Source organism: Sceloporus occidentalis, unplaced genomic scaffold (assembly GCF_023333645.1).
Source record: "Sceloporus occidentalis isolate IW3139 unplaced genomic scaffold, rSceOcc1.0.p SCAF_14, whole genome shotgun sequence".
Classification (NCBI taxonomy): Eukaryota; Metazoa; Chordata; class Lepidosauria; order Squamata; family Phrynosomatidae; genus Sceloporus; species Sceloporus occidentalis.
Genome location: NW_028316994.1, coordinates 13611603 through 13899960, shown reverse-complemented (window position 1 = coordinate 13899960; position 288358 = coordinate 13611603). Strand labels below are relative to the sequence as shown.

The 288358-nt window shown below is 41.1% G+C and overlaps 8 protein-coding genes and 1 gene segment (V, D, J or C); 4 read left to right on the top strand and 5 right to left on the bottom strand.

Annotated features, from left to right (window-relative positions):
• Nucleotides 1–56189: 56189 nt before the first annotated feature.
• On the bottom strand, nt 56190–71618 carry LOC149304139 ((Lyso)-N-acylphosphatidylethanolamine lipase-like). The gene is made up of 7 exons (XM_089480198.1): nt 71538–71618; nt 65853–65941; nt 63646–64021; nt 62800–62954; nt 61047–61158; nt 60144–60330; nt 56190–58606 (listed from the first exon to the last, which is right to left on the bottom strand). The coding sequence occupies exons 1-7, from the start codon at nt 71561–71563 to the stop codon at nt 58517–58519; spliced, it is 1035 nt and encodes a 344-aa protein (XP_089336324.1). The 5' UTR covers nt 71564–71618; the 3' UTR covers nt 56190–58516.
• Nucleotides 71619–74215: 2597 nt separating this feature from the next.
• Nucleotides 74216–78003, top strand: LOC149304138 (dolichyl-diphosphooligosaccharide--protein glycosyltransferase subunit DAD1). The gene is made up of 3 exons (XM_089480323.1): nt 74216–74532; nt 76979–77125; nt 77835–78003. Exons 1-2 carry the CDS (start codon nt 74283–74285, stop codon nt 77107–77109), a joined length of 381 nt encoding a protein of 126 aa, XP_089336449.1. The 5' UTR covers nt 74216–74282; the 3' UTR covers nt 77110–77125; nt 77835–78003.
• A 7804-nt stretch (nt 78004–85807) lies between these two features.
• On the bottom strand, nt 85808–220350 carry LOC149304136 (T cell receptor alpha chain MC.7.G5-like). The gene is made up of 8 exons (XM_089479683.1): nt 220192–220350; nt 219081–219368; nt 104120–104170; nt 97021–97101; nt 89897–90193; nt 88757–88810; nt 88179–88286; nt 85808–86161 (listed from the first exon to the last, which is right to left on the bottom strand). The coding sequence occupies exons 1-8, from the start codon at nt 220241–220243 to the stop codon at nt 86157–86159; spliced, it is 936 nt and encodes a 311-aa protein (XP_089335809.1). The 5' UTR covers nt 220244–220350; the 3' UTR covers nt 85808–86156.
• LOC149304137 (vomeronasal type-2 receptor 26-like) lies at nt 207387–211795 on the top strand. The gene is made up of 3 exons (XM_089480655.1): nt 207387–207530; nt 210072–210198; nt 210885–211795. The coding sequence occupies exons 1-3, from the start codon at nt 207387–207389 to the stop codon at nt 211793–211795; spliced, it is 1182 nt and encodes a 393-aa protein (XP_089336781.1).
• Nucleotides 220351–222915: 2565 nt separating the features above from the next.
• Nucleotides 222916–223239, bottom strand: LOC149304135 (T cell receptor alpha variable 2-like). The segment is given in 1 exon segment: nt 222916–223239. A coding segment is annotated over 1 exon segment (324 nt).
• A 32125-nt stretch (nt 223240–255364) lies between these two features.
• On the bottom strand, nt 255365–256297 carry LOC149304134 (olfactory receptor 10G6-like). Its single transcript, XM_089479681.1, has one exon. The coding sequence runs from the start codon at nt 256289–256291 to the stop codon at nt 255365–255367; it is 927 nt and encodes a 308-aa protein (XP_089335807.1). The 5' UTR covers nt 256292–256297.
• A 4681-nt stretch (nt 256298–260978) lies between these two features.
• Nucleotides 260979–271379, bottom strand: LOC149304133 (vomeronasal type-2 receptor 26-like). Its single transcript, XM_089479680.1, has 4 exons — nt 271347–271379; nt 271131–271208; nt 263327–263453; nt 260979–261883 (listed from the first exon to the last, which is right to left on the bottom strand). Exons 1-4 carry the CDS (start codon nt 271377–271379, stop codon nt 260979–260981), a joined length of 1143 nt encoding a protein of 380 aa, XP_089335806.1.
• Nucleotides 271380–271971: 592 nt separating this feature from the next.
• Nucleotides 271972–272919, top strand: LOC149304132 (olfactory receptor 10G6-like). The gene has a single exon (XM_089479679.1). The coding sequence runs from the start codon at nt 271975–271977 to the stop codon at nt 272917–272919; it is 945 nt and encodes a 314-aa protein (XP_089335805.1). The 5' UTR covers nt 271972–271974.
• A 10838-nt stretch (nt 272920–283757) lies between these two features.
• LOC149304131 (olfactory receptor 4E1-like) lies at nt 283758–287556 on the top strand. Its single transcript, XM_089479678.1, is given in 2 exon segments — nt 283758–284702; nt 287524–287556. Coding segments are annotated over 2 exon segments (978 nt in total).
• The last annotated feature ends 802 nt before the right edge of the window (nt 287557–288358 follow it).

Below are 288358 nucleotides of genomic sequence, written 5' to 3'. Positions count from 1 at the left end.
TTGTGTACCCGAATCCTGTACCTGATCTGGACTTGTCCTATACTTGGCAAAGAATGGGAAAATCTGGTTCTTACAAAAAGTGCCCGAGAAGTTCTGATCGGGTATGGGATGCCATGATCAGGTATGGGATGCCGCTGGTTTATAGGTTTATAATTTTATTTCTACATCCTGAAGTTTTAAGTCACTGCAATGCTAGAAACTTGGGGACTGCAGGAAAATTTCACTGGGTAGGAGAGATTTCTTAGTGGAAGGAAATTTTGCCCCACCCCAAATAACTGTGTGCCTATGTATGTTGTTGAGTCCCCACCTTGCAATTGAATCTGGTCCTTGCAACAACATTGTACTTAGAAGTTGAAATTAGTTAAGGGAACATTCAGTTTTAATCAAGAAAACGTATATGTGTAGTAATAGCAGCAGAGGGCCTTCATGCCAAAAGGGGTGGTGAATCCACTCTGGATTTCAGCATACTCGTTTGTGGCACACTCTTTCTTATATCTTACGAAGTTATTAGTGTTCATGAAAGGTTACATCATAATCAAATATCTTAGGATCTCTGTTGGTTTCTCATTTATTCTCCCTTTACTACATATTTTCTATGCTTTGAAGAAGAGTGAACATATTAACCATGGTTTACTTTCATCTTTCTTTTTCAATACAGACTCAGTATTGCAGTCATGTAAACCTACAGAGTTTGAATGTACAGAGTTTGACCCAACTAATAACAACTTGTCAACCAAGGTAGAGAGCTAAACTGCTGCTAAGCCTTCTCAGATAGATGAAAGAGATCCTCTTCTTCTTCTGTTCTTTTTTTCCCCAGATTGAAGGAAACAAAAGATGAAACCATTATAGAATATAGGTACAGTATTTGGTTATTCAGTGTGTGACAATGAATACCAAACCTGGGCCAAAATAGCACTGCAGTACTCCCAGACACTTTGAATTTCTCTGAAAAGTCTGGAGCGTTAATAGCACTATAACTGTGTAGTGTGAAATGGTCCCTTGTGTGCCAAATTAGTTTTTTTCTCTCTCTCTCTTTCTCTCTCCCTGCAACAAACTAGGTAAAAGGGATGGACAGGAATCTTAGAGGTTAGTCAGACGTTGTTGAGCTGTTGTTGTTTTTTGTACAACTATGCAGATAATCTCACTTATGCATTCCAATTTTGTTGTTCACATGATTTTTTAAATCAGAACTGCATCTCTGCCCATCTCTGCAAGTTCTGTTGCTCAAATGTGCCAGCACTGCAAATAAAGATGGAGCCAATGATGTGGGTGTATTCAGAACATGTTCAAAGCCTGCAGTTTTATCCCAGTTTATCCTGGGTCTATTCACATCTGTTATCCGCACAGATGACAATGTGGATCTTTTAGGAAAACTAAGGGGGGAAATCCGAGATTGATTGTCCTAGATTAAGTTGGTTTTTTGGCAGCCCCCAAAAACTTACCCAGGTGCATTCAAACTGCATGTGAACAACAAAGGTTCAACCCACATTCTATCAGGATTATTTTCACAGTCTGAATAGCCCCTTACATTGTGCCATCTCTGTTTGAATCCATTTGCTGCAGGAGAACCAACCACCACTTTTCAATTCCCCCGAAAGCAAGAACACTGTAAACAAGTGCAGCTCTCCAGCTACTCTGGGATATTTTAAATATCTTTTTTTTAAATACCTTCAAATCAGAAAATGAAAGAAAATGATCTCTGTAAACACACACACACACACACACAAATATAGTAAGTAAGTAGTAAGTGTTCACAGTGGCTAAGGTAGTACAATACTCCAGAAAGTTATTGTACAAAGAAAAGTCTGCCCTGTGTCATTGTGGTTTCTACTGCACAATAATAGAGCGCTGTATCTTCAGTTGTTAGGGTATTTATCCTTAGCTTTGCCGTAGAACCGCTTGTTGAAGGGGTCACACGCCCCTTAAATTCATTGGCGATGGGTGTGTGATACCCCTCTCTGAAGCCTGCTATATAGATGAGCCCTTTCCCAGTGGCTTGACGGATCCAATGAATGTGGTGGTTGTTGATACTGAATCCAGAAACCACACAGTCCAGGGTTAAAGATTCTCCAGGCAATACTTTTACCTCGCTGGGTTGAGTCAAATTGATTGCTCCAGAGGAACCAGCTACAAAGACATAACCTACAAACACAGGAGGAGAACAGACACATTGATGGCATGACTCCAGTCTCTCAAATCCCACAATTTGAATTTTGTCATGGGAATTTAATGGTGGTAAAATAAAAATGAAGAAAAAGAGATAGTGATGGTTGTTTCATCTCTCTTAGCACTGATATAATGAGAATAAAGCTGCTGTCAAACTGCAGAATTAATGCAGTTGGACACTGCTTTAAATGTAATGGCTTCATCCTATGGAATCCTGGGATTTGTAGTTTGTCATGGCACCAGAGTTCTCTGAACAGAGAAGGCCAAATCATCTCACAAAACTATAAAACCCATAACTCCATAGCATTGAGCCATAGTTAAAGAAGTGTCAATTGCTCTTATCTATTTTATTGTTTTTATGTACAGCGCTGTGCAAATCTACAGTGCTATATAAATAAAGCATAATAATAATAATAATAATAATAATAATAATAATAATAAATTAATGCTGCAGTGTAGATGCAATCCATATCTCCCAAATATTTTTAGGATTTAGTTAATGCCACAATCTGGACTGTTGCTGATACTCACCTGAGAAGAAGAGCCACAAGGCTGAGCAAAGATAGTTGAAAAGCTGCATAATACCAAATATATTCCTCCTTTGGTGGGCAGTATAAAGCACTTGGGTTGACCATGAAAACAATTATCCAACCTCCTATATAATCAAGGACAAGCAAATTATTTTGCATTTTAGAAACATCACTTCTCACATTGGCTTCTTCTAGGCCACTCCAACCAAAGGAGTTGCTTGACTCTGAGGTTAGTGAGATGGTGACTTTGTTCTGAGTTTCAGACTGAACTTTAAAGGAGCTATCCAAAGCTATATCAAATTGATGACTTTTGTGTATCAAGCAGACTCTGTGTTGTAATGATTTGAATGCTAGACTAGGAACCCAGGAAACTGGGCTTTCAATTTCTCCTTAACCGTGGAAACCCACTGGGTGACCTTGGGCAGGTATAGCAGAACACATTGGCATCATAAAATATATTCCTTCACATATTCTCCTAGCTTCAGAGCAGTGATTCCCCAACTTCAATCCTCCAAGTGTTTTGGACTTCAACTCCCAGAAGCCCCAGCCAACTTGGCCAATGCTCAGGAATTCTGGGAGCTGAAGTCCAAAACATCTGGAGGACCAAAGCTTGGAAACCACTGCTTTAGGGGAAGGCAACAGCAAACCTTCACTGAATAAATGCCACCAAGGAAACCTTATGATAGTGTTGCAATAAACTGGAGTCAACATGAAGGTACATGAGAGCAACAACTGTATCAAACATGAAACTAGAAAAGAAAGCATTTGTCATTTTTCCTTTCTCCCACATTTGGAATTTTAAAATGTAACATTTGTTCTAACTCATTTATGAAGGAAATTGTGCATTATATAAAATTTTCATCCAAATGAAATCCAACCAAATTCCCAAACATCTACATCGGTGAAATGCATTCTGCTTGTATAGGTGAATCTGCCAGTTTTGATTTCTATTAGGGCGAGGGGAATCAATCTCTTATCGTCACGTAAGTCTGCTTGTTTTTTTTTAAACAAAGGAAAAACCTGCCTTATCAAAAACATCTCCTGTTTTGTTCAACAAATAAACAAGCAGGAGACCTATGAGCCTTACATCTCAGCGTCTATGGTTGAACAGGGTAACCACAAGTGCACAAACATCCTCTTATCCACTTCTAAAGAAACAAAAATGAGTAAAGGCTCAGTGGCTCACCACTTCCTTTTAGAATTTTGTTCAGTCATGCATTCTTCAAAAGAGGAACTAAAACAAAACATGGGCTGAGATCCTACATGGGATGATACAGTTTGTGACATTACGATTTCATAGCTACATTCCTTACGAGACAAACAATGTGACCTGTGACAATGGGTATCTGGACATCCTATGCAGTGTCCTGCTTTGCCATGAGAGGTCTGTTGTGAGTCCCATCAAGTTCTGGCACAATGGGTCCCATAGCTCTCTGATGACCGTGGGTCCCATGGGTCCATCTACACAATGGTCCCAGAGATGTCCCTATGTCTCTGCTCCCCTCCTGATAATGTAAGCTCTGAACATTGTCACAGTTCACCTTTGTGTGACTGTAAATCAATTTACATGGATGTAAGCACCTGAATAGAGCCAATATGATGCAATGATTTGAATGTTGGACAGGAAGGACCCTGGAGCGAAAGGGCTGCCCCTTTCTCATCTTTAGTGCTGGGGTGCAGAGGGCGCCTAAGGCGCAAGGGCACCCCTTTTCTAGGCCAAATAGAAGTGGAGGCATTTTGCCGCTTCTCTTGGGCCTGGAAAAACGCTGGATTCTGGCCACAGGGCTGCCGGTAAGGTTACCGTGGCCCCAATCCAGCGCGAAAAGGAGCAGCTGCAGGCCACCCCTTTGGGGCAGTCTGTACTGCTCCTTACAACCTCTTAGAGTTTTATTCCTCAAAGTGACTTCCAAGCAGAGAAAAGAAAGAAAGAAAGAAAGAAAGAAAGAAAGAAAGAAAGAAAGTTGTACAAGGATATTGTATGAAGAAACTCCCATCTAATGCATTGTGCCTCCTCTTGCACAATAGTAGACAGAAGTGTCCTCAGCTGTCAGGGCATCTATCTTTAGCTTTGCTGTAACACCGCTAGTGAAGGGAGTGATACGTCCCTTAAATTCTTGAACAATTATTACAGGATCTCCACTTCTGAAGGCTCCTATGTAGACAAGGTTTTTTCCAGAGGCTTGCCGGACCCAGTGTATGTGGTGCTTGTTGATATCATACCCTGATACCACACAGTCCACAGTGACAGAACCCCCAGGTGATGCTGTTACTGCAGTAGGTTGAGTCAAACTGACAGATCCCAAAGAACCTGCTATGGAAAAGCGAGGTTAAAGCATGGGAAGTAGACAGTCCAAGAAGAAATGTAGACCAAATAATTCCAAATTCCAAATTCACATTGCTATGAATTTCCATTTAACACAAAGGTGCGAAATACACCAGGGATGATTTTGTGATATGTTAAAGCATGGGGGGAAATGGTTTATTGGATCAATACTTATGGTGGATTAAATATACAGCTATTCTAAACAGTTATGTATCATTAGGGCCACAAAACCAAAGCCTAAGTTCAACACAGTTTTACATTAAAAATACTGGACTTGAATTCAGCATTTCACAGGCAGGTTTTAACCTGCAGAGGTTCATTTTGGATTATTTTACTTATTTGGAAATCAGAAGATTTACTATGCTGAGATTCACTTGAAAACTCAGCTCCTGAGCTCATCTCCAGGCGTAAATGAAGTAACAAATGCACCCTAACTTCCAGCATTTACTGATTTAAGGGAGTAGGTGTTAAAAACATAATCCTAAATTGAAAACAAAAATTGTCCTTCTTGCCTTTTTACCAAAGTTTTAAAGTTATGATATTTGGTGAATGAGGTCAGTTCTACTGGAGATGGTGATATCTGATAAGGAAGCAGAGCATGTACAGCTCAAAATATTGTGTTGTCATTACTCACCGGGAAAGAAGAGCCATAGGATAAAGAAAACAAAGCTCAACACCCACATAATATTAAACTGATCCTAGCCTTGGATTCAATGAGTTCCTGTCAAATATTTGCAGTGGGCATACAAACCAGTTTATCATTCGTACATTCTTATATATCTTGGGGGAAACAAATTTCTTTGCATTTAGAAAAAAACAAATTTCTTTGCAATTGTTTGTTCCCTCCCATTTCCTTCTGATATTGGACACTATCACTGATCAGTTTCCATTGTAGGAACATAGCCCTTTAAACATTAGCAGGGTGAAGATATAGCCTAAACATTTACACATGCTTTTCTCTGCGTAGAGTTGTTGCAGTCCATTCCCTCCTTGTTCAATGCCTTTGGCAATATTAAAATAAAATAACATAAGTTTGAAAATCAGTGTGGTGTAATGGTTTGAGTGTTGGCCTTTGAGTTGTTGTTGTTGTGTTCCTTCAGGTCACTTCCAACTTATGGTGAGCCTAGAGTCTCAGAGATCAGGGTTCAAATCCTTGCTCAGCCATGGAAACTAGCCTTGAGTAAGTCATGGGTTTACTCTACACTGCAGAAATTAAAGCAGTTTGATATTGCTTTAACTGTCATGACTCACTGCTATGGAGTCCTCGGATTTGTAGTTTATTGTGGCACCAGAGCTTTCTAACTGAGGATGATGATGATGATGATGATGATGATGATGATGATGATGATGATGGCGGCAGCATTGGAACAGAGGCCCATAAAGGCTGGTAGCAATAATCTCTCAGTGTTTAGAACCAAAACATGCATAAAATATATAGAATCCCTTTCCCACTAAACAATTGTAACCCTGCATTCCACTCTGTCATGTTTCCATCTTATGGAAATCTGGGATTTGCAGTTTAGGGAGGGGCATTTAGGATTGTCACCCAATAAACTCTAATGCCTCACCAGAGTACAAACACCAGGACTCCATGGGATCCAGCTAGTGCAGTTAAAGTGGAATCATAGTGCAAGAACCATGTAGTGTGAAATGGCCCTATATACCATGAGGGAGGGAGGGAGGGGGAAAGAAGAAAGAAGCAATGCTATGACTATCATAATGGTGAACCCCAATCCTGAAATGTCTGAGTCCCATTTTGTGGGGGGAAAGTGAGATATAAAATAAATAAAAGAAAGAAAGAAGATAAAGAGAAGATAGATAGAAATGGAAGGGAGGGAGGATAGATAGGCCAAAGATGACATCTGCATGATGGCATAGAGATGGACTGGATGGCCCTTGTGGTCTCTTCCATCTCTACAATTCTGTGATTTGTGCACAGCTCTAAACCAGGGTGGCTGGTGGATCTGCCATCACAGAAGAAGCAGATTTATACTTGATTTTCCTGCTGCTCTTTCCAGATTTGCTTCAGCTCCCTCCACATTGAATCCTATCTCTTCAGATATTCAGTACTGGCCAATGCAACTTGGTGCAACTTCAGCAAGAGTAGTGCTTGAACCGAGTGCATTTGCCACTCCAATAATAGACAATCTATGGGCTGCTCCTGCTCATACAGAAGCATCCTTTGAGTGCGATTTTGCTGCTCAAACCAGAAAACTCACACCTGCAGCTGCATTTTGCAAGGGAAAGTGTGACAACAAAGCACAAGTGTGGCAACAAAGCATAAGTTCTTTGACTCTCATCCCAAAAACAAAATGACTTCTTCTTCCCCTCACCTCAAAACCCAAACAGGAGATGTGTCATGACTCTCCCAATGTAAAATATAGTTCATTTCCACATCATCTGTTATAACAGTCCCATAGCCCAGGAGAACAAAAACCCAAACGTATGACAAGTAGGATTTCTCTGCATTTTCATTTCCTCCCTTTTCTTTCACCTGTCAGTAAATAATTTTATATGTTCTTTGGTTTGGCAGAAAACCACTTTCTCCCTCCCTTCCTCACAATGGCAAACTTTCTGTTTTCTGTGGTGAAACAGCACTGCACATGAACCTCTGCTCCCATCCTCCAATGCAGATATAAAACCAGTCTTGTTTGCCAAAGCCAAAAGCTGCACCTGCAGGTGAAAGGACACGCCGTTCTCAATAAGTCATATTGAAACTTCCTGTGGTTTTTTACAAAATAAGATGCAGAGAAAAATAGCTCTCTCTCAGTCTCTAATCCTTAGATCTTTGCTGCCATCAAGTGGTTGGTAGCGCTGGTGGAGTGATGGATTCAGGGCTTACATGGTGCTACTGCCACATTACAAAATTAATGCAGTTTGACACTGCTTTCACTGTCATGGCTCCATCCTATGGAATCGCAGGTTTGTAGCTTGCTGTGGCACCAGATCTCACTGACAGAGAAGGCTAAATATCTCAGAATCCTTCAAATCCTTGGATTTCATAGCAATGAGTCATGGCAATTAAAGTAGTGTCAAACTGTATTAATTCTGCAATGTAGATGCAGCTATAGTCAGAATGCTGTAGTCTCCTCACTAACAGGGACCTTGGCATCATCTGCAATCCCTACTGCAATACAAAGTAGATTGACATGGTGAAGAGCTAGAGGGCAGAAATGAAAATCATGGCTTCTCGGATGTTAATTGCATCCAAAGTAAAAGCCTGCTGGAGATGTCATCAGTGATGGAAATTTGATAATGAAGCCTTTTCCTCTATGTTTTGGTGCTAAAAGAACCATAAGAATGGAGTTGAGCTTAGCCTTAGATTTAGTACCTGACAAACTGCTCAGTACCAACCATTTCTTCTCAGGGCTTTTTTAATATGTTATCAGGAACATTTTGAGAACATGTTCAGGACACTCTGGCATTCACAGTTTGGTTTTCTGTGTCTAAAGCTTTGCAAAAACATCTAAATGAAGTGTGCTGTCAGTGAAGGGCCTGCCCTCCTTTTCCCTGACTCCCTTATGTTGTGGAGTCCTGCGGCAAGCAAGAAAAATGGAATGAATTCATAAAATACACAAGTTCACTTTATCTCAGCTCAGTGTGTCTTGGCTCTCGGTGAAAAGAGACAAAAACTTGGGCTGCATAAAATAATGCAGTTGGACACCGCCTTAACTGCCATAGCTCCATGCTATGGAATTCTCGGATTTGTAGTTTTGTGAAATATTTTCCCTTCTCTGTCAAAGAGGCCAGGTGCCACAACAAACTACAAATCCCAGGATTCCATAGGGTGGAGCCATGGCAGTTAAAGCAGTATCAAATTGCATTAATTCTGCAGTACAGATGCACCTGGGGCTGGCTACAGGGAATACACAACTTCCTTGTTGCACCAGCTTCACTGGATGCAGGTCTGTTTCCGGCCACAATCCAAAGTACTGTTTTTGACATATAAATCTCTACATGGCTCAGGTCCAGGTCATTTAATAGACCGTATTTTCCCTTACAAATAGGGTTGCCATAATTGTCCACTTTTACCAGGGACAAAATGTGGAACAAATTCAAGACCAAACTGTAGGACAACTGCAGGACAAAACTCAGCCCAAAATGTAGGACATTGAAGAAAAATGGTGGACCTTAAATGTCCTACATTTTGAGCTGAGTTTTGTCCTGCAGTTGCCCTACAGTTTGGTCTTGAATTTGTCCTACATTTTGTCCCTGGTAAAAGTGGACAATTATGGCAGCCCTACTACAAACCAGTCCATGCTTTAAGATCTGCTTGTGAGGCCCTTCTTTCTGTTCCACCACCTTCTCTCTATTCCAAGAGAAGCCCAGTTTGTGAGATATGTAACAGTGCCACAAACCTGCAGTCGGATGTCAAGAATGGAAAGGCTCCATTCACTCTAAACATGACTCAAAACGAAACTGGTCATTCTGCTGGTTTCTCCTATATGCATTGAAATCCATAACTGAATCAGTGAGAGAATTAGTCACTTTTCTAAACCTCTGCTGTCATCATGTGGCCATTATGATGCATAACAACAGTCTCTTTGTTCTCACTTTTCTTCCTCATGCCAGTGACATGTACCAGATTTCCACTCAACAACCTTTAAACTGTTTCAGTATATCAATAATCAGCAATGTGCTGTTTATTTCAGTTCCAGCATCAAGAGTTATTATTTTTTATCATGTTACAGAGTGCGCTATTTCATTGAGCCATTGGCTTTAGAGATTGCACTAAATGTGTTTTTAGGGCCTATGGTTATATATTTTATTCTATACCACTTTGGGGACACTGGTGGACAGAAAAGCAATTAATGAAAACTTGGAATAAATAAATAAGCCGCTTGAGTCCCAGTACAGCATGTCATTCCCATCCATAGGGATTCGATTCTGCCCTCCCCATTATGCTCGAGTCCCATTATAGTCAATGAGGAGCATCATGTGTGTGGCCACATCAGCATGGCCTTGCACAAGTGCTACCATTGATGATAATGGAATTGAGTGATCAGTGGGCACTTAAATCAGTGGATGACTAGTTGCTGATACTATGAGCCCACTGTATATAAATGGAATAAATAAATGCATTCTGAGAAAAAGAGAAGAGGGGGAGAAAGGGGGGAAGGGGATTTGTTTTATTTACACCTGATTATCAGTGCAACATTGACTACCAAGAGGGCTTGCAGTACCTAAAACCCAGTACAAAACCCTACAATATTAGAAGTCCACATGTCATGGATGGCAAGCTGTTCTGGTGAAGGAAATGATGGAGAATGCTCACTGGCAGCTCATGGATACTGCATATGCGTTTGATCCCCAAAATTCCAAGAATGACTCCTGATGGAAAATATGAAGGACCACCATGGATCATTAAAGACAACACATGATGAAACTTTCATCCTCCAGACATTATGGTTTTCTGTTCCCATTAGCTGCAACCCAGTATGACCAGTCTGGCAGCTGTAACCCAAAGGTCCAGGAGGATCAAGCAATCTTACTGGCCGCTAAATGGACCAATAGTCTGACTTGATTTATAGTATCTTGCTATTTTACAGACCAGATTCTAAGCTCTTATCCCAGTGATTGAGGATTACAGTTTGGATTGCACCAAAGTATTAATCCAGAGGGCTTTTTCCCCAACCACTCCCCAACAACAACATCCAGATGGGTGTTCATGAATGGATCCAAATTTTTAGGTACAATGGGAAGAACAATACAAACCCGTTGATGTTCGCTGACAGTCTGATATGTGTCTCAGAATTAGAGGTGGGCAGTTTACAGATATTACTGACTTCAAATCCCAGTGAATATAGCTAATGTTCTTGTTGGGAGTGGGGGGAGTTGCAATACAACAGTATTGGGAGTACCAATGTACTCTCTGCTCCTGTTTGAAACAAAGGAATGTACTTTGGTTCTGGCCACTAGGTGTCCTCCCAACACTTTAGAGCATCCTCAAAATCTTTCCATAGTAAGCTAAATATTAGTTTGGTGCTGGTATACCTGTTGAGGCACAGATTCACGGAGACATAGAGACAGTGCAAGATCTCTAGCTAAAGCATCCCCAGCAGGTAGCTGTCCAATCTCCTTTTGAAGATTTCCAGAGAAGAAGACAACAGCCAGTGATCTAGGATGTAAAATGATTCCAGCAACACTGAGACCCTTGGAGGATCCAGGTAGATCTCAACACTGCAGTCATCATTTTGTATCTGGCTTTGTCAATGTAGCCAGGTGCTTCTCTGAGCCTGCCAGCTTCCCATGAAGCACAGAATGGTCACCTGGGCCAGCTTCAGTGGCTTTTCAATAAGTCAAGGTGGGAGGACTTTGGGCAATGTGAAGGGAATATCGACTTTTGCAGTGTCTGAGAAATTCTGAGAAAGTATATTTCCACATGTAAAGAAAATTTATGCATTTAGATGCTCCTAACAGAATTCCAGCCATGCAAAACCACAATTAGTGAATTTCAACACTGGAACTGAACATGGGATCAAAAGTGAAATGCATGACTGTGATGCATATCTGTATGTGCATTGCAAAATGGTACCCTCTGCAATGACACTGCATCCACAATTCTAGTTCTTCAACCTTCCACTGAATAGAGACTTTTGCCAGGCCAAGAAAAAAAAGGCAATATGCTTCTGTAGAGGAATTTACACACATGTACGTCACTAAGAGGACACCAGCCCTTTGGCCACTCTCTTCTGTCTTCCATTGCAATTAACTTTGTATTTCCTCTAACAGATTTCATTGGTCTTTCCTTAAGTTTTTGTTTCTGATTCCTAGCTTGGGGGGGGGGGGGAGGTTATAAAAACCATTTATTTATTTAAATATTTAAAAGAGATTTTGAGAGACCCAGGTCATGTGTGTACGTGGCCTGGTACTACAGTACTACATGGGTATTCTGGTCCTAAAACTGCCCCAAAGTGCCCTGGTTACCTCAGCACTCTCGAGCAATGCTGGGAGCCTGTTCACATGCATATTCTGCTGTGCCACCTGCGCCCCCATGCCAGTGTAAGTCACTCCCTCTGAGGCTGAAAATGCCCAGCAACAATTACATGGCTGTGCACCTCATTCTCACCTCAAAGGGAGCAAGTCACACCAGCAATGGCAGGTAGCACAGTGAAACATGTTATAAACAGCCATCAGGTGTTGTTCCAAATCTTCTGGAAAGATCTGGAGCAAAAGGTTCCTCTTTAAAATCCATGTTAAGGCTGGTATATCATGGGTTCAGAACTGAACTGACTGTACAACATTTGAAGCTGACTCAGTATTCATGCAGGTTAGCAGTCACAATTTCAATATGGACAATTAGAGATATATAAGTGATAGTGTCCTCCATCAAGACAATCCATGATCCCTTGGTGACCAGGCTATCCTTCATTTATAATAAGACTTCTAATCCATTGGTAACTCCAAAGCACAGCTGCCAAGAAACAGCCAGCCTGTTCCTTGAGAATGACATCTGAAGAAGGCAAAGGAGGTCTTGCAAGGCCATCACTAGTGGATGCAGGAGGTTCAGATTGCACTGAGTAACACCTCTGGGTGGGTATCACACAGTGCGCCGGTAAGAAGGGGCAGCTCTGGCAGCTGGCTGGGCAGTAAAGAGTGTCTCTTCCCTCTCTCACCTGGTCAGCAGCTCTGCCAGACCTGGAAAGAGCAGGTGAAGAGAGGAGGGGGTTGTTAAAAATTATCTTCAACAGATGTCAAATATACTAGGTACACCACTGAGGTCTAGTACTCTTTACTAGAGTGCCACTCACTCTGAATTGGTGCAGAATTAACCACAAAGGGAAAAACTATAGCTCAGTTATCAAGGATATTGCTTCAGTCCTTAGCATCTCTGGAGCAGGCTGGAAAACCTCCTCTCTGAGATCCTGAAACATGGTTACCATTCAGTCAGGGTCACCTGTACTGAACTAGATGGACCAGTGATCTTTCTTTAGGGAAATTTCATACATTCACATGTTCCTAAAAGTATAATTCCTTGATCAAAACTCTCCTCTGGAAAGCTACATCGAGTAGTTCTGAGCACCATGATTCAAGTAGGATATTTACAAGCTGGAATGTGTCCAGAAGTAGGTAACCAAGATGGTAAAAGGTCTAGAAGTGACCTGAGGATTGTGTTAGGGAGTTGAGTATAGTTTTTTGTGAGTTTTTCAGGCTATGTGGCCATGTTCTAGAAGAGTTTATTCCTGATATTTCACCAGCATCTGTGGCTGGCATCTTCTAGAACATGGCCTCATAGCCTGGAAAAAAACACAAAAAAACTATGGATGCCAGACATGAAAGCCGTCAACTTCACATTGGAGTTGGGTATGTTTAGCTTGGTTGAAGAGAAGATTGAGAGGTGGTATGATAGCCATATGTAAATGGCTGAAGGGATGACAAGAGGGAACAAGCTTGCTCTTTGGTGCTCCAGACTCTAGAACATGAATCAATGGATTCAATTTACCAAGAGTCTGATAGAGAGAGAGAAAGAGTCTTCATAAACATTAGGAAGAACTTCTTGACTGTAAGATCTGATGGTGGGTTCTATGGAGTTCTTGAAACAGAGGCTGGTTCGTCATCTTTCAGGAGTACTTCAGTTGTGTCTTCCTGCATGGTAGGAAGTTGGACAAGATTGTAATAGAACTCTATGGTTCTATTATTCTATAAGCTTGTTGATAATTGTTGCTAATTTAAATAAATGCCTATATAAAATCATGTAATTGTGAAGATGAAATAGTTGAACCCTGTGAACAAACAATTAAAGGAATAAAATATAAAACTCCACAAAAGCTTATCTGCTAAAACTAATAGCTGACCTTTCCCTTCCTTCCGCCTTCTCACTGTCTTTCTCATACACCTGGATTTACTAGATTTACTAATCATTTGTTCTGTTTCTCGGTTTCATAGATCTTCAGTTAGACTGAAACTCAGCACTTAATATTCTGGTTCTTTGCACTGGGTTTGAAACTATCAGCTGGTCCTTCAGGTGACAGGGCACTCCAAATGCATTAGGTCTTATCCTTTTGGTCTGGAGGGGGGGAAATGACTTCCTAATAAATATTTTAGCTTTTGAAGAATACATGTTCAACATCACCACTGAAAAATACTGAACATGTCTAATGATCATATCAACATTAACTGACACTCATTCCTTTAACTGGTATCTTTCTTCCAGCTCTCAAAACCAGTGTTTGTTGAAGAGTGTGACTTACAGTCCTCCAGATGTGTTTGATCTTCAGTTCCCATCAGCCCCTCACCACTGACTATGTTGGCTAGGGCTGCTGAGAGTTGCAGTCTGACATTTGGAAGACCATAAACTGCCCATCTTTGACAAATAAATGAGATTACAAGAAGAGCTCAAATTCAAGGCCTAACTCCAGTTATGAATCCCAGCTAGAACTGAATCAATAGAAACTTGATAATTCAACACTTTTCTAAATTCCATTTGTTCAGTGGTTGTACTCTAGTTGGATTTAGACCCAAGGGCCTCATGTCTGACAGTAGCTAGAGAGAAGGTTCTGGGGGACCTCATAAAAGTAATCCCCTTCTCCTGTTTTGTTTCAGTTGTTTTGTCCCCCAGAAATGGTTTGCCTTAGATGCTGCTGCAAAAAACCACACAACACCAACTTGGAAGAAAGGCCACAACTTTATTAGCAAGCCATTGGTATGGGTTGGCACAAAGCATGAGGTCAGGATCTGCGAAATCAAACAACCCGATGTTGTCTGATTAACCAACCTGGCACCCACCAGGTGCTTGGGATGACCTAGGGGCTAAGGAACACAAATTGACCGCAAACCATGCCATGCGTTCACATATTCACTAAGCCCCTAGTCACCGGGAGGCGCACCCGTGTTATGGCCCCCGCAATGGCCATACGCCTGCCCAATTCTCCCCCGGGTACCTAGTGACTCCCAGACCAGAGCACCATGGCCCTGGTACCTACACCGTGCCGATCCTGGCCTATGCTGCCGCCACAAAAGGCCTACACCGAAGGCCTACCGCCAACCCTGCCAAGAGCGATGCTAATGATTAGTGCATTGGTCCAAGTGCGGACGAACATAACCAGCGTAGGCCTTAGATCTCCACCTTCCGATTTTTTGGATGTCCTACGCGGGCAAGCCTGCCCTGGAAGCAGCCGTAGCAGCGCCTATGCGAAAAGAATGACCTCCGAATTCCTCAGCTGGGAGCCCCAAATTTTTTAAAGTCATTCTTAGCACCGAAACAAATTGGTATCTGGAAAGCGGTGATCCATCCAAATGAACAAAAAGCAAATCCAAACCCATAGGCCGAATCTTCCAATAAGATCGAAGGGCCTTAACAGCACATACAGGTGAGCCACGTAAGCGATGCAACACCACAGTCTGACTAGCTCCCAATTGGTCGCACTTGGACCGGCGAACCGTAAAAGAAACACAGTGCTTTAAAAAATTGATGTCAGAGGCACCCAACGCCCGCCCTGACACATCGCTCTTGGACCCAGCCACCAATTCTCCCAATCTGAAGGCACCAAAGAAAGCCACTGTAAATGCTGCACGAAACAGTTTGATTTCAAAACGAGATGAACAAACAACAGGTAAATGCATATACAATTTGCATAACAATTGAAAACATATAGGGCGACGTACATCTTTAGTAATCGCATGAGCTCTTCTCCATCCTTCAACAGCCCTTTTTACCAGAAAAGAAGCGCAAGGGTCACCAAAACCACCTGCCTTTGAAAAGAAAGAAATGCCAGCGAGATGAATGGCCATAGTTTTGGGAGCAATGTTATTGTGCCTAAGCCAAACCAAAAATTGCAAAACCATTTCTGTGGTAACCGGCCAACAAGGCTGTAAAGCTGATTTACCAAAAAACTGAAAGAGTTTCTTTAAAGCATTCTTATAGCTTTTAAAAGTAGATGGAGCAATGGAACCCAAAATGCCTTCTATTATTTCAGACATCCAACCTCCCACATGGACACCGGAAACTGGGTAGGTTGAAGATCTGCCTCTGGGGCCAACAGACGAAACCGCTGAACCTGGAATCGAGAAATCGCATCAGCAATATCATTTTTTAATCCTGGGACATGTCGAGCTGTGAAAGAAATATTGTTAACCAAGCAACACAAAACAAATTTCCTGACCAAACCCATGACCCTAGTGGATTTAGAGGTTTGCTTATTAAGGACAGCCACCACAGCTTGGTTATCGCACCAAAAACACACCTTTTTGTTGGAAAATTCGGCACACCAAATGTCGACTGCTACAACAATGGGAAAAAGCTCCAGGAAGGTCATATCTCTTAAGATATCTGACCCATGCCACTCTTCAGGCCATTTTTCGGCACACCAATGGCCTTGAAAATAAACACCAAAACCGATGCTTCCAGCAGCATCAGAGTGGACTTGCAATTTATCTTCCAGACACCAAGATTTTTGCCAGATGGCAATACCATTAAAGCCATTTAAAAATTGCAACCAGATTCTCAGGTCCTCCTTGATTTGTCTGGTAATGCGAACGTGATGATGCAAAAGTGTGGGGCCAACCAGAGATCTAGCAAGCCTGGCACAAAAGGCTCTACCAGGAGCCACCACTTTGCAGGACCCACAAACATAAAATCATCCAGATAGTGGGTAACCAAAGGGGAAGAGGCCCTGCGTTTTAACTCCCATTCCAAAAAGGTGCTAAAAGACTCAAAGGCTGCACAGCTGATAGAGCAGCCCATAGGCATGGCCATGTCAAAATAAAATTTTCCTTCGAACTGGAAACCTAAAAATTTGAAATCTTCAGGATGAACCAGAAGGAGTCTAAAGGCCGACTGAATATCGCACTTGGCCATAAGTGCACCTTTTCCACACGCCCGAACAAGTCGGACCGCATGATCAAAGGAAGCATATTTGACGGAACACAACTCCTCTGGGATCGCATCATTCACCGAAGACCCTGGAGGGTAAGAAAGGTGATGAATGATTCTAAATTCACCAGGTGCTTTCTTAGGCACCACACCAAGGGGAGAAATATGAAGATTATCAAAAGGGGGAACATCAAAGGGACCGGCCACGCGTCCCGCCTGGATTTCCTTGTTGATCTTGGCCCTAAGAACCTCAGGCATGGATCTAGCAGACAACAAATTATTAGGAAAATGATGCGAAAGTGGGGCTTGAACTGGGATCCTAAATCCAAAGGAAAAACCATCAGCCAAATAAGAAGCAGCTTGCTTATTAGTGTATGCTGACAATAAAGGGAGAAGAGCATTGGTATTTACGGGCGTAAAAGCCCTGGCTGATACCTGGGTTGAAACCTTAGCAACCTGTTCATTTTTTGCTCCCTGCAGCACCGGCATCTGTGCCCCCCGAACTTTCTCGTTTGCCAGTGGTCGCGGAGGCAGGGCGCCCAGCTCGAAAGGGCTGAGTGGCTGGAGCAGGGCGGGAACACGATGACCTAGGATGAGACCCTCTACAACTGCTACAACAATGTTCAAATTTACAATTTGTGCGAGAACAACGTCCAGCATTATAGTCCCAACAAGATAATTTTGCGTCCTTCTTGACCTGTCCTTTCTGTGGGCCCTTGAACCTAGCAAGGGTGCCCACCTCTAGCAGCCAAATTTCATTATGGAGCAAGTCCCAACGCTCCCGTGAATTCTGCGATGCATGTTGACGAAAGGCCGCATCGTAGGCAATGGCAGCAGCATCACCTGCGAATGTCCTTGCACGCAGAACATTCAAAAAATGGCTGTCCAAATGCCAAGCACGTTCAGGGAAGGCCATGTAAACCACAGCCTTGAAGATAACAAAGCCCTCTAACCAATTGGAAAAGGTGGGCTCAGCAGCAACTGCCTTTGGCTCATGCTTACTAGCCTTTGTTGAAGTGACAGCCACAGCATCTTTTCCTTTAGGTTGAAGAAGGGTAAAAACGTCTACATAGCAACCCTTCAGGATATTCTTGCGCACTTTCTTCGATAAATGTGCGCCAGGTGGACGCTCTCCAGGAGAGCAAACAGGAAAATCCGCTGCACGCGGATCCACCCACACACCCTGAAGACCTGGGCGCCAAGCCCTCTTTTTGATGGCCCACTTAGGCAAACCAGGAACCAAAGCATGCTCAACCCAAAAACCGTCCCTCCCAAAAGGCACCCCATGAGGATCTCCACCTTCCACGGCAGGCTGAAGAACTCCCTCTCGACGCGCTCTGCGACGTCTCCTCTTGGCCTTGCGTTTACGTTTCTTTTCCTTCCGACGCTCAGCTGATGACGTGGAGGACGAACTCAAGCTCGATGAGCTGGACGAACTGGACACCTGCCGGACGCGATGTCGCGATGAAGGAACCGATGAACTGGAGCCTTGACCGCCCGAAGATGTCGATGCAGGAACCGACGATCTGGGAACCTGACGTCCGGATAACTGAGGCTCATGTGTCGCAGATGCCGAAGAGCTGGCAAGCTGGCTAGAGGTAGTAGCTTTCTGAATGAGCTCAGCAATGGATCTTGACAGTACAGCCAAAGATTCGCCCGACAAACCAGTAGCCCCATCTGGCTGTGTCAATGTGTCCCCAGGTGGTCTAGAAGGAGGCCGATGCCTCTCCCCAGACCCACTGCTAGAGCTGGGAGAGATGTCTCTGGGACCTGTCCCAACATTTGAAGGGACCGACAATCTAAGCCGCTGCACAGCTCCTGAGCTCTGGCCCCTGCCAGTCCTGGACTTCTTAGGAGGCATTATTTAAATACTGAACAGAGGCACCACAACAAGCAATGTCCTGAAGTCTAAACAAAAGAACAAAGCTTGCAAGCAAAGTCTCATTAATAAAAGCAAGGCCTGGCAATTGCAGCACAGAGGATAGAGCCTCAAATTGATTCTAAATGGCGGATTTTCCCGCCAAAACAAAATGGCGGATTTTCCCGCCAAAACAAAATGGCGGATTTTTCCCGCCAAAACCAAAACGGCAGGTGCGCCAAAATCCCCCGAGGGGGAAGAAAAGATGGCTGCCGCGCCCGCAGGCCAGGCCTCAACCGGCCACGAGGACCCCCCCACTGGGTCCGTCGGCGACGGAGCTGCGGACCGGGGTGAATGGCCCCAGTGGAACGGGGATGGGGGAGGACCAACCGCCCCCACCACACCGCCCCACTTACCCCGGCCCCGGCCGGCTCCAAGGAAGGGAGGAAAGACTCGGGAGGAAGCTACTCCAGTCTTCCTCCCTTCCTTCTTGGCTCCGCTCCGTGCGAAGCCAAGCGCCGACTGAGGGGACAGGGCCAACAACACGGCCTAATAAAGGCCTAGGCCCCGCCCCCTCCAACGTGCAGTGCGGGGCTCCTCCTCCAGGGCAGCCCAACCAATGAGCTGCCCTGGAGGACCGGAAGTCCCGCACCACAAAGTCCGGCTCCCAGAGCGTCGCGGGGCGGAAGGGCCGCCCCTTCCGCCCCGCGCACCAATAGGGAGCCGGGCAAGCCCCAGAGCATTCTGGGGCTTGTAGTTTTTTGCCGATTCTTCGGCAAAATGGCCTGCCCCGCAGCGAGGCGGCCGTGATTAGTCAGATATAAACTGCTTTGGAACAAGCAGATGACATGTAAGCAACAGGGTTTTGGGCCATTAGTAGGGGTACCCAGATGCTGCTGGAGGTGCTGACCATTATGGTAGCTGTCCATTCCACATCTGATTATACTGGCAGATAGACTTTGCTTCAGCACTATCTATTGGGTGGGATGCTGCAAATTACTTGAGCTAAGCAGTTTGTTTTAGAGTGTGCAGAATAGAGTGTGTGGTTCAAACAGCTCTGTCCAAGTGAGAAGAATTTCTACGAGGCTTTGGAGAAATAGCTTAGGGTCACCACATCTGCATCCCAGCATGTACCACCATGATTTGTAACTGAGTAGGACATGTATGGATCAGGACCCACAGCTCAATGCAGTTGCCTCTCTCTGCCTCGTGGTAGAACATAAAATTCATGCCCTGAACACATTTCTAATGTCCTTTTAAAGTCATGTAAGATAGTGATCACCATCACATCTTCTAGCAACAAATGATGCATTTTGTGATTATATGTTACTACTGTATAATTCAATTTCTTTAGGTGATCCTGAATTATATCATTAGGTTTATCTGTGTCACACTATTACATCAATTTGCCATCACTTTACTGGTTTTACCTTTTTATTGGTACTTAAAATTCTCTGTTAGAGTGCTCTAGTCCACTCCACTGAACTACAATTCCCAAAGTACCATGACAAAAGGAATGGAGGATTAAACTGAGCTGCCTTGTGAAGTGTTCCAGCAGAGCACATTATACTTCATGTTTCAACATCTTGGATTTATCTAATTTGTTTACTGACTACCTTGAAAACTTTTCCCTTCTGTTCTTTACAATCATTATGTATCTTTTAACTGAAGCAACTCAGTCCATGTCTGTATTTATATCCAACTTGGGCAAAACCCTGCAAATAAACATATGAGAACTGAGGAGCGTTACAAACCGCCGCTTTGCAGCGGTCTGCCGGTGCTGCTGTTTGCTCCGCGAGGGAGCTGCAGCAGCCAAACCACGCGACTCCCTCGCAGAGCAAAAAAGAAGCTCCAAAATGGAGCTTCTTCCTGCGACGCGGTTATGACACCACGAGGCACCAATGGCGCACTTGCGGCGTCATAAGTGCCGCACAACGTGCGGACGCACAGCGTCTGCTACATCAATATGGCCGCCATATTGTATGTATTCACTATGTACTAGGGTTAGGGGGTGCGGAAGCACCGCCCCTTCCTAACCCTAATACGTAGTCAATACGTATTTTATGGTGGTTTGTAACCCTCCTGAGTAAAACATGCACCCAGCACAAGTCTAATTAATCACAACTGGTACACTAATCCTGTTCTTGGACCTCATCAATGTCTATGAACTCTTCCACCACTAAGAGGTAAGCTTAAAGGATGACAAGTGATCAACAAAGACAGCTGTGAGATTTTCCCCAGTTCCAAGGTTGTGCAATCCTCATTTTGAGATAAACAAAGAATGAACTCCAAAATTAAAGTTCCTTTGCAAGGACTCTAACTTTCAGACTCTTAGGAGAGGGAGACATCAAAAAATGTTACATGTCATGCAATCTCCTTTATGTGCATTGGTCTTCCAGTGACATTTTCTCTATAGGATATTGGTAACTGACAGGGAGAACAGTGTCCACAGCTGCACTGGTCATTCTTCTCAATCTCTCCCCTTGCCCTATCTATTTCCTTCTCCTCAAGTTCAGCTGCATGTGCCCCATGGCTAACACATTCCCCTTAAGCTTGCCTGAGGCTTGGAGGCACATAGGGAAAGGCAGTACCATTACCATTGCAGAAGTAAGATCTATTTGTCAGTCAAGCTAGCTGGATTTTCTACACAGAATAAGGATGGAAACTATCATCCTTTAGTTCAGGTAGCACAACATCTTGGTCAAGCCTTAGTTGTATTTTGGGAGACTTTTAGAAATCTAAAACCCTATCTATTTCTCTAATAAACATATGGAAATGTGCTACCCAGTTTTCTGAATGTCTAATATATCAGAATCCCCTAACTGTACAGGTGGCCCTCCATATCAATGAATTCTATATCCATAGATTCAACCATCTACTGTTTCAAAATATTGTGTGTGTATTCCAAAAAGCAAGCCTTGATTTTGCTATTTTGATTGATATTTTATATAAGAGACACCATTTTACTACCCTATTGTATTTAATGGGACTTGAGCATCTATGGATTTTGGTGTCCACAGGGAACCAAACCCCAGCAGATACCAAGGGCCTACTCTATACTGCAAGAGCTGCCTTTCCCCTTGTTCTGTTCATTGGTATTGAATCCTTTCATTCCACCCAGTTATAGTGCTATATTCCACTTTAACCACCATGGTTACATCCTATGGAATCCTGGTATTTGCATTGTAGGGAGAGGTATATAGAATTCTTAGCCAGAGAACTCTAATGGCTCAATAAACTACAAACCCTAAAATTCCATAGGATGCAACCATAGCAGTTAAAATGGAATCGGAGTGTTATAATGGTATAATGTGACAGTTCTCATCTGAGGCTATGCTTGAGGTATCACTTCCTTGTGGAAGATGGACAAATGGGATGGACAGATCAAGTCCTATTGTGGCACTGTTATTGTAAAGGACATTTGTATTCCACACTTCATCCAGTGACCTCAGGGTGGTGGACATCAGTACTACTCAAAGTGGTGGTCCATGAACCAGTGCCAATCTGCACACCATCAGCTACTGCTCTGCAGAGCAGTTTCAGAAAAGAAACATGTGCTCTTTTCCTGGACTATGTGTGATTTTTTCACCCCTTTCTATTTCAGCAGCCTCGCATCTTAACCATCCTCATGACTCCCGGTTCTGCTTTCTCATAATGTTGTTATCGCAACCAGGAGCTGGTTGTTCTGAAATGAGCTTTCAAAGGACAGCCAGCAACCACTACTGAAACACCCAGGTGTCAGGACTCTGAGAAAAGAAAAACAGACAAAAATATCCCTGGGTTGGTATCTTCAGCCAAAGATCTTCCGCTACAACTGGATTGATCAGGATTTGAGGTTTCATTGGGGCTTTTTTTTCTTAAGCAATGGTTTCTACCACTAAAACCAAATATGTTTTACACCTTGAAAGACATTTCTGAACTGCTCAACTGTTGAGGTTTCTTTCTTTTTTCTTATTTTTAATCAAGGTTTCAAAGAATGTGACTGTCTGGTAATAAATAAGTATCTGATTTAATCAGCCTCTGCTCCAAAAACAGAATCTCCTTAGCTGTAATGATCACCAAACACATCTGGAAAAGGGCCTAAAATTATTTAAATGGATTATGAGGTCTATACAGTTGGATTGTACTCAACCTGAAGAAAAGTAAAGTGTTTGGACATTCCATATGAATTATGGAATTATGGAGAACTGATAAAGAATTGTAAAGGAATTAGATAAATAGACAGACAGACAGAGGGAGATACACACATACACACTAAACAGAGATACTCTTCAACTTTTTTTACATTAAGAATAACAGAGCTAATAAGAGCTAATAACAGTGCTACTGAATGCCTAATGAATCTGTGATTATAAGCATTATCAAAATCTTTTCTCTGTAGTCTCTAGGGTATATCTACACTGTCAAAATAACTCAGTTTGAGACCACTTTAACTGTCATGGTTCCATCCGACCGAATCCTGGGACCTGTCATTTTGTGAGGTACCAATACTCATTGGCAGAGAAGGCTGAAGACCTTGTAAAACTACCAATTGCGGGATCCCATAGGATGGAACTACAGCACTTAAAGTGATGTCAAACATTTCTACTGTGTCTATGCACCCCTAGTCTACCAAGCTTTCTTTAAAACACTCTGTTTCCATCCGTAGTATTTGTTGTGAATAGCAAAATGCATGGGACACCCTCCACCACTTTTTTTGAAAAGTAACAGGATACTTAGTAGAGAGAGACAGAGAGAAAGAGAGACCCTGAGTCTGGGTGATGCCACCCCAAAAGTGGCCCTTCCCTTCCCTTTATGCAGGCATTTATTCACTCACTATTCCACAATCTGTTCACCCTTCTCTTTGGCTATTTAACCAATGATCTTGTCATCCATTCCTCTATTTCATTATCCATCTTTCCATATATCCAGCTCATAGCCTTATATTTCCTCATACCTCCAACATACTGTTTACCGACCTTCATTTCTTTCCCTCTTTCTTGCCCTGTTCATGTGTAATGTGTATTTCAGTAGAATTTAGAGACATAGCCATGGCAGTCTGTAATATCAGTATGAAAAGGCATCTTGTGAAGCTGTTGTAGCATAAGCTTTCCTAAACTTAGGACTTTTATAGACCAACTCTACAAAAGCTTACAATACAGCTTCTTTCACACATGTATTTCCGTGTGACTGCATGGATGAAAAGCATTTATGGCCCAGCTGCTTCTTCCCTCAACTCCATGAATGTATGTGAAAATCCAAACACAGGTCACACATATACAACTTAAGTTCTTATAGGGCCCACAAGTCTTCAAAATAAGAACCTATTTGCCTAGGCCTAGGCTCTAGATGCATAGGTATAATCTAATAGGTTCTGTTAGACCAGGGGTGGTCAACTGTCTTGGTGGTGAAGGGCCAATTTTTCCATGTTCTCTCCCTGCCCCATGGGCACACTAGTACATCCCAGTGTACTAGAAGAGACATCGCAGTACTTCTGGTTGCCACTCATGGCTTGGGAAAAAGGCTTTTGGAGGCTGGAGAAAATCTGAAAAGAGGCAAACTATCATATCTACATATGATTAGACAGTTTTATTTGGGGTTTGTGCAGAAGATGACCCAGTCATGCTTAGAAGGGGGAACTGGAGTTCTCTGGGAAACTTCCAAAGGCTTTGGAGGTCACAAAAGTGTGGTTCAGGGCCTCACTTTTCTCAACCCTGGTTTAGATGTTCACATTAAGGTGCTATGAATGTGACCCTGCTTTTCCACACCAAAGAGTCATATTTATGTACACACTGAATGGATAACTCTTGACTATTCACTAGTCCTATCACCTGCTTTGCCCAGAGTATACATTGATGCCATGTTGTGAAGCTTTTTCCTTTTTTTCTCAGACCCCCTTTATCCATCAGCTGCTTCCCTCATTTTCTCAATTCATCTGCCCATCCCTTCAGTCTTCCTTCTCTTCCACCTCATCTCCATCAGATGTCTAGTGCCCAGATCATTTGTTTTGTACACCTCTTCGTAGGGCAACTTGTATTTGCCTCTTTTCCCCCCAGTCTTAAACCCAGGACCAGCCCTACTGTTGGGCAGAGTAAAGTGGTTGTTGCCTCAGGTGGTAGATATTGGATGATGTTGAAATGGCAACATGGTGGTCAGCTTCTCTTGGAGGACAGGGCTTCTAGGAAGCTTGCTCTGGATCTCCTGAGCTTCTGAGAGAGGATGACGTCTCATCACTAGTGTCAAAATAAGGTACAACTGTCAGGACAATCATCTCTTATAAGTAGAATGTGGAGGGGAAAATATTGATCACTACCCTGATCACCAAAATATCCTGATCCAATCCTGCCTACAAAGGTGTGAAGCTTCATTCCCTGCTCAAAGGTATTATGTCCCTTTCTGCAAAGAAGCAAAATACTTGGTTTCCTAAGCAGTTGGGAATGGCAGCTGCCAATTAGTTTTTGGGCAAGGTACAAAGTGTTGGTTATTACCTTTAAGGCCCTACATGGTTTGGGTCCAGGTTACCTACAGATCACCTTCTCCCATATAATCCATCCCGTATACTCAGGTCCTCTGGAGGACATTTACTCCAGCCAGCCAGGACTAAGTTGGGAATTGTTAACCACAGGACTTTTTCTTCAGCCGCCCCTAGACTGTGGAATGACATGCCGGAAGAGATTCAACCCCTGAATACACTGTCTGAATTCAAAACAGCATTAAAGACCAGTCTCTTCTGTCAGTCTTACCCACATGATTTTTAAATTGTGAATTTTAAATGATGAATTTTAAATGTGGATTGTTTTAATATGTGTATATCTTGTCGTTTTAAATTGCTGCATATTTTAATTGATATGTTTTAACTGATGTGGTGTGTCTGTTAATTGTGGTTGTTCCCCACATCAATCCATGGGGAGAGGTGGGTAAGAAATACTGTAAATGTTACTGTTGCTGTTCTTGTTGTTGTTTGCAAACCACTGTGTGTGCAGGAGGCTTCAGTACTTGAATCTTCAAGGTTTATGCCCTAGGGATAAACCTAGAAGATTCAGTACGCTTACATCTTTTTGCTTCCATTCTTCTGAAACCAACAGCACCACATTTGAGAGTTCAGAAATCAGACTGAAAATATATTTCTGTCTGTCTGCCTGTCTGTCTAATCATTCCTTATTTTTCCAAACAATTATGCCTTCACTTGTCCTTTGAGCAAAAGTAGATTATCTCAATTAATTCAAGGATGCATATTTTATTACTGAATTTTTTTTCAGTACATATCATCCATGATATCAGATTAAAAGTTGGTAAAACAGGGTTTCCCCCTCCCCAGGAAAACAAAATGGAAAATCAAGTTGGCAGTATTTAAAAAAATTGTCTAAATGTGCCTAATGTAGTTTGGTACATTAAAAAGGAGACAAATATGAAGAGAAGGTCAAGCTGGAAATGACATTACAATTTTTCTTGATGGTATTGGTTTACTTTTTCCCCAGAAAGTACAATCAAATAGCTAAACATTTTGAAGAGTGGACATCTTTTCCCATGTGTAGTGCTTTTCTTGAACTACACTGATAGACTGTGGTTTCACACATCACATAGAAAATATGAATGGATTCATGTCTCCTGATTCTGATTTGAAGAATCATTTGAAGAAAATATAGGGTTTGCCTTGTGTACCTTGATAGGTTCCATCCATAGCACTTTGGGTTATTTTTCAGTGACACCACCCCCCTCCAACTTTACAGTGTCATATTTGGGACTAAGCAGGAATTTTTGAGGGAGCTATCAGAATTGGCTAGAGATTGACTCCTTTTTTCTCTCTCTCCTACTTCAAATCATGGCTTGGCCATGTGAACACACTGAGTGACCTTAGGCAAGACACACTCACTCAGCCTCAGAGGAGGGCAATAACAACCCCACTCTGAAGAAACTTGCCAAGAAAAGTCCATGATAGGTGTTGCCTTAGGGTCACCAGAAGTCATAACTTGAAGGCACACAACAACAGCAATCTTTATGCTGTACATTTGGGGAGAGTGCTGCTGACTTGCTTGAAACTGGGGTGAAGACTTTATCTACCCTGGGATTTCCACACAGACGTCTGGACAGAATCCTTCTTGGAACCTGAGAGGTAGATGTGGTTCACCTAACAGGCCCCTCTGTGCATACTTATTCAGTATCTACTTGGCTGGGATGAGATGTGGTGGGATATCTTGGAACGGAGATGTTTTTGCATCTATGGAGAACTTATTCAATGACCACTTGACCCATACCCTTTGAAATTAGTTTTGCTAAATATTTTCCTTCATTGCACAGTGATTTCACTTAAATAAAGTGAACCAAATTTAGAACTCATTGTGTCTGGTTTTCATTCCCTGTGGAGTGAGCAATTCACATAAGGCTTAGCATTTAAACCCCATTGATTTTGGTAGGTCTAAATCTCCATCCAAGCCATAACAAGACAACCAGTTTAAATTAGAAAGTTTAAATTAGAAAGCAACGTTTCAATAAAATGATATTTTACTTTAATTTTTATTGTTAAGTATTCATTGGTGTCATGGTCATTCCAGTGCATTCTGGTGCAAGTACTGAAGTGGAATCCACTTCAGGCTATGAACAAGGGGACAATCCAATCCAATTATTTTTTCTTCTGAAACATTAAGGTAGTGTTTTTATTTATTTTTTCTTTCTAACTAATATACACACATGTGGTCTATTTCCTTTGTAGGTAGGAAAAATTAGGATTACACAAAAAACCAGTGTAGTCTATCTGGACAATATGGTCTGCTAGTAGAAGAAGACAGCACCAACTGAATAACTGAAAAATCCAATGCATTGCCTCTTTTCTTGTTTAGTTAATACATTTCTTCAGACGATTGATTTCACTAATAATCTCTCTCTTCTGCCTTAGACTTCACTGCTCTGCAGAGCTTGAAAGAGGAAGCAAACACACACATAACCCTACATGTCTGTTTCACTCTAGTGCCCTTACTCTGAAAACATCTGCAGCTCAAGGCAACGCTTGAGAGCACAGACCAAGGCACAAAGGGCAATTTTTAGCAGTTCCTTGCAAAATAACTTCAAACAGCAACAACAGCAAATGAAGTCTGAAGAAACAATTTCTATCATATAGCATTTTCCCCATTCTATCTCCAGTGGTGTTATCTGAAAAAGTATGTTCTATGAGCACAGTGATTGTACTAAAGCAGTGGTTCCCAACCTTCCTAATGCCGCGACCCTTTAATACAGTTCCTCATGTTGTGGTGACCCAAACCCATGAAATTATTTTCATTGCTGCTTCATTAACTGTAATTAAATAGGTGTTTTCCAATGCTCTCAGGCGACCCCCATGAAAGGATCATTCGACCCCCAAAGGGGTCCTGACCCACAGGTTGGGAACCACTGTACTAAAGGAAGGGTGCAGCACCTCCATTTTGTGAATAGGGTGATTTTGGTTGCATCTGCACTGTAGAAATAGCACAGTTTGACACCATGTTAGCTGCTGTAGTTCCGTTCTATGGAATCCTGGGATTTCTAGGTTTACAAGGTCTTTAGCCTTCTCTGCCAAAGAAGGCCGGTGCTTCACAAAATTACAAATCCCAGGATTTCATAGGGCGGAACTATGACAGTTAAAATTATGTCAGACTGCAGTATTTCTAGGAAATACATTCAGGGGTAGCCATGTTGACCATACAGCAAAGCACAATTAAATCCACAAAACCTTTATTTGGCCAACCAAACTGCACAAAGTACATGATGCAAGCTTTCAAAGCTGCATTAGAATACTGCAGTATTTCTACAGTGTAGCTGCACCCTTTGTTAGATGTTGGATACATAGGCTCCATCTTGCTAGGTGGGAGATTTTGGTGATGATTCAGTGCCTGTAGGCTAATGGAACCACAGAATCATAGGACTTTATCACACAGGGATGAAATCAGGGGGAAATCAGGGGTTTAAACAGTGTTAACCCTGTGATTAAGATTTTCACACACATCATTATCCAGGGAATAGCCAGGGAATAACCAGGGAATAACCAGTAACAAACCATTCATGGAAATCCCGTGAATGATCTGTTTCTCATTATTCCCTGGATAATGATGCTTTAATTGCGATGTCATGTGAAAATCTTAATCATGATCAATGCGAGCCTGATTTCCCCCTGATTTCCCCTTGTGATAAAGTCCATAGAGTCCAACCCTATTCTGCCATGCAGGAAGACAGAATCAAGGCTCTCCCAATAGCTTTGGATGGCCACCCAGCCTCTGCTAAAAGCCTCCAAAGAAGGAGACTGCACCACACTCCAAGGCAGCATATTCCACTGTTGAACAGCTCTTACTGTCAGGAAGGTCTTCCTAATGTTGTGGTGAAATCTCTTTTCCTGTAGTTTGAACCCAGTGCTCCGAGTCCTAGCCTCTTGAGCTGCAGAAAACCAACCTGCTCCATCTTCAGTATTACATCCCTTTATACATTTAAACAGGGCTATCATATCACCTCTTAACCTTATCTTCTCCAGGCTAAACATACCCAGCTCCTAAGACTCTCCTCGTAGAGGAGGTTGTCCTCCTCTGAACACACTCCAACTTGTCAATGTCCTTTTTGAATTGTGATTCCCTGAACAGCACACAGTATTCCAGGTGAGGCTTGACCAAAGCAAAATAGAGTGGCACTATTAATTCCCTCAGCCTAGACAATATATTTCTATTGATGCAGCCTTGAATTGCATTGGCCTTTTTAGCTGCCTCATCACACTGTTGTCTCATGTTCAACCTGTGGTCTACTAGGATTCCTAGATCCCTTTCACATGTGCTGTTGTCAAGCCAGGTATCCCCCATCCTATATCTGTGCATTTCATTTTTTTTGGCCTAAGTGTAGTACCTTATCTTTCTCCCTATAGAAATTCATTTTGTTAATTTTGGCCCAGCTTTCTAATCTATTAAGATCATTTTGAATTTTGATCAAACTGACCTGAACAGATTAGAAAGGCATGCAAGCTCAAACTGATAAACAAGGCGTACTATGCTTTGACAACAGTAGGGGTACCCTTTTGGAAGGGGAAGCAGTGATTTCAGTGGAAAAAGTAAATTTCCAAGAAGGGTGAAAAGACTAGGACATATTCTACATTAAGCTACAAACAATGAAAACCCAGCACAAAAATTACATTTGATTTTCAACACATTTTTCATAGTTATTCTTCGTGTACTCTAATGCCTATACAGAAATTATTACTACATATCAAATAGGTCTTAGCCCTTACATTTTTTCCATAAAGCTTTGAATGGGTTTCTTTAGCTGTGAGGTAGTCACACGAGAAACAAGCTAAATGTGAACAAAGTCATTTTTCTTGAATGCCAAAATCAGGATCATTCATGCCATTGTATTTCCATTTTTTATGTGTGGTTGTGACAGATGGATAGTGAAGAAAGCTGACAGGAAGAGAATCAGCTCATTTGAAATTTGGAGCTGGAGAAACGTTCTATAGATACCAGAGACTGCCAAAATGGCCCATTAATATGTCCAAGAGCAGTGGTTCTCAAACTTCCTAATGCCGCAACTCTTTAATACAGTTCCTCATGTTGTGGTGACTCCCAACCATAAAATTATTTTTGTCTTGGCTCCTAAGACCATCAGAAATATGTGTTTTCTGATGGTCTTAGGCAACCCATGTGGAAGGATCATTCAACTCCCATCACACAGCGACTGCACATGCACACAAATGAAGACCCAGCATGGTATAGTGGTTTGGCCACTATAACTCTGGAGATCAGGATCTGATTCCTCACTTGGCCATGGAAACCCACTGGGTGGCCAGGGCTGAGTCACACAATGTCAGCCCTAGAAAACCTTGTAACAGGGTCACATGTCCGAAATGACTTGAAGACACACAACAACAGCAACAAGAGCAAATGAAGACTGAACTTTCCCTAGAAGCCAGAATGAACCAACTCAGGCTATCGTACTTTGCCCCCATCATCACAAAAGATGGTAATGCTCGGTAAAGTGGGAGCCAGTAAGAAAAGAAGAAAAGTAGATTACAGATTGCCTGATTCAATCAAGAAAGCCAATGCTCTGAATTTAATGTTTATGTCAGGGAGGTCTCTCATTCATATGGGCACCATAAGTTGAAGCTGACTTGAGAGAAATTAACAGGGAATGGGACATAAGGGGCTAGCCTTTTGTGCCCCATCCAACATGGTAGAGTGGTTTGAATGTTGGACTATGACTCTGGAGACAAGCATTTGACTCCCTGTTTGTCCATGAAACCTACTGAGTGACCTTGGGCAAGTCACATGCTCTCAGCCTCAGAGGAATAGAATGGCAAACCTCCTCTGAACAAATCTTGCCAAGAAAACCCCATGATAGGTTCACCTTAGGTTGTCATAATTTGGAAATCACTTGAAAGCATACAACAACAACAAACAACACAACAACAGAGGAAGGAGTTAAAGGAATCACTTGAAGGCACACAACAACAACAACAACAACAGCAACAACAACCTCATCCAAACTTCCACCATCGCATAGCTGTTGAGTACTTGGAAGGGCTACCACCACTGCTGCTACTTATCAGAAGGGAAGGGAAGAAAGGATGTTATCTGGTGCCACACTGCACAATTCATGCAGTTTGATCCTGCTTTAACTGTCATAGCTTCATTCTATGGAATTCTAGGATTTGTAGTTTTCTTTGGTACAAGAGCTCTCTGACAGAGAAGGCTAAGCATCTCACAAAACTACAAATGCAGACGCAGCCAATGTCGAAGCAGTTTCTTTATGGTGGGAGTCCTTTTGGATAAACCCAGCTAAATTAAACTCATTGAATAAATTGTTGAAGGATAGGTATACACATAAGTAATGCAGATGAGTTCATTAGACCTACAGAATTTAATTGAAAATCAGTCATGAATTGAACTTAGGTCCTTAGTCCAAGGACAACATGATAATCAAAGTACTCTGCTGCTGCTTCTCTTTACAGGATTCCATCTTAGGTCTCTAGTAACTGGGCCAGGTGTTTGTGTTTTTCTTGTTTACCTGATATGCTTTTCAGATCTATGTTTCTGTTTCTACTCAATCTAACCCTTATCTGGGTTGTTTCTAAATTCAGACATCAATGATGGAGCTCAAAAGAGGCACGCTGCTTGAAGTTCACGGGTGGCCACACATGGAAGGCTTTCATTTTCAGCCACCCTGTTCCAGTAGTCAGCATTCAAATGAGGCAGAGAATGAGGCAGAACACACAGGTGGCTGTTTCAGGGCTACAACCTAAGAATTGCAGGGAAAAAATACACCTGAGATCCTCAGAAATGGTGTCTTGTAAAGTGTGTGTGCCTCCAAGTTGCCTGTCAGCTAAGGGCAACCCCATGGATTTCATAAGGTTTCTTAAGCAAAGAATACTCAGAGGTGGCTTGCTAATTTCTTCCTTTGAAATATAGCCTACAACACCTGGTATTCGCTGGTGGTCTCCCATCTAAGTATTAACCAGGACTAACCCTGCTTAGCTTCTAAGAATCAGCCAAGATCTAATGCCTTTGGGGTATTTAGGCCCTCTTGTAAAGTAAATCGCCATAGTCTGTTAGTTTTAGTTTGGCATTAAATGAAAGATACTGTTAAAAAATAAAGTGCATTATTATTATTATTATCACCATCATTGTTATTATTAATAATATATATCCTGCCTTTCTCTCAGTGATGAGACTCAAACTGGTTAACAGCATGTGTAAAACAATTCCGATTAAAACTATGCAACGCTTTCATGAAAGTATAAATGTGTAAGTCATTTAAAAACAATTAATTTATAATGTTAAAAACATTAATGATTAAAAACATTAAAATTTATTAGTAGACTGCATTGTTGTTGTGTGCTTTCAAGTTGTTTCTGAGTTATGGCAACCTTAAGGAGGACCTATCATGGGGTTTTCTTGGCAAGATTACAGAAAAACCTTAAAAACAGTTTCACACAGCATTAAAAAGCCAACCAAGGAGCTAAACAGACCAGCAAGATATGCCAGCATCAGTGTTTATAGAATCATAGAGTGCAGCGCCAAGCTGGGAATTGAATCCTAGTCTCTCGACTTGCAGTCCAACACTCAAATCACTACGCCACATTGGCTCTCATCTCCTTTCTCTGCCATCTGTCATATTGTCACTGTCACTTGGTGCTAGAAGCAACCAGGCAAGGTGTGCTGCCCTGGGCTTCACACATTCAATAACAGCATCACAGGTGTGCTGCTCAATGGCCAAAGAGTCATCTACCCAGACATCTTACTTCCATCAGTGACCAACCAGAGGGATCCAGCACAATGACAAGCATCTCAGGGTGCCATTTTGTCTCCTATGCTTTTGAGCACCTGCAGGTGCAAAGGCCCTACATGTTTTGGCACAAGGCTATCTGAAGGACCATCCCTTTCCATATGAGCCTACCAGTAGTTTGGAGGATTTTCAGGGTGCATCTACCTTGTTGTTACCCATGTTGCTCTCTATATAAATTTTGGTATAAATGATAGCCCATGATGATCCCTAGATGAACTCGAGTTGCCTGTCCACCATTAAGAGCAAAGTGAGAGGACATGTACACACCACACCTATGGTCATAAACATTGTCATTCTAGATAGTCTGGGGAATCACAAATGGGATTATCATATTGCCCAAGAGGAGCAATGTTTGCCTTCCCTGAGGCGCTTACCCCCTCCCCGAGTCTGTTGTCGGAGCAGATTAAGCCTAAAAGACAGTAAGACCTAGTCATCCAGGTGTAAAGAAAGTAATTAAACACCTTTGCCAGCAATAGGCTTTTGCCCCTATAAGAACTCCCAGATTTGCCTGTTCACTGGGCCAGTCTGGATTTCAGGGGGGAGCTCTGTCCCTTTGAACCCTGACCTGACTCCTGGCCCAGTCATTCTATGGCTGAGCCGCATGCCATCCCCATCATATTCCATTTGGATTCCTGGAGGGAGTCTACATTCTGGTATGTATCACCCCAGTGATGCCTGAAATCTATTCAGCGCTAACCTCTGCATTTCCTGAGCCTTGTATGAGTGTGAGTGTGTTAGTGAATTGTGTGTGTTTTTCCCTTATATTAATAAATTGAACTTTACTTAGAAAAGTCTGCTTTTGCTCCATTTATTGGATTCCCTGGTCTCTTGGTATATACAACGGGAGACGGCCTCGCAGGGCTGTTGTTGCCGGCCCATCTCACAATATTGAACTAATAATAAATCCCCCTAATCAGACCCTTGGCTGCAATGTAATTCAGTTTGACTCCAGTGAAGGCCTTGGATCTGTTAGTTGTAAAAGAAAGAGAAAGGTTTGTAAAAGCATCCCTACTGCCAAACGGATTTTTTCAGCTTGGCAAAGGGGACACTCTTGCAACCCTCTCCCATGCTTTTATGACTGGAAGAGAACGAACGTGCTTCAAAATTGTGCGGAGACAGAAACAGAAACACACTTCTCTCAGGTTTGTTTGTAATGCAGGATATTCAGCCTTGTCTGCCAAAGGGTGCTGGTGCCTCACAAAACTCCAAATCCCAGGATTCCAGAGGATGGAACCAAGCAATGTTATGTTATCTAAAAGTGCTATGTTAAAGCCCAATATTACTGCTATAAATATTCAGTGTGGATTCACCTCAAAGAAACCATGAAAGGGCAGCTAATTCTTATATATTTGTCTCAGGAAGCAAAATGTCTTGGACTATTGTGTTTTTATGTCCACCACTGAATCAGCTCTTACTGTTTAAACTTTCTAAATATCTTACTTCAAAACTAGATAGAGTTCACCCCCAAATTGATCAGTTTCACTCATACTTAAAGCAGAATCATTGAAATCAATGGGACTTATTGGTTTCAATAGGTGTACAGGAAATCTGACTTAGTACTTTAAAATCTAAAATCCATTTTTATTTTCTCTTTGGTACTAACTGAGAGGTGGTTTGTTTGTTAGTTTGTTTTTCTTCTGTTCTGTTTTGTACTGATGTTATTCTGGTTTTATTGTTGCATTTTGTTGTTCTTGTAAGTCACCCCAATGTTTTGTTGTTGGAGGAAACATTGAAAAGTAAAAAATAGCCCCTACTGTAAAATACAAATACTGTAAAAATAGTTCATAGTTCAAGCCAGAGGAGCACTTCCCCTATTCTGGGGCCACGATGGTGTTTACTTCCTTGCTTTTGTACTGATTTGTTACTCTTTTGATTCATACCATTTTGAACCAATGCGTCACTTTGTGGCTCCATTTGACCATTCAAACTCCTAATGAAAACTTGGATCTCAGTTGCTTTCCTTTCCAACATTATTTTCAAATCAGTGTTGCATTACAATATCAGATTCTAAATTAATTCCTCTCCCTTCGTAACTCATTATTTGTTCATCCTAATGCACCAAGGCAGCATAAAAATAAAGTTTGCAGCCCTTCCAAAACTTTGCAGTGTGATTAATCCCTGACCTATCAATTTACTTTCTCCTTCTCTGGGAGCTGAAAGATTTCCCAAAGGCTGATAAAGCTTCATGGGTTGAATAAGATGTTATTTCATCTAAAATTGATAACAAGGGAGACAATGTAAAAGAAGTTACTTTTTTCTTCTTTTGCTCTATGGCACTACAATTTTGAACTCTCCATGAGTAGAGGATGCTTTCAGTGACAGCCAGTGGCGGTGGGTCAGTGAATCCAATCCAGCATTTCATTTTAACTTTAAAGGAGCTATCCAAGTGCTCAACTTGTTTAAGGGGGGATAGAGGGGTCATCACTTCAATTGCTCCCTTGTGTTTCAAACTAAACCCCTATGTGAATTCACTGTCCTGCTGACACTGTCCAGTTGCCAGATTTCAGATCCTGGCCCTGAGTCTCCCATTTTCAAAGAGATAAGGGTGCCAATTCTCCAGTTTGGGTGGGCTCCATTCCAGGCAAGAGGAAAAGGTGCACAGCTCCAGATCAGCTAATAGAGCAGCAGTTTGGTACAATTTGCAAGGCTTCATTGAAATTTTTGCTGCAACTTTCAAAGACTCTTAGGGAGTCTGTTTATTCAGTTGACCTACCCTCCCAATCATTCTGGGGCCAACTTACCCTGTTCTGCTCTGCATCCATCTTCTTTCTAGAAGCAAGTTCTTGTTGTTATGTGTTTTCAAAACCTGTTTGACTTATGACAACCCTAAAGTGAACCTATCATGGGGTTTTCTTGGCAAGTTTCTGCAGAATGGGTTTGCCATTGCCATCCTCTGAGGCTGAAAGAGTGTGACTTACCCAAGGTCACCAAGTGGGTTTGCATGGCTGAGCTGGGATTTGAACCATGTTCTCCAGAGTAATAATCCAACACTCAAACCACTAGAAGCAAGTAGGGTAAATTGAATGGTTCTTATCCCATCTCCCCATGTACATGAGAAGGAATAATAGAGTCATTTCACCTTGATCGGCAAACAGTCCCTTAGCTAAGTTTTCTGTCTTCATTTCCAAACAGGAAAATATGAAGTGGGTGGGTGGGTGGATGTGAATGTGCATGAACATGCAATTGTGGTTGATACATAATGCATAATGTTGAATGGCATTGTCAGAGACCATCCCTAGCTCTCAGGTTTTGGCCTGCAAACCTGAGCACCTGGGGAAATCCTGAACTGACTACCATACTGCTGAGACAAAAACCATTAGCCAGCATTGGGAGTTATTTGTATTTCAGTTCTCAGGAAGAATCACTGAAGCCACAAAGATCTGCTCTGAGATGCATTTAGGACTTAACTATGAAAATACGGTATTTTTATTAGTCATAAAGGTTCAGCAGCAGGATGTGGCAGCTGCTGAAATGGAGGGGCCAAAACAGTTCCAACTTCAAATACAACCTCTAGGCCTACCCAAAGCAAAATCAGAATGCTCTGGTGCTACATCAAACTACAAACCCCAGGATTCCATAGAATTGAGCTATGGCAGTTAAAGTGGTGTTGGACTGGATTATTTCTGTAATTCAGATGCAGCCCTAGATACCTAAGCAATTCCTACTTTTAATACAATCCCTGGGCCCACCATGCTTTGGCTGGGGCTATGAGCCAGCTGCTTTTTAAATTTCCCACAGTGCCCCTGATGCTGTGTCATGCCATGGCATTAAGGAAATATTAGTGATAACAGACTCCCAGGTGCTCCATACACATTGCAGGTCTGCCATCATTAACAGGTAAGCCCATCAAGGTGCCTCCAATCTAAGTGGAGCCAACTAAGGCATATTTTGCCAGGGAGACATTTAAACTTGAAACTATGCCCCTGTTCTCCAGTGTTTCACAGATGCAAAGTGAGACATGTCTGGTCAAGCAAAATCATGCAGTCAAGACTGCAAAAGCTATGAATCAGGAAGAGCACACAAACTGTGAGAGGCTGCATCCATTTGTTTTTGCCTGATCCTACTGGGAAAAACAAGATCCATACCCCTCTTCTCCTTTCCCCCTGTTGAGTTCATAGAGTCAAACTATTTTTGTGCTTCAAACTCAGTCTGCAGCAATGGAAGTAAGCTGAAGACAAAGGGGGAGAGCAGAAGGAGGAGGAGAGAGAAAATGGGACATTTTAAGAACAGTTGAAAAATGTGATGACAGAGGACTAACTGGACCCTCCCTTTCAAACTGTGACAGTTGTAGGGAACGTCAATGCTTTCAGTGCACTCTTTTTCCACTGAGATTGCAGAAGGATACACTGTCTGTTTCCCATAGTACAAGGTGCGATTTCCCATGGAACAAGGGCAAAAGAAGCAGGCACACTAGCAAACACACAGCTGAATGCACAACATTGATATTGAGCAGAAGGACGGGTTAGTAATAACATGACTGGATATGAGCCCTATGCAAGTGCAATGTAGGATCTTGGCTGAAGGTCTTATTCTTCAATCAAGTCACTTGGAAATAAATCAAACTATACAACACACACACACATACACACACACATGAAATAGCAGACTTATTTCTATAGTATTTGTATCTCCCCCCCCCCCCCCAGCACGGGTGTTCTTAGGGTCGCTTTTAAGGCTGCATCTGCACTGCAGAAATAATGCAGTTTGACACTTTCAGTGCCATCCCTCAATGCTATGAATTCTGGGAACTGCAATTTGTTGTGGCACCAAAGTTCTCCAACATAGGAGGCTAAATATCTCACAAAATGGCAAATGCCAGAATTCCATATCAGTAAGCCATGGTAGTTAAAGTGGTATCAAATGGCATTATTTCTGCAGTGCAGACTGGGGCGGTCTGTCCTGGCCCATAGTTTCATAAGGGTTCCTGGTAACCTAGTCATTTTTCCAAGGCCCACTGGACCCTTTCTCCTGCTGTACTACTTACATAACAGACAGAAAAGCAAGGGAAAATGCTCTTTTTCAGCTCAGTGGCATTGAGTCTCCCAACACCACCATCCTGTAATCAGAGTGATGAATCTTCCCTTAGTTTTAGCCTGAAATATAAAAGCTCTGTCTAGACTGCTGGATTTGTTAGTGGGTCAGGAGACAGCAAATTGGATATCTTCTGCACAGTTTCAACTAAAACACAGATTCTCCACTACTACCCCAAAATAGAAGCCAGGAGGCTTTAGGAGGCTTTGGTGGTCATGGCTATGATGCTACAAACATAAATGTGAATAAGAAGCAATAATAAGAGGATAAATCTAGTTTACAACACTGTAACTGCCTAACAGAATGACAGCCATTATGGTTCCTCTACCCCTTCTGTGTGGTGTGTCCATATTCACAGGGTTTTTTGTTTGTTTGTTTGTTTTTTGAGCATCCATAGATGGAAAATATTCCAAACAATATAAATTCCAAAAAGCAAACCTTGATTTTTCCATTTTACATAAGGGACACCATTTTACTATGGTACTGTATTTAATGGGACTAGAGCATCCACAGCTTTTGGTTTCCATGGGAGGTCCTGAAACCAAACCCCAGCAGATACCAAGACTCTATTCTATATCATTTAGTTTTTGCACAAGAGAGAAAAATTGAACGGTTGACCATTTTTTCCAGGTTTTTTTTTTTAATCCATCAAGGGCAGGAAAATGTATGAACATTATTTACATTCTTGCTGTGTGCCTTCAAGTAATTTCCAACTCATGCTAACCCTAAGGTGATCCTATCATGGAGCTTTCTTGGCAAGATTTGTTCAGAGGGGGTTTGCCTTTGCCTTCCTCTGAGGCTGAGAGAACGAGACTTGCCCAAAATCACACAGTGGATTCAAACCCTGGTTTTTGGAGGACGGGACTGTAAATAGGGCAGATGAATGCTTTATTAAGTTGCTCAGTCCATCTTCTCTCACACTCACACACACACACACACACACACACACACACATGACAGCTGACTTTTCCTTTGCATTTTTCAGACTTTGCTGCCACCAAGTGGCTTAATGTGATGTCTACAATGAAGGGCTCTCTCATGTAAGGCATATGGTGAATCCTCACTTCATAATTACAGTCAACCATTCACATTTGTGGCTTTAATTTAATCTGACTATGGACATTGACTATAGAGTTGCACTGGGTGATTTAGAGAGAGAACATATTAATCAAATATGTGAATACGTAATCTAATCCGCAAAAGCCAAAGCCACAAATATGGAGGGCCAACTGTATTCCTTTAACATAGCCCAGTGCATGGCCCTCTGACTTATTCCAACACATATCATTGTTTTTCCCTTTTCAAGGATTATCTGGTGTGTGTGTGTGTGTGTGTTTATGTGTCTGTGTATATAAAACAAAATACTGTAGACTCTGTTCTTTTAATACTCAGTGCTCCTGTGTTTTAGAGAGTGAGTGTTCACAACTCCAGTGATTTCTGCTGAAGGATATATATGTTTTTGGCTCTGTCTGCACTGCAAAAACAATCCAAGTTGGCATCACTTTAACTAACAGAGCAGGCCAAATGTCTTTGAAAAACTACAAAGCCCAGAATTCCATAGAATTGAGCCGTGACAGTTAAAGTGGTGTAAATTGCATTAATTCTGTGGTGTACAAGCAGTCAAAGTGGTGAGCGGTTTGGGGAATCCAGCATACCTCAGCATTTGGTTTTCTTTGAAAGGAGGTCCAATCAAATATTTGTGCAAGAGCTCTCTGAGACTTCACCAAAGTACAAATTCCAGGATTCCATAGACAGAGCCAAAATAGTTAAAGCAGTATCAAACTACTTACAAGTGCTTAGTGTTGATACACTCCAGACTTAATTCAGTTTGTACAGAAGAGCATCCTGCAGGGTTCTACCTTATGGGTCATCTCCTTCTCTAATTCCCACTGTCATCTTAAGTCCACTTTCTGAGATGACCATCTCTGCAAGACCACATCCCTGACCAGTAAGAATGGTATGACAGTAAGAAACAAGGCCACACCTCTTGAGTTGCCTCTGCCAGATGTTTCTATTTATTCTGCCCTCTGGTCAAGGTCGAGATGGGGCAAGTGATGCCCTTCTGCCATGATCATGCCATTGGCCAAGAATCGCAGTGGGGGAGGAGGTGGAGGGCCCACAGCCTGGTCCCTGGGAACCTCGTACCATGTAGGGGGAGGGAGTTCATCTTCTGGCAGCACGGAAGAAACAAGGTTTCCCATTAGACGGTGGTAGCGATGGTTCTCTTCACGTTCACCCCCATCTCCACTCACCCACAGGGTCAAAGAAGACAGAGGAGGGCAAGATCTTTGAGCACTTCGCCGAAACCTTGCACCTCTTCGTCCCCAGGAAGATAGCATCTCCTTTGGAAGGGGGTCTAGGTCTTGGTAGAGGATCTCACCAGGATTGAGGGATATTTCTCTGGGCTGGAAGGAAAAATAAGAACTGAAATAAGCAGTGGCAAAGGAGTAGAAGGCAGCCAAAAATTCTATGTGCATAGAACAAACTGCATGGTGTTTGTCTAAATTCCAATATGGAGTAAACTTTGTGGTGAGTAAAATGGAAAGGATTTGGGCCTCTATCAAAAGTGAGGTTGAACATTTATGTATTGCCAAAAACCTGGACACTGATTCACGGAATGCAATGGACTGAGATATATTATATATTTCACTGTAAGTAGAAAAGCCTGTGACCAGATAAAAAGTGTATATCTGACTGTCTAATCAGTCTTTTATCTGTTGATGGGCAACTTGAAGACCAATTCCCTCTCTACTGTCTTGGAGTGGAGAATTGGACTAGACACAATGGTTCCAAACCTTTGGTCCTCCATTTGTTTTGGACTTCAGCTACCAGAAGCTCTAGCCAATTTGACCAACAGTCAAAAATTATGGGAGCTGAAGTCCATATCATTTGGAAGACCAAAGGTTGGGGACCACTGGAAGTGTTGTTCAAATCGAAGATATCCCCTGAGAAAGTCTTCAAATATCATGGTTGTAAAACCATCTCTGGAAACTACATAAAATAAGGTTATTCCAATACTGTGAAAAGTATTCTGATCTGAGCCAGAAGTGCTTTGTTTAAATAATATGTTCACTTGATAAACTCTTAGACTGAATATTTTACTTGGTGCACTGCTCATTATGTTTTTATTACTTTAGTAGTTTTTGCAGAAATAGAAAAACCTTAGGACTGATTAGAGAATGCCATTAAACTTGAATAAACCTTATCAAAAAATACCTCTAAAAATGTTTTACAAAAATAATTTTTGAAAGTAACTAGGAACCATTATAAAAAAGTAATTAGGAACTTAAAATTATCTGCTAATGTGTTCTTGTGCTTCAGAATTTAGCACTAGAGCTTTCTTGTAGTGAATTCTGCCTATCTCAGGATTCCACAAGATAGAACCAAGACAGGTAAAGTGGTATCGCATTGAATTTAACTGTAGTGCAGATATACACTGATAAAGTTCTATGTGGCCAGAATTCCATAGCACTGAGCCATGGCAATTAAAGCAGTGCAAAACTGCATTAATTCTGCTGTGTAGAAGCAGTATCAGCCCAGCACCATCTACTGACTAAACTGTGTAATGGCATTATCCGTCTATTCATAAGAATACCTGTATTTTATAATGGAAACATCAAGCCTAATATTAGGCCTCTTGAACAGTTTTGTGTTCATAGATAACAATTTTTCCTCCATTTCACAATAATGAGTGATAGGTGACTATATCTGTTTCAAAGTGTGAACAACAACAACAAAAAACAAGCTTGTTGATAAATTGTTTAAATGATTGCAAAATGGGAAGTAGGCTAAAAGAACCCGGGCCCGATGTGCAGTAAAACCATACTCCTTCCTTTCCCATTCCACTTTAAGCGGTGGTTTGAGCAGTTAAAGGGGGATAATGCCTCTTTTGAACATGAAATAGTTCAAAAGGATGTCACAAGGAAGAACATGCTGAGTAAATGTAGATAAAATGACCTGAAAATGCCTATTGGCCTTTCCTTTAATAGTGTATTGCTTATTTCATTTTTGGTCATGGAACGTTGGCATGTTGGGCTTGTCTAAATAATCAAAATACTAGCGTTAGAATGTGGGTAAAATTGGTCTTGTTCACGTGCAAATTGAATACACCCAACTTACATTAGAGGGGCTGCCAAAAACCTCACAAAAACTGGGATATATGATCCCGTCCCATCCCCCTTCTATCCTGAAAGATTTGTATTGTCAGCTGTGTGAATAACCAATGCAGATAGACCTGGGATAAACCAGGCTAAAACTGTGCATGTGATGAATGTGTTTTGAATACATCTGCATCATAGACTCCATCTTTATTTGCAGGGCTGGCACGTGTGGACAGCAGAACTCACACAGACGTGCATTGATGTGGTTCCAATAAAATAAAAAATAGTGTGAACAATAAATCAGGAATGCATGATTAAGATTATTCACATAACCACAGTGCAAACCAAAACATGTAGATAACCCCTGAGAGATAAAAACTTAGTGGAATAAACAGTTTTTTGCGGGTTTTTTTGGCTATGTGGCCATGTTCTAGAAGAGTTTCTTCCTGACATTTTGCCAGCATCTGTGGCTGGCATCTTTCTCCGAAGATGCCAGCCACAGATGCTGGCGAAACGTCAGGAAGAAACTCTTCTAGAACATGGCCACATAGCCAAAAAAACCCACAAAAAACTATGGATGCCGGCCATGAAAGCCTTTGATTTCACATTAGTGGAATAAAGTTTAGCTTGGAGAAATTAAGAAATCATGAGAAGCTAGCTGTGTCTGGTACCATGGTGAAGCAGAGTAGATAAAGGGGTGAAGATCAGATGTCATGCAGAAAATACTTATTCTCCTTGGATACCGACCCTTCATTTAGAGAATTTTACTCATTTTGTAGAGAAGAGGAGTCAGACCATGTATCCTGGGACCCACACCACACCACTGTCACATTCCAATACTTACTGCCCATTGGCCTCTCCGAAAGAATTTCATCAGCCCTTGCCCTTGACTTCCCTTGGCTGGTTCTTTGGGCTTAAACTCTTCGTCCCCAATTGCCTCCAACTTCCTTCCGGAGGCCCAGTTCCCCATTCCAGGGGGCTCACCCCCTCTTGCTGGGAGATGCCCTGCTCCCCCTTGTCCCCTGGGGCTGCGTGTGCTGGAACTGAGGGAGTGTGGTGGGATGGTGCTATTGTGACCTCAAGAGGTTGCTGCCAAGGAGACATTGAGCCCTGTGGCCTTCATTGCAACTAAATCTGGAGTTTCTTAGGAACTTGAAGCTGACACCTAAATAACACATATTTCTTTATGAACAGGAATCCATTTGTCCACTTTACCTAATTCATACAGTGTTTCAGAGTTTCAGCATCATGAACAGTAGGAGTGCACCCTACTCTAGTTATGTTTTAGTCATACTTCCATTTCTTACTAGGAATAGACAGAATCATAGAGTTGGAAGAGACCCTAAGGGCCATCCAGTACATCCCCCTGCCAGGAATACACAATCAAAGCACCCCCGACAGATGACCATTCAGCCTCTGTTGAAACACCTCCAAAGACGGAGACTCCACCACACTCCTAGGCAGCATGTGCCATTGACAAACAGCTCTTACTGCCAGGAAATTTTCCCTAATGTTCAAGTGGAATCTCTTTTCCTGTAGTTTGAATATATTGTTCCCTGTCATAGTCTCTGGAGTAGCAGCAAATAAACTTGCTTCTTCTTCCTTGTGACATCCTTTCAGATATTTAAACATGGCTATCATGTCACCTCTTAACCTTCTCTTGCCCTGAATAAACATATCCAGTTCCCTAAGTCACTCCTCATGGGACATAGTTTTCAGATATTAGCTAATAGGTTCATTGAGGCCTAATATTCAGTGACCAGGAAAGCTTTTGTTTGGGCTGCACCAGCTTCACACTTCAAACTCTGACTCATGTAATGGAATCCTCCTCTTTTGAAAAATACTCCCCAAACATAGAGGTGGCTTTAGCATTGGAATATGCCCGCAAAAACCAAAGGACCTTAATAAAACAGTCATGATTAACCCGTTCCATTAATTTCACTGGGTCTACTCTAAATACCTTTACCTTTACCTAGGGCCAGCAAATTGTCATCCACAAGGAAACCATCAATCATGAAAAGAGTTCTTGCCCAGTCTTCACCCTCATTTAGTAGCTGCAAGTTTGGTGGTTAGTGTTTTATGTGTGCAACAACGAGCATTCATTCATGTTCGTGTGAGTCTTTCCCTACAACCTGAAGTTTGTTTAGCCTAACAGCTTTAGGACCTCTGTGGGGAGCAACCTTGAACACAAATAGACTTTTCTTCTGAGAGTTGGAATGAGGCATGGAGATCATTTACTCCAGCTGTAGCATCTCTGATAGACAGCTATCCAACTCTTGCTTTGAAATCTCAAATGGAAAGAAGGGCTCACATCTCTTAAGGCAATCCATTCCATTGCCAACCAGCTCTTAACATTCATACCCTCCAACTGTCCTGATTTTGCAGCAACAGTCCCGATTAATCCTCTATCATCCCAGTTTTTCAGCTTTCAAAATGTCCCAGTTTCTTTCTCTCTTCCTTCCCACTTTATATTCTCTACTTACTTCAGTTGCTGCAAACTGAGTTCCAAGTGCAAAAGTAATTTGTACTCAACTTGGCAGCAAAAAAGGAGCGGCAGAATTTTGGGATCAGGCAAAAGCAAACTGCTGCAGCCTTTCCTGGCTTGAGTGACTTTCCTCATTTATACCTTTTGTCATCTTGAGCACACTGGGCATTGCTTGGCCACAGATATCCCAGTTTTCATCTGTGAAATGTGGAAGGGCATAAACAATAGATAACTACCCTGCTTCTCCCAGCAACTGCAGGTACCCATTTGAACTACTGTTCAGGTTTGTTTGTAGGTGCATCTATACAGTAGAAATAATATATTTTGACAACATGTTAACTACCATGGCTCCATCCTACAGAATCTTGGGATTTGTAGTTTTGTGAGGCCCCAGCACTCTTTGGCAGAGAAAGCTAAAGATCTTGTAAAACTGGAAATCCCAATGTTACCCATGCTGCTCCATATAAATTTTGGTATAAATGATAACCCTTAATGACCCCTAGATGAACTCTAATAGCCTGTCCACCATTGCCAGCAAGGCATGAGGACATGTACACACACCCCTGAGGGGCACCCACATTATCATATCTAGAGAGTCGCATAAGAGGATTATCATATGACCAGGAAGAGCAAATGTTTGCCTTCCCTGAGGCTCTTGCCCCCTCCTTGAGTCTGTTGTCCGAGCAGCTTAAGACCACTAAGACAATCAGACAGGGACATCCAGGTGAAAAGAAAGTAATTAAACACCTTTGTTCTCACCATCAAGCACCTTTGCCAGAAGCAAGATTTTGCCTATAAATATCATCAGATTTGCCTGTTTACTGGGCCAGTCTGGATTTCAGGGAGAAGCTATGTCCCTTTGAATCTTGGCTCCTGGCCAGTCATTCCATGGCTGAGCCTCATGCCATCCTCATCATATTCCATTTGGATTCCTGGAGGGAGTCTACATTCTGGTACGTATCACCCCAGTGATGCCTAAAATCCTATTCCATGCTAACCTATGCTTTTCCTGAGCCTTGTATGTATGTGGGTATGCTAGTGAATCGTATGTGTTTTTCCCCTTAATTAATAAATTGGTTATTAATTCTAGAAGTCTGTCTCAGCTCTATTTATTGGGATCCCCTGGTCTACTCCGTATACACATCGGAAGACGATTCTGCAAGGGCCGTCGTAGCAGGCCCTCCTCTTGCAATATTTGAGCTAAACTACAATAATAAAATTCCCCTAAATGGACCCTTGGCTACACCAAGATTCCACAGGATGGAGCTACAGCACTTAAAGTGGTGTCCAACTGCACTATTTCTACAATATAGATGGACTCATAGATTGAGTTGCGTCTTAAAGCAGGCTTGGAAGCATCAACAAAGATGTCTACTTGGGCCTAAGGCTATGTGGCACTTTATGTCAATGTTTCCTCAACTTTACCAGCTCCCTATCCATTTCTGGGCTCTCTTCAAAGTGCTGGGTTTGACATGTGATGTCCTTCGCAGTTTGGGACCAGGAAAGTGAAAAGATCACCAGTCCTCACTTTATGAAACCCTTCAGATGTCTCTGTTCTTGGAGTCCCTGCTGGCTGAGATGGAGCACCTGGCTTTGGAGCAGGGCAATCACAAGGCAAAGAAGATAGGCCACCTATGCCTTTCACAATTGTATGGAAGAGATGTCCACATCTGCTAAAACTGTCTTTTCCAGACAACTGTTAAGTGTACAGTTGCCATGTCTTCTTTTTCATAAGGCCACTGTACTCTATGGGGTAAAGGATTTCTTCAGTTTTGGTAACGTAAATTCATAGAATCATAGAGTTGGAAGAGACCCAAGGGCCATCCAGTCCAACTCCATTTTGCCATGAGGGAAAGATACAGTCAAAGCACTCCCAACAGACTGCCATCCAACCTCTCTCCAAAGAATGAGATTCCACCACCCTCCAAGGCAACATATTCCACTGTCAAAAAGCTCTTACTGTCAGGAAATTCTTTTTAATGTTTAAGCGGAACCTCTTTTCAGATAGCAATGTTTCCTTCAATCTGCCTTTTACGAAAAGAACAAATGTCACCTTGCTTTTTACATTAGTGGGTTACAGGCTGTTGCAGGAAAAAAAGAAATATAAACAACATTCAAGGCCATTTCTCACTTTGATAGATCCCTCAACAAATTGTCCTTGGTGACCTTCTTCCAGGGCCTTGTCTACATGGTTGTTTTACACGATGCAGGCCCAAAACCTCAAATCAACTCCAAATTGTCCTCCCAATGTCCACCCCTGATTCAGGGCTTCCTCCCTCTAACCCACATTTTTAAAAGCTCAGCATTTGTGGTGGATTTTCAAAGAGCTTCAAGCAATGATGGCAGCTACTTTTTTACTTGCAGCCCCCTTTCATTGCTCAGTGCCATCACTATGGGTGCAAGTCACTCTGAGGTCAACAAGGCACCCAGCATTGATAGCATGGCTGGGCACCTTGTTCTGACCTCAGAAGTTGTGCTGGGCAATAAACAGGGACCATGAGTGAGAAGCTACTCCTCATTGCTGGGGGAAGAAAGCCACCTGCAAAGTGACAGGGAATTTGGGGAGGAATTGGGGGCAAGAATACTCCGGGAGCAGCCCGAAGTGTTCTGGCAGGTGTAGACGAACTGCTACCAGGGGTATTCTGGCAAGCATAGATGAGACATACTATAAATGGGCACTGCTCACCTAAAATGTTGTGAAGGTCTCCTGGAACAACACTTTAGCATTCTGATTTTTATTGTCCTCCAAAATGCAATGTTTGCCAGGTCCCTCCACCCCACGTTCCCTCAGAACACCGTCAGGTTTCTCCATTGTCGCTTGATATCTCGGGCCACTTGATTCAGCCACCAATCTTCATGCATGACTTCATGGAGCCAAAGCTGGAACTTCTCCCACTCATGACAGTTCTTGAAATCCCGGGATGTCAGGTCCAAGAGGGCCCTCTCCAGCCTATGGAGTGTTGCTCCAGATAGACGACGGTTCCGAAAGCGGAAATTTTCCTTCCAACCTCTGTTTTGCCCCTGGAAAAGAGAGGTAATCTTGCAAAAGGTCCAGTTCTTACTCTTTTGCTGCTATGGTTCCCAGATCCCATTAGTTGTAAGGGCTGGAACCTTGTGCAAAGTCTTCAGGGTAAAAGAGAGGAATCTCAGAGCAAGAGTACTGTCTTAAAAAGTAATATAAACACACACTCCAGACTTGTTAGACTTGTATTATTATTATTATTATTATTATTATTATTAAATACTCTGATCAACTGCAGTTGATGATTAATGAATTAGGTTTAATGATATCACCAGGACCGATTCCATTATGCCATCATCATGGATAATCTTTTGAGGTGCATCTACACTGTAAAAATCATGCAGCTTGACACCATTATTATTATTATTATTATTATTATTATTATTATTATTATTATCCCACCTCTCCTCTAGGTTCAAGGTGGGGTACAACATATTAAAATACAAACCACACTTAAAAAAGAAAATGCATAAAACCAACAGTTAAAATGCAATACTGTAATACACTCATATAATACACTCTTGAAAATATACTAATTAAAAAGTCATGATTTAAGTCATTACATTAAAAAAAATAATGACTTTAAGTGCAGGAATCCTAGAAGCTGTAGTTTTACAAGATCTTTAGCCTTCTCTGCCATTGGTGCCTCACCAAACTAAAAATCCCAGGTTTCTGTAGGATGGCGTCATAGTAATTAAAGTGGTGTCTTCCCCATTCCTACAGTGCTGGGCCTCTCTGAACTTGGTTGGAGATCTTGCATGCTTTCCTACATTGCCCCTGCAGCTCTGAGAAATGGACATCTCCCTTTTATTCAACAATACTCCAGAAATTGAATCACATCTTCTGGGGACATTGTGCAAAACAAATATGGCAGCTGCTGAGAATTAATGAGAGCATATAAAGCCCCTGATATTACCACTCATCACTACTGCATATGACAAGACTCATGGCCCCATAATACCATACTCTCCAACTGTCCAAATCAGGCAGGGGCAATCCCAATTAACCCTCTGTCATCCCACTTTTTCAGCTGCTTTTTAAATGTCCTAGTTTCTCTCTCCTCCTTCCACTGTCCCCCTTTCTCTTGGCTTACTTCAACTACTGCAAACTCAGTTCAAAGTGAAACATTAGTTTGCTCTCAATAAACATATCAGAGAGAGTAGAGAGGGACAAATCTTGCCCTTCCCAGTTGGCTCAGTCAAAAGCAAATTGCTACAACCTCTCCTAAGTTGTGATAAATTCTTCCACATTGATAAAGTTTGCCATCTTGACCTCACTCTGGGTGTTTGCTTGGCCATACGAGTCCTGGTTTTCATCTGTGAAATGTTAGAGTGTATGTATTTATTTTATTTATTTATATGTAATACACATGACTCTTCCAGAATCTAACCAGTTGTCCATCCCCACTCCATCGCCCTACCTCCTGAACACTTACACCACTGCAGATTTTTGGCCAACAGCAGTCATAGAGATCCAGGTGCTTCTCTTGTCTTCTTGGGCTGCAGGATGTGGCCTGCCTGAGCCCAGCTTGGGAAGGGACGCTCCCCATCAGCCCCGGTTACCACTTGGGGTGGAGGCTTTACAATGTCTGGCCCTGAGGAAGGATACTAGCCAGCCCTGTGGGTTCAAATAACTGCAAGCAGGCCCCAGACTGACCTCACAATGCAAAGATGAAATCACAGAGATGAGGAGGTAAAACCCTACAACCCATCCTGTCTTGTCTTCCAATCTGCTAGCTTCCACATCTAAACTTTAAAGGAGCTATCCAAGGTGCTGAATTTATGATGGCAAACATCCTGGACAGCTCTTTTAAAGATCACTTTATACTAAATAATCTATCTATCCATCCAGATCAGCCATGTGTGTGTGTTGTGCTTCCAAGTTGTTTCCAACTTATGGTGACACTATCACAGTGTTTTCTTGGCAACTTTCTTTAGAGTGGGTTTGCCGTTGCCATCCTCTGAGGCTGAGACAGTGTAACTTTCCCAAAGTCATCTAGTGCAATTAGCCCTATTCTTAGATATTTTGTTGTTATGTGCCTTCAAGTTGTTTCTGACTCATGGTGAACCAAAGGTCAACCTATCACGAAGTTTTCTGCAGCTGAGAGTTTGTGACTTGCCTAAGGTCACCCAGTGGGTTATCATGGCCAAGTGGGGAATCAAAGCCTGATCTCCATAGCCCTAATCAAACCACTCAAACCACTACACCACACTGGGTCTCACTATTAGGTATGTTCTAACCTGAATATTCTGAAGTCACCAGCTATTGTCTGATCTTGGAAGCTAAGTGGGGTCAGCCCTGGCTAGTACTTGAATGGGAGAAATATCATGGAATACCAGGTGCTGTAGGCTATATTTCAAGTATTCCTTTCCAAAGAAAACCCTATTAAGTTGAAGGAGTCATCATAAATCAATAGGCAACTTGAAGGCGCATGCGCGTGCACACGCGCGCGCACACACACACACACTGCCCCAGATGGTAGATGCTGGGAGATGAAGCTGTGTGAAATGTGATCTCTAGAACTGCTCCGTAGTGTTATGTTGCTACTGGCTCCTAATCAAACAAACTAGGCCTTTCCTGACTGTTCTCCTTCTGTCCACATTCCAGAAGACTCAAGAAGATAGAAACTTACTCATCTTCACCTAAGAGAAAGTGCCAAGGAATCTAAACTTGAGCTTTTACTAAATGATCACCAGATGGCAGCAAGGGATAAAAAAATGGGGGGTGGGTGAATACAAAGCCTTTAAGTCAGATCACTTATAGGAAGCATACAAACATATTTTCAGGGTAGTCATGTTGGCCATATAGCAAAGTACAGTAACATCCAAAACTCACAAAACAGTGATACTTTTAATCAGCCAAACAAAATGCACAAAATATATGATGCAAGGTTTCCAAGCTCCATTGGCCTTTTCATCAGGCAAAGGTGTTAAGAATCATACAGAAGGGGAAACAATATAAAATGAAGGTGTTAGTAACAGGCTTGCACTTTTTCTTTTTTTTTTCTTTTTTTTATAAATTTATTTAGAATAAAACATTACATATAAAGAGTGCGAAAGAAGAAGACAAAAGAACCCCACAGAAGCAAAAACCACAAAAAAACAAGCAAACAAACAAACAAACATCCTAATAAACAAACAAGCGGACAACTAACACAAGCAGAACAAATTACATTATTTAACATTACCTTCTAACAGTAAACAAACAAACAACATATAAACTATTTACAAAAGATATTTGAATTCTTTATCTCTCTAGTCATACTTCCTTTACAATTGAGTATTCCCATATCATGAAATATTTAACCGTTTACTCCTGATATTTATGCTTCTATATTTATCAGTTCCTGTGTTGATGTGATTTTATCAAATAGTATTTATTTGTTATTTATCATTTATTATATGTCATCCCTTTCTTCATTAAGACATTTCCATTCTTCTTCTATCTGATTTTTGTCCTTTCCTCTTAATGAGGCAGATATTATGTCCATATTTTTTGCCTCATATATTTTAATCAACCAATCTTCTATTGATGGATTAGAAATACTTTTCCAGTGCTGGGCATATAAAATTCTTGCGCATGTAATCATGTACAGAATAATTCTATTATTTTTTATGGGTTTTATATTATGTGTCATATTCAATAAGAATAGCTTTGCTTCAAATGGTATATTAATTCCTAAGATTTTTTGAATACTTCCGTGAATTTTTTGCCAGAATTCTTTTGTTATATTACATGTCCACCACATGTGGAAAAAATCTCCTTCAGGTTTTCCACATTTCCAGCATTTAGTATCACCTGTTTTATATATATAATGTATTTTTGGGGGGGTTAGATACCATCTATATAGCATCTTGATGTAATTTTCTTTATAATTTTGACACAGGGTAAATTTATTTGTATCTTTCCATGATTTTTCCCATTCGTCTGTTGTTATTGTTTTCTTAATATCCTGTGCCCATCTTACCATACTACTTTTGATGGTTTCATCCTCAAGATCTCTTTCTTTTAATATTTTGTAGTACTTTGATATATGTTTACCTTTTTGATCCAACATTATTTTGTCTATCTCATTGTTTTCCATTGTCAGTCCAAGAGTTTTAATGTCTGCTTTAAAACGATTATTTATTTGATTATATAAAAACCAATCTTTGATTTTCCCTTTTTCTTTCAGTTCCTCTATAGTTTTCATATTATATTTACCTTCTGATGTTTTATTTATTATATCTCCATATCTTAACCAAGAAGCTTCTTTATCTTTAGTTCTACTGTAATAGGCTTCTTGTATGGATACCCAAGGAGGAATATTCTTATAGAATTGAGATCTTATTTTATACCAGACTTTGAGCAAAGATTTTCTTATAACATGGTGATTAAACAAGCTATTATTCTTGGGTTTCATGTACCACATGTATGCATGTATCCCCAAATTCAAATTATCTTTTTCAATGTTCAACACATTCTTATTCTCCAGTTTGAACCACTCCTCTAGCCACTTGAGACATACCGCATAATAATATAACTTAAAATTTGGCAGATTACATCCCCCTCGTAGTTTATCTTCCGTCAAAAGTTTCCATTTAACCCTTGCTCTTTTACCTTCCCACAAGAATTTGCTTAGCTCCTTCTGCCATAAAACAAAACAGTTTTCATTAATAATTATTGGAATGTTGGAAAACAAATACATCAATCTTGGGAGTATATTCATTTTAATTAAGGCAACTCTGCCCAAAAAGGATAATTTGTATTTAGTCCATTTTTCTAAGTCTTTTTTAATCTCTGTCCATGTTTTTGTATAGTTATTCTGAAATAATTCGGTGTTTCTTTTAGTAAAGTAAATACCCAAATATTTAACTTTGTTTTTAATGCTAAACCCTGATGTTTCTTTGAGTTCTTTTTCTTCATTTTTTGGAAGGTTTTTTGTAAGGATCATAGTTTTTTCTGCGTTGATTTTAAATCCCGCTAAAATTCCGTATTCCTTAATTGTCTGAATTAGTAAATTTATGCTTTTATTTGGGTCATCTAGAAAGAGGATTATATCATCGGCAAATACTTTTAGTTTGTATTCAGTTTCTCTAATTTTAACCCCTCTAATTGATTCTTCTCCTTTTATTTTATTAATCAAAATTTCTAAAATCAAAATAAACAGTAAGGGAGACAGAGGACATCCTTGCCTTGTTCCCCTTTTAACCTTAAAGCATTTAGATTTCTCATCGTTAATGAGTAAATATGCTTTCTGTTCCATATATATCTTTTTTATCCATCTCCTAAACTCTTCTCCCAAATCAATCCTTTTTATAACTTTAAATAAAAATTTCCAATCTACTTGATCAAAGGCTTTCTCTGCGTCAAGCAGGATACATGCCAATTTTTTTTCACTATGCTGTTCATAATGTTCCAAAATGTTTATAAATGTTCTAATATTATTCTGTCCATAACGTCCAGGTATAAATCCATTTTGGTCTTCTTGTATATATTCTATTAAGACATTTTTTAACCTGTTTGCCAATATAGATGAAAATATTTTATAGTCTACGTTAGTGAGTGAGATAGGTCTGTAGTTCCTTATATCAGTGTGATCTTTTCCGCCTTTGGGGATGACTGTTATTAATGCTTCCTTCCAAGTTTCAGGTATGCCATGCTTATTTATTTCATTGAATGTTTGTTTTAATGGTTCTAACAGTTCTTCCTTTAATTTTTTATAATAGATTGCTGATATCCCATCCGGACCAGCAGCTTTTCCCAATTTTTGCTTTTGTATTGCTTCCATAATTTCTTTGTCTGTAATTTCTGTATTCAAGTTTTGTTTTTGAACTTCATTTATTGTTTTTAGGTTCAGTTTATTTAAATACTGTTTAATTTTTATGTTTTTATTTTCCATATCTGTCTCATTATCATACAATTCTTCATAGTACTTTGTGAATTTCTCTATGATTTCATTTTGTGTGGTATATCTTTTATCATTGTATTTTATTTCATTAATAATCTTTTTTCCTCTTAATTTTTTAATTTTTTGTGACAATAGTTTCCCAGCTTTGTTTCCAGATTCAAAATTTCTCTGCTTAATTGTTCTTAATTTAGCTGTAATTTCTTGAGTAGACAATGCTTTTAATTTTTCTTGTAATATTTCCACTTCTATTTTTAATTTTTTGTCTCCCTTTTCTTTCCATTCTTTTTCTTTTTGTTTTAATTTATTTTGTAAATGTGTCTCTTCCATTTTCTTTTTCTTTTTTTGTTCACTATTTATCTTAATGAAAATTCCTCTGGCCACAGCTTTACTTGCATCCCATATAGTTTTCATTGGTATTTCATCTGTTATGTTTTCTTTAAAATACCATCTCATTTCTTCTTTTACACGTTTTGTCAGTTGTTCATCATTTAACAGATCTCCATTTAATCTCCAAGTGTAATTCAATTTTTTTTCTTGTAGGGTCAATATGATAGGATTATGGTCTGAAACTGGTTTTCCTAAAATTTCAGATGACTGAATATATGGAAGTAAAGTTTTTGATGCTAAAAATAAATCTATTCTAGCAAAAGAGTTATGCACTTCTGAGAAGAAAGTGAAATTTCTTGATTGACCATATTTATACCTCCACACATCCAAAAGATTTAGATCTTCTATCATTCGAAAAAAGGTCTTAGGTAGCTTGCCTTGATTCTTTTTAATATTTTTACCGTCATTGGATTTTCTGTCGATATTCGGATTTATTACTCCATTAAAGTCTCCTAGTACTATAATATTTTCGTAATCAAACTCTTGAATTTTCTCATGTAATTTAGCAAAATATTTCTCTTTGTTTTCATGTGGCGCGTAAATTCCTACAACCAGCGTTGTGCAATTCCTTAATTTCACTTCCACTGCAATACATGATCCATTTTCATCATGAAATATTTCTTTGGAATTATATTTTTTACTGATATATAATGCTACCCCTTTTTTCTTCTTATCCAAAGTGGAGGTGTAACATTCACCCAGTTTTGGATTTCTTAAATATTTTATTTCTTCCGTTTTGATTTTTGTCTCCTGTATACAAATAATATCACCTTTTAATTTTTCGAGCTGGTGGAAGATGATGTTCCTTTTATATTTAGAATTTATTCCTAATGGACTTGGGAAGGCTTTGTTCCCATTGCCACATGGCCAGAAAGATGGAGGAGCAGTGTGAATAGATATCCCTCCAAAGAACAACACAGCAAGAACACCCTTGAAAAAATGCAAGCCAGGAAAAAAGAAAAGGCTTGCACTTTTTCAAGGGTGTTCTTGCTGTGTTGTTCTTTGGAGGGATATCTATTCACACTGCTCCTCCATCTTTCTGGCCATGTGGCAATGGCAACAAAGCCTTCCCAAGTCCATTAGATAACATCTGAATTCCACTAGCAGCACAAAAAGGTACTTCAAATTCAAATTTTCTCTTATGGACTTTGGAAGGCTTTGTTCCCAGTGTGACATGGCCAGGAGGAGGAAGGAGTCGTTCTGGTGCCACGTCACACTATGATTCCCAGGATTCCATAGCATTGAGCCATGGCAGTTAAAGCGGGGTCAAACCAGACTATTTCATAGTGTGGATGCAGCCCTAGCTTCAGTGCTGCGGGTTACTTCCATTCTTCAACTTAATTCAGTGATGGGACTTACTTCAATTGCAGCAAAAGGAGTCCAATGTGCTGAAACAGTTTGTACTCAATTTGGGAGGACAGGAGGGGCTGAACATTGCTCTTTCCAGTAGCCTCAGGCAAAAGCAAACTGCTGCAGCCTCTCCTGGCTTCTGTGCTCTTCCTCATGAATAGCTTTTGACATCTGATATATGTGACCAAGCTCTGATTTTGCTTGGTCACATATATCTCAGTTGGACATTTCACACTTTTCACAATGTGCAAAAACTGCTGCCCCACAGCAGCATCAAACTTCATTAATTCTGCAGTGCAGATGCAGCCTGCATGGTCTGAACAGTTTTCCTGTAAGATCTGAGTATGGTGTCCAACACCATTATCTGATCCCCACCTTTTTTCCCCACTGCTATTTATTACTTTTCATCCTAAGTAGTTGAACACAAAAAAGGGTTCAGCATAACATTGTTTTTAAAGAACAATTTAAAACATTGCTGGTAGTTGCCTATCCACCCTGCAGCTTTCTGATGAGAAGTAACCGTTGGTGGTTGCCACATACTTTATGGGATGTTGTTGCAAATCAGGTCTGCATTTCCCCACATTTGCCAAAATAGCTCATCCCAAATTCCTGAGGAGGTAGGATTGAGCTTGTTTGCTATAAGCCACTCAAGTAAAATAGAGAGCCATTTTGTGGTTAATCCCCTAGGATTTTCTTCCTTTTAAGATGTGTTCAGATCTTGACCTAGTGTAGAGGAGGGGGAAATGAAATCTTACAAAGGTTGGAACTGCAGTTACTATCATCCTTAGCCAGCATAGCCAGTGGCGAGAGTTGCATGCTGGGAGCTGCAGTCCAGTAACTTTTAGAGAGCCACATCATTGGCCACTCTATCCAAGAAGAAAATGTCATAGTTGTCATGGTTATTAGACCTAATGTGCCAGCAACAGCCTCCAGGGGGGAGAAAGCGAGCCACGGCAACACTAAGAAACCATTTCTTAGAACAATCATTTTATTAAACATACAAAATTTAGTACAAACCAAAGTCAGTTTTATACAAAGCACCACAAATGCAGGGGATTAAGAGAAGGGAGCAAACATGCTCCCACATCCCATGTTAGAGAGGGCATTAATATGGCACCGCAGAGCCATTGCACACACGCTTTACCAAAAATAGAAAGAAAAGAAAAGGCCATAACTCCCAGTAAGCCTGAGGAGACAGGGACAAATCTTTCAGTGCCTCCATTAATCATATCTCCCCCACCTCAGCCAAAGCTTCATGCAGTGGGGGGGATAGAGCTCAGGATACAAGATGCCCAATGACAAGTAATGCCTTATAAATTAGAAATAAAAGTAAAGCATCATGAGGGTTTTTCCCCCACCAAAGTGGCACTTGGTCGAGACTGTGTGGTGTTGACATGTGTGTATATAGGACAATTAAAAAAGAATGGTTCAAAACTGAATAAGAACAGCTTAAGTTTTGCACCATTCTTTTTGAATCACTTTGTATAAGACAGAGGGATGGATTTCATAGGTGGCAACGCAAAGCCCAGGCTAACTACTTAGGCTTAGCCACAAGCTTGCATCTATTGGAGACTTCCTTTGCCCAACTTTGCCACCACTAGATGGGGCAGTGAGACAGCATAGCAGAAGAGATCGAATTTTTACATGCTGTAAAAACAAGCACTGTGCATCTCCTTCACCGGTCGCGCCAAGAAAAGTCACAAAGTGTTTTGATTGTTACTGAAATATTTCTGCCCCCTACATTTGCCAAAACTGAATAAAGTAGATGAACAAACTGTGGTGAATTCCACCCAAATTTTCACACAAGCGTGTGTGTTTTTAATCATGGAATTCTCACCCCCAAGGAACTACAGAGGAACAACATGTCCTCTTTTATAAATGTGAGAGACCAGAAATGGTTGGGGCTGAGGGCACTAAACCAGACAAACAGTGGTAGCCCTGTACATAATGGATAGTATTTTGTTAATATGAAGTTGCCTCCTGCTTCACTCAGCCAGGAAATTCAACTCTTGAAACCGGGTTGAGTGAAGTGCAGCCCTCCAGATGTTTGCTCCCAGCATTCTTGACCACTGGCTCTGCAGGCTAAGGCTGGTGGGATTTCAACAACACCTGGAGGGCTGTAGTTTGCACACCTGTCTTAGAAGGACACCCATTATTCCAGTATCTCAAGCTTCTCTGGTCCTCCACTAGCCTGAGAAGGATTTGCCAGGCCTCTACACCATAGTTGAACAACTGGTGATCTTCCTGTCTTCTTGACCTCAGGTGAAAGCTGGGGATCAGCATTTCCTTCTCACCTCATCTCAGCTACCTGAACCTAATATGAGGTAGCGATTTGAAGCTTCTGTCATCCTCCTTTTGTTTGACATCAGAAGCCATGGGCAGCCTTCCACATTGGCACACAATGGCCAAGAGTCTCCTGTCATGTCTATGTCACATTCTGCTAATGTTCTTCCACTATGGAACAGACATGACATAATCCACAGACATGGTATCAACTAACATTCAAGAGTCTACTGTGATAGACTGGTATGCTCTGGAGGTGGGAGGAAGAGACAGAAAGAAAGAGGGAGGGAGGGAACTGAAAACAATGATGCATTATTCACTCTCAGTCCAAGCCATCTCCTTGACTTAGGTGAGGTTAAAGATGGCCTTTACCAAAAAGAAGCTATCAGACAGCTTCCAGCTTCACAAACCAAGATGTCTTGACTAAATGGATCAACAAAATATAATCTTCTACAAGAAAGAAAATAAAACTCTGCATTCTATTGCCTCCCAAAAAGAGACCTCATTTCTGTGTTTACTATTACATGGCCCACTGATCAGTGAAATTAACAATAGCTTTCTGTGGCACAAAAATACTGTGAGTGGTGCTGCAGGAAAACAAAGAACTGAAAACAGATGAAAAGAAACAACAGCTGAGAAAATGGAGGAGGAGAATGACAATGAAAGATAGTTATGAGGAAAGCAATGTGTGGACAGGTCAGGAGAGGCACAGTATAAAACAAACCAAGAAGCAAGGAGACATTGGGATAAAATAAAAACATTTGAGTCTAGGTTAACCCAACACAGGTGGCCTGCAACCTTTAAATAGAATAGAGTTTCAGGGGGAAGTCAAGCAAGGGTGAAGGTAGAGGCAAGGTATCCTCCAAGACCAAGTTGCAACTGACTCTAGAGGAGCTGATGTCTCTGCTCCTTGGGAAGCATGGAGCGCCTTGTGCATGTCCCAGCAACTGGGCTCTGGGGAGAGAGGCCTGCAGAAAAGGAAGGATCATCTTTTCCCTTCTGTTCCAGGTGCAGTCAGTCAACAGCATCACAGATCTGTTTCACAGCAGCATTGAAGGCATGGGGCTGGTCGGCGTAGACATGGTGTGAGGCACCCGGAATAGCCTGAAGAAGAAATAGGAAAGCCAAGAACAGGTGTTGGGTTCAGACAAGCATGAAAACCAGGCCTACTTAGTTTCAGCCCACATAGTTATTTAGGAAAGAACTATAGCTTAGTGGCACAACACAAGAGGCATGTGCAGAAGGTTCCAATGTTTAATTCCTGGCATCTACAGATAGGTTGGGGAAAGAAAAGAATCCTGTATGAACTATGAGGCCTAAATTCCCTAAAGACAACAGATCTTGTCCAACCTTGGAAGTGAAATAGGGTCATCCCAGGTTAGTATTTGGATGGGAGGCTGCCAATGAATACCAGGTGCTGTTGGCTAGTTTTCAGAGGAAAGAACTGGCAAAACCACCTGAGTACTCCTTGCTGAAGAAAACCCTATGAAATTCATAGGGTCACCTTAAGTTGACAGGCAACTTGAAGGGACACACACACACACACAAAGCACAGGAGAGCCAGTCAGCACAAAGAAGGGGTGGGAATCATGCTTCCACACCTAGATGTTACTGGACGAAAACACCCAGCATTCATCACCATTGGTTATGCAGGCTAGGGATGCTGGGATTTGCAGTTCAACAACATCTGGCCTCTTGGTTTCCACTCTGGTGTATGTGATATTGAGGAATATGGATAAGTGGTCTAAGTCAGCTTGCTACACTCCTATATTTTCATTGGAAGGGCTAATTCTGTGGACTGGCATCCACAACATGCCCATGATTTGATTTCCCTGCTTGTGCAACCCCAGTACCAGAAAATCCTGACAAGGAAATATATTAAAACAATGTGTTTGGGAGCATGAGCCCATTTTTCAAGTTGAATAGCACTTTTGTAAACTTTCTGGAGGCACAAGGGAGCTTGAAAAGCAAGCGTGTACTCCTTGTGCATGCTTTTTTAAAAAAAGATATATGTATGTGCAGGGAAGGATTGTAGTTGCTACCAAGTTGTGGTGGTATAGTAGCAAATAATATGTAGTGTGCTACACCCAGGGTGCCAACTAGGGCTGGTTACAGGGACCATATAACTCCTCTACTGAAACACCTTCAGTGGTTACCGATCCTTTTAAGCAGAATGCAAAGTGCTGGCCATACCCTTTAAAACTCTACAGGCTTGGGTTCAGACTAGATAAAAAATTGTATCTCCCTATATGGGCTGGTCTCATTCTAAGACCTTCAGAGAAGGGCCTTCTCTCGGTCTTGTCACCATCACAAGTATGTTAGGTGAGGACATGGGAGAGAGACCTCCCTGTAGCTGTTCCCAGATTGTGGAACTCCCTTCCCAAGGAGGTCAGGTGAGTCCTTCCCCTGCTCTCTTTCTGCCAGCAGGTTAAAATCTTCTTCTTTAGGCATGCATTCCATAGATCTGGTTAATCGCATGGTGGAATAGTGTTTCTAGTGGTGTGGCATGTTTCTATCCTGTATGTTTAAATTATTTTTCAAATGCATTTTAAATTGTTTTAATCATCTGCTTTTAACAGTATTGTTTAATGGTTTTTTATTTTTGTTTTTAATTTATTACTGTAACATTTCAGTTACCTACCATGTCACAGACATAGCTCCCTGGTCGCAAGTGCTTGACTTTCTCCCCAGTGCTGGTATCAATCCAGGAATTGGCACCGTAGATGAGGGTGATAGGCAAGTCACGGCGAATCAGGTGGATACGCTCCAACATGGGGCGTCGGGCCCAACCTAACGCCTCTGTCATAGCCTTGAACCCTGCCTCGCCACTGAGGGAGAAAGGACACAACAACATTGTTAAGGATTATGGGGAAAGGGCAACATAATCCAGGACATCCCCAGTTCGTGTCAATCCAATGGAACTCCAAGAGCGTGCAAAAAAACCCAACCCAGTTTCAAAACACCAAGAATTTAAAGATTTTTTAAAAAAAACATAATGCAAACAACAGTACAAGTATTACACTTCTTTTTTCTCAAATGTTCAAGGCAACATATTTGACACCCAGAGCAGATCATTTTTTTAATACCCCTGGCAGAGGTAGAGGAAGACCCAGCTTGAGGAAACAATGTGTGGCTGGGTTGTTGTGGTGGTAGGGGACCTCAGCACAAATGAGCTGGTTCTGATGGTATAGTGGCTGGGACTAGGGCTTGGACTCAACCTCAGAGAGAAGGAGGATGACAGCCATCATGTACTTCAGCAGGACCTGGATGGTCATGCCCTGCAGGGATGGGAAAATGAAAGTTTTAAGCCTGATCAAACAAACTGAGCTCAGGTAAAGGAAGGTAAATGGGTGTGAGTGGACAGATAGGGCATGCTAGACACCTCTTAGAGTAGGCCTTCCTCAACTTGGTGCCCTCCAGGAGATCTGTATTATAATTCCCATAATCCCCCCCCCAACTGGAAAGCCTTTGAAGTACAATTTATCTAGAGGGCAATAGTTGTGGGAAGACCATCTTAAAAGGAACAGGTTAGTGATATTCTCACCTGGGTGTTTGAGCATTGCAGTGGTAGATGTATTCTGAGATGGTATCGTCGTCAAAGAAATCGGCAAACTTCTGCTTAAAGTCTGGACGGAAGCGCTGCACCAGTCCAGGACCTGGAAAAAAAAAGAGAGCTAGTAGATTGACCCCAAGCTGATACGTTGACAACTGAATAAGAGTATAATAAAGGTTTGTAACACTATACATGGTGTAAAGAGACAGGAGCTTCTTCCCTTAACGTTATATGTTGGGTCTACCTCATCTGAAATTCTTGGGATCAGACTTGTTTAAGATTTTCAATTTTCTTATTTTTATTTTTTTAGATTTTGGAATATTTCCATATACTTGAGATGGAGCCTAAGTCTAAACAGGAAATTTATTTATGTTTCATATATATCTCATACACATAGCTTGAAGATAATTTTATATACAAGGTTTTTAATAATTTTGTGCATGAAAATGGTCAATTTTGGGTTTTGGAGTACAGTCAGCTCTTCATATCTGTGGGGGTTTCATTCCAGACCCCCCTCCCTGCAAATAAGCAAGCTTCGCAGGAACTGAAGTCCCGTTATTCCCAACAGTGCATGATGTGCACGCAACTGCACTGGTGCGGTTGCATGCACGCACCACCATTGGGAACAACCAGGTGGGGCCATCCACGAATGCTCAAATCCACAGATGGCAAGCCCACAGAAGAGGAGAGGTGACTGGATTTCAGAATTCTGGCAAGGGATAATCAACCTGTATTATAATGTGGGTGATCCTATAGAAACCTGTTTTACTCTGGCTCAGATTATTTGATCTAGAGGTTCTCTACTCCATTAAATAAGCTTCAGTGGTGTAGGGACTTTTTTCAGCCCCAGGACCCTTTAGGGCAGGTATGGGAAATCAGAGAAAGCCGGGGGAGGGGGGGCACATTAGTCACCCAAGATATCTTGGAAAACAGTGCTCATACTGTACTTTCCCTAAAAAAAGGTACACTTTTGCTCCCAAATGTCCTCGTGGGGGCATGAACCCATAGGGTTTTAAAGGGCATGGCCAGCACTTTGCATTTCTGCCATGTTGGGCACGGTCCCTGGGCCGTTTTAGGACCAGGAGAGGCCTTTTTTAGAAACAGAAAGTGACCTGAAGTCATTTCCTATTCCTGTTTTTAAAAAGACCTTGCCTGGACCTAAAATGGCCCTGTGTTTGCAAAGATGTGCTGAAAATGCTCCCCACATTCCCCAGAAGACATTTGGAGGGAGGGCTGAAAGAAAATAAATAATTTCTCTTGGTTACCCAGCTTTACATGTGAATTCAGTAATGAATGGTGCCTATTTTTATCCACACTTCTGGGTTTAAAAAAAAATTTGTTATTGCTAAAACATGCTATTGCTAAAACATTGTTTTAGATGAGTTTAACTGTCCAACTTTTAACATGAAAGGTATCTCCTAGATTTGGGGAGTGATTTTTTTCTCCAGTACTGAGACGCATACAACTGAATCATCGGTTTAATAAAAGGATTAGAGGCAGATAACACATTTCAAGTACTTTGGTTCCTTGGAAATATCACATCATTTTCAGTCCATGTGGCTAATGGAATGAAACCTATACATATACCCATCTCACAAGCAAGCTGTCCTCAGATCAAATTACAAGAATTTTTGGTAGTATGGCTGAGAAGCACAGGCAATTCTATTTTGAACAACTGCTGAACCCTGCCACTCCTTTGGTTTATTCCTCAGTACCTGTTTATTCTTCTTGCTAGCTCACTCACCCCACGGTCCTGCTGCTCGGAGCACAGCCAGAGGGTTAGATCGTCCCAGCAATGTGGCCACAGCCTTGACCCAGGTTGGAGGGGTACGGACCTGAGCTGGATCAGTTGGCCGCATTGGGAAGCCCCAGGGGTCCACGAGGATGAGGTGTTTCACCCTGGGTAAGAGAGGTGGGAAAGACACACTGTTGTAAATCCTCCATTCAGGAATAGTAAAGTGCTAATCTTACTGGCATTTTCCTTGACAGGCTAGTCTATCACCTGCATTCTTGAGTAGTACAGTCCAGCACAAATGAGCCATGCCATTCTTGAGGGTGGCTCTCATTAAACTAAGATACAAGGAGGGCAATTTTTTTATGAGAGCATTTAATGATGAGACTAATGTTTTCTGAATCAGGGAGGGGGGAGAGAAGAGTATGCATCCATACAGAAATAAAGGAGGATGTGATAACATTTTAGCCTATTCACACACACATGTGGTCTTTAAAATTGTTGTATTGCATCTCCTGGCATTCCTCATCAGCAGCTATGCTTGCTAGGACTGCTGGAAATTGCACTTTAAAACAATTTGAAAATCCACACAATTCCTACCCCAATCTAAATCATAAAATAATTTCTGTCAATTGTGTACCATAATATTGAGAGAAAACTCTTCAGGCCCCACACCTATGACAATATGTAAAAGCTAAATGACAGACCTTTTCCATACTGAATGGCCATACTATCTGGGGGATTCTGAGAGCTGTGATCTTTAAAAAGCAACTTTGAAACTTTAGGGAAGGCTCATAACAGAATTGCACTACTAGTACAACAATTAGCAATGTGGATATAACATTGGCATATACTCGCCTCTCTGGGTACTGCAAGCAGTAGGAAGCAGCCAGGAAGCCCCCAAGGCTGTGGCCAAGCAGGATCATGTTGGGGATGCCCATCTCCTGGCGCCAGGCCTCAATGGAGCTCACAAACTCCTCCTCAGCCCCTTGAGCGTCACGGGGGAAGGGGGGTCGGGAGCTGCGTCCAAAGCCAAGAAGGTCAAAAGCATGGACAGGGCGACAGCTGCTCAGTTGATCCAGGTTGAGGATCCAGAGGCCAACACCCCCACCAAAACCATGCACCATCACCAGGGGAGTGCGCCCTTTGGCCCGTTCCGGAGAGAGTGACACAGTCCAGATCTTAGACTGGTTGGGGATGGAGATGTACCGGGTCACAAATCGGTTCTGGAGGCCTGGAGGACAAAAGGAAAGGGGACAGAAAGGACAGATGAATGCTTAGCATCCAGGAGCAAATAATCCACAAGCCATAAATACAAAAAAGTCAGAATTTTCCAAAAAGAACTCTCCTATCCAGTGGATAATAGGAGTGGTGTAACATTTAGTCTAACTGTTGCATTATTTAGAAAGAAGTCTTCAATTGTTTAGTAGCAGTTGTTATGTGTAAGTAATTTTTCACATTTCATTACAGATACAGTTCTAAAGAAATCATGGTTAGCAGGTATCACCTTTTGCCAGCATGCCTACTCCCTTACAGAATAGGAATGCCTGTTCTAAGAAGTTGTGATAAGTAATTTTTGTTGTTGTTATTTGCTGTCAACTTTGACTTATGGAGACTCTACGAATGAGAGACATCCAGGATGTCTCTGGTCACATACAACTTTGCTATGGTGTCTTGCAGTTTCAGGACCATGACTGGTTGAATCAATCCACCTGTAGTACAATCTCCCTCTTTTCCTACTTCCTTCTATGATTATTTATTATCTTTATTATATTTTCCAGAGAGTCATGCTGTATCATGATCCGTCCAAAGTACAACTGATTCAGTTTAGTCATCTTCACTTCCAGTGAAAGTTCAGGCCTGACTTGCTCTAAAATCCAAGTCATTTGTCTTTTTAGCAGTCCATGGTATCTGAAAAAAAATCCAAATGAGTTGATTTTTTCCCTGACATCTTTATTCACAGTCCAGCTTTCACAACCATACATAGAAATATTATGGCCTGGAAGATACTGACTTTGGTATGTCAGAATCAGAATCAAAGTCATATAGTATAATGATATGTCTTTACACTTGAGATCGTATCCAGTTCCTTTATGGCTCTGCCTTTTCAAATCTTAGTCTTCTGACACCTTGGCTATAGACTCCATCTTGTTTAATGATATAAGGTCGAGGAAATCTTCAACTATTTCAATGCCTTCGTTACCCACCTTAAAATTTTGTAAATCATCTGTGGTCATTATTTTTTTGAGGTCATTATTTTTCTTTTCTTCGTACTCAAATGTAACCTTGCTTTTGCATTTTGTTCCTTAATTTTCATCAGTGTTGCTCCAAATTTTTGCTGTTTTCTCAAGTAATATGGTGTCATCTTCATATCTTAAATTGCTGACTTTCCTTCCTGCAATTTTCATACTTTCTTCCGCTGAGTCTAAACAGCCTTTCCTTGTGATGTGTTCTGCACACAAATTAAACAGAGTGATAATATGTAGTCTTCTCTGACTCCTTTGCCAATGGGAAAAAAGTTATTCACCTCCTAAAAACAAGCAGTGTTTCCTTTCCACTCCAATCTGCACATTTATTTTATTTATATTCTACCTTTCCACCAGAGCTGGGATTCCAAGCAGCTTACAGAAATTAAAGCAGATACTGGTGAAAATAAATAATAATCAGTTATTTTTAAAATGTAATTCAAATATCTACAAAATTATATATAATTTAAAACAGATCCATTAAATATTTAAGAAATAAGAAGCAGTATAATACATTATTAAAGGTCATTTCCTTCACATGGTAATAGAAAGGCAACTAGGAAAGAACCAGTCTTGCCTCCCTAGGAAGGGATTTCCAGTTCTTGAGTGCTGTGACCAAGAAGGGAAATTTAACAACCTTCAGATCATCTTGGGGGGTTTTGGAACTGATCTGAATGATATTTTTTCCAAGCACACAAACACACACAGTTGTTATGCAACCTTGGGATTTTCTTCCTCCAGTTTCTATTGGGAGTCTTCTTAATCTCTCTTGACAAAGAGGGAAGAGATCAACACAACCTGCCTCCCCGCAATACTCACACTGCAAGATCCGAGCTTCTACATTCTTGAGGTGCGACATGGAGGTGGGGCGCCAGGCGGGCAACCAGCCGCCTAGCCAACCTTGGGACCTGTGGAAAGGATTAGAGATAGCTGAAGTGAGGACAGACTATGGGAAGGATGGCAAGAAATACCATGAAAGAAAATGAAAGAAGAAAAACAAGAGATTAAAGTAGTCGGCACTAGGAAGATATATTCAGTCTCAAGCTTTGTGATATATATCTGGGATATATGGAGGATGCCAGGACTTGAGAGAGCAGAGGAACAGCCTTGAACAGTTAGTATCTAGGATCGCCAAATCTCGAGACAAATTCTTCAGTTTTGTGGGCTCATTTCCAGAAAAGAGGGGTTGTTTGAAAATCTCTAGCTCAGCTAGCAGCAGTTTGCTATCATTTGAAATACTTAATTGATTTGTTGCTGCAATTTACAAAATGATAGTTCTATGGGCTTCCTGGGGTTCTATGTCTTTACTTATCTGGCTTCCTCCTTCCCTCCCAGTTATTTGGGCACCAGGACTCATCTGCTGGGGTATGGTTCTGGGTCCCCCCATGAATACCAAAATCCATGGACGCTCAAGCCCCATTAAATACAGTGGCATAATAAAATGGTCTCCCTTAACATAAAATGCTAAAACATGAGCTAAAACATGTACATTTAAAAATTATTATTTAAAGATAAGCTGTAAAGTTAATGTTCTACAGAAAGATATGATCTCTCTGTGTGCTTGAATTATAAGTCAGCAACTGTGGTTAGTTTGAATCATGGAATCACAGAATTGGAAGGGACTGCAAGGGCCATTTAGTCGTTGTTCATAATGCATAACATTTAATGATATCACCAGAGATTGTCCCTAAATCTCAGGTTTTGGCTGGGAAGCCTCACTGTCTGGGGCAACCCTGAACTGGAAACCCTGTTACTATTTCTGCTTTGCATGGGGATCACAGACTAGTTCAACAGCAGCAAGCAAGGTCACTGTAGCAGGGGAAAATGCAAATGCATTTCACTGGACAACGAGTCTCACGATGTGCAACTTTTTGCAACCACACAGAGTACAAACTGCCTGAGGGGGATTCACAGAGAAATGATCATGCCGCCAGCTTTTCTGGCAACTTGAAACAGCTGTCCTTTCTGAAAGCAACAACAAACACAATGCAAGCAACTTGTGCATGAAAACCTTAGTCACACTGACTCATGACAATGTTCCTGAGCTGACCTCAGTAGAACTTCCTTCTGGGTAAACATGCAGAGGAGTGTACACAAAGGGTGTGATTTTATACGCATTGACTTGGGTAAGTCTGATTAAGGAAGGGGTCACAATCTCTACCCTAAGTAGGACATCACCACCATCACCACCCACAACTTCACGAACCCACCATCAAATTTTCCACAGGCAATTATGCACTAATTCCATTGACAATACTTTGCTAGCAGCAAGGAAAAATCAATTTAAAAAACCAATCCAATAGTGACTGTTGGAGGAGTGGAGAGAAGGGTCTCTCCAATCCCTCGCAGTATAAAAAGAGCACTGCTGGAATGTTATGTGTGAAAGCATGAAAGAAAGGGAGACCTCCAAAGCATCTAGCTACAAAATGTAGTTAATTCATTTTTCCAATAACCAAGGCTAAATTGTATTATGATTGTAGCTGAATGAGGAATATCCATAGTGGTATAAAGGGTGAACCTTCAGTTGGAGGGAGCTGCTCTCACTAAAGCAATGGAGAAGTAATACAACAGGTCATCCAGTGACATGGAATCTGAACACAGGTTTTATTAGTCCTAGTCCAATACTTTATCAGCATATATCAAGAAATGTTCTGATACTGAAGCCTGCCTCTGTGGTGGTTCTAAAAATTTATCAACCCTCAGTCCTGACCATCCACTGTCTTTCAAGTCCTCTTCCACAGCTTGAGGACTAGAAACTTGGTTGTATTGTTGTTAAGAAGACATCAGCCAGTGAACCTCACAGCAGTATAGAAATTTGAATCCAGACCTCTTCAGTTTTAGCATGACACTGAGACTTACTACAAATACCCACAAGGCTGGTCAAGAGGATTACTGCAAGGATGAGGAAGAGATGGCCTTTTATATGTTGCTAGATTGGAACCCCCATTGTCCCTTACCACTGCCTATGCTCCCTGGGACTGCTGGGAGCTGCAGTTTGACCACGGCTGGGAAGCTATACATTCCCCACTCCCTCAGACTGCAGATGATGAAAGTGACATACTTTGAACCATCTGAAACAGTATACAAATCGTAAGCAGTGTTATTTTTGCATATCAAAGTCCACAAAATAATATCTGTGGCAATCAGTCCTGCAGTTTTTAATGTCCCTTAGCTTTCTCTCTGTTCCAGCAATTATTAGTGGCATGATAATAACAATAACAATAGACAACAGCAGCTGTTTCACCATTAGAATGTGGAAAAGTCAGTTTGAGGCTGCAACCAGTTCTGCCAGTGGCCTAATTTTCTTGAAGATTCATGGAGCTGGGAGTTCAAAAAGTAACTTTTCCAAAGTCTGCCCATATTAGATGTGTAGAAGAAATAATTTCTGCAGGTGTGGCTTTTAACACAACCAGGTAATGAGCAACATCTGTGAAATTTCTACACACCCATTAAAGGTACAGAAGTCATCTCTACTGTTCACTTTGGCAACCTTACCCCCAGGTTGTATTTGCAAGCCTTCCCATCAAAGCCCTACCTTTGAGCTTCATCTTAGAATGCATCTACACTGTAGAAATAATGCAGTTTGACACCACTGTGCAGTCAGCCCTCCATATCCATGGATTTTTTTATCCACGGAATCAATCGTACCCGGTTTGAAAATATTTTTAAAATATAAATTCCAAAAAGGAAACCTTGATTTTGTCATTTCGTATAAGGGACATCATTTTGCCATACCATTGTATTTAATGGGGCTTGATCGTCCATGTTCCTGGAACCAAACCCCAGCGTACCTCCATCCTATGGGATCCTGGGATTTGTAGTTTTGCAAGGATTTTAGCCCTCTCTGCCAAAGAGTGCTGATGCCTCGCAAAACTACAAATCCATGGAGCCTGGAGAACGGATCCATGGCAGTTCAAGTATGTAGTTTCAAACTGCATCATTTCTACAGTGCAGATGCACCCTTAAAGTGGGACAATTTGGAAAAGAACAGGGCGAGAACTAAGGCTTCTTTATCTTCCAAAAGGGAATCAAGAAACTTGATAACACTGTTCATTTGCCATCGCAAAACTTGGGCCAGGACATTCTGGCTTGTCACAAGTGCCAGGGCACTTCTCTCCAGGCACTTCCCTGTCTCTGGACATTGGCAACGGCTACAATGGACAGATTTCAAAGCAAGGACAAGGGCTGCTTTCCAGTGACAAAGAACTCTTGGAAGAACAAGGCTGCACTGTAATAAATCTGTGACAGGGTAGACAGACCAATTTCCCTGAGTCATCCTGAGTCAAGCCTTCAATTCTGCTGATTCGTCCCTGACTCTCAGCCCATCCATTGCACTGACTCTCAGCCCATCCACAAGGCAGAAATAATCTGGTTCGACGCCACTTTAACTGCCATGGCTCAATGCTAGGGAATTCTTGGACTGATAGTTGGTTGTAGCACCAGAGTAAAGTTGAGGTTCTTCCAACCCAAAGTTTCAATGATGGAATATGTAAAAAAAATCATTAACAAATGTGCAAGGACTTCTAAGCATATGCAGAGTATTTCCCCTTCACCAATGAAAAGCCCTAGCTCCACCAAACAAGGAGGAGGGCAAGAATTTGTCTCCAATTCAGACTTGAACCCTGCCACCTAACATTTCAAAACATATTATTATAAACCCTGGCACACAAGATAAAGGGCAGCGGATGATCAGAGTTCTTTATCATTCATCGGGTCACCATATGTTGAAGTCAACTTGAAGGAAAACACAACAACAACAACATTTGTTTAACCAAAGATCTCTCCAGGGTTGGAATCCACGCCAACTAAGCAGGGAGTCACATTCCTGCCCAAGTGTACAAGATTAACATTTGTTGCTGTTGTGTGCCTTCAAGTCGTTTTTTATTTATGACGATCCTAAGGCATTTTCTTGGCAGCTTTCTTCAGAGGGGGGTCTGCCACTGTTGCCATCCTCTGAGGTTGAGAGAGTGTGACGTGCCAATGGCCACCCAGTGGGTTTTAAACAAGAATTCAAACCTTGGTCTCCCAGAGTCACAGTCCAACACTCAAACCACTAAACCATGCTGTTATTCCATGATGAAAAGTCACTCTGTTCGCGTGCCAGATGCATTGAACACTTTGTATGTTGCAAAGAATAAAGGCAACAAGAACAGATTGGAGAATGCTTAGGCCGTAATTTCTTCTTTTGGATGCTTCGCGGCATCCTTTCCTGCAATTAAATGATCCATTTCAACTTGCCTCTCCCCATTCCTCTTCCTTGCAACATTTATTTCTTTCCCCTTTCTCTGTTTTCCCAACCCAACTTTAATCTTTTATCTCCTTTTCTCGGCTGCACCCCCTCCACCCACTTGATGCTTCCTGGCACTCCCTACTTTTCAGAGCCAGACTTAACCCACGCCTTGTTTGGATTTCGATCCACTTTTTCCATCTTTCCCTTCCCCAAACGGAGTTGTTTACAGACGAAATCCAGGGCATTTCACAGACAGCCATCCTTGCTAAAAATTCAGCACTCTCCCAGCATGGATCCCTGCCTGTGATCCTGAACTGGAATGATTCGGTTGTAAGAAAAATATTAGAAAGACCCAGATACAATGCTTTGCACAGTGACATCTCCTAACTAAAAATCATACATGAATCTCTGCTTCGTACCGAACTCCAAGTATTTAGCTGCAATTAAAATAATAATTATTACAATAACCCAAGCACAGAAAGTGAGGAGAATGAACATTTTTTGCATCCACCTGTAGGAGCAACTCAGGTCATTACTATCATTACTATCTACAACTACAGGTTGAGCTTCCCTTATCCAGAACTCCATAAAGCCTGCTCTCCAGAGACTTAGGTCTCAAACGCACTGAAGAAATAATCCACTTTGAGACCGCTTTAACTGCCCTGGCTCAATGCTAGGGAGTTCAGGGAACTGATCAGGGTTCAGGGATGTATATCTATTAGAACCAAAGATATATTTCACTGCTGGATATTTACCTATTAGAACCAATCTGTTATATAAATGTTGCTCCTGGATCTATATCTAATAGACCCAAATATTCACTCCTGGAGGTATATCTATCAGAACCAATCTACATAAGTTTTGTTCCTGGATCTATATCTGTTAAAACCAATGGATATACATTATGCTCCTGGATCTAGACCTATTAGAACCCCCCTCTCTCTCCTTATATATAGATATAGATATATATAGATAGATAGATCCTGAATCTATATCTATTAGTACCAATCTATATACATTTTGCTCCTGGATTATTTTTATATATATATATATATATATATATATATATATATATATATATCACAATCACTGCTAGCTGTATATCTGTGAGAACCAATCTACATAAACTTTACTCCTGGATCTCTATTAGAACCTATATGTGTGTGTGTGTGTGTGTGTGTGTGTGTGTGTGTGTGTGTGTATATATATATATATATATATCACTCCTGGATCTATATCTGGATCTATAGATATCTCCTGGAGAGCCAACTCACCCAGGCTCCAGGTCTTCCTGCTCCATGACTCCCCAAGAAGGAAGGAAGCACAACTACATCACACCAGCTGGTTCGGAAGGCGTGGTCCAAGAGGGAAGGGGCGGAGCTAGAACGCGGGGGCGGGGCCGAGCGGGCGGGGAAGAGGCGTGGTTCGCATTTTATGAATGGCCGGAGGGCGGAGAAGGAGGAGAGAAGAAAAGGGCCGGTTGTGTAACCTTCCTGCGGGGCTTATGTAAGGGAAGGGGCGGGAGGGAGCCTCCGAAAGGGAGCGCCCGGCCCGCTCCGGACTCCAATCGCTGCCGGATGGGATCGGATCCAGAGAGGGAAAGGAGGAGGAGGAGGAGGAGGAGGGCCGGGCGCCTTCTTTCTTTCCTTCCTTTCTTCCTTGCCTCCCTCCCTCTCCCTCCCTCCCTCCCTCCCTGAGGTGGGCGGAGCATCACAAAGAGGGGCGGAGTCTGGCCAGGGATGATTGATGGCTGCCAGGGAAGCTTCACCGCTTTAAGTCTTTTCTGGCTCAAGACTCCCGCTCCGCTCCGGGCCCACAACAAACTCCAACTCCCAGAATTCCATAGCCTTGAGCCAGAAAAGACTTAAAGCGGTGCCAAACCGGGTTATGTCTCCAGTATGGATGCAGGCTAAGCTTTGCTAGGGCTGCATCCACACTGCAGAAATAATCTAATTTGATACCCCTTTCACTGGCATGGCTCAGTGCTATGGGATTCTGGGAACTGCAGTTTAGGTCCCATCCACACTGCAGAACTAATCCGCTTGAAGTGCCCTGGCTCAATGCTAGAGAATTTTGGGAACTGTAGTTTTGAGACATTTGCCCTTCTCTGTTAAAAGAGCTCTGAGGTCACAACAAACTACAAATCCCAGGATTCCCTAGCACTGAGCCAAGGAGGTTAAAGCGGTCTCAAACTGGATTATTTCTGCAGTGTGTTCTAGACTTTAGTGAGGCATTTAGGCTGCCTCCACACTACAGAAATAACCTGTAACTGCTTCGGCTCAGCGCTATGGGATTCTGGGAACTGTGTGCCACAGACTTCCATAGCATTGAGCCGGCTCGCAATCCACTCTTAAAGCGTTGCTATTCCACTTTAACTGAAAGTTAAAGCCAATACTGTTCAGGGAAGCGTCCCAGACATCGCATGATGGTTATCTAATGTTACTTTAATTTGATTGTCTGCCTTATTTTATTGGACATTAACATGTACTAGTATGGATTATAATAGTGGCAATAACTGCTCTGGCTGCCTCCTGTTGCATTCTGGGATTTGCAGTTTAGGGGTGGGCATATAGAACATTAAGCCAGAGAGGTCTTGGGCCTCACTGAACTACAGACTCCAGGAGGCAGCTAGAGCAGTTAAAGCGGAATAGAAACGTGTGTGTGTGTGTGTGCGGAGCACGCACTAGGGTTGAGTGTGTGTGCAGAAGCACCACCCCTTCCTAGCCCTAGTACGCACTCTGCACGTACTTTAATGGCAGTCTGTAATCCACCATAGTTTCATTAGCCAGGTTTTTAAAAACCTGGATTTGTAGTTTTGTAAGATACTTAGCCTTCTTGAGGGGGAGAGAGGCCTTGCAATTTTTTGTATTGTATTGCAATTTTACTGTATACCGCTATGATCATTGCAGAATAGCGGTCTATAAATAAAAATTATTATTATTATTATTTAAGAGCGTAGTGCGGTAATCTCATCCGTCTCAAAGGGGCTGCAAGGTCCCTTTGCATGCTGCTCTCCCAGACTAAGAGGCCTATGTCTCTGGGTTCTAACCACAAAGGTAGAATCTTTCTCTTCCAAGCCAAAACCTTGCTTGTGGGTTGTGTGCGCATGTGCGTTTCGCATGCATTTATTCATTCAAAGCCTTTAGTATGAGGCATTCCAGGCGGCTTCCAAACGCCACAGCCGTGCATTACACTTGTCCCTCCATATTCGCAAGGGTTAGGGGCACAAGACCCCGCCTGTGAATATGGAAAAACCGCAAATACCGCTCCGGGCCCACAACAAACTCCGACTCCCAGAATTCCATAGCCTTGAGCCAGAAAGCGTTAAAGCGGTGCCAAACCGGGTTATCTCTCCAGTCTGGATGCAGTCTCTGATGCCCTCCTTTGCGGTTAAGACATCTGGTCACTCTGTGCTTCCCGCCTTTCCAACTCTTTTATTTTTCAAGCTGGTTAGTAAGGGAGTGCTTCTGAGCATGTGCAGAGGGCTCCTCCTAGCCTTTCATGCATTGCTTCTGTTACCTGACAGCTGGAAGGAGAAAGTTCTCACTACGCATGCGCGTTTGTTTATCCTGTTTATCCTCTGGCCACGTTTGCTTTCGTGGTGGGAAGAACGCGCATGCGCGCTGACTTCTCTCCCCTCTCCCTCAACAAGAAATCAAGAGAGCGAAAAGATTGAGAACAGTGAGCAATTACTGCGCATGCGTGGAAAACCCCGCTCTACGTAGCTGTAGGGATGACTGTACTACGCATGCGTAACAGACACCGCATAGTTTCAATTCATCTACGTGGGCGCGCTTCCCCCATTTAAGCGCATGCGCTTGAGGCCAACCAGGGCTAGAAATGGCCGCTGGGGGAGCAAGTGCGGTTTCCGCGCATGCGTTTTGAGAGCGGAAGGCGGTTCTGCGCACGCGCGCTCCACCCCCCCCCCCAGAATGACCCGGAAACGCTTTTCTTCTGCTTCCGGCCACTCAGTCCGTCAGGCGTCGAAGCGGAAGCGTGGAGACCATACGTCCGTCGCTATGTCAGGCGCGGCTTCTGGCTCGTCCGGCGCCGGAGGAGGCGCGAGCTCGGTGGGCTCCGTGGTGCGGCGGTTCCTGGCCGAGTACAGCAGCGGGACGCCGAGCCGCCTGAAGGTGCTGGACGCCTACCTGCTCTACGTCATGCTGACGGGCGCGCTGCAGTTCGGCTACTGCCTCGGCGTCGGCACGTTCCCCTTCAACTCCTTCCTCTCGGGCTTCATCTCCGCCGTGGGCAGCTTCATCCTGGGCGGTGAGAGTCAGGGCAGGAAGGGAGGGGAGGGGAGGTGGGGAAGGGCAGGGGGGCTGTGCGCACGCGCGGAGAGGCCCGCGGCGTCGCCATGGCAACGTCGAACGCTGCCTTTAAAAGGAGAGGGGAGTGCTTCCCTGTCGAAAGGGGCGGGGTTGACGCCTCTGTGTCCCCATGGTAACGGCCGATTTTGTGCGGGGTGGGTGGGTGGGGAGTGTTGCTTAGTGACCAGCTTTAACAGTTTTGTTGGGGCAGCTCATTAGAGACCAGGTGTTTTCTTCAAGTTCAGCTGATAGACCTCATTCATTCATTCATTTGAAGGGAAAATCAGGGAAGGCTGAAGCACTGCCATTTTCCAGACTTTGTACTTCTCCAGCGAGAGGAAAGGCTCACTCTGCCCTTTGATGGAGGAGGATCACAGAATCATAGAGTTGGAGGAGGCCCCAAAGGCCATCCAGCCCCATTCTGCCATGCAGGAACTCTCCATCAAAGCATCCCCACAGATGGACAGATGGATAACCTCTAGGATATATAAGTTTGTCCTCAGTCTAGGGCTTTGGCAGTATCTCTGCTGACTGTTGCCCAGTCTAATTGAGAGAAATTCTCATTCATTCATTCTTTCGCTTTATGTATTTATTTATTGTATTTATGCCCCACTTTTCAGCCCCAGAGGCTCTCAGAGCGGCTTACAAAGAGTTAATTAGACATTTCCCTGCCCTCAGGTTTAAATCTAAAGAAGACATGCTACAAAAGGAAAAGGGGATGGCGGTGGGGAAGGGGAAGGGGAGTGGGTCCAGTGGTTCTTCTCTCCCTCTGAGGCCTGGACCAAGGCTGATGGACTGGAGGGAGGGCCTTCTTCTTCAGGCTATTGCCCCCTTTCTTCTTGGGTGACAATCCTAGCGACCTCTCCAGCCATGCTAGCCAAGGCAAGGAGGAACGGAGGAGCGTTTGCGCATGCCTGCCCCATCCCTTCCCTTTTGCCTCAGAACCAGTCTTTGTCTTTCTTACCTAAAGAAGCTTTCCTCCTGGAGCTCCTTGCAGCATTTTCTGCTAAAAGGTGAGTATGGCAAGAGGTTTGGCCCCCTGAGAGGGGAGGGAGTGAGGAAAGAGGATGGGCAGAGTCCATTTGCTCTGCTCAAGGGCAAGACATGCTGGGTCTCTCACCTCGCAGCCTGGACAGATAGACGGATGGACAGCATGTTCCCCAAGCATCTCTCCATTCAGCCTCCCTCTGTCCTGTCCCAGAATGGTGTACAAAAGAAGTTTCGTGTAACCCTCATCCTCACAGTTCCCTGCTGCCCTTATTTCCCTCAGTGCCCCCCTGGAGCATTTGGGAAGGGATCATGTCCAGCAGATACTGCCGTTCTTTTCTCCCTCCAAGACTGGAACAGCAGCAGTTGGAATGGAGGGAGAGCCCACCTTCTGTTTCCAGGCCAGGCATGATGGAGCTCTGCCTGTCTTTCCTTTCCCTCTGAGGCCAAGGCAATGGCAGTTGGAATAGAATAATAATTATTATTTCTTAGCCACCTCTGCCCATGGATTGAGGCAGGGAATGACATCTGATCAACAAATACACAACATCAGTTAAAAACACACATCATTGTAATAGAACAAATAAGACATGTTGCTGTTGTTGTTGTTGTTGCTGTGTCATTTCCAACTTGTGGTGACCCTAAGGCTTGGGGTTTTCTTGACAAGATTTCTCATCAAACTACTTTCATGGGATTTTCTTGGAAAATTTTGTTCAGAGGGGCTTGCCATCGCCTTCCTCTGGGGCTGAGAGTTTGTGACTTGCCCAAAATCACTGCTGACCAGGGATTTGAACATATAGATCTAGTCATCTTCAGAATTATAAATAATGTTTCTGACACCCTAATGGCTATAGGTTTTCCCTGTCTTCAAACTCCAATCTGCTCCTTGTATTGAAGAGCCTGATGAAGCTTTTCTTTCAGTGGAACAGACTACATGGCCTGTCTCCTTCTTTCACTGTGTTGGGCAGTGCTCTTGACTCATCTTTAGCATGTGGCCAGTCTACTAAGATCCCTAGATCTTTGTTTGTGTGTATTCTTGTTAAACTAGGTGTCACCCATATTAAATTTGTGTTTTTCATTTTTCCTGCCTAAATATAGAACCTTGGAGTAACCTCTGTTGAAATTCTTTCCATTAACTGTGGCCCAGTTCTCCAATTTGTTATGGTAATTCAAATCTTGAGCTTTTCCTCTGAAGTATTAGCAACTTCTCCAACTTTAGAGTCATCTACAGATTTGATAAGCATGCTTTTTCCCCCATCATCCAGCTTGTTTAAAGATACACTAATCTATCTTCCCTACAGCACTAGTATGCAAAGCTGAGCTAAAATAATTGTGTTTAATTATACTTCTTGTTATGTTCATTGCATGTTTTCTCCAGCAATCTGTTACAATGTTTGCTTCTCCCCTTCTCTTTTTAGTTTGCTTGAGGATCCAGATCAACCCACAGAACAAAGCAGAATTTCAGGGAATCTCACCAGAACGAGCCTTCGCAGATTTTTTATTTGCTAGCACCATCCTACATTTGGTTGTTATCAATTTTGTGGGCTGATAAAAGAAGGCTTGAGGTATGTGTGCTTTGTTAAAATGAGGAAACACATTTTGAGGAATGAGAAGACTTGTTAGAATAGTAGCTACTGTGGTGTTTGGTGGTGGTTCTTTTTTCTGTATTAGCTTTTTTAGGATTTGGGGCCTTAAGTCCAAATGCTAGTCTCAGTTCATAGGCGACTTGCTTGTTGAAAGGTAAGTAGATATGCTAAGCATCCTTTAATTGTTACGTTATATGTGTGTGACCTCTTCTCCAAAGTCCTGTTATTATTAGCCCTGTTGAACTTCATCATACAGGGAAAACCAGCAAATAGTTTCATCATGCTGAGGAGTAAGAAAGGGAAGAGACTGAAATTGCCATATGATTGCCATTCTCTGGCAGAGTTTTATACACAGTTTCTTGTTGTCAGTCAATGCTTGTGTGTACAGTGTACATTCCTAGTCTTCTGGTATATCTTGGAAAGTTTAAGGACCGAACAGTATATGTGTGTGGTCTTAGCACAGGTTGGGGTTTCCAACTAACAAGGATTCATGTGTGGTTGAGGTAGAGCCTTGCTGTTATCTACTTAAAGTTTCAGTTAGTTTTTTGTTTTTGTTTTTTTTTTGGGGGGGGGAGGTGTTTTCTCAGATTTACATGGAAATTTAAATGTGCTACCATATGTTGATATAGTAAGAGGACATTCTACTTTAAAAGTAATCCTTGTTTTCTCTCTGTTTTTCCCCTTTCAGATTGTGTGCTTATCTTGTTCATTTTAAGACTGTTCAGCTAGTGACTGGGAGCCACATCATATGTCATGGATTAACCCTCTGATGGACAAAGGAATGAAATTTAAAAAGGTCCCCGAGATACATAGTAATTGCCTCGATTCTCAATAAACCTGTTTTGTTATATACCTTGTATTATGCTCCTCAGTGATGTGTAGTGAAGCTGAATTGGTGGAGTTTGGGATGCACTTACATGTTGTGTTGGAAATCCAGGTCAGGGGCCAAACCTAGCCCTTTGGAAATCACCAGATAGTCATGTCCCCTGCCCCATGACACCAGTCTTTGATGATTTCCCAGCTTTTATGCGATATTTCTGCCTCCATTTTAAAAGGTTAAAATATCTATCCTGAATTCTAGTTACTGGCATTAAGAGCTGGTATTTTTCATTCTACCCTCATGTCTTTGTCTCCAGCCACTGCTAGAGTACCCTCACTTGCCACTCTTAAACTCAATTTCACCCATCAGCTAAAAGAGAGTCCCCACCCTTTTTCATGTATCCTTCAAAGCCATGAATGCTTTCTTGGTAAATCCTTGAATGTTGTTCTGTCTGGCTAGAATGGAGAACAGATTTGAAGGAGGGTGGAGTCCAACATAACCATAGGTATGTATTTCAACCAAACTTGTGGGACTTTTCTTAAAACTTCCATATGCCTCAAATGACTAGACAGCCTAAACGTTGATCTCAACCAACACTCTGTTTCTCTTTTTATAGAGCTATTTATTTAAATTAAAATTTAAGCATTCTTGACATTCCCTTTCTCTGTGGCATTCACAGTTTGGTCCAGTAGTTCTGCTGGTCTGAGGCAAAATTGTGATAATCCTATTAACAAATTCTACAACAAGGATTCTCCTTGATGGTGGCAAAGAAAGTGATAATAGGGCTCTGCATAACAGCCTGGAGTTAAGTTTCACTCCCATGCAGCCAAACAAGCAACTATTCGTCTGTATCAGACTATCGTAGAGTTCCAGTTGATGCTAGTAGGCAGCCCTTATTCCTCAACAATCTTTGCTCCATTTCCTTCCTATGTTGCCTGGTAGTGCTGTCCTTTCTTTCCTTTTACTTTGATGCCATCTGGTGTCATCTTCTGAGAATTGCATAAGCAGGCCACTGTTTCATTGACTACTAATTTCAAGAAGTAGAATTGCCAGAAGTCTTTAAACTGTGTCAAGAATGCCAAGAAACAAATCAGATGTTTTGTTAGTTCACAGCTCCACTCACAACCATAGCCTTCCCCTTGCTGTGAAAATCTGAATCCAACAATCAAGAAGACCGCACCTTTACAGGATTTCTTGTTAATAGCAATAGTAATAGCAAGTACATTTCTATGCCGTTGTATAAGATCTTTTATACGACTGCATTCAAATCTCACATCACACTCTGACTCCTGAGCCAGTTTAAACAAGTAGGATGCCAAGTGGCACAGTCTTCAAAGTTATATGCTACCTCCAATAGGAAAACACAGAGTGGCATTGGAGAATAACATGCATAGTAGTTGCTGGCTTAGTTTTCCCCCAACATGCTAGGTTTCCATAATGAGAGGGGAAAAAGACCACATGAGTGCATGTAAGTAGTTGATTCCACAAAATCAATATTTGAGAATGCTGCGATTGCACTCAAAATATAGTGTGACCCAACTATGCAATTAACTGGTTTTTACAGATTACTTTTCACATTTAGGAAGCTAGTACCTGATGGTCTTCCTCTAGATAATCAAGGACATGTAAAAAGAAATATGTTCAAGCTGTACAAAGGGGTGGGTAGAAATTGTACCTCTTCCTATGTTGGACGCTTGTCATCCTAGATGCTGTGGCCAGTGGGGAGGTATGATTTAAATCTGACAGTATATGGATCACTGCTGATTCCTCGCCTTTTCTTTCCAGCCCTGTTCCTCAAGACAGATTAATTTTGGCTTTCACTTTAATATTTTTAAGTCCTTACATTGGTCAACATATGCTTGAAAATGTGTGAACTACTATTAGTAAAATCTATAGTCATAGGGCACTCCTAAAGATTTTTCATTATCAGTTGATACAGCTTCGTGGTCCTCTGGAATTTGCTATGTCCAGGACTATCAGATCTTTATGATGCAAAATAATTGATGCCAAATGAAAGGGTAGACTGCTGTATGATATAGCTGTCAGTTCTATTTAGCCTGTACAACAGAACAGAGTCTTATTTGGCAATAGGGTAGGACATATTTTCATGTTCTTATCCCTGTCAGGGCCAGCCCTACTATTAGAGTTAGACAAGTGACTCAAGCAACAGATACCAAAAGTGGCAGCCCTGTCATCCCACCCCCAAATGCCCTAACTTGGCTTTAGTTTTTTGTTTTCCCACTCTCAGCATTGAAATAAGTTTTAATAAGTCAGTATGATGCAATGGTTTGAGTGTTGGACTGTAACTGTAGAGGCCAGTGTTCAATTCCCCACTTGGGCATGAAACCCACTGGGTGACCTTGGGCAAGTCACATGCTCTCAGCCTCAGGAGAAGACAATGGCAAACCTCCTCTGAACAAATCTTGCCAGGAAAATCACGTGATAGGTTCGTCCTAGGGTTGCCATACATCAGAAACCATGTGAAGGCATGCAACAACAACAAGTTAGGTTCTCTACATGAAAGGAGTGGTAGCCAAAATGTCCTTTGCCACTAATATGCCTTGGTATAACTCTGTACCCGAGGATAACAGAAACAGAATCCTAGTTTAAAATTAATTTTCTGGTGCAACAGGAATTTTTCGAATGGTATAAAGATGGTCTTATCTGTAGAGAAATGTCCAGGATGTTCCATTGTTGGTGTTTCGTGCCTTCTCAGCCAGAAATGAAAGGACAGGAACAAGGTCCCATGTTCCTTAAAGCCTTTTACATCTTCCCCATGGTTGTGTGAACTCACCCAGGTAACCCCCCTGCTGTCCATAGTTTGCACCATAGTCTGGGCTAAGACCTTTTTCTGCCTGAGCAAAGGACAAGGTAGCATCCGCTCCCCCACTCTAGATACAGAAGCTGACTGGGCATTTAGTTGAATACTGGCAGTTGAATTACATCCTTCACCAGCCCTCGGGGATAGGGCATGTCATGTGCCCCACACATTTTTGCCTTCTAACTGAGAGAAAGGAGCAAGGTCTCAGAAGGAGCAGCCGTAGAAAGATGCTGCTGCCCTCTTTTTCATCTGCCAGCTTATTTGATTGTTTATTATTAATAATAATTTTTATTACACCCATCAATGTATAAAATCAGTACAAATTCCAACTGATATGTAACCTCACTAATCACATATATTGACATAACATTTTGACCTTTGATGAAAGTGGACAGAATATGTTTCTGATAATTGGGGGGGGGGGGAATTCAGCGGTGACTAGTAGCCTAGATTCATTTAAAGGTGTCATAGAAGGCCCGTTTGCCCTTATTCACATGCCCAGCTTGCCCACAACTTAGGCAGCCGCAGAGTTATTCTTAGGTCTTGCAGGCCTTTGGTGATGATATACTTAGCTATGTCCTATCCTCTAACACCCCGGATGCACCTGACATTTCTGTGGTCCTCCTCTCAGTCTAGGGCAGCACCTTCTACCTTGCGGTCTAACGTTCTCCCCACCTCCTTGTCCTTCCACATGAGCTGCGGCACGTGTCCCCTCTTTCAAACCCTCCATCTCTGTGCAAAACAAGCTTGTTTGCCAAAGGAAGCGGTTTCTGCGGGGTGAGCTTCAAACATTGACCCAGATCATCGCCTGCGCCTGTGACATCATGGAAGAGAGGTGGTTGGCTGCTTTGACCCATTTAAGGTTGACCTATTTTCCACTTCCTGCCTCACTTGTTTCTTCCGGCTTTTACCTAGTTTGGGGACAAAGGTGGAGAAGATATTTTTGAGAATTAAATGTAAATAAATATATTGTAACTGGCTGAGGGTGGAAAACACCTGTTTGAAGGAGGTTAAAAATAATCTTTCTGAAGATGGTGGTGTGACTCTTTCACTTTGATCTAGGATGGTTGGACTTCAAAGCTGCTACACCTCAATTAGCTTTGCAAAGGTTATTTGCAGTTACAGTATTTGCAGTTTGCACCCCAATATCCTAACTACAGTTCCTTGAAAAAATTAAGTCCAAGACAATTCAGTGAAGAGCAAATTGTGTAAAGGTGTTCTTTCTCTCCACAACTTGCTGTAAATCCCATTGAGTAGGAAAAAGCTAATTCAGGACCAGAATCGCAAAACTGATAAAAGCAAACCAAAAGTCCAGAAATAAAGAGTTAAATTTGTATATGCATGTATTATAAGTAGAATTTAAATGTCAAATTCCAGTAGATTTACACAAGCAATCTGTGACCCCTAAATGATGAATGCATAATCCATACCGTTTTGTAGCACTCAAGGCACAATAGATGTGAAGATCCATCCATTGGGCATGAATCTTTTTACTGAAGGAAGCTTCCCCATGGGTTGTGTCTCAACATGACTGCCTTTAGTGGCCAATATGATGTTGGAGATAGAGTGAAATGTATTTTTACTGCTCCGGATACAAACATGTTAATTCAGATTACAAGAAGAGTTATTCTGCCTAAACATTAGGAAGAACTTATTTATTGTAAGAGCTGTTGGACAGTGGAATCAGCGGAAGCTAGTGGACTCTCCTTTTTTGAAGGTCTTTAAAGAAGAGATTGGATGGTCATCTGTCAGGAATGCTTTTGTTATGTATTTCTACATGACAGGAGATTGGACTAGATTACCCTTATGTTCTCGCTTAATTCTGTGATTTTATAAACATCCTTTTGATCCTAATTCTTCCCACCAGCCAGGCAGGGTCAAACACATTGGTGTCAAATTTCTCGTGTACGAATAAAAGTGCCTCTTACCCTTATGGCTATTGACTTTTAGAATTTGCTATATATGTAAATAATATCTATAATTAAAATTAATATATAAATAACTATACACACACAAACTATCTCTCTCTCTACACACACACACACACACACACACACACAGTTGGCCCTCCACACTTGTGGATTTGATTATTTGCAGGTATGATTAATCTAGGAATCTCTAGGTTTTCCAGCGCAACTCTGTTAGAAATTGACTGTAGAGTTATGCTGGGGAACCTAGAGGTTCCTAGAGAAAAACTTCTTTAGGCATTTGTAAGTCTTCCAGCATGATTCTGTGATCAATTTCTGACAGATGCTGACCCATAGACTTGCAGTTTTTCCACATTCCTGGGGGTTCTTCACCCCTAACCCCAGCAAATGTGGAAGGACCACTGTATAGTGTTTGTGTGCTTAGTTATTTTCTATCCCTATATGTTCCAGTGAGATCTGTGGGGCTTACTTCTGAGTCAACATGTACAGTATTTAACTGAAAGGACAATAATGGAGGCAGAGGCAGCTTTATCATGAGACAGAGTGTGGCAGGTGCCCTAGGAAGCATGTGTGATGAGGAACATGTCCTGTCACCAGTGCTGAAGAAGGATCAGTCTAATCAGCATTTGTCCATGCTGTGGATATAGGATACCACCTTATCCTTTTGTTTTCTCGCAAGAAAATGGCTTTGGTATACCTTAAGAAAGATCCTTGATGTAATGGAAGGTGATTCCTATGCATTTAATTAATGATTGAGAGAAAAATTAAGTCTCTCCCAATGGTATCTGTTCCTTGCTAAGGTGATCCTACCCAAATAACCTCTACTAAAAATAAAGAAGTCCTAACACTGTTTGAGTGTGGTCATTTCCCATCTGTGAAATGGTAGGCACAGAGGAAATAATCTGCTTAGAAATCCCAGAACCAAGCGGAACAAGACAACTTGTGTGTATGTTCCTTGAAGTTGCTGGTTGACTTATACAGTTGTCCCTCCATATTCGCTAGGGTTAGGGGAACAAGACCTCCATGAATATGGAAAAACTGCAAATAACAAAAACACTGTTTTTACCTGAGAGGACACCTCTCTAGGAATCTCTAGGTCCTCCAGGGCAACTCTGTGGTCAATGTACAACATACACTGACCATAGAATGGTACTGGAGTAGCTGCAAATGGTCTTTCAGTGCAACTTTTAGTTAAAGGTGACCACAGAGTTGCACTGCAGGACCTAGACAGTCCTAGAGAGAACATATTAATGAAATCCGTGAATAATCAAATCCACAAATATCAAAGCCGCAAATATGGAGGGATGACTGGACTTGAGCTATACTTTTAGGTGCCAGAAGCTAATGAGCTCATGGATTTCTGCTCCTTGACAATCTACATTACAGGGTCATGAAAACAAATCTAGTATGGAATCACAAGACTATAGAGTTGGGGAGACTAATCCAACTTGCAGCTTAATAAAGGAAATTCAGACCTAGAGCATCCTCTGTAAAAAGGTGGCAAGGTCTCAGTCTACAGAGGTTTTTCTTCTCTTTTTTGTCTAGATCTCTGAGATCTACTATTAGAGACAGCTCAGAAGAATAGGTAGATCTCAGAGATCTAGCCAAAAGAAGAAGAAAAACATTCTGTAGGCTGAGGCCTTACCACCTCTTTACAGACCAACACAAGTGGCATGTTTGCATTTTGGAGCTCTTTGAAGAATAGGAGTGGGGGAACATATGGAATTCTAGAGGCTGACCTTCAACTTCCATCCCGGCCTCGGAGGTAGAGAAGAACTGCTGGACCTCATCCCCTTCCCCACCACCACTCCCTTCTCCTTTTGTGTCGTGTCTTTTTAGATTGTAAGCCTGAGGGCAGGGAACTGTCTAATTAAAAGATTGTATGTACAGCGCTGTGTAAATTTACAGCGCTTTATAAATAAAAGTTAATAATAATCATCATCATACCCACCATAGCAAAGGTGAAGGATCATAAAAACTGTGGTCAAACATATGGAGAGCTATGCTTTTTGCTTTCCTGCTCAAACTTGTTACAAAAAAATAATAACCCACATATCTTTCTCTGTGTGGGTTAATTTAATGAGCACAAGTTCCACCCTCAGGATAACCGTCCAGATGGATGCAGATTTGCTTAATATTTGGTGCAAATCCGCTGGAATCAATAAGCCTTATACAAATCATGATCCAACTAAGAGGTCATAGCGATTTCCATGTTTCTGCTCTACGTATGGCTAAAGGCAGATCCAACCCTTAGGCCATAGTGGGAATTGTGTAACTCTGAATGTTGCACTGCAAGCTCCATCAGCCATAGACAGCATGGCCAATGGTGGGGAATGTTGGAACTTGTAGACCAACAACATCTGGAGGACCACATCATTTCCAACCCTATTTTAGGCTACAACAATATGTATTCATTTAAAAATAAAACCCACTGAACTCAGCAAGACTTACATGAGTAGGTATTGAAAGGGATATGTCTTTTCTTTGTGGACACTGGTGGAAAAGAGAGGCATCATAAACTGATGTTCTTAGTCATTTGATGTTCTGATTTAAGACATTCTTAGTCATTAAATATTGTACTCAGTCCCGGTTCTTAGCTGTTTTCTGCAAAGTGAAACTGAAACCTTTTTCTTCTACTACTCAGGTCTCTAGGAACCCTGTGATAGGATGGGGAATCATTTCAGGCAAGCCTCTGCATGTTCTTTGGGACCCCTCCATCCACCCATTTCAGTGCTTAGTTCTGAACTCTGGGAATTCCTTATCTTGAAAAAATATCTGAAGAAAAATTGCCACAAGTCTGACACAAAATGTGACAGTAAATGTTGCCCAGATGCAACTCCACAATTTTTATTATTATTTTATTTATTTATATCTCTCCTTTCCCAATATAATAGGGACTCAGTGGTGCAACACGTAAAAGCATTGGTGTGGTCTCAAAGTCCAAAGATGGTGATATATCTTCATTGCAGAGTAAGCCCTGCTAGTCTACACACCTTTCCAGCCTTTCCCCTCCTTTCTCCCACTCTCTTTTCGTGTTGTGTCTTTTAGCTTGAAGGCAGGAGACAATGACAAAAGCAACCAACTCAAGAATATGAATATACACATCTTTTTTAATACTGAGTAAAATACAAGAAACTTTGGTAGGTAATAATCAGAAGGTAGCATGATAAAATAGAATAAAGGAGGATTCCAGTTTGCCAATTCCACTTCCATCCCTGCTTGGAATGCAACAAGGAGAAATTCAGAAGGTGAAGTTTTCCCTTTCCAGAATAAGATACAGTCTCTGTAGCTGGCATAGAAATGTAGGAATGATGTAGCATGGTTCTTTCCAATCAAGTACAAGTGCTGTTCTTTATGTTTGTTCCCAGGTGGATGGGTATCTTCCAGGGGTTTCTTCTTTTCAGCATCCTAGATACAGTCACCATTTTTTTTCTTTCATCATCAACCTGGGATAAAAGAGAGATGGGGTTATCATCACTGTAGAAGAATTAGAAACATTTTGCACTGAAAGCACTGACAGTTTCAGAAACATCCAGAATCAAAGATATACGAATACTCTGTTGAGGGTTGGCATTCGTCAGAAGAATCAGGGATCCCTTTCAGCATGGATGAGGAACACCCCCGATACCCACCAACCAGCATCTGATGGCCACATTCATTTGAGAGTTAACCTGTTAAGGATAAGCCAGCAGCAAGGGTGTTGCTGTTTTAGTTTTAAGCATGTAGCAGGGACAAAGATGGTATAGTTGGGAACAATAGTGCAGTTGTGGGGAGTGCAGCTGGAAAGTTGATAGATGTGCAATGGAGGCAGAAGGGGGGAATTCGATTCATGCTGTGCATTGAGGATAGATTGTTGGAATGGATATTTATAACAGTATGAACATTTGAACACCCTTGTAAAATCTTTAGAAGTTTGTAAGGGGTATTGTGAACCAAAAAGAAAAGCACAATGACTGACAGTACAGGTTGGGTGAGGCAGCAGGATCAGATGGATAGTTTTGTTGTTGAATTAAGAAAACTTTATAAGTGAAATGGCACCGTATAGTACAGTTGGCCAAAACATCTCACAGATACCATGACCAGAGCATGGTCACTTTCCCACCCACCTACCCACTTGCACATCATTTTACCATCTCTGACTGATGAAGAAGTTTGTAATGCTTCTAAAGCTAGTGTGATGTATTTTGTGCCTTTTGTTGGCCTCATAAAGGTATCACCCAGTGATGTAGATTCAAGTTAATTGACTCAGATTCAAGTTAAGTTGCTCCAGTGACTTGACTTGGACTCGACTTGGCAATAAATGATGCATTGACTTGACTAAGAACTTGTATATTTTTAGCGACCAACTTACTGGCAAGACCTGCCCCCAGAGCGTGATGCATGTTTCTCAGAGAGAAACAGAAAATGTGTTAGACGAGTGGCTTGAGGTGGAAGGATCCTTCTAAAGTGTTTTAAAAGCTTTAGAAGTCTTCTCTAATATGTAGCTGGAGTACAGCCACCAAGTAGACCACAATCCCTGCCTCAGGCCCATTGCTTAATGCATCTGCTGTTCCTCTCCAAGAAACGCACCTCCCTTTTTTCTGTTAAAAGTTGGCTCCCAGGCTTGAAAGTATCTTGTAAGGACCTGAGACTCGACTTCAGACCTAAGGTAGAGACTTAAGTCCTGACGTGAAACATGGAGTAAAAGACTTGAATACATCATTGGTATCATGTCAGGATGGATTTGGGATTTTGCTGGGTGGGTGGTATGGCCAGCATAGTTACTCCTATGAATCAAATCTGAGTAATTTTAACTCTTCCTTCATAGCATCAGAAAACTAGGGGTTGTTTACTCCAAACCCTTGCCAATGTGGGAATCCACAGCTAAAGGATCTGTGAAAGATGGCCATCAGAGCTCTGTTAAAAACATATTGTCTGAAGGAGACCACACCGCCTTCTGGAGCAGTTGAAGAGTCAGGATGTCCTTCTTAATGTTTATTTGAAATCCTCTTCCCAGTCCTGTAGTATGAAGAATTACTTCACTCCTGCCTCTATCAAATTCACTTTTCACTAAGGAGTTTATCATACGGGAGGAATTTCTCTTAACTTCAAATGAAAAGAAAGTGGGGCTAGAATGCATTCACGTGAATTTGCTAGTTCGGCGAATTTATGTGAATTCTAATTGCGTTTGAACTGACTTCCCAGTGCCCAAAAATAGCTTGCCATTGCCCAGAATTGCGTGTGGTAGTCTATCACACAATAACGTGAAACCCCATGATTGCGTTTGGATTGCCATTGGATTATACTTCCAATTTCCCTTGTCTGATAAACTCCTCAGACTTGGTATGGAGGATCACTCCTAAATCCCAGCTCTATTTCAATCCTGTCTGTGATCAATGGGAAATGACCTCCTGCCCAAATCACCTCAGTCATACTCAACATTATTTAAGAAATCTGCCCCTACCCAAGCAGCTCAGTGCTTACCTCGCCTGGACCACAAGCGGAAAGTGAGCAGGAGGTTGAAGGCCACACTTTTGAGGAAAACAACTCTCAGTCCCAGCACCGTCAGAGAAAGGAGGTTTAGTCTTATTCCTATGCAAGCAAGAGCATTTGTTTTATTGCAGATTACTTGGACAAAGTCACTGGAAAGGTTTTGCTGTCATTTTTAACAAGCCCTAATTTCCAAAGTTCAAAACTTTCCTTTTTAACAGTAATTCATTCCATGTCACATTACAGCATTTATCAAGTAGCCCACTGCCATTACTTTGTACATAATAATGAAAACAAGAAATCCATCACATTACTTTTTAAGGTGGCCATAATTGCAGTATGTTAGACTTGGTTGACTGAAGGAACATGAACTTCCCAATGTTTTCAATTCAAGTTTCAGCACACAACCAAATCCTCACTCCAGAGATGCTCTACCATCTTAAAATGTACTCAGTAGAACTAACAATATGACAGCTGATGGATGCCTATAAGCATGGAGATTTGCATTCCAGTGACAGCATGTGACAGGTCATTCGCTCAAATGCACTGCTTTTTATCCTAGCCGCACATACCTGTTTCAAAAGCTCCATTGTCCCCACTCTCTGCTATACAGGTGCCAGGATCATCTGGAGAAAGAAGAAAGAGAAGAGATGGTGATGATGATGGATGACATCAAAGATAAATTCTGATACAGAAACGTTTTCAGTATTTTATTGTTCTTTTATCCCATGATGGCTTCATTGAATGCAGAATGAAATAGATGCCCAAACCATGGGATCTCTGTTAGCTCTCATTGTGACATCTGTGTTATTGTTCATGCATAAATTCAAGGCATTTTCAAATTATGGCAAATCTATCACAGGTTTTTCAGGGGTTCAGAGTATATGCTTCAACCAAGGTCACCAACTGAGTTTTCATGGCCAAGTGGGGAATTGCCCCCAGATGTCCAGCTGTAGTCCAATGCTCAAGTCACTGCAGCACATTGGTGTAACAAAGAAGCAGCTCGGTCTCCCATTTTAAATAGCCTGAGATTCCAGGAATGCTTAAGTTGAGTACTGATGCTAAGTCTGCCTGTTTCAACTATACTGTTATTCATGAGTTGGGAGCCCAGGCAGCCAGAAAAGCAATGAGAGTGAACTCTCAGAAACAGAAACAGATTAAGCTGACAAATGGCAAAGAAGCCTCAGTCTTCAGTCTAAGGGGTTACTCAGACATTGTTTTTTTAGCACAACTATGAGAAAAATCCCACTCACGCATTCCAATTTTGTTGTTCACACTGGTTTTTCTTATCAGAACTGCATCTCTGCAAGTTCTGTTGCTCACATGTGTCAGAACTCCCAATAAAGATGGAGTCAATGATGCAGATGTACGCAAAACACATGCAAGGCATGCAAAGTTTTATCCCGGTTTATCCCGGGTCTATTCACATGGGTTATTCACACATCCAACAATGCGAATCTTTTAAGAAAACTCTGGGGGGAAACTCGAGATCAATTATCCCAGGTTAAGTGGGATTTTTGGAAGTTCCCTTTTAAAACTTAATCAGATGCATTCAAAATGCATGTGAACAACAAAGATTCCATCCACATTCTACCAGGATTGTTTTCACTGTCTGAATAACCCTAAGAGGAAGGGGTGAGGAGCCATGCGTGTTTTATAGGGGATGGAGCTAGTTTTTGGGCTGAGTGCAAATATTCTCTTCATCGTTTTACCTGCTGTGTCTGATTCAAATTTTTGTCCATTTTTGTCTGAAGCAGCACAATGAAAATTGTCATCCTTGTCACCCCAGAGAACGATGCCAAGGCTGCCAGTTCCCTTCTCAGCATCCTCTTCTTTGACGACAACCACCGAACCATTGACCTCCACCTCCTTCTCCCCTTCCTTGCTCTTTACTTTGAGTGGATTGGGAAAATAGTCAGTGAAGAGGCAGGCAGCTTTGTCTTTCTTTTCTCCGACAGCAGAAGCACCTGGCCTCAGTTCATAGATGGAAGGAGGAGAATCCTCAACATCTGTAGAAGGAAAGGATGGGAAGTTATCCACAGTATCCTGTAGCAAGATAACAGGAACCTATCCACAACATCATGTAACAACTGATATTTATGCCAATAACATACCAATAATATTGGTGCCCAGCTTGCACTGGGAGCCATATATGGATTTTTAGTCACTGGCAACAATTATGCTCTTATCAGCATCTCTATCATTTACTTATCAGAGGTTAAGAGACAAGGCCAGATTCAGGGTCCTTTCACATCATGCAGTTATCATACTATGATTCCACCTTGTCTATTTCTATCATAGGAATCCAAAATTCTCAGCTATGTGGATGGCTGAGATAGTCAGACCTTTGCTTTCAGATGGTTCAATGTACTCAAACTTCATTTTATGCATAAAACTATTAACAATATTGTGTATAAAATTACTTTCATGCTATGTATATAAGAGAGACAGTGGGATGTACTGGTTTGAGTGCTGGGACCGTGGTGCCAAGCGGCCTCCTCCTCCTCCTCGCTTGGGAGGAAGCCTTGGCCTCCTCTCAGGCCGAGAAGGGGCACGGGGGCCGCTTGGCATCGCGGTGATCGCCGCGGTGCCAAGCGGCCTCCTCCTCCTCCCGGCTTGGGAGGAAGCCTCGGCCTCCTCTCAGGCCAGGAAGGGGCGCGGGGGCCGCTTGGCATCGCGGCGATCGCCGCGGTGCCAAGCGGCCTCCTCCTCCTCCCCGGCCTCGTGGAGGCCTTGGAGGACCCCGCGATTGGAGGACCGTGGAGAGCGCTCCCAGGCCTCAGCGAGGCCTTGGAGGACCCCGCGGCGCATGCGGGGGTGGAGGTGGCCGCGGGTGGTGCCGTCCCGGTCTTGGCGCCAAACCAGACCGGGACCTGGATGGCACCGCCCAAAGCAGGATTGCCCCGCCTACAAGCGAGATATGGCATCCCTACCCTAGGGTCGCCATAAGTAAAAAATTACTTCAAGGCACACAACAACAATAACAAACAACACCACGACAAACAGCTATGTATATAAGTTGCATACAAAACTTAAATGAATTGCATGTTTAGACCTGAGTCCTTTTGCAAAATGGCTCCAGTTTGCTCCCTTGAACTCCTGCTCATTGCGACCAAGAGTTTTGTTCTTTTGAAACTGAAAACCCAATTTCTCAGAAACAGCCACAAAATTCACACCTCCCTGTGTGCTATTGCACACTGTTGTTTTGCTATGACTGTACATTCAAGGCTTCAGCAGTAGCATCACTCCCCACATTTCCTGCTCTGCTCTTCACTATGATTCTGTGAAAAGATGTTCATCTCTCAAGAGACTGAAATAAAAGAAAACTGCACCATTTTTGTTCCACCAAGACTTAATAGCAGGGCCTTGCCTACTCTGAGTAAGAGAAGAATCAAACCTTGTTGCCAGAAGATCCCAGTTTCACTGTCAAGAGATGCTAAATACTACAGCCTTTAACGTACTGTTGATGTTAAACAATGCACCTCTTCCCAAACCTATTTAAAAGATGAATTACCACTCCTGGGGAGACTGACCATGCATCTACATGGTAGAAATAAAACAGTTTGACACCACTTAATCTTCCATGGCACCATCCTACAGCATTCTGGGATTTGTAGTTTTGTGAGGCACCAGCCCTCTTGGGTAGAGAAGGCTAAAGACCTTGAAAAGCTATAAATCACAGGACTCCATAGGAAGGAGCAACAGCACATAAAGTGATGTCAAACTGCATTATTTCTACAGTGTTGATGCACCCTTAGGCTGCATCTACACTGCCGAATTAATGCGGTTTGACACCACTTTAACTGCCATGGCTCAATGTGTGGGAATTATATAGTACTTTTTTGGACAATGTCTCATTGGCCTAGGGATTCTGGGAGCTGCAGTCCCCCCAAAAAACTTTTAGGAAGTCATTATTATTATAGTAAGTATTCTGGGGTAAAATCCTCTTGAATGGACAAGCAAGAATTATTGATTTAACAAAAGACTTCCTCCTAGCTGAGAAGAAAACTGTTAGAACTGGTTGGTTGCTATGAATCAACACAATAGACTAGGTTTTTGGTCTCACTTTGGGGTGTCACTCCTGGGACTGTCATGAATTGAGGCTATGCTTCAACATTTCCTAGTACGCCATGGTTCACAGCAACCCTTTGAGAAAGGTATGGGTCATATAGCAAGTATGATGGTTGTGCATGGATTCCTTGGTCCATGGATGATGCTATGAATTATTCCACACTATGCCACATTTATTCCAAAGGTGACACACAAAAAAGAGAAGAAATTGGGGGGGGGGGGAATACTAGTACACAATAAAGGAACAAGAAGACAGCTTACTTGGAAACACACAGAGCTTTGTTCCAGTTCCAAAGTTCAAGTGTCTAGCCCCCACTGTGTCCACACACCAGTATGCACCATTACAAATACTTGCCTCCTTGGATTAGCTTTTATAAAAGTGTGACAGTGGGTACATCTATACTGTAGAAATAAGGCAGTTTTGACACCATTTGAACTGTCATGGTTCCATCCTACAGAAATCTGGGATCTGTAGTTTTGTGAGGCACCAGCACTCTGGCAAAGAGGGCTAAAGACTTTTTAAAACTAGAAATCTCAGGAGTCTATAGGATGGAGGTATAGCACTTAAAGTGGTGTCAAACTGCATTATTTTCCACTCTAGATGCACCCAGGGAAAGGCAGTTTTGTATATTTTTAAAAGTATACAAAAATTTAGGGCTGGGATTGCAAACTGTGTAGACCCATGCACTTGAGAAAACACATGCATATGGGGATTTCCCCCTTTCCTCTGCAGCATTTTAGATCTATTAAAGGTTGCTCATAAGCATCTCCCAGTTCTCAGAAGAAAGATGGCTGTTGGTGATGTTGAAAAAACCTTGACGTCTGTTGAACTGTGGTGTAGCAGAGCTGTCCCTTCTCACAATGTCTGTTTCCCTCAGATATGAACAATAATATATTTATTAAATATATTATAAGGTTAGACTAGGAAATTTAAAAGAGTGGGTTAGTCGACAGACTAGTAAGGGATTTAAAGTCTGCATGAGGTTTGGTGCTGGCAGTCTGGGAAAGCAAGTGTTGAAAGGACAGGAGATTGAGAGGAGGAGGACTGGGAAGAAGAAAAGTAGGATGGAAGAAATTGATGGGCTAGGGAGGGGTTTAAAACCAGGATGAGGCATGGCAATGGAAAGATGGGAAAGATGAGTGTTGGAAGGACAGGAGATTGCTAATAGTAAATAAATGGAATGGTCCATAAATGGAATTACCATCTCAAAGCAACAAAATTCCAAGCATTTCAAAATTTGGTCATTGTAGGGAGCTTGAATTCCCTTCCAAGGAAAAAGAATGTACGGACTGACAATTGTGATACATAGGAGGTATCTATAAGTCTGTATGATCAGAAAACAACATTATAAATTCCCACCAAAAATACAGTTAGGGAAATTTTCAGAAATGCCTTAAATTAGTGTCTTAAACACCAGTATAAACAGAAATGCCAGCTCACCTGGGATAATGACAAGTTTGGTCCCACTTCCAAATGTGACTTTGACTGCACTTATATAAACACTGTGGGGAATTACTTTACAAAATGGTGGTTCAGCGAGAGGTGACATGCTCTGTTTGCACTATGTGGAAAAATATTTGAACATTCATGGCAGCTGCTATCACATTGCAGAATTAATGCATTTTGACATTGCTTTATTTGTCATGATTCCATCCTATGGTATCCTGGGATTTGTAGTTTGTTGTGGCACCAGAGCTCTCTGACAGAAAAACCTAAATATCTCACAAAACTACCAATCTCAGAATTCCACCACATGGAGCCATGGCAGTTAAAGTGATGTCAAACTGAATTTTGCAATGTAGATGCAAAATGTTTCATAATAGATTTATGATTTGCCAAGACCCTAAAATATGCCAACTTTGAGAGGCATTACCCCTCACAAGCACGTTGTTCAATCAGATTTGTATGTGTTTAGAAGGTCCTCATGACCTGAGTCCCTAAACATAGCTTATTTAGATTGTGCATAAATCTGGCTCTGGAAAAATGGCTGATACTTTGGAAACAAGACCAATGGATGAATGGGTCAATAGATGCCTCTTTGTATCAGAGCTTTCTGATGACATAAGGCCTGGATTCTACTAGTTATTCACAGCTAAAGTCAAGACAGTCAATTAGTTGTTGAACTATAAGGCCAAAAAATACACAAATCCCATTGTTTCAATGGGTCCCCTTTAGATGCAGCACTTATATTTTGGTGATGTCTCTTTTGTTTAACAAGTTCACCTCTTTGATCCGCAGAATCTGTGGATAAGGAGTGCTGACTTTAATTGTTTCACTATATGAATTCAATAATTATTTATTTATCTATCTGCCTATTGATTATTGTAAGCTGCTCTGGAGTGTGTATGTCTGAAGAGCAAGATTAACCCTGTTTTCAACAAAACTGGATAAATAAAACATAAACTGAAATGCAACATTCCAACTTGTCTGTAACTGGGATTTAATGAAAACAAACTTCCCACAAAGATGAAGACAGATCTATCAATACTTCTTTAACATTCGTGGGCAACATATAAATATATTTCCTTACCAGGGAGAACGATGAGTTTTGTTCCACTTCCAAATATGAGTTTATCCAATCCACCACCAATACTAACACAGTGAAAGACAACTTTACAAAATGGTGGCCTTCTGGAAGTTCCCAAGCATTGGATGCTACTTACTCTCTTTGTCATGTCTGAAAAAATGTATTAAATGTAGCATGTTTTTTTTTACATTGAAAGGTAGATTAGCAGTTCTATCTCGTTGTAATGGATATAGGTAAGTGAGTCCCAACACTGGGAAATTAGTCATTTCTTTAAGGTGCCTAGACAATTCATGGCAGATCCGAACTGACGACATATTTTTTGTGGGTTTTTTGCCATGTTCTGGAAGAGTTTAGTCCTGATGTTTCACCAGCAGCTGTGGCTGGCATCTTCAGGAATAAACTCTTCCAGAACATGGCATCATAGCCTGAAAAACCCACAAAAAACTATGGATGCCAGCCATGAAAGCCTTTGATTTCAATGATGGCATATGGTTCTGAGCACAATTGCTTGCCTTAGCCATAAAACTATATTTGACTTTGGAGATGAGGATCAATGTATTTGAGATGAATAGGATTGTTTTGTCTTTTGTTTTGTAGAGATTAATATTAATCCAGGGTGCTGCAGTGGAGTGTGCGTTCGGTGATGAAGCATAGAGTTCCTCATTGAACCAAGAACACACTGGATGACCTTGCCTTGGACCAATTTTTCTGTCTCTCGCTCCAACCTATTTCACAGGGTCTGAGGAAGTAGACTTAAGTCTATGAAAGCTCATGCTGCCAACTTCTTTATTTCAATTACTCTCAAAGGTGCTACAAGATCTCTCTACATACTGATACTACAGACTAACATGACTATATCTTTGAATTACTTACTGGATTAATTGGGGAGGAGAATCCATATCTACTGCCTTAAACTCGTAGAAGGAAAGGCAGGATAATCCAGTAGTAGTAGAAGTAGTAGTAAAAATACTTTTACAAAGCACTTTATGTTCAGCATCTTTTATGAAGTTTGCAGTGAGAAATAATTCCAAATACATGACTTCAACTCAAGAGATTAGGAAAAAAAGTTGGACAAAATGTGGCTGATCATATGTTATTGGGTTGCAGTTCTCAGCAACCTTTTATATTGGCTATGCTAGATAGAGTTGAGTGAAAGTCAGAATGCCAACAACATCTGAAAGGCCATATTTTGCCCATTTCAACTCAATGGTCTTCATTCTGTCTCAATAAAGTAGGGATCAAAGATCAGTGATTTCAAGTTCTGCAATAAAAAAGATCTACCCACCAAGAAAGGTAAATAATACAGTTTCCTGTATTTAACTTACTTGGCTTAACAATCACTTGAGTCCCATCTCCAAAGAAAAAACTGGCTGCTCCTCCTCCATAGTTCACACAATGGCTTAGTGTATAACAAAAAACCCAAATGTCACCTTTCTGAAAATAATAGGTGTACACACCAAAGTCGAAATTTAAAAACAGCAAGTTTACTTCAACAGTAGTTGGGAGTAACGGAATGAATCAAAGCAAGAGGTTGATTTAATCTAGACTGAGCTTTTCGTGGGCCACGTTTCTCTGTGTGCCAATAATCTCTCAAAACTGATTATGATCCATATTCCTTTTTATGTGGCCCACTGCTGGTGTAGGCCTATGCCTTTTTGGGGTGTGTGTGTGTTAATTAAGGAAAACTGTGCACAACCAAAAAAATCCTAATAAGTGGCTCAATGCTATGGAATTCTGGGATTTGTAGTATTGTGAGATATTTAGCTTTTTCTGTCAAAGAGCTCTGGTCCCACAACAAACTACAAATCCAGGATGCCATAGGATGGAGCCATGGCAATTAAAGCAGTGCCAAATTACATTATTTCTGCAGTGCAGATACAGCCCTTGTTCCATAATGGAAGATGTCTTCTGCGATAGATAAAAATTGACAGACCAACAGATAAGAGATAGATAGATAGATAGATAGATAGATAGATAGATAGATAGATAGATAGATAATCAATGAGAATAAAAAGAAAGAAACAGAGAAAGGGATATCATTCTTTGCTTAGTCTCATGAAGGATGTTTTTTTTAAATCCTCCCACCAGATATACAGTAAATGTAATTATAAATTAAAATTACTGAAGTTTCTGAAATGGATGGAGGCAAACATCCTACAAAAAAGGATGCAAGCAAACATTCTACAAATCCACCAGGATTTCTTTGAACATTGTCACATTTTAAAATGCCAACTTACCAGGGAGAACTAAAAGTTTGGTCCCACTTCCAAAAATGGCTTTGCCCCAGCTGCTACCAGTAGTAACACTGTGGGACACATCTTTACAAAATGGCAGCCAACAACTCATTCACCACAATGATTCTGCCTAGTCCAGCATAGCGCTTATTTTCACACTGAGCACAGTACCAATCTGCAGGTTTTTAAAAATGAGTTTCACTAAAATGTCAGAAAGAATTGCAGAGAATTGGGATGGTCTATTGTCTATGCCATAGAAGGAAAAACATCTGGTTAAGGAGACTCTGCCATGGCATAGCATTTTGGTGCATCAGGTTGACCAGATGGCATAACCACAAAGAAAGACAAGGCACTGCATCTAAATTCGTGCTTCTTAGTCATGCTTAAAATGGAGAACATTTTGAAACTCCTTCTGGATAGAAGGTTGAAATGTAGGCCATGTCCTGGAAAAGGAGGACAACAGGTCACTCTGGTCACCATTGGTTTTCTTGCTGAGGAGATTTAAAAAGCTGAAGTGGTGCATTTACTGGGCAGAGCAACCACAAAGAGGAGTTGATTGAGGCTGGGTCCGCATGGGCTAGAATACTCTTGGATCAGCCTGGTTTATTCCAAACCCAAGTATCACAAGTAGCCAGAAGAGGCAATGGGGAGGGATCTTGGGGGTTGAAATCCAACACTTGTATCACACAGTTTCTGGTCCCTGAATTGGAAAAAATGGCAGCTGAAGTGACTTACGGGGCACGAATTCAACATTGGAGGCAACGGCAATCCATTTTGAGACAAATGTCCATGGGATAAAATCAGCCTAACTTCCGAATTTGCACCCAATTCGATAGAAGTCAGGGAGTGGAGGCTGTGCGATATAGACCTTGGAGAGCCACAGTATGCCCCCCCCCCCAATTGCAGATGAAAAACCACTCAACCACTCAATTAGAAATGTCTAATTAACAAACTGTAAGCCGCTCTGATAGCCTTGGCTGAAGAGCGGGGTATAAATAAATATTATTATTATTATTAATCACACAGCTATCCTTTTAGCACGCTGATAATGAGAGTTCTCAAAAACTACCAAAATAGTGCTATATCATGTTGACGGTGCATTCTGGTAAATTTATGAAGCCCCAATCCTCAAATCAATTTTTATTTCTCTTGATGAAATATTATACCTATATACTTACTGGGTTTCACTAACAGCTTAGTTCCTTTGCCGAAGCTGAGCTTGTATCCTGCATCATAGTACGCACTGTGCTGTGCATCTTTTCAAAAACAGGTATACTACAAATGTGTCCCACAAAATTCTTACCTTTGTTACAGGTAAAACAGGGATTCTCATCCCTTTAGCAGTTTTAAACAAGGGGCCTAGGTTTGACACAGTTGTTCTACAAAATCTACAAGTCTGAAATAATTTTGTGTGTGTGCGCGCTTTGAGATGTTACATAGATATAATATATATAACATCTCAAAAAATTCCATTTAAATACTGGAAGCTAATTACAATGTAATCATATTTTAAAACTAGAGGCTGTTATCCCATGTTTGAAAATGCTCTTGAGAATGACCTTAAAGTGCATCCACACTACACTTAGAGTGGATCCACACTGCACAGCTACAGTAGTTTGAAACCAGTTTAATTACCAGGTCTCCACAGTATGGAATTCTGGGAGTAGAAATTTGATGAAGTAGCTGGCATACTGTATTGCAATCACAGTGCCAGAATTTGCTGGGAAGGAATTCAACGTACCCCTCATCAAACTACAAACCCAGAATACCATAGGATGAAGCCATGACAGTTAAAGCGGTATCAATGATAGAATTGTGTAGTCTGAATACTCTTTGGTTACACTTAAAATGGATCATTGCAATCTAAATAATTATGATTATTTAAGCCCCATTGATTTCAGCTGGTCTGGTCTAAAATGTCTTCTGGAGTCCTCTGTGCAATGGGGTGAATGACTTGTCACAAATGGCCATTCCCACAGAGCCTAATAATACTCATCCTGTACTCAACGCTCAACACAAAGACATGTAAAGTCATATCTTACCAGGGAGAACTATGAGTTTGGTCCCGCTTCCAAAAGTCACTTTGCTCCAACCAGTACCACTATTAACAATGTGCAGCACACCTTTACAAAATAGCGCCCCTCTGCTAATTTCTAAGCCTAGTTCTGCTCTATGGTTCACTCAGATTTTTAAATAGCCCCATCCCACAGTTTGTCTGCTTTTTAATGCTGTTCTCTAAATCAGGGGTGGAAATCATGTGGTCCTCCAGATGCTATTGTACTGTAACACCCAGTATCCCTCGTCACTGGCAATGTAGGCTAAGCAGATGGGAGATGAAGTCTACCAATGCTTGGAAAACTGCATCTTGCCCATTCCTGTTCTAACTTCAGAATTAAATTATCAGAGAGCTTAGTGTAGCTAAGAAACCCTAAGACACATACATAAATAGTTCAGCCCAAAGCTCAGGCCTTGCAAGACCTAAAATATATATTATTATTTGGAAGTTAACATAAATGCAAATGGAAGCTAAAGTCTTCTACCCAACATGAATCTGGGCCCAACCTCATGGACTGCATGAACTCCTACAAAACCTTTATAAAAGTGGACATCTAACCCCAATAGCCCTAAACATAAGGACATGAAAAAATGTCAACTTACTAGGGAGAACAAGGAGTTTGGTTCCACTTCCAAATGTGATTTTGCCCCATCCACTACCAGTATTAACACTGTGAGACTGGCCTTTACAAAATGGTGCATGATTTCCACTAGCATTCCAGTCATTTCCATTCTTCCATTTAAAAAATAATTAAACACACAAACTGCTTATTCGAATAGCTGCCTCTTTCCTTATTTTTTTTTTCACTCTTCTTCAAAGTACAGTCTCCCCTCCATTTTCACAGACTTGGAATCTGCATCCCTTGCCCATTCGTGGGTGGCAAACGGAGGGGGACAAAATGAGGCACGTACCACCATTCAAGCCAATGGGGCTTGAATATCGATGATTTTCCATTTTCGGGGGGGGGGGGTGGATCCCCTGCAAAAACACTGGGGCAACTTTAGCAATAAATCAAATAATAAATATAAAACAGAGAAACCTGTCGCCCTACAGTTATTTGGTTTCTCTTGGGTCCCATCAACTATAGCCAGTCTGGCCAATGGTAGGCTATGATGGGAGTAGCAGCATGTCAACATTTGGAGGGCCAAAGATTCTCTGTTTCATATGAAAAGGTTGGTATAGTTTCTTGGTTCTAATACTTTCTTGGTCTTAGCACACTGTTCTTACTAATCCTAAAACAGATGCTCATTTGTTGGTTATATGTAAAATATTGGGAACAAATACATTCAGTTACACCAAACTGATTAGAGTCTCACACTCATTAAAAGTGCATTACTGTCCTTGTCTCAGACTTAGGTATGTATTGAAAAAGCACACTGTTTGACCAGGCCACTTGCAGGGGTATCCACACTGCAGAAACAGAGCAGTTTAACACCATTTTAATGACCATGACTCTATCCTACAGGATCCTAGGATTTAGATTTGGTGAAGTACCAGTGTGGAATAATGGTTTGAATGTTGGACTATGGCTCCTGGAGAGCAGTGTTCAATCCCTGTTTGGCCACGGAAAGCCACTGGGTGACCTTAGGCAAGTCACACATTCTCAGCCTCAGGGGAAGGCAATGACAAACCTCTGAACAAATCTTGCCAAGAAAACCCTATGATTGTTTCATCTTAGGGTCACCATAAATCAGAAACAACTGGAAGGCAGACAACACACAAAGGCATCAGAGCTCCCTGATAGACCAGGCTGGATATCTCACTAAACTTCAAATCCAAGCATTCTACAGAATGAAGCCATGATAGTTAAAGTGGTCAAACTGCTTTGTTTCTGCAGTGTGGCTGAGTGTTATCCAACAGTCTAAAGGGACTATTTGTACTGAGCATTTATGCCCTGAGATCAATTTTCTATTCCTCCTGCTGGATACTTTTAACTGTATGTGCTCACTGGATTTCACAAAGGCTTTTGTTCCTTTTCCAGACTGGTGGTTGCATCCTACATCATACTGCCCACCATCCTACACATACTTTCAAACCCTAATTCATGCAAAAGAAACAAAATGCCCTTTCCCTACTTTTTCCTTGGGGACCATCTTCCATTCACAACAGTGACTAAGTGCACTAGAAAACTTGAGTGTGTCAAAGAACCATGCAACTATGTCTGTAGGGCCAAGGGAATTCTAATGTTCTTAGCCCTTATCAGATGAGTCTGGAACTGGGGGTCTTCAGCACTGGGCGGTTCGAATTCACGTTATTTCGCACAATACCATCATACCAGCATTCGAATGGCCCAATCCGAACTCACGTGAATGCGCGAGATGCCGAACTGAATGCGTACTGGCTCCTCTTTTTGGAGCGTGTTGGCCAGTGCGCTGATAAGGGGATTGGCAATATCCTGGATTGGGGCTCTGTTCGATCTCAGTGCGAATGGCTCTGGTGTGACTACCCAATCCTGAATTCCATCGCAAGACCCCCAGATTCCAATTTTAACTTCCGGTGGGTCTTTCCTCTTGCCGGTTCCAGGGAAGCGGGGGGGGGGCGGTTCCAGCGGCCTCCTCTTCCTCCTCCCGGCTTGGGAGCCAGCATAAGCTGCATCCCAAGAAGGGAAGAGGCGCGGGGGGGCGCTGGAATCGTGGTTCCGGCAGCCTCCTCCTCCTCCTCCCGGCTTGGGAGCCAGCATAGGCTGCATCCCAAGAAGGGAAGAGGCGCGGGGGCCGCTGGAACGGCGGCGATCGCCGCGATTCTAGCGGCCCCGCGCCTGTTCCCTTCTTGGGATGCAGCTTATGCTGGCTCCCAAGCCGGGAGGAGGAGGAGGAAAAAAGCATCCCCATTTACTTAGATGGCCATCCAGCCTCTTTGACAGCCGCTGGAACTGGTCCTCCCCCCCCCCCAGAATACATATTCACACACTCACACACACACACGTACAACCGGGCATTGCTAATTTGTTGCAAGGGAAGGTCATGGTAACGTTAAAACCAAGCAGGAATGTAGAGAGGAAACAGAGAGGAATGTAGAGAGGGCACGTTGTATCGCGATTGTTAATGTGCATGAGCTGGCTCTCCAGCTGTTTACCGGGCTGTCATGACGTGACCTCCCCTTTCACCCCGGAAGCGTTTAAGGTTGCAACCCATGCAGGGCACCACTGAGCATGTGCGAGGGGGCCGATACGAATCGGCCAATCCTCATGTTGAGCACCGGTGTGACAAAACATTCTGCACTGAATGCACTTCGCGCGAATGCGTATTGGCCAATTTGAATCATACCAATTCGGAGGGGCTCCCAGGTATGATGGTATTGTGCGAAATAACGTGAATTCGAACCGCCCAGTGCTGAAGACCCCCAGTTCCAGACTCATCTGATAAGGGCTTTTGACTGATATACTTCATTCATACCTTAGGAAGCCATATCTCACACACACACACCTCCATGAGTACCTTGAAAGACTGCGATTGAGCATGTGGGGAACTGCAATTTTTAAAAACAACGAATACTCATACACAATTCCATTTGCGATATACACACCCTGGTTGTGCAAACATCCCATAAAATCATGGGGATGGGGTTAAATGTATGTGTTCCTATATCTACAGCAAAATCATCTTCTAATGTAGCTATTACCTTTTTCTAACTTCACTATTATATGTTCTACCACTCTATTAAATTTTGTGGAAAGTATAAGAGATTGGACCCAGACTTCATACTGAGAGCAGGAAGACTTGAGTTAGTCATGATTAAGTTAAATTTCACTTATTTGCTTTTGCTCTAAGTATGATTACATCAGGGTCCAATCCAAGATTTATGAGAAGAATCACCAATGATGGGAAGATGTTTAATTCAGCAGAAATAACTACCATTTGAATATTATTTGCCATGTCTTCCCAATATATCCATGGTCATTGGCAATCCGTTTCCAGGGAAAGCAAACAAAATGCAGAAATTCTTTAATCAAACGTAATGCACACATCTTACTTGGTTCAACATGAAGCCTGGTCCCACTTCCAAAGATGACTTTGTAGCTACCTGTATTCACACAGTGTTTGCTATTGTGACAAAAACTATCAGTCAGAAGGTTCAATTCATTCTTTCTATCGTAATGTGGACAGTATCTACCATATTTTTCATCTATATTCCTGAGACATTTTAGTCATATGTCAAGAGAAGCAACAATTTACTTGCTTTCTGCCCCAAATCTCCAATCACATCTCCATTTTATCCTGATTTCTATTGTCACAATACATTTTATTCCATTGCATCTTTTTAACATGCAGTCTCTGCACTTTTCTCCCCTAATTTCCATCCATCCATCCATCCATGGGATGGATGGAAATCTTATGGGATGTTGTTATTGTTGTTTTTATAGTCAGATCTTCCTTGAAGCTTCCTGAACATAAATCAAGTGGATGGCACTCATCTAAATAAATTCAACTGGCATCAACAATTTGACAGTCAAAAGTAGATATAACCATGCAATAGATTTCAGTCTTGCAACAAATCCAGTTATTTGTTTCTAAAAACAGTATCCTCAATCCTATTAGTTAGTCCCAAGTAGAGAAGGATGGTGGAATCAATCGCTGAATGCGGAGTCAATGCAAATCCCATTAATCCAATGGATTTAGTTGGGACTAAGAGCAGGATTCAGGTTAGAGGGTTCAGACTATACTTAATCATTCTTATAGGAGACTGGGTGAAAATGTGGGGAAGGTGCGCCATATGTGACTCCATCTTCCTGTCAGAAACCTACTATAAAGATTTTAGACTGTGGCTAGATGGGGTGAAGGATGGTTAAATGGTGAACCACAGCTACAAAGTGGAAATGAAGCAGTTTGCTTTTGTACAATCTTTTTATGGTCCATCCATTGTTCCCAACATACAATTCCCTCTAGGTATAAAGATCTAGTGAAATGATATTTCACAGCCTCTATGATCAAAGAAGCACATGGCAGACCCCAACTCAATAAAGGACTAAGTTGTGGAATTAATCAAGAAGTCACATAAAAGTCTTACTCATAACAAACATGGGTATAGACCAGAATGACAGCTTACCAGGAATAACAACAACTTTGGTCCCACTTCCAAATATGATTTTCCATCCATCTGTGTTAACACTGTGAAATCCACCTTTACAAAATGGTGGCTCTGTGAGACATGGCCTACAACATGCTACCTAACCTCATGATATTATGTACAGACAAATATGAGCATATACTTCTGCTTCAGGACCCATAGTGTTCTTGCAGGAATTGATAAAAGTATTTTGTTCCATAACAGAAAGATCTCTTGTCAGGATAGATAGCATTCAACAAGGAATGCAGTGGTAAATTGAAAAAGGGGTGTAATAAGGTAGAAGAGGTGAGGAAAAGTCTTCTCATTCTGCCTCTGTGTGTATCTACACTGTACATACTTACCAGCTTCATTCCACTTTAACTGCAGTGGTTCCATCCTACAAAATTCTAGGATTCATAGTTTGATGAGAGACTTCCATTTTTCTGCTAGCTAGCTGTAATGCACTCCCTTGAATTAAATAAACATGAACATTGTAGTGCTAATACACCATGCACAAGACCACACTCATCCACTCCAAAGAGTCATTCTCTCACAAAACTGAATTTTGAAACCTATCATAGCATGATGATTTGAAACTAAGCATCCCATGCACTTCACAGGTAAAGGAAGAGTGGTTCTAAAATTTCAATTATTTTGTGGAATGAAATCAACATATAATTCTCACAAGGATAAATATGGCATTACAAGCATTTCCTTAAACATGAACAGGAACAAAAATGAGGACTCACCAGGATGAACTACAAGTTTGGTCCCACCTCCAAATATGACTTTGTCATATCCACTAACACTATGCACCATACCTTTACAAAATGGTGGCCTTCAGATTGTTCCTGGTCTCTTGGTCATTTGTAAAAAAATCTACCCAATAATAACTTGTAATTTCACAAACAAATTTGTTTTCTCTAAAATTCAGATGATCCACCTCCAAATTTGCTTACACCAACAAGACTGATGATAAACTAATGTGCTTATAGGCTACATGTAAGCACACATAAACTGGCCGTAGGATTTCAGGGATCCATCCAAACATCTCATCTGTTCTTGAAACACTCCAGTTTTCATATGGATAGATATCTCTTTTCCCATAAGACAATCCCCTATTCCTTTCCACCACAAGATCAATGAATTTTATTTCCATAGTCAACTTGGAGCTAGCCTTTTCTTTGGAACTACGAGACATCCAAACTCAAATGAGCTCCATATTTATATCATCAAGACCTAGCTAAGCATGAATGGAGGGGAACAGGTTGTTGGATGAGAAAGTAAGTACAGACAGCCTTCCACATTTGCGGCTTTGATTATTGGCAGATTTGATTATTTGTTAATTTGATCAATAAGTTCTCTCTAGGAATCTCTAGGTCCTCCAGCATGACGCTATGGTCAATTTCCACCAGATATTGGATCAAGAGATACCTAGAGAGAACAGAACTCTATGCATTTGTAGGTCTTCCAGCACAATTCTATGATCAACGTATGGCAGAAGTTGGCCATAGAGTTGTGCTGGAGGCTGTAGAGATTCCTAGAGAGGTGTTCTCTGAGGTTAAAAAAAAGTATTCTTGTTTTTGGTTTTGTTTTGTTTTTAATTTGAGATTTTTCCAATTTCACAGGCATCCCACATCTCTAACCCCAGCAAACGTGGAGGGCCTGCTGTATAGACATGGAGAAACTGTGATCCTTCAGATGTTGTTGGACTGCAGGTTCCATTACTGACCCTGTTGGATGGAACTGAGGGGAGTTGGAATCCAACAATATATGGAAGACCAGAGGTTCCCCACTGTCGCATTATAGACTGGGACTTAAGATCTGCTTTAGTGAAATAAATGGCTTGAGAGCATCCCATTCTATGGGTTTGTTTATTGTTCTCACTTTGAACAGAAGGCCAGCACCATGTCTGAAGCTATTTCTTACTCTTGAGCTATATAATGAGTTGTTTTGTAAGGCACATCTATTTGAAGGTGGCTTGCCTTGCTCATTGCACCACAAATGGATGCTGTTGAGAAATATGTGTTCAGGCTGTCTGGGACCAAAAATGCTCTTCATGACCTAAAACGTAGGATTAATCCTGACTAGAGTAAACCCACTGTGACAAATCAATGTTACTTATGTATTGACTCACTATAGCACAAGCGATTCAATGGCTACTTGGCATTAATCAACAGGATTCAGGCCAATGTGTCCAAGTTATCATAGCTGGAATCTTCAAAATGCCAGCCACAGATACTGGTGAAACATCAGGAATAAACTCTTCTAGAACATGGCCACATTAGTCTGAAAAACCCACAAAAAATCTTGTCTACAAAAGAAAATAAGCTGTGAAACTTACTGGGATTCACCTTCAGGAATGTTCCTTTCCCCCAAACCATCTTATATCCACTTGTATACCCACAGTGATTCATAGTTCCTCAAAAACCTCCAGACATAGTCAGTCTTCAGTACCTGATATCTTGTAAGGGTTAGATAATAAGGAAAAGCTGAAACAACATCCCACTTTTACTCAAAATTCAGTGAGAATTATTGGTACTATGTAACACATTGCACAAAAACAATGATAGATAGATGATAGATAGACAGACAGACAGACAGACAGACAGACGGGTCCCTTTCTCCTTCACTGGTGCATGCATTTATGTCTATATTAATAATGATACCAATTTTGGAAATGATATAGATATATTTTAATAGCAGGTGAAGGAGAGAGGAAGACCTAAATGGGCTCCAAAGCTGTGGGGATGGCTTTGAGGAGATTAACAATGCTTTATAAACTAGCACCTTCTTTCTATTTCTGTAGGATTTGGGGGAGAGGAGGGAGTTGATTCAAATCAATTGATTTGAAAGTGGTACTGGAGAAGAGTACTGACCTATGGATAGCCAAAAGGCAAACAAATGGGCCATAGAACAGATCAAGCTAGAAATCTCTCTGGAAGCCAAGATGATTAAGTTGAGACTGTTGTACTTCGGCACAACTCATTGGAAAAGACAATAAGGCTAGGAAGGGTGATGGGATGTAGAAAGAAAGGAAGTCCGCATGCTGGATGATGATGATGATGATGATGATGATGATGATGATGATGATGATGATGATGATGATGATTTCTTAATCCATTTTAGAAATAGATTCTATCATCCATCTTAGAGATGGATGGGGTCTATTAAAGAGGTCATGGGTATGAATTTACAGGACCTAAGCAGAGCAGTAGAAGATAGGAGTCTTGGAAATGTCTCATCCACAGGGTTACCTTGAGTTGAGATCAACTCAAAGGCTTTTAACAACAACAACAACAACAACAACAACAAGGGTTTATAGATGACCAGGGAAGGTCAGGGAGATAGCCTGAACTATTATTACATTGCCAAAATGAAAGGAATGAAACTCACTTGGTTTTACAATCAGTCTAGTCCCACTTCCAAAGGTTACCTTCCAGTTGCCACTAGTAGACTCACAGTGCTTCCTGCCCTGACAAAAATTGCTGAGGCACAAGGAGAACCCAGAGGAAAGAGCTGAACAAAGGAATGGTATAAGGACAAGGTACTGGAGTGAAAGCTTTCATCATTTTTCACAGGCTTCTTCAATCATGGGGCTTCCTTGCATCTTGCTTTCTTCTCCTCCCTCCCTGGTTCCATTCATGGTCCACCAGGGATTGAATAACCTGTTTTGTTCTACTCTGCACCCATTGCTTAGCCTTGGGCACTTGGGCCCTATTCCTGGTTACAGATAGAACAGTGATAATTTGGGAAATGGAGTTTTAAAAAAGTTTCAAAACAAATTCATGGTTCACTAATTTTTGAAAGGAAGAACAATCTTTATGAAGAATATCCTAGAGAAGGGTTTTGGGAAATTAAAGAAGAGCATGGCTTTACAAACAGTTAGAAAAGTATATTCTGAGACCACATGAAATTGCTGAACTAAAGACCGAGAACCCACCCAAATATTTGGGGCAATGGATGGGGCAATTTTTGAGCGTCTCAAATAAATTAATAAACTGCATGCAAATATAGCAATTTAGCTTCCTCCAATCCTCAACAAACAGTGGGTTTTGGATGAAAATTGCACAAAAAGTGTGACTAGTAGTGACAAAATATCACTTCTGGTGTTGACCAGATGCAGCACTGCAGTAGGACAGGGATGTCAACTGTCCCCAATTCCTGAATAGTTGCTTACGCTTGCTTTAAAAAAAGAAGTATTCATATTCATATTCCCTCGAGTGCAACACAAATATTGTTTAGGGTATTCACCACACAAAAACACAGCCTTTTAAAAAAAATAATGCCACTGTCATTTCAAATTAGACAAAATCATGAATTACAAGACTTTCTAATCTCTTCTACACCATTTGTGCCTCTCTGTACAGAGAGAGGTTATCTTAAAACACAAACATCAAGAGGATAAATAATAAGAGGAAGCTATTGTTTTCCTTCTCTGAATATACCTATTCTTGTATTCATATTGTTTATAAAAATGATAAGGTAACAAGAAAAGCAAGAATTCTCTCCCCCAAAATTGGGATTGCTGCTAAAAAATCTTATGGTGATATTTCTCTCTCTCAAGGTTGAGTCGCCCTTATCCAAAATTTTAGGGACCAGAAGCGTTTTGGATTTCAGGTGGTTTGTTTGTTTGTTTGTTTGTTTGTGAGGGGTTTTTGATATGTGTGGGTTTTTTGGTTTGTATTTTGGGGTACCTCTATTTGCATCTATTTACCTAATGAGATATCTTGGAGATGGGGCCCAAATATAAACACAAAATTCATTTATGTTTTATAAACGCCTCCTACACCGAGCCTGAAGGTAATTTTATACAATAATTTTTTTAATAAGTTTGTGCATAAAACAAAGTTTGTGTACGATGGATCATTAGAATGCAATAATGTTTTATGTCAGCCACTTATGAAAAAGTCTTGGTTTTTGGAGTATTTTGAATTTCTGAATTTGGATAAGGGACACTCAACCTGTAATCATATATATCATATAATCATAAAGTATTTTTTGTCCATTTCACATAATGGAGGGAGAGGACAAACCATCCCACTTACTTGGATTCACATTCAGAATGGTTCCTTTGCCAAAGATCAGCTTCCGCCCGCCTGTATATGCCCACAGTGATCCATAGCCTCTCAAAAACCTCTAGTATTTTGCCATCTATGACTATATTCCATCTCCTATAGATTGTAACAATGAAAGAGATGAAAGGGAAGTACACAGAAGGTTGGACCTGTGGAATTTTTAAAATTCATTCCTGAACCTGGGCTGTAGCCACATGGCACTATTGAGGCAGTTTGATACTACTTTCATTATGACTCCTAGGATTTGTAGTTTGGTGAATGCACTCACAGTTCTCCACTGCAGCATGAGAGCAGCCAAATGGAGAGAACTAGTGCCTTTCAAATATCCAAATCCTAGGATGGTGCAGTTAAAAATAGTAGGTATCTAAATACTATAATTATATAGTGTGGATTTACTCGCAGAAAGGGATATGCCCTAAATTTCACAAACTCCTGTATCACATTTTTGGAAACTCAGATTTTGAGACTTTTTGCTTTCCAAATAGCTGTACGCAAATTTAGGAAAGTGAACCCCCAGTTTAGTTAGGCCCACAGAGTTGGAAGAGAACCCAAGGGCCATCCAATCTCACTCCATGAAGGAACATAGAATCAAAGCACTTCCGGCAGATGGCCATGCAGCCTCTGTTTAGTTGGGATTGTTGCTCCACCACACTCTAGTGCAGTGTGTTCCACAGTCAAACAGCTCTTACCATCAGGAAGTTCTTCCTAATGTTTAGGTGGAATCTCTTTTTCTGTGGTTTGAATCTATTGCTCCATGTCCTATTCTCTGGAGCTGCAGAAAAGATATTTGTCCCATGTTCTGTCTTACATTACTTCACATATTTAAATAGGGCTATCATATCCCTTCCTTTAGTTCCTTTTAACAATGGACAGCAAAAGAATCTAGTGGCACCTTAAAGACTAACACTTTTATTCAACCATGCACTTTCATGGGTTATAAGTCATTATACGTTATAAGTCATCATATGGATGAAGTGCTCTCCAGATGAAGAAAGTGGATGACAGACCACTTCTAGATCATGCCATAATAAAACTATTGGCCCATCAGATAATCCTCTGCTACAGTCCGGTTAAATTTTTAATCCTTGGATTGAAATCAACTAGGGATGCTTTACACTTATGACTGTCCACTGTTGGATCTGAGGGTCTGATCCAATAAAACAGGTTTTAAGATCATGTTTCCAACCATTTTCATATTAAAGGAAAGTTTAAAAAGTCTAGGAGCAGACACATTCCCTTTGCCCAAGTTAGATTTGTTTCTAGAATGCATAACATCACAGTGATCACTTACAGTGGTCCTTGGTTTACCTTCACTTGCACCTTCACTTGTCTAACATACTTACTGGAGATTCATCAAAAGTACTCCTTTCTCTGCAGAGGTAAAGGTCTGCAGGGAATTTATTTCTTGGAAGAAGTTAAGGCATGAAACTTACTTGGTGTGACAACGAGCCTAGTCCCACTTCCAAAGGTTAGCTTACTGAAACTGCCTGTAGACCCACAGTGTTTTCTGCCTTAGCAAAAAATTGCTCTATGTAGATAAAGCCGAATTTGGAAATGTTACTTTTCTGGACTGCAACTTCCAAAATCCCCAATCCTCTGGGCGCTATAATAAAAAAAACACTAGACGACATTGAGTCTAGAGTGGAATTGAGGATCAAGAGATGGTGATAGCTGGGATTATTTTTAAAACCTATCTGAGCTGTAAAATCCCTTCCAAGGTCTGATCTCCACCGCAGAAATGATGCAGTTTGACACTGCTTTAATTGTCATGGTTTAATGCTGTGGAATTCTGGGAACTGTAGTTTCGTGAGACATTGAGCCTTCTCTACCAGAGAGCTCTGGTGCCACAACCAACTACGATTGCCGGAATTCAATAACATTGAGCCATGACAGTTAAAGCAGTGTTCAAACAGGATTGTTTGTAGTTCTGGTGAGAGAGTGGAGAAACCTCGTAGGATTGATTTTAAAAAATGGCTTAAAACCTGAAATTAAAAAGCCCAAAGACTTTTTAAATGTGGCCTTTAAAAATAATTTCTGAAAGAAGTGAGAAACTTTTCTTTATTACAGCAAGAAAGTAATTTGGTTCTAGCTTATTATGTTATTTTTGAATTGGAACATCATGACATTCTCGTTAGTCACCCTCCAGTTAACTAATTAAAGATAACTATGTTACTTGTAACTCATTGCTTCCAAGCTATGAACATATATTCATTCATATATTGGCTTACCAGGCCGAACAATGAGTTTGGTTCCACTTCCAAATAGGAGCTTATTAAAGCCAGTGGTAGCAACACTGTGAAAGCCGCCTTTACAAAATGTCAGACTTCTGAGATTACCAGAGCATTCTGCTATGTACTCTATTGGTCTTATATAGGGGTGCCAGGGGGAAAACTGGAGAGGGCTTTTGGACTTTTAATGGCTTTTGCAAGAGGGAATTTCAGCAGGCGATGCTTGACATGGAAGCAGGTCACAAGTGACACCCACTGAAATTTCATTGCCTGCAAATTCATTGAAAGTACCCTTTCCAATTTTCAATCTGACCATGCTATGGATGAAAAATGCATTCAACATTGCCTGTCTGTTTGTAACAGTGTTGTAAGGTATGTCGGCTCTGAGTGTGTAGTATGATGGTGAGCATGAACAAAATAGCTGACACTTACTGGGGAAAACGAGAAGTCTGGAGCCACCTCCAAAGGTTACTTTTCTTGCTCCAACATTCACACACTGGTTTAGACTAAGACAAAAACTCACATCCTTAGACAAAACAAAATGGCATCTGACAACTAGGAGGAGATTTCAATTCAGAAGTAAGTCCTGTAGACACAAAGGATTTTTTGACTGCCTTGTTTGTTTCAATGTAAGGAACAGAGCCGCAATCACATAAGAATGGACTAGAACTCTTTAACAGAGAATCCAAAAGACTTCCCCAACTACAAATCCCAAAATTCCATAGGATGGGCCCATGAAAATTCCTCTCTACATCAAGGATGAGGAACATAGGAATCCACAGAAGTTGTTAGGATCCAACCTCCATCACTATCCATCACACTGGTCATGGGTGGATGGGATTTGTAATCCAACAATATCTAAAGGGACACAACTTCTGAACCCCAGTCTGAAATGAATAGGGCACTTTATATATGAGAAATGCAGGATTTGGAGGGAGGTCACATCTTTGGAACAAAAGAGTGCTTCCGAACAAAGCTTTTACTGTGCAGTCTCACTGCCCCATTAATGGAAATTTCCAAAATATATTATCGTACACATGTGTTTCCCCATTATTTGTTCTTTCTTTTTTTCACACCCAAGAAAACGGGTTGCAAGGGGGTGAGAAAGACAGAAAACACATTAATTGTGAACAGTAGGAACCTTCTGTCTGGAGGTATCCAAATGCTGGACAGCATGGCAGAGAGTGTGACAAAACCATAGGACGGGTCAGCTGAAATATCAGAATATTCTTTATCAGAAATAAAGAGTAAATGTCATACACTTTGAAGCCAGTCAAGCAGACTTACAGGGTTGGATGAGCAAGTTTGTCCCAGATCCAAATATCAGCTTGGCGTTTCCAAAATTCACACAGTGATTTTAACTTTAGCATAAACCTGCCAGTGGCTACCTCTTTACCTATCCATATGTTTGGCCAAAGAACAGCTTTAGCCAGCCCTACCTTTGGCATTTGTTGGCATTTCTAGTGACTACCTGTAATGGTGAGTCACAAACAAAATCAGTCTAGTAGAGTAGACAGGTTCTCCATCTCTTCTCCCTGTTCCTCACATTTTAATCTTGGAAGACTGCTTAGTGTAGTGGTTTGAGTGTAGGACCAGGATTGAGAAGATCTGAGTTCAAATCCCTACTTGCTCATTCAGCTCACTGGATGACATACGACTAGTCTTTATCATTCAGACCATCCTACTTCGCAGGGTTGTAGAGAAGATGAAAACGGGGAGGAAAGACACCAACACCAACACTAACAACACAATAGACAATATCACATTACACTGTTATGGTGCTATTATTTCACTAATTGCTATAGCTGCCTCCTGTGAAATCCTGGGATTTTCAGTTTAGGGAATGGCCATTTAGAATTATCTTCTCTAACAATAATAATAATAATAATAATAATAATATGTTTTATTTATATACCGCTATTCCAACGATCAGAGCGGTGAACAGCAAGTAAGCTAATTAGCAAGTAAGCTAATTTGCCCCCAACAGTCTGGGTACTCATTTTAGCGACCTTGGAAGGATGCAAGCCTGAGTCGAGCTTGAGCCCTTTTGCTGGTCTTGAATAGATAGATAGATAGATAGATAGATAGATAGATAGATAGATAGATAGCTCTCGGCCAATTCAGTTTTTTAGCTGGAAATCTGCTTCAAACAAGCACAGTCTCTGTGGGTCAGAACTATAGCCTTCTCATTTCTAGTGTTCCTTCTGTACCAATGACCTAGAAAGGAATGAACTATTGCGGCAGCATCGAAGAGCTAGTCGTTTCCTATCAGCATATCTAGTAGTCTATTTCCAAAGCCTATCTTCATTAGACAAATAAAAAGTAGTGTTTTGTTTGTGCACAACCTTTTGGGCTGGCTTAATAAATGTATCACCAAAGCTACAGCAATTATTGTTGTTTGCCTTCAAGTCATTTTTTATTTAGGTGACCCTAAAGTGAATCTATCATGGGGTTTTCTTGGCTAGATTCCTTCAGAGGAGGTTTGCTAGTACCTTTCTCTGAGGCTGAAAGAATGTGACTTGTCTAAGGTCACTTAGTGGGATTCCATGACTTAACAGGGATTTGAACCCTGGTCTTCAAGGTCCTATTAAAGCCAGCTTGGTGTTGTGGTCTGAGTGTTGGACTTTGACTCTGGAGAGTTCAAATCCTCCCAGTTGGCCATGGAAACTCACTGGATAACTTTGGACAAATCACAATAGCTCAGCCTCAAAGGATGGCAATGGTAAACCCCCTCTGCTAAGAAAACCCCATGCCTTATGGTCACCATAAATTGAAAATGACTTGAAGACTCATAACAACAACTCCAAGGTCCTAGTCCAACACGCAAACCACTATACTACACTGGATCTCTGTTCCAGCAACAGTCTACTATCACTACCCCAGCAATAGTCTATTAATGAAACACTCAGCAGCCCATTTAAACTTTTAACATCTGGATGCAGAATATGTTAGCTGAATTCCATTGTCATGCTATTCTTGTGAGCCCAAAACATACCTGTTGAGGCACTGACAGAATAATAGTGTCTAGTGTGCCTAGATTCTGTCATTTATCCTTCCAGATGGACCTCTAGTCTACTGAAGAATTGGTATTTTTACATTTCTATTGATTAGAGAACATGCCATGCACAGATTAAATATAAATAAGTGCATACACATTTCTGATATTTTATGCTACTTACTTGGCTTCACAACTAATCTTGTTCCTTTCCCAAAAACCGGTTTGTAACCTGCGCTTCCTGTATTCACACAGTACTTCTGGCCATAACAAAAAGGCCAGCAGCTGAGTCTCTACAACAACAGTATACACTTCTTTTCTCCACAAAATCCATAGGTAGGAAATGTAGCTGGCCCAGGGAGATATTGAAAATAAAAAGGAGAAAGGGAATTAAAGAATAGATGCCAGCTCATAAACATCATGGAGATCAAAATCAAGATCTCTAGCACATCACTTCTGTATTTTAGTGAAAAACATCACTACTTCGCTTCTTAATCACAGGCTTATCATACACAGAAATAACCAAAGAAAAGGAGGGAGAAGTACTGCTCTTTCTTGTCAACCATAATTTCTCCAACTATGCCCCAAACATTCTCTGGACAAAATCTAACAATGGATGTACAATGCAATCCAGAATTCAACGTATCTTCTATGGCCAGAAATAGAGGAATTTTGAATTACCCTAACTTTAAATCTACTTTGGGGGCTAGAAACGTTCTTTTCTGACAAATTCTGCCTTTAAATAGGAGAGTTTTGGGACAGCTACCTCTATGCTGCAGAGTCAGTATTGAATTATTTATCTTATTGATAGTATAAGTGGGAGAGAACATGGAAGAATAAGTACAGGTTGAGTCTCCCTTATCCAGAATTTCAAAATCTGAAATATTCAAAACTGTCCACATGGGTGGCTAAGGTCGCTGAAACCTATGTTTTCTAGTGGTTTAAGGAACACAAGCTTTATTTTATGCACAAAATTATTTAAAATATTGTCTATAAAATTACCTTCAGGCTATGTGTATAATTCATTTATGTATACAAAAGATAAATGAATTTCATGTCAAGACTTGGTTCCCATCTCCAAAATATCTCGCTATATATGTGCAAATATTCCAAAATCTGAAAAACTCCAGAATCCAAAACACTTCTGGTCCCAGGCATTTCAGATAAGGGAGACTCATCCTATAGTAAATGAGATTACCTGTGTTTGCTTTTTTTGATGCCAAGACCCAGTCCAGACAAAGCTGAGCATTTTATAATTGATTTTTAGTGGGAGAGATTTAAGTATGTGTTAAATACTTGAATTGACCAAATGTGCTCAAGAGAATGACCCAAAGATGCTGTTGGTTTTGTACAGTACTTATACAATGATCTTATTTGTTTACTTATTTATTTTTAAAAAACCATACATTAATAGCAGTAGGATCCTTCCTTCAATGTTGGCTGGTGGCTCTTAGCTATTAGACATACACCAAGGCTCAGAAGTTGGAAAGCAACATTCATTCAGGAAGTCATCATGTATGTAAAGAAGTTAAATATAAAGATTTTATATGATGTATTGGATTATATTTTATATAATGATAGTATATGTTTGTTTTGATATGTTTTTAAAATGCTTAATGAAAAAAAATTTAAAATTCAAAAAAAAAAAAAAGGAAAGCAACATTTTGATGACTTTATTGGTATTACATAGAAGATCTCTTACCCAGCCCAACCACTCGTTATGTATACAGCTTCTGTTTAACAAGTTAATTCAAAACATGGAGTATGGAGTTTTGGTGTGGGAAGGCACATCTTGAACATCTAGTACAATAAAAAGAATGAAGGGCTGGCAAACTTACTTGGTGTCACCATTAGTTTAGTCCCACTGCCAAAGATGAGCTTAGTGTAGCCCTGGGAGTCCCACAGTATTTCCTACCTTGACAAAAATGGCCCAAGGCATAAGGAGAACTCTGGGTAAAAGACAAGAACTGCGGGGAGGGAAGACCTGTGAGGCCATGAAATCTCTTCCAAACAAGAAACAATCCCTTAATTCTCCTGATAAGCATCCTGGGTTGCATCTACACTGTAGAAATAATACAGTTTCACACCACATTAACTGCCATGTCTCAGTGCTATGGAATTCTGAAATTTGTAGTTTGGTGAGATATTTAATCTTCTGTCAGAGAGCTCTGGTGCCATAACAAGCCACAGATCCCAGGATTGCATAAAATGGAGCTAAGACAGTTAAAGTAGTGTCAAAATGCATTAATTCTGTAGCGCAGATGCAGCTCTAACAGAATTCATGCCCAGTCCTCTAAAATAAAAACCAGAATTCAATTTTTTCATTTATTTTTTATATCACAGTGTCCTGGCGGCTGAAAGACTCGGGCAGCTGCAATCCTCAAGGGTCATTTTTCTAGGCTTTCCAGAGACTGTCACTCACCAGGTATTACAGTCAGGACTGTTCCTGATCCAAAGGTGGTTTTCCAGTTGGATTGTCTATTCAGACAGTGATGCACCCCATGACAAAAACTGGTAAGTGAATCACATACAATCCACTTGTGATGTGGAAGCCATATTTCCACCCATGTACACAAAACCCATTATAATGAAAGCTAAACTCACAAGGAGAGTGGTATTTTCTACTTCTAACCTTATCAAATATAATTATGGCTGGGTTGTTTTTTTGGTCCTGCATTAAGGGATTATGGGAGCTGTTGTCCCAAATAACACACACCACTTTAACTGTCAGGCTTAGTGCTATGAAGTCCTGGGATTTGTAGTTTTGTGAAATATTTAGCCTTCTCTGTCAGAGAGCTCTGGTGCCACAATGAACTACAAATCCCATGATTCCATCACAGATGCAGCCCCATTTGCCACCTCTTGCTTCTCCATCATCACTCCCATTAACTATGGACAAATGCTCGGTTGCTGTTTCCCATAAACTACTATCGCTAGCTACCGCTGAAAAGAAACAACGTCTGTCTGTCCAAATCAGTGCCCTCTAGATGTTTTTCACTATGCCTTCCATTGACCCCAGCAAGAATGACCAGCGATAATGGGAGTTGTAGTCCAAAACAAAATCTTTGGCCAGTTTCAGAATGGACACTCCTAGACATTTATAACCCTACATAGGCTATATTAAGAAATATATAGGCTCTTTATATATTGGCTAAAAGTAACTCACTGGGCTGCACAAGCAGTTTTGCTCCTGTTCCAAAAATTACTTTGTTGATGGCAGTAGTCACACAGAGAAATCAGCCATAGCAAAAACCCAATAAGTATCCCAAACCCCTCAAGGAAACTTAATGATTTCTTGCTAAGTAAAAATAACAAGTAATTTGACTCTACATAAAGGGCACCTAGCAAAAAGCTCTGGATATTGTCCCCCTCAGTTGATAGTATTCAGTGACAGGTTGCCTCCTGACTACCAGAGATGCCATAGAGCCATTGTGAAAACCATTGGTTGGATTCAGATGTAAACCCAAATTTCTCACTAAACTAAATACATAAAACTGAATCCTATTAATAACCCTATCTAGATTAGACCCATTAACTCAAATGTTGGATGGTGAGCCAGCCCATAAGTAAATTCCACTGATTCACTGGGTCTACTTTAATTGGCGACTACTAATAGGATTCAGGCAATGGAATCCACTAAGCTTCATTTTCACACTTACTCTGAAGAAAGCACTCATGGGCCTAATCCAGATCTGAGATTATTGTGCATGGATAAGGTCTACAGCTCACAGCCAACATGGCAGTAGAAGGCTGTGGCTCCATTGTCAAGAGTTGGTGGGGAGTTTCTGCTGGATTTTAGCATGAAAAGAGCTACCTAATTGGGGTTTAGAGTTTATTACCTTGGATAGCTTCTATAACATTTGGATTTAAACCCAGAGTAGGTCCATCATCTCATTGACATCAGAAGCGCCAGCTTTTAATGTAACATTACCAATGGACATGCTGGTCCAGGATTCTGGAAGCTGTAGCCAAAAAACCCCAAAAGAATCCCTCCCAAACTCTGGGGGAAATATAAAAGACATTGTAAGAAATGGGCAAATGGAAGGATTAGAAACAGAAAGGGATGTCATGGGGATCCCTTGAAAAACAAATACAATGAGCACACAGGTTAATTGCAGAATAAGAGTTTCATCTAGAATCATCCTAAATCTAGATCCACTCCATGAATACCCACAGATTCTTCTTTTGTTTCAATCCATATTTTTGTCTCTCTCCATCCAGTGATAGATCACGGAAGTTGGTACATCAAAAAAGAAATGAAAATCCAGGCTACATCTGCACTGCACTGCAGAAGTAATGCAGTTTGACACCCCTTTAACCGCCACGGTTCAATGCGATGGCATTTTGGGTTTTGTAATTTTGTGATAGATTTAGCCTTCCCTATCAGAGAGCTCTGGTGCCACAGCAAACTACAAATCCCATAGGAGGGAGCCATGGCAATTAAAGGGTTGTCAAACTGTATTAATTCTGCAGTGCAGATGCAGCCCCAGATGGAGCCAGCCTCACCACTTCACCTTGTTGAGATAAACTAATATATGGCGAATAGTTCAAAAACAGTGACATAAGTATAGTACCCAAAACAAAAGAAATGGAAAGTGAGTGCTGTTAAATATGAACAATCTGTGAATAAATGAAGCCGACTTACTGGGAAAGACAATCAGTTTTGTCCCAGATCCAAATATCACCTTGTCAGCATAGTTCACACAGTGTTATTCACTTCAGCATAAACTCACACAATGCTACATCTGCCCAGAAGGTTGGCAGAAGAGATTCTAGGGCTGTGAATCAAAAAGCTACACGTTTTGCTATAATAACAAGGTGAGCTAAGAAATTGTGAGGCTAGAAAACAACTATCACAACTGAATTCTCTTTTTCCACTGCTCTGAGCATGTTGAGAATGTCTTTGCAAATTTGTGGACTAGAAACATTTTTGTCTACAAGGTGAAGCTAAAACTCAGTGGCTGATACCAGTTTCAGTGCTTTTGTAAACTTACATGCACATGTGCACAATATTCACACAATAATTATTTATTCCCAGTTCAAAAAAGGTGTTTCCTGAAAGTCAAGGACCAGTGTCAGGAAGAATAATAGACCAATGTGAATGTTTGCATATTTTTACTGACATCTGATGTTCCAAAGTGTCTGTTAGTGGTGGTTTTGTGTGTTTTCAAGTCATTTCTGACTTACTGTGACCCTAAGATGAAACTATCATGGGGTTTTCTGGGGCTGAGAAGGTGTGACTCGCTCAGGATCACCCAGTGGGTTTCCATGGCTGAGCAAGGAATCAAACCCCAATCTCCAGAATCCTAGTCCTACACGCAAATTATTGGAATTATTCTGCAGGTGAAAAACATGTCGGAGGTTTTTGCACAACACTCTCTCCTCCTCACTCTTCACGTTTTCTGCACAAGAAATCTTTTTTCTGCACAGAACATTTTCTTCCATGAGAAGCCTTCTGTTGAACAGGAGGGAAAAAAATCATGCATAAAAACCATGTGTTTTCCTTCACAAAATACTTCCTATGCAACACTTCAATATGTGTGCTTAAGGGAGATTATATGCAGAGGAATATTCATTTTCTTGCATCCCTACAGACAGAGTTTAAGTATTGTAGGAAAATATCTAGTTGTGTTTTGCTTTTCTAAAAGAAAATCACTTTATATCCTCTAATTAACAGGAAAAGGGTATATTGTTGGTTTTTAGACCCAAAGGCATTTGGATGACTACTTAAAATCCTAACTTTTTTAAAAAAAAAATTGTAGTTCTCCAAGTGCAAAAATCAGACTCCATATGCACACAGAAAATATCACATCATGTTGACAGTCCTCCTATATTTTCAGTTACTTACTTGGCTTGACCAATAAGCTTGTTCCCTTTCCAAAAACCACCTTGCCAATCCCAGTATTGACACAGTCAGATTGCCCTTAACAAAAAACCAGCAACTATGCCCAACCCAGACACCAAACTCAATGGGCATGTTTAGTCACCACAAAATTCATTCGTAGGTGAATAGATATAAGTGTAGAGAAAAGAAATATACACACAGCTGGTACAGCTATAGACACAGACAGCATGTTTTGATATAGAACGGATCATAAAACAAGGCGATTGATCAATGGTCTATTAGCAAATCAAGACAGTACATATAGGCACAAAAAAATGAAATGCACAATTGTAGGATGTGTGACACCTAACTTTAAAGCAGTGAAAGGGATCTAGGGGTCTTAGTAGACCACAAGCTGGACATGAATTAACAGTGTGATGCAGCAGTTTAAAAACCCAGCATGATCCTAGGCTGCATCAATTGGCGTGTAGTGTCTACGTCAAGGGAAGGAATAGTACCACTCTGTTCTGCTTTGGTCAGGCTTCACCTGGAAAACTGTGTCCAGTTCTGGGCACCACAATTCAAGAAAGATATTGACAAGCTGGAACATGTCCAGAAAAGAATGACCGGGATGATCAAAGATCTGGAAACCAAGTCTCATCAGGAATTACTTCATTAACTAAATCTAGCAATCTTTACCAGATGGGCATTTAAGCAGAGATGAAAATGTTCACCTTCTTTAAAGTGGGACACTGATGCCAAATCCCATCTTGCTTCCTCTCCTAGAAAATGTACAGCAGTTTTATGTAAAGTGGACTCTTCCCCTGAATTCTATTTTTGGGGAAAGGATTGAATGACCTGAATCATCACCAGTTTCTTCAAAATGAATAAACAGATATACACACACAAAATAACTCTACAGCTGTGGCAATTCTAGTGCCACCAAGGCCCCACTGAAAGTATTACTTCCTTAGGATGCCACCACTTTGAAGCAATATTTTAAGAATGAATTAATTTTGGGAAGAAGCATGGTTGTTTTCAAGCAAACAAAACAGACTTACAGGGTAAAACAAGCAGTCTTGTCCCAGATCCAAATGTCACCTTGTTGCCATAATTAACACAGTGATTTTCACTTTAGCATAAACCTGTGCACTGCTTACAGCAGTTACAGATCACATCTGGATGAAATAAAGATAACTGTAAAGTCATCTGAGCATGCCCCATCTTATCAATCCTCTTGTTCTGTCCCTAATAATATATTAGACAGAAGGCACATCTGCATTTTAAAAAATTATAGCACATTGAAACCATTTCAACTGTCATCAAGCACAGCATTGATGAGATACTTATAGTCCTCTACTAGACAGCTCTAATGTTGTAGTTGAGGCAGTGGAGTAGAATTCTCTAAGACAGAATTTGGCATACCTCACTAAACTACAAATCCCAAGATCCTATGAGCCATGGGAATTATAATAGCTTCAGATAATTATGACTGCATCATATAGATGTACTTAGAGTCACCCACGTTGTCTGTGGCTCCATCCCATGGAATCCTGGGATTTGCAGTTTGTTGTGGTACCAGCAGTGTCTGACAGAGAAGGCTAAGTAGCTCACCAAACTACAAATCCCAGGATTCAATAGCACTGAGTTATGGCAGTTAAAGCAGCATCAAAGTGCTCTATTTCTGCAGCACAGATGCAACCTTAGGTTAATTTTTAACAAATTACTTCCAAGCAAGAGGGAACAGCCTCCACCTTGAAATGAAGTGAAATGCTAGAGACTCCTCCATGGGACATGGGTCATCTGTTGTTGCCCTTGACTAAGCCATGTCACACTTCTATCCCCACATTTTATCATAGCCAAAGATACTTACAGGGATTAACCTTCAGAAAGGTCCCTTTGCCAAAGATTAGCTTATCTCCAGTTGTATGCCCACAGTGCTTTGTAGCCTCTCAAAAACCCTTAGCATTGTGCCTTCCCCATCTTCTGAAAAACAGCTGACAGTAAGAACCCACAATGAAATCCGTGTGGGATTCCAGACATGGCTTTCAAGCATGGCTTTTATTTCACGATTGCCCTGTTTTACAGGGAGTGCATCTAGACTGCACAACTGTAGCAGTTTGATCCCACTTTAACTGTCATGACTCTGTTCTAGGGGATCCTAGAATTTTCAGCTTGGTGACTTACTTCGATTTCTGTCCTAGAGACCTTGAATGTTGGGAAGCAGAATACAGCATTCCAAGTACCTGAGCAAAGTAAAAATTCAAAGGACCCCAGGGCTGCTGCATTTTAACCATCCTTGCAATAATAATAATAATAATAATAATAATAATAATAATAATAATAATAATAATTGCATCACACACTAGCATGGCCTGCCTCAGTATTTGGAGGCTCATGTGTGTGATATATGAATTGCTATGTTGTTGCTGTTGTTGTTGTTGTTGTTGTTGTTGTTGTGTGCCTTCAAGTTATTTCCAATTGATGGAGACTCCTAAGGCAAATCTATCATACCATGGCCATCTGCTGAGGCTGAGAGAGTGTGACTTGCCCAAAGTCACCCAGTGGGTTTCTATGGCCAAGTGTGCACTCAAACCCTCATCTTCAGAGTCACATAGTCTAAGGCTCAAACCACTACACCACGCTGGCTATGAACTGCTACATGGCACATGATTTACTCTACATAGCAGAATAGAAAGAATGATGAGCTGAAACTTACTGAGAGTCACAACCAGCCTTGTTCCACTTCCAAAGGTTACCTTCAGAGCGCCACCGCTATACACACAGTGTTTCCTCCCTTGACAAAATTTCCCCAGAGTACAAGGACACAAAAATGAAACTGGAGTGGCAAGTAGGGATGAGGAGTAGCAATAATCTCAATTTTTAGATACCCATACCAAATAATTCCTTGCAAACATTCCACTTACTTTCCCAAACAATCTAAACAGAGCAATCCCTCAACAGAATAACATACATTTCCTGCACTGGGATTAAATTCATATTTTGCCATCTCACCTCATTCTAGGTGTGTGATACTATGTATGCCCTTTTGAAGTTTCTGCCTATTGACAGATGATGAAGTTTAACACAGTTTCAGTCCAGCAGTAGATTATATTTTGATTTATTCATATTGAGATTGTGTGTCTGTACATGCCTTCCAGTTGCCTGTCGACTTATGATGAACCCATGAATATCATAGGGTTTTCCTCTGAAATATAGCCTACAGCACTTGGTATTCATTGGTGGCTCCCATCCAATTATTAACCAAGGTCGAGTCTGCTTAGCTTCCAAGATCAGATGGGATCTAGTACCTTTAGGGCATTTCAAACCACATTAAGATTAGATTTTTTTGAAGTCAAATAAGACAGTTGCACTCATTTTGACAGTTCTAAATTACATATGACAATATCATGATCTGACCACCCTTTCTCCAAAATGTAGCTGAAGGGATTACTTAGGTGGAAATTCCCAAAATGAAATGTTGTAAAATACCTAGTGCATAAATTGCCTATTGCATAAATCGCACTAGACTCCCTGCCAGTTTCAAGTTTCTGATCCATATTTTTTGATATCTCTTTGGAGATTGCAAAATAATCAAAAAGAACCCCATATCAGCAACAAGATGGAACAATAAAGTGGCTAAATGTTCATTTTTCTAGATTATTGAACAGAGACAGAAAAAACATACTAGTTTCTATTCAGTGTGAAGAATCGTGCAAATAGCAAGACTTACATGGTTCAACTATCAGTTTTGTACCTGATCCAAACAACACCTTAGTGCCATCATACACACAGTGTTTTCCCCTACAGCATAAACTCCTATAGTACTGCAGATATAATGTCCTGGAACTGACAACCCAAAAGATCAAGATTTTTAATATTAGAACAAACAAGAAAGTCCCTCTCTAATGCTACAATACTATAACCATTTGCCTGGAAGTAAGTATTGAACTCACTGGAGTAGACGTGTGTATAATTTTGCTGTAATTTTGGATCTAGACTACTATATTAGTTGAGCTTCGTGTCTCCTGAAATTAATGGATCTATTTATATCTTGACTAATTTGTCTCTTAGGGATGTAAATCTTTTTTTGGTCAGGTGGGCAAGAACAAATAATTTTACCATTCTCTCGCCCCAACCCTTATTGCAAGTCCTCCCAAAGTGTTTTTGGAGACTGTTGAGGGTTGGTCTTATTCTGTGAAAAATTCACATGTGGCTTTTTTGTGCAGTAAACAGTATTTTTTTTAACATGGAAAATAATATTTCTGCAGAACAATACACATTATTTTATATTATTATTATTATTATTATTATTATTATTATTGCACAGAATAAGTGGCAACATGTGAAAATGCTTATCTGTTTAGGATTCTTCCACTTTTGTGTCTGGGATTCAAATATATATGAATATTCTTTTGATGCTCATTCTGTCCACTGTGCGGACTAATTTTGGCTAATTTAGGCTGCATCTACACCGCAGAATTAATGCAGTTTCCTGTAGCTTTAACCGTTCACAGATGTAATCTTGTGTAATGTCTAGTCTACATACTTACTAGGCAGTACTCTCAGTGTTGTACCCGAGCCAAAAGTCAACTTGTAATTAGTTCTGCTCACAGCAGTTCAGGTCCTTACAAAAATGGATCAGCAATAGGATTTACCACTGATGGCATTTCTAGATGCATAGACTTTGAAGCCTGTGTGGTGTAGTGGTTTGAGCATTGGACTATGACTTTGGAGACCAGGGTCTGAAACCCAGCTCAGCCACGGAAACCAACTGGGTAGGTCACATTCTCTCAGCTTCTGAGCATGACAAAGGCAAACTGCCTCTGAAGAAAGGTGCCAAGAAAACCCTGTGACAGGCTTACCTTAGGGTCACTGTAAGTCAGAAAAGACTTGAAGGCACACAACAAAAAACTGATTCTATGCTTGAAGACACAGAGTAATCACAGTTATTATCTATTATCTGGATTATCTGGTGTACCATACATTATTGTACCGTGTGACTATTTAAATCCATTGTGCTGGAATCAGGCTGCATCCACACTGCAAAAATAGCCCAGGTTGACACCACTTTAACTATCCTTGTGCAATTCTATGGAGTTCTGGGAATTGTAGTCTTGTGAGACATTTAGCATTCTCTGTCAGGGAGCTCTGGTGCCACAAGAAGCTACAATTCCTAGAATTTCATAGCATTGAACCAGGGCAGTTAAAAGTGGTGTCGTCAACCTGGATTATTTCTGCAGTGTAGATGCAGCCCTAGTGTACTGTATTCAAAGTAGGCCCATGAATACCAACACAGTTTAAATTAGGAATGATTGACAACTCTCATTGATTCCAGATGGACTATGATAAGCAAATACAGACCCAAATTCTAGATTATCTACTCCATAAAGAAACCTGATACTTACTTGGAGTTACCTCCAGAATGGTTCCTTTACCAAAGACCATATTTCTTGCAACTGCATAACCACAGTGATTTGAAGCCCTTCAAAAACATGTGGGACATCCCCAAACAACTACAGTTGTCCCTCCATATTCGCTAGGGTTAGGGGAACAAGACCCCATGAATATGGAAAAACCGCAAATAACAAAAACACTTGTTTTTACCTGAGAGGACACCTCTCTAGGAATTTCTAGGTCCTCCAGTGCAACTCTGTGGTCAATGTCCAACATACACTGACCATAGAATGGCACTGGAGTAGCTACAAATGGTCTTTCAGTCCAACTTTTAGTTAAAGTTGACCACAAAGTTGCACTGGAGGACCTAGACAGTCCTAGAGAGAACATATTAATGAAATCCATGAATAATCAAATCCGCAAATATCAAAGCCGCAAATATGGAGGGATGACTGTATAGTTGAAGCGAAGTTCAAAAATCTTTATAATTCTGTGAATCTTGTAATTTCAGATTCCATCTACTGACCAAGACAATGGGCTTCGAACTTTAAACACTTGTATATCTAATTCTGCTATTTAAATTTTGAAATCCCTTATTGAACTAGGTGTGCATCTACACTGTAGAAATCATGTAGGTTGACACCACTTTAACTGCCATGGCTTTGTCCTAGAGAATCCTGCGATTTGTAGTTTTGTGAGGCAGGGAAGGCTGAAGACCTTGTAAATTCTGAGAAAAGGGAATTCAAAGATAACAAAATGTGGATTTCCATGTTGGTTCAGAAGTGGAAAAGGAAATTATGTTGCATTAAAATGCATATTCAAACAAATTTCTCCAACATCTCTATTACGAAAAATATTACTAAAGCAACTATCAGACCATTCTCAAAAGAAGCCAGAGAGGAGTGTATGAGCTAGTCCTCTGCCAGATCATTTTTCTAAGAAATCCAGCTTTTAATTTCCAACAAAAGGTTTTGTTACTCATTAATATGATGTTGCTCAGGGACCACATTGGATTACCATTTGTTCAAAAGAATTTGGTTTTATATTCTATCAAAACTTACTTGGATAAACTTTCAGTTTGGTCCCATCTCCAAAGGTAATTTTGTTTCCTGCTCCAAAATTACACAGTGAAGCAGACCTTTGCAAAAACTGTTAATATCGCAGATGTGTGTGTGTGTGGAGACAACACCAAATGGGAGGGAAAATATGTGTTCACACAAAGGGCATGAAGAAATGTAAGTGTTTTTGATAATGTTCTACCTTTATGTGATTTTTATATGTATCACCATTACAATGCAGTGGGTTCATAGGACCTCCTCACTTTATTTAATCAATCCCAGGGATTTAATGAAAGTGGTCAGTCTAATACTGCAAAATGTAATAAATGGGTCTTAAGTTTAACTAAACTTTTTAACATTGTTTGATCCAGTTTTATTATTAGTTGCTTTGCATGCACTATCCTTGAAGGGAAAGGCAGAATCAAGATCCAACAAATGAATAAATAAGGTAGCATTCAGTTTCCATACTTCCATTGGCAGTAATTTGAACAAGATACTTATCTATCATTCAGAGTACATCTAGACTGCATAGTTATAGCAATCTGATATCACTATATCTATCAATGACTCCATTGTACAGAAGGCTAGGATCTGTAGGTTGGTGGGATACTTGGTATTCGCTGCTAGTGAGATCTAGTGCAGTGATTCTCTATCTTCTATCCTCTTGATGTTTTGGGAGTTATTCAGATGGTGAAAATAATCCCAGTAGAATGTGGGTTGAATCTTTGTTGTTCACATGCATTTCGAATGCAGCCAAGTAAGATTTTTGTGGGGAGAGGGGGCTGCCAAACACGTCGCTGAACCTGGGATAATTGATCTCAGGTTTTCCCCCTGAGTTTTTCTAAAAGATTCACATTTTCAGCTGTGTGAATAACCAAAGCGAATAGACCCAGGATAAACTGGAATTAAAATCTGCATGCCTTGAATATGCTTCAAATACATCCACATCAGCATCTCCATCTTTATTCTCAGTGCGGACACGTGTGAGCAACAGAACTGCAGAGATGCAGTTCCAATAAAAAATAGTGTGAACAACAAGACTGGAATGCCTGCGTGAGATTATTCGCACAATTATGGTAAAAAACAACAATGTCTGAATCACCCGCTTGGACTCCAGTTCCAGAATCCCTGACCGTTGCCTGAAAATCTGGGTAGCTGAAGTGGACATCAAATACCTCACCATGCTACAAATCTAAGGACTTCACAACACTATGTATCCCAGGATTCCATAGAATAGAGTCATGGCAGTTATAGCGGCATCCAACAGGTATAACTGTGGGTTTCTTAGAGTGGAATGTATAAAATAAAGCAGCATTCTGCTATGTATTCAAAGAGACCTGAAATCTTTCCTCTGGCTACCCCATGGGTCTGTATCAATGTAGCTGAACTCCAATTTCTCTTTAGGAAAGCACTGTCACAAGCAGCTCCCTGCAAGACAGAATCTGGTTGCTTCTATTCTGACATACCTGGTTGGATGGTTAACTTGGTCCCCTGGCCAAATGTCAGCTTGCTGTAACCACCAGTATTCACACACTAAGAAACAGCTTTACAAAAATGGCAGGAGAAAAAGAGATGACCACAGGTTTCCATTCCACTCTTGCTCTTGGGTGCACATTGAAGGCAGTAGCTAAACTTTAGGATACTGGTTTTTTGAAAGCCCTTTGCAAAAGGAAAGGATTTCTGGGATCATTCCTATTTCCTAACTCCAGTGAATCCCAAACACATGTAAGGGTATCCATTGCCTTTTAGCTTATTCAACCAGGAGACATTCTATTGCTCACAGTTTTCTCTTTCTTTTGCATCTTGTGAACATTTAGACTGTAAACTAAGTGGGTGCAGAGAATTTTTTTTACTTCACTTCAGTGCATAATATAGGCTGATGATGGGCTATAAATAATTATAATAATGCTGATGAAAATGGGATATTTACAATATTTACAATAATATTTACATCAATATTATAAGTGATCCATGCAGCCTCTCCCAAGGCAGCACCTAGTAGATGTCCTGAACCACAACTCCTATCATCCCCAGTCAGCATCAGCATTACTCTTGGTACCTGGGGATGATGGGCATTTCAACTCATCTCTGTTGTTGTTGTTGCATGCCTTCAAATTATTTCCAAATTATGGCGACCCTAAGGTGACACTATCACAGAATTTTCTTTGCACGTTTCTTTAGAGGGGTTTGTCATTGCCTTTCTGTGAGGCTGAGAAAGTGTGACTTGCCTAAGGTTACCCAGTGGGTTTCCATGGCCAAGCTGGGATTCGAATCTTGGTCGCCAGAGTCCCAGACCAACTCTCAAACTACTACACCATGCAATGTCACAAATATCAGAACTAATCCAGGCAGCCGCTGCCACGGCAGCACCTTCTAGATGTCATGAACTACAACTCCCGTTATCCCCAGTGAGCATCAGCATTGCCCTTGGTAGCTGGGGATGATGGAAGTAGCAGTTCAACTGATTGAAAAGGCATCAGGTTAGGGGAGGATAAAAGTTGTTCTTGATATGAGAGCGACCAAATGTATACATTCTGGAGAACTCTTTAGGGACTTACTTGGGTAAACTGATAATTTTGTTCCGCTTCCAAATGTAATTTTGTAAGATCCACCGGAATTATCACAGTGAAACAGAGCTTTGCATAAACTTGTCAGCTGAGACACACATTATGAGGATTGGCATTCTGTTTTGAGCAAAGTTCAGGGAAAGTATTTGTTTAGACTACAACCCCCTAGAGTGCCCAACCATCATGGCCAGTGGCCAAGTTGGCTGGGGGATTCTGGGAGTTGTAGTCCAAGAAAGATTTCTGCCCCCGCCCCTCCACCCCCATTCTGGTTTTGAAAACCAGCCTGTCAAAGCAATCTCTTTACATTTTGATATACGAGAGCCACCACGGTGTAGTGGTTTGAGCTTTGGACTATGACTCTGGGTTCAAATCTACGATCAGCCATAGAAACCTAGTGGGTGACCTTGGACAAGTCACACTCTCTCAGCCTCAAAGGAAGGCAAGGCAAACCCCCCATCTGAATAAATTCTACCAATTCTACTGCTTTGAGTCTCTTTCTGGGAGAAAAGTGGCATAAAAATGAAATGAAAGGAAATGAAATGAAATAAATAACCAATACTTCCTGAGTGTTTTCAGTTGGTTTAAATAAGGCACTCAAGAATGGCCAGTCATCTTTCTCCTCTACCACTGACAGAAGACTTGGCATATATAGGTGAGATTATACACCGCTTTGATCTAATTTGGAAAAGCGGTATATAAATAAACATTATTATTATTATTATTATTATTATTATTATTAGTTCAAACATGATATTCTGAATATTGAATTCAAACCTTTTCCCCAACAATTATTTTAAAAAAAAAAAACCCATCACATACCAGGAATCACTGTCAGTCTTGTCCCAGCCCCAAAAGTCACTTTCCAGCTTGTTCCTGAATTCACACAGTGATCCACCCAATGACAAAAAATGGCAAACACATTTATCAAGAGCTCCAGCTCCGTACATTGAGATAATGGGTTTTTATCCAACTATAGCTGCTCAAGTGCTGGCTAGGACAGTCACTGTGCGTTTTTGCAGAATTTAAACCTTAATGCAACTGTCACGATCTGTACCTTTGTGTTTTCTGTTTTTCTCTCTCTAATTTGCTTTCTTTTCCCCAGCTGTACAACACTTGATGATTCAGGACAACACTTCATATATCTCTTGAAGTGGACTCTTGTCCATGAAACCATTTTGTTGTTGTGTGCTTTAAAGTTGTTTCCAATTTATGGCCACCCTAAGGTGAATCGTTGGGGAGCTGAGAGTGTGTGACTCATCTGAGGTCACCCAGTGGATTTACAAGGCTGAGCATGGATTCGAACCCTGGTCTCCAGAGTCATAGTCCAGTTCTCAAAACTACACCACACTGGCTCTCCACAAAACTGTATGCCATAGTAAATGTATCTTTAGAAGCCAGTGTGACGCAGTGGTTTGAGTGTTGGGTTATAACTCTGCAGACCAGGGTTCAGTTCCCCACTCAGCCATGAAACCCAATGGCTGACCTTGGGCAAGTCACACTCTCTCAGCCTCAGAGGATGGCAATGGCAATCCCCCTCTGAACAAATCTTGCCAAGCAAACATCATGATAGCTTGCCTATCAGAAACGACTTGAAGGTACACAACAACAACAAATGTATTTTCATGGTGCCACAAGACTTTATGTCATGTATGGAAGCCAGGAATAAATCATACACTTACGTGGTTATCACTACAGTGAAAGTCAACTACATAGGCAGTATATTTGTCCCATTAGATTATCACATGTAATCATGGATGATGCCTATCCTTCATACTTACTTGGTACTACAGTCAACTTTGTACCAGACCCAATGGTGAATTTGTAGTTGTTATTGCTCACAGCTGTACAGACCTTTACAAAAACTCATCCACTCTAGCATCACCATGGTTTGAGAGTATTCTCTCAAGTAACAACCAGAGAACCCAAAACACCTATCTTGGTGACTCATAGATACGGGCTGCATCTACATTACAAAATTAATCCAGTTTGACACCACTTCAAATGCCAAGGTTCAATGCTATGGAAATCTGGGAACTGTAGTTTGTTGTGACACCAGAGCTCTCTGATAGCTAAGGCTAAATGTCTCACTAACCTACAATCCCCAGCATTCCATAGTATAAAGCCATGGCAGTTAAAGTGGTGTCAAGATAGATTATTTCTGCAGTGCAGATGCAGCCGTTGAGAGTCCTTCCAGAAGTAGAGCAGATATGAATGCTATAAATGATGAACAAATAAGATTTAGATTAGGCTTTGAAGATGGTGAGGGCATTTTGTATCATGATGCTTAGCATAATATAGGAAATGAAACTTACTTGGTATGACAAGCAATGTAGTACCAGTTCCAAAGATCATTTTATAACTTCCAGACAGACACAATGTTTCCTCCCCTTACAATATCTATTTTCATGTAGTAGTAGAGCATTTTGCAAAGCACAGCTGTTTCTTTGTGTTGTTCTTTGCAAAATGCTCTCCTACTAGAAAATACATTTTGTAAGGGGAAGAAATATGATGTGAGTCTGTAAATGTAAAAATGCAAAAATGTTTAAAAATATATAAAGTGATCTTTGGTACTGGTACTACAATGCTTATTATACAAAGTAAGTTTCATCCCCTCTATTAGGCTCCATGACCATTTTGAGATGGAGGCATAAAGATATGTAAAATAAGGATCTTGGGGGGGGGGGGGGTGAGATTTGTGCATGGATTTAAATCATCATTTATTGCCTTCTCATCCACAAGAACAAGTGAGGGGATCAAACCTTTGCCTCCTTGTTGGACAAGATTATAAGGATGGTTGTTGTTTTTGGTTTGGTTTGATGTTTGTTTTGCAAAATTCATCTGTGGTGATGGCACACGTCTTGATGACATCCCTGTTTGGACTACTGACTCTCCATGGGTCTGCCTTTGGAAACTGTTGATAACCCCAGTGGCTCCAAAATGCTGTGGTCAAACTGCTGGCTGTGGGGTGAATCCACACTGCAGAAATAAAACATTTTGACACCACTTTAACTGTCCTACAAAATCATGGGATTTGTAATTTGGTGAGGCACCAGAGAAAGAGCCAGTGTGTCGTAGTGGTTTTGACCATTGGACTATGGCTCTGGAGACCAGGGTTCAAATCCCTGCTCGGCCATGAAACCCACTGGGTGACCTTGGGCAAGTCACACTTTCTCAGCCTCAGAAGATGGCAAAGGCACACCTCCTCCAAAGAAATTTGCCAAGAAAACCCCAGGATAGCTGTACCTTAGGGTCACCATTAGTCAGAAACTATTTGAAGGCATGCAACAACAACAACAACAACAACAACAACAACGAGGCACTAGAGCAATCCTGACAGACCAGTCTGAATATCACACCATACTACAAATCCTGGGATTCCAAAAGATTGCACCATGACAGTTAAAGTGGTAAGAGACAGCTTTATTTCTGCAGGGTGGAAGAACTGCGGGACTGTTTACAGGGAACAAATATCTTCCTTGTTAAAATAGTTTCACTGGTTTCTAGTCTGTTTCCAGGCTTAGGTCCCAACTATTGGAAAATTTGTATTTCCCTAAATGAGCCTCTCTAAGTTTTGATAGGAAAGACATTCCCTCAAACATGTCATATGAAAGGGGCTCCTTGGTGGCTGCTCCCAAACTGTTGAACTCCCTTATTCTGTGCCTCTTATTCTGCCAAAAGTCAAACACCATTTTATTTAGCTATCTTTTTGGCTATTAATTGGTTGCTCAGAAGAATCTTTTAATTCAAGGTGCTGTACTTTTGTCCCCATTCCTCTGTACCCCACTTTTAAAAAGTTTTGCATTAATGATGTTTGAATAGGATCAATAATTTACTTGGGTTTTTTACAAATATGATAGGGGTTTTTTTGGCCATATTTTGTTTCAGTCTATCCCTTGAGCCCCCTTTGTCTCATATTGGGAGAGAAGCAGGATAAAAAAATAAAGAATTGTATGATTTCTGATATTTCAGAACTTCATTCTTAAAATGTCACAGAAAAATATTGTGCAAAAAACAACTGAGTTTTGTGCAAAATAAATTTCATAGGGATTGGATTTTTTCCCAAAGTGTCAAGATACACTTTCTTGTCAACGTTAATAACCCTGAAAATGTTATCATCAACCTCAGTCTAAACAACTTACTTGGAATAACTCTCAGACTCGTCCCATGTCCAAATGTAAGTTTACCAGTACCACTTCCATAGTTCCACAGTGAAACAGCCCAGTACATAAACTATCATTTGTGACCCTTATTACCTACTTTGAGTAAAGCAGGATCCTCCGAAAACTTCACTGCATGTACAAAAAAAGACTTTTAAAAAGACTTCAAATGCTCCTCTTACTGTTTATTTTTGCCAGTATTTTTGTCTTATATTGACAGTTCTCTACCATGACTTCTTAATTCTTGCTTTCTACAAATAGAAATGACAGGATAACAACTTGATCCAAATGTGGAGCTCTGTTTCCTTGTTGTTGTTCTTTTTAATTATTTATTTGTTACATTTGTACCTTGCTTCTCTAACCAAACCAAGGTGGTCACCTTTGCCCCTTTTTTAAATTCTTAACAACAACGCAAAGAGATAGTGACTATCTCATAGGATGCATCTGCACTTTGGAAATAATGCAGTTTGACAGCGCTTTAACTGTCATGGCTCCATGCTGTGGAATTCTGGGGTTTATAGTTTTGCGAGCTTTTTAGCTTTCTCTGTCAGAGAACTCCGGTGCTGCAACAAACTACAAATCCCAAAATTCCATAGCATTAAGTCATGACTCCACTTTAACTGTCATAATTTATAATAATAACAGTTTTTATTTGTATATTCCCTGCTTCTCCCTGCGGATCGAGGTGGAAATACAACAATAAATTTAAAATTACAATTCAGTTAAAATACATTGTAACTGGTGATAGAGAGCATATCTATAATACTTGGAGCTAATCATAGATGTATAGGATGGATACTTTGTATATATATACTTTGTAAAAGTATATAAATTGCTATGTCTTATGGATTAAGAAAAGGAACAATTTTACATATGTAATATATGCTATAGTTTTTTCCCCTCTTTTTATTGAGTTCTGTTTTCGTCTATATGTTTCATATGTTATGTATGTTTATATGTATAATTAAGCAATAAAAAATTTAAAAAAATAAAATACATTTTTATGTCATAGGAATGTATTTTAACTGAATTGTAATTTTAAATTTATTGTTGTACTCCCACCTCGATCTGCAGGGAGAGGCAGGAAATATACAAATATAAACTATTATTATTATTATTATTATTATGACAGTTAAAGTGGAGCCAAACTGCATTAATTCTGCAGTGCAGATGCAGCCATAGTCACTTAGTGAACTCCATTGCTAAGAGGAATTTGAACCACTTGGTTCCTGAGCCCTAGTCCAATACTGTAACCACTACACCATGCTGGTATTAGGAGGCCTTGAAACCTATTTTAAAAACGAATTGATGCCCTGGAGACTTCCAAAAGCAGCAATTCACCTTCAATTTTGGCCAATTCTGGAGTTTCAAGAGCCACAGAAATATTTGACAGGTGCTCATGTGACCCCCAAGACCACATATTGTTTTAGGACGTACAGGGCAGGTGGTGCAAGATACACAACTCTGTTCTCCAACAGCAACAAATGGCCGGGCAGATCAGATGGAATAGTTGGGAGGTTGCCATTGCTGTCCACCTAAGCATCTGCCATCTCAGCGTGAAACCATCCTTGATTTCCTGCCTAACTCAGGAGTCTTGCACAGTTAGCTCCCTGGGGACAACTGCAAAATCACACACTATCTTCTCCTTCGTTCTTTGTGACCTGCATTAGGGAAATCACAAGTACTTCTTATAAACACGCCATGAAATGTGTCACCGCACACAAACAGGGCAAGCAAAACCATCCGACAATCCAACAAATATTTGTCACGGCCAACTTACTCGGTGCTACTGTCAACCTTGTACCAGACCCGAGGGTGAGTTTGTAGTTGTCATAGCTCACACAGCCATGCAGCTCCTTACAAAAACACTCCTTGCCAACTCAAGACATTGGCAGGAATTTTGGAAAGCCATTCAGATTGTCCACTCATTCAGTATCTAGCCAACACTGAAAACTGCCATACTGCAGAAATACACTTTTTCTGCAGAAATAAACTCAAAGAAATTCTTCCTACAGTATCTTGAATTTCATAAATTATTTTTTCCTACCATTCCTCCTACCTGGTTTCACTTCCAGCTTTGATCCACCTCCAAAAATAGGCTTCCAGTTTCCACCATTCACACAGTAGTAAAGTGCTCTACGAAAACATCAACCACAACATGAGCAAAGAACATGTGTCCCTCCAGATATTGTAGTACTCCAACTTCCCATCCACCCAAGTTGCAATCCAATACATTCTGGGGAGACACATGTTCCCTCTCTTTAAACTAGTATTGCTGGGGTTGGGTGAACGCTCTCGATTTCTTGTAGGAAACTAGGGATGCTTCTATACTGTAGAAATAATGCCATTTGACGTTAAGTGCTGTAGCTCTGTCCTATGGAATCCTGGAATTTGTAGTTTTGCAAGGTCTTCCGCCTTCCCTGCCAAAGAGTGCTGGTGCCTCACAAAACTATAGATCCCAGGATCCAGTAGGATGAAGCCATGGCAGTTAAAGTGGTGTCAAACTGCATCATTTCTACAGTGCAGATTCACTCTCTGAAGCTATTGTTTGCTATTGAATCCCAGCTTTTCAACACTGAAGAAATGAAGATATGAGATGCCACTTTAACTCTCTTAGCTCCATTCTGTGGGATCCTGCAATTTGTAGTTTGGTGGGGTATTCAGTTTGGTCTGTCAGAAAGCTCCAGTTCCTCACCAAATTATAAATCCCAAGATTTTGTAGGACAGAGTCATGGCCATTAAAGTGATGTCAGACTGCTTTATTTCTGCAGTGTGGATACATACTCCATTTATTTGGTATTTGCAACTGTTATTTGATTCACTGTATTAAGCCTACAGATCTAAACACATACCTAAAAATGAATCTGATGAATTCAGTGGGACTTACTTCTGCACAGACAGACATAGAATGCACTCTAAAGTTATAAGTATATTATATGAATACTTTTCTGGGACAAATTTCATTTCAGTGCTGTACAGCTTACTTTTGAGTGAGCATATATAGAACTACAAGAATGTAAATCATTCACTTAAATCATTCTTGCACACAAGAACATTTAATTATAAGAATATTTGCTTATATTCTGGTCAACTTTCTAAAAGCAAAAAATTGCTTCTTTATGCAAAAATCTTTTTTTTCTTGGATAATATTTTTCACACAAAAAAAGTCCTGAAATGTGAATATTTCACAGCACTTGACCATTTTCTTAACTTGTCAAGACAACATTTCCCCATTGTTTTAAGGAAGAGAAAATGTATGAATATTCTTGACATTCCTAAGGTCCAGATTGCACAATTTTGTAATGGAGGGCTTAGAGGACTTTCAGGGTTGGAGTAGGGAGAGGCCACCACTTTGAGGGATAGGAACTCACACTCTTATGCACTTTGAAATCAGCCAAATTTCACTATAAATAAAAGCCATTTGCTCAATTAGAATAATCTGAACAATAAAATTTAGATTTGATTCTTTTCCAAAGACCCACTTTGTTCTCATTGTTTAGAATGGCTCACCTGGATAAACTCTCAGATGTGTCCCATGTCCGAATGTAACTTTCTCAATGTTCCTACACCATGAAACAGACCTTTGCATAAACCGTTGAAACTGTTATGGGGAGCAGGGTTTCTCCAAACAATTTGGATTTCAGTCCTAAACATGCTCATAGATCAGGGCTGGGCATACCAGAAGCCATGGATGTTCAAGTCCCATTAAATATCATGGTGCAGTAAAATGGTGCTCTTATGTAAAATGGCAAAATCAAGGTTTGCTTTTTGGAATTTATATACAGTATTTTTGAAAATATGGTTGAATCCATGGATAAAGTATCCATGGGTACAGATTCTATAGGAAGTACCATATTCTTCCTCATGAACCATGAATTTTGAGACCTGCTGGGGAGGTCCTTCTCTTTGTCCTCCCACCTTCACAGGTACATCTGGTGGAGACATTGAGAAGGCCTTCTTGGTGGCTGCCCCAGACTTTGAAAATCCCCTCCCAGAAAGGTTAAACTGGCACTTTCCCCATTCTCTTTCCTTAAAGAGATGAAGACCTTTCTCTTAGGTGTCTGAGAGCTGATTGTTCAGGCAATGTGCTGGATTTTCTGTCTGCTTTTTTTTTTTTTTTTTTTTTTTTGGTCACCCTATCCTGTTTTTATGGTTTTAACTTTGTAAACACTTTTTAACATTTGTAGTTTGTGAATTTTAAACTATATTATTTCAATCTGTTGTCGACTGCATTAAATCCCAAACTGGGGAAAAGATAGAATATAAATACACAAACTTACTTGGTGTAACAAACAATCTGGTACCACTCCCAAAAGTTGGCTTCTCATAGGTACCAGAAAACCACAGTGTTTCCTGCCTTCACAAAAATGTACATGGGTTCATCCAGCATATTGAGGGGAAACAAGGGAATCCACAGAAGGAGGAATTGTGATGTTTTGAGATTTTCAAGCAAGGATGAGAAGAAATTTTGGTTTCAATTCATATTTAAACACCTTTCTTCATATCTGGGAAGATCATGAGACTGATTTTAAAAAAGGTAGGTGAAACCAAAATCAGAGGTTTTGACCATCAAAGCCAAAGTGTTTGGATACTTAACTCAAGAGGAGGACAACCAAAATGACAAAAGGTCTGGAAGGTTACATGTTTCTTCATTATGGGGAAAAAAGCTTCCAATTTTTTTTCTCCCTCTTGGTTAATAATCAGTATAGCAAAAGGTTTTTTTAATGTGAGAAATCAAAACTGACAGATCCCTAAAGGCACCAGATCCCATCTTATCTTGGAAACTAAACAGGCTCAGCTCTCTTAGTACTTGGAGGCTATAGTGCTGTAGGCTATATTTCAAAGGAAAGAACAAGCGAAACACCTCTAAGAAAAACCTACAAAATCCATGGGGACCCCGTAAGTTGGCCAGTGACTTGAAGGCGTGCACACACACAATTTCATGCAGTTTTTGCAAGATCACATTCCCTTCAGCTGAACTTAAATTACCACTTCTGGCTTTTGGAATCTAAACTAGTTGCATTTCCATACTGTAAGAATGTCAGATATTCGGAAAGGTTCTTTTTTGGGGAGACAAAAACACTGGATTCCCAAAGCCATCTTTCCAAGATGTGGAAAGATGGATATAATGTGGGAGGCAGCCCTAAAAGTGTCACGTTGAGACATGAAGCAATCTTTTTTCACCTTGATCATGGATAAACTATCTTAATGCACTTTTGGAGAGCTGTAGTCTCCTTGTTCATTTTAGCTGCTCCCTAGACACAAGGTAATGTATGGATATGGTTGCTAGGATAAATTCATAACTTCTCTTCCTGAATACACTTTATAGCCTTGGCACTCACAAAATATAATAATTCTGAAATTTAAACCTGCAAGTTCTCAAGTGTCTTGGGTTCAAAACAAAATGATTTCTCACGTACCAGGGGTCACTGTCAAAGTTGTCCCACTTCCAAAGATGACTTTCCAGCCTGAAGAAGACCCACACAGTGATCACCCCAGTGACAAAAACTATTCTGGTGCACACATTCCTCATTCTGATGCATGCCTTCTGAAAGAAGACTGAAAAATATATCCCAAAAGTTTCTCCAAGAATTACTGCTGAAGGTTGTCTCCCTTAGATTTTGGATGTCAGATTTTTTCAAATTTTGAAATATACACATATGTTGGAGATGAGACCCAAATCTAAACATGAGATTCATTTATGTTTCATATAAACTTTATAAACATAGCCTGAAGGTAATTTTATACACAATATTTCCAATAAAGTTGTGCATGAAATAAAGTTTGTGTACAGTGAACCATAAAAAAGCAAAGGTGTCACTATCTCAGCCACCCATGTGGACAATTCTGGGTTGTGGAATATTTTAGATTTTGGGATTCTGGATAAGGGAGACTCAACCTGTATATGGATAGTCCCCAGAAGAAAGTCTTACACTTCAGTAAATGTAATAAGGGTTTTCAATTTGCAGTACTCACTTGGTAATACAAGCATTCTTGTACCAGAGCCAAAAATTATCCGTATGTTGTTATTGCTCACAGCAAAACAAGCCTTTACAAAAATTAACCTATTTAGGGGTTGTGCAAACAGGCCCGAAAGGGAAGGCTTTTACAGCCAGATTTGGGCCGTGGCAACCTCATGCCACGGCCCCAATTTGGCCATTGCAGAGAGCAAAAAGAAGCCACAAAAAGTGACTTTTTTTTGTACCCTGCAAAGGGCGTGATAGCCGCGGTGCCATGGCTTTACAATGCTCCTTTGGTGCTACATTGTGTGGACACAGCACCACAGGAGCGTCGTGACACTGCGCACCATGTGGAGCAGTGTGCATCATCAGGCCGTCCCAGGGGCCAAGTTGGGGCATGCGTCATGTGGATGCTATGCCCCAACTCTGCCCCCAAGCCAGCTTTTAAGGCCGGTCTGCACAGGGCCATAATGATTTCCAGTAACTTAGGGCCCAACTACATGAGTTGCCATTCATCCAATTAACAAATGTGTATCTAATTTTTAAAAAGTGAACAGCAGATAATGTGGGAGGGGGGATAGATCAGAACCACAGTGGGCGGCAAAAAATTGGTTCTTGTGATTCCTACTTACTTTAAGAAAACACATTTAGATATGACATGCCTTATCTAATTTGGTCTTTCAGGATTCCAAAAATAAATCTATTCATGCAGTTAGCCTGTAGGACAAACATCTCTCAACCCGTCCTTTCAATACTGAACATCTATATAAAAATCAGGCAGTTCGTCCTGACTCCTATGGACCCAAACATCTGCTCAATTTATGAATTTCATAAGAGAAGGTTTTCATCAGTGCCATTGGTCAATGATATAAGGAGAGAATCAAGTGTCCCTGAACTTGCAGATAATGTATTTCTTCACTGTTTAGTCACTAGAGAGAACTATATACAATTTGGTTCCAACTAGAATAGACCTATAGAAATCAGTTTATAGAAGTCTGAATGAATAAGTTCCAAACAGGTCCATGCTAGTTGGGGCTAAAGTTGGATTCAGCCCTGAGAATCCTCAGTCCAGTGTTCCCAACCCATGGCCCTCCAGATGTTCTGACTATAACACTGATCACATTGGGAAGGCCCTAGGTTAAGAAAGGGCATCTCAGATGGTAGGGAGAAAAGATTTCCAAATCATAGACTTGCAGATTACAAGGGTTATCTTATTCCCAGCAATGATATCATCTCAAAAATTAAATATCTATAGGTACACATCATTAGATATGGTCACAGAGAAATCCATTTCAACCTTTGTTGTTGTTGTTGTTGTTGTTGAAGTCATTTTTTACTTATGGCAACCCGAAGGTGAACCTATCACAGGGTTTTCTTAGCAAGATTTGTTCAGAGAGAGTTTGCCTTCCTCTCAGAGTGTGTGCCTTGCCCAAGATCACCCAGTGGACTTCCATGGCCTAGCTGGAATTTGACCCCTGGGGTGCATCTATACTGTAGAAATAATGCAATTTGACACCACATTAACTGCCATGGATCCATCCTACAGAATCCTGGTATTTGTGATTTTGCAAGGCACTAGCACTCTTTGGCAAAGAAGGCTAAAGATGTAAAACTACAAATCCTAGGGTTCCATAGGATGGAGCTACAGCACTTAAAGTGGCATCAAATTGCATTATTCCGACAGTGTAGATGCACCCTTGGTCTCCTGGATTTCTACTCCAAAACTTAAACCACCACACCATGCTAGTTCTCACCATTTCAAATTAGTTCCCCTAAATAAAGTATGGACAACCTGTGGTCCTCTAGATGTAGCTGAATGACAGCCCCCCCCCCAAAAAAAAAAAAACATTGACAACATAGAAAACATAATATAGGTTGGTGGGAGTTTCAGTTCAGTTCATCTAGAGGGCTCTAAGTTGTACAGCCCTGAACTGAATATATAACAGATAAAACACGAAAACACCATAATACCCAAACTTCTTCCACCAATCTCTTCTGCTCATCCCATAAACATCCTGGAATTGTTTGACAAATTACCACTTCAGGGAGAAAACAAGCTCAGATTATTCTGAATAAAAATATAATTAGAAAATTACTCACTAGGTATTATGGTGAGCTTGGTCCCTTTTCCAAAAGTGACCTTATTGCTCCCTCCACCATAATCCCCACAGTGACTCAAGTCATTGCAATATCTCCACACTGAAAGATACCCAAATGTACCATCTTTGCTGCTGTAACCCTATCTGGTATAACAAATAGATCAGTATGTGGCCCTTTTAGATACAGAGATCAAAATCACCCTGACTGCAAGCAGCAAGGATTTTTTTTTAAAGGGGAGGGGTATCGTTGGATTTTTTAGCTTGAAATTGTCAAGGAAGGACCGCCTTCTACAAATATAATATATAATGATAACTATATACCATCTTCCCACTACCCAGTGTCATACAGGTACATTGGATTATATTTTCCATAATCCCCAGTTGACATTGACAGTTTGGGGAAGCATTAGACTGTAGAAGTAATGCACTAAGTGCTATAGCTTCAGCCCATGGCATCTTGAGATTTGTGGTTTTAAAAGGTCTTTAGCCTTCTCTGCCAGAGTGCTGGTTCCTCACAAAACTATGGATCCCAGTATTCTGTAGGATGGAGCCATGACCGTTAATATGGTGTCAAACAGCATCATTTCTACAGTGTAGATGCACCCCCCCCCCCAAAAAAAAAAAGGTTTATCACATACCTGCTCTTACAATGAGTCTTGTCCCAGAACCAAAGCTGACTTCGTAACTGTTGAAATTCACATTAGTAAACCTCTTTGCAAAAACCTCTGGGACAGCTTCTCCTGACTCAGTGCCCTTCTAGAAGTATTGAACTAAGTGCAGGGTTTCTGTGAATGATGAAAATTTTAGTGGAACCTACTGGGGGGGGGGGGGGATACTCCATTTGGAAAGACTGACACCGTGCTTAAATTAAGCTTTTTTTATATACTGGTTCATTCCAGCTATTTTGAATCAGAACTCACACTTTCCCTGACCACTGGCCATGTCAACTGGTTCTCAAGTGAAACTAGAATCCAAAACACCTGCAGGATACCAGCTTGAGGAAACCTGCTTGGTATCTGTTTGCTGTCTATGTAGAAATATTATTTTCTGTGGACAAAATGTTGTTTTCAGTGCAAACCAACCTCACATGAATTTTGCACAGAACACATTCTGAACTGTGATGCTTCTCTTTAGTCCAGCATCATCTCATCAGAGTTTCCCAACACTAAAGAAAACAAAACACCATGGGTTGTTGTTGCTGCTGCTGCTGCTGTTGCTGTTTTACCATTTTTCAGTTTCCTCCCAATATTCCTTCCATCTCTACTGACAGATCAAAACAAGGACATACTTGTAGCTCACAGAGCCAGCATGATATATTGGTCTGAGTGCTGGATTAAGATTCTGGGAAACCTACGTTCAAATCCTAATTCAGATAATGCAGCCCATTGGGTGACCTTGCACTCTCCCAGCCTCAGAGAAATCAATGGGAAACACCCTTTTAAACAAATTCTGCCATGAAACCTCTGTGATATGTCCACCTTAGGATTACCATCAGTCAGAAATGACTTGAAGGCACACAATACCAATAAACCTATAAATCTCTTGTCTTCGCCATATGGTTCATTATTAATACCTCTACAACCACACATACATATGGAGTTCTTGTGAACTGTGTATTTGCATTTACTTTGCAATATATCATCCTCCAGGGAGTTTGCCCTGCAGTGCCTTGTGAGATGTTCTGTCTATGAAATAACCATTCATGCAGTGCAAAATACTGGGAAATGTCATATTCTGGAACAGGACTGCATAAAGTACATACACCAACAAATGTCTATTTACGAGACTCACTTGGATAAACTGCCAACTTTGTTCCACCACCAAATATTATTTTCTCTGTTCTGCCATAATTACACAGTGAAAAAGAGCCTTGCACAAACTCATCAGTTGACACAGCCATGAAAAGAGCGCAAATGGATAACAGTGGCAAAACAGAACAAAAACAAAGCTCAATCAATCTTTCATCCCTGGAACTGTAGGGCAACAACTCCCATTTCTATTAGTGTCATCCCCATCACACCCAACATTCCTGACTATGGATGCTGTAGTTTGAGGGCTTTCTGCAAATCTGGGGCTGAGAGAGTGCAACTTGCCCAACATTTTCCAGTACCTTGTTTTACGACAATACATTACTTCTAGAAGCCTTCACAGTTTTCGATTCAATAACTTTTGGTCCTCAATCTTATCTAGCTAACACCCACCTGATCCCACTTAGTTTATACCCACTGAGGAAGCTGCCACACTGCAGAATTAACCAAGACTGACACTGCTTTAATGCCATGGCTCAATGTTTAAAAAATCTGGGATTTGCAGTTTGTTGTGGCACCAGAGCTCTCTGACATAGAAGTCTAAATATCTTACAAAATTACCAATCTCAGAATCCCATAGCCGTGAGCCATGGCAGTAAAGGTGGTGTGAAACAGCACCAATTCTGCAGTGTAGATGCAGCCTCATCAGTTGTTGAATAATGAGTCAACATGTAGGTAAATCCCATTGATTTAATAAATCTACTCAAATTAGGGCTGCTGTTAACAGGAGTCAAGCCTCTCAGATGTCAACTCTGTACATACTTGCTTGGGAGTAAACTTCGTTATTTTAAGTGAAATGTATCTAGGATTAGATTTACAATCATCCAAAGTCTGCCTTCTTTGTGGAGTGATAGTTCCTTTCCTATGGCCTCAAATAATAATCAAGATGTATGCCCCCCTCAGCATTTTTGAGTTACTATCTTCAATCAATAGTTTTATTGTGGTCAATGACCATATTTCAAAATTCATATAGATATATAAAATACATATACTATGAACATTAGTAATAAATGTAAATGTAAATATAATATAAAATAAAAAATAGAAATATAAGTGAATATACACATAACAAATGCCTAAGCAAGGCAAAGATGCTTTTTTAAAAACTGTGGGGATGTAAAGTTTGAGCCTCCATGAGAGATAGCTCCACATTTCACATGTGGATTCAAGATTCTGGAAGCAACCCAAGAGATCAGCTCCAAAGCCAGAGAGCTTTGATCTAGATTGGGCTGCCCAGCATGGCTGGGCTGCCAGGTCCCTGTGTGATGGAAAGAATCTATCATATGACTGGAACTTACTTGGCGTAACAAGCAGTCTTGTCGCACTTCCAAACAAGAAGCTACTGTATCTACCTGTAGTGCCACAGTACTTCTTGCCTTGACAAAAACTATACAAGGGCACACAGAGGACAGAACATTTGTGCTTTGAGATTTTCAAACGACACATGCAACCTCCTCCTGCCTTTCCCTGAAAGCAGCATGTAGGAGGAAAAATTCAGGTCTACACAATGGTTCCTGAGAATTCGGGTCACCTTCTTTTTGATGGAAAGCAGCTGAGCCAGAGTAATTCCTATGAAGCAGAGACAGTTCATTCCTTCACCCCATTTTCTCCCCCTCCCCCCCAATAATGAAATTTCTGTTCTTGTTTTCTCTACTTAAATCTAGGATTGCCAGAGGTATTTGGCTAGGAAGGAAAGAAGGAAACTGGTGGATTGTACTTGTTCCAGACAAACAAAGCAGACTTACAAGGTAGGAAATACATCTTGGGTGCATCTACACTGAGGAAATAATGCAATTTGACATCACTTTAAATGCTGTAGTTCCATCCTATGGAATCCTGAGATTTGTAGTTTTACAAGGTCTTTAGCCTTCTCTTCCAAAACGTGCTGATGCCTTACAAAACTACATATCTGTAGAATGAAGCCATGGCAATTCAAACTGTGTCAAGTTGCATTATTTCTACAGCTTAGATATAGATGCACTAAACAATGTATGTCCTACCTTGTAAGTCTGTTTTGTCCACCAATTCCCTATATTTCCTGATCGTCATCCATACTGAAGATCCGCATACACAGCAGCATTTGCCTTAGCATAAACTTATACAACTGAAAGAGTTGTGTGTGTGTGTGTGTGTGTGTGTGTGAGAGAGAGAGAGAGAGAGAGAGAGAGAGAGAGAGAGAGAGAGAGAAAACAAGCAAACATTGAGAAGCTAATACATACCTAGCCCTCAAGTTTAGTCTCAGCTTCTTCTTTTGCCTCCCTCAATCCCAAACATACCAATTCCAGTTCAATGTATCTTATGCCCTAGCAACTCTGGCCAGCAGCAATAGTGTCTCCTCTGTCCCATGTACTTACTTGGTAAGACAATCAGCCTTGTACCAGACCCAAAGCTGATCTTGACATTATTACTGCTCACCATGATACAAGGCCTTACAAAAACCCACCTGCTCAAGGTATCACCTCTTTGCAAGTAACTTGATATACATCTTATCAACCCTACTGGTGGACTACACTGCTCTTGACAGGATGGTAGTTGTGGTAGTGAGGAAATGTATCTCACAGTAGTGGGTAATAATAATAATAATAATAATAATAATAGGTACTTTTATTTCTATCCCGTTTTTTGTCAAGGCACCTCTCCGAGATCAAACCACAGGCTGCTGATGGTCAGCACTGAAGACACCTATCAACCTCTCCTACCACTAACCCAGAAACTGAGAGGTTTGCCTTCTCCCTCTAAACAGCCACCTGCGGCCTCTTAGCTTCTTCCATAAACTTTTAAAGGACTAAAGACACAGATGAGTTCACATTCATGCAACAGCTTCTTGGACTGCCCACCAGTGCTTAGTTTCATGCAATAGTTGGGCCAGTGGAGTCCTTAGGTTTGGTGTTACCCCAGTGGAGTAACTCGGGCTGTCACCCCTGACTTGTAGCTGCCAGGCCAATGGTCTTTCCGGAGTAGATTGGGGCTCTATGGAAGAGGAAGACTTTCATCTCATTATCACTGATGGCAGGTGGACCAGAGTACCCAAGGTGTCTATCCATATCCCAGGTTCTGCTCTACCTGCCTTGTTTGGACTCCTGGAGGTGTCCAGGCACCATTTAGTGATGGGAGAAGCCTCCAGGAGTCCCACCTGTCCTCCTTAACTCATATATGTGGGTCAACCAGGTTCTTCTCAGGACACTCCACACCAAAAGTAAGACACACACACACTTTCAGGTATCTCTTGGTACAGTCCACACACAACCTTTCCAGAAATGCCCCTGAGTTGGGCTTTAAATAGCCCTTATCTCTAATCACTGATCAGAGATCAAAGTAGAAGTTCGCTGTCCAAATAATATTCCTGTAGGCGTTATCAAACTACCCTTCTTATAACCTCTAGGATTTCATTTATGTTTTAGAATAATCCTTCAGCAAGCAAGAAAAGAATATCTATGAGACCATGCACTGTGCATTTCCACACAATGTAGTACCTAGGAATAGCCTATGGACAGAAGAGATTAGGGAGAAAGGAACTTCTAGATCACAGACGTATATTTCAGACATTACCTTGCTAGTTATTGGTCAATATACACAGCTAAATGCAACAAGAGAGTTACTGTTCAAGAATGTTTTCTTGCCTTTATCTCCCTGACACCTGTTAAACAAGTGGAAGAGTTTCTTTGAAATCAGTTGTCTGGTGGTAATAAAGGAACTGTCTGCATTCCTTGCAAAGGGAAATCACAGTAACATTTCTACGATGGAAAAGAATTTCAGTGGTTTCAAGATTCTTGCCAAAATTATCCATTTCACACCTCTTGAGATTCCTTGTGAAATCAAGCACACCCAGCCTAAAGAATTCACACTTTTGTGATGCTCACAACACATGTTACATAGAGAAATGAAATATGAATGAAACCGTGCCTACATTTAAAAAATGCAAATAGGAAAAAAAGAGTACAATTGAAAAATAGAAACATATAATGAGGAAAATATGCACAGTCTTGTATATATTATAGAAAATATATCAAAAGTGTGTACAAATTTCCAAGGAAAGGGGAGGGAAGGAGAGAAAGAAAGAAAGAAAGAAAGAAAGAAAGAAAGAAAGAAAGAAAGTTGAGGAGTAGGCTGGGTGTCTTATTGGTATCCTTTCCAAGATGGTAGTTCTTGACTGTAAACATGGCTCTTGTCTTAATGGTTGCAACTGCCTATATTTTTAGGGGAATTATATGTTAGTTGCTCATGAAAATATAGGAACTCACCTTTATCATCACACAAACATACACACACCCCTCACAAATAGGCATCACTTTCCAGGCTCCTACCTGCCCTCACAGTGAGTTTGGTTCCAGATCCAAATATGAATTTAGTTGCACTGCTATAACCCACAGTAATACATGTTATTACAAAAACCAAGGTTGCATTTTGTGTGGGTTGCAGAGGGAGCAGGGGAGTCTGATGTAGGTGAGAGATGATTTCATCTGCTTTAATCATTATCAAGCTGTGGTCCTTTGGTCCTTAACCTTGACTCCATTACAACATTGCTCTCCTCTATTGAAGACTCTAACTTCTTTCACTGCAGGGGAGGGACAACTCCACGGAGATCCCCATCTGTAAACATCCCTGCGCCTCTGTGTTGAAGCAACTCTTGAAAGACCTTTGGGAGAGACATGTACACACAGGCAGCATGCAAAACATCAATATGGAATCACCAGCCTGGGGCAATTTCCTGAGCTAACTATGGAGAGAATCAATATTTGTCTATCTGCAGACCCACAAATGCAGACCCATGAAAGACATATTATGTTCTTGCATCCTGCCTGGTTGTACAGTGAGCTTTGTTCCAGATCCAAAAAATTGTCTGTAGTCACTTGTTGACACAGTGGTACGCCTCACTACAAAAACTTCCAACATGACCACCTGAAGCAACATTTCCAGCCTAGTTCCAGTTCAGGGCCACCATACCCTTCTATGTGTGTGAGTTCTCACTCTACAACCCATCTACAATGATGGCTGGAAGCTCTGAGGCCCATGGGACTGTCAATTTATTCTGGCTTTCAGTCCAAAGTTTAAAGAAGCTACCCAAAGTGCTGGAACAATTTTAGAGGTAGGGTTCAGCATTTAGGATGTCTACTTTAGAATCCAGACCAAAACCAAAAGTGGATTCACTGTTCCACTAACATGGGAGCCATCAGACCCACTACTCCTATGATCTTTTACTCAATTTACGCCTATGATCTTTTACTCAAGGGAGCCATTATGGCTAAGGGAGCCTGTGATATATAAATGGATCAAGTGCTGGACTGGGACTTGAGAGATACAAGTTTGAATCCCAATTAAGTCTTGAAATTTGCTGTCCAAGCTTCAGCTGGGTGGTGTTTTTTCAGGCTGAGCTACCTCACAAGATTGTTATGAGGATAAAGTGGGAAGGAAGTCAGCCAATGTATGCTGTCTGGAGCTCATTGAAAGAAAGGCAGGATATAAATGTAATGAATAAAAATAAATAGGATTGTAGATAGTTATTAAATCTTATATTGATCAGGATGACAGATATACAGGGTAATCTTATGCATAAGCATAATAGTATTCCTTACAAAAAGGAAAAATCTCCTACAAGAATTCCCTAAAATAGATTTCATAACTCAGATTCCGTATTTAATCACTCCAATGAAAATGGGCATAGCAATGCAGCCTTGAACAAATATAATTAAATTTAAGATTAAATTTGAACCTCTATTTGAACAAATTTGGCCAAGAAATCCCTGTGATAGGTTCACCTTAGGGGAACCATAAATCAGGAATGACTTGAAGACACACAAGAACAACAACAACAAAGTTCTCCCAGAGCAATTGCAATTGAAATATTCTCCATGTCTATGAAGAGTCACTGTATTTCAATTGGAATTGTTCTTGACATAGCTGATCGAACTTAGACCCCTGACCAGATATCAGTGCTTGTGCCCAAGCAGTGAGAAAACATTGAAGAGACTTACTTCTGAGGAGTCATGTATGAGATTGTACAGTATGACCGAGAAGATGCCAGCCAAAGATGCAGGCAAAATGTCAGGAATAGATTTTTCTAGAACACAGCCACATAGCCCCAAAACCCACAAAAAACTAACATTTCAAAATGATATCTTTACTGAGAGTCAGTGTGGTGTATTTGTTTGAGGGCAGGATTACAATTCTGGAGACCAGTGTTCGAATCGCCAGTCAGTCATAGAAACCACACTTTCTCAGCCTCAGAGCAAGGCCAAGGCAAAAACTACACTGAATAATCTTGCCAAGGAATCCGAGTGAGAGGTTCACCTTAGAGTCACATTAGGTCAGGAATGACTTGAAGACACACAACACAATCTTTGATATGTTATGTGTAGTTTTTAATTTGTAATTCTTAATCACCTGAATCTGTGGTTTTAACGATGTTTTAGCAAAAATCCACACCTTTTCATGCTAGAGGAAAAGAAACAGAGCATTAAAACTTACTCAAGGTAATCAGCAACTTTGTCCCCCTTCCAGAGATTATTTCATTGTTGACACCGGCAGACCCACAGTGTTTCCTGCCCTGACAAAAACATTCAGAAGGGCACAAGGATAGAACTGAGAGGAGCGCCAGGTGAATAAAAGATTTAAGATTTTCAAGATATGTTGGCAGAGTCCTCATGCCTTTCATCAGGAGCCCCCAAATTAACCTACGATTCCAGTCTCTGGAAGTGACTCTCAGGAATCAATGTAATTGTCAATTTTCACATCTTTCACATCATCATAGCCTTGTCATAAAAGAAAATCCCAAAATGCAGGCTGCTTAAAGTACGTAAAAAAAAAACCCAGATCTAGACCTTTTTCATCTACACTGAGAGCAGGGTTGTTGTTTTGTTTTGCAAAGTGAATAGGTCTTGAAAACAACAACAATTAATAAAGTCAGCCCTTCTTACCCACATATTCCTTACCCATGGATTCAACTATCCTTGGTTTGAAAATGTTAATATATATTCCAAAAAGCAAGTTCAGTTTTCGAATTTTATATAAGGGGCACCATTTCTATGCCACTGTGTTTAATTGCACTGGCTCATCCACTGATTTTAGTATTCACGGGGAATCTTGGAATCAAACCCCAGTGGATACCAAGGGCCCACTGTAATAATAACCATAATGATAATAATAATAAATTTTATTTCTTGAACACACTGCCCCAAGTCTCAAGGTGGTGTGCAACATAGATTAAAACACTGTAAAATACTATTAACACACATAAAGATAGGATAGATTAATATCATCCAGTTTAATGAAAACATCCTAATTTAAAATGCGTAGCTTAAAATCAGCCAGGTACTTCTGCCAGAAAGAGCAATGAAAGAATAAGCCACCTCCAAATATTAATTGGAGGAAGGTTAATTCCCAACAGTACCTTGTTGTGGGGAAAATTCATTTTCCTCCCAGCTCTTGAGTGGAAGGAACAGGTGGACCTGATGCAGATGGGAGATGAATATGCATAACAGTTTATGCCTAAATAGTAAGAAAATACTGAAGATAGTTACTTCTGAGGAGATGTGTGTTATTGTAGAGTAGAACCTATGCTATGAAAATGCCCAAATCCCTTTTAAGAAATAATATTTCAGGGTGTTATATTTACTGAGAGCCAGCATGATGTAGTGGTTTGGGTACTGGAATATGACTTTGGAGACCAGAGTTCCAGTCCCTGCTCAGCCATGGAAACATGCTGAGTGACAATGGCCAAGGCACACTCTTTCAGCCTCAGAGGAAGGTGAAGACAAACCTCCTCTGAAATAATCTTGCCAAGAAAACCCCTTGATAGGTTCACCTTAGGGTCTCCAAAAATCGGAAACAACTTGAAGGCACACAACAGCAATCTTTACAGTTACTCCCGGGACTAGCATTGAGGGTCAAAATTATAGCACAATTATCCACACTCCAAAACTATAACATGATACAGCTCTAACATATGAAATTTCTTCCACAAGGCTCTAGTGGCTCCCTAAACTACAAATCTGAGTGTGCAGTATAATCTACTCATGGCAGTTAAAGTAGCATCAGATTGCTTTAATTCTGCAGTCAGAAAGAGAGCCAAGACAGAGAGAGAACCAATTTGTTCTTTGAGACTAACTTGGTACAACTGTCAGTCCTGTGCCACTTCACAAATGAAATGTGAGCATACTTGCCTTGTTGACGCACAGTGAGAGAAACCTTTACATAAACTGCCACCTCAGAAAACATTTTGATGTCTTTGTTTGAAAAGAGGAAAGATTACTTTTTTGATTCTCATGCCTTAACAGCAGGGAGTTCTACTGCCAAAAAATAATAGCATTCTTCTGATATGAGATAACAACAACAACAAGAACAAAAACAATAATCTATATTCTTCCACCATGTCTCACAAGGCAAAATCTAAAATCCAATAGAGAGTTCTCCTCAACTGACCACGAATGCATCTACACTGTAGAAATAATGCAGTTTGACACCACTTTAAGTGCTGTAACTCCATCCTACAGAAGTCTGGGATTTTCTGGGTACGAAACACTGGTCTGTGTAGTTGATGGGCACCTATGTGGTGCCAATCCCTAGCAAACTGTGGGGGATGGGAGCTTGTTGGGCTACCATATCAAATAGCTTAAGAAGCAATATTCTCTGGAATTGTGGGATTTTGTACATTTGTCATGTAATGCAGCTCTCTAGCACATCATTCAAAATGCCCCAGAAAACTAGAAATCTCAAGTTTCTGCAGGATAGTGGAATCAATGCTATAATTCTGTTGTGTGAAACAAACTTTTAAATGAGATTTTCCACCCCATTGGTCAATTCTTTCTAATCATATCACTGTGTTTCTGTGCTATGGTTGAATCCACCACACTTTCTAGGGCATGTTACATGGTTGATTTTTGACATTTCCAAGACCTCCTCATCTTTTTTTAGACTAATCTCCCCATTCTCTAGGAGTTTCACAACAATCAAAAGGCAAAGAAGGGGGTTTGGTTCACACTACATACCTGGATTGACTATTAAATGAGTCCCCTTTCCAAAATGAAGTCTATAGCTGGAACTTGTTAAGAGCACAGTTCTCCAAGGCTTTACAAAAATCATCAGCTCCTGTGTCTTGCTGCTTTGCTAGCTGCAGAAGTGCGGCACAAACGCAGGGTGGGACCCACAGACTAACTGAAGTCCCATTGATTTCAAAACAGCTACGGGATCAAAGGAGAATGAACCTCAACAAACTATATGGGGTTGTATTTTAAATCTGGATCAAATCTCCAAAGAATAATCCAGCAAAAAATTATTTCATGAAAACCCATTTATTTCAATAGTTGTCATATGCTCATTGTCTTCCCTCTGGTGATGCATCTTCCCAACTGGAATCTGGCTGCAACCATTTGAGAAAAAAGTCACTGAACCCAGTATGATGCATTTCTGGACCAACATGAATAAGCACTGATAGCATAAGATACTTAGCTTTGGATCATGACCATATATTGGTTTGCCCCTACTGTGTGTCTCATAAAATTTCTCTTTGAAAGGGAAAATTGTATCATTTCCACTAATGTTGGTCTCATGCAAAGATAGTTTAATACTGTCCTCATGCAAAGTTAGTTTATGTATAAGGTATAGTAGGAGATGAAGAGGAGGAGAAGGAGCAGGGATGTTTTCACCAAGAAACATTTCCCCTACAATAATCTGTGTTTGCATAATTTCTCATATCAGGTCTGGGTACTAGCCTAGTTCCTGACAAAAATGTGATCTTCCAGCCTTGCTTGTTCACACAAGCCAGAACCTAAATCCTGATCCATTCACTTTTAATTTAATTATCCAAACTCTCTCCATCGTCAATATTTTGGCAAGCATCTTTGTGGAAAGGTATCTTGGACCAAAACACAAAAAAAAGTCATCAAAATTTCCCCTTTGAACCTATTGAAAAGTAGGTTGGGAGGGAAGTTATGATTGTGGCAATAGTGCCACAATAGCACACAAACACGCAAACACACACAAACACACACACACTAGGGCCGTTTCTTATTCTCATTTCCAGGGCTCAAAGTTTTAATCAGGAAAAATAATACATTACCAACTAGTTCCAGTTCCTGTAAGGCAGCATCCTGGAAGTCTCTCTCATCCTTCATCGGTGTTGGACTACAACTCCCATTGGCCACACTGCTTTGGGGTGATGGCAGTTGTCATTCCACCACATCTGGAGGATCACAATCTGCTCAGCCATTGCTGAAAATGCTCCTTCTTGCATCTGTCTCTTGCAAGTTTTTGACAAGCTTCCCTTCCAGCCCACATCACTGTGTGTAACTCACAGCACAGAAATAGACAGCCGAGTCGCTCAGTTGGCTGGCAGGTTTCTCCAAGTTGAAAGTCTTACGTTTTGTATCATGCTCAGCTTCAAACCCTCCCTGGAGCTGTTCAGTGAAATTCACATTTCCTAAATGGCTCAGAAGGAGTTTGGGATGTTCACCAGGTGGTTGAATATACCAGAATGGACTTCCTCGGTAATCTGAAGACACTTCATAGTGGCAATTGATAGAGATGTGGTCTCCTTGGGAAACAGTCACAGGGCCTTCTGTTTGGTCAACTGATTCACCAACACACCCTTCTGCAGGAAAAACAATGGCATTTTTTAAAAAGCATTCTAATGGGGAAATGAACCTGGGAGATGCATCTTTTTGAGTGTTTTTTTCTGCACCTGTATTTCAAATCTAAAATGTATTTATTTTATAGAACACAATCAATCGTAGTTTGGAAACAACTTGCAACAAATAACTAGTTACTTGTAATCAAGCATAAGCTGTGGTCTGAGTTGAGGGAGATGCGTCTTCCAAAAATGGCGGTGATGGTGGTGCACCTCTACTTAAACTACAAACTATCAGGATGGGTAATTTATTTCTTTTCGCAATAAGCAAAGCAAAAGTTTTGTTAGAATGGCAACCTAAAGAGGTATAACATCTCCCATTTTATTGTATTGTATTGGTTGAATTTTAAATCAGAATTACCATCAATTTTTTAAGATGGTAACTATACCATCACGATGATACAGCTATACTTTCAGGACTTGAAATTTTATTGTAGTTAGTTGCTTTTAAAGAGCCAATGTGATGTAGTCATTTGACCATTGGACTACAACTCTGGAGATCAGAGTTTGATATCCTGCTCAGCCATGGAAACCCATTGGGTGAGTCTCACACACTCTCAGCCCCAGAAAACCCCATGATAGGTTTTACCTTAAGGTCACCATAAGTCTGAAACCACTTGAAGGCACACAACAACAACAACAACAACAACAACAACAACAAATTGTTTTCAAAAGTAACTTTCCAACATTATATTATCTTTCCTTCATTTTTCATCAGGAATCAACCCCATCCACAAGTATGCACAGATATAATCCAAGAAGTTTAGAGATATGTTTGAGGGTCAAAAACTGTTCATATGAATCTAGCACACACACTGCACACACTTAGAAGATCTTAAATAATGGAAGTACTCCTGAAGCAGATAGGATATCAAGACATAAAAGTGGAGGAGGAAGCAATTAACCATCACTTACTGCATAGTGATATTAGCAACAAAGCCAATACCCAAGGGAAAAACATCTTCCTGCATCAAGACGTTTTAAGAATAAAGTAGCAATTTAGAAGGGAATGGAATATATCTTGTACTGTGAACAGCTTTGGACTTTGACTTCTACCAGATGAAGAATTGGTGAAATTGAGCTCTCTTATTCTCCATGGAAGATATTTTAAAAAACGATGTAAAAGAGAAAGGTGGTAACCAGAGGATGTGGTTGGCAGCCAGGATGCCAGCATGTTCTTTCTAAAAATGTCCAATGTTTCAGTTGTTGCAACTAGGTCAGCATATGAGTATATCTGGATCATCATCTCCACCTTGCATATGTAAACCACTTGACAGATTGTTGTTGCTGCTGTGTGCCTTTAAGTCATTTTTGAATTATGACAACCCTAAGGTGAGCATATCTTGGGGTTTTCTTGGCAAGTTTCTTTAGAGGGGGTTTGCCATTGCTATTGTTGGAGGCTGCACTTAGAACAAAGATATGTGCTCCAATTTGTTTTCATTTTGGGCACACGACAGCAAGTACAGTCTGTTTCACAGAACATTATTATTATTATTATTATTATTATTATTATTATTATTAACCTTTATTTATAAAGCACTGTAAATTTAAAAAACATGGTCCTACTTTCATCAACTGTCTCGAACTATGACTCTCTCTTTATTTTATGTTTTGGAATCTTGAACTTCCAGTTGTTCTCTGAGATCCAGTTGATGTTGCAATTCCATACAAATCTTTCTTGATCATGGAAGAGAGTACTGTAGAGTTGAAGAATATGTGGCCGTCCAGAAATGGTAGGATCACAGTTTGCATCAGCCCAAAGAAGAAGAATTCTGGGAGTTACAACACAGCAACATGGAGACGCTGAACATATTCCCACCCCTGCCATAATCTGTCTTCTGGTGCACCAGAATGATCAAAGAAAATTAAAATGATGACATGTGCAGAGCTTGGCAAAATTCATTTTTGGAGTCCCAGACTTTGACCTTTTTCTTACTCTTTGTAGGAGAATTCCTTGCAGGATTATTTCATTCAGTTGCATAGTACAATATGGAAATGTCACAGCAGGTACTGAAAAAACTGTCCATGATTCACCAAATCTGAGGTCATTTTTGGATTTAGCACCAAATTCCTACAAAACTAGCATACTTTTTTAAAAAAAAAGTTGTGTAATCAACTTTTGTAAGTTTTGTTATCAATAATTAGCAGCATTATGAATAGGAGGCATACATGCAGCAATCTCTGTGGCAGTTATCACCAGCAAGAAATTTATGGCATACCTAATTCCAGTACTACTTCTGTTTCTTTGGCTGACACAACTGCTGCTAACAGTTATAGCACATATCTCACCATTTCACAGATCCAGAGATGCTTTCTGAAGTTTCTTTATGTGTCATGATGCAAATACAGGTGTTCCAAAATCCCCCCAAAAAAATCCCAAATGTGGAACACCTCTGGTCCCAAGCATTTCAAATAAGGGATATTCAACCTGTATTGTTGCTTGTTTCTGTCTGTCAATAGAGATAGGAGATAGAAAACAGAATGAGAGCCCTGAGTGAGTGAGAAAGTGAATAAGATAAAGTGGATTTATCTAGCTCCCCTTTCTAATGATTGTCCCACTTACATAAGAAAAGTAGTCTATCAAGATTCCTCTGCCCAATGAACCCATGTTTGTGGATCATCCTGAAGGTTGCTGATGCTCCAGCTAGAGGGGATTCTTCCTCTGGTGGCTTTCAAAGGCAGAAGAAAAGAGGTTGTCTCCTTTCCAAACTCAACAAGTGATCTAGGGTTGCCTTCTCCTCTTTTGTTGTTTCCTCTGCAATTCAGAAGGTGACACCTCTGTGGTTACCTCTTCATGTGGTTAGGAAAAAAACCTCAATAGTTTTCGACCCTTACCCTAGATCAACATTTCCTGATATTGCAAAAGCAACTGTGTAGAAGGAGATTCTGGTCACTATACTGTACTATTGAATATTGCCTTCTTCCTCTGCTTTAAATGATTTTCACATAAGCGGGCATGTTGCAAAACAGGACTCTTGGAAGCTTATCACACACATTATTTTCTCCGTTATGGGAATGGGAAGGGGACATTTGGGGCTGCATGCAACGGAGAAAAAATGGATTTTATCACACAGCAAATCATCTTCAAAATGGCCCCGTTCCGTCCCTCGGCACCAAGCTGTCCCCGTTCAGTGCTGAGGCATGTCATTTTGCTCGGCCTGAAGTCTTCCGGCCCAAAAATTTGATGCGCCTCAGCACTGAATGGGGATGGCTTGGTGCCAGGAGATGGAATGGGCCCATTTTGAGGATAATTTGCTGTGTGATAAAATCCATTTTTTCTCGGTTATGCGCAGCCGCGAGCATTCCCTTCCCATTCCCATAATGATGGGGGGAATGTGTGCGATAAGCTTCTAGATATTTCATTCAATCTAGGTTGGGCTCCTTTCGTATTCCTAAACTGATAAAAAAAAGTACTAGCTTTCAGTCAGATCAAAATATTTCAGTAGAAAGGATCACAACCAGTGAATGGATGGCTCCACCTGGTGGAGAAAGACTCAGTGCATGTAGGGAGGTCTTGTAGCATCTTTGAGGGTAACCAAAGAAAGAGTTTGGCAGCATGAGATTTTGTAGACTTAAGTCTACTTGCTCAGATGCATTTGGCCCTCTTCATGTATTTGGTCCAAATGCATCTGAGCAAGTAGACTAAAGTCTATGAAATCTCATGCTGCCAACTACTTTCTTTAGTTCAAAGGTATTACAAGATCTCTCTAGATACTGATTCTACAGACTCACACAGCTATATCTTTGAATTCTACCTCAATGCATCTACTTAGGGTCAAACTACATATTACATTAAAGATGTAGCCAACAACTACATCTCTCCTCAGTTTCCTCCTCCTTCTCCTCCTCTTCTTCTTGTAGCTGGGGGGAATGATGTTCACAATTATTCTAATAATACTATGAACATCTATCACAAGAGAGTTTGTTTGTTTGTGGGATTTATATCCTGCCTTTCTCTCAAATGAGATTTCATTTTGGTTGTAGAGGCACAGTCAGCTTTAAATTGTTCTCTACCTTCACATTTCTTTTCATGTGTCAGCATCATTCACATTTCCAAAGCAAGGAGTTTATCAGAGAGGAGTTTGCCTTTGCTTTCTTCTGATGCTGAAAGAATTTGACTTGCCCAAGCTCACCCAGGCTGCATCCACACTGGAGAAATATCCCAGTTTGGCACCACTTTAACTGCCCTGGCTCAAGTCTATGGAATTCTGGGAGTTGGAGTTTGTTGTGGGCCCACAGCGGAACCACAAATCATAAAGTATAACAGTAGACAATTTATTCTTACATTAATTTGGTAAACATTTCTTCAGCCCTTAGATAACTTCTGGTTTTGTTTCTTCAGTTTTGTTTGTCATCAATTTGTTCATTGACATCATTATTTCATTTCCTCGAGATGACTAATGTGTAATAACGTTGTAGTGTTTATTTAAAAAACAACCTTAAAACTCTTTTATACATTTTTAGGTATTTCAAATATTTCAAATAGGGTTATCCTATAAATCAGTTCTTGTTCTTATCCATCTGTATATATAAATATACTTTTACATGTGTAATTTCCTAATCTTCTGAAGTTTTAATTTCCTTTAACCTTTCTTATCTTCTTTCAATAAGTTGTGCCATCTTGACCATACTCTGATGTTGTTTGGGCACATGTGTCCCAGTTTTCATCTGTGAAGTATTGGAGGTCTGATATCATGAAAGGCAATGCTGCATGAGAAACCCTACAATGCATTTAAATTCACTGTGCACAGCAGGCGTTCTGCTTTCTGCCGCTGGGTGTGTTTTTGTTCTGCCGTCCCCATCATTCATTTCACTGTGTCCCTCAAAGCACAGAGGTAGATAACTGAGTCTCTCAGCTCTGCAGATTCCTTGGTCAAATTGAAAAACTTCCCTTTTTCGGTGGCTGAGAATCCCCTCCTGCGTTTTTTATTCTCTTCATTTGGAGCTTCATAGTTTGATAGCAAGAGCTGGGGGGCTTGATTTGGATGTTGCTCATACCACAAAAGCGTTGGACCAGAGTAAGTAGTTTCATAGATGCATTGCAGCAAAATAGGTTGTCCCTCTTGGACGAAAGCAAAAGATTCTGGTTGGGACACGGATTCTCCATGAGTCCTTCCTACAAAAAAGAAAAAAGAGGAGGATTATTGAATTCACCTTGAAATTTACAAGCATCCTAAGGGGAAGAATGGAAGAAAATCAGATCCCATTTCCTAGCAATTCCATTTCAACTTTGAAACTTGCATATCAAAAGAAACATTTTTAAAAAACTCTTTGGACAACAGTTGATACATGCCATCAGTTCATCAAAACTGTTCACTTAACATGAACATGCAACAATCTCCATGAGTCTTTATTAGCAAAAATTCATACTCCACTTAATTGATAGATGTAGCTGGGAAGGCATTAGACAGTTGTAGGTGCAAATCTACAGCGCTATATAAATAATAATAATAATAATAATAATAATAATAATAATAGGTACAAGAGGGTGAAACAATTCTGCTGTTTCATTTTGGAGAGAAGAGGTTTGGATCTGAGTTACTGGTTAACCAATATTCTCTTATGAGGACAGATGGGCTGATGCATTTTTTAAATTATTATTAAATGCAAAAACCTCCAAGAGAGCCCATTACTTGCAGACTGTCCTCATGATCAAGGTATCTTGCTGTGGAAGAAGACAAGGTCTATAGGAAGACTCATCCAGTTGAATTTGTACCATTAGCATAGATCAGTTTCTGTCTTCAAAAGAAGTAAGCAAAGATAGGATGAAAATAGGACAGGGAGAATCAGCAAAACCTTTTGTTGTGGCTTGCATCCATTCAAAGTGAAGCAGGAATTGATCTTTGGCTCACTTAGAGTCAAGCTATGTTGGTTTGAATACTGAACAACAACTTTGGAAACTAGGGTGATAGGGTCACCACAAGTCAAAAACAACTTGAAGGTACACAACAACAAATAACAATAGTAAGAAATATTAAAAATATTTTAGATGAGGAATGGGAGGTAAACAGAAGGCACAGGGAGAAACTGTTGATGGAGCACAATATGAAGTAATATCTGAACACTTTGTGAATTATGAAACAGAAGATTTGTTAAAATAAATAAATGAACAGATGGTTAAAAGAAATGCAGAATTAAAAAGGTTACTTACTTAGAGATACAGTTGATAGAACAATGAATGTTGCTATGAGGATCATGATGAGGATGATGTCTATATCTAGAACAAACTTATTCAAAAATGGCCTCTATTAAAAATTAACCATTAACAGCAAGCTTTTTGTCTTCTTCTCCTTCTTCTTTGGGTCTTCCTCAGCTGTTTGTAAAGAATCCAAGTTACACAGCATTGAGGGTAAGAGTCAGCTGTGCAAGAATTTTGCTTTCCTTTTCTGACTTTGTTCTAACCGCTTGTGGTTTTCTCTTCTAGGGAAGTGACTATTGTCAGCTTTAAAGTGACGCTATTTATCTCTCCTACAAGGTGATAGCACAGAAGACATAAGGTTTTCTTCCTCACGCTTCAAAACTGTGACATGCTTTGTCTGAACAAACAGAAAATGAAAATCTACAGTAGTGCCGATGCCTCCTACTGGAAAGAACTGGCAACTGATCCTTGCTTATGAAATCAGTGGTTCCCAAACGTTGATCCACCAAATATTTTGGACTGCTTCTCCCAGAATTCTTGAACATTGGCCAAGCTGGATGTGGCTTCTGGGAGCTGAAATCCAAAACACCCGGAGGACCAAAGTTTGGGAACCACTGCTCTATACAATAATTTAAAGCATTTGTTTACTATGTTATACAAATCAGCTTTAAGGGTGTAATTCTTCAATAATAATAATAATAATAATAATAATAATAATAATAATAAATTTTATTTATGTTTCCCCGCCTCTCCCATTGGATTGAAGCGGGGTTACAGACTATAAAACCATTACAGAACTATTATAAAATATAAAACAGTACAAAAATACAATCTCCATTAAAACACACTCATATCATATAACGTACATATGCAGGGTAAGGCATCCTTTTAATCCTTTTCTCAAAGGAAGCTTCTAGTAATTTTAGCAATTTCCATCCAGCATCAAGAAAGTGTTTGGAAACCATATGGTTTTTAAAGCCTGTTTACAGTTCAGAACTTATTCTGTGCAAAATTCGTATGTGGTTGTTTTATACAGAAAACAGCACTGGAGACTGGTTTGGCACATTACTTACTTTGATTCAAATTGTTATGTGGACCTCATCTCAGTGAGCAGTGAGGTATCCTGCTGCAAATTACTTCCCAAGGCTTTGAATTTGGCTTTGACTTTATGTCCTAAATGTCCACCAAGACAAGTGGAAAACCTCTCCTGCAAGAAGGCTGTCATTTGTTTTCAAAGGCCTCCACTCATCAAATGTGCCACCTTCATGCAGAGTTCTTGCACCGCAGAGACACCAGGAGATAGCACTGTGTCACTCAGAGCACAGTAGTACACTGCAGAGTCCTCCAAGGAAACTCTAGTGAAGGACAAAGTGCTGGATTTTCGATCTTGAGAGATAAACAAGAAGACCCCCTCCAATTTATTACTCCTTGCTTTTCCACTGTGTCCTGATGCTACAAACTCAGGACCCTGGTTAGGAAACTGTCGATACCAATGGATGTAATCTGATGATGATGATGCAGAGGGATGGTTGCAAGGCAGATTCAGTTCTTTTCCATCTGATCCAACCATGAGGGGCTCTTGCGTGATCTTCTCAGCTTTGCATGGAAGAATCCCTGGAAAACCAACGGAATGTAAGTAATCAGCTATGCATATAGAGAAAGGATGGATGCTCATGGATCAACCAAAACATTCACTTAAATTTCCATATATTTAAAAGGAAAAACAGACCTATCCCAAATGCCCATCAGAACATTATTTTTCTATATCTCTCTATTTCTCTAAATCCTTCTGGGATATGCCAAATAAACTAGGATAATAAAGAAGGATTTTTCTTAGTCAGATTGTCACTTTATACCAAGTATGATAGATACCATGATCACAAAAAAGACAAATAAATACATGTTTCCTAGAAAAAATCAGGCCTGAACTCTCAATAGAAGCTGAAATGACTAAACTGGGGCTACTGCAGTTTGGACATTTCATGAGAAAACATGAGTCTTTGGGAAAGGAAAAACTAAAGGAAATTGGAAAAGAGGAAGACCGGATCAATACAGGAAAAAACAGCCCAAAACGTGCAAGTCCTGAAGAGGACACTTGATAACAGGGTCCCTTGGAGGTCTTTCATTCATAGATGTGTCATAAATCAAAGCTGAGTTGACAGCATATTATAACAACGGCAAGAACAACAACAAATCAATTACCAAATTTGAGCAGCAGAAGGAGAGTTTCCACAAAAACCAAGCAATAATTTGTTGTAGACTGCATCTTCTCAGTCATCCAAGTTCTGAAGTCAAAGCTCCTCTAGTTTCTTTGGGTCAGCTTTCAAATGTATCAACGTCTTTCTTGGCCCACCTTCCCTGCCTTCTGAGGAGTCACATAGATCATTTGCTTTCTTTAAGCCTATGATCTGAGCAAGGGGAAGGTAAGGGGAAAGTTTAGGTTTCGGTTGCCCTCTAGCGGCTAACAATATAAAGTTGAGAAAATTAACCTTGGAGTGCTTCTAGACCAGTGCTTCCCAGGCTATCTGAAGTGAGACACCAGCAAGTATTATTTTTCCCAGTGGGCCTGAGATGGGCTCCGTCTTTGTGCCCAAGCTGATAGGAAGAAAATCAACTCATTTGAAATGTGGTGCTGGAAAAGACTTCTGCAGATACCATGGACTGCTAAAAAGTCCAATAAATGGGTCCTACATCAAATCAAGCTTGAACTCTCCCTGGAAGCTAGGATGACTAAACTGAGGCTGTCTTACTCTTGCCATATTCTGAGAAGACATGACTCACTAAAAAAGACAATAATGCTGGTTAAGGTGGAAGAGAGTGGGAAGAGAGGAAAACTGCAAACCAGGTGGATAGTCTCAATAAAGGAAGACACAGCCATCAGTCTGCAGAACTTGAGAAGGACTGCAGAGGATAAGATAATTTGGAGATCTCTCATTCATGGCATCACCATGGGTCGAAGTCAACTTGAAAGCAGCTAAACAGCCATTTCCTTTACTATCCTAAACTCCCATTTAAAAAAAGTGAAGAACTTTCCTTGAAAGTAAAGGCCATTGTGTGTTTCTGTGGGACTGATGTTTTTCCACCAAAGCTATCATCTTCAGTCAACACCAAAGGAAAGAGTTCTTGCACAGCAGAGACACTAGAGTGTAACACTGTGGCATCCAGAGCACAGTAGTAGACTGCAGAGTCCTCCAAGCTAAGTCTGCTGAAGGAGAGAATGCTTGATTGTCTGTCTTCAGAAACTATCAAGGTGACTGTCTTTAGTATCTCACTCTTCGTTTCTTTACTGTATGCGGATACAATGACTCGAGGACCCTGGTTGAAGAACTGTTGGTACCAGTAGATTCTTTCAGGTCTTGAAATAGAGGGGTGGCTGCAAGGAAGATCCAGACTTTTTCCTTCTGATCGTACTATGAGGGACTCTTGGGAGATCTTTTCAGCTTTGTACAGAAGGATCTCTGGAAGAAAAAAGGAATGGGATGGGGAATCAGCTTTTCACATATAGAAATATTGGAAGCTCACAGAACACATGTTTGGGTCTTCATGTAGTTAACATCGAAGACAGTCCCATTGCAGAAGTCCCATTATCTTGTGTCTGTTACTCCATCCCTCAGCCTGACCTTGCTTCACAGAGTTGTAAGGAGAAAGCAAGGAGAAAGAGTGTCATATAAAGCACCTTGAGGAAAGACAAGACATCAAGAATAAATAATAAGCATGTAATAGCCATAAATTGGAAATGACTTGAAGGCATAAAACAACAACAATACTCACTAGATGTTAAAGTCAATAATATTATAAATGCTGATGTGAAGATCATGGTGAAAAATCTGTATATTTATATCCAACTGAATGAAAGTTAGGCAGATCAAAAAGATGCTTGGCTGAAGATCAGCTTGGTCTCAAAGCTTCTCCCTGCTGGCTGCTCACAAAATGTTTCTGTCATTCTACAACTTCAGTGGTTTATATGACCTCCCCTTCCTCCTTTTGATTTTGGTTTTGGCATCAGTGAGGTTTTTTGCCCTTGTCAGTAGAGCGAATTCAACAGAATCAGCCACTGCTTGTTATATTGTTCAGCCACTATCGTGAATGGGCAGGAGGAGCTACACCACTGATACCAAGCAAGGTTTTTAGGAATACTTGGATTAGTATTTTTAATACAGCAAAAGAATGCCAACCTTATTCCTCCCCAACCTTACTCATCTTGCTCTTCCACACGGTATTGTTTGAATCTTACTGGTACTCACAACTGGAGTAGATCCATTCAATCAATGATGTATATTTAAGTGTTGACTTTTAATTTAGCAATTGATGCAATGGATATACGTTAATTGCGACTAAAGGATTTTAAAGGATTGAGTTGGGATAACAGGATTCTGGACTGTGTGTGCATGTGTGTGTGACTGTAATTATGATTAATACAACAACATATACAGTCCTCCCTCCATTCTCACAGTCTTCGGATTCATGTCCCTTGCTTATGTGCAAGGGATGAACGGAGGAAGAATGAATGGGGCGCATGCCCAAAGCAGGCGCCTGTACAGCCCTGTGCACCTGCGCCTATATTCAGGCCAACGGGGCTTGAATATAGGCAAAACTCCATTTTTGCAAAGGGATGGGTTCCCTGCAAAAAAGGAGGGGCGACTGTAATTCAGCCACACATCATAATCTACACAAATGAACAAAAAAAAATGCTTTAAAAATCTTTGCTCTCTTCTTTATGTCACCACAGTAAATCTTATTACCCTTTGGGATATTTAGGCCTTTATGTGCCATAAAAATTGACAGACAGGCTATTGCTATCGAAAATCTCAACTTCACAAGACTGAATAGGACCTTAGCCATTGAACAGATGGGGCCACCTGGTGGCAGAAGATGCTCATTGCAGCCATCTAGATTAATCACATTCACAACATTATTTGTTAATAGGGGAAGGAGTACATAATGGCAAGCGCCTCTCTGCTCCACTGCCATAAGCAAATTACAGCATATCTTCCCTGGATCTGAATTAGGACCGAGGTAGAGGCAAAAGATTAAAGCCGAAGCTTGGAGAAATTATTTTTGGACTAGAACTCTCAGTATCCCCCAGCCAGTACATTGAGCATGCTGGCTGGGGATTATGGGAGTTGTTGTTCAAAATAACTTTCCTGAGTTTGGGAGAGCCATTCCCCACATGACACATCAGGATTCGAGTCCAGACTGAGTTCTTCCCATGCAATTTTCTGGACAGGTTGAGTCGCCCATATCCGAAATGCTTGGACCCAGAAGTGTTTTGGATTTGGGATTTTTATTTGTTTATTTATTTATTTGTTGGATTTTGGAATATTTGCATATCTTGGATATGAATCTAAACGTGAAATTCATTTATGTTTCCTATACCCCTTATACATATAGCTTGAAGGTAATGTTATGCACAATATTTTAATAATTTTGTGAATGAAACAAACTTTGTGTACCTTGAACCATCAGAAACCAAAGGTGTCACTAGCTCAGCCACACATATGGACAATTTTGGATTTTGGAGTATTTTGAAATTCTGGATAAGGGAGACTCTGCCTGTAATTCCATATAGGACTGGTAGAGGAAGAGAAGTCCATTCCTTCTGTTTTTGTAGCCAGTGGAAAGGAAAAGGGTAGAGCTGAGAATGACCTCAGAATGGAGGCTCCCTATCCCTGCCTTAAAGAGTTGGTTCAGTAGCTGGGAAGCGATGGCAACTAAATGGGTGAGATATCATGGTTCCCAGACTACCAAGATCAGAACATGCCAGTTTAACCTTAACCAAGAAACAGATGGATTAAAAAAAAATCAGATATGGACAATATAAAATTGCAGTCTAATAAACCAATACAGTGAAATATTGTCTCTACCTTCTAAGAGAGTCAGTGTGCTGTAGATGGACTGGGATTTGGAGATTCAGATCTCATCTGCACTGCAGAAATAATGGAGTTTGTCACCACTTTCAATGCCATGGCTCAGTGCTGTGGAATTCTGGAATTTGTAAATTTTTGAGATATTTAGCCTCTGACGTCAAAGAGCTCTGGACTGCAAATCCCAGAATTCTGCAACAAACTGCAAATCCCAGAATTCCATAACATTGGTCCATAGCAGTTAAAGGGGTATCAAACTGCATTATTTCGGCAGTGTAGATGTAGCCTGAGCTTCTGCTCCTCCTTCAGGTATGACTTTGAGGCCCTTCCTTCCTTCCTATCTTCCTTCCTTCCTTCTCTTAGTCTGACCAATCCCATGGGGTTGTTGTAAAATTAATGACACCACATAAAGGTTATGGTTAATGAATAAGACATGTGCACTCTCAGAGCTGATATAATTGACACTAAGCCTGTGTGTAAATTGTTGCAAAGGAATTCCAGTTGGCAATTGCTAAGGCATCACTAAGGGGGAATATGGGGCAGCTTTGGGGCCAGAATACTCCAGGCAGCTCCTGGAGTATTCTGAATGGGGTATGCTCACCCCAAATCTTTGAACTGGGCATAAAATCAAATCAGGGACAAAGTACACAACTATATTTTTCATGTAATTTCGTTGGCATGGGAAATGATATTAATTTAAAAAAAACAACAACAGAATATTCATTTAGATTGCTCTGAAATTTACAATCCTTCCTCACCACTCCAAAATGGACTTTAAACAGAAATGGAATTCTGAACCATGTACATGTTTATTTCCTAATCTTGGAAGGCAATAATATTCCTCATTTTGCAGCAAAGAAAGAAAAGCTTGCGATTTTGCAAACTCACAAGTTTGCCCAGGTTTGTTTCAACCCTCATCTCAGCGTTCAACGCACTACTTTTTGTATGAGTGCAGAGGCAAGGCTGCCTCACTGTGTGGGCCTTAGAGCACAGAAATACACAGCTTCATCCTGAAGACAGACGTTGCTAATTGTTAGAGGAACTGTTTTGTTTTCCCAAAACAAAATGGTAGAAAAGTTTTCTTCCGAAAAAGTATTCTTCCCGAACGTATCTTTATAAGCACGTATGATCATCTGGGGCTCTTTGCCCTTGTATTGGCGATACCAAAAAAGATATGGGTTTCTGTCCGTAGTAGTGAAATTGCAATGGAGCACTGCCGTCTGTCCCTCCCGAATTTCTACCTCTGTTTCTGATTGGAAGATGGAGTCACTCTGAGAGATACCTGGAAAAAACAGTAATTTCAAAAGATTATGAAAATATCTATCTATTACCTACCTCCCCCTTGTCTCTGCCTGTCTTTGGCTGCATCTAGAGAATTAATGCAGTTTGATGCCGCTTTAACTGCCATGGCTGAGTGCTATGGAATTCTAGAACTTGTAGTTTTGTGAGATATTTAGCCTTCTCTGTCAAAGAACTCTAGTGCCACAACAAACTACAAATCCCAGAATTCTACAGGATGGAGCCATGACAGTTAAAATAGTGTCAAACTACATTCATTCTCTAGTCCCACTGCCATCCTTTGGGTTCTTGAAGAAGAGACAATGCCCCCAGCACCACTGTGGTACTCAGAGCACAGTAATACACAGCTTCGTCTGCAAAAGAAACCTTCCCAATTGTCAAATCCAAAGTCTGCCCTTTTAAAGTCCCAGAGTATTTGCTGGCTGGTTCCAGAGGAGAAAATTTATGTCTCATCAGTATTTGTCCAAGAGACTGATTTGGAAAGTGACGATACCAGAATAGATAAGGGTTGCTCAATGTTGTATTGAATGCACAGTGTAAAAGAGCATCTTGTCCTTCTTTGATGGACTTCTCAGAAAACATTTGGAATACAGAGTCACTCTGACCAACCCCTGAAAAAAATGGAGTTCAGTTGAATTAGTCCATCTGTCTATTATATGAAACAACATTACTACATGCAATTTTCTACTTGGTTGTCAGGAAACAGCTGGGACAAATTGGAGTAGGAAAAATCACCTAAAATGCTGCAATGGAGATGTTAAAGACACCCAATAGTTCTCTGATTCCTCCTTGATATTCCATCTGGGTTCCGTCCAGAATAAATTTCTATAATATTCCATCCAAGAGACTCTTCTGCTGTCAGAGAAAAGTGTGGGAAAGATGCCTTTTACCGGTTCCCTTTTTATTACCATCCCTGAAATACTCTTTTTCTCCAGGAGATCTATTCTGGAGATCATTCCTCCAAAATAACTTGGTAAAGAATTCCAGCAAACTGTAAGTGGAAGTGGGATTAAGGGGGATATGCTAACTTATTCTTACACTTGGCGTTTCTGGTACGCTTTTGTCCACCACTATCTCTTTTCCATGAAGGAACCTGTCCAATAGTGGAAGAGCAAGTCTGGCTTCAACCCATTTTGTCTTTGGATTCTACTTTCAAGACATAATGAGTAGGGAGAGACAACCAGCCATCAGGTCGCAAGTAGTAGCCTATATTGTTGAGTATTCCTACAGGTAAACTAAATAAAAGACACTTACAGAGGCCACAATGGCACTCAAAGGAATATTACCTGATTTTGGAAGCAGAAGGAATATTCCAAGAACCTCTAAGAAGTAGGCTTCTTTTGATGGAGAGAACATCTTGGCGATAGTTGGCTTTCTAAAGAGACTCGACATGAAGCTAGTTCTCCTTTGTTTCTTGCACACGAAGCGATCTCAGCTGGCTGGGCTAGACTTTCTCTGTGGCCGACCTTATCTGCTTCCTGCCCTTTCATGATGCTCTCTCATTGCCTTGACTCAAACAAGCTGTGGTTTCGGTGAAATTGTTTGAAAAGTGGAAGTCAACACAAGGGGAAATGACTGAAGGTCTATCTCACCCTCTAGCGGTTAGAAATAGAAAAACAGGACACGCCTTGAGTGGAGGGGAGAAGATGTTTGTCTAAACACAATCATAATTCACTAAAAGCACCTTGAGAGTTCTAGTTTTCTGATTATATTGATAAGCTGATGGTTATTGGTGGTGTGTGCCTTCAGGTCATTTCTGACACATGGCGGCCCTAAGGCAAACCTATAGTAAGATTTTCCTTGCAAGTTTCTTCAGTGGTGGCTTGCCATTGCCATCCTCTAAGGCTCAGAGAGTGTGACTTGCTCAAGGTCACTCAATCAATTTCATGGCTCAATGGAGATTTGAACCTTGGTTTCCAGAGTCATCATCCAACACTCAAACCACTATGCCACACTGGCTCTCAAGCTGATGGTAGAGCTGTCTAAACCAGCTTTCCCCAACCTGGTGCCTGGAAGATTTTTGTTTATTTAGTCCCCTTATTCCATCATCCCTGTTCATTGGTCATACTGGCTAGAACAGATGAGAATTTGGAGGCTCCATGTTCCCCATCCCTTCAGCTGTAAGGCTTAAGACATTACCAGACTCTGTGAATTGAACAAAATGACAGGCTGTCATCCCAGGTCAAGCCTCACAGGGATGTAGCCAGGATTTTAGGAATGGGGGGTCCAGAGTAAGTGCCACCATTATAATGGGGCTTGGGTGTGGTGGTGCAGCAGCACTCACCATTCATTTTTCTAATGGAAGGGGGGGTCCGGACCCCAAGACCCCCCCCCTTGGCTATGTCCCTGAGCCTCACATAGCCAGCCAATTTTTTAAGTCAGAAGCTCCGTGACTTTGAAAAAGTGCTGTCTGAACTAGGCTTCACCCCGTGATGCATCTGAGCGGCAGCATCCCACCTAGATCAGTGGTGATTTAGCTATGATAACATCTGGGGGCATCCTGGATCCAGAATTTAAGACAAAAGAGGTGAAATGGCTTATTTGGCCAAGCAATAATCTCCTTAGTGTCTGATAACTCTTGTCTATCCTAAGAAAGGAGAGCAGAACACTTGTAGCTCCTTTCACTGTTCATGTGGAGAAGTGTTGTTGTTGTGTGCGTCTTATGGTGATCTAATCTAGGCTTTTCTTAGCGAGCTTTATTCAGAAGAGGCTTGCCATTACCTCCTCTAAGACCTTGTCTGTAGGGGACAAAAGGCCCATTCTCTCCCTGTTCTGACATGTCCTCTTCAGATGACACATGGCCCAAACTCTGGTTCTGGTGTAGGCAGTCCAGGTGATGTTTGGCATATTCAGCACCAGAAACAGGATATAACAACCTTACAACAGATTTTAAACAGATTCTCTAAGAGGGAATGCTAAATATTTCACAAAACTACAAATCCCAGAATTCTGAGGCATTGAATCATGGCAGTTAACCTGGTATCAAACTGCTTTATTTCTGCAGTGTAGACACAATCCTAGACATCTACAGACCTACTGAGGTCTTGCAAATTCAGGGTCATAGCTTTCTTGGTTAGGCCTATCTGCTTGTAATGTAGTCTTCCTCTATTCCTACGGCCTTTTCCTTAACCAAGGATTGTCTTTTCTAATGTTCAGATCAGTTCAGTTTATTTTTATTACAATCATAGACCAGCATGTGAGTCATGCCTTTTCTTGATATGTGCAAAGAACCAGAGTCTTGGCTTAACCATCTTGGCTTGTAGGGAGAGTTCAGACCCGATTTGCTCTTGGACCCATTTCTTTGGTTTTTTTGGCAGCTCATGGTATCTGCAGAACTCTCCTCCAGCACCACGAAAGTTGAAAAGATACTTGAAAAGAAAAAGAAGGAAGGAAGGAAGGAAGGAAGGAAGGAAGGAAGGAAGGAAGGAAGGAAGGAGTTAAGCAAGGTAGGCAGGCTGTTACTTTGCTGGAGAACAGAAATTAGGAGGGGAAAAAAGTTTTCACAATTCCTCCTCAGATTTGTTCAGCATCATCTCAGCATCTAAAGTGCTACTTTTTGTATGAGTGCAGAAGTAGGACTGCCTCACTGTGGGACTCAGAGCACAATAATACACCGCTTCTTCCTGGAATGAGGTGTCTTTTATTGTCAGAGCAACCGTCTTGTTTTCCATAAACAAAACAGCAGAATACTTTCCATTAGAAAACTGATTCTTCTGGTCTGGAGCTTTGTAAGCATGCAAGACCAGCTGGGGCTCCCTGCCCATATATTGGCGATACCAAAAGAGATTTGGGCTGGAGTCAAATGTTGTGAAATTGCACTGCAGTGTTACTGTCTGTCCCTCTTGGATTTCTCTTTGGGTGGATAATTGGAACACTGCATAACTCTGAAACATGCCTGCAAACAAGAAATAACACAAGTTTATAAAGATTTCTATATTTCTTTCTCACCTTAGTCCCCCATCCAAAACCCCGCTATGTTGTTGTTTTTCTGCTGGCAGCAATGCACTCTAACATCACTGTGGGTCTCAGAGCACAGTAATATACAGCTTCATCCGCCAGAGACACTTCACTGATCTTTAAATCCACAGTCTTCTTCCCAATGTCCAAAGTCCCCAAGTATTTTCCATGTGGATCCGAAGGATAATATTTATTTTCAGTGTGTATATGCTCTGGAGTTTGATGGGGAAACTGCCGATACCATAATAGGTCAGGGTTGCTCGACATTGTGTTGAAGCTACAATGTAAAAGGGCATCTTGTCCTTTTTTGATAGACATCTCAGGAGGTTTTTGCGACACAGACTCACTTTGACCTGCCCCTGAAAAATGGGGGAAATCAGATTAATTGTATCTGGTTTGTCTATCACCTTTCCTCTCCTGTTTTCAAAGGTAACTTCATTTCAAGTACAGTTATCAATAGACTATGATCCAATCTCCGAGTATCTAAAAGTGCCACTTTGTGGGAATTATAATCAGAGTTTTGGTATATGAGATGGAGGGTGAGAGGAAGGACGGAGTGTTTGGTGTCTCCAGAGAAGATGTCAGTGGTTCTTTGGATCCCACCCTATATTAATAGGTTTGATCCTGCATACCTGTGCTAATATATTCCATCCATGAAACTTTTCTACCAGAAGGAGATGAAATCCACTGCTTCCCTCCCTTCTGCAGTGCTCCCTACTCTCATAAAATCTACTCTAGAAGGTGAGGAACCACTCTAGAACTTCATGGGACTGGGCTCGAAGGAAAAGGAGGAATTAGTTAAAATTGCTTTTTCTCTGACCATGGGTATAAACACAAGGAACTCTTCTGATGGTAGAAGGGACAAGTCTGGACTCAATCTAACCTTTATATTTGCAAAACTAGTGCCTCTTTTGTGGATGAAGGGGAGCTACCAACCATGAAATCACACACTAGTGTTATATATTGTTGAGCAGCCCTGATGAACATATACAATTAAATTAACAACCTAGGAGCACCCAATGAGAATATTACCTGGTTCCAAGAGCAGAAGGAATGTTCCAAGAACAGCCAAGTAGCGACGAATTCTAGGAGGGGAAAGCATCTCTATGATTGTTGGTTTCCTGGAGCCAGTTCTCAACATGAAGCTGGTTCTCTCTCTTTTCTTATGCTTGAAAAGATCCCAGCTGTCCTGAGGCAAACTGTCTCTCTGCCCTACCTCCTCTGCTACCTTCCCTTTGACAATACTCTTTCATAGTCTTGAGTCACCCAAGTTGTGGTTTTCGAGTGAGATGTGGTTGTTCTTTCAAAAGTGGAAGTCAATACAATGAGGAAAGAGTGAAGGTCTAAGTCACCCTCTGGTGGCCTGAAGTGAACAAACAACAAAACCCTCGGGGTAGAAGTTTAAATCATCACTGTCTTGTAGATTTTAAAATGGTTTGACTGCAAGTAATCTAGGGCTATTGGGAGCTTCCCAGCTCCAGGGTGTTTTTTTTTTTTTTTTTTTTATGAAACAGATTATCTAGACTCATTTCAATCTGGCTTCAGACCTGGTTATAGGACAGAGACAGCTTTGGTCTCCTTGGTGGATGACCTCTGGAGGGAATTGGACAGGAGGAGTGTGTCCCTGTTGGTCCTGCTAGACCTCTCAGTGGCTTTTGATACCATCGACTATGGTATCCTTCTCAGCTGGCTTTCTTGGATGGGACTTGGGAGCACTGTTATGGAGTAGTTCCAGTCTTTCTTGGAGGGGCAGACTCAGAAGTTGGTGTTGGGGACTCCTGTTCAACCTCCTGGTTGTTGGCCTGTGGGACCCCATGTTCTGTCCCCCATGTTATTTAACATCTAGATGAAACTCCTGGGAGAGTTCATCCAGAGTTTTGGGGGAAGGTGTCACCAGTATGTTGAAGACTCCCAACTTATGATGACCATAAGTAAGAAGAAGAAAAACCTACTAGCTTGTATACATACTAACTTAGGTATCCTCCTAGGATTTGGTAACCTGGCAGTTCTACACCAAATAACTAATGGGGAAAAGACTATCCCTAGGGGTTTTTTTTACTGCTGTTTTTGTATTCTTGTAAGAAGTCACACATAACTGAAACACATAGGAATTTCTAATGAAAGCTCATTCAGCAGTGTCCCCCCCCCCAGTTTTCCATGATCTTAGTAGACTGAACCCAGCTGCTAATCTCAAATAAAACAAACCCATTAAACCAATAGGATTTAGATGAGTGCTGATTTACCATTCAACAGTTGGTTCAAAAGATGTATTCTACCTGAGCCTAACCATTGAACTAGGCTCTAAAATGTAATGAAATTAAGTGGGGAAAATTAGATACATGTCCTTAGGTACTTCTGTTCACTAGAACATTTGTCATCAGAAGTTAGAATCCATTTTCCCTGCACATGGAGTTGCCAGCTATCCCTTATTATGAGGAATGGCACTTATTTGTCAGCTGGGAAGCTTGTTCCTTATAGGGTTGCCTGCCTATTTGAGAGGTGAAAAGCTTTTCCTTTTAAATAGACTGAAGAAGGTGCCCTCCCAAAATTTCTGTATTTTGGGGTGTATGCCGTTAACAAAGAAAGAAACATCGTGTGCATCATAAAATATATGAATGTGAACAGCATGTTAATTTTTCAGAGAAGTACATAGATCACTTAACAAAAATTAATACTTTTATTTGCTATTTGAGTGGAATGCAAACTTGATAATAGCTACTTTCTGATTGTCAGCTCTGCGTGTCATAAACTTCAAGTGTCCTTTATTGCTATTTTGAAAACCTGGCAACACTACTTGCAAACGAAAAGAGAAGAGTGCATTTTTCAGAGATCTCTTCTGTGTACCTCCTTGATCTAGGGCCAGAATGAATCAATTCTTGTACAGCAGACCAACCAGGATGTAGCACTGTGTCACCCAGGGCACAGTAGTACACCGCAGAATCCTCCCAGATGACTTTGGTGAAGGCAAATACACTGGACTTTCGGTCTTTGGAGATACGCAAGACTCCTTCTACCTCTGAACTCTTAACATCTCCATTGTATCCAGATGCTATGTATTGAGGGCCCTGGTTGGGGAACTGTCGGTACCAAAAAATGGTTTCACTTGTAGCAGAGGAGTGACTGCAAGAAAGATCCAATGGTTTTCCATACAATGCTGTCTTGATGGACTCTTGAATGATCTCAGCTTTGCCCTGAAGGATTCCTGGTAGAACCAGCAAGAGAAAATCTTTTGTGAATAAATGCATCCCTAGAGGTGGAGCCAACTACTTCCAGTTTGCTAGTCAATGTTCTTCCATGTAAGGGACCCACACTGTTGGAAGTTATGGAGTGCCCCATCTGGCAAAACAGTAGAACCTCCCTTGGTTTGGGAACTACTTGATCTGCAAATGGATCTATTCTAACTGAGAACTAGAAATAGGATTCAGGGCATAGATTCTAACCTCTAATAACAGATGGCAACCCCAATAGCATTAGGAGAAGGAGGTCTCCTTAAGAGCTAACTTTCTCCAGGATACAAGGATTGGATGATTTATAATATATTAGGAATAGAGGCATCTGTGGTGCTCACACTGTCCATCACCTCACTCTGTGGTACATACCTCCTAGCATAATCATAGATCAATGCTAAAAATACACAGATACTCGAGCCATGTGAATGGATAACTCCTTACAAGCCAGTCCCAGTAAGTTTGTTACAATGTACACCTGACCTAGGTAGGTCTGCATATAACTGAGCCTTTAAAGGTTATTTCTGATGTAAGGAAGAGGGCTCTCAAGAAATTTCTTTGGAAACTGATCATGAATGTAGGCTCAGAACTGACTGTTTCTGTAGGTAAGAGCCAGTGAGGCTTAGGGAGCCAGTGTGGTTTAGTGGCTAGAGGAATCATTCATTCAATACATTTTAAAGTATACTTCCATAACCACGATCCTAGAGTTCTGATTGGCTCAATTTATAGTTTGCTAGAACAGGAGATAATAAAACACACATTTTGCCTGCTGGACTATTTGGAATCTAACACAGAGCAAAGGGGAAGATAACAAATGAGCAAAGGTTTTAAGTAACTCACCTGAAAAAAGTATCACAACAAATGTGATTGGCATCCTTGGGTGTATAATTCTTCCCCTTTCCTGTCCCTCCTTCCTTCTCAACGTTTTCTTCTCCTTCCTTGTTCAGTTTACTGAATGAGAGATAAGGGGAAAATGAAGATTCAGCACTCCACTTTTTGGTGTGTACTATAGCTGAGATACTAAACCAATGCACAACCAGAGCTCTTGAGGTTTAACACAAGATATGGCACACTGATGTTGAGAGAGTTCTGCTCTCTTGTGGGTGATGACATGCAAAGCATTTCCTAGAGAGTTGGCTGTTCTTTTTGCCCACCCTCACCCACGGCCTATCAGAATTTCTTATTACTTTAAAAAGAATCATAGAATCATAGAGTTGGAAGAGACAAGAGTTGCATTGTGCCATATTTCTTTCTTTCCACAATAGATATAGCCACAGGGGAGGAGAGCATTGCCTCCCACTTATTTATTTATTTATTTATTGCATTTATATCCTGCCTTTCTCCCCAAATGGGATCCAGTAAGAATTCTGTTCCTTCCTATGTTATTTTCCTTTATTCCCCAAATTCCTAGCATTGCAGTAATTTAAAACTTCAGCTTAATAGTTAGAAAGACAAATTATGCATTAGAAGAAAAGAGGTAGGCAAAGTGACCAAGAGAATGCAAACACAACAAATAAAGGAGATCTAGGAGTGAACCATTTTTAACATCTAGAAATTTGAGAACTGAAGCAACATTTAATGGGGAAGGGGAGTTGGCATTCTTATTTGGAGGTACAGACCCCTACCCTCTTCACCCCACACACACGCTATACCCCCATCCTAAACTTTTTCCTTTTGATCTTGTTTTTTCTCTCTGAGGAACAAGAAGGTATAAGGCTGGATTCTTGTTGGTAATATGGACATCTGTATCCTGGACTGCAGAATCAATGAAGCATGACACTGCTTTAATTGTCATGGCTCCATCCCATGGAATCCTGAGATTTGTAGTTTGTTGTGATGCCAGAGCTTTCTGACAGAGAAGGCTAAATAGCTCACAAAACTACAACTCACAGAACTCCATAGCATTGAGCCATGGCAGTTAAAACAGTGTCAGACTGCATTAATTCTGCAGTGTAGATGCAACCCTAGAGTTGCACACATGTATGTCTTATTCTTGGCATTGTGCAGGAACTATTGACTATTCCAATGCTCAACAGAGAGAGAGAGCACTACCTTTCTTTTCTGATTGCAACCAGCTACTGTTGATAAACTCTTTCCCCCACTGGCTAGTTAATAATCATGTCAGTGCCTCCAAAGACCAGGGACCTTACAGCACAGGCTCTTGGCACAGAAGGAGAACGGTCCAAAAGGGGCCGGGAAGGGAATTGAATGAGTGGGGAACACATTTTACTGCACACATAAGTCCATCACCCATTCCATTCCATTCCTTTCCATTCCCATTCTGTCCCAGAGGGGGGAATTTTTGAGAACTGTACCCAACTGTCCTCTAGTTTACGGGACTGACTTCAGACACTTGGAGCCCCAAGGACAGCCTATGGCCTAAGGGACATCCTTTGCCCACTTCTGTGAGACAAAGCCAACATGATGTAGTGGTTTGAGCATTGGTCTATGGCCCTGCAGACCAGGGTTCGAATCTGCACTTGGTCATGGAAACCCACTGGGTGATCTTGAGCAAGTCAGTCTCTCAGTCTCAGAGAATGGCAATGGTAACCCCACTCTGAATAAACATGCCAAGAAAAGACCACTACCATTAGGGGTCACCATAAGTCGGAAATGACTTGAGGGCACACAACAACAGCAAAAGCTATAACAAGTGGTACGTGGATCCGCTGTCTATCACTGTGTAGGACTTTAGCCATTGATCAGATGGCTCCACCTTGTGGGGAGGGATTTACACTGCATCCATCTTCATGGAATGTAACATTTCCCCTTTGATTCTGGTTTCCAGGAATGGAGAATTTATTCAGATTTATTCAAGAGAGATGGCAACACCAGAGTCTGTCTCAGTGAGACTAAACCACACCAGGCAAATACCTAGGGCTGGTTCTTCCATGAGACAGAATGAAGTATCATATGCTGATGGGGACAGAAGTGACAACCTTCCAATGGCGTCACTAGGAGAGTGTGGCAGGTGTGTATAGCACTTGGTGACACCCATCAGAAGGGTTGACCACCAAGAAGGAGGAGCTGGCATGCCCAGTGCCCCAAGGAGACCTCATCCAGGTTGTCAGGGGTGGGGGCAATTGGACTGGCAGTGAGTGCTGAGGCATCTCTGTGCTGGCCTCCACCCCTTTTGTCCCACCAGCTCCCACCTTGGCTAGTATTGCTTGAAGTAGGAAAAAGAAGAAGAGGATCTATCATGTCCACCCTCCTCCCTTTATGTGTCCCCAAGGGTGGCATGCAGTGGATAGCAGTGCCCTGGAAAGTCAAAATTTGAGGAGGCAGGGGACATTTTTTGAAGCCTGATGCACATTTGTGCATGGAGAAGCCAAGCACTGGTAGTGGAGGGCAGGGGCTGTGTGGCATCCTGCATGTTCCTGTGGACTCCCCAATTCCCACAATGGCTGATCCTCCCCCCCCCCCCTTTTCTGGCTAGCAGATGGTGCTGCTATAGGGGTGACACCATGAACCACACTAGAGTGATACCAACCCTAGTGATGCCACTACAACCTTCCGGCTGTTAATCCTGGACTTCACAGCTCTTTACATCTGCTATACAAGGTCCGAACATCTTAAATAAACAGGATGCTTCCAGTATTTTGGAAGCAGTCCCCCACCAGCAATACTGAAGTAGGACTGAATTACTACAATATACTACAAATAAGTTGTTACCCAAAATTTGATTTATTTTGTCAACAAAATATATTTATTTTCAATGTTGTTGTTATTGTTATTATTGCATGCCTTCACATTGTGCCCAATTCATAGCAACTCTCTCATGGGGTTCTCATGGCAAGATTGCTGTTGGTTTTCTCTGGGGCTGAGAGACTGTGGCTTGCCCAAGATTACCAGTGGGTTTCCCTCGCTGAACAGGGATTTTAACCCTGGACTCCCAGAGTCCTCCTCTAACACCCAAACTACTACACTATATTGGCTATCTTTTTTCTCTCTCTCTCTCTTATATATTTAATTTTTTTATTTTCAGTTTATTGAAAGTAGATTCTCATGCAAATTGTGTGGGGTGTTTGTTTTCTTTCCCAATATGCAGTGCTAATAAAAATATGAGAAATTTTCTGTAAGGGGAGGGGAACAGATTGGAGCCATTCTTTTTCCAAGATCAACAATTTGGGTGTGCTCCTGGACTCAGCTTTGAACCTGGAAGGCCAGGCTTCTGCAGTGTCCAGGACTGCTTTTACAAAGCCCCTAAAGCACAACTGTATATGTAAGGAAACATATCATTTATTTCTTTATTATATTTATACCCCACTCATCAAGGGTGCCTCTACACTGTAGAAATAATGCAGTTTAAGCCCACTTTAAACCCTGGATCTATTCTACAGGATCCTGGAATTTCGTGAGGCATGTGTACTCTTTGGTAGAGAAGGCTAAAGACCTTGTAAAACTACAGCTCCCCAGATTCCATAGGCTGGAGCTAGAGCACTTAAAATGCTGTCAAACTGCATTGATTCACTCCAAGAGGAACCCGATCTAGATCTTAGGCACAGGATTTAGCCAAATCTTAGAAATGCTTTCTTGGATTTAAATCCTATTGAATCAAATAGGCCTTGATGTCAAATTAATCTAGCTTGGATCCGTACAGTTTGGATACCTGAATATTGTGTGTCTGTTTCTCCTTTACTCTCATTCTTTTTCTTTGCCTGTTTTTGATTGACTTCTCTTTTGCTCCTCCTCACTGTGTCACTCCCAGCACAGAAGTAGACAGCAGAGTCACTCAGTTGGCTGACGGATTTCTCCATGTTGAAGGTTCTCAAGGTATTATCCTTTGTGGCATGGAAACCTTGAATGTGCCCTTTCTCTGAGCCACCTCCAAAATCCTTCAGAAAGAGCTTGGGAGGTTGTCCGGGGCGCTGAATATACCAGAATAGATAGAAAATAGTTGAATCATAGATACATTTGAGCGTGATATGGCTTCCTTGGGGAACGATCACGATCTCTTCCATCTGGTTTATTGGTACTCCAACACTCCCTTCTGTGAAAATGAAGCCAGAAGATTAACGGATACAAGAGACAGGTGAAAGTCAGCTCTGGAACTGTTCTGGGGCTCCCTGGTGAATCAGTTCAGTTTTAAAATACTGTGCATTGGGAAAAGATGAACTACGGTAAAAAAAAACTTTCCATTTATTTCAGTTAGTTTTAAAGGTGTTACAAGATGTCTCTACATACTGTCAAAAATATCTTTATAACTATCAGTTTCTACAAGCCAAAGATCTTTTGTGACCAGTTACTCTCAACAAGGGGTAGACAAATGGACCACATTCAGCCTATGAAACACATCTTCTAATGCCTTCCATGCTAAATATTTTTCATGAAAAATGAAAAATGTTTCCTGCTTTTCTTGTTCTGACCTAAAATGGGCTTCAGGGCCCCTGAGGCTGTATACCTAAATCAGAAGTGGGATTCTTATCACCTCTGCTTCCATTTATTTCCCTATGAATTTCTGAGCTGGGTGGTGGATTGTCATTTCAGGGAAGGATATGGCCTACAGAACATTGGGAATTGTTTAGCCCTGCTCTAAAAATAAATGCAGCAATTTCACACACTGCAATATGGAAAAAATATGTCCAAAGATAGAATTACTTACTGATATGCCACCCCAATCTATAAATAAATTCCCACTGGACACAGTGTGGCTTAGTTCCAAATTACTATACACCCTGTTGCACAGCCAATTGGATTTAGTTATGCATACCCATTCTTTGTCGTTTTATTGTTTCTCGTGTGTGTGTGTGTGTGTGTGTGCGCGTGTGTGCAGTATATTGGAGGTCCAGAATAGGAAAGTGAAATGGATGAGTCATTACTTACTTGAGACCACTGTGGTTACAACAGCCAAGGTCCAAAAGAGATGCATATTTTGTTTCCTGGAGTAAACAGAGAAGATTCAAGAGGGACTTTGAATCTGATCAGTTTCTAGGTTTTAGCTGCACTGCATCAGCATTGCAATTGTCTCTTTCTCTGGGTAAACACATTTTAAAAGGAGTTGAAACTTGTGGGATGGTTCACCACAGGATGTGGTTTGCATCTAGGATCTCTGTGTGCTATAGAAAACTACAGTTTGTTGTGTAACTAATGCATTGTTTGACTGGGGTGGTTCAACATCACCATCATGTGGAGTTTATCACACATGGGGAAAATCAGGGGTTTAAACGGAGATTATCCAGTGATATCCACATGATCGTGGTGAAGATTGTCACACAAATCTCAATTAAAGATTACTTATCACAGGAATAACCAGGGAAATCCCATGAATGATTTGTTGCTGATTATTCCCTGGTTATTTCCGGGATAAGTTATCTTTAATCATGATTGTGTGTGAAAATCTTTACCACAATCACATGAATATCACTGGATAATCCTCGTTTAAACCCCTCTTTTCTCCAATTTTCCTCGTGTGATAAAGTCCTGTGTCCGAAAGGGGATGGGAGCTTCAGAAATCAGCACCAACCCACTACCTGCATCTTTCCACTAGGAATCAAAAGGGCTAATAATTACTGTAGTTTTCTCTCTGCTACTCATATTTTTGCAATGTTTTCTACATGTATTTGAGTGTCCTGTAATGTTCCACACAATTTTTTCCACAGGGGAAAAAAATGTGGCTCTGTGTAGAAAATATGTTTGGGTTTTGTTTTTCTTTTTGTGCAAAAGCAAATGCCATGTCTTTCTCTGCACAGAAAAATCCTCAAAAACATTTTCCGATACTTGAATGCAGGGGGAATTCTACACAGATGACTCACTGAACTACTGTTCTATCCAACAGATATTGCTGATTGTCAAGAAACTCATGTTTCGACCAAGAAATGAATACTAGAGAATGTTCCTTCTACCTCTATAGTTCATCTCTCTGACTCTGTTTCCCAAATTATCTCTGTCCCAGCTTTGCCTTCTCTCGTATGCACCTCACAGAGACATATTGGAGGAGAACCCCAAAGAAATGTCTCCACTGAGCTAGTCATGCTGATGAGACTTCATTTTTTCTAAAATAGGCATTGCTATGAGAGGAGAAGGGGGATGAGACAGCAAGTACTCAGAGACAAACTTGTAAGGTATATGATCATGTCAAGGTTGCCCTCTACTGACCAAACATATTAAAACAGGAATGCCTGTTAACCAGTAGTAGAGAGAGGGGTCATCCACACATCATTTTTTTGTTAGCAGAATGATGTGAATAACCTCACACTTTTCAGGTTTGTTATTCATACTATGGAAGGGCATCAATCCACATCTATTCAAGTTCAGAGCAGAAGCTGGTGGCTGAGGTGGGGTGGGGGGATCCCCCATTGCCAGACCTTGGCTTGTCCTCTGCGGTCTGATGGAAGGGAGATGCCACTTTCCTCCTGGGAAATCATAGAATCATAGAATCGTAGAGTTGGAAGAGACCACAAGAGCCATCCAGTCCAACCCCCTGCCATGCAGGAAATCCAAATCAAAGCATCCCCGACAGATGGCTATCCAGCCTCTGCTTAAAGACCTCCAAAGAAGGAGACTCCACTACACTCCGAGGGAGTTTGTTCCACTGTTGAACAGCCCTTACTGTCAGGAAGTTCCTCCTAATGTTGAGGTGGAATCTCTTTTCCTGCAGCTTGGATCCATTGTTCCTGGTCCTGTTCTCTGGAGCAGCAGAAAACAAGCTTGCTCCCTCCTCAATATGACATCCCTTCAAGTATTTAAACAGGGCTATCATATCACCTCTTAATCTTCTTTTCTCCAGGCTAAACATCCCCAACTCTCTAAGTCGTTCCTCATAGGGCATGGTTTCCAGACCCTTCACCATTTTAGTCACCCTCCTTTGGACACATGGCTCCAGTTTCTCAATGTCCTTTTTGAATTGTGGTGCCCAGAACTGGACACAATATTCCAGGTGGGGCCTGACCAAAGCAGAATAGAGTGGCACTATTACTTCTCTTGATCTAGACACCAGAAGCCAGCCCAGAGCAACAAGTGTAGAGGGAAAGAGGTCGGCTGGGAGAAGCCTTGTCCTCAAAGGAGTCAACGATGCGAATGTATTCAAAACCCATTCAAGGTTTGCTGCAGAGTTTAATCCAAGTCTCTTCGCATTGGTTATTCACACTGCCAGTGATGCAAATCTTTTTTTAAAACTCAGGAGAAGACCCAGTATCAATTATCCCAGGTTAAGTGGAGGTTTTGGCAGCCCTCCCCCCCAAAAAATTTAAATAAGTGCATTTGAGATGCATATGAACAACAGTGATTCAGCCCGAATTCATCCTGGATCATTTTCACCATGTGAATAACCCCAGAGAAAAGAAAATCTCATTAATGATTTTTAAATTAATTTACCTAATTCATGATCTGTGGGCAGGTCTACACTGGCCAAAATACTCTGGGAGCTGCCCCTGGAGTATTGTGGCCCCAAAGTTGTCTCCAATTACCTTTGCACTCCTCAGCAACACCAGGCAATGGTGTGCACAACACCGCCCACTGCCATCACAAGCACAAGTTGCTCCTTCTGAGGCAAAAAAAAGAACCACCCAGCATCTATTACATGGCTGGGTGCCTCGTTGTGATCTCAGTGGGAGCAACCTGCATCAACAGTGGCATCACCAGGTGGCACAGCGAGACACATTCTAAACAGCTGCTCCATGTCTCTACAGAGGGCTCCAGATTTTCCAATGTGATCTGATGCAAAAGGTGAGTCTTTTAAATTAATTTTAAAGTAGGAATGGCTCAGCTTTGCTGTGGTACTACCCTTCCCACATGTAGACAGCCTGCAGTCCATTTGGGCCTTTGGGCCTGTGTCATAAATCCAGATCAATGTGGGGGGGGGGACTGGTACATTTGGCCTCTGCAGACACGCCCTGCAAGTCTGTTAACAAAACTGCACATCTATCTTTCAGTTTCTAATCACTAGGTGGAAACTACAACCAGTAGATTCTTGCTTATATTTTGTATTTTTGAATTATAGCCAAGCAAACATGCACAACTAAAGATGGACGTATTGGGAGAAAGTGTATCAACACACTACTCAATACAGGAAAGTGCATAAACATTGCATACTTTAGGGAAAGTATGTGGCTGTGAAAAAATACCATCAGAACAGAAAACAGCTGATGATTTCACATTGGCTTTATTATAAAGCTGTTTTTCTTTATATATATTACATTTTCATGAGAAGTATTAGGATTTTTAATTTTCTCATTTTAGCTTCAATTTGAGGATGAGACCAAATATTTTTGGAGTTCTATGGCATAGAAATGTAATAAATATATAACGTAGTGGGTTGAGTGGTGGACAAGGACTCTAGGAGAATAGGTTCTGAATCCTTGCACAGCCATAGAAACCCAATGGGGTGACCTTGGGCAACACACTCTCTCTCCGCCAAAAGAGAAATGCAATGGCAAACCTTCTCTTAATATTTAGACTATCAATGTGCAATATTTAGATTACCAATATGCAAAAAGATCTTGTAGCATCTTTGCAAAAGAAGTTGTAGCATAAGCTTTCATAGACTAGGTTGCATCTGAGGAAGTAGACCTTGTCTTCAAAAGCTTTCTACAACTTCTTTCATGCTGTTGGTCTCAAAGAACCTACAAGATCCCTTCTCATATTCCTCTGAATAAAATTGGGAGAGCCATCTTGATGTAGTGGTTTGAGTGTGGGACCAGGATTCTGGGAAACTGGGATTCAAATCTCTGTTCAGCCATGGAAATCCACTGGATGACCTTGGCCAAATCACACTCTCTCCACCTCAGAGGAAGTAAATGGAAAATCCCCTCAGAACAAATCTTACTAAGAAAACTTCATGACAAATTTGCCTCTTGGAAGCAAACCTTGGAAGCCTTCTGTGCAGGAGGTAACAGATTGCTATGGAATTCTCACCACCTGGAATGACCAAGAGAAGAGATGGGCTGACCATGAAGAGCCTTTAAGATCTCAAAAGCACTTTGTGGAGGTTTCTTTATATGTATATGGTCAACAAACAAGTTATAATTGGGGTGAGGAAAGTCTGCCCCTGGAGCACACACACCTGCTGTCATTACCACCTTATCCACAGCCCAATATCAAAAAGTGCTCAGATGTAGCATGCTGAAACCTCTAGTGATGTTTTAAATAACAGGAGTTCTGTGTTCTGCCACTGGGTGGGTTTTTGGCCTGCTTCTCTAGTCATTCTCTTCACTGTGTCACTCAGGACACAGAAGTAGACAGCCGTGTCTCTCAGCTCAACTGAATCCTTTGTCAAATCGAAGGACTTTTCTGCTTTGTTGAGTTTTGCTGAAAACTCCCTCGTGCGCTTTTTGGTCTCTGCATCCTGACCATCATAGCTTGATAGCAAAAGCCGAGGAGGGTGGTTTGGCTGTTGTTCATACCAGAAAAGAAATGGGGAGCTAGAGGTGTCATAGTTGCATGGCAGCAAAACACGCTGTCCTTCTTGGATAGTAACATGACTTTCTGTTTGAGTGACTGAATCTCCATAGATCCTTTCTACAGAAATAAACAAAACGTGGAAGATGGTTAATGAAATGGGCTGGGGAGCCCCAGGGAGGCTAATAGCAATAAAGAACAAAGAGAAAGAAGGAGAGAGAGTTGCTTCAGTTTAGCTTCTGTAGATCAGTAATTTCTAGACTTGGGTCCCCAGTTGTCTCCAACTGTTGGCCAGATTACCTCGAGCTTCTGGGAACTAAAGTCCAACAACCTTTGGAGACTGAAATTTGGGGGTCACTTTCTCAAATTATCAGATCCCCATGATCAGGACTGAGACAGACCTCTCCTACTGTTAATACTTTAACTAGGGCCTGTTACAGACAGGCCAAAATAAAGCTGCTTCGAGTCACTTTAGAGGTATGGTATTTCAATGATGCATGCATCCTAAGAGTCCAAAAGCCGCACCAAAGCCACGCTCCAGTCCTAAGGACTGGAGTGCAGCTTTGGTGCAGCTTCCAGACTCTTAGGACTCATGTATCATTGAAATACCATACCTCCAAAGTGACTCGAAGCAGCTTTATTTTGGCCTGTCTGTAACAGGCCCTAGATTGTATAAAATACTTCATCTGTCCCTGCAGATGATCATTATTTTTTCAAGCTGACCATCTATTCAATGAAATCCACAAGTCTGAATTAAAATTATACTCACCTGAAGTGAAGGTCAGTAACATAATCAATGCCAGCGCAGAGATCATGGTGAGGAAACTGTAGAGAGCTAGACTGGATCTACTTGAAGCAAGCTGAATCTAAAATGATTCTTTGCCAATATTATTTTTTCAAGATCCCTTCACTGGGTGGTTATATTCTGCAATGTAGAGAGCAGAGCTGCCTTTAAAGCTGCTTTCTACCTTCTGGTTTTTGTTTAACCACTTGTGGTTTTCTCTCCCTTTCCATAGAGTGACTTCAATAGTGTCAGCATTGCGCATGAGATAATTCACAGGGCTGCCCCATGATGCTTTGCCACCTGAAAGGACAAATGGAGCCCCTCCCATTCCACTCAGAGAAGGGGGGTGGAAGCTGAATTTTACTTCAGCACTGGTCCTTTGAGAGCCAGCATGGTATCATGGTTCCAGTGTTGGACTACAACTCTGTTTGATTCCCCACTCAGCTATGAAAACCCACTAGACGAATTTGGGTGAGATGATTTCACAATTTATGGCCTTAGGGTCACCATAAATTGGAAGTGACTTGGAGACACACAACAGTAATAACAATTGGTCCTCCACCTCACCTGACAGACAACAGGTTAACTACAGATTGCTGTGTTTCATCTTACATTATGTTAGTCCCCTAAATCTATTCTCTGGCTCTGAGAATAGCAACATTTTCCAAGTTGGTATCATCCAGATGTGTAAGACTACAACTCTTCTACTTCCCAGCCAGTATAAATCATAGAATTCCTTGTCGCAGCTACAAGCTTGCACACACAAACATGTAACAAGAAACTGAGGCCATCTTGAATGGCCTGGATGCCCCACAGATATTCTTGCTGTATTCTTTGTCTTTCCCCTTTGCTTGTTTTTGATGGGCTTCTCTTCTGCATCATCTCACTGTGTCTCTCCCAGCACAGAAATAGACAGCAGCATCGGTCATCTGGCTGGCTGATTTCTCCATGTTGAAGGTCCTCATGTTTTTGTTCTTTGCGACATTGAAATTTCGGACACGTCCCTCATCTGAAGGATCACTTCCCAACTCCCTCATAAAGAGTTTTGGAGGCTGGCCAGGGTGTTGAATGTACCAAAACAGATAATCCACATTTGTGTCGTAGATACATTTAAGAATGATATGGTCTCCTTCGGTGACAGACACCATGTCTTCTGTCTGGTTAATGGGTAGTCCAAGAGTCCCTTCTGTAGAGAAAATAAAGGCATGAGACTGATGGATACAAGAGGTCAATTCCGCAACTGTTCTGAGGCTCTCAGCTTCTAATGAAACAAGTCAGTTTTAAAATGTTTTGTAGTTTACAGAGATGAAGTATGGTCAAATGCACGTTTGTTCTTGTTAGTTCCCATAAGCCTGGGGTCAATGGTGCCCCATTATCCTCAGTGAGTGGTTAAAGGCACGGGATGTAATGTTAGATGTATTGACAGACACAGCAAGGAGCTGAACCTCAGGATGCATTCATACAGCAGCATTAAAGCAATTTAACACCACTTTAACTGCCATGCCTCCATCTTGTGGAATCCTGGGATTTGTAGTTTGGTGAGGTATTCTGCCTGGTCTCTCAGAGAGCTCTGGTGCCTTACCAAACTACAAATCCCAATATTCTACAGTACAGAGTCATGGCAGTTAAAGTGGTGTCAAACTGTTTTAATTCTACAGTGTGGATACACTCTCAGCTTCAGAACTATTGTAAATTTCTGGTTAATCATTTCAATTGTTCAGGTTTTAAAACATTACATAATTCTGAAGGATTTTTTTTAAATGGCCAAACACTTCTTTGTGGCTGCCAAACATAATAAAAATGCAATGTTTGTTGTGGCAACTCACACAGACACACACAGCAATTTTATTTGTGCCACTCACCTGAAACCACCATGATTAAAACAGCTAAAGTCCAAAGGAGAGACATCTTTCTTCCTGGATCAAGCAAGATGGAATCAAAAAAAGAGTTGTGTCCTCATCAGGTTCTGAGCATGTGAAGTGTGTGTTGCATGAGAATACAGTGACATGCAGTTGACTTCATTCGGGTAAGTGGATTTTTAAAAGCACATTAAATTTGTGGGATGGTAGACCACAGGATGTGGTTAAGACCTGGGATCTCTATGTGTGCATCGTAAACTGCAATCTGGGACATCGACTGCAGCTCTGGCTCAACATCTCCACCTTATGTCTGAAGCAGTGCAACGTCTACAAGAATGAGCACCACTTCTTTAGGCTGTAGAGACATGGAGCAGCTGTTTAGAATGTGTCCTGCTGTGCCATTTGGCGATGCCACTGCTGGTGCATGTTGCTCCCGTTGAGGTCACAACGAGGCACCCAGCCATATAATAGATGTTGAGTGGCTCTTTTTTGGCCTCAAAAGGAGCAAGTTGTGCTTATAATAGCAGTGGGTGGCACAGTGGGGTGTTGTGCACACCACTGCCTGGTGTTAGTGAGGAGCGCAGAGGTAATTGGAGGCAGCTTTGGGGGCACAATACTCGAGGGGCAGCTCCCAGAGTATTTTGGCCAGTGTAGACCTGCCCACAGATCATGAATTAGGTAAATTAATTTAAAAGTCTGTTGGGTCAGTTTACTAATAGGTATTATAATATGGGCCCGGTACATACTACTGGAAAGCCATGTCCTGGCAGCGATTCTAGGGTTAGGGATCGCGCACCAACCGCACGGTCCCTAACTCTAGCACATCACAGTGGTGGCATAATGATGGCCTCCAATCCACATGAGGGCACCATCATGACGTAAGCGACATGCAGTGTACAGACATCGTTGCACATCGCTTACATCACTGGTGCACCACAGTGCACCATGGCACACTTGTGACATTTGCACAGCATCCCAAGAAGAACCCAGTTTTTTCCAGGTTCTTTTTGGTCCAGAGGGATGCCACACGATTTGGCTGCTGTGGTGTCCCACCAGAGAAAAACTGGGCACCTCCAGCCCGCACTTTCAGGATGGTCTGGAGGGCTTCATGGTTTTCCATCTTAAGCTGCAGATTTAGTGTGTCATGAAAGGACAAGAGTGGTGAAAGGGTGGCTGTCAGATTTTCTGGATCAAAAGAAGTCAGATGGTTTGGGGGTGATAAAACTTTTCACTAGAACTCACTAAAAAAGACAATAATCTTGGTAAAGTGGAAGGCAACAGGAAAAGAGGAAGATTTCATTCCAAATGGACAGACTCAATCAAAGAAACCATAGCCATGATTCTGCAGGAATTCAGCAAGATGGTTGAGGACAGGGTCATTTAGAGGTCTCTCAGTCATAGAGAGTTGAAGTTGACTTGATGGTGGTTAACAACAAGAACAAGTTTTCACTGAGACCAGAAGGGACAAGGGTGAGTATTTGCTGATCCACTTCAGACAGCCAAGTGGCTTGGGATGTTTGAAAACCAGACATGTGATTTGGTCCCGAAAACAGACGTGTACATTGTTGCAGCAAAACCAATCAAGATTTATGTGGCGCTAGCAAATTTATTATCACATAATCCTTTGTTGACAGTATCCCTCTTCATCTGATGCGTGGAGTGTTAGAATGCTAGAAATGTCAGCTGGATCCTAAAAAGTTATTAGCATTAACAGGAGGAAAACATTCATCTTCAGCACATACGTCTGCCAAGAACGGGCACACCAAGGCTTCTAATGGTCTTCTATCCAACAACATTTCTGTGCTCTGCCACTGGGTGGGTTTTTGTCCCTTTTTCCTAGGCATCCTCTCCACTGTGGCACTCAAAACACAGAAGTAGACAGCCACATCTCTCAGTTCAGCAGAATCCTTTGTCAAATCGAAGGATTTTTCTTCTTTGTTGAGTTTTGCTGAAAACCCCCCTTTGGTCTCTGTATCCTGACCACCGTAGCTTGCTAACAAGAGCTGAGGAGGAGTTTCTAGATGTTGTTCATACCAGAAGAGCGTTGGAGTGAAAGTAGTGTCATACTTGCATGGCAGCAAAACACGCTGTCCTTCTTGGATGGTAACAGGACCTTCTGTTTGGGTGACAGAATCTCCATAGACCCTTTCTACAAAAATAAACAAAATGTGAAGATTTATTTTTGAAACTGGATGGGAACTTCCAAGGACTCTAAAGGGTATCAAGAAGACACAGAAATTCATTTCAGCTTAGTTCCTCCAGGTCAGTGCTTCCCAATCCTAAGTCTCCAGATAATGATGACTACAACGTCCAGGAAACTTGACCATTGACCCTATTGTCTACGGCTTCTCAGAACTGAAGCCCAACGGCACCTGGGACCCAGATTTAGAACCACTGCTTTAGATCATCACTCATCTCTAGGGTGCATCTACACTGTAGAAATAATGCAGTTTAGCACTATATTAACTGCCCTGGCTCCATCCTACAGAATCTTGGGATTTGTAGTTTGGTGGGGCATTAGCACTCTTTCACAGAGAAAGCTAAAAACTTTGTAAAATTACAAACGCCAGGACTCTATAATCTGGAACTACAGCACTTAAAGTGAAATTAAACTGCTTTATTTCTACCCCTAGTATTTTGCTGTTGAATGGAATTCTAAGGGATACTTCCTCTAAGTCTACCTTTTTCTTTGAAGCAAACCTTAATAAAAGGAGCAGGTACTGTTTTTAATCATAACTCACCTGAAGTTAAAGTCAATAGCATAACACAAGCCACTGTGAAAATCATGGTGAAGAATCTGTAATTGATTCTGGTTGATGCTAGATGGAGTTTGAAATGATCTCCAACAACACCAGTTGCTTCTCAAATTCTCTGCACAGGTTGAATGCAAAGACTCAGCACTGATCAGCATCACAAACACAGGCACCTTGTAAAAGCTACCTTTCTTCCCTCCTGTGCTGGTTTTATAACCACTTGTGGTTTTCTCTGCTTTTCAGTATGTGACTTGAAAGGAAGCTTTCACAAAGCTGGCTCAAGCCATGTCAATGCTTAGATGAAAACAGAAGCATACACCCCTTCCATTTTATCTACAGAAATGATCGCAGTTGAATTTTACCACAGGACTGGTGGAGGGATGGTATCTTCCACCTTAGCTGAGAGCAGTGAGGATTAAGAGTTTGTGGCCCTCCCTATATTTTGGTGTCAACTCCCAGAAGCCCTGGGACCTGACTGTATGGGTCAAAAGGCTTGTTTTCCCCCCTGTCCTGGTGTTCCTCTATTTGGATGTTGCATAGCCCAAACCCTGGTTCTGGTGCAGATAATCTGGAGGGTGTCCGGTATGTCCTGCAACAGAACTGGGGCAAAATAAGATTACAATGCATTAAAAAAAATCTTGGCTATTGTTCCAAATCTTCCTCGAATGACAAATTTTCCCATCTCTATTTGGAGAAATGTCTTATCTAAATTCAATTGATGCACACTGTATGAGTCATGGAGAACATCTACATGGTAGACATAATGCAGTTTGACACTACTTTAAGTGCTGAAGCGCCATCCACAAAACAACAAATCCTAGGATTCTGTAGGATGGAGCCAAGACGGTCAAAATGTCATCAAACTGCACTATTTCAACTTTGTAGATACACTCATGGTCCATTTTGATTGGATAAATATAGGGTTTGTTACCATGGTCCATTACACATAGAGTTGCACTTTCTAAAAGCTTATAGAGAGAGTTGGTGGCGGCAGCAGTAGCTATGGAATAGTTGATTGTTTCCCAAAATTCTTGGCTGCAACGAATATGACCCTTTGTCCCCTGGAAGCCAAACATGCAGCATGGAGCCAGCAGCCTTCTCTTCTTATTGCAACTGATGGTGATTTGATTCCAATTTCCACAAAGCTAGTGTCATATACTGTGTCATATGGTTATTATCCATGGCTTTCAAAAGTGTGCCAAAATATCAGGGAGACTTTAGCAGGTGGAGCAGATATTGTTGAACAGCAGCTCTCAGCATTCCTTGTCTTTAGCTATGCTAGTAGCTAATCTTTAGAATGGAGCTAGGGCAGTTAAAGTGGTGCTAAACTGCATTATTTCTACAGTGTAGATGCACTGTAGGAGATGAGTAGGTCATCTGGTGACCTAAAACAGTGGTTCTACATTTGGGTCCCAGGTATTGTTGGACTTCACTTCCCAAAAGTCCTAGACAGTAGGGTCAATTGTCAAGTATCCTGGAACTTGTAGTTGGGAGATGTAGGAAGTTGTCTCCTGGGAACTGCAGTTCAAGAACATTTGAGATATGGTTACAACTATAAGCGAGAAGATCATGTGTCTAATGTGGAGTTGGCAACTGACCTGATAGCACCATCTTGTGGTGAAGGATCTGGAGTGCATGACTTTGCTTCTGTTGGAGTATTGTGGATCAATTCAAGGTGGTAGTTGCAGAAGCGGCAAAATGTGAGCACTGACCCCCTGCCCCAATTTCTAGCATTGCAATAACTTAATACCTCTGCTGACCATTTAGAAATACAGCTTAGGTATCCATATAACAGGGGCAGACAAAGTTGTCAGGGGAATGTGAACACAGGAAATAAAAGAGTTCTATGAGTGAATGATTTTCAATAACTCACTTTCTACAATGCTAGAAATTTGGGGACTGAAGGAAAATTTCATAGGGGACGGAATTCTTATTTAGGTTAGAATTTATGCCCTCATTTCCACGTCTTTGTCTTACAACTGAGTAGGATGCTATTTGTTAAATACTCATGGCCTCTAATTAATTAATTACTAAATTTTTGTGATCATCAAACTATAGTGGTTTGATTCAGCAACATCTTGGGAAGTATAATTATATGAATGCTCAATCCATTTTTGTCAAACTGAATTGTTTTCTTGAACATTTGGACTGCTTACTTGGATTGCTTTTTGGCAGCATATATTGCTGTAAAGTTTCTTGGTCTTAATAGATTTACTTTGGTAGATTGTTTATTAGTTTGAGTGTGTGTGTGTGTGTGTGTGTGCTATGAATGGAGATCTACCAATGAATGCTTACAGAATTCTTTTTTATTTCTGTACAAAATCAAAGTGTTTCATATACATAATCTTAATCATCCTCATAAATGACAAGTTGTGGAGAACGTACAGTCATGGGCTTGATATATCTCACAAGGGTTCTTCATCTATCCCACTAACCACTTTTCCACTGAAATCAGGGGAACGCTCTTGTCGCTGATCAGCAGATAGAAGATAAGAGTGTCTTCCTTCTGGGGAAGAGAGTGTGGACCTGGAGAGAACTGAGCAGGGCTGATTCATTAAATCCCAAAGTCTCAATAAAAGATCTGAGAGAGAGAGGTTGTGGTGAACAATAGTTTGCATAAGGTTACCTCATGTGAGGATGGAGGTTGGTTAGACCATTGAGAGCAACATTTGAATTGGTGAGTTTCTGACCCTTTCTTTATCTTCAGATGGGGTGTCACTAGGGGGTGCAAGGGATTCAGACTACACCAGGTGTCACCTAAGGAGGGGTGACACCACTGCACCCCAAACATCTGCCTTTTGCAGAAATGGGCTGTGGCATTTGCCTGGGTCCCTTTAAAACACTGAAAAGATGATGTGAATAGTGCAAGGCTCTGGGAGGAGAAAAGTAAGGCCTCAGTTCTTTAACATTGTGTGTGTGTGTGTTATAAAAAAAAAATTTCTAAATTTCTAAATTACCAAATGTTCACTTTAACTACATGAAACTATGTACACGTAAAAACATTTAGGCTGTGTGTATGACATTGTAATTTAAAAGGTGTAATTTTTATTCTGCTAGTTATTTATAGCACAGCTCTTGCCATTACATTCAGTGATGTGTGGAGATTATAATTTATGAGTAACATTAGTACAAAAAACATTATGAAGTTTGCATAAGGCTACCTGTATGGTGTGGTATGAGAGGAAGTCAATGGGTGTGTGTGTGTGACACCATGAGTTATCACACTGGGTGACACCAACACTAGTGATGCCACTACCTTCTGAAGCCCTGTTCTTACCCCTATGTGAGCCATGACATCTTGTTTTATACTAGGAGAATCTCTTGTCTGCCTGCTTCTCAAGTCAGTCTCCTGTAGCCTTCCTTCCTCTCAGCCTTTGAGAGAGGTTAACATGTGGCCACAGTCCTTTCCTGACACACTGTGTATCACTCAAAGCACAGAAGTACACTGCAGCATCTCCCAGAGTGACATGATCAAGCTCAAGTGTAGTAGAGCCCTTGTTCTCTGCAACACGCACGGTGCTCTTTGGATTGGTACTATGGCCGTTTAATCCTGCATATGCTCCAGCAATATACTGAGGCCCTCTGCCAGGGAATTGCCTGTACCACTGGATCCTATCCGATGAAACGGAAGTGAGGGTGCAGGTAAGCATGTATCTTGTTCCATCCAATGCTATAGCTGATCCAGGCTGTTCAATCTTCTGAGCTTTGCCCAGCGAACCTAAAACAAAGTTATAAAAAGAATTGAAACACATGTGATTCTCTAGAATAAAAAAGTCCATCTGCTACTCGAGATTCTAGAGGATGGAACTAAGAAGAAGAATAAAGTCACTTCAATGAATCAAATTTATATTTACTTCACCAAGTTTCCAGTATCCAACCATGGTCTCCAACCATGATCTTGGTTCTAGATGATTTCATTGTGACTGAGGATTTTAAAGAAGAAAGATTCTCAGTGCTATGTTTACAGGATGGTAGTGCAGTTGTCCTTTGTATATTCCTTCTTGTGGTGAGAGTGTATGGGTTAGTGTCCATTTTATGGTATCCACCAACATTTCAGTCTTCACATGTTCATCCACACTTTCTTACTTCCATTTTAAGGAAAGGGAGTGTGCAACACCCAATTATTTCTGATTTTGATAGCTGGACCAATTCAAGAAGGGGTTGAAGACATACCCCTGACCCCTGAAGTACCCTCCCCGCTCCCCTCTCAACAGCATTGGAAGCTGGCTTGAGATTTTTTGTGGTGGAAATGTAACTGTGTTTTATCTTGTTTTTATTGTTGGTTTTTATTGTATGGTGGATGTTTTTAACCATGTTGATCTTTGGAAAGGCGGTATATAAATAAATTTTTATTATTATTATTATTATTATTATTATTATTATTATTATTCCTAATTTTGACTGCTATAATTCATTTTAAGATCTATGTTTGTTCTGTCTTCTCATTCCACTCCTGATCAGTTACCTCCATAAGACTTCCATCTTGTCCTAAACTCTCCATTCTTATTGTCTTGGCTTTTGGGCTCTGGGATCTTTGATTTCATTTGTGACTCTCTCATTCACGCTCTTAATTAATTAATTAATTACTTTCTATTATTGTTTTTGTCCACAGTGCTCTCCCCTCCTGATTTATTAGTTTCCAAAAAGAAAGGTGAGTGAACAAGTTTTGAATCAATTAATCCATAACAATTTGACAAGATGAAGGCAGATCAAGTTAAACCAGGAATACTGTACTCAACGTGGACTAACTTACTTTTTAAAGTCTCAGGCACTAATATTAATTCTCTTTCACCCAATTCTATTAATACTAATTCTATTTCACCCAATCCAACCTAAGTTCCTGCAAAGGCTGTGCACATCAACTTTTCTCCGTGCAAATTTTTGATCAGCTGCTGCTCTACAAAGTCTGACTGTGTCACTCACGGCACAGAAATAGACAGCCGAGTCGTTCAGCTGGATGGCAGACTTCGTCAAGTCGAAGGTCTTCTCTTTTTTAACATGGTCAGCTTGAAAACCTTGAAGAGGCTCATTGTTGTTCCCAAACTCTTTCAGCAAGAGCCTGGGAGATTGTCCAGGATGCTGAATATACCAGAATAGATAGTTTGTGCCATATGATGATTGGTAGCTACAGTCAAGAGAGATAGGGTTTCCTTCAGTCACTGTCACAGTGCCTTCTTTTTGGTTCACTGACTGCCCAGTGGCCTCTTCTGCATAGAAATTAAGGGCAGAAGAGATAAGGTTAGACATTATGTAGGGAAAGTGTGGCCCTGGGGCCCTGTTTTGTAGTACTCTAGATAGTCATAAAGCCCCTAAATCCCTGATTTATTTTCCTGATGAACAGTTTAAACACAAAAAACCCCAAAGTGTCGCAATTAGGTTCCCCTTGCCCTCTCTACCTCCACCCCCAACCCCCCCCCCCAAATCAGAATTATTTGAGGTGATTCCCAGAATTAGAAGTGATGTGTCATCACTTCCCATCACACCAAGAATGTTGGTGCATCCCTTGGGAAATGTCATCCCTTCATAGTTGACTCCATCTAAGTTGGACAGACAGATGGACAAGCTGAAGAATGGACTGATAATGCTCTGAAACTTGATTGTTAGAAAAAATTTGCTAATTAACTAGTTTTTAATCCCAGAAAATCATCTGAGTCTTTTCTTTCCCTCTTTTTACCTTAGCTGGATTTTTAGCAACCCAACACACACACAAATATATACACAAACACAAAAACAGAATTTTACAAACCGCATATAGATTACATGTGAAATCCAGCACATATTCATCTGGAAATAAGCCCCATTGAATTCAGTAGGTCTTATTTCTGTGTTGTGCTGCATATGAATTCACTTAAATGTGTTCTATTATTATTACCACTACTGCTATTATTATCCTGCCTTTTTTCTAGTCTGGAACTCAGGGTGGCTTGCAAAAGTTGAAATAGATGCAGCTTAAAAATGTTACATCATCTAAATGTTAAAAATACAATTAAACTTATTAGTAGTCAATTTTATTAACTAATTGATTAGTCAATTAATCTATTAGCTAATTTTTAGTTAGTTTATTTTTATTTTTATTATTTCAAATTAATTTAGAATGCATGAAGCAAAAAAGAGAGCGAGAAAGACTCCGTAATATATTTTGGAAGAATCACTTACTTAAGAGGGAGATGATGAACACCACAAAAGGCCAAAGAAGGAACATTCTTTTCCTTGGATCAAGGAGGAGAAAACTGCAAAACAGTTCAATAGAGTTTGATACTGTTATCAACAGCAGTTAGGCTTTGCTCTGCATTTGCCACTGTATGAGAGGAGCTCACGCCTTCTGCCTAGTAAGAGGTTTGTTTTTGTGTTTTGTTTTGTTTTTTAAACGCAGCTTAAGGTAAAATAATGGTAAACCACTGACTGTGGTTAGTGGTCAGGATGATAATGTATGCAGTGGGAAATTCACCATCCGGTAAAGCACAGATATTCCTCAACATTGCCACCAGGTGCCCAAAAGTCATACAACATCTTCAAGTCAAGGAAAAGCATATGGGGCTAAAGTGGCATCTGTACTGCAGAAATAATGCCTTTTGACACATTTTTTACTGTCATGGATCCATGCACAGCCAGTCACAAAAATACTGACAGATGGAGGTATTGCAACAGAAGACTTCCCATCTCTTTGCCTTTCTGAACAGGAGGAATTGTGAACCTCTCAATGTGTAATTCAAACAATGTTTTGAAAAAAACAGTATGGAGGGGGGAGAATAGCCTTTTCAGGAATGGTTATAGGATGCTGTCCCCAGAGAAATTCACAAATGGCAACTCACACTGGGCACATACCTAAACCTGGATCTGTCACAGTATGTCTGAATTTATTTGCAAGTAATCATCGGTCAGAAGAAATTACTTGAGAATGTCTTTCATTAGTTTGAGGCATCCTTGCATCCTTTTTGTAGCAGCGCATGTGCCAGACTGTCTCACTGTGGGCCTCAATGCACAGAAATACACAGCCTCATCCTGCAGAGAGATGTCTTCAACTGTTAATGGCACAGTATTATTTTCCAAAAAAAGAAAACTTGAAAACCTTCCATGAGAAAAATAGTTCTTGGGACCCATGGTTTTGTAAGCTTGCAAGATCAGCTGGAATTCTCCATCTGAGTATTGGCGATACCAGAAAAGATACGGCGTTGTGCCCCTGAGGACTGTGAAACTGCAGTGCAAGGTTATAGCCTGTCCTTCTTGGCTTTCCATTTGCTTCGGTGATTGGGACACTGAATCCGTTTGAGAAATGCCTAAAAACAGAAATAAGTCAAAAATAAGAAGTCTTTGGCCTGTTACAGACTGCCAAAATAAAGCTGCTTCGGGTCTCTTTGGAGGTATGCTGTTTAAATGATGCATGCATCCTAAGAATCTGGAAGCTGCACCAAAGCTGCACTCCAGTGCTTAGGAATGGAGTGTGGCTTTGGCACGACCTCCGGACTCTTAGGACCCATGCATCATTTAAATAGCATACCTCCAAAGAGACTCGAAGCAGCTTTATTTTGGCAGTCTGTAACAGGTCTTTCTCACTTTCCTGCCTATCCTCCTTTTATGTGCAGGAGACAGTAGACCTTAGCACTACTGTGGGTCTCAATGCACAGAAATACACAGCTTCATCCCAAAGAGAAACCTTCTCAAGTTTCAAGTCCACCTTCATCTTTTCAAGGTCCAAAACGCCCGAGAAATTTGCTGGAGAAGCTGTTGAGTACTTTGTTATTGTGAGTATATGCTCTGGAGATCCACTGGGAAATTGGCGATACCAGAACAAGTAAGGGTTGGTGTTGGTTGTGCTGAAATTACAGCTTAAAACTGCATCTTCTTCCTCTGCGATGGGTGGTGTAGGAAGTGGCTGGAAAACAGAGTCACTTTGACCAAAATCTGCAAATGGAAAACATCAGGGGGGGGAATACGTTTTCCTTCTCCTGTATTTTTGTTTCTCAGTCTGTCTTTGTTTCTGCCACCTTATCTACTTATCTGCCTGAACAAGGAGTCTTTGCATCTGATTTGTAAAGGGAATCCCAACTCAGATGCAATCGCCAGAATAAAAAACACCTTTGAAGCAACTTTACTTGAAACAGAACCCTCCAAAAGTGTTGAACAACAATTCCCATCAACCCCAGAGATCACAGGCAATGATCAGGGATGATAGACACTGTGGTCCAAAATCTATAGAGACATGTTGGGAAAGATCTGAGAGAGGGCAGCTAGAATCTCTTTTCTTCATTTGATTTGTCAATTTTGCTTCTAGGTATCAATCCGTGTTTATTAATCACTAAATACAGATGATGCCTAATTGGAAAATGTTCTCAGGGAAACTTGCAATCATACTAAAATCAGAAGGTGAATAAAGGATCAACTGATTTGATACTTTTGACAGCAATATGATAGCAAGTTCCAATATAAATATGTTGAAATAGTAAGACCTTTAAAAAACCAGCAATCAAACTGATAAGACTAGCCAAAAATTAAAGATTAAGTGCATGACAGAAAAGGAAGATCATCATTTGGTACCTATACTTATATATGGATGATGCCAAGTTGCTTTCTATTGGGCATTCCACAGATGGTGGACTACTGCAGAGAACACTTTCTCTCGAAGCCAGCAGCTGAACCATGATAAACAGTGGCATGCAGAGAACCTCTGGAGATGATATTAAGAATAAAGAAACAAAATAGGGGGAAAGGGGCCTCTTCTATTAGTATGCTATACGTACCCATGCATGTATACATTCCCATGCACAGTATTCATATTGGTGTAAAAGCTCATAGAGATGGAAAGAATATTTGAAAATATTCAAAAATTGGGTGAAAAACATGAAAACATCTGACATGAAGAATTCTGGACTGTTGAGAACCTTTGCAATTTGGGACTTATTCTGAACGAAATTCACACATGGTTGTTTTGCACAGAAAACAGAATTTTCATTTATTTATATATTTTGCATAGGAAATAACATTTTCCATGTTGAAAATAATATTTCTGCATTATAATATTATTATTTTCCATGCAGAAAGTGCTGTTTTCTGCCAGAAAATGCTGTTTCTAACACAAATCAACCACATGAGAATTTTCTGCAGAATAAGCCCCAAATTCCAAATAGCCTTCAAAAACTGTGTGGTTTTTAAAGACTGTCTCTCAGCGGGAAGTAAATGCCTAAAACTACTCTTTGCTACCTCCTGAAGAATTACATCCCTAATTGTGGCTCATTAGATTTTTCTTGTTTTTAACACATCTTAAATCTAGCTTTGTTGTACAAAAGACATTAAAGAGACATTTCTGTTTTCTTCGGGAAAAAGGAGCAGCCACAAGGTCATGGACTGTGGAAAATTCCAGACTAGGCAGAAAGATGTGCAACTGCTAAAAGAGAATGCAATGGTAATATTACCTGATTTCAGAAGGAGAAGGAAAGATCCAAGAACAGGTAAGCAGTGGCAAGTTTTAAAAAGGGAAAGCATCCTTCTTTCTGTTGGGGAGAGCTAATTCTTCTTCTCTTTCGATCTGGTGTCTCCAAAAAAGATTTTAGGTGAGGTTAACCGCTTTCTGCTGTCAGCTTCCAGCTCATGTTTGATGCCTTGGGTCACAGTTCAAAAAGAAACCTGTATACAGTACAAAAGTGCAGGGAACTTGTAATGGTCTGAGTTGCCCTCTAGTGGCTTAAACTATAAATACAGGGGCACTATATTGTTGTGTCATTCATTTTTGCCAATACTAATTACTGAAACAATGATAAAAATGAGCCTACATTACACAGTTTTATCAGTTTGATACCAGTTTAATTGTCACAACTCCTTCCTAAGGAATCTTGGGATTTATAGTTTGGTAAAATACTCAGAAAGGTACCTGTGGAGAGAGGGATATGAGGCTGCCTTAAAGTGTGATGGAGTCTCCTTCTTTAGAGGTGATTAAACAGGGGCTGGGTGGATATGTGTCAGGAGTGCTTTGATTCTGCATTCCTGCATGGCAAGGGGCTGGACTGGATGACCCTTGTGATCTCTTCCATCTCTATGGTTCTGTGATTCATATCTGCTGTATCATCATGGGTGCATGTTGTCTTCAGGCTCCGACAGCTCCTCCTCCACTCACCCTTTGAGAGGGGTTAATGTACAGCCAGAGTCCCTCCTTAACACACTGTGCATCACTCAAAGCACAGAAGTACACTGCAGCATCTCCCACGGTGACATGATCAAACTTCAGCGTAGTAGAACCTTTGTCCTTAGCAAAATGCACAGTGCTCTTTGGACTGGTACTTTCGGCACTGTATCCTGGGTATGCACCAGCTATGTACTGAGGTCTTTGGCCAGGGAACTGCAAGTACCACTGAACCATCTCCGTTGTTACAGAAGAGAGACTGCAAGTAAGGCTGAATTGTGTTTCATCAAGTACTATAACTGATCCTGGCTGCTCAATCTTCACAGCATTTCCCAGAAAACCTACAATGTAATACAAAACAAAGAAATTTTTTAAAACTGTATACATGTGATCTGCCAGATTGGATATAGATAGATAGACAGATAGCCCTAGAGGTAAGAACAATGTTTTATTAATTCAGGATGTCTCCTGGCCATGACTGTACTCTATAAACATGAGCTATTGGGGGTGATCTCAGGAGCTGAAGTTAGTCACAGAAATATTCATTTGTTAAACAAAAAATCATTATGCTAGTCCCTACATTCTTTGTGTAACAGCATTATATAAAATCGTGGAAGACCCAGTGCTGTAATGGCCAAATTACAAATGACTCCTTTGTTTTTGCTTTGTCCCTTATTTGCTTCCTCACATCTTATGCAAAGACTATTGGCAATTAAATTTATATATTGTAAATATTATATATTGTAAATATGTACACATTATCATAATTACTAATATGTCTCCTTATTACCTTATTGTGCAAAATGGAATGCATAGTAGTTGTTTCTGCAGTCCTAGTGGAGGGAAGCCATTGACAAAAAGTTGGACACCATCCAGGAATGCACAACTACACAGTTGGAATCCTGTTAGTTAGTCCCAGTTAAAGTAAGATGTATTGATTCAGATAATAGATTGATAGGTACAGTTGAGGGGGATAGCCCCCTTTGCTAACGCTAACAATGCTTTCCATTTGGAAAGCTCACTGTTCAATACAGCCTTCTGCAGGGAACATAATGACAGAAGATGCAATGTTTGGAAGCAAAGCAAGTGAACCAAGAGACCATTCCAGAAATACATTGATGCTCTTAGCATCTTCTAATAATTCTGGAGGAGAACTGTTGTAGAAAAAAAATAGGATTGTAAATGAAAACACCTATAAATGCAGATGCTAAGAAATAGAGCTAATATGTATCTATGGACAAATTACGTATGAAAACACAAGAGCGGTATATTGAGGGGAAAACAAAGCATTAGTTACCCTTTAAGACTCCAGTTCCCAGAGTGACCAGTATTAACTGAATGATTCTGGGATTTTAGTCTAATGATGTAAGTTTTACAGGATATCACTTACCTAAGACTGACAAAGTGAACACAACCAGAAGAGCCATTTTTTTCTGAATCAAGGAAGGAAAGTGTCGGGGGGGGGGGGGGGGGACCAGTCCTGTATTTTCTGCAGCACAGCCTACTGTATAAGGGGAAGAAAAAGACTTGATGAAACGCAGCTGATTCTTCCTTTTCTGAAGAAATTATAAACAAGTGGGGAGAAAAAAGATGTAATGGAGGAGGTTGTAAGCTGAAGGATGTAGGCTAAAGAATGTGGTCTGCAGCCAGTGGCATGTTAGTGTGCACAGTTTTAAAAAGCCATAAGTACGTAACTTCCCCACCTCCCCAGGCTCTCGGTGCATTGCTGAATATCTCCGCCTGGTGGCTAAAGGTTCTATGGCAGCATCAGATACAAGGGAATAGGTAAAGTAGGGATGCACAACTCTCAAGACCTGATGTATGGCACACTTTTCCTGGTCACTGTCAAATTCCTCACACACACCATCAGTGGCAAGAGATGGGATCACTCGTCTTCTTTTCTTCCCCTTTACTCCAGCAACTGAAAGTAATGAACTCCACCAGAGAAGAGGATAGGGACATAAGCCCATGAGTCCCATTCTTCCAGCAATCATATCAGTTTTATTAAAATGCAGACATACCACTTTCAGAGCAGTCATTCATTTCAGTCAAAAAAAACTGGGGCTGCTGCCCCGATCACACTCCCTGACTCTCCACCTTAACACCTCCTCCGTGATCTGTGCCCTACTCAGCATGCCTTTCGGTTATTTTATTTTTAATTTTTATTTCCAGCACACACACACTTTTTTCATACAATTCCAGAGCAATCCCACTGTGAGTTAAGTTTTGAAAAGAAAAGAAATAGAAAATAAGGGGAATCAAGTTGCTTGGGAATAGTGAGAAGGAGAGGGAAGAGGAAGAGACACTGACACCATGAGACTGACAATTGCAAAACTGCCCCAGCTGCAACATTTTGTATCTGGGGACTTGCGCAATTGTAAGGGCATTGACAGGTTTTCCCTGTCGAGCCATAAAAGCTGTGGGTCAGGGCCACAGCAGCTATGGTTTCCTTCTAGTATGTGCTGGCCAAAATGACAGAATTTAAGGATGAGGATCCAGATACATAGATAGACATGTTAAAGACTATCAGGTCACCTAAATTTTCTTCTGATAATTTTGAAATGTTAGACATTAAGGGATACATCACTGTGGATCCTAACTGCATCTTTTTCATCATGGTGAAAGAGAGTATCCCTGTTTTTATTTCTTTAATGACATGGCACAGCCAATGGTCCATTCCTTTGCCCAAGTCAAAGTGCTTCAGACATATGGGACATATAGGGATATGGATATAGAGATCTGGATATGTACTTGACACGAACATGATAATGACTACAAAAATGCCTCCTCATCTGCCTATTTTCCTCCAAATTTTAATCAAATGGTTTTATTGTTCTACTGTTTTTATATTATGTTTGTTTAATCCTGTTTTAGCATTGGGATCGGGGGGTGGGCATAGGGATTGGTTGGTTTGTTTTTTCTTTTCTTTCATTTGGATTTTATTGTAAACTTGATGCATTTTACTGTTGTAACCCTCCCGGATTCTCCATGATAGGGCAGGCTAGAAATAAATCTATTATTGTTGTTGTTGTTGTTGTTGTTGTTGTTAGAAGCTTAGGCCCAGTTTATCCCTGTCTCCCCATATGAGCCTGCCCAACGCCCTATTTGCATGGGACAAATAAAATCCTCCCCCCCCCCCCAAACACATACACTGCTCAAAGCCTCAGTGCTGATGCAAATAGTCCAGGCCTGTTCAGCATCAAACCCAAGGTATACTCCCCCCAATAATGAATTCTTAAAAGTCACCTTTTGCTCCAGATCTTCCCGTGTGATGATGTACCGGAAATTTTAATCAAAAATTGACCAAAAAGAACTGGATAGAGTTATCCATGGAAGAATAGAGAATCATTCTAGCACTTTTGCCAATGTGACCCATCAGCTCCTTGCTGCAATAGGCCTCAACATCTCCAGTCCATGCCTATGCTGATGGAGCCATTCTAAGCTATTTTGATGATTGGCGATGGGAATATCAGTCACTTTACAGAGCAGTCTCACATTTCCAGCCCCATATTATACTAAGTGAACATCAGAGAAGACTTGTTGACAGCAACAGAATGGAAAAGGACACTCCTGACTCAATATATTGACCACATCAAAATTTTAGATTGATCTACCCATACCAAATATACCTGTATCTTTAGCTAGCAATACAAAAAGTGTTAATTTCACAGTAGCAATGAAAGAATGTGTTAATTAAAAGGAAAAATGTTAGGTTTTGGATGTGGAGAGAAAATTATGATCTTCCATTGGAGGGATTTGCTTTTGTAGAGATGCCTTCAACATTCCCACAGTCTGATTGGATGAATTTCTAATTCAGTTTCTAATTAAATAAAAATGAATGTCTAATTAAATTTCTTCTTGAGCTAAATGTCAATTATCCATGATCAGATAAAGAATATATCTCTGACCAGCCATTTATATGTATCTTACTGGTAGAAGTAAGACTTGAATTCATTCAGTACTGGAGAAAACTGAAGGGTCTAAAATTCCAGAAATGGTTTGAAAGGGTCTGTAGGGTAGCGCTCGGTGTAAAATGAGCATTCAACACAAAAACATTAACAAATGAAAAACTCAAGGAAAGCGTCACAAAGATATTGCATCCTTTTATTATTTTGCATATGAGAAATATCTCCACATAAACCAGCCAAACAAATAATGGACTTCTGCTTGTCTCCACTCTAAAGAAATATCAAAACCAAAACTTCACTGATGACCCATGACTTGTAATTGATTTTAAGGAACCCTAACTCATCATCAAATCAGACTCCTTCATATTTGGTGGAGGAAAGATAATTAAAGAGCTATACAGACACACTGTCCGAACACTATACGCTGTGACTACGCCCCCATCGCACCATGGTGCTGCTCACCCTTCTAGATGGCATGCAGCATCATGGTGCAACCCCAGCACTGCATCTAGATGATGCAGTGCCAAAAGGGCATCACAAAGCTGCGCCGCCGCAGGTATGCCACTCTTTAGAGGACACAAAAAGGAGCCCCTTTTTGAGGTTTCTTTTTGCTCCCTCCAGGGACCGGATCAGTGATACTGCATGCAGTTGCCACAGCACCAATCCGGCACAAAAACAGGTGGCTGCATGCCGCCCATCTGAATTGCCCTTAACTGATCTCTCAACCTACTGTACTTCTTCTCTTTGCTACTTTCACTTCTTTTTACATTGCTCTGTGTTTGGGCAACCTAAATAATTTTATATCTTTAGGGATACTTTCTTGATATTGTTTCAATAACATTGGGGGGGGGGGGGTTGTGGTCCATAGACGAGTGCTGGTCCACAACCCATTGGCTGCCATTTACGTAAAACAGGCCCACCAAAATCAAAGGGAATTTGATTGGTTCTACTGCATCCAAGCCTACATCCAACCCACTGCCAGAGATTCACACTCATGTGTTTTCTTTCATTTTGCTCATTACGGAGAATACTGGAAAGAGTAATTATTTTTTCCTAAAATGACTACAATTACAGCCTTTGAGTAATTATAGCCTGAGGCTATCAGAAATCCAGGACCACAGATGAATTCATCTCAGGTGCTGACTGATCCACTCTGCTTGATCTATAAAGACTATTAGTAAAACAACCTGTTAAGGGACAGCTCTGGAGGCTTTATTGATCAAACAGACATTTAAGAGAAAGACTTGAGCCTCATAAATCAGGGATTATCTCAGTTGGACAGCATTTCATGGTCAATTGGAAGCTCACCTGAAGACTAAGGGCCTTTGTAGTACTATTGAGATTCGACGTTATCTCTCAAAACGGTTTTATGCAGGTGTGACTGGAGCCATGGCTTGCTAATAGTCAGGCAAATGTCATTGATACTGTTCTTTTTGATGCAGCAGCAGGTGGCTCATAATGCCATGAAAAATTGGAACCAAGGAGGTGTCTGGCAGAAGACAATTCCAAAACACATGCACTCCTCTCAAAATAATTTTTTCATTGCTGAATTTTTCTCTCTTTTTCTTACTTTTTTAAATGAGCATTCCTTTGATAGAATTCCAGAGGATTCAACAGAGGTCTAGTAAGTATCTTTCTCATTATACCTAAGCACAGTTTTCATTACCAATGACAGATATACAACTGTGATTCAACCTGCCTGTAGAAATACACAGGGATGGCTTCATTCATTTTATTCTTTGAAAACTAAGCCACAAAAGCCCTAAATGTGGGGTGGGGAACCACTAAGCATCCAAATGTTGTTAGTCTTTAACTCTGATAAACCCAATCCAACATGGCCAAGGTCCAGCATAATGAGAGTTGTAGTTCTTCAGTTTCAGGAATGCTGATGATTTAAAGATTGCATTCCAATTTATTGGAATGTTCTTTATTTTCTCCAACTGTCATATTCAAAAGGAAAAACCAAAAATAGTATCTGTGCATATGGGAAAATGGCTTGTGAAGGAGAAATGCAGGCCAAAATTATTCATCTTATCATGTTAGAGTTCAAAGATCTGTGTGATGTACATAATTATGTATTTTTGTGTTGTGTGCATTAATTCATAAAAATAAGCCTCTTGAAAGATGTGGGGTTTGGAAAGATTATATAAATGTGACATAAAACTGAGTGAATGCTAACCGTGCAAAATCTCATAAGAGTTCAGGAAAATGGATTTTGAAAAATATGTATTGATAATTTAAAACTATTTAGAATATGATGTGTGAGAGGTTACATATTAAAGGATGTCATATTTAGAGTATGTACAAATAAATGGCATTTGTGGTAGGTATGAGTAGCAGCATCAAACTGAATTGAGTGGGTTTCCTTGTAATACAGCGGTTCTCAATCTGTGGGTCGTGACTCCTTTGGGGGTCAAACGATCCTTTCACAGGGGTCGCCTAAGACCATTGGAAAACACATATTTCCAATGGTCTTATGAAGTAGCAACGAAAATAATTTTATGGTTGGGGGACATCACAATATGAGGAACTATATTAAAGGGTCACGGCATTAGGAAGGTTGAGAACCACTGTCCTAGTATGATTTTTTTTAAAGCAAATTGAAACCTACTTGTTGTGTGTTTATTAATATACTGTATATATTCATGTATAAGTCTAGAAGTTTAGGTTAAAAAATTAACCCAAAATAACTGAGTTGACTTATCCATGGATCAATGTAAGTACTGTACTTTGACTCTTATTTTTAAAAAAGGAACCATCCCCTTCTGAAAGGCAAGAGTGTAATTCATCTTGGAAGCACTGGCCTTGCTCTGCTCTCTCATCCATACAGCCTTTAGTATAAGCAAAAACAGTTATGCCTGCTGGAATTGTTCCTAGGCATTGTTTTCCATTGCTTTGTACTTTACATCCTTTGTTACATGCCCCTAAGATTTTCTCTCTACCTACCCATGGATCATATCAAAATCCATCATTTTGGCCCCAAAATCTGCCCTTGACTTATACATGAGGTCAAGTATATATAGTAATTGTTGAAGAAATGCTATTAGGAGTGCTACAGCCCTCAGACCACATGAAAATCTCATTGCAGCCTACAACCTAAATATTATCACCAATACCTTGCCTTCATATTTGCCATGGATGAGATTAACAGAAATACTCACCTACTACCCAACCACACACTGATGCTGCATGTCATGGCAAACAATTTCAATGAAATGGGTACATGTAATGGGACCATGAGTTTGCTTTTCGCAGCACATGGGGATCCCCTCAACTATATCTGCAACAGGAGGCACAACTTCATGGCTGTCATTGGTGGACTTGTTGCTAAGAACTCCAGGCAAATGCCTCACATTTTAAAAGTCTACAAGAAGCCACAGGTATGTTAATTCACCAATATAAATAAGGGCAACTGCCAAGGGGGGAAATTGTTTGTTATCGACTTATCGCTTCTCATTCTGAATCTTAAAATGGGTAAGGCTGAATGTTCCTTTCAATTGACTAATTGATTTTTTGGACAGGGGACATTAGGATAGGTAAATGCCAAATGCCTGTGTACTTTTCTCTTAAACTTCCTGCAACGTCTCCCCTCCAAATTGCCGTTCACTGAGTCAATGTAATCTGTTTGAACTCTGAAGGGGGAGGAAAAAAGATGAAAACTGGGGGGGAGGGGATGTGAAGACCAGAAAAAAATGAATAGGAGAGTCATTTGAGGGAAGTCATTTATCAAATCTTTGAGGGGAGCATAGGCTTCCACAATTTTAACTCCTCCAGAAACAAATTCCTTTCTGCCTATCAGCTCTTGAATGTGTCATACAGTTGTATAAACTTGCCTTTAATAGAAGACTTCTGCCCTTTGCAAAATTTGTTAGACAACCAATTTCATCAACTTCATTTTCTATTTTACCAAACCTTAGAGGGAAGTCATTTAAATAGTGAAACAACCACAGATTTGTGTTCTAAAAACTCTATCGATCCCTATCTTTCTCTCTAGCTCAGTTACAGCTCCTTTGATCCTGCACTGGATGATAAAACTCAATTCCCTTTTGTCTTTCAAATGATCCCAAATGCAAATGCTCAGTTTGTTGGGATTATCGATCTGTTGAAACATTTTGGCTGGACCTGGATTGGCCTCCTTGTTTCAGATGATGACAATGGAGAGATATTGTTAAGGATGCTCAAACCTCAGCTCCTCCAGATCGGTATTTGTTTTGCTTTTAGAGAAACTATTCCAACAATAAAAGAGCACTGGGAAGGATTCAGGGAAGGAAACGTGCAGTTTAATAATAAACTGGAAAAAATAAGTTCAGTCATCTCTTCTAGTGAAGCCAATGTAATTCTCGTTCATGGAGACTCACGCTTTATGGAGGGTGTGCGGATGATTTTATATGTCAATGAGTTTTTTAAAAGAAACCCAACAGAGAGGGTTTGGATCATCACTGCTCAGTGGGATTTCACAACAACAATGATAAAAGAATTGTTCACACCCAAATCCTTCAATGGCACTTTGTCATTTGCACTGCACACACAAGACGTGGAAAAATATTCTCTATTTCTTAGCACACTGTGTCCATATAGGATTGAACTTAAGTTCATCAAATTGTTTTGGGCTTCTGCTTTTATGTGCTCCCTTCCTAGATCTAACTTGACTCTACCATATCCAAAAAATTGTACTGGAGAAGAGAAGCTGAGCAGTCTCTCAGAATCTGTCTTTGAAATGAGAATGTCTGGCCAGAGTTACAGCATTTATAATGCTGTTTATGCCATCGCACATGCTCTCCATGCCATGCTTTCCTTAGGATCCAAGCAGAAACACGAAGAACATGGAATATCCAAAATATCCACCCCTGGCAGGTAGGAAACATCTCTTATCATAATGATCCTTACAAGTCTAAACTGGACAAATAGGGAAAGAGAACTCCAATAATAATAATAATAATAATAATAAGCTTTATTTGTATACCACTTTTCCGCGGACGATCAAAGCAGTTTCCAATATCAGATTAACAATACTTAACCCACCCCAGTGCTTCCCAGGCAGCAAGAATGATGTGTGACCAGTTTTCCACAGCATGAATGAATGCACATTCTCAGCCATTTAGACTAACCCATTTCCCTACAAAGGATGTCAAATCCACTCTCTTTCTTCCCCCTCACCAGCTTCATTCATTCCTGAAACACATCCATTTCAACAATAGCGCTGGAGAGGAAATCTTTTTTTATCAAAATGGCAACTTGGCAACTGTTAATGATCTCATCAACACGGTCACCTTTCCCAACCATTCCTTTTCTAAAGTCCATGTTGGAAGGATGAATCCCCGTGCTTCTGCAGGGCAACAGTTCATTCTTCTTGAATGTTCTATCAAGTGGAATCACAAGTTTAACCAGGTTGGAATGACAATTATTAGCCTGAATGTCCACAAAGATAAACTAGTGATAGGACCTTGGGCATCCATCGCTGATATATGAATGGGGCTGTTGTAGGGAGAAGAATTTGTATTCTCCTACCTTTTAAATGTGCAAATGTTGGGAAATTCTGATCCTAAATGAGTACATTCATTTGAATGAATCTCACCCATCCTGTTTGAAGAAAATCATAATGCTGAATCTAATGAAAAATGGAAAGAGCAGCTAGACAGCAAAGCTGCTGTGAAATCACTTATCTGTAGAATTATTGGATGGTCTTATGGAAACTATTATTCACAACAGTTCTCAGGACCTAGGCATGAGAGGAAGTAGCAAGTGAGATAATTCTAGAGGTAAAGAAAATAGACGGATAACCAAATGTCGGGGGAAATGAAGGATTCCAAGTGTTCAATATGACTATATAATTATGCAAAGTGATGGGATTCAGCGTAATTGAGATAAGGTGAAATTAGATGGTCTCCACCCTAAGACCTTTCCCTTGTGTTTTTTGCTAGAAGACTCCCCGTTCCAGATGTGTTGAGGGTTGTCATCCAGGACAAAGCAAGACAATTCATGAAGGGAAAGAGATTTGTTGGTATGACTGTCTACAGTGCTCTGAAGGAATGGTTTCAAACCAAACCGGTAAATTAAATTGTATTGTCATGTGTGGGAGACATCCCACATTTTGATAAAGTAAAACATTCACAAGTTTATTTCATATAAAACAACAATTCCTGGGAAACTATGTTTCCCAGGAATTTAGGAGATGCAGGCTTAGGTCTTCCAAAGACAAATAAAACTCAGTGGTTGACCATGGGCCACATATGCTTTCTCTCTCACCCCCAATCTCTCTCTGCTTGACCTAACTCACAGAATTGTGGGGATAAAATCAAGAAAGAGAAGAGCCATACATACCACCTGGCATGCATTTTAATTGGGCAAGTCTCAGTCAATTTGAATTATTCCACTGGGTGGCAGGAGAGGAAGGAGAGAGGGAGGAATTCCATTATAATGGTAAACACAGGCCACACTATCTTGTTAGACACTGAGTATTTGTACACCAACAAAAGATCCATTATAGTTTCAAATCATAAAAGTATATCTATGCATGTGTATTTCACGTGTAGCTGATATTGCACATAAGCATACACAGCAGAAATAGGATCACCTAGATAATTTGACATTCCACATTTTAATTGTACTAGTCTCAGTTTAGACAATTTGAATTACTCAACTGGGCAGCAAGGAGGGAGGGAGGTAGAGGGAATTCCATTGTAAAGATAAAGCTTTAACAATGTAATATAGCTTCCCTTCTTCTCTTCTTCCAGATGCAGATAAATGCATGAAATGTCCACAGGACCAGCAGCCTAACAAGAACCAGGATCAATGTATCCCCAAAGTTGTGATATACTTGTCATTTGAAGAGCCTTTGGGAATTGTTTTAGTTTCTTTTATTCTCCTCTTTTCTCTGACTACTCTTGTGGTATTGGGGAGTTTCATTCAGCACAGGCATACTCCTATCATCAAGGCCAATAACTGGAATACCACGTGTATCCTGCTTTTCTCTTTGCTGCTTTGCTTTCTTTGCTCTTTTTTCTTCATCGGCCAACCTGGAGTGGTCTCTTGCATTCTCCGACAAACACTCTTTGCTATTATTTTCTCTATTGCTATTTCTTCAGTGTTGGCTAAAAGTCTCACAGTGCTTCTGGCCTTTATGGCCACCAAACCAGGAAACTGGGTGAGGAAATGGGTAGGAAAACCCTTGGCTATCACAATCATCATTTTTTCATCTCTTCTTCAGGTGGTAATTTGTGTGGTGTGGCTGTCCATCTGTCCTCCATTCCCTAATTTGGACATGTATTCCCAGGTGGGTCATATATTGCAATGCAATAAATGCTCAGATGTGATGTTCTACATTGCCATTGGGTACCTGGGACTTTTGGCCTTCATCAGCTTTACTGTCGCTTTCTTTGCCAGGAAGTTGCCCAATGATTTTAACGAAGCCAAACTAATCACTTTTAGCATGTTAGTGTTTTGCAGTGTGTGGGTGTCCTTTGTCCCCACCTACTTGAGTACCAAAGGGAAATACATGGTGGCAGTGGAGATCTTCTCCATCTTGGCCTCTAGTTCTGGACTGCTGGGCTGCATTTTTCTCCCTAGATTATACATTATTTTAGTCAGGCCTGAGCTAAACACCAGAGACCAGCTAGTAAGGAAAATTAATGCAAGTATTCACTGACATCTTCCTTGTGTGATTGCGTAGATACTAATACAAGTCTGTGGAAGAAGTCATATTAATATGTATATTTCAACTGCATTTTGCATTGTTATCACATCTTTATTCTTGTTGTTGTTTACTGCCCTAGAGTCAACCTCAGTTCATGGGGACCCTGTGGATGAGACTTCCCCAAGGTGTGGTACAGACCACCCTTTTGGGGCAGCCTGAACCTGCCCCTTTCCACAGAGGATTGGGGGCAGGGCAGCCATACCGGCAGCCCCTGTGACCCCAATCCAGTGCTTTTCCAGGCCACGGAGAAGTGGCAAAACAATGCTTCCCCATGGCCTGGAAAAGGGGTATCCTTGGGGCTGCATGCCCCTGAACACCCCAATAGGCACAGCCATGGGAGAAAGTGGCCACCCGGCCCCTTTCTCCCTGGCTTCATCCCCATGACAGTGTAGTTGCCGCAGGAATGAAACGCGCACCCAAAAGGAGCTCTGTTTTGGAGCTCCTTTCTGTGCCGCAGATAGGACACCTCAAGTGCTCTCCAGCGACTCAGTGACATCATGCATGCGCTGGTCCGTGTAGAGGCAGCACGTGCATGATGCCATTATCACGCATTGTGAATGGACAGCACACCTTCAAAATGGCGCTCCGAACTAGGGCTGGGGAGCGTGCAGTTGCTGTGCACTCCCCAGCCCTAGTTTTGGCCTTAGGACGGTGCTTCTGCGCTGTCTGTATCGGGCCCAAGACTCCCTGTCCTCCAGTGCTCTGCTCAAGTCCTGCAGTCTCATGCCTATGTGCTCTCTTAGTCTAGCCATTTAGTTTGAGGTCTTCCTCGCTTTCTCCTACTCTTTACCTTTCCAAGCATTATCTCATGATGTGACCAAGGTACAACAATCTCAATTTAATCGTCTTGGCTTCTAGAGGTATTTCAGGCTTGATCTGTTCAAGGGACCCTGCCTCTTTGTAAATCACAGAATTTTTCTCTCTCATTTTTAAGAGTGAAAAGAAATAAAATGAACCAATGACAATTATCAGCGATGTCATTAAAGGTTTTGAATGGTGAAGTCTAACTGCAGAATTTCAAAATAAACAAGGAGTGTGTTAATCACCAAATATCACTCACTTCCTGTTATAATTGGACTGGGAATAAGGTGAAAGTATGCAGACTGTAGAATCATCACTTTGTGTTGAAAAATGCTTCTCCTTTCCTGTAATTTTTGATCAGCCTGATGCCAATTTGAATAAGACTCCCTCGCAGTTAGTTTTATGTTCTTCTTTGTTTTGTGTTTGTTATGCCTTTAAGTCACCTCCAGCTTATGGTGATCCTGTCATAGGATTTGTGTGGGGAAATATTATTAGAACAGAAGCTTTTCCACTTAGGCTGAGAGACTATGGGGCTCAGTAGACCGCCATTAAGAGGTGATGCCATGATACCCCTGGAAGCCATGGGTTGAGGACACAGCAACCGCATGCCATGCCACACCTCCAGCCCAGTGCAAAAAGAAGTTGCAAAAAGTGTCTTCTTTTTGCACCAAGGAAACAGCACCTTTCCACGACTCTTTGGTACAGAGTTCAGGTACACAAGCCAACAAGGAGTAAACAGAGTACAGTGAGCCATTCTGTGGGATTAAATCCAGGCCATCCACCTCAGTGTCCCTTGTAATATTAATTGGTATTAAATGTGAGGGATGATGGGGGAGACAAATCATAGGGTAAGACAAATATGTTGTAAAAATTGTGCATGCATTTCTATGCAAAATACCCACACAGAGAGACCAACTCTTATAAATAAATATGGAACAAGGATAGGAAGAAAGTACAGGTGACCATTAGAGATATGTACTTAAAATTAAGACTTTTTCACATCCCTGATCAGGAGATCATAGAATCATAGATCTGAAAGATACCCCAAAGGTCATTCAGTCCAGCTCCCTACCATGCAGGAAGATACAACCAAAGCATCTCCAATAGATGGCCATCCAACCTCTGTTTAAAAACCTCCAAAGAAGAAGATGCCACCACTCTCTGAGGCAGCATATTCCACTGTCAAACAGTCTTATTGCCAGGAAGATTAATCACAGATCTCCAATGTGAAATTTAGATGTCCACAATAAAGGCATCAACTGTTAAGACTGGCTTTAGGATTATTCTAGCTCTTCGTAACACAATAGTGGGTAAAGTCAAGAACGGTCTTAGGTTTTGGCTGTGTGCCTCTTGCTTCCTGCCCCACTGTGCCTCCACTGCACAAAAGTAAGTTCCTGAGTCTTGAAGCTGAGAGCTAGAGAGATGCAGGAGACTTTGCTTTCCTTTCTCCAGATACTCTGCTGTGAAGTTCTTTTCAGTCACATTCTTTCCAGTAGTAATAGAAAGCAAGAGGGATGGTGCCTTTCCGGGCAACTGTTGGTACCAAAAGTAGGTCCGAAACTCGCTGGAGTAGGCACAAGAAATGGTGAACAGGTCCCCTTCCCGGACCTCTTTAAATGCAGGTGTCTGAGTCACTTGGGATTGAGAGTGTCCAACTGCAAGATAGAAAAGTAAATTAAGGGTTTTCTTCTTGTTAGTCAGTTCCCATCCAGTGACCTTTGCATTTTGTACAAGGAAAGCTTTAGAGGCAAGATGTACATGAAGGAAATGTGTCCCTTTTTCCTTCTTCTTTTAGATTGCAAAACTTCTTTGTGCCTGAGAAGAGACACTCATGTTTTTGCTGATATAAAGTAACCCTGAGCATTTTTCCCTGAGACATGTTTTTTTCTGTATGTTTTCTGTAAATAAACAATTTAATAAAATTATATCTGCCCAATAGTTCTACTACAGTGAGTTTAGCCCATGTCAAATTTATACATTATTTATTTATATTGTTGCACTTCTATCCTGCCATTCTCCCAGAATGGAATCTAGGGCAGCTTACCAAATAATTTAAGAGGTCCAATTAAAACATCAAATTGTAAGTTAAAAGGAATTAGCTAAAACACTAAAATCAAATTTAAGACACAGTTTCCATTATATATGTGTGTATCTCTCACACTGCACACTGCAACTCCAACATATTTTCACTTACACACAAAAAACCAACACATCAGATCTTTATTTCTCCTGTAGTCCAGTCCTCTTAAATCTGGCCCTATCAGATTTTTTCCCATATATAAATCTGTTTGTCTATCATTTATCATTCAACCTTTAAAAAATACCATGTGGATGGAACATGTTGAATGGGCCCAGACTACAGGCCACTGGTTTGGGCAAGGGAGAGGGAGCATAGAATGGATTATGCTGGAAACCATCACAGCTGATTGACTGAAAACCCAGACAGAAACATGATGACCTGCAACAATTTATTGCATATCCCATTTGTTCTTTCCTAATTCTAAGAATGCCCCACTTACACAGCAAAAGCAGTCCAAAGAAGAAAAGAAGCCTCCGCTGAACTAGCCACATTCTTGCACCCATTCTAAAAGATTGTTGTCCTCCTCACAAATGGTGAAACAAAAAGTACAACTGCTCCTTCCCAGTCGCAAAGAATTCTCTATTGTTGCATGCTATTGTATCTTCTCCTGTGCAAACCAGAAGGAGGGGCTTTGTGGTTAACTTAAGAAGATCAGAAATCTCAACTGTTACCGTCAAGTCTTCTTCTAAGAAAGCAACGCTCTGTAGGGCCATCTAGTGAGAGAAAGAGTTATTTTTTTCATTTCTTAGGACCTCTCCAAGGGACTTTATTGCACAAGCAAAGAAAGCAAAAGTGCAGCCAGATAGTATTGCTTTTCTGTGTGCCTTACAACATGATGTTGTAGTGTTTCAGTTCTCTTCCCACAGGAGATGGCTGTAAAAGCAAGTCTTTTTCAGTTAGAAAAAAGACTTGCTTTTTCAACCATTTCTCATGGGAAGAGAACTGAAGCACTACAACATCATGTTGTAAGGCATATAGAAAGGCAATATTATTTGGCTGCACTTTTGCTTTCTTTCCTTGTGCAGGGGATTGAGGACACAGCAACTGCATGCCATGCCAAGTACTATGGCATCATGCAGTAAGTAATGTAGAAAGGGGCTGCGATCTGGCTGAACTTTCACTTTCTTTCCTCGCGTGACAAGCCTCCCGTGACAAGCCTCCAGAATTAATACAGTTTGAAACTACTTTAACTGCCATGGCTCAGGGCTATTGAATTCTGGAATTAGTACTTTTGTGAGATATTTACCTTTTCTGTCAGAGAGCAATGATGCCACGACAAACTACAAATCCCGCGGAGGCACAGGGGATGTGAAAAGTGGCTCACTACCCTCTGCAACCCCTTTACTAATCTATGCTCAGACTATATCCTCCAAACTGCCTCAGATTTACTGACTGGCCTTAGATAAAATACTACTCTTCTAGGGTTGCTGCTGTCAGACCTTTTGTATCAATGTAAAGACAAAATGCAAGAGGCAAAGAGAAAAATCTCATCAGATGAATTTCTTCTATCTCCCTCAAAAAGCAAAGAGTAGCTAATGACCTCTAGTGGAATAAACTAGGCATAACATAGGTGATTTAGGCCCTATACAGACCAGCAGAAAGTGTCAGTCTGTGGGTGAAGTCAGGGTACAGCATCCTGACACTGGATGCCCTAACTCTGTCCCTATGGCGCCATAATGGCATGTGCCAGTCCAGATGCCACACGCCATCATGATGCACCTCCGGCACTGCATCCACATGATGCAGCTCTGAAGGAGCATCATAAAGCTACGCTGCCGCAGCTATTGCACCCCCTGGAGGGCACAAAAAGGAGCTGCTTTTTGTGGCTCCTTTTTGCCCTCTCCAGAGGCTGTATTGGGGCCATGGCATGAGGTTGCCGTGGCCCCAATCCAGCCACGAAAGGGGCAGCTACATGCCGCCCCTTAGGGGCAATCTGTATAGCCCCAAAGATGTTATAATAAATTACATTTTGCAAATGAAATCAAGAACAATTTATCTCAAACATTACAGACATACTTTGGTTAACAAAGCTCCTTACAAGGAAGCTCCTCTTCCTTTTTCTTCTTTTTTTTCCTGAGACCAAGTTTTCTGTCAAAGAAATAATGCCCAGGAATGCATCTCTCTTTTTTTCCCCACTGAGGTATAACTATAGTTGAAAGCCAACATGATGTACTAGTTTGAGTGTTGGACCAGAGCTGCTGCTGTACTGGCGAGAAAAGGTAGTGGGAATGAGGCCACAGTGTCTTGCTGGGTTTTTGCACTAACTGCCAATGCATCTGTGTCATTGTGTCACCAAGGCACAAAAATAGGTAGCAGCATCTGTGAACTGAACCCCTCTGATGTTCAAGTGACTCTGACGCTTCTTTTTATCAAGTTCAGCATGGAAGTTGCCTTTGCTCTCGGGTCCTTCCAATATCAACATCAACAGAAATGTCGGCCCTTCGCCTGGGTACTGTCTGTACCAGTGTAAGCTATTGAAACTGTTCGTATTATAGTTGCAGCCAAAGCTTGCAGTTTCTCCTTCTTTCCCAATCTCCATGGCTTTTGCTTGAGTCACACTATCCTGGCCTCTGGTCCCTGTGTGAGAAAAACATGCAAGTGATTCAGTGCAATGCAAAAAAAAATTCAACAGCTCTGTCTCTTTCATTCTATGCAAACAGTATTTTGTTGTCACTTTAACTGATGATAATAATAATAATAATAATAATAACAACAATAATTATAATATTTATTTTTAGCCTGCCTCTCTCCATGGAGGGAGGTGGGAAACAATAATAGTTTAATATCCACAGATTCTGCATCCACTGATTCAGTCATCCATGGTTTGAAAGTATTTCCAAAATATATAAATTCCAGAAAGCAAACTTTGATATTTTTTTCCATTTTATAGAAGGACCACCATTGTCTGTAATGGGACTTGAGCATCCAAGGAATCTGGGTTCTTGAACTAAAGCCCAGTGACCTGGTGCCTTTAGGCTATTTAGGCTCAATCTTAAAGCAGTAATATAAAATATGAAAATATTCCATACACATACCTTGGGAAAGTACTGACAGCAATATCAAGACCATCCAGTGAGATATTTCCATACTGTTCTTGATTACTTCTGTGAGAGCAACGAATGTTGGTTGATGCTTGTGGGTTTCCTAAGCTGAGAAGATATCACGAATCAGCACCCAGATGCTTCCTTTTGTACCTAGCCTAGCCAATCAGAGGAAATTCCCTTCCCACAAGAAAAAGCAAGAGGAGAAGAGAGAGAGGAAAATAGAACTATAAAAATGGTCAAGCTGCCCTTGTTTAGAAACCAACAGTCATCCTGATGGACTTGAGCAAAGAGAGTAACTGGATCACTTCATCAGCTCTGCCAGAAAAGTGGGAGCTGCAGTTTAGGGAGAGATGTTTAGACTCCTCATCCAGAGGACTCCAGGGCCTCATCAAATGATAGACCTCATTTGTGGAACCATGACAATTATGGTGGAATAATATCTTAAAGGTACCAGATCCCATCTGATCTCAGAAACTAAACAGGGTCACCTTGGGTTAGTACCAGGATGAAAGACTGCCAGTTAATGTGTGTGTATAGGTCTGGGTGTAGGTCTGGGTCTAGGTCTGGATCTGCATGCCTCCAAGTCACCTTTCAACATATGGAGATCCCATGAATTTCATAGGCAAGAAATACTAAGAGGTTGTTTTGTCCAGGATGACCAGACGTTGTCTTTTCCCTGAACATGTCCTACATTTTAACCCTCTGTCCAGGAGGAGCTTCAAAATGACCTCCATTTTGAGGGAGAAGACTGATTTTTTATTGGTGTGTTTTAGCTCTTATTTGGTTGTGTCCCACATTTTTCTTGAATGATCTACATTTAGCAGTACCGTGTTGTCTTTGGCAGTAAGGACATCTGGTCACTCTGGTTTTGCCAGTTTCTTCCTCTGAAACACAGCCTACAGCACCTGTTATTCCTCAGCAGTCTCCCATCCAAGTACTAACCAGGGATGACCATGCTTAACTTCCAAGATCAGACTGGATCCGATGCCTTCAGGTATTTTGATCCTTGAAAATGCTTTATTCTGAATGCAAATGTTTTCCTTTCTTCAGAAAACCCTATGAAATTCATGGGGATGCCACAAGTAGACAGGAAACTTGAAGGTACATACACAAACACACACACACAATAGTGTTGTAATTGTCTGGTATGAACGTGCCCCAGATCTTGCTAAACCTTTGATCTAATTCAGTGGCACTCTTCTTACATTCTTCATTACTTAAGATGGGATCCAGGAGTCCAGGAACCCATAAGAACCCAAGCAGCACAAAAACCTCCAGGTTTATTGACAGATTGGAGGTCTCTTTGTAGCACTGTGGCTCATTGCACAGAAGTAGACAACAGAATCATGAAGCTGAATCTTCTTCAACAGTAAGGATGTGGTTCTTTTTTCTTTCTGCAGACTCATGTCGAAACGGCCAAAAGACTCAGTCTTTGTTGAATACAGAATGGCCATAAAATGGATCTGTCCATCTGGGGTCTGGTTGTACCACTGGAGGTTATTTGGAGTTCCTTGATAGGAGCAGTTGAGTTGGATGTTTTCTCCTTCCTTGGCAAAAGCAAAGGGGTCCTTCTGGGACACTGTCTCTTGGCCTGAAATACCTGAAACGGAATAAAAATGGCAGGATGACTCATGGTCAGAAAGGCAGGTCAACCAAAAGAGAAAAACGCAGGGTTGGGTAGTGGTTAGAGTACTGAATCAGATGAGACAATGTCCATTCTGCACTGAGTCATGGATGGTCCTAAGCTAGTCATTGTCTTATCCTGGCCTAATTTACAAGTTTCTTGTGAGAATAAAGTACAGTCAGCCTTCCATATCCACAGATTCTGCATCCACAGATTCCACCATTCACAGCTTGAAAATATCCTCCTGACAAAAATAAAAATCCAAAAAGAAAAGCTTGATTTTGCCATTTTAAATAAGGGATGCCATTTTACTGTGCCATTGTATTTAGTGGGACTTGGGCATCCATGAATTTTGGTATACATGGAGGGTCCTGGAGCCAAAGCACAGCAGATACCAAGGGCCTACTGTAGAAATGAGGTGGGCCATGGGTGGTACCTTGGTCTCAATGGAAGAAAGGTGAACTATAAGTGTAATTGAGGGGGAAATTAAATCACAAGAGAAAAACTAAATAAGTTGGAGATGCTCTAGCTCAAGATCCTGCTTTGAATAAGGGAATGGATCTGATGGCTCATAGGACTCCTTCCAACTCTATGGTTCTATGATTCAACATATTCTTCCTTGCCTCTGCTTGCTTAGGTTTTATTGAATACCCACACACACACAAACACACCGACAAAGGGACTGAATTCCAGTGACACAGTCAAAAGAGAAGGCCATCCGTCCCTATGAAAAACAATTGGAAAACCATCTCCCTAGACTGCGGCCAACCCAGGATCCAAATGCCTAGAATGAAAATACCTGTGGAGAAGGCCAGAAGGAAAGCAGCAATCATGGTCGCTGGGGATTTCATTTCTTCCTTTGCTGTCACCAGAATGATGATGACAGCACCTCTGTAAGTCTTGTATGTAGCCACGCTGCTATCAACACACCGACCATAGTCTTCTTAGTGGTTTTGGTTTTCCTGTCTTCCAAGGATCAAAAATACATCATACTTTCTTGCCTTCATGAGGCATATGGCATCATCTGTAAAGTGAGGGGTCACAAAGATGGCTTTGAGGAGGCTCTCATAAGTTAGGAAAAGAACAAAGATGAAAAGAATATGCAGCATGATTCATTTCTAAGCAGAGAAAAGGATTTCCCATTACCTAAGGCACCCTCTCCAAAAGAATAACAAAGCATCGTGGGGATCACCTTGAGCTCCTGCGATTGGACTAAGATCCTAGGGACCAGTGTTAAAATCCCCACTCAGACAGAAATCCTTTGGGTGAACTTGGACAAGTCATAGGATTTTATCACACAGGAGAAAAGCTGGGATTAAAAGGGCATTTTCCTGGCAAAATCCTGAGATCATGGCAAGACACATCGCAATTAGAGAGGATTTATCCTGGGAATAACCAGAGAATAACCAGCAACAAATCATTCACAAGGTTTCCCCATGAATGATTTGTTGCTGGTTATTCCCTGATTATTCCTGGGATAGGTCCTCTCTAATCGCAACGTTGTCTGAAAATCTTTGCCGCGATCTTGGAACTTTGCCGGAAAAAAAATACCCTTTTAATCCTGGCTTTTCCCTGCTTTCCCCCCGTATGATAAAGTCCTTAATACTCTCTCAGCTACAGAGGAAGGCAAAGGCAAACCCCTCCTGAGCAAATCTTGCCACGAAAACCCTGTGATAGGTAAGCATTAGTGTTGCCATAAGTCAGAAATGACCTGAAGGCACACAACAGCAATAATAAATATAACAAGCAAATACATAAATGGCTATTTTAGACCTAGAAATGGCTATCCAGTGCAATAATTAAAGCAGATTGAAAAATTTGAAAATCTTCAGCTGGCTCTCTAGCTTCTAGCTCCCTTTGAGAAATTAATAGTCTCTAGTGCCCTCTTGTGGATACAAGCTATCATGACATAGACGTTTATCACACTAGCGAGATCCTGCAAGAAAACAGGAGTTAAGCGCAATATAACGCAAAGATAACCCAGAAATGGCCAAAGTTTATCACATGACATTGCGGTTAATGTGAAATAACACGAAGTTAATCTGCAGTTAAACCAGAGAAAACCAGCAGCTTTTTAAATTCGGAATTTAAAAACCGCATTTAAAAAGCTGATGGTTTTCTCCACTTTAACTGCAGATTAATTTTGTGTTATTTCATTTTAGCAGCATTTCAGTGTGATAAACTTCTTGAATTTGCAAGTTCTGTTTAAATTTGAGTTTAACTTAACTCTCGTTTAATTCCCATCTTCTCACAAGAACTCACTAGTGTGATAGAGGCCATAGTTGGTAATGCTTCCAGAATGGAATACACATTACAGCAGGGACATGGTTGAAATTTGCCATATAATTTTCTGATACTAGATTTTCCCTGTTCCAGATTTCAATGAGATAGCTGGGTTAGCCTATCACAGGCTGCATTTTCGTGATTCTGCATTGCGTCATGCCCCTGGCCTGCCTTTGAAATTTATGGAGGATGATGAAAGAGAGGCAAATAAAAGTGCATTATGCTTTTGGTTGCTCAGAGTTGTCATTCAGCTCAAAGGTTACATAGGATTCTCAACACATGATGACTCCATATCTAGAAAAAAATATGCTGTGTTGCAAAGTCTCTGCTAGGAATGGAAATATTTGCCATTTGGGGTTAGAGAGCGCATACATGCAGTGGCTAACTATTATAATTAAGGAGCATTGACACCAATGACTATAGAGGACAAACTGAATTTTTATTATAGGAACTCATTTGAGATGGGAAAGCTCTCTGAAACCTCACTGCAGAAATAATCTAGTTTGACACCACTTTAACTGCTATGGCTCAGTGCTAAGGAATCCTGGGAATTGTGGTTTGTTATGACACCAGAGCTCTCTGATGGAGAAGGCTAAATGTCTCACAAAACTCCAAATCCTAGAGTTCCATAGCACTGAGCCATGGCAGCTAAAGTAGTGTCAAACTGCATTATTTCTGTGGTGTGGATACAACCTAAGAGGGCTAATCTAGGCTACACTAGAACAGGAAGAATAGGGCTAAGTTAGGAGTTTCTCACAGAAGGCTAAATTAATAAATTAATTGTGTTTGTGTATGTGTGTGTGTTATCAAGTGGCCTTTTTAATTTATATACACAGAGACATAATTTAAAAACCTTCTTAATGGACAAAGGTTTTTCAACTGTCTTGGAGAAGAGAAGAGCAGCCTTCCTTGACTTGTTGCTCTCCGGATACCCAGAATGGCTGAGAAAGATGGGAATTGTAATCCAATACCTCTGGAGTGCATTCTATTAGTGTTGTCAAGAGAAGAGGAGAAAATATATTTTCTCCTGCAGCTACTGCCACATTACAAAATAAATGCAGTTTGACACCACTTTAACTGCCATGGCTCTATGAGATTTGTAGTTTGTTGTGGCACTAGAGCTCTCTGACAGAGAAGGCTAAATGTCTCCACAAAACACAAATCCCAGTATTCCACCGCACTGAGCCATGGCAGTTAAAGGAGTGCCAAACTGCATTAATTCTGCAGCGTAGATGCAGCCTCAGAGTTTATATTCAGGTGCCCTTCTATTTCCTACCACTGTGTCTCTCACAGCACAGTAATAGACTCCAGCGTCTTCTGTGTTCACTTCAATGATAGAAAGCTCTGTTGATGTGTCCCCTTTGTTGATGGTCATCTTGAACTGACCTTTTTCCACAGGTGCAGAGTAACCAGAGATTATGAAGTTAGGAGCTGTATCCTGCTTTTGCTTGTACCAGAAGAGGGCATTATATGCTGAGAAGCCATGGTTACACAGGATCCGAGCCGTCTTTCCCACAGAGACTGAGACCTCCACAGGCTGAGAAATATCCCCATTGAGTTCCATGCCTAGAATAAACCAGCATCCTTCCGTAACTTTGCTTGTTTTATGGCTGCCTATTAATTCATGTTTTCTCCCCATATCATCTTATTCTCTCTTCCTTTCCATTTCTCTCTTTCGTGCAATGGTTCACTCTCCTTGCTAATAATATTAATCTCCCTCCCTTTACTTTCCCTTTACTGTTCAGGTTTACCAAACCGGTAAAGCTTCTACTATGGCTATGGCAGTAAACAGTGTATCTGTCATCTCCAAAGACCAGAGAGTGAGGCACCACCAGAAGGTCAATGGTTAGGATATGAGTTGGCCAGAGCAACTATGAATGCATTAAGATCGTAGAATATATGTCATCAACAAGTAATGGAGGGGTTACCCACACTAAAGAAATCCAGTTATTCCAAATATTTGTTCATCACTGGACCATAAGATGGAAACAGTCTACCTAGTGAATGAGAAAGCAAGAAAGCACAAGGGGGTGGGAGGAACTGTCCACCTATCCTTTCTTATTACTAATAGCTAAGAAATCTGTTGATTAACTTCATCACTTACATAGCAAGAGCAGCCCAAAGAAATGCTTCCATTGTGGTAGCCATGCTGCGTCTGAGACCATCCTCTGGGACACAGATGATCCAATGGGAGTAAATTCCTCCTAAGAAATGGCTCTGAGATGTGCCTGAACTCAGCAAATTCTCCACTTGTGTTGTTCACTCTCACCGGCAAGGTAGAAACACTAAAGTCTTTGTGGGTATCTTTTATCAGAAACCTCAAACGTTGCCTCAACTCAGATCTTCTCAAACGGTGAATGTCAGTTGTCCTCAAGACAGAGAGAGCTTTTTAGTGCCATCAAGTGGAAACAAAGAGGTATTACTTCACAAATGAAAAGGATGATGTTTCCAGCATGTCACATCACAAAATGATTGAATTCCACACAGGCCATCTAGTATAGTCAATAAACACACCAATCCCATCTGATCTTGGTTAGTAGCTGGATGGGAGACCAACAACAGACACCAGGGGCTGTAGGCTATATTTCAGAGGAAGGAACTGGCAACCACCTCTGAGTATTCCTTGCCTAAGAAAACCCTGTGAGATTCATGGGATCACCATAAATCAACATGATAGCGCCCATAAGCACACAATAAAGGAATGGATCCATGTGGTTTTCATGAAAGAAGATTTTAAAATACTCCAATGAAAGAGAGTCCCATACTTTCCTTGGTACTATGTTGCATCAAAACGACAAATAGGAAAGATCCTTCTTTTAACTGGTAGTGGAATACAATGCTTTGTCTCCAGTATGGACATTACCCTGGAGTGAAATAAATCTAGACCACCAACTCTGTCTGCATATTTAGTTATGCAACACTATATGGAATCCTAGTACACTTTGTTATTGACTGAGCTTACAGTATCCATCTTGCAGCTTCAGAGAGACACACAATAGACAATCCACCAGCTCAGATTTTGGCTCTGCTTCGTTCCTTACCTTTCCTCCTAATTTTATAACATCTTGCATGATAAACAGCTCTGGAGAATGTGAAAGCTCACATTCTGTGTCACTTCTATAACAGTCTAGCAGTTCTAATAAAAGTACTTCTTCAGTTAATTTTAATTTGAGGGAAGTGCAGCTATGACAAACATCTATACACTTTTCCCTAATAGATGCAAAAGGACTGCTACTCCTAGCACACATCGCCATGGGCTATGCTGGCTAAGGCTCATGGGACCTGAAATCCAACATAGTGCAGCAAGATTCCCACCCTTAATTTAAAATATGTATGAGTTAATCAGGATCCAGCACAATATATCCTGAAGATGTAGTACATGGGATTCCGTTTTATTAGGGAAATCTAGAATTAAACAATAAAGGAAAGAAAAATATCAAGACTTGTTGGATTTTCCTTCTTTGGTCTCTTGCAGAGTTTTTGAATGGGCTGTAAATATGTCTGTGCCATTGTGCTTCCACAGCACAGAAGTAGGTGGCAATATCTCTGAAATGAACCTTCATAATGCGCAAGTTACTCTCCTGCTTGGTTTTATCAAGATCAGCATGGAAGTTGTCTTTCTTCTCAGGTTTCTCCTGAAATAATTGCAACAGAAATATAACTCTGTCTCCTTGGTATTGCTTGTACCAGTGCAAGCTGTAAAAGTTTCTTACATTGTACTGGCAGGTAATGGTAGCAGTCTCGCCTTCTTTGCTGACCACCATGGAGTCCTGCAGCAGATTATCCTGGCCTCTGACCCCTGTATAGGAAAGAAATCGGAGTCCCTAAGTTCTTATGGACATTTCCCCCATGGTCCAGATACAAAGAGTTTCTGAATCAATGAGCTTTCCTTCCTTTGTCTCAAGACCTCTGACAAATTGCTAGTTGCTTAGTCAACCCTCCATATCCACAGATTCTTTATCTACAGATTCAATTATCCACAGCTTGAAAATATTCAAAAAGATATATAAATTCCAAGAAGCAAACCTGGATTTTGCTATTCTCTATAAGGAACACTATTTCACTCTGTCATTGTATATAATGAGACTAGAGCATCCACAGATTTTAGTATCCATGGGGGGTACTGGAACAAAACCCGAATAGATACCAAGGGCCCACTGTATAGCCCATCGGATTACAATAGTGTCATTTTAAGGTTCCAGTCCTCATGGGCTGCTGCCACACTGCAGAATTGATACCATTTGACACCTCTTTAGCTGCCATGGCACCATCCCATGAAACCCTGGCATTTTTAGGTTGTTGTGGCACCAAAACTCTCTGACAGAAGGCTAAATATCTCACAAAACTACAAATCCCAGAATTCCATAGCACTGAGCCCTGGCAGTTAAAAGCAGTGCCAAAATTCATTCATTCTGCAGCCATGGTCAAAGAGAAATAAAAACTGAGGGGCTCAGAGGTCAGATCAGGAAAGGTGAATTCCAAGTTTGTTAGGACTACAGAAGCCATCATTCCTGACCAGGGGCTGACTGGGGCAGAAAGGCACTGGAATCTGACAAAAGATCCAGAAAGCCAAAAATTCTCTTCTGTAAAATTCAGTGTTGCCGTATCAGGAAAGAGCTTTTAAAATCTGAGATATTCTGCATAGGCAGACACTAGAAAAGAAGAGAGATTAACTACCACTGACCTTGGAGAAATACCAGCAGCACAATCCACAGGGAGCATAGGTACATTGCCCTCTCTGCCCTTGGTTATGTATGTGAGAGCTAACTCATCGACCCGTGAAAATATCTGAACCTCCAGCAAAAGTCTGCTTCCCACATTTCTCGGTTCTACTTATTGTGGCTAGCCAACCAGAAGCACATGCTTTGCCACAACAGAGATCAGAAGAGATACATCGCAGAGCACAGCCCCTTCTAAAACTGCTGCACTTCTCTCATCTATAGATGAGATCAAAAGCAATTGGCATTATCTTATGGGCAGACCACACTGGCATTCCTCTGAGTACCTTTCAAGTTCATCTTTGGAAAATAACATTCGGGAGAGGGCAGGAGGAGAGAACATCTCCAGCATCTAAAATCCTAAAAGTTAACATTGGATTTTTTAATTACCTTTAAGAAAACGAGAATAGCTGTGGCGGATCAAACTGGCACCCTACCGAGTTTACCATACTTTTTAAATTGTGCTTAAGGAGCCAACCAGACGCCCAAAGGGGAAAGCAAACCCAAAGCAGGACATTTTGCTGCTTGAGCCAAAGCATCAAACAGAGTTCCTTATTCCACAGTTAAGGTACACAATACTTAGACCAACCAAGTTATTTTGATCCAAGGGGTAAATAATCATTTCTTCCTCTCTCTGTAACTATACCAGTGCAACCATTAACAAAACAACAACAAATTTCCACAAATACGCAAGTTGGAAAACATTTGTAGACCCTTGTTCCTATATGTTAGTATATTAAGTAGTTGTGTACAGGTTTTTCTTTTCAAGATGTACATAGAGATGTGGGGGGGAAATGTTTTGTTTGTACTGTTTCTAGCATTTGTTCTGTTGTATCATTATATGTGATTTTATATTGTGAAATTTGCCTTTTTGAATTAAAAAAAAATAAAACAACAACAAACCACCATTCCCTGCCTTTTCTTTGCTACTCAAAATCAGCTGTTTGGGGCTACTATCTCTCTTTGCCTCTGAGGAATGCAATAGCCCCTTCCTATAATATTCCCAGAGGAATGGGACAGGCAGATAATCCAGTTTGACACCATTTTAACTGCCATGGCTCAATGCTATGGAATTCTGGGAATGGTAGTTTGCTGTGTGCCATCAGGATGCTAGCTTTGCTGAAATATAAAATGGAGATCTATCTCAATACACAACAAACTATCATTTCCAGAATTCCATAGCACTGAGCCATGACAGCTAAAGTAGTGTCAACTTGGGTTATTTCTGCTCTGTGGATGCAGCCAGAGAGAAAAAGAGCAGAAGGAAAGATCTCCATTTTATATTCCAGTTAAGCCAGGATCCTGATGGTACACAATAATAACAGCTGCCCTTTCTTCGAGGCAGGGGTAGGCAACCTTTTTGAGCTGGGGGCCGGGTTGCTGTCCCTCAGACAACTGGGGGATCCGAAGCTGGGGGGAAGCTTCCACCCTCTGGGGGTGGGGCCGCGTGCCAGGGGTGGAGCTTCCACCCGCCGGGGGCCAGGAGGAGGCCTCCAGCACTGATGGCCCCCGACGGCTTTTTTGCCGGCCTCTGACGGGGCCCAAGGCCACATCAGAGGCCAGCAAAAAAGTCCTAGAGGCCCGCTGCCGCCGCTGGGGCCCTCCAACAGGGCTCCGGAGATTGTACCAGGCCTCCTAGAGGCCCGCTGCCACCGCCGGAGCCCTGTTGCAGGGCCCTGGCGACCGCAACGGGCCTCCTAGAGGCCCACCGCCATTTTGTTTTTTAAAATGGCGGTGAAGTTTCACGCAGCCTTTCCCGTCATGCCCCGTGACGGGAAAGGTCATTCGAGACTTCGGCCGCCATTTTAAAAAACAAAATGGCACCCAGAGCAGCACGGAAGCGGGGCGGCAATTGGCGGCAGGACCGCACCGGGGCCAGTGAGAAGGCCTCATCGGGCCGCATCCAGCCCGCGGGCTGGAGGTTGCCGACCCCTGCTTCAGGGTTTCACAATATGAAGTGACAAAGGAGGGTAGGCATGATCCTAAATCCCACTATTTAGTCACAAAAAGAGTAGACCTGTTGCTTCAGTTTTTGAATAGTGATTCAACGCATGGATTAATTCCATGGATTTAGTGGATCTACTGTAGTTGGATCTAGAGTCATTGTGTAATGGTTTGAGCATCGGACTAGGACTCTGGTAAACCATGGTTCAAATCCCTTCTCAGCCACAGAAAACACATGAGTGACCTTGAGCATGTCACACTCTCTCAGCCTCAGAGTAAGGCAATGGCAAACTTCCTCTGAATGTGTCTTTATAAGTTAGAAATGATATTATTATTATTATTATTATTATTATTATTATCATTTGTATCCCTCTTTTCCCCAAAAAAGCAACCTACAGTTTAAAAGTACAGTACAATTAAAAACTTTAAAAAGTGACAATTAAAATAGAAGGCACACAACATATAAATATTGTTGGGGTCATAAAGTTGGGGCCAGAGCTCTGTCACTTTGATAGTTTGGTTGAAAAGGGAATTTCAGCAGATACAGCTTTTGAGACAAACAATGTGGCTGCAGTATCCTCTTCCACACAATCTCTGGCTATCCTAGTCCCATCTTCTGTCCCATTGGTGGTGGGGAAAGCAGCATGAATCCTAACCAGGTGAACATCTCTGGTATACCTGAGAAAGGAACAGCTTCACTGCCGTCTAGTGGCGATAAGGAAGAATGACAGAGAAGAAATAACTTCCAAATTACACCTTCAAGAGATGAAATTAAAAGATCTAAGTCTGATTTATTGTGACCCTAAGGCAAACCTCAAAAAGCAGGGACAGCTGATGAACATACAAATGTTTTTGAACTATAGGTCCCATCAATTCTAGCACCATGGTCCATGGGTGCTGCAATCCAACAACACGTGGAGAGCAAACTTTTCAGAACACCTCTCTGCTCCCTCACAGAGTTTTTGCACAGGTTGCAAAGGCACCTGTGTCATTGTGTTTCCACTGCACAGAAGTAGGTGGCAGCATCTCTGAGATGAGTCCCCCTGATGCTCAAGAGACTTTCTTGCTTCTTTTTATCAAGATTGGCATGGGCATTGCCTTCATTCTCAGTTTTCTCAGACAGCAACCGCAGCAAAAATATGGGTCTTTCTCCTGGGTATTGCTTGTACCACTGCAAGCTATAGAAACCACTTGTTTTGTACTGACAAGTGATGGTGGCAGTCTCTCCTTCTTTACTGACCACCATGGATTCCTGAACCACATTATCCTGGCATCTGGCCCCTGTGTAGGAAAGACATAGGAGCCATTCAGTGTGTAGCAAGGGCCTTTTCCAGAATGCAGCAAGATCTGAAAGCCTTAGGGTTTCAGAAATTAAACGAAGGTAGGGAACCAAGGGTTTTCCATCACTGTTCAACTGCAGTTCCCATCATTCCTGACCACTGACCATGCTAGCTGAAGTCTAATAAAACTACCGAAGAATCAAAGGTTCCCTTTGATGTAGAATCTGTAAATTCTATAGAATTTAGGGTTGGCACGTTAGGGAATTAAAAAGGTAGATGCACAGATTGCCAACATAGTGCAGTGGCTTGAGTGCTAGGCTACGATTCAAATCCTTGCTCTGCCTTGGACAAGTGACACTGTCTCAGCTTCAGAGGAAGGCAACAGCAAATCCTCTCTGAATAAATCTTGCCAAGAAAACCCCATGATAGGTTCACCTTAGGATTGCTATAAGTCAGAAGTGACTTGAAGACATATATACACATGCAAATGTTGTGCATACACATTAGGAAAGATGAGAGAGTAAATACCAACCTCTGAAAAATATTAGTAGCAGAATCCACAGGTGGCACAGATACATCACCATCTCTGCTCTTGATCAAGCCTTTAGGAAAAAATGACACTGGTTATGCTGAATCTCTGAGCTGAGCAAACATTGGTGGATCTTGAGAAAACTACAAGTATCTCCTGCCGCTAACTGTACCCAGCCAATCGCAAGCAAATGTCTTGCCACAAGAGAGACCAAGAGAGAGAATACAACTATAAAAATGCTGTACTTCCCTTTTCAAACCAAACACACACTTCCTTCACACAGGTTGATTGGCTGAATACATTTTCACCCTGCTCTACAAATCAGGTCAGAGTGGCTTCCAAATATTGGCTTGCATTCTTTTTGGGTTTTAGATCTTCATATAACCAACTTGTTGTTGTTGTTGTTGTTGTGTGCTTAGGGTTGCTATAATTCAAAAATGACCCTATCATAGGGTTTTCTTGGCACGTTTCTTCAGAGGGGGGTTGAGAGAGTGTGTCTTGCCCAAATTCACCCAGTGAGTTTTTATACTGATAAACCGTGCAATGTATTCTCACATGGGGAGAGGAGACATAGCCAGGGCCGTTGTGCAAGCAGAGCCAGCAGTGTGGCTGTGGTGCTACGGTCTGGAGGCACAACTGCCCCCTTGCACAATGGACCTGTTGTGCAATGGCTCCTGTTGCTCAATGGGACATTTCATGTGGTGTCCTGACTCCTGATACACCTTGTCACAATTCACTAGAAGGTTATGTATTATATCTGTGAGTGGAGCTACATCATCATAAGGTTATGCATCACCACTTGTAAAACTACAAGTCCCACAATTCCATAGGATGGAACTACAGCACTTAAAGTGATGTCAAATTGCATTATTTCTGCAACATAGATGAACCCGTGCACAGGGTCCTGGAGCAATAGTTCTGAATTCCTACTGATCCATTAAAATTAATCTTGCTTGTCACTCCATGGATGCCCTTTCAGTGACAGGTAGAAACCTATCATGAGGTTTTCTAAGCAAGGTTTGTTCAGAGTCAACTTATATTTGCCTTCCTCTCAGTCTGAGAGAGTGTGACTTGGGTCACCTAGTAAGTTTCCAGGGCCAGAAGGAATTCGAACCCTCATCTCCAGAGTCATAGTCCAAAACTCTATGCCATGCTGATTCTCAATAACTGCATTAGTTAGTTTCAAGTTGATATGTTTTTAAATTTCCTTTTAATCCTATTCATAGTATAATTATACTGTACTTCATTTTTTTATTATATTATAAGTTTTGGAGATATGAGCTCTGTCTAATTCTTTGCAAGCTACTCTGCCCCAGGACTGGGATAAAGTGGGATAGAAATAAGATAACTATCTAATAATAATAATAATAATAATAATAATAAAATTATAATTATTACATTCTTTAAAAATAATAATTTAAATTGTTCATACAGTTTCTTGAATACTGTCCTGAGATTCCATGATACAGGGTGAGATATAAATATTTTAATAAATATATAATAGCAACAAAAACAAAAACAACAATGATAATTGGGCCAGTCCTGGGATTTGTAGTTTGTTGTGGTACCAAAACTGTCTGACAGGGAAGCTGAATAGCTAAAAAAAACCCTACAAATCCCAGGATTCTATAGCACTGAACCATGGCAGTTAAAGAAGTGTCAAGCTGCATTAATACTGCAGTGTAGATTCAACCTTGGAAAGGACTTCCTGAAGGTGGCTCTCTTTTGCCTCTAGGTTTTGTGATGGTTCTGGCTGCCTATTTGCAGCACTGTGCCTCCAGGGCACAGAAGTAGGTGGCAGAATCATTCAGCTGGGTGTTCTTCAAGTGTAGGGTGGTGGTTTTCTTCTTTGTGTCCAGAATCATTTCAAAGGGACCATCCGATATAGACTTTGAGATGGTCAGTAAGAGGATAAACAGGGGATGCCCGCCTGGGTACTGCCTGTACCATTGCAAACTGTATTCAGTGCCTTCATAGGAGCAGTGGAACTGGATGGAGTCTCCTTCCTTGACAGAAGCAAACATGTTTTCCTGGGTCACAGAATAGGGATTCTGGCCTGAGATACCTGGAAGAGAATGACAACATCAGAAAGCAAAGGAAAGAAGGAGAGGAAGGGAGAGACTAAGGATACATCTAAAGTGTAGAAATAAAGCAGTTTGACACCACTTTAACTGCCATGGCTGTGATCTACAGAATCCTGTGATGCACCAGGATTCTTTGGCAGAGATATCTAAAGACCTTGCACAATTAAAAATCCAAAGATCCCATAAGATGGAGCTATAGCACTTAAAGTGGTGTCAAATTGCATTATTTTTACAGTGTAGATGCATACACACACACACACACACACAGAGAGAGAGAGAGAGAGAGAGAGAGAGAGAGAGATTTATATGGGTTTTGCCAACATCTCTGTACTTGCTTTGTTTCATTTCCAGCAGATGCAACCAAATAAAAAATAATATATATATCATAATTGCAACCCTGTTCTCATTACAAGTATGTTACTTGTTTATTCAATTGTGTCCACTTGGAAGGAAATTAACACTGAAAGCTTACTGACAGTTTTGGGTTTGTTTGGGGTTTTTTTACTGAAATGCACATATAGATCCCATTTGCACATATAAATCGTATCTAGAGACACATGGAGAAGAATGGGAATGTCAGAAAAGGAAGGAAGGAAGGAAGGAAGGAAGGAAGGAAGGAAGGAAGAGTTTCAGCATCAACTGTGTGTGAAGTTTTCAATATTCTTCCATTTGCAATCGACATTATCCAATGAACAATTAATATAAGGGTAACAATTGTGATCCTGTCTCAACTTACTTGAGCATATCCAGCTGAACTCAGGCGGACGAACAAGGAAGGATAAGATTGAGAAGGATATGATCTGTCAGAATAAAGCCCTGTGGACCTAAATCAAGCACTGAATAATAGCCAAGTCAAGATCCAAATGCCTTGACACTCTACTAGAGAGAAGATACCTGTGGAGAGGGTCAGAAGCAACACAGAAATCTTTCTCCCCAGAGGTCCCATCATTCTTTCCTGCGAGCGATGTGATGATTGAATGCTCTCTAGCGACTCTCATGCAGAGCACAAGTATGAAACCGACCACAACCTTGTGGGTGGTTTGTCAGAATGTGGAAGCTATATCTTAGACAATCAACCAGTCTGTCTTATGATGAATAAGCTGAACTTTATTGATAGTTCCAGAATCAGTAATACACTCCATTCAGCTTTTAAGCTAAGACTGACCCCCCCAACCCAAACCAATACATAAAAACCCCAGATTTGTCTACTCCACCCCCTACAAAGCCCACACAACAATATCCCCACCTCTTTCTCACCATTAATCACCCCCCTTCGCTCCCCCCATAGCTGCTATCCCTCTGAACTCAGAGCATACATTCCAAGCCTCTGAGAAAAGCCTTCCAGGACTCTAGATAACAGCCACCTGGCACAGCTCAGCTCCTATATATCTACATCTACTACTAGCCATAGCAAAAGCATCCCAACCCCCATAATCCACACATACATAAAACACATATCTGGTAGAATACTATCAAGGATTCAAACAGTCTGTCCTCCAAAAATAAAAATCCTCAGTATAATAATTAAAAAAAAATAGTTAGCCAGTGGATAATGTGGGCTTATCAGGATGCTCTTGAAGAAATTGAGCCAACAGTTCAGGGCCTTTTAAATGTCGATGGGTCACCCACTCATCATTTGAAGGGTGTCATGTTTTAAGGTGTTTTGTTGACAAATAAACCTTATCACCCGGCTTTATATCCCATCCTGAAGTCCTTTTTCTGTCTGCAAACCAGTTTCAATTTTTGGCCAAGCCCCTTTTACCTTGGCAACCCACTGAGACACAGACAGCGGATCTGACGGTTCCATAGGTAAAGCAGGTAAAGTCTTGGGTTCATAGCCATAGATTATTTCAAAGGGGGAATGTCCAGTGTTCTGGTGGATGGCACTATTAAAAGCTATTTCAGCATGCGGAAGAAGGTCATACCAATCATCCTGAAAGTTGTTAGTATAACACCGGAGGTAGCGTTCCAAGGCCATATTTGTTTTTTCACATTGGCCTTCCAATTGTGGATGATGGGACATGCTCAGCGCCACCTCCACTCCCAATTTCTTTTGAAGCACCCTCCAAAACCTAGAAGTGAAGGTGTTCCACCTGTTGCTCACAATTTTATCTGGCAATCCATGGAGTTTATAAATATGCATTATATACATGTCTGCTAATTTTGAAGCATTTGGCATCCCTTTGCATGCCACATAATGGGCTTGTTTTGAAAACAAGTCAACCACCACCCAAATAGTGTTCCGTCCTTTACTCTCAGGGAGATCGGTGATAAAGTCCATGGCTATATGTTTCCACGGTCCCCCAGGTGTAGGAAGGGGATGATGGGAGGTTGTTCCCTTCTGCTCTCTAGGTCTCTCTGGGCAGCTGGCAATCATGTGACCCTTTTGTCCACATCCCAGGCACAATCCCAGCCTCATGCGTCTCTCCTTCTCGCTCTCTTGAGGTTTGCTGGATTTTCCCCTGACATTTTGCCCAGGGGTGGAGGGCTGGGATCCTCTTCCTTTGGCATCTCTACTTCTTTTTTGGGCCGACATCCTGACCTCATGCTGGATGGCTTCTGCCTCCCCTGCTTGTCGGATCCATTCCAAAACCATGGGTGGGTTGCCTCGCGCCAAGGCCCACTTTAGGATCTCTGGGTGCAGGCCATCTTTGAAGTACTGTATTCTCATCTCTTCCGTGCAGTCAGGCACTTGGGTGATCAAACTTCTGAATTCCATGGCATATTCGGAGACAGACCTGGTCCCCTGATCCAGGGTTTTTAAACTGGCAAGGGCCATACGTGCTCTGAAGGGGTCTTCAAATCTGGCCCTCAAGGCTATCATGAAGTCTTGTAGACTTTGTAGCTCTGTTGCCTGGCTATCATACAGTTGTACCAGCCAGGTCGCAGCCTCTCCTCGCAGGTGTCTAGCCACACATCGCACCTTGGCTGCCTCATTGGGGAAAGTGCCCCCCCACTCCTCCATATGTCCTGCCACTTGGGATAGGAAGTAGGGTAATGTCTGAGGGTCCCCATCATACTTAACTCCCAATTTTCTGGCTTGTGGGTCTTGCAGCCACCCAGATGCCAGCCTTGCTGGCTGACGTTGACTGCCAGCCCCCAGTCCTGGAGCTGGGGCCACTGCCGCCACCGCCGCTGCTCCCGTTCCACTCCCATCTCTGTCTCCAGCAGCCTAGCCTTTTAGGACATCCATAATCTCAGCCAGGGTGACACGTACCCCCTCCAGTTCTTCTGGCATTTGCAGGACTTGTTCCTCTAAGTCCTCCCCCTCAGCTGGTTTCACCCAGAGGGGTTGAGACAGACCAGTGTCCCAGTCCAACCACTGCGTTGCCCTCTGACGTTCTCGTGTGCAAAGGCGAGCAGTGGGATTTACAAACCAAGGCCCACCTGCATCTGTCGTCTGAGCCACGGTTGGTCTGCTGTCTTTTGGGTGCACTCCAGCTCCCGACTCTTGTGCCTCGGTTTCTCCCATGGCCTCAGCAGTTGCAGCAATGGGGTCCTCTGGGGTCTTCTGCTCCTGCATCGTCCCAGAGGATGTTGTGTGAGTCTCAGCTTACTGTCAGAATGTGGAAGCTGTATCTTAAACAATCAACCAGTCTGTCTTATGATGAATTAGCTGAACTTTATTGATAGCTCCAGAATCAGTAAGTCAACTCCATTCAGCTTTTAAGCTAAGACTGACCCCCCCCCAACCAAAAGCAATACATAAAAACCCCAGATTTGTCTACTCCACTCCCTACAAAGCCTGCGCAACAATATCCCCACCTCTTTCTCACCATTAATCATCCCCCTTCACTCCCCCCATAGCTGCTATACCTCTGAACTCAAAGCATACATTCCAAGCCTCTGAGAAAAGCCTTCAAGGACTCTAGATAACAGCCACCTGGCACAGCTCAGCTCCTACATATCTACATCTACTACTAGCCATAGCAAAAGCACCCCAACCCCCATCATCCCCACATACATAAAACACATATCTGGTAGAGTACTAACAAGGATTCTAACAGCGTTTCATGTTCCCGTCCTCTGAAGATGAAAGAGACTCTCAACGTTTGTTCTTTCCAATGTCAGGAGAGGAACACACATAATGCAGCAGTTGACAAACTATTTTAAGAAACCGGTTTTAATAAGTAAAAACACGGAACCAGATTTGTCCAAGCACAACTCAGGACCACATTCAGAAAAGATGTATGTGCATACATAAACATTCCAGCTTGTAAAATGTTAATTTTTAAAACATTCCCAATAGAAAACTAAAAATTCAGTGATTATTAAGATGGGCCTCAGCTGAGGGATTTTTTGTACTCACTCATGAATATGGCCAAAGTTGTATTAAACTTGAAATGTGTCTTTGCATATTATTCTCCCTGATCCAACTCCCTTCATGCTCTACAAACAGGGTCCTGGGCATGTCATTTCAAGGAAGAAACTATCCAGAAAGAAGATATTACACCTTTGTGACTCAAAATATAAAAACGGACACACGTCTTTCCTAGGTTTATTCCTGGCCAGCAACTACAAAAACCTTCTTCAACCCAGTAGTGTTATACAGCCAGCCCTGCATATCCACAGATTATTTACTCATGGATTCAACCATCCATGGTTTGAAAATATTCCAAAAATATATAAATTCCAAAAAGCAAATCTTGATTTTGCCATTTTATGTAAGAGACACCATTTTACTAAGCCGTTGTATTTAATGAGACATGAGCATCCATGGATTTTGGTATCCACATGGAGTCTTGGAACCAAACCTCAGCAGATACTAAGGTCCCAATGTACTCCAGTTCCCATTATCCCCACCCAGGACATCCATTACTGGGTGTTGTCTAGAGATGATGAGAACCCAAGTCTGACATGTTCCAGATTGCCGGTTGGGAAAGTTGCAGAACAGACTGCTGGACATCCTACCCCAAAATGCAGGAGATTTGGGGAGGATAGATAAATGAGGGTGCAACTTGGTCCTGTTTTCCCCTTCCCTGGCACCCAAACCAAACTTTTCAGGTGTGAAGTTCTGCAGGACTTTTGGTCAGCCTTGGTTGGGGTCAGCAGTTCTAGAATGATTTTTGCTAGTGACTGTTATTCAGTGGATTAATTTAATATGAGGTAGCCAGTGTGTTGCAGCAGTTTGAGTGCTGGACTAGGACTTCAGGTGACCAGGGTTCAAATCTCCTCTCACCCATGGAAATCTACTGTGTGACCTTGGGAAAGTCACAGTCTCTCAGCCTCAGAGGAAAGCAGTCACAAACTGAATAAATGTCGCCAAGAAACCCCTAAGTTATGGCCATTCTGAGTCAATTTGAAGACACAACAGCAAATAAACACAAAAACTCTTATCTAAGGCATAGAGAGATCCTGTAGCACTTTTGAGACTAACTGAAAGAATGAAATTGACAGCATGAGCTTTCGTAGACTTCAGCCTACTTCTTCATATGAATTTGGTGGGGTGGAAGCCAAGTACAGACATATATATGCCACTGACATGTGAGGTATAGTCTGCATCTGTGCTGCAGAATTAATGCAGTTTGACACTGCTTTAACTTCCATCACTCAATGCTATGAAATTCTGGGGTGTGTAATTTTGTGAGAGATTTAGCCTTCTCTGTCAGTGAGCTCTGGAGCCACAACAGACTAGAGATCTCAGTATTCCACAGGATGAAGCCATAACAGTTAAAGCAGTGTCAAAATGCATCAATTCAGCAGTGTGGAAGCAGCCAGAGGAACCTCTGCCTCCCTTACAAGAAAAAAATCCTTGTCTCTGTTGCCCTCTAGTGGGCAAAAGTGGGAATAGCGTAGGTGAATAAAGATGCCAAATGATACATAGGATTTGGGAGTTTAAAGTACCAGTTAAATTACATTTTAAACGATACATGACAGCCATGAGTCAAACATCCATTTAGAAATGGCATTTTTACTATGTAAATATCTTTATGAGAAAGTAGTTAACTAATTTGATGCAGGCAGAGTGCAATTTAGTCCCTTAGGCGGGTTACAGACCGCCTGTTTGGGGCGGGCTGTACCTGCCCCTTTCCCCGGGGTATCGGGGCCTCAGCGTCCAGAGCGGCAGCCGCTGAGGCCCCGATCCACCGCTTTCCAGGCTGTGGAGAAGCGGCAAAAGGCCCCTTCCCTGCAGCCTGGAAAGGGGTGTCCTTGGGGCTTCAAGCCCCAAGGACACCCCACGGCGGCGGAGAGGAGGAGAAAGGGGCCGCTTGGCCCCTTTCTCCTTTGGTCCGCTGGGCGCAGCCGTGTGAAGGCTGCGCCCAGAGGACCAAACCAGGAAGGAGCTCCGAAACGGAGCTCCTTCCTGCTCCGCGCTAAGGGCACACTAAGCGCCCTGGTGCAGAGCGAGGACGTCATGTCCGCGCCGCCCCGTATAGAGGCGGCGCAGTTGTGACGTCCTCATGGCGGCGGCTGTGTGGAACGGCTGCTGCCATTTTGTGCGCGCAGAGCGCGCACTAGGGTTAGGGGGGTGCGGAAGCACCGCCCCTTTCTAACCCTAGTACGCGCTCTGTGCGTACTTTCTGGCCCGTTTATAACGAGCCCAAGGAACTTGCCATTTAGGTTCATAGCACTGGGCAGGAGTCTCCTAACAACACCTTTTGGAACCAGCACTTTAAGTAGACAGGGAGCAAGAACTACCAGCCAAAACCCCTATTCAGAAGAATATCATGGTCCTGAAAAAAAGACCAAGGACAGTTAACGCAGTCATGAGCTCCTTGCCACATGCTCTCGGTCGGAGGCAGTGGCAAACCTCCTTTGAACAAATTTTGCCAAGAAAACACCATAATAATTTGGAAATGACTTGAAGGCACACAAGACACAATCACAGATTGATAGAGCATACACTTTGCACATATAAGGTCCCAGGTGAGATCCCTGATGTCTCCATGGCCACTATCCAAAGAAAACCTTACACTATTTCGCTAATTAAGGAATATCTAAAGGAAACCTCGTAATTTTGATGTTGTCAGTATATTAATTTCACTTTCCAACAATACCACTCATCTGCAAGCTTGCTCTCAGTGCATTATAGTGGTGGAAGAGTGCCTTGTGGTTTCTAGCATGCTGTTGAGTTTTAAGATGACTTCCCTGCCCTGCTCTCTCACTGTGCCTCCACAGCGCAGAAGTAGTTGGCTCCATGGTGCAGATGAGCATCAATAACATGAAGGTAGCCCCGTTTTTCTTTGGAATTGTACTCTCCAACAAAGTTTTTTATTTTATCATTTTTCTGACTGCCATAGACAAACATCAGGAAGACAGGCTCTTGGCCGGGAAGCTGTGTATACCACTGCAAGCTGCTTACTGAGATGGAGCAGGTCAGGGTAGCATTCTCCCCTTCGTAGATCTCCTTCAATGGTGGACTTTGCTCCACTTGCACCTGCCCATGCATCACTGCTCAAAGAGAGAAGCGAGAAAGATTAATGCATTGTTTTCAACAAATAGATCCTCCCAAAGTCAGACTTTTTAAAAATAGGCTCCAGGACCACTAGCCCCTAGGAAAAGGCCTTCTGGAAAAAGAAAGCTAGGTATGGAACAAAATACATCCCAAGGACATAACTCCAGAACCTGTTTGTCATTGTAAGAGTCCTGAAAATGTAAGTGAAACAATAAAGTAATGGCATAGAAAAATAGAAAGTAGACAATTGGTCCACAAAGCCCAATACTATCAACTCTGACTGACAGCAGCATTTCAAGAAGGATTATTTCCTGGCTTGACCTGAAGTCTGGTGGTCTTTCATACAAAAGCTAAGCAGGAACATATTTGCTTAGCTTGCACATCATACAAGACCAGCTATATTTAAAATGGTTAGTTGTTAAACCCTAAATACATGTTCTGAATATGTGCAGATTACTTTCCTTTGACATGCAACAGAGACTATGCAGGAATGAAATGAGGCTGTGGCCTTTCCATTTTTGTTTTACAAACGGCAAGAGGTATAGTGGGTCAAGTGTCAGACTGGGACTTGAAAGGAGATCCAGATTCACCTCCACATTTGCTGACAGTGAACCAATCTCATTATCTCAGTCTGACGTACCTCACAAGGTTGTTGTGAGGATAAAGTGGAGAGGAGGAAAACCATGATGAGCACTGGCTACAGGTCACTGGAGGAAAAGAGGAATGACAATGCAGCTAACAAACAAATGAGGCACCAAAGAGAAGACCATTGTCAAAGCACTGAAAGATCTGACACACAAAAAAGTTTCTTGAGAAGCAGTTTCACAGCTGTTTGCAATGAACAGATGCATTTGCAGATGAAATGTATGTTTGGAAAGAGATGATGGAGAGAAGGAAAAAGAAAGGGAGAGAGAGGAGGCTATTAAAAATGATTGGCTTACAGTGGTATTGAGCAGCAGACAGCACAGCCAGAAGTGAAAGCTTCGATCCTACTCTCCATTCTCAATCTCATGTCCTCCTATGCTACAGATGATCCCTTCACTCCTCTTCCTACAGCTGTGAGAAATGTTTGTGCATAAATTGAAGGAGAAAAGTTATCCGCATCTGTGCACATCTTGTGAGCATTGCTACAAATCGCAGGAGCACTGCCACCTTGTGGTCCCTCACCAAACAAGTATCTGATAGCTTACAGATGTCTACAAACACTATCTGATGCCTACTATCTGATGCCTCCAGAAACTCGGCGAAATGATTTGATTTAACATATTCATGGTCTAATTTTCTGGACAGTTTACTTTTAAGCCTTTTACATGGTCTTAACTGTTTTAGCCTGTTAAATTCTCTCATATGTTTTCCTCCTGCTTAAATTATTTAAAACTGGAATTGTTTTGAGTTGCTCATACAGTAAACACTCAGTATCTGCTGGTTTCATGACCACCACCACCCATGGATACCAAAATCCATGGATGCTCAAATCCCATTATATATAATGGCATAGTAAAATGTCATCCCTTACATAAAACAGCAAAATCAGGGTTTGCTTTTTGGAATATTGTGTCTGTAAATATTTTCAAACCATGGTTGACTGAATCCAAGGGTACAGAATACAAGGAGCCAAGAATATCTGACTTGGGTCTAGGCTACCTGAAAACAAGTATCAACCTATCTAACTGTGCCCAAGTTCTGAGATCTTCAGGGGAGAGCTTTCTCTGTGTCCCACCATCATCACAGACCTGTCAGCTGAGGAAGGTGAGAAGGTTTTCTTCGTTTTGTGAAATTGTCTTCTGTTGGAGGCTAAGCTGGGCCATTCCCTGTTCTCCTTCCACTAGCAAGGAAAGTAAATGGTGTGTGTGATTTGATTCTTCCTGTTACATTTTCAGATGCTTTTTTTTAAACTTTATTTTTGTGCAATAAAAAACAAACACTAACATAACTCAGCATACCATAACACAACACATGTATTAATAAAATGGAATAAATAATAAGTAAATTAAATACACAAGTAGAATATTTCCTGGTGGTCCCCTATGCAAGGAGTACATTGTATACCTGGAGGCAGAGACTGCCAAATTAACAATTTGCAAGGCGCTCTTCAATCCTTTGTGGCTGCAAAGTGGGTCATAAATACTATAAATGGATAAATAAAACAGGTCTGACCCTCCCTAGCTTTCGAAATCAGACAAGATTTTGGTATATTCAGAATGATATCAAGTTCAGTGAAGTGAGAGCAGTTCCATCCAGCTTGGTTTATTGATTTTAGAGGAAGAGGAAGATGAAGTATTTCTTCTGAGGTTTTAGTTCTGAGTCTCCCTCCGCCTGAATCACTGTGTTTCTGCTGCACATAAATAGGTCGCTGAGTCTTGAAGCTGAGAGTGAGAGAAATGCAAACGGCTTTCTTTCCCCTTCTCTAGATACTCCACCGTGAAACGTCCTTCTGTGAAGTTACCCTTAGAAAATTTAGACAGCAGAAAGGATGGTGCTGTTCCAGGCAGCTGGCGGTACCAATAATAACGTCCGAGTGTCTCAGAAAAGGTACAGCTGATGGTGAAGAAGACACCTTCTAGGACTTCCAGGGATGTGGGTGTCTGGGTTACTTGGGGACCAGAACTACAGACTGTAGAGAAGTGAGGTTTAAAAGTAAGATAATGCTTTGTTTCATTGAAGAAACTCCTGTTCTACATAATAATCCTTCTTTCACAATGAACAAATGTTTCCAAAACTGGAAAGCATGTTATTTACAGACAGCTTGAATTTGAAAGGGAGGGAAGGATGAAGAGATGGGCTGAAGTATCCTTTTTTTCTTTCTTTCCTCCTTTCTCTTATACACACACGCAAAACACAAATTGTTCTAGCCACCCATTACCTGTATTTTGTTAACCTCAACTTACCCTTAACAAATTGGAATGGCGGCAAAACATGGCAAAATTGCTCCTCTCTCTCAGAGGACCTAAGAGGACTTTCTAGTGATAACTTGTAAAAAAAATGGGCATGGCAGGTGGTTACAGGTCTTCCAACATCTGGGTAGATATGTGTGTTCTAGACATCTACAAGTTGCCCAGCTTATCTAATTTAATAAAACATGAGCACCCAAATAGCCAATAATCCCCCCCACATCTTTCAACAATGACTTGATCAAGTCATTGATATATCAAAACAATTAGGATATGCCGCCCCCTAAATGGTGGGGAGAGATGACTTTCTTTGCACCAAGACAGATGCTTTTAATTCTTTAAACTTCCTAAAGTCAAATAAATTTTATCCAAGGCACCACACAGTCTTCTAGTCCTGTTTGTCCCTCCATTTGACTCCCCATCTGTCCAGCAGATACAACAAAAACTGAATTCCACATTTCTATTATAAATAACAACTGACAATTTCCTCCCTGTCCTTTCATTTTTCCACAAAGAGACTTGCTTGATCTGAAAAATCTGAACTTTGCCCTGAAAGAACTTACAGTGGAAGTGAAGAACAACAAACAGGAGCCTTAATGCCATGGCTGAGATGATGTTTCTCTTGATTCAACTAACACTGAAGATGAAAAGCTATTGCTCTTCTTTCTTTCTTTCTTTCTTTCTTTCTTTCTTTTAGTTTCTGATGTCAAATCATCACAAAGTCAAAAGCATGAACAAGGATGTGGTGACATGATGACATACACGCATTGCAGTTATTTGATCTGAGTTTGGGTTGGGGGTTTTTAAGTGTGGCAGGAAATCTTATGTACAGTATGATACTCATATTGAAATATTATTTAAACCATTCACTGATTACAGCGGGCAACATGAATTTCAGACTTGTTGTGCATGGAAAAACAAATAGGTTTACATCTATCCCATGGGCAGTACCAAATGATTCATTAATTCCAATTGAATTGGTGATGCAGTAAGTTTGCTGTATTCAGAACAAATAACAGATTTAAAGCCATAGTCGACATTTGCCTTGAAACTGTGGGAGCACTATATTTCTAAACCACAGACTCTATCATTCAAGCAAAAACCTTTAATCCATCTTGCACAGTAGCAAGGTAAAAAGTGGCTTTCTAGAGTTAGGGGCAAATTATCTTACGAGCCTCAACCAGGGACTGAACCTTCAACTCTGTCTAATGAAAGTTCCCATTGAGCTACAGTCCAATCTCCTTTCAGGTTTTTGTGCAAACTGCCAATACACCTGCATCAGTGTGCTTCCAGAGCACAGAAGTAAGTTGCTGAGTCTCTGAGCTGAACACCACTAATGTGCAGTTGGCTTATCTGGTTCTTTCTATCCAGCTCAGCTTTGAATTTGGACTCCTTGCTGACTTTCTCGCGCACTAACTGGAACAGATACGTAGGACTCTCTCCAAGACATTGCCTGTACCAATGCAAGCTGCGAAAAGCAGTTGTTTCATACTGGCAGGTGATGGTGGAATCCTCTCCAACTTGGCTGATCTTCAAGCTCTCCTGATGGACCTTTTCCTGGCATCTGACTCCTAAACAGGAAAGAGATCAGGGCAACATCAACATCAAAAAGGACAATCTTTTCACATTCCTTTTTTGATCCAAATACAACATCAATGGATTAATATTCCTTGCCATAGATAAGTCTTCCTCAACCTGGTGTCCTCCAAATGTGTTAGACTATACTCCAATTATGTCTTTTATAGTCTAGATTGGGGAAAGGTTAGAAAAGTTGCCTTTTTGGATGCCAGAGTATTCCAGTCTTTTTTATTCATTCGTTCATTTTATTTTATTTTATTTTATTTTATTTGCATGCTGCCTTTCCACAAGGTGACTTTCAAAGGCAGTAAGTGTAAAAAGTCTTAATGACATTTTTAAAACAGTTAAAAGTCTATGCATTAAAAACATGAAATCCTTTAAAAGATATAAAAAGTTGAAAAAATAAACTAGTACACATCCTAATAACAACCCTCCCTGCTTACATATTAAAAAGCCTGCTTAAACAAAAAGGACTTCCTCCTGTGGAAGAGAGATCCAAAGGGTAGGAGCAGCCACGGAGACGGCTCTCTCTCATGTCTTCACCAAGCACCCTGTGATGGTGGCTGGACCAAGAAAAACTCTTCTCCTGTAGATCCTATGACTCCACCAGGTTTGTATGGGAAGACATGGTCTTTCAGATAGTCTGGACCTAAGCCATTGTAGGGTTAGAAACCTTTCCAAGCTCAGAACAGAAATAGGCAGCATCAGATCAAGGATGATCCTTATCATGTGAGACATTCTATATTGAGCATAGAACATAAATTACAAAATAAGAGAAATAATGGAATACCTACCACCAAAAACTATTGACAGCAGAACCAATGGGGCCCCCAGAAAAAGTTTCATTGCTGTCTTTGTCTAACCCTTGTTGAAGCCACATGCAACTAACTGGCAGTGATACCTTAAACTGGGAAACCTCAAAACCTCAAAGAAGACTTCACATAATTCTCATGCTGCTGAACTCAGCCAATCATAGTAGGATTCTTTCGGCAAGAAAAAGCAAGTAGGTTCAATGGGAGGAAAATATAGCTCAATTGTGTAGTTCCAGGAGTTTTGAGGGGCTGGCAAAGGATTTTCAGGGCGACAAAAGTGATGTCTGTGGGCTGAAGTAGCCTTCATTCTACCCTGGATACTAATTTTACTAACACAAATCAAAAGATGTAATATCAGTTAAATTAGGCAACTCTTGAATTGAACATAATTATTTGGGAGTAACTATATGTAAGAAAAGAATATATATATATATATATATATATATATATATATATATCACCTTCTGGCTCACTAAAATTAGTACATATATAAATTAGTAGTATTAGTTTCTATAGGCCATCTATATGTGTACTAAATATTTGTTTAGGCGTTAGTGGAGGAAATCTTCATTGTTACGCAAGGATTCTTTCCCTACTATTTCCCTATGGCCATATGGGAAGTGGCTGGCCTGGCAAATCTAGGTAGGCCTACTAAATAGTTCCTCCAAGAACCAAGTAATCCCTCAGATTCTCCTAAAACCTGGTTGGATTGAACATCTGGAGGACTTCATGATCCCCATTCTACACTTATGCAAAAGTCTTTTAGATTCAGGGGAGCCATAAGTAGCTGAGGTCACTCATCATGTAGTTTGGGTTTCCATGACATAGACACAGCTTTAAAGTATTGGGTGGAGTAAAATAAAGATTGGCTCATAGTTGCAACATGTACAATTTCCTTCAAAAAAGAAGTCTGTTAAGGTTGTGATCCTGGCACAACAAAAAGTCCAATCAGATGAACACATTAATGCATGTGTATTTTTTATGATTTCAGCACTTCCACTGCAAGGCGCCATGACAGTGTGGCTGTTGTCAATTACTTAATTCTATAGATGGCAGCAGAGGGTAACAAGAAAAAGAAAAGAGAGAATAACATACCCGTAATTCTCGACTTGAATAGCTTGCCTAGATTCTTTTAGTAAAGAATCTAATGATCTTTAAGGAGGCTCACTCTAGCCGTGTAATTGAATAGTTTCATTTCACTTCCCTTAATAAAACACTGGCGGGTTACAAACCACCACTTGGGATGTCCTCAGGATGTCCCAGTTTAAAAAAGGGGCGTCTCTTCCAGACGCCCCTACTCCTATTACGGATTCTGTCCATAACTAATGGCGGCGGCCGTTCCACACGGCTGCCGCCATCTTGACGTAACGGACGCTGTGCGTCCGCATGTCATGCAGTGCTAATGACGTCGCGAGTGCACCATTGGTGCCTCGCGGCGTCATTAGCACGCCGCCAGAAGAAGCTCCATTTTGGAGCTTCTTTTTTGCTCCGTAAGGGAGCTGCACGGTTTGGCTGCGGCGGCTCCCTCACGGAGTAAACAGCAGCGGTGGCAGACCGCCGCAAAGCGGCGGTTTGTAACCCATCAAAGTCTCTGTTTTGAACTCGAGAACAAACCCCAAATTTCTTTTTTTTTTTTTTACCCCTTTGGGAGGCAAAATATTTAACAAGTATGAAAATATTGTTAGCATGAACTGCTAGGATGAGCTGTTTTCATTTCCCATGAGGCAGAGCTAGGAATCATACAGCTCTCCAGATGTTGTTGGACTGCAGGTCCCAACAGTCCTGTCCAGGTTAGCTAGTGATGGAGAATGTTTGGAGTTGCAGTCCAGCACCATCTTGAAGGCTGTATGATTCCCAACCCTGCCTCATGAGAAGTGTATACAATGGGCCACACAAACAGTACTATTATCAGGAGAAGTCCACTTTGACACCCCTAAATTGCACATTGCCTCATCCTCCAGTTTGACTATTTCTTAATGAACCAGTGAAATGGAGCCGTTACTCACGGTCTTCAGTCTGAACTATCTCCACCATAAGGCTGAAGGTCAATTCAGACAGTGAAAATAATCCAGGATGAATCTAGGTTGAATCTCCATTGTTCACATGCATTCCAAATGCACCTGATTAAGTTTTTTTTGGGGGGTGGCCTGCCAAAAACCTGCTTAACCCCGGATAGTTGATATTGAGGGGGAGAATTGATATCCAGGGTTTTTTTAAAAGATTTTCATCATCGGCAATGTGAATAACCAGTGTGAATAGACATGGAATAAACTGACATGAAACAGTGCATGCTTTGGACATGTTTCAAATACATTCATATAATCGATTCCATTTTTATTCATGTGATGGTACATGTGACCAACCAAACTCGCAGGGATGCGCATAGATACAGTTCCATAGCGTGAACGACAAACCTGGAATACGTGAGTGAGATTATTCAGATAGTCGCACTAAAAAAATATGAGGTCTAAATGACCCCAGAGGTCTAAATGACCCTACTCCAGGCAAGAATCGGGTGGGTGGCTAGCTCTTCCCCAGCTGTTTCTATCCTACTGAACCTTCCCAATGATTCCCAGAGCTTGGAAATGTTATTTTCTTTGGCTGCTGGTCATGTTGGCTGGGTAATTCTGGGAGCTATAGTTCCAAACATTAATCTTTCTGTACTTTGTACATTGTATCCTTCTAAGTCAGTGCTCTGGAAACAGCAATCTTGCTTTCTCATAGCATGCTTCAAGTACGGCCATTGATTCATGACTGAGAGAGCAGGTCAGGCTATACACTCCAACATCCGTGGCATGTCACCATGTATTATTATTCTGCTTATGTGCATAAAGAAGTGGTTACTATGCTGGGATGATGGAGGTGCAGCAAGTAGAAAAATATTGTGAGCATAAACACTATGAAGGAAGTAAATCACTGGAGAAACAGACTGATTGGAGCTAACGGATTTTGGCCTAAATTATGTGGTTAGTCCTAACTTGTGTAGACCCATTAAATTAGTTGGATTTAGGATTTTACAGAATAATAGGTGTAAGATGATAACAGATGTTACACATCTGTGTTTATAAAAATGTATGCAAATATGGTGTGGAAAGTATTGTAAATGTGGGGGGGATGGAATTAATAATAATAATAATAATAATAATAATAATAATAAATTAGTTGGATTTGACCCATCATTGATTCAATGTGTTTACTGCAGTTGGAACTAGCAAACAGGATTCTGGCCTCTGTCTGCCTTATCTTAACACCATTGCACCATCCTGGAACAAACAGCATCATCTCACATAGTACAGCAGCTAAAATCTGCCTTGAGTTTCCTACTGGTTTTTTAAAATATGGTTTCAGATTGCAGTCCTATGACATCTTTCTGTCTTATGCAGGCTGAACTCACTCAGACTTACTTCCAAATAGACATGGATACAGTTACACTGTTAATTATGCTGCTTTTGTTAATTCTCCTATTCATGCCATGTTTGCTTTATTCATTTTTGTAACGTGTATGTGAAAGGAAAACTTTTTTATTTATTATTACAATGTCACTGGCAGGGTTTTCTTTTTTTCAAGCAATACAGGTATGTCACTAACTAAGCTAATGTCTATGCATAATTCAAGCTTCTGACACTGTCTCCATGAAACTGGCAGCCATCCCAGCTTCAACTTGCAGTTTCCTTTGTTGCTACGGCAAACTGTTACCAGTTTAACTTTTGGTTCTCCACGGAGTTCATTAGAGGCACACATTCACAGTCCCTTGGCTCTTAACTTTGCTGAATCTTTAATTGTATCCTTTGCCACTAACTATTGGCTTTTGGATCATGCAACCCTGCAGCCCCTGAGTATTCATAAATAGAGTCCCCAGCTTCTTGTTACTCAAGGTCTCAGAGCGCACTGATGTTTGGATGCTTCCAGGTGCCACAGTGAGAATTCAATGCACCATGCAATTTCTAGCTTGGCTGAAATGGAGCGCTGCCAAGGCCAAATCAAACTAATAAATTCTTACAGTTCCCTCTGGATCAATTACAGCACAACAGGCAGCGACAGGTAAACCAACAGGGATATCAGAGGGACAGGTGTGTGATTGCTATGATCAGACTCCTGTAGCAAGTGCCAATGAGTCTGATGTTCAGTTGCACCAATGACAGGTCCTTCCATCGCCTTCATTAGCGCCAGTCACCATATGGAGTTCTTTCCCCCATGGAGTGAAACAAGTATTTCTGGGCTGATGAACAGATGCTAAAGGCAAGAAAAATTGCCATGTAATATTGCCAAACCAACCAGCCTAAACAAACCTTATGGACTAAAGAATGTCAAAGAATGAAACACAAATATTTCCTTTCTCACAAGATGCCAGTTCATTTGCCATAGATAGAATGACCGTAGGAATGCCATCCATAAGAGCTAAAATCAATGAGCAGAAGCCCTTGGTGATGTAGCTATTCCAGGGATGTGGTCCTCTGGACTACAAAATGGTTCGCCGCATATGCCATCTCTTACACATAGAAAGCTGGCATGCAGAGTTTGGGAAGTATACTCTTCTAGGCGACAACTCTCAGAACCAGTTATGCTGACTGGAGGATTTGTGGCCCAATAAAGTAACTTCCCCCAAACTCTGCTGGTATGTAAGGAGAAAGGCTGGTTTTACATATGGAAGACATTGTTTTGTTTTGTTTATCTTAAATGAAAACTAGGAACATTCAATATCTCAATCTCCACCCACAATCTGAAATAATACAGCCTGTGGATTCAGAAATGGACCCCATTTACCTTGACTTGTAACTAGGCTTTTTAAAAACTCTTTTGGCCCAAACTTGGGCTGTATCTACACTGCCAAAATAATAGAATGTAATGCCACTTTAACTGCCATGGCTCAGTGCTATGGAATCCCGGGATTTGTAGTTTTGTGCAATATTTAGCCTTCTCTGTCAGAGAGCTCTGGTGCCTCAAAAAACTACAAATCTCAGGATTCCATAGGAATTGCCTAACTCCTAACCACTTTGTGGGTGAATGGTTTAATAGTTTGTTGTTAACTGCCATCAAGTTGACTTTGATTTATGGCAACTCTATGAATGTGAGACCTCCAAGTCATCCGGACTATAGGGTTGCCATAATTGTCCACTTTTACCAGGGACAAAATGTGGAACAAATTCAAGACCAAACTGTAGGACAACTGCAGGACAAAACTCAGCCCAAAATGTAGGACATTGAAGAAAAATGGTGGACCTTAAATGTCCTACATTTTGAGCTGAGTTTTGTCCTGCAGTTGCCCTACAGTTTGGTCTTGAATTTGTCCTACATTTTGTCCCTGGTAAAAGTGGACAATTATGGCAGCCCTATCCGGACATCAACTTCCCTGCTCAGGTCTTGCAGACTCAGGCACCTGTGGCTTCCTTCATTGAATCTATCCAGCTGGACTATCCATCCAGAATGTGGACTTCCTTTTTTCCTACTACCTTCTACCTTATGAAGCATTTTTCTAATGAGTCATGTCTTCTCATGATTTGACTAAAGTATGACAGCCTCCGTTGTCATACTTGGCTTCTTGAGAGAGTTTGGGTTCTAGGACCCATTTATTTGTTTTTCTAGTAGTCTAGAGCAGTGGGATTCAAAGATATAGCAGTGCTAATCTATAGAATCAGTTCGCAGAGAGATCTTGTAGCACCTTTGAGTCTGACAGAAAGAAGTTGGCAGCATGAGCTTTTGTAATAATAATAATTTAAAAATATATATATTTCCTGCCTCTCCCTGCAGATCGAGGCGGGATTACAACTGATAAAAGCCAAATGATACAATTACACAACCCATACTACATAAAATAATCAATTAAAACATGCCAAGATGCAATACAATCATCAACGAAGCCAAATCGTCATCTGTTTCTGTACTGTTGAATCAGGTGTAAAAAAATTCTATAAGATCCACTATAAAAGATCAGGTGGATAGGCCCGCCAGAAGAGATCCGTCTTAAGTGCCTTCTTAAAGGCTTCTAAGGTGGTGATGAGACGGATCTCTTCCGGTAAGTTGTTCCAGAGTGTGGGGGCCACAGCTGTGAATGCTTTATGGAAAGTTGTAATTAGTCTGGTCTTTGTATATTCCAATAAATTCTTCCCGGATGTTCTGAGAGTGTGGGGCGGATTGTGTAGGGAGAGACTTTCCCTCAAGTAACTCGGGCCCAAGCCATGTAGGGCTTTAAAGGTGATAACCAACACTTTGTATTGCGCCCGGAAGCTGATCAGCAGCCAGTGTAATGATTTTAATATTGGAGTAATATGGTCAGATCTAGATGTACCTGTGACCAATCTGGCTGCAGCATTTTGGATCAATTGAAGCTTCCGAACTTGGTACAAAGGTAGCCCCATGTAGAGCGCATTGCAGAAGTCAAGAAGAGAGATTACCAGTGCATGTACTGCTGTTTCAAGGTCCCTCTTGATCAGGTAGGGACACAGTTGGTGTATCAACAGAAGTTGGTACCATGCATTCCTGGCCACCGCCTCCACCTGGGATGACAGCTGAAGAGACAAGTCCAGGAGCATTCCCAAACTGCAAACTTCGTCCTTCAGGGGAAGTGTGACCCTGTCCAGGATTGGTTGACAAATCTCCATCCCTGGACCAGGGGTACCTATCGCAAGCACCTCCGTTTTCTCTGGATTCACTTTGAGTTTACTTTTCCTCATCCAGCCCATTACCGACTCAAGACAGGCATTTAGAGAAGAGATGCCATCCTTAGTCACTGCAGCAGTCGGAGACATAGAGAAATAAATTTAGGTGTCATCAGTGTACTGATACAGTGGTGCCTCGGGTTACGAAATTAATTCGTTCCGCTGTCAATTTCGTAACCCGAAAGGCTTTCGCAAGCCGAATCCCCATAGGCGCTAATGGGGAAAAGCCGCTTTTTGGTGCGAAATCGCGCCGAAAAGCACCAAAAGTTTTTTCGTAACCCGAAAAAACTTTCTTAACCCGAAACAGTTTTTTTAAATTAATTTTTTTCGTATCCTGAAAATTTCGTAAGCTGGGTAATTCGTATCCCGAGGTACCACTGTAACACCTTGCCCCATGTCTCTGGATGATCTCGCCCAGCGGCTTCATGTAAATGTTAAACAGCATGGGAGACAGAATGGCGCCCTGAGGGATACCAGATGTCAGCTCTCTTTTACGAGAGCCACTGTCTCCCAGCATCACCATCTGGAATCTGCCCGAGAGGTAGGAACAGAGCCACTGAAGTGCAGTGCCCCCAATACCCAGCTCACTCAGACGTTCCAGAAGGATACCGTGGTCAATGGTATCGAAGGCCGCTGAGATGTCCAAAAGCATGAGCAGGGTCACACTTCCCCTGTCCGTGCCCAGACGGAGATCAATGACCAAGGCGACCATGGCAGTCTCAACTCCATATCCTGCCCTGTAGACGTAAGTCTACTGCATCAGTGTGCTAACTCTTCACCCTGCCTCTCCATCTATTTCATATAAATTTTTCACTTCCATTGGAGCGCATGTGACTTCTGCTTTTACCTTGACATGGAGTGGTTATGGATGTTTTTTCCAGACACCTGGTGCTAGGTATCAGTGTCTCCTAGCTAGATGGACATTTTTCGAGGTTTACATGAGTGACTCCCAGGACCCTTTAAGACATTAACCAGAGTCAGAATACCATCTCACATATTATAGGAAGCAGAGGCTACCATGACTACTACATCATATCATAGTATGAAACAGTGACAGCTAAGGGCTTTCATATCAGTGAAACAACTCTGGGTTATAGTGGTGTATGTTGTATTATTTACCTTCAAGTTGTTCTCAACTTATGATGACCCTAAGGGTTTTCTTGGCTTGTTTATTCAGTGGGGTTTGCCATTGCCATCCTATGAGGCTGAAAGAGTGTGACTTGCCCAAGGTGTCTTGGCCAAGTGGGGATCTGAACCCTGGTCTCCAGAGTTATAATCAAACCATTACATCACACTGGCTCTGTTGGCTGAACTTTAATGGCTGAGCAGGTTGGTGGCACCAATGTGAGTGCAAGTTGGAAGGAGGCACCCAGCGACTCAGCAGGGAATGTATGGGAAAGGAGCTGGCCATTGTCACTGTATTTTGCTCCAGGTTTTCTGGAAAACCCAAAGCACAAGGTAAATCTTTTTAATGCAGGACAAGGGGTGGAAACCCTGGAGATTATCAGTTGGGAGCAAAGCGGCTTGCTCCCATCTTTAAACTGTGCTACTTGTGCGATCTGGAGCCAAAGATTATCACATCTCCGTGCGCTTATCCCATCCTTCTGCTGTCCATAAAGAGTAATGGAGCCGTCCCTGTGTGCTTATCCCATCCTTGTGCAGTTCATAAAGGTCAATGGAGCTATCATTTGGTATTAATGGGAACTCCTGTTAATACCAAATGATGGCTCCATTACTCTTTACGCATGCCAGAAGGATGAGATAAGCATAGGGGGGGGTGATAATCTTCACCCCCAGTCGTGCGATTAGCAGGCTTAAGGAGGGGAGCAAGCCACTTGTTTGCTCCCATCTGATAATCTCCCCTGAGTTGGATCCAGTTATTGTATAATCAGGTCCAGTTTCTGGGTAAACATCCCGGACTTGATTCAGAGTTGTGTGTGTGCCTATGTAATGTAAACAGCATGCAGTGAGCTGGTGGCCAGGAAGGATTTGGGGTTTATAAGTAATTGGACAAGCCCGGGATCTCGCACAGGACAGAGCCAGGATCTTAATGGAAGCTACTGCGCTGATAATGGATTTCTAATTACAGGTACCCCAAGATCGGACCATATAACACCTATATTAAAATCTCTCCACTGGCTACCTATCAGCTTCCAGACGCAATGCAAAGTGTTGGTTGTCACCTATAAAGCCCTATATGGCTTGGGCCCGAGTTACTTAAGGGAGCACCTCTCCCTACATAATCCGCCCCGCACCCTCAGAACAACTGGGAAACTTTTACTTGATTGCCCCAAGGTAAAACTAGCAGCTACCCATCGGAGGGCCTATACGGCGACAGCCCCCACCCTCTGGAACGCACTCCCAGAAAAGATCCGACTCTGTTCCACAGTAGAAGCCTTTAAGAGGGCATTAAAAACCCACCTCTTTCAAGCAGCTTTTCCTTCCGACTCTGATTAGATGAGGAAGTCCCCTCCCCCCATAACTGATGGTTTTAATGGTCTGTACGTGGCTCAGGTTTTTATGCAATCTGTATGAAATTGTGATTTGTAATTAACGGAATTTTTACTGTCTTGTACTGTGACATGTGTCACATAACTGTTGTACTGTAAACCGCTTTGATCTACAGGAAAGGCAGTATATAAATAAAGTATTTATTTATTTATTTATTTATTTATTTATTTATTTATGTTATTGCCTGTCTTTCCCTGCTCTTTGTCCCAGGTCCCCACATGACCAAGAAGGAGAATGGCCTCTGCCTGCAATGTTATCCCTTAAGAACATCTTAACTGACAACAGAACTAACATCTGAATCAAAATATAGACTTGTGACTCTAACATTGTCACTATTTCTCCTATATGATTCTAAACATCTTTGCCTGCTGAAGCTTTGAAAGATTGCAGGATGGTTTTTTTATGCTTTTCAGTTGGTCCAATAAAGATATCACTGCTTTGTGGATTTTGGATTTTGTTGTATTATTGTTTCATCTTTTTGTATGTAAAGTGCAGGAGATTAGGGCTTAGTGACCTTTAGAGGCAAGTGGGTTGGGCAGTGAATTTAAAAATGCCACCAACATATCACCAGTAACAAAGCCACAACTAGAAACATGTGTGAAGCTGATAACACAAGGTTACAACCTTGTTCACAGAGTATGCAGCAAGCCACAAAATATATAACATGTATTCACAAGCAACCAAGTATTTCTAAAATGAAAATTTATTTTTTTTTTTTTTACTTTTAGAATACAGTCCAGGAGGGAAAATATCCACTTAGCAAATGGAATACAGTACACTTAATTTTCTATTCCAGTTTCCATCATTTTCTGTTAACCCAGGCCAAACGACTGTTGCGTACTGGGAATCTAACATCATTAAATGCTGACACTTTGAGCTATTAATACTTCAGTAGCTTGGGCCTTTTACAACAGGTAAGCCAAAGTCATGATTATATAGGAAAGTAACCATGCTGTAGCCATTGAAGCTTCTGCTTATAAACTGATAACTGGCAGGACAGTTTTTATTGCTGAGAAAAAATCCACATCTGGGAGCAGTTTACAGTTTTTATATGTTACATTTCCTTTCCTTCAATTTCTGCCAGCCCTCCAATGAGTTCTATGCAAGCTACAAGGCTTTCCTCTTCCGTATAAGGTAGATCAGGATGAGAGAGAGGACAACTGGCCCATTGTCACTACCCACAACCATTGAAAAGTGGACATATCTGAATTATGCCCCAATAAAGTGTCTTTAAGACCAATACATGGTCAATGAAGTCCTATAAGATGAACAGGGCAGCATTCCACTACTTTAAGACACATTCCTGTTCCACAGCTTTCTTATAGCACATTTCATCTCTTTGTTCCTCAATGTATATATAATGGGATTCAGAAGCGGGGTCACAGTAGTGTAGAACACAGCCACCAGTCCATCCAGTGGGTCCTGGGATCCTGGCCTTAGATAGATGAACACCAGAGGGACATAGTAAGTAACCACTACTGTGATATGGGCAGCACAGGTGGAGAATGCCCGACGTCGTCCGTCAGAGCTATGAATCTTCAAGATAGCAGAGATTATATACATGTAGGACATGAGGATGAGGAAGAAACAGGTTATGGCCAAAAAGCCAATATCTACAAAGGTCACCATTTCATTGAGGGTGGTATCAGCACAAGCCAATTTAAGCACAGCTGGAATGTCACAGAAGATATAACCCACTTGGTTCCCTTGGCCATAAGGTAAGTGGAAAGTGAGAGTGGTCTGTATCATGGAGTGCAAAGAGCCACCAAACCAGGTCCCAAAGGCAAGACAGACACAAGCTTTGTGGTTCATGATAGTTGTATAGTGAAGTGGCTTGCAGATAGCCAGGAAGCGGTCATAGGCCATCACAGTATAAAGGAAACACTCTGTGCAGCCCAAGAAATGGAAGAAGAACAACTGAGTCACACAACCACTAAAGGAGATGACTCCACCGCCTTCTACAAAGCCAGCAACCACTTTGGGGACAATCACAGAGGAGACAGTCATGTCCAAGAAGGACAAGTGGCAGAGGAACCAGTACATGGGCTTGTGCAACTGGGTATCAAAGGCCACAGCCAAGAGGATCAGAAGATTTCCCATGAATGTCAGTAAATAAATGAGCAAAAAGAGGAGGAACAACAGGTTTCGTAGGTTAGGCGGGTAAGGGAACCCAACTATGATAAAATAATATAGTCCTGTTTGGTTTTTACACTCCATTCATTCACTATCCGGATGTAAGTTCAGCAGTTTAACCTGTGAAAATACAAAGAGTAGATATTTCATTTATAATCTTTGTACTCAATATAAATCAAAACATAAACTACAGTGACTAAGGATGGCATCTCCCCCCCCTGAACCCCTGCCTTGAGTCAGTAATGGGCTGGATGAGGAAAAACAAACTCAGGCTGAATCCAGAGAAAACGGAGGTACTTGCCATAGGTTCCTTAGGTCTGGGGAAGGAAATTTGTCCACCACTCCTAGACAGGGTTACACTTCCCCTGAAGGATGAAGTTTGCAGTTTGAGAGTACTTCTGGATCTGTCTCTACGTTTGTCATCTCAAGTAGATGCGACGGCCAGAAGTGCTTGATACCAACTTCGGTTGATACGCCAACTGCGACCTTACCTCAATCGAAAGGTCCTTGAAGCTGTAGTACATGCTCTGGTAATCTCTCATCTTGATTTCTGTAATGCGCTCTACATGGGGCTACCCTTGTATCAAGTTCGGAAGCTTCAACTCGTGCAAAATGCAGCAGCCAGGTTGGTCACTAACTCTTCAAGATTTGACCATATAACACCTATCTTAAAAGATCTACACTGGCTCCCAATTAGCTTCCAGGCACAGTACAAGGTGTTGGTCATTACCTTTAAAGCCCTACATGGTTTGGGTCCGGGTTACTTACGGGAATGCATTTCCCCATATAATCTGCCCCGCACTCTTAGAACAAGTGGGAAGAACCTGTTAGAGGTGCCACCATCCAAACATGCTTCCACTTCCCAAAAAGCTTTCAGTATAGCTGCTCCTAGACTATGGAACGGACTCCCAGAGGAGACTCACCTCGTTACATCCTTGGATATTTTCAAGGCGGTAAAGACAGAGCTCTTCCGCCGCGCATATCCTCCTGACCTTCTATGAAGACCATTGGTATGGAACGAGAGCACCTGACTCCGTGATTGACTGATGACTGATGATTGATGTTTTATGGTTTTAGCTGTGGTTTTAATTGTAATTAATGTTGTAATATTACAAGTGCTTTTAACTCTGTTGTGATCCCGCCTCGATCCGTTGGGAGAGGCTGGAAGATATAAATAAAAACTATTATTATCATTAAAACTGATACAGTGAAGAGAGCAGAGGGTGCCATGACAAAATCCTAGAAGAATGTAGGCTGTGCTTACCTGCCCCCTACTCATCCGTCTTTGCAGTATTACATAGGGCCAGGTAAGGAGACCAAAAGGGACTGCCTCATGCTACCAGAGATTTTCAGCCCCTTGCAAGATGTCTTTGAAAACTGCATAGTTTTCAAAAACATTGGGAATGAGGTAATAATTAAGTCATTCATTTTCTATTGCAAGAATGAATAATTTAACGCAACATATTTCTCATTTAATAATAATAATAATAATAATAATAATAATAATAATAATAATAATTTTTATGTATATGTCCCGCCTCTTCTGAGGATAAAAGTGGGATTACAGCATTAAAATAATACAATATAATTGAACAATTAATAAAATACTAACACTGAATTATGCATCCCTATTAGTTACTTAAAATCTTCAAACCTCAATTCATGTACTATCATACTTAGAGCGGGGGGTCTTAGTAGTCATTGTCTCTATAACAAATCGATGGGAAATTTAGCATTACCTGGATTTGTCTGTGCATTCTTTAGGTTTGTGCACTGCCCATTTCCCTTTATTCCTTTGTGAAGGCCAGTGATATAAGTTTAGCACATTTTCCAAATTTGTGATCAATCTTAACCACAGCTTGTATTCAAATTCCTTATCATGGACTTACAAGAAGTGAGGATAGGGAACATGCAGTCTCAGGGGAAGATAGGTGTATCCTTGTAATGCTAAACTGCATCTTACCTTTCAACTTGATGCAAAGTAGGATATTCTAAAGCCAGGAGAAGCTGGAGCTGTCTTTAATTCATGCCACAGTCTTGCCATTCTTTTTCAGCATTTCAAGGAGACCACCAACCTCAAAAGCTGCCTTTGATTCCATTTTGGGAGAAACATGGAGTGTAAGTGTAATACATAAATATAATATAATATTATAATGTATAAAACAAAATACATCTGGTGTCTAGTTGAGATAAGAACAATAAACCATTATCATGTCCTTTCATCTTGTCTTCATAGAATCCAGTTGTAAGTTTCAGCACCAATAAGTCAATCTCTGATCAGAAAGCAACAGACATTGTCCAGAATCTGAGTTGAGAGTGAAATAATAATAGTAGCCCTTGGTGTGCTTTGCTAATTTAACCTGGTAGTTTGGGGGCTCTCCCAGTCTCCTAGATGGTTGCCACATGGTAATTTATGCCATCAAGCTTCACTGCCTTTCCCTTAAGATCACATAGAATTATCAGCAGGGAATTCATTTGTTTTCAAACTATAAATAATAAATAACTACATCTCCTGTCAGCCAGTTCTAATGAGCTATTTAAAAGGGGGAGATTTGTTCTGTTGTTGTGTGCCTTCAAGTCATTTCTAACCCTAAGGCAAACCTATCAGGGGTTTTCCTTGCCAAGATTTGTTCAGAGGTTTGCCTTTGCCTTCAATAATGGATCACTTACGTCATTAGAAAAATAATTGGTACATAAACTAGTAAAGAAATAGAGTTGAAAAGTGAGGTGGTAGTTGCCCAAGAAATCTTCTGACTTGTGACATGGATTTTCTCACCCTTTATCACATTACAAAACCCTTTCCATTAACAGCATGTTCTCCAGCACCCAGAAATGTAGATTTTAAAAAACGACTATGCTCTGGGTGCTGGAGAAATGGTATTCCAAGAACAACAAGACTCTGTTGAGAAGGAAAATGGACTGGATACTAAGATTTGTTACTCTATTGTTTGTTGTTATTGTTATTATTTTATTTATTTATATCCTACCTTTTCTCCAACACCAGTGGCTTACAAATTATTAAAAGCAATACATTCCATTTTTCTCATCAATACACATTTTAAGCATGCTACACACCATGCCTGGCATCTTATTAGCATGTATAAGTTGTGCTGCTTCAAGCAGAGTGATTTTTTTTGACAATATATAATGAATATATCCTGCTCGTGGCAGTGTAAGTGGAAATGTGCATGTGGAGCATTCACATGTAGCAGTGCATTAAAGTACACAGATTAGCATGGGAATGCATATTGCCTCTATGCATTCCCGTTGTGCATTGAAATTATACAATGGAATGTCAGCCATGTACATTGATCACTGAGCCACATATGTTAAGAGTTGTACACTGGTTCTACTGGCTGGGGTGGGAAAGCTTTTCCAGGCACTCACTCCCTGCAGAACCTTGCAGGCTAAATGTTTTTAAAATGGGCAATTAACCAGAGTGACTCCAGGTAAAAATGAGGCAGAACGACAAGCTGGTTTTGTAGGAAAAACAATTATTTTTATTAAGAAGACAGAAAAAATATATCAGCAGGAAACAACAGAACAGTCTATAGTCAATGCAAGCTGTTTCTCAAAGTAAAAGGGGAGGGGGAAATGGCAGTGTCTAAAACTCTTTTCCTAACCAGTCTAAGGAGGGTCTAGAGCTAAGCTTAAGATACTACTGGCTAAAACATGCACATGGATTTTCTCACCCTTTATCACATTATTAAAAAAAACCACATCTTATTCCCGACGGGATACAATCACATTTTGGATTCCAAGCAGATTTTATCATAGTGAAAAATGATGCCGCTGCTGCCAGGCAACTGCAACCCACATGCATCCTGGCTGAGTTTCAAACACGGAAAACTCCCATCCCATTTGTAATTCAAAGTTCACTTCAGTATACAAACACAGAGATCCTGTGTTGTTGTTGTTGTTGTTGTTGTTGTTGTTGTTGCTGTGTGCCTTTCAAGTCATTCCCAACTTATGGTGGGCCTAAAGTGAAATAAAGTTTTCTTGACAAGATTTGTTCAGAGGTAGTTTGCCTTTGTCTTTCTTGAAGGCTGAGAGAGTGTGACTTGTCCAAGTCCACCCAGTGGATTTCCATGGCCAACCAGGGATTCAAATCCTGGTCTCCCAGAATCCAAATCCAACACAAACCAATGCACCACTCTACCTCCCTTCACTAAAACACGCATGGGAAGCATGTGGTCCTACAAATGTGCTTGAGTTACAGCTCCCAGCAGCTCTAGCCAACACAGCTAACAGTGAGGGATGCTGGAAGCTGCCATTCTTGAGGAGTAAGATAATTTCCACTCCTGCTTCAGCATCACTACTTATTAACCTTTAATAAACAAGGATTTTGAAGTGCAAGTGAACAATGGAAAGAGACTATGTAGTAAGTGCCCAAACAGACAGGCCAAAATAAAGCTGCTTCAGGTCATTTTGGAGGTATATTGTTTAAATGATGCATGTGTCCTAAGAGGCCAAAAGCTGCGCCAAAGCCATGCTCTAGTCCCAAGAAAAGGAGCTCAGCTTTAGCGCAGCTTCTGGCCTCTTAAGATGCATGTGTCATTTAAACTGCATACCTCCAAAGTGACCTGAAGCAGCTTTATTTTGGCCTGTCTGTTTGGGCCCTAAGTTTAAAAAATAAAACCTGCACCAAAAAAGTCCTTTGTTTAAATAATCACATTTCCAAGTGGCCTATAGTTATGCAAAAACTATCAAAAATAGAAATAATATTTTAATACCACATGGAATACTTTAGAAAGAAAAGGCTCAATAATTACTACAATCCTTTCTTTCTTACTAGCTGATCTCTGGTGTTCAGATCTGGCCTGATAAAAAGAATGTAGAGTTTTGGAAGAAAAATGAAACCCAGCAATGCAGAAGTAGAGGCCAAGATGGAGAAGATTTCCACAGCCACCATGTATTTCCCTTTGGTGCTCAGGTATGTGGGGACAAAGGACACCCAAACACTGCAAAACACCAACATACTGAAGGTGATCAGCTTGGCTTCATTAAAAGTGGCAGGTAACTTCCTGGCAAAGAAAGCAACAGTGAAGCTGATGACAGCCAGAAGCCCCATGTAGCTCAGGGCAATGTAGAACATCATGCCTGAGCCTTCATTGCATTGCACTATGATCTGACCCATCTGGGAGGACATGTCCAACTCTGGGAATGGTGGAGAGGTGGCCAACCATATGGTACAAATCACAACTTGAATTAGAGATGAAAGGATGATGACTGACATTGCCAAATGCTTGCCTGCCCATTTCATCACCGGATGGCCTGGTTTGGTGGCCATAAAGGCCAGAACTACTGTGAGGGTTTTGGCCAAGATTGAAGAAACAGCAACAGAGAAAACAATGACAAAAAAGATTTGCCTGAGAATGCAAGAGATGACCTTAGGCTGGCCAATGAAGAGAAAGGAGCTGAGAAAGCATAGCAACAAAGAAAGAAGGAGAATACAGGTAATGTTCCAATTATTGGCTTTGATGATGGGAGTATGCCTGTGCCAAATGGAGCTACAGATCACCACAAGGCTAATTAGAGAAAAGAAGAGAACAAAAGAAGTCAAAGCAATTCCCAGGGGCTCTTCAAATGACATGAAGGTTACATCTTTAGGAATGCATTGACTACGCTTCTTGTTTGGATGCTGATCATCTGGGCACTTCTTGCAGTCTTTCACATCTGGAATGAACAAAGATACTGTATTTTTAAAACACACACCTTTCTACTCTTATCAAGAAAACACCATTTTCCCAATATGTTGGCATCAAACAAGCACTGAACAAATATGCTTATTATGGGGAGCATGTACACTGTAGAAATAAGGCACTTTGATGCCACTTTTAAGTGCTGTAGCTCCAGCTTATGAAATACTGGTATGTGCAAGCCTTCTCTGCCAAAGAGTGCTGCTGCCTCACAAAACTACAAATTCCAGGATTCTGTAGGATGTATCCACAGCAGTTAAAGTGGTGTTAGATAGCATTATTTCTGCAGTGCAGATGCACCCTATGTTAGAGTAACCAAGTACACAGATGTTGCCACATCTTTTATACAGAGGTGTTGTGGCTCTGGTGTCACAACAAACTACAGTTCCCAGAATTACAGAGCATTGAGCCATGGCAGTTAAAGTGGTGTCAAACCAGATTATTTTGGCAATGCAGATGTAGGATATGGACATTTGATAAAACCAGACATTCTGTCACATCACCCAAGGAATTGATTTTAGAATCATAGAATCATAGAGTTGGAAGAGACCTCAAGGGACATCCAGTCCAACTCCATTCTGCCATGCAGGAAATCACAATCAAAGCATCCCTGACAGATGGCCATCAAGCCTCTGTTTAAAGACCTCCAAGGAAGGAGATTCCACTACACTCCGAAGGAGTGTGTTCCACTGTCAAACAGCCCTTACTGTCAGGAAGTTCCTCCTAATGTTGAGACAAAATCTCTTTTCCTTTAGCTTGTATCCATTGTTCCGGGTCCTAGTTTCTGGAGCAGCAGAAAACAAGCTTGCTCCCTCCTCAACATGACAATCCCTTCAAATATTTAAACAGGGCTATCATATCACCTCTTATCCTTTTCTTTTACAGGCTAAACATCCCCAGCTCCCTAAGTCGTTCCTCATAGGGCATGGTTTCCAGACCCTTCACCATTTTGGTCGCCTTCCTTTGGACACGCTCCAGTTTTTCCACATCCTTTTTCAATTGTGGTGCCCAGAACTGGACGCAATATTTCCACTATGTCCTTTTGCTTGTTGCACAGGATTCAAACTAAAGTGGATTCTTGTTATACGCTGGGGTTTGGTTCCAAGATCCCCCATGGATAACAAAATCCGTGGATGCTCAAGTCCCATTAAATATAATGACATAGCAAAATGGTGTCCCTTATAAAAAATGGAAAATCAAGGTTTGATATTTAAAATTTATACTTTTTTGGGACATTTTCAAACCATGGAAGCTTGAATCTGTGTATAAAAAATCCATGTATAAGAAGGGCCGACTGTACAAACTATCTTGCCAAGAAGGATGCTTGTTCTTTAGGTTGCCACCCAGCTTTCATTCACATTCTAGATGATGAATACACAAATGTATGCCTTCCCCATATCACAACTGGGCCTCAACTTACCTGTCTCATTTGAAATCATTCCTTCAGAGCACTGTGGACAGTCATAACAACAAATCTGTTTTCCTTCATGGATGGCCTTGCGATGTCCAGGGTGGCAGCTTTCAACACATCTAGATCGAGGACATGTCTAGCAAAAAATAAGGAGGATGAGAGGGTAGGGAAGGAACATTTAATATCTCTATTATGTTTGATTCCATCATTTTACATTAATACAGAATAACAAAAATCAAATCCCTAGCATCCTTCAAATGTTTGCAATGTATGGTAATTTATCTTATTGCTTGACCGCTGGAATGTTCTCAGTTATCACTTCCTCTTATGACAAGCTTCTGGCACTCTCTGATGAACAACTATTCTCACACAGCTGCCTAAGAAGTGAATACGAGACAGATTTCTAAGAAACATTTCACTCAAAAGCTTTTTGTATATCTGTTTGGGCTCAGCAATATGGATTTTTGCAACAACTACCTATGGATGCGTCAGAATATCATTTGCCTTCATTTTTAAGCAGAATTTCTGAAAATGTACAAACTTGTGAAGTGAGAGGAAATGAAACTGATTAACAAAGTTGCCAGTTCACAACTAGTCCCCTAAGTATCTCAACTATGGATCTTCAAAGACCTGATCAGCACCATTTGTGTCCACATTTACATCAGGGTATTGAAGTCATTCACACCTGGTTAAACCTGTGGTTCCACAAAATTGAATTTTCATACAAAATAAACTGTTTCCCTTCTGAAGCCTTAGGGTTGACCCTTCCAACATGGATTCTGTGGATGGATTGGTTGGGGAAGCTGACTGTATTGATAATATCATATCCATTTGCCAAATCCCCATTCTCATCAAAAAATATTTCTTCTCCAGCACTATTGTTGAAATAGATGCGTTTCAGGAAAGAATGAAGCTAAAGGAGAAGAGGAAAGAGAATGATTTGGGAGCAGTGGTGAGAAAATTGCTTACTTTGATTTTGCTGAAATTTCCCCTTCATCATCTCAACATATATTCTGACATATCACATACAGCTTTCTGCTTTTTACTTCCGTCAAATAGGAAAACACTTTCCATATTGCAGACATAATGGGAAGATGACATATCTTGACATAGCCTGAATCTTGACTTGGCTGTCAGGGAAGAGGATGTTACACTTTTTCAAGTACCAGAGTTAAGATGACGCTCTTTTCCTATGTATTCCTACTGAATAGATGAAGCCAATGGAGGAAAGAAGCAGGGATATATTTTGACTATTCCTCCTTCTGCTTTACCATCCAAATAACAGATTCCTGGCTGATCATGTGGAACTGCGTCAAGTCAAAAAGTGCTGATTCCTAATTCCAGCAAGAGTTTGATTCTGGATGAGCAAGTTACAGTCATCTATCATGACTCTATGACTGCCAATTTCCATGGTTTGACTCTGCTTAACTGGTAACAAGGCAATGAGACAGGACTGGCATTCTCCTCTATACTGTCCACCCTGCTGCCCAACTGTCTCAGAGTCTGAGCTAGCAGACATGTCCTCAGAGATGGGGTTGATCTCAACCAAACTAAAGGTCTTCAGTTGGGACCAGCTCAGGACTTCATGCCTTCCACAACAACAAAGGACTGGCCAGGATATCTGAAAGACTGACCCTTCCCATGTTAGCCTGCCTGAAATCTGAGGCCCTTGAAGGAGGCTCTGTTGCATGTCCTTCCACCCTGTAAGGCTAACTTGGCGGATAGATCTGACCAAGCTTGGTCTGCAGCAGCATCTTGACTGTAAAACATCTTGCCAAAGGAAGTCAGGCTGGTGCTAATTCTTTTGTGTTTCCAGCAGACAGCTAAGACTATCCTGTTTTGAATGGCCAGACCTTGAAACTGCTTGGGCGTTTTTCAACCATATTGTTTAAATCATTTCTGAAGAGTGCTTTTAGTTGGGTTTCAAGCTGCATTCTATGGGTTTTTATTCATAAATTTGATGTTTTAATTATTTTTGTCCATAGTGCAACAGCTCAGAAGCTATAGTGGACTAGGAAGTGATATGTAAATGCTATGAATTAATTAATTAATTAATTAATTATACACACATGAATGACAAGAGTCTTCTCCTACCTGCCAGGGATGGACTTTCCATGTGCCTCCATCACTCCAAGCTTTCATTTTGGATTTTGAGGAAAACATGACATGGAGAGCATGTGCGATGGCATAAACAGCATTATAGATACTGTAACTCTGGCCAGACATTCCCATTTCAAAGACAGATGCAGAGAGGCTGCTCAGCTTCTCTTCTCCAGTGCAATTTTTTCCATATGATACAATCATATTATATCTGGGGAATGAGCACCGAAATGCACTGTACCAAAACTCATGGATGAAATCTAGGTTAGATTTATTTGGATTCAGTGTTCTAAGAAACTGCATATATCCTTCCACATCTTTTGTATGCAGTGCAAAGGACAAAGTGCCATTGAAGGATTTGGGTGTAAATACTCCTGCCGTGAATGTAGATATAAAATCCCATTGAGCAGTGATGACCCAAACTTTCTCTGTTGGCTTCATTTCCACAAACTCATTGCCATATAGAATCATCCTCAATCCTTCCATAGAGCGTGTATTCCCATGAACAAGAATAACATTGGTTTCAGCTGTAGAAAGAATTAATTGTATTCTTGCCAGTTTATTATTCAGCTGCAGTCCCCCATCTCTTGCTCTTTCCCAGTGCTGCTTCACTGATGGAATAGTTTCCTTAAATGCTAAACAAATGTCACTCTGAAATAGCTGGGGAATGAGAGTCCTCAATGATGTTTCTCCAGTGTCATCATCTGAAACAAGGAGCCCGATCCAAGTCCATTGAAAATGCTTCAGCAGCTTGACAATTCCAACATCCTGAGCACTTACACTTGGAATCATTCGATAAACAGTAGGAAATAGTTTTTTGTCAAACAACATAGGGTCAAAGGAGTTGTAACTCAGCTAAGGAGAAGGATAATGCTCTGTTTAGAATCAAGAAACATCATCCATCATTTCCCAGTTTAAATTATTTCCCAGAAAGCTCTGGCATGACAAAAGGTAAAGCTGTCTGGATAGGGTCTCCACTGAATGTTGGAAAAGGCAATACTAACTAAGATGAGGATGAAAAGGCCCATAGCCCAGTGGCAAAACATGTGAGAAGTAGAAGAGAATTTGATTCAAAGAATTTATAGTGGGGAAGGCTGTGCTTACAGCCATTTTTACTGTTCAATATATTTACTCCTCACTTCAGAATTCAAGCAGATTATGCCAAACCATTCAGTAGCAATTTGGAGTACAAGTGTAGCAGACAGTTGAAGATTAAAGCACACAGACTCATCCCTACCACTTTTTTCATTGGCCCTATCTCCAAATTGCTTTTGTTCTTTTAGTTTTATAGTGCATTATGGCTCTGGAATCGCTAAATGAATTTACTCAGCCAAAGCCCTGATAAGGATCTTTTCTGAATCAAGGGAACTTTAAGGGGAATGGATAGGATGGGAACAAAAACTAGTCTTTTCTTCCAACCCTCCTTGTAATTGCCCTTAATGGTCTTGAAGAACATACATACCTGTGCCATTTTATAGATATTTAGGATGTGAGGCATCTGCCTGGAGTTGTAAGAGGAGAGCCCACCAATCGCACCAATAGGCTTGTTCTTTCTCTTACAGTTGTAGTTGAGAGGGTTCCCATGTAGTGTGAAAAGAAAACCCATAGTCCCATTACAGCTTCCCATTTCATTGTGGACATTTAATATGGGTTCATACTCCAGGGTGTGGTTGTATAATAGATGGACATTCTTGTTAATCTCCTCCATGGCAAACACAAAGGAAAGGTGTTGGTGGTAGTATTTAGGATGTATACTGTAATGAGATTTTCAAGTAGTCTGAGTGCTTTCTTGTTACTTAAAGCATTACTTCATCACTTGGACTTGGTTGCCAATGACTTTAAACTGGCTTCAAATTTCATCATAGGTAGAGGAGACTCATTGAAATCAGTGTGACACATAAAGTCATGACTATATCACATTCCATTTACTGTACTTCAAGGGGCATACATTTATTTCAAGGCTGCATCCAGCCTTTTAACTCTTTGCTACCCTTGACTCAGCTTTAAGATTACACTTTTTGAAATGATTCATTTCACTGAACTCTTATGAGAGCTCCAATGATTATTTGGAATTATCATTACCAAACCTGAGTTTATATCCTTCCAAGTACATAGGTTTGGCCACAATACTGAGCTATCAGATGTAGCAATGTTGATAGAACTCCATCATTGTATCTGTGGTTCCCAAACTCTAGCCTTCCAAGTGACTTCAGGTCCCAGAATCCCAGACCACTGGCCAAGACGGCTGAAGCTTCTGGGAAGTCAAAAACATTGAAGGACCAGAGTTTGGGAGTCACTGATGTAGTTCCATCTCCAGATACAACCCCCCCCCCCCCAAAAAAAAAACCTACTGTAGAATCCAGGTTTCTCTGCTGAGGGTATTTGAGCACTTTATGATAGTCCCAAAGCATTTCAGTACTGGGAGAGGGCTAGATGCTTCTACCCTTGCCAGTCTGCTTCCCATTGCCCCCCAAAAAACCTCAATTGGTGGAGATGCCTGACTTCTGCAGTAGTTTTTGATTAGCACTTTCAGTCATTGCACTTGAACAAGTTTTAAAAGCAACATTAAAAGCAAATACAACCAGCATTTTTCCATCTTTCAGCTACCAAAGCTATACTGTATACTGTACCAAAGCTATTTCCAAACTATAGCGTAAACCTCTATAGTAAACCATAGAGGAAAATCTCAGTATAAACTGAGGTCTCATCTGCACTGCAGAAATAATGCAGTTTTGACACCACTTTAACTGCCATGGATCAACGCTATGGAATCCTGGAGTTTGCAGTTTGTTGTGGCACCAAAGCTTTCTGAAGAGAAGTCTAAATATCTTACAAAACTACAAATCAAAACTACAAAGGATATCTCTGGATCCAGTCCTTTAATTCTTAATGCTTCAAACCATAGTTTAAGACTTCTTAAAATACCACTACATTTTTTGTATGCTCATAGTGAACCCTCTGGTGACTACTAGGCATTCCATGTTTCTGTGGAATGTGTGTAATCTATCCCAGGCCTGTATCATTGAAGACTAATAATGAAATGAAGGCAAATAATGGGATCATCACTGTGTAGTTCCATCAGTATATTCAGCCGCAACTATTTATTAATCCACAGCAACTTACTAGCCAAATAGAACCTCTTCAGGCATTGTATCAAAGGTATGCTCATTGAGCACAGAAACAATCAGAGAGAAAAATTCACCAATGACAAAATTCTCATTATAGTGATTTCCATGTTTTTGAATCTTTGTCTGCCAAACACATCCTGGGTTACATTTCTTGCTGGCATTTTGAGGCAATATCAAAAGAAGCAAAAGAAATGACATCTGCTTGGCTTTGAACCAGCCAGGACCCCCAACACATCCACACACAATAATTGACAGTGATATATAGAATACTGTAGTGTTACCAAGATGCTCAGTCTTCAAATGAACCACCAATGACTTTGAAAATCTGTGAGTGAAACAATCTACTATTTCAGAGGCTCAGATCTGCCTTTTATATGACTGTTGGATCAAGTCCTGCCTGCTTAAATATGTTTAACAGATTGTTTTGAAAGTAGACTTTATAGACAGTATATATCAGTCAATCTGTGAGAATTCATCTGTGTTCTTGGATTCTTGATTGTCTTGCATTATAATTACTCAAAGACAGTTATTATCCTTATTACAGAGAAGATAAATTACCCTTTCCAGTATTCTCTGCTATGAGTAAAATAGAACAACACAAGTGAAAATTATATCCCAAATTTGCCAAAAAATATGGAAAATGTATTTCAGTCAGTGGGCTGGATCCAGGCTTGGTTGCATTTAGAGTAGACCTATTGAGGTTCCAAAATAAATTGACAGGGAATGAAAAGTAAGGGCAAGGTCTAGCTTCACCTAAACAGCCTTCACCTTGTCTATCTTCACCATCTGCTCCGGAGGAGTTGGACACGCAAGCCATATTGGAACAAATACAAGGTCCTCCTTCCACATAAATGCAGATGAGGAAGAGCTGCCCCACCAAGAATTATTCAAAGCTACATGGCTTTCAAAGGGGGTTCCATAGTGGGGAGAATATTTATTACTGTATATACTCATGTATAAGTCGAGAAATTTTAGTGAACAAAAATGATCCCAAACAAACTGGATCACCTACAGGCCACTGTAAATACTGTACTTTCACTCTTATCAAAAAGAGGAACCATCCCCTTCTCTGAGTAGAATGGCAAAATACAACAGCCTAGGCTGTCCTGGGAGTACTTAAATGAAGCACTGACTCCCTCTATTTTTTGCACCATGGCACCACTTCTGATTTTTCATAATGCCAGGGCAGGAAAATGTCAGCAGGCAGCTCTTTAGCACTTCCTCTTTAAGGAGAACCAAGAGGGATCAGGCTTTGACAGGTAGGAATAAGACTTTTGTGTGTGTTTGTCACCTTTTCTGGGATAAAATCAGGCAAAATTATCACATTAAAGTTAGAGGCTATAATTACTGTTAAAGTCGTTGTGATTGGTCCTGTGATGACATTTCCTGAGTAGATGTGTGGGCAGAGTTGGCATCTGGGTTTGTAGCAAAGTCTAGTATCCATCTCCCCTTGATATTTATTCCCTTAAATACTGATATTCCAGACTAACATGGCTATGCCTCTGAATTGTACCCTTGTTAGTCAATCTCTTTTATTCTGGATCCACCAGCAGTGATTGCCGGCTGGTCTCTTCCCTGACAGCATGGTGGTGAATCTGCTTTGATTTAAAGAAGCTATTCAAAGTGCTGAACTCGGTCCTCAAAACAGGTTCTCCTTCAAAGTTCGAACTAAAGCCCAGACTGGATTAGCTGCCCAAATAACATACAAACCACCAGCTCCCAAGGGGACTAATTACTTATTCTGAAACGCAGCCACTGGAGTTCAAAATGGCACCATGAACAATTCCATTATTATTATTTTTTAAAAATAACTGAAATGTCCATAGGGAAAGCTGTATGCAACAAGAAACAGTAATAGTACACAGGGGATAGAAATCAGAGACACAGCCATGTTAGTCTATAGATTATAAGTATGCAAAAGGATTTTGTAGCACTTTTGGGACTGCGTGAAAGAAGTTGTAGCATAAGCTTTCATAGGCTTGGTCTACTTCCTCAAATGCACAGAGACGGAAGAAGAAATGAGGGAATGCATAAATGATGCAATATTCATGAAAGAAGGGGCCAGATGGAATAAATACCATCTAAAAAATTATTCTCATCCACAGACATATTCTTGGTTTTTGTGGGAGGGGCAGGTTTAGACATTTTGCCTAAATGTCCAAGACACAGGCAAAAGTATGGAGCAGTTAAATGTCAATAGAAAGAATATTCTTATGAGCAATAATTTCTCAGCCTAGATTGTCCCTTTTATTATTATTATTCTTTTTGCAGTAATCACTTCTGAAGAAGAGAGATCCAGTTGTAGCTGTTCTGGAGGGCTATGTACTGCTTCCCTCTTTCACATGTCTAAAAGAAAGGATTGCATATAGGTGGCTAGTCCAAAACTGCTAGCCCAAAATGTTTGGGAATGGAGAAAAGTGTTCAAGGTTGGACAGCTGAAGTGATGTTTTAGAAGACTACAGAGGAAGATTGCAGAGAATTTTCAACTCCAAGACTGAAATGGCTATCTACCCCAAGTATGTCTGAAGTGGTGGTGTTATGCATATTGTGTCACATCCCAGATGGTTTACAACTGTGGTTAATACCTTTTCCAAGCAATTTTTCTCCAGCTGCTTGTCAGCTTTTGTATGAAGTGTGATTGTCTGACTGTTGGTGAAACTGACCTGAGGGGGGTGGAGGGGGAGAACTTATTTTGTGTTAAAACTGAACTGTTTTTCTTTTTATTTATTTTTTTAGAGGCATTCTGTAACTTCCAGATCTGTGCCCTTATTCCTCTTCTTCCTGAGCATCAGTTTGCCCACCATTGCTGGGAACATCTTGGTTCTTCTCAACATGGTGTCCAAACCTGATCTGCACAAATCAATGGACTGCTTTGTCACTTATCTTTCTTAAATTCCTCCATTTATCCTCTCTTCTAGGTAACAGCATGTACAGGTCACAACTTTCTTGGGCATTAAATGGAATATTTCAATAGTGACCAAGTGGTGAATGTGGAGGCAAATCCTCAGTAAGGCACAGAGAAATGCTTCCATACCTGTAGAAATAAAAAAGATTTGCAGAAGAGGCCCATTTGGCTCACAAAGGATTTCCTCCATAATCACCATGGAATTCATGGATGACATTGCTAACAGGTTTCATTTGCTTTGGCAACTCTGCATGAATGAAGCAGTTTCTTCAAGACAAAGGCTACAACAGATAAGGTGCAGCCTACAAGCTGGTTGATTCTTGTTCAGAGAGAAGAAAGGTTCAACGTTCAGAATCTCTGCACTGGAAAACACAAAGAAACTGAGCTAGTAGCAGCATCTTGCAAAAGGGACATTTTCAAAATTCAAAAACAAAAGCAAGAATAAGCTTTGCATATCTCACTTTCTTGCCACTGACCAGCAGAAAAACTGCAAACAGCTTCCGTTTGCAAAAGACATTGCATGAATGGAGTGTGAAAATCAAACTGTTACATCTGAATTTGTTCTTTTAGGTATTCCCTATCCTCCAGAGTTCTATGTCCTCATGTTCCTTTTCTTTTTTATCATCTATGTGTTGACTATTGCTGGGAACACCCTGGTCCTTTTGACTGTGGCGTCCAAACCTGACCTGCATAAACCAATGTACTGGTTTCTCTGCCACTTGGCTTTCCTGGATATTGCCATGTCCACCATGATAGTACCCAAGGTGATCGCTGGATTTGTGGAAGGTGGGAGCATTATCTCCTTTGGAGGCTGCATGACCCAGCTTTTCTTCTATCACTTCTTGGGCTGCACTGAGTTCTTCCTCTACACTGTCATGGCCTATGACCGCTTTCTTGCCATCTGCCGGCCTCTTCATTACAACATTGTGATGAATCACAGAGCATGCCTCTATCTTGCATTGGGTGCATGGTCTGGTGGCTGTTTACATTCTGTCATTGAAACCATGCTCACCTTCACCTTGCCATATGGCCTGAAGAATGAAGTCAACCACATTTTCTGTGATATCCCTGCCATGCTGAAACTAGCTTGTGCTGACACAGTGTTCAATGAGATGTTTATTTTTGTTGATATTGGTTTAGTCGCCGTAGCATGCATCTTCTTGATTTTGATGTCTTATGCATACATTATCTCTGCCATACTGAGGATCCGCTCAGCTGAAGGGCGACGTCGGGCATTTTCTACTTGTGCTGCCCACATGATTGTGGTGATGATTTGTTATGTTCCTTTGGCTTTCAATTATCTAAGACCAGGGGCCCAAGATCTCCTGAGTGGAGTGATAGCTATTTTCTACACTACATTGACTCCTTTCCTAAACCCACTTATATACACTTTAAGAAACAAAGAGATGAAAGATGCAATGCTTAAACTAAGAGACAGGAACCCATTGTTTATCTGCACCAGACTGTGACACCAAGAAATCTGTGAGTGGATCTTATACTGGGTTTTTATTTTTAAAAGCAAAGCTAGCTGCAATGGGGCACAATCATTTCAGTTCAATGTGCATATTATTCACACCAGAATGTACAGAATAACATATTAGACTAGTATTTAATGCCAAAAGAATCCATATTTCTAGATTATCACAATTTTAAAAAGTGAAAGAGGTTAACTGGAGGCTCGAATTGGACCAAGGCAACCATTTTGGTAGAGATAGGAATAATTGTTTTACCTCCATGCCATTTTCCCAACTGATGGAGGGGAAAATATATCATGATAAACCAATGGAAGAAACCCCACAAGAAACTATATAATTACTAGGCATTGGGTCCAGACTTAGTCACATTTAAATGCAACACATTGAAGTCAATGAGATATGAGTTAGTCATTGCCACTGATTTCAGTGGGTCTGTTCTGTCTAAGAATGGAATGATTTCTTCCAGCTGTGAACACAGAGAACACTCAGCATGGGGGGGGGGGGGTATGCATGTGTGCCTTCATGTCACCTGTTGACTTATGGTGACCCCATGAACTTTATAGGGCTTTTTAAGGCAAGAGGTGGTTTTGCCATTGCCTTCCTCTGAAATACAGGCCACAGCACCTCACATTCATTGTTAGTGTCCCATTCAAGTACTAAACAGGGCTGACCCTGCTTAGCTTTCAAAATCGGGCAGAATCTGATGCCTTTGGGGTCCTGATCTAATTCTTAGGAATGTAAAGTATAGTCACATTTTCATCTTTGACAAGAAGGAATTTCTTACCACACTGAAAGATGATGTCCCATTGGTGAGGTTTTTCACATTTTAGCTCTCTTTTTTTTTTTTTGGGGGGGGGGGGGGAGATTATGCACAGAAAATGGGGCATTTTGTGGAAAGTACAATGGCCAAGATCCTGCACAAGATATGTAGCTATGATTTTACAGTTATCCCCTTCTTCAGCTCTCCCAAAACTCACCTTACAAGGCAGGCAGCTGCACCAAGCAAAGGAATTTTGCAGCACTAGCAAGAAGGACACTGAGGGATGAAGTGCCCAGCCTCTTCCTTTCAGTGCACTATGGTGCAACGGCCAGAAGCAGGGACTCCTGCAGGACTAAGCCTATGCAGAAGTAACCCAAAACAACTGGGATATTTAGGATTCAACCAAATTAGGCCAATTTATATAGGTCTTCCTTTGTCAAATGCTTATGCTTATTTCTAGAAATTATTCTAATTGTGTGGGGTTTTATTTTGGTTCACACATTAGACATTTGATTAAGCTCATGCTTAAGCATACTACATTTAATCTTTAGCAATTGAATGACCTTTATAGCTAAAACTTGGGCTCCTGAAGGCAGAAGGGCTGGAGGGTGTAGCAAACTTCTTATGAATATTCTCCATTTTCTCTGTGGTTGTTGTTGTGGCTGCTGCCTTCAAGTCATTTCCAACTATCACGGGGTTTTCTTGGTAAGATTTATTTGCAGGATGTTTGTCTTTGCCTCCAACTGAGGTTGAGAGAGTGTGGCTTGCACAAGGCCACCCAGTGCAGGTTTCCATGGCTGAGTGGGGATTTGTCCAATGCTCAAACCATTACACCTTGCTAGCTCAGTTATAATTTATTTATTACAATTTCTTTATTCAGCCATGATAGTTAAAGTGGAATCATAGCACAGTAACTGAAATCTGAAAGCACCTCTTCTTATTGTACATGAATTTTTCTACTAACCAGTGGCTACTGGTGGCACCCAGGTCAATGGGGTGGTGAATCCATTTTCTGTTTTTGCCCAAAGTTTATGTAATGGCAATTTATGTAATATGATACAAGTCTTTCAGATGTCTAGTTTCAGTTAGTGTCAGTGTAGGAAAGCAATAGGTCTACTTACCAGAAGTCAGTTTCCCAGGGTTCAAGACTCTCTCTAAGAAGATTCCTTTTGTTATATAGAGAGAATTTGAGACCCAGGGAAACTGACTTCTGGTAAGCAAATTTATTGCTTTCACACATCAAAATTAACTAACCACTGTAAAGATCTGAAAACCTGTACCATATTACACATCCCTCTGAAGATTTTGACCAAGAGGCATGACCTGCATCTTTCTAGATCCTATTCCATTCCATCTCATTCCTACAGGCTTGTAAGTATGCTTTATACCTGAGCATTTATTATCACTCTGTACTACATTTGAAAAAGTGGGTTTATATCCACAAAGGCTTATACGAAATAAATAAAAACCAATTTGTCTTAAAGGTGCTGCCACATTTCTTTCTCTTCCCCTTCCTTCCTCTCTTTTATACTGCAAGAGACTAACACAGCTACGTATAGAATGATATGGTTGGAAGAGACCACAGGGGCCAAGTAGTCCAACCTCCTGCCATGCAGGAACTCACAATCAAATCACCCCAGATGGCCAACCAGTCTCTGAAAACCTCCAAAGAAGGTGACTCCACCACACTCCACTATGAACTTCTTCCTAGTGTTTAGGTGGAATTTCTTTTCCTGTGGTTTGAATCCACTGCTCTGTGTTCTAGTCTCCAGAGCAGCAGAAAACCACATTCAGATAGCCGATTTGTAGTCGGGAGCTTTGCAACTTCGCAAATCGGCCAGCTGAGGGCAGAAATCAGCCAGCTGAGGGCAGATTCCAGCTTGGTTTTCGGCGGGATGCAGTTGGGTGGCAGCATTGGTGGCATTTTCCCTGCAATAATACCCAGCTGCATCCCAAAATAGACAAGGATAAGTCAGCTTATTTAAAAATGCAATAAGCTCCTAAAACTCCCACAAACCCCACTTAACAGTGGTCAGGGATGATGAGAGTTATACTCCAAAGCTTAGGGACCACCAAGTTAGAGAAAAGTGATGAACACAGTTGGTAAGAAACTTGCCTTGATGGTGGAACTGAATTCAATTAATGGATGATTAAATGAATGGTTTATCAACACATGGTCAAGCATCATGATCTTAAAAAAAAAACCCTCATAGATTCAGGATCAAGTATTACATAATAGTGTTCAGTAGTAATGCTGGCCCTGGTTCTAGTAATCCAGTGTTAAAACATGTTCAATATTGGACCTCCAGAGTCCATGACACCTCACCACTGGCTATGCTAGCTAGAGCTGATAGGAATTGCAGTCCAACACTAACTCAAGGCTCCTGGTCTAAATAGAACAATAATGAAAAGCACAATTAACCATAAGAACAGCAGGCACATAGCCACAATTCTCCCCTCTGAGGTTCCACACCACAAGTCATGCTGAATATGTTGCTGGCTTTTGCACTGACAACCTCTGCCTTCCTTTCACTGTGTCCCTCACAGCACAGAAATACACGCCAGCATCACTCAGTCTTGCCCTGTCTCTGGTAAGCCTGGTGAAGCGAGATGTTTTGACCACATCCATTTGGTAATCTCCAGCTGTAAGAGATGTAGCTTCATAACTGTATCCCAAGAGAGAAAGAGTGCCACCGGCCAGCTGGTATTTCTGCTTGTACCAATACATAGCGTCATGGCTAGTTACATTTTGAGTGCAGTTGATCTCGATTTTGTTTCCTTCTGTGTAGATGAGCTGCTCAGGTTGGAAAACTTGGTTAAAGACAAAACTTGGAGCCACTGCATGGAAAAAGAGATGGAACAAAGTGGACATAGTCAGTGTTGTAATAAGACCAGAGCTCACAGGGTTGAAGAGCTGGATTATTTTTTTTAAATATCAGAGACAGTAACATCAACTAATGAGAGCCAGCTTGGTGTAGTGGTTTGAGCCTTGGACTACAACTCTAGAGCATCATTTAACATTACACAACTAGTATAAGGGACCGTCCCTTGTTGCTATTGCTGTTTTGTATTTTGCATTGTACTGTATTTTTGCTGCCAGGAGAGATATATGTTATATGATATCTTAACTATTATTAAGTAGTGTATTTTGGTTTTTGTATCTTGCATTGCTATGTTTTGTATTTTTGACTATGTTCGCTGTATTTTCTATATTTATTCTGCTTAATTATTATTATCATGTCAGTTAAGTTTTATTTGGTGGGGAGCATACTTTGTATCTAATGCTTTTGTTGTAATCCGCTTTGATTTTGCAACAAAAAAGCGGAATAGAAATAAATTGTTGTTGTTGTTGTTGTTGTTGTTGTTGTTACGGTAAACAGGATCATGGCTGAGACCTGTTAAAACTATGGATCAACACACCTATCTGCATATATCTCCTTGCGCACTCTTGCTCTGGGAAATGTTGTGAAGATTATCAGTACTTCAGAATTTACCAATGTATACAGCACTGCTTAAGCATTGCTGGTTCAGTGTCTGGTGTTTATTGGGTCACAGAAAATGTTTAAAAACCTCTGCCTCCTGTCCTAGAGAATTAACGCCAGTCAAAGATGAAAAAATACATGGCCAGACAGATGGAAATCTGAATCAAGAAAGGGTAGTTCTTTGTGTAAGATTTTGCTCCAGAAGTGTAAGATTGAATCAACTGTTCACCAAAGGCTGCAAAAATGATGCAGTTTGACATCTTTTTAACTGCCATGGTTCAATGCTAGGTAATCCTGGGATCTGTAGTTTTGTGGGCTATTTAGCCTTCTCTCTCTGAGAGCTCTGGTGCCACAATAAACTACAAATCTCAGTATTCTATTGAATGGACTCATGACAATTAAAGTGGTGCCAAATGGCATTAATTCTGCAATGCAAATCCAGCCAAAGTCAGTCAAATCAGAGGTACACAAGAAACAGTGAAGACTAAAGTTTTAGAAAAGGACTGGATAGGCCTTGTGATGTCGTCCAACTCTATGATTCTATGAAAAAACAAGTACCAGGATTCTGGAAGGAAGCCTTTTTCATAGGTTGCCAAAAACTAGATTTGCTCCTTCTGCTCCTTCCCACAAACCTGACAAGAAAGAAATATAGGAATGGTCACTTCCTATCAGATTTGTCCAAATCTAGCAGGTCAGTTGGCAGCCCACAGTGGCTTATACCAAACTTTAAAGGAGCTATCCAAGGTGCTAAATTCTAGCCCATCAATAGTTTTGCTGTCTTGGATAGACCAGATAGAGCAGATTCACCACCCCTCTGAAATTCACCACCCCACTTCTAGCTACAGGTTTTGGCTTTGAAAGGCTATATTCCAAAGCTGGCTTACCAAGAAGGAAGAAAAAGATGAACATCTTCTGAGGGACATTCAGAGCAGTTGCCATTCATTCTACAGAACTGAGAAGCATGCTCAGCCTTCTCTAGCTCTTCTAAAGCACAGCAGGCATGGCTGAAGAAGAGTTTCCTTCTTCTGTAAGGAGCCCAGCTTTTCACACTGATCTGAGCTAGCCACAAACCACTTTCATTTACAGATGGTTTCCTCTGTTACATTTCCATCCCAAAGAGAAATGATCCACAGCGTTCTACATACAATTCAGTATCTTCAGAGTAGTGGCATACAGAAACTACAATTTTGGGATCTCAGAATTTGTCTAACACAGGGCTTTGCCCTAATAAGGACTCACAGACCCTTTGTTGTGCACCTTCAAGTCATTTCCAACTTACAGTGACCCTAAAGCGAACCTATAACAGGCTTTTCTTGGCAGAATTTTTGAAGGGGGGATTTTGTTTTTTCCTTCTTCTGAGGGTGAGAGACTGTGACTTGCCCAAGGTCACCCGGTGGGTTTCCATGGCCAAGCAGGGATTCGAACCCTGGTCTCCAGAGTCATAGTCCAACGCTCAAACCACTACACCACATCTCTTCCCCTCTCTATTCAAAATCCTATCCAACCTGTACGCTATCAATGCATAATTTATTTCTGATCTCTTCCTGCCTCCTAGTGGCCATTTTACTCATTATTCAGAACTCCTTCCTATACTGTACAAGAGCCAGTGTGTGTAATGGTTTGAGTGTTGGACTACAGCTCTGGAAACTAAGGTTAGAATCCTTGCTCAGCCATGGAAACTGGGCGCCCTTGGGCAAATCACACACTCCCAGCCCCAGAAAACCTCATGATAGAGTTGCCTTAGGGTCGCCATAAGTCAGAAACATCTTGAAGGCACACAACAACAACAAATATGGGCCTCATTTCCACTATCTTTTAAACTGGATCGCAATTCGGTTGGAACCTGTTCAAATTACCCTGGTTGCCACTTAAATCGAATTGCTGAAGCAATTCAGCAAGGGGGGGGCACACGCTAGACCCATTTAATCCACATCTTTTTGATGCTGATGTTTTTTGCATCTTCTTGAATAAATCAATTGTGCACAAGTGTGAACCAGATGTGGATCGGAATCGATTTAAATTTGCCCTTTGGCCGGATGGAGCGGATCCATTTTGAACCGATTCATTCATGAATGTGAACAACAAGTGGATTATTTTACAGGGAAAAAATGCGATTGAGGCAAATGTAGTGGGAACCACGCTCCGCTGTCAAATCAATTCAGATTGCAAACAGCTCTTTTTGTGAGTGGGAATGAGGCCATGGTTTACAGTTGCTGGATGTCCCTTGTTTGAGAGCTAGTATGCTTGTCCCTTAATTGTATTATTTCTACTGCATTATAATAATGCAAACTGTGCAGTGTAGCTGCACCCGCAGTTTCTCATTTCTCTGGGCAAACACAGTGGCACAGCAAAAATTCTTGAGACATTGGAAAATCTAAAACAAAGAATAAAAACCCAGTTTGGGGGTTTGTACCCCTCACTGCATTCTCTGTTTCCTTGCAATTTGGTAACTGAAGGAAGGTAATGGCATTTGTCAAAAAGTTTAAAGTTTCCAGGAAACTTTTCATATCTTGGTGATCCCTGTGGTTCTTCTGTGTCGCAAGTTCTGATCCCTGTGGAGTAGTTGAGTCTCTGAAAGTTCACAGAAAGAGATATTACGGAAGACTATGCATGGGGAGGATCAGAGGGTTTTATATATATGGAGAGAAGCAATGCCACAATTGGGAGGCTATTGCAGAACAGAAGTTTAAAAAAGGTGGAAAACAGCGGCTACAACAAACCTCGTAAGTTGCTTTTAATCACATGAAAGAAGAAAATACTGACAAATTATGTGGCTGTTTTCATGTTAAAGTACCTTAGTTCAAAGGTCTAATGAGCTGTGATATGGAAAATGTTAGAGATTGGGTGAGGATTATGTTTTAATTTTTGATAATAAGATTCCCAAATTCACGTATTTCTTAGTCAGAAAGCCAAGCACTTGAGGTTAAAAAATAATTAATAAAGGAGCAATCATAACTGACAAATTCATGCATCCAGACCCAGGGCTTTCAGTATTCAACTCTGAAAAGTCTGAGTTTGAACACTTGCATATTTGATTGTTTTGAATTTTAAATTGTCATCTTTTTTTCCCCCTGAGAAGCTCCTTATCTTTCAGACCTATGTGGCAGGCAGGTACAACCTATTAACTTCAGCTTGGGCAAATGGAAAACCATTCAGTTCCTTAGGATTGAATGTTATTGTCAGTCCAAGCCAGAACAGACCTACTAAAACAATGAGATTTACCTGAATATTGCTTCACTGTCTAAGCATTGAGTTTGGGCAGGTCTACCCATAAGTGTGGTATGTGAATTGCTGCAGATTTTCCCACTTTTGCATCAACATTTAATTGTCCTCCCATTCCTGAACACATTTGCATCTATTCATCCTCTGCTAGAAATGTGCAGCCATCAGAATCCATGTGAAGTTGATGGACAGCCATATGTGTGAAAATGTGCATTTCTGCAGATTTCCACAGATACTCCAGTAAAAACCATAAAACCTTTTACTATGGAGTTTAAATAGTTGTTTGGGGAGAAGGCACAAAAAGCCAAAACTCCTGCAAATCATGTACAGCCGGACTGCATTCTATTTAACTGGAATTAAGAGTATTTTAACCATATAGACAAGCCCTCAATGAAACAGCTCAGGACTAACCAATAAGATTTCAATCCAGGCAGGTTTGTTTTATGAAAATTTGAAAAATTCATATTCTGGTGGGAAAGAAATTTAGGCTTACATTTCTGGATGCAAGGGAAGGGAAACTAAGAATATTTGCATTCTTAGTACAGCTTACTTTGTACAGAATATTTGTAAAGGCGGCCATGGGAGTGAGAAAGCAAAAGCACACAGGACAGTGGTGTTAAGGAGGGAGGAGGGCTTAACTGATTTCTCTGCACACCATTTTCCAAGGTAAAATGACCCTTTCCAAAGTATTATTAGGCCAGTGGTTAAGACCAAACAGTATGTAATTTCTACCAACATGGGCTGTATCTGCACTGCAGAAATAATGCAGTTTGACAACATTTTTAACTGTCATGTCTCAGTATTATGGAATCCTGGGAATCATAGTTTGGTGGAGCACCAGAGTTCTCTGACAGAGAAAGCTAAACGTCTCACAAAATTACAACTCCCAAAATTCAATAGCATTGAGCCATTAAAGATAAAGCAATATCAAACTGCATTAATTCTAGAGTACTGATGTAACCATGACACTTTTTGGCCACTTTTACTAAGAAGGGCATTTATACTTTTACAAGTGTGCTGTTATTATTTTTTCCACTTAATGGTACGTTTTAAAGATTTGAAAAATGAAATACTATTGTTGGGAGTAAAGACAGACACAAATACTTACGAAGGATGGGAAAATGTTGTCCATGCTGGTGTAGTGGTTTGTACAATTCTGGGAAACCAGGTTCCAAATCCACACTCAGCTATGGAAACCTACTGGGAGACTTTGGGCATGCTACTCTCAGCCTAAAAGAAAACCTTCTTTGAAATGCCAGCAAACCTCTCTAAAAAGTTTGCCATAATTCAACACTGGCTTGAAGGCACATAAAAACAACAGTGGGAAAACTGGCGAGTTTCTTCTTCTTTTTCTTTTTTTCTTTTTTGCATCCAAAAGTTTAACTCTAAATTTTTAAAAGTGGAATTGTATAAAAACTGTTTATATTATGGTGAAACCCATCTCCCTTGATAGAGTAATTGGTGAGATTTAAAATAACAGTTGGAGGGATGCTAAGATAAGAAATGTTGAGAGCCACAGGCTAACCCAGGGGTAGGCAACCGTTTTGAGCCGGGGGCCGGGTTGCTGTCCCTCAGACAACTGGGGGGCCGAAGCCAAAAACTAAATAATTTAATATTTTTAAAAAAATTTAAATAAATAAATAAACCGGGACAAATGTAGGACAACATTTTCAAATGGTGGATACTTTTTTAAAAAAAGTGGAGGACACGCAAAAAATTTTGCTAATTTTTTAAAAAATGTTAATATAAATGCATGTTTCTGAGGCGTCTATAGACAATTGCCCCCCTTGCCCCTGCGTGCGAGAGGCCAAAGGCCCCGGCGGCAATCGGCGGCAGGACCGGGCTGGGGCCGGTCCCAAGGCCTCGCCGGGCCGCATCCGGCCCGCGGGCCGCAGGTTGCCTACCCCTGGGCTAACCACTAGTTACAATTCATCAGTTGTAGTTAATAGTGGGAGTTTCAACTAGTGTGTAAAACCCTAAAGTCACCAGCTCCCAAATAATTTTAGAAATTAAACAGAGTCAGCTGTAGTTAATATTTGGATGGGAGACTGCCAACGAATACTAGGTGCTGTAGGCAATATTTCAGAGGAAGGAAGTGGCAAAACCACCTTTGAGAATTCCTTGCCTAAGAAGGTTGAGGCAATGCCTGGCTTACGTGGGGGGGGGGGTTGTTGTTTAGTCACAAGTAACTACAATGATGGAACTCTATCATTGTAGCTATGTCCAACAACGTGGGAAATCTTTCTGATCCTTGATCTTCAATCCTTGACATTCATTTTAGAGGACAAAGCAGAGAACGAAGGCAAAACCATTGTAGAATGTGCCAAAAGATCTCAATAAACATTCAGTATAATTACTCCATACCAGTGTATTGTAGGTTGAGTCGCTGTTATTTCAAATGCTTGAGACAAGAAATGTTTTTGATTTTGAAATACCTTTATTTGTCTATACGTACATAATGTCTTGGTGATGGGAGCCAAATCTAAACACAAAATTCACTGATGTTTCATATGAACCTTATATACCTTGCTTAAATGTAATTTTATATGTTTTTTTAAAAATAATTTTGTGCATGAAATGATATCTATGCCCACTGAACCATCAGAAAGCAAAGGTTTCACTATCTCAGCCACCCATGAAAAAAGTTTTAGTTTTGGAACTATTTCATATTTTGGAGTTGGAGTAAGGGAGATTCCATGGTAGTGTCACAGCGCCCATGCCAAGGAGGTGATGTCCCATCACCAGAAAGGGTGCCAACTACAGGTAGGAGGAGAGTCTATTTAATTCTGGTGGAGCATATACCTCTGCCCAGCATACTTACATGGAGGTCTGGGAGGATCTCGGTTGTTGGGAGGTCAAAAGTATGGGGAGCTCTCCTGATGAACCCCTGGGCTAAACAGTGCCCATTTGGACTGGAGTGAATATAACAAGATCATAGCATACGGAGGTACTACATCTCTCCTTGTACAAAATCCATAAAAGCACTTATGCTGATGGAACCCCTAGTTATACCATATAAGTCAGTGGTTCCCAAACTTTGGTCCTCCAATTGTTTTCAACTTCAGTTCTGATCAGTTTGGCCAATAATCAGGAATTCTGGGATTTGAAGTCCAAAAGGTCTGAAGGACTAAAGTTTGGGAACCACTGATCTAAGTGAACAAAAGAATTCAGCCCTAGTCTATTATTCCACCTCCTCCCTTCCAAAGTCTAAGTAAAACATGTGTCCCCTTGCAAGTTAGGAAGGATGTTGGTGATAAGGAAGGTGGTACCTCATCTGTCCAAATGGTATCTCAGCCCATGGTGAGTTTGAAAGTTTTCACTGCTGCCTTCTGATGTTCTTTTGCCCTTTCCTCCTCCCTAGAACAGAAATGGATGAACGTGTGATTCCAAACTGGACTTCATCAGCACAAAACCATACCTTAGTGACAGAGTTCATCTTGACAGGCCTCTCTAACAACCCCCAGACACAGCTAATGCTCTTTGTGGTGTTCCTGGTGGCCTACCTGCTTACCTTGGCTGGGAACATCATCATTATGGTCACCACTGTGCATGATCGAGGCCTCCATACCCCCATGTACTTCTTCCTAAGCAATCTCTCTTTGATTGACATCTGCCACTCCACAGTCACTGTGCCCAAGATGCTGGTTGACTTCCTGTCCAGAGAAAAGATCATCTCCTTTGGAGGCTGTGTGGCCCAAATGTTCTTCCTCCACCTTTTTGCCTGCACTGAGATTTTTCTCCTCACTGTCATGGCCTACGACCGCTACGTGGCCATCTGCAATCCCATGCATTATCTCACTGTCATGAACCACAAGGTCTGTCTCTTACTGGCTGGCACAATCTGGTTAGGTGGCATGGTGCACTCTCTCGCCTTGACTGGCATGACCATCAAACTACCCTAGTGTGGCCCCAAGAAGGTAGATAACTTTTTCTGTGATGTTCCACCAGTCATCAAACTTGCATGCACCGACACTTACATCATTGAGATCCTTATTGTTTCCAACTCAGGGTTGATTTCAGTGGTCTGCTTTGTAGTTCTGGTGGTTTCTTATGGGGTCATCTTGGTCTCCCTCCACAACCGTTTTGCGGAAGGCCAACGCAAGGCACTCTCCACATGTGCAGCACACCTCACTGTGGTGACACTCTTTCTGGGACATTGCATCTTCATTTATTCTCGTCCCTCCACCAGCTTTGCAGAGGACAAGGTTGTGTCTGTCTTCTTCACTGCTGTAACCCCATTGCTCAACCCCATCATCTACACATTAAGAAATGAAGACATGAAGCAGGCACTCCATAAATTGTTTAGAGAGAAGGTGAATGCAGAGAAGTGAGAGTCCAGCCATACTATGAATCCCTAATAAGATACGGTAAATTCATCCAGTGAAATGTGACACCACACACACACACAGAGAGAGAGAGAGAGAGAGTGTGTTGCAGCAAATTACCATGCATGAAAGCTTATTCACTCCAAGTATTTCATGGGTTCACCATGCAAAAAAATGCAGTCTGGAATGTAAAGCAGAATCTGGCACCCAGAGAACTTAACTGTATGTTCTCTTCATTTCTTCAAAGAAGGCTTCTGGCTCCTACAGCTAAAATCCTGCTTTCACAAAACAGAGCCATTATGGACAAACTTGCTGGAGTCAAGCATCTGAGGACCAAATAAGAGATTAAGGGGAATTGTTCTGCCCTTTAACTGAACCATTACCCCACCCATAAAAAGATTTCCTTGGCAATTAGGTTTGCACTTAAAGCCAGTGTTGACTGTTTACCTTCCAGTGAGGAAATACACAATGAAACACATTAAATTCAAGATAGGTAGATGATGAAAATAATATGCTATGATAAGCAGGTGTCTATAATCACCTGAAGGTGTACCTCTGCAAAATATTTGCTACATGTATCATTCAGACTGCATGGCAATGTGTGTCAGCTCAGAACTTCATGTGCCTTCCAAACAGGTAGCTCACTCAGTTATGTAGTGCCATTTATCTGTTTGCTGAGAGAAAGGGGCAAATGGGGTATGGGCATGGAAGAGTGGCAGTGTGAGAGGCTGATTCCCCCCCCCCCCCTTTTCTTCTTTGCTTCCTGAGTGCTTGAGTCATAAATATCACACATATCTGGCCTTTCCTTTAAATGCCTTTGAAATAATTCAAAGGCTGGAATGTCCCCAATGTTTTTGAGACAACTTTCCAACAGTCAGCAATTTCTCCAGTACTAAACTTTCCTTTAGCCCCACATTGAATTAAATACACTACAGCCCAATGGTAGCTGTGCTCCTATAATGATTTTACAAATGTCTCCTTCCAGGAAAGAAAGCTGTAGGAGCTGGTGAGGTTTGGTGTCTATTGAGAGGTGAGTTGTATTCTATGCTTAAAAGGCACTATCAGCAGTGATGAACCCTATCCCCTAAATGGGTTCAGCCTCTTTTACATTCATGTCAAAACCCAGAGTGAGTTCCTCATCCCATTGAAATGGGTGCAATCAGTTGCTGTTACCCTGAAGAGGGAATAGAAAGGAGGCCTCAAACCTTGCTCCTCCTAGACAATCTCCTCCATATCTCCACAGGTCCATCAGCCACCTCCTTTCCTGGCAACTGCATCCAAGGGAGGTGAAGCAGGCTAGGAAGGCATTTCCAGATGGACCTTCCCCACCACCAACAGTAACAACAAAGAACCATCTACCCCCAGCTGTCCTGTGGGGAGGATCCAAGGGACTTTTTCCTATAATGATACTGCTTGTTATGGTTTTTTGAATATATATTTTGCTATGTTTACTTTGGAAGTATCTTTACCCTGAAAAGTGGGATATAAAGTGCTGTAATTAATAAATAAAAGCTGCTTGAACTCTCTCCCTCTGCTGTTTATTTGCATGTGATGGCCACTCTATATGGGTCGCATGGCTGAATGCCCCAGACCAGGCAGAACTTTTTATAGGCCCCCAGTAGTGTAATGGAATGAGGGGCCATTGGATCAGAGTGCTCAGATATTTTGATTATCATCTGCCATCTGCTTCAGGCTTCCTTTCAGTTCAGCTGTATCCTTGCAGTAGCTGGGAAGAAGCACTGAGAATGCAATTTTCCACCACCAAGATACTGTTGTTAGCTATTCCTGTTGATATCTAAACTATCTGGTTTTTGTGTGGTCTAGAACGAGCAACTATGAGCTTTACAAAAGACCTGCTCCATGCAGAGATGAAAATGACTTGGGAGTTTATCACACTAGGGCTAATTTTGGCATTAAAGAGAGATTAAAGTGTATTTAAAGCATCCCGCAAATAACGTGAAAATGGTGAGTAATGGTGCGAATGATTATCACACGCAATTGCGCAAATAAAGTGATATTGGAAATGCATTGTCACTGAAATCCCAAAAGTAAAAAGATGTGCTTTAATGCTTCTTTGTGACCACTTTAACAGCGGGTTTTGTGCGATGTTGTGTGAAATCATTTCACATAATTACACAATTTTACCAGGATATTCACATAAACTCCCAATCTTCTTCATGTAATAAACTCCTAATACTTGTTTCCAGGGATCAACACAATTGCCTGGCTTTTGGATTCTCCTTGGGGGCTCCCCTAAGAGGGATGTCATGATGAGTGTATGCACCTCAAATTAACCTCTATATTATGAACATATTATATGCTTCATATAGTTCCTGATGAATAGTCATATACCGCCTGTAAATCCAGAAGCAATCCAGAGGCCACTATCCTCCTTAACTGTTGCTTTTCTCCAGGATCTGGTGTTTTGAGGTGCACTGTACCTACACTGGCAACCTCTATCAATTCATGGTGGCTATTAGCCTTTGGGAAAGTCTTCCTCCTCCTCCTTTTCAAAAATTTTATCTAAAAAATAATCCCATTTAAAAGCCATCTGGCCAATGACTATATCTCCAGGTCTAGGCATGGGACATTAATGGGATCCACGGAGGGTGAGTTTCTGGCTTCTGGTGGGTGATGGATATCAGTTCTCTGTTCTCTGGCTGAAACAGCTGTTGGAACACAATACCTCAAAGCCTAAGAGAGCTTGTTAAACAACTCAGCTTAACTTTGGGAGTTTCCAAAACTTTGGAGCACATGCATAACTTCCCAGGAGACTTGACTTGGACAGCTTCAGCTCCTGTCCTCAAAGCATCTCTTTCACATCATCTTACCTTATGAATGAATTATTGCTGGTATATATAAGACATATATTTAGGGATAAAGATGTGGGGGGTTTTTAATCTTCAGAGTGAAAAGCCAAAGCCTATGGATAAAGCAAAATGTAACAACTCTGTTTTTCACATTCTAGGCTAGCTATCCTTTGGTAGATTGATCTTAACAATAAAGTCTTAGGTTAGCTTATCCTCCTAGAAGCCAAATCATGAAACATCTTGTTAAATTTGTCCTATGCTGAGTTTTCCTAAAAGGAAAATATAAATTCAGATTAAAAAATTGCTTTTTGGATTACAGGGAATATTTTCAATCTAAGATTATACATTTGTGAATTAACCACAAATAGCATTTTATACCAGAGGAATAATGACATTCAGTGATATTCGCCCAATCTGGAAAGAATAAAACTAATTCTGAAGACTGGCAAGACAGAACTGCTCAGTTGATTTTCTCTGCTTCTTGCAAACTTCAGTGTGCAAACTTTTTTGTTTTTAAACTGAGCACTGGGGTTTGTCCAGAAATTGCTCTGATCCACATATTACAAGCACCAAGAAGAAAATGTAAGTGATATTTTATTTATTCCGTTGGAGACCAGAAGTTTGTTGGTAATGGGGCTTTTATTTTAGTCATGCTTGGAATACACACTAGTAATGGGTCTTCTAGTATTGTCATAAGTCAGACCATTCCAGTTCATTTGAAAAGACATGCACCATTGTCATTCAGCATCATTGAAGGCTGGGTGTGTTTTCAATATTTTGTTCTATGTAAATACAAGAATCAGTTTGAAGCCTGAGTGTCATGAGAAATGTTCA

Excerpts from the sequence above, each read along its gene's own strand:
- LOC149304139 (XM_089480198.1), bottom strand. The coding sequence starts at position 71,563 with ATGGAGCAGGAAGACCTGGAGCCTGG. Across the intron at positions 65,942-71,537 it reads CAGGAAGACCTGGAGCCTGG|GTCCCAAGGTTGGCTAGGCG; the intron begins GTGAGTTGGCTC and ends TCCTTTCCACAG. Across the intron at positions 60,331-61,046 it reads TGCAATGCTCAAACACCCAG|TGGCGAGGCAGGGTTCAAGG; the intron begins GTGAGAATATCA and ends TTTCTCCCTCAG.
- LOC149304138 (XM_089480323.1), top strand. The coding sequence starts at position 74,283 with ATGTCAGGCGCGGCTTCTGGCTCGTCCGGCGCCGGAGGAGGCGCGAGC. Across the intron at positions 74,533-76,978 it reads GGGCAGCTTCATCCTGGGCG|TTTGCTTGAGGATCCAGATC; the intron begins GTGAGAGTCAGG and ends TTCTCTTTTTAG.
- LOC149304137 (XM_089480655.1), top strand. The coding sequence starts at position 207,387 with ATGAGTTTGCTTTTCGCAGCACATGGGGATCCCCTCAACTATATCTGC. Across the intron at positions 207,531-210,071 it reads AAGTCTACAAGAAGCCACAG|AAGACTCCCCGTTCCAGATG; the intron begins GTATGTTAATTC and ends GTTTTTTGCTAG. Across the intron at positions 210,199-210,884 it reads AATGGTTTCAAACCAAACCG|ATGCAGATAAATGCATGAAA; the intron begins GTAAATTAAATT and ends CTCTTCTTCCAG.
- LOC149304136 (XM_089479683.1), bottom strand. The coding sequence starts at position 220,243 with ATGAAATCCCCAGCGACCATGATTGCTGCTTTCCTTCTGGCCTTCTCC. Across the intron at positions 219,369-220,191 it reads CCTTCTGGCCTTCTCCACAG|GTATTTCAGGCCAAGAGACA; the intron begins GTATTTTCATTC and ends ATTCCGTTTCAG. Across the intron at positions 88,811-89,896 it reads ATTTGAATCAGACACAGCAG|ATGATCCTGGCACCTGTATA; the intron begins GTAAAACGATGA and ends TTCTTTCTCCAG.
- LOC149304134 (XM_089479681.1), bottom strand. The coding sequence starts at position 256,291 with ATGGAGTGTAAAAACCAAACAGGACTATATTATTTTATCATAGTTGGG.
- LOC149304133 (XM_089479680.1), bottom strand. The coding sequence starts at position 271,379 with ATGTTGAGAAGAACCAAGATGTTCCCAGCAATG. Across the intron at positions 263,454-271,130 it reads AGAAAAATTGCTTGGAAAAG|ACATGTCCTCGATCTAGATG; the intron begins GTATTAACCACA and ends ATTTTTTGCTAG. Across the intron at positions 261,884-263,326 it reads AATGATTTCAAATGAGACAG|ATGTGAAAGACTGCAAGAAG; the intron begins GTAAGTTGAGGC and ends TGTTCATTCCAG.
- LOC149304132 (XM_089479679.1), top strand. The coding sequence starts at position 271,975 with ATGGAGTGTGAAAATCAAACTGTTACATCTGAATTTGTTCTTTTAGGT.